General features: G+C 38.1%; 10 protein-coding genes and 2 long non-coding RNA genes across 14 annotated transcripts; 9 read left to right on the top strand and 3 right to left on the bottom strand.

Moving 5' to 3' along the window:
* Nucleotides 1-5,696: 5,696 nt before the first annotated feature.
* Nucleotides 5,697-8,751, top strand: LOC121640731 (globoside alpha-1,3-N-acetylgalactosaminyltransferase 1-like). Its single transcript, XM_041986586.1, has 7 exons — nt 5,697-5,766; nt 5,910-6,018; nt 7,229-7,342; nt 7,644-7,760; nt 7,903-8,036; nt 8,270-8,347; nt 8,454-8,751. The coding sequence occupies exons 3-7, from the start codon at nt 7,310-7,312 to the stop codon at nt 8,503-8,505; spliced, it is 414 nt and encodes a 137-aa protein (XP_041842520.1). The 5' UTR covers nt 5,697-5,766; nt 5,910-6,018; nt 7,229-7,309; the 3' UTR covers nt 8,506-8,751.
* Nucleotides 8,752-13,696: 4,945 nt separating this feature from the next.
* Nucleotides 13,697-18,939, top strand: mpc1 (mitochondrial pyruvate carrier 1). The gene is made up of 5 exons (XM_041978281.1): nt 13,697-13,902; nt 14,827-14,830; nt 15,127-15,223; nt 17,505-17,637; nt 18,026-18,939. Exons 1-5 carry the CDS (start codon nt 13,832-13,834, stop codon nt 18,048-18,050), a joined length of 330 nt encoding a protein of 109 aa, XP_041834215.1. The 5' UTR covers nt 13,697-13,831; the 3' UTR covers nt 18,051-18,939.
* LOC121635249 lies at nt 14,282-29,691 on the bottom strand. The gene is made up of 3 exons (XR_006009379.1): nt 29,681-29,691; nt 29,524-29,528; nt 14,282-14,364 (listed from the first exon to the last, which is right to left on the bottom strand). It is a non-coding gene; the product is annotated as an uncharacterized LOC121635249 (long non-coding RNA).
* On the top strand, nt 19,223-25,018 carry LOC121635028 (kinesin family binding protein). Its single transcript, XM_041978083.1, has 13 exons — nt 19,223-19,703; nt 19,980-20,078; nt 20,924-21,003; nt 21,096-21,154; nt 21,297-21,421; nt 21,661-21,754; nt 21,932-22,044; nt 22,279-22,428; nt 23,333-23,407; nt 23,655-23,817; nt 23,974-24,148; nt 24,238-24,423; nt 24,616-25,018. The coding sequence occupies exons 1-13, from the start codon at nt 19,251-19,253 to the stop codon at nt 24,752-24,754; spliced, it is 1,911 nt and encodes a 636-aa protein (XP_041834017.1). The 5' UTR covers nt 19,223-19,250; the 3' UTR covers nt 24,755-25,018.
* srgn (serglycin) lies at nt 28,535-36,081 on the top strand. Its single transcript, XM_041978182.1, has 4 exons — nt 28,535-28,739; nt 30,049-30,190; nt 34,972-35,219; nt 35,317-36,081. Exons 1-4 carry the CDS (start codon nt 28,685-28,687, stop codon nt 35,406-35,408), a joined length of 537 nt encoding a protein of 178 aa, XP_041834116.1. The 5' UTR covers nt 28,535-28,684; the 3' UTR covers nt 35,409-36,081.
* A 1,486-nt stretch (nt 36,082-37,567) lies between these two features.
* On the top strand, nt 37,568-42,625 carry vps26a (VPS26, retromer complex component A). Of its 2 annotated transcripts, XM_041985397.1 has the most exons (9): nt 37,568-37,706; nt 38,923-39,072; nt 39,647-39,722; nt 40,128-40,284; nt 40,423-40,587; nt 40,691-40,797; nt 41,048-41,149; nt 41,313-41,422; nt 42,376-42,625. In XM_041985397.1, the coding sequence occupies exons 1-9, from the start codon at nt 37,704-37,706 to the stop codon at nt 42,490-42,492; spliced, it is 987 nt and encodes a 328-aa protein (XP_041841331.1). In that variant the 5' UTR covers nt 37,568-37,703; the 3' UTR covers nt 42,493-42,625. The 2 variants fall into 2 exon arrangements, with proteins under 2 accessions (XP_041841331.1, XP_041841340.1); XM_041985406.1 differs by lacking the exon at nt 37,568-37,706 and having other exon boundaries at nt 38,923-39,019.
* Nucleotides 42,626-45,878: 3,253 nt separating this feature from the next.
* On the top strand, nt 45,879-55,670 carry supv3l1 (SUV3-like helicase). The gene is made up of 16 exons (XM_041992805.1): nt 45,879-46,387; nt 46,555-46,632; nt 47,089-47,196; nt 47,299-47,413; nt 47,554-47,722; nt 48,409-48,520; nt 48,784-48,861; nt 49,000-49,091; nt 49,203-49,383; nt 51,216-51,309; nt 51,529-51,648; nt 51,770-51,869; nt 51,974-52,054; nt 53,514-53,690; nt 54,141-54,289; nt 54,492-55,670. Exons 1-16 carry the CDS (start codon nt 46,108-46,110, stop codon nt 54,904-54,906), a joined length of 2,349 nt encoding a protein of 782 aa, XP_041848739.1. The 5' UTR covers nt 45,879-46,107; the 3' UTR covers nt 54,907-55,670.
* Nucleotides 55,671-56,687: 1,017 nt separating this feature from the next.
* On the top strand, nt 56,688-69,362 carry LOC121639057 (hexokinase HKDC1-like). Its single transcript, XM_041984235.1, has 21 exons — nt 56,688-56,794; nt 61,607-61,769; nt 61,872-62,029; nt 62,163-62,285; nt 62,386-62,481; nt 62,793-62,892; nt 63,594-63,777; nt 63,887-64,042; nt 64,129-64,362; nt 64,569-64,710; nt 65,114-65,270; nt 65,430-65,569; nt 65,782-65,901; nt 66,077-66,172; nt 66,391-66,490; nt 66,744-66,856; nt 66,954-67,117; nt 67,291-67,446; nt 67,609-67,696; nt 68,945-69,090; nt 69,221-69,362. Exons 1-21 carry the CDS (start codon nt 56,732-56,734, stop codon nt 69,351-69,353), a joined length of 2,832 nt encoding a protein of 943 aa, XP_041840169.1. The 5' UTR covers nt 56,688-56,731; the 3' UTR covers nt 69,354-69,362.
* A 9,507-nt stretch (nt 69,363-78,869) lies between these two features.
* On the top strand, nt 78,870-102,965 carry LOC121639064 (hexokinase-1-like). The gene is made up of 21 exons (XM_041984247.1): nt 78,870-79,236; nt 85,882-86,044; nt 90,422-90,570; nt 90,662-90,781; nt 91,005-91,100; nt 91,260-91,359; nt 91,491-91,674; nt 91,899-92,054; nt 92,166-92,253; nt 92,645-92,790; nt 93,044-93,236; nt 93,336-93,447; nt 93,809-93,957; nt 94,808-94,927; nt 95,072-95,167; nt 95,263-95,362; nt 95,446-95,629; nt 95,768-95,923; nt 99,328-99,415; nt 99,680-99,825; nt 101,271-102,965. The coding sequence occupies exons 1-21, from the start codon at nt 79,174-79,176 to the stop codon at nt 101,416-101,418; spliced, it is 2,757 nt and encodes a 918-aa protein (XP_041840181.1). The 5' UTR covers nt 78,870-79,173; the 3' UTR covers nt 101,419-102,965.
* A 145-nt stretch (nt 102,966-103,110) lies between these two features.
* On the bottom strand, nt 103,111-110,175 carry tacr2 (tachykinin receptor 2). 2 transcript variants are annotated; one of them, XM_041976902.1, is made up of 8 exons: nt 109,976-110,175; nt 109,139-109,283; nt 108,413-108,708; nt 105,415-105,609; nt 105,089-105,239; nt 104,834-104,953; nt 104,679-104,755; nt 103,111-104,564 (listed from the first exon to the last, which is right to left on the bottom strand). In XM_041976902.1, the coding sequence occupies exons 2-8, from the start codon at nt 109,271-109,273 to the stop codon at nt 104,279-104,281; spliced, it is 1,260 nt and encodes a 419-aa protein (XP_041832836.1). In that variant the 5' UTR covers nt 109,274-109,283; nt 109,976-110,175; the 3' UTR covers nt 103,111-104,278. The 2 variants fall into 2 exon arrangements, with proteins under 2 accessions (XP_041832836.1, XP_041833645.1); XM_041977711.1 differs by lacking the exon at nt 109,976-110,175 and having other exon boundaries at nt 109,098-109,225.
* Nucleotides 110,176-121,455: 11,280 nt separating this feature from the next.
* Nucleotides 121,456-186,104, top strand: tspan15 (tetraspanin 15). Its single transcript, XM_041985836.1, has 9 exons — nt 121,456-121,523; nt 122,564-122,735; nt 142,725-142,910; nt 146,209-146,283; nt 148,435-148,530; nt 175,865-175,981; nt 178,416-178,466; nt 179,131-179,247; nt 184,026-186,104. Exons 2-9 carry the CDS (start codon nt 122,646-122,648, stop codon nt 184,182-184,184), a joined length of 891 nt encoding a protein of 296 aa, XP_041841770.1. The 5' UTR covers nt 121,456-121,523; nt 122,564-122,645; the 3' UTR covers nt 184,185-186,104.
* On the bottom strand, nt 153,584-168,014 carry LOC121640155. The gene is made up of 3 exons (XR_006010378.1): nt 168,004-168,014; nt 155,868-155,872; nt 153,584-153,683 (listed from the first exon to the last, which is right to left on the bottom strand). It is a non-coding gene; the product is annotated as an uncharacterized LOC121640155 (long non-coding RNA).
* Nucleotides 186,105-202,725: the final 16,621 nt, after the last annotated feature.

The raw sequence follows: 202,725 nt of genomic DNA on the forward strand, positions 1-202,725 counted from the left end.
CTCTCTATGATGTAAAGTCTCTGTTCAATTCAGTGTCTGTTCTGTTCTATTTTATTAAAGGGGTAAATTCTTGAATAACAAAATGTTATATGACTGGTTAACCACTGAAACATTGAGACACAATAACCAAACACTGATGCTTGGTATAATTTTATTTACTCCCAATACATTTGATCTGTTTAAAGGTAGATAAAAGTTTTATTAAGGGAAGATATGATATTAAATTATTTTCAATAATGTGATATGTCATTTACTACTAAAAAGCAGGGTAAGTGATAAGGTGGCATCAGTTTCAACTGTCAGTTTCACGCCTTATAAAGGTATGTCACTATGATAATCTATTCAGGAAATCTAACCTGAGATAAAACACTTGTAAAAGATCTGCCTACCAACCAATGTTTCAGCCATCCATTTAAACCACTTATCCAGGTTCGGGTCGCAGAGGCAGCTGCCTGTGCAGGGAAGCTCACACTTCAACTCCAGAATAGAAGAGATTCCAGCCTTTCTCCAGGACACTGGCTCCAACTATAATGTTTGTCTGTGATTTAATAGTTATGGCTATTGTTCATTGTGTAGATCCGGAGTTTCTCTTCTGCAGTTCCTAGTGTGACATCACATAACAGCAGAGGAGGAGAAAACCTGTTCTGTTTCACTTTATCTTGGTAGAGATAAGGTTCACTTATTGTGCTATTGTTTGATAGAAGTGTGGAGCTTCAGCTGCATAATTTCAAATGAATATTTATCATTTTTAGGAATGCAAGAAACTTTTTTCATTCAATTTTTATTAATACCAACCAGTAACAGATATACTGATATTTATACATCTTAACAAGTCTCACATGTGTTCCCTTTACAATGGCTCCAAAGGTATTCAAATAGACCTTGTGGTTGCTGAGATATACTCATTCTTTTATGGATATTCAATTTTGAAGCAGAGGGCTAAAAACAAAACTGGCACAGGGTTCAAAGGGTTAAAAGTAGTGCTGGGCAATGATTAAAATTTTTAATCGTGATTAATCGCATGATATTTTGCGATTAATCGCATTGTCTCTTTCCTTTAAAAGAAGGCCTACAGCTATATGAAGAGAATGTAGTAAATTTTGGTTTAGAAACACTACACCAGGGGTCTCCATCCTGGGACTCTGGAGCTGCAAGTGGATCTCTGGACCTTCCACAATGCCTCTAAATACGTGGCTAAAATATTTTTTAAATCTTTCTTGTCTTTAGGTTGGAAACCGGGGACGTTTTTTTTCTTTTTCTTTACATCATTTTCCACAAATGTCTACATCCCTTAGAAGAAAGTCTGTCTATCCTCTTTTTATAAAGGTTTTATGTTTTTCTTTATTTTAAAACCTAAAAACAGAAGTAAAAATGTGGTTCTTCAAAAATAACAAACATCCTATGGTGGCTCTTCATTAAAAATATATATTAAGTTGCCTTTTTGAAAAGTCTCGTAACATTTGCAGCTCTAAAGAAGTTTTATTTAGCTGGCTGAGGGAAAAAATGGCTCTTTGGATTGGAAAGGCTGCAGACCCCTGCACTAAACACATAAACAGGTTCAGCAGCAGTTTTCTCTTAAAATACCAACAGTTAAAATATTTCTTCATATATATAAAATTTTTATAAAATCAAATATTTATGAGAAAGAAGGATGAAATGTTCCGGATTTACTAACTAAAAGGTAAAAAGTCAACAGGATGAATTTAAAGCTGTGAAGCTGCTTCCTTCTAAACACAAAAGGAACAATATGTGATGAACATCAGCATCAGGTGAACAGACAGAAAGTAGGATTAGAATCTCACAGCTTCTAGATGGTGAGGAGAGAGAAATATTCACAATATGTACAATAACTTCCATCTATGCACCTTCAGTGTTTCATTATCTAGATTTCTGCCTATAATTTCTCTAACCTTTTATTCTTAGCTTGACTGTTTAGCTTCACCTCTGGACCTGCAGCCTCAGCTACCGGGAGTTAAGGGGTTAATATCTCGTTTCCCGGTGTAGCTTCAGGTCTGTAGATGTAACTGTAAACATGTGTGGTATCCACAGAAAGTCCAAAATCTCAGCTAACAGCTCAGTAAAACCATTTCTATCACCAACAAACACAGCAAAAACAACAATAATTAAAAGACCAGATACACAAAGTCCAAAAAATATGTAAACACAGATGATGTCTCCCTATGAACACGAGCCAATGACTCCTCCACTGAAAGCTCACATCTCACAGATTCCACAGCTGGAAGTTTCATCTCGCTATGACCAAGATTCATTGAACCAGAGGCAGAAGAAGGCCCGATTTATGCTTTATGTTTGTAAAAGTCAGACAACATGTCTTTGCTGTCTTGCAAAAATTAAAGCCACATTTATTTTAAAAATAAATAAAAAGTTTCTCATTGTCTTGTGGGAGCAGTTTCCCGTCCAAAAATCATGACGTTCTGCCATCTGCATGGGTTTTGACAGAAAGAGAAGCGTCGGCTCTTCTTCTTCTTTCTTAAGTTCCAGACAAAACGTCTCTTCATTTTAATAAACCTGCTCTTTCCCGATTACATCAGGCGCATCGCTGCAGCAGGGAAGGGAGGCAGGGACGCCATGTTTCTGTGGTCAAAGCCAGCTGCCAGTAAAAGAAAAAACAAAAAAAGAAAAGCTTAATGCGTGATTAAAAACATTAACGGCGTCAATTAATTGTTGCGTTAACTCACGATTAATGCATTAACATGCCCAGCCCTAGTTAAAAGATAAAAAAACAACTCAACTCTGTAAACATGATTAATGCACAGGTTTATGTGTAGTTAATGTGAAAAACACATTAGGGAATCACAAAATCAGCCTAGCCTTAGACATAATGCTTTGTCCCTTATCAGAAATCAGTCTGCTACACTTCCTTGTGCTTTACATAGCAGAGATCACATAGACTTCACTCAGACATCAAAGTGTTTACTTAAAATATCCTGCAGCACAGGATCTTCATCTGGATCGTATGAAGCATTTTGTGAAAGCAACACACACTGGTCCACTGTGTTTCTGACAGTTTCAGTAATCATCACTCTGAAACATGGCAAAATGCAGATAACAACACATAACAACAGTAAGATCATCATTACTGGTGTTACAAGTTTCATTAGCTTCTGGTACCATAGTGTGGAATTAAGCCTCTGAGAAACATTTCATCCCTGCTGATTCTTTGTTCCAGATTTCTTCTCAATCTATGTGGTGCAGGGGTGAAGGTCAAATCAGTGTAAATACAAACAGCTGATGCTGCCAGATGACACCTACCAAACCAGTTAAGGGGCAAATATAAATAACACCTTTTCCCAAAGACTCAAACCATAATGGTAGGACAACTGTTTCCCTTCCCAGAAGGTGCCCAAAGGTTCACATTGTTCCTAGAACTATTATAACCCTGTCACATTAGCAAAAGTAGCTGTATATCCCAGTGTTAGTGTTACTGCACAGAGGACAGAAAATATTTCCGCTACACTTACTGGTGTGGGTCTCAATATTAAACTTGTAGGTGTCGCAACTGAACACACATACAGTAACAGCTGTTGCTTCTAATCTCTTTGTCTTTTTTGCGTGCGGTTGCATACCACAGATCATCATGTCTCCTGAGCACCTTTATCCCAGACATCTCACTCAACCACACATTCCTAAAGCTATCGTTGTCATTAACTTTACAAACAATCATTTACATGGCTTACACTGTTGGAATCTTTTTTATCTCGATCTGCAATGGCATTCTCATTCTTCCCTCGGTTGTTGGTGTCATGTCGATGGTGGCCTTGTTCTCTTTGCCAGCTAGTACTCTCCTCAATGATCCACAGAGTCGATGATTTCTTTTGCTAACATTGAGACGAACGGCGCTATGGGTCCTTGTTCCCCTTTGAAATCAGGCTGGCCATAGTGGGTCTGGGAGACTAAGATAAGAGACTAAGCCACGGGGCAGCATGGCTCAGCAAGGTAGAGCAGTCGTCTTGTGGCCTGAGGGTTGTCGGTTCAATCCTCAGCCTAGTGGAGTTCATGTCGACTCATGTCCTTGAGCAAGACAGCGAACCCCAAATTGCTCCTGATGGGTCGTGGTTGAACACCTTGCATGGCAGCTTCTGCCATCAGCGTGGTGAATGTGATGCATGATGTAAAGCGCTTTGGGTATCATTCCAGGTACAGTAAAACACTATTTAGTAAAAACCATTTACCTCTCAGTGATCTTCACTGCAGTAGATGTGGTCAGGAGCACCTGATATGGACCATCTCAACATGGAGAATGCCACTGCTTCTTTTTGATGACCTTAATCAGGACCCAGTCTCCTGGTCTCAGGATCAGCTCAGTCTGCTTTTCTCCTGAGGAATGATATTAGCAGAAACAACCTCCTTTGCAGTTAGTTTTTCGGCATATAATCTGTAAGAGTTAATTCACCTGTTGACTGATACTGCATCAGCTGCAGTAATCTGTATTGTCTGCCATGGATTATTTAAAGAAGAGTGAGACCTGTTTTATTAGATGCCACCCTCATGTGTAAGGCCGCCAGAGAAATGCAGTTTCGCCAAGTCTTTCCTGTTTCTTTATACGCTTATTTTTAATTATACCATTATGCCTTTCTATCAATCTGGCTGATTGGGGATGGTAAACATAATGTCTCTTCAGGTCAGTCTGTAATGTTTTTCCCATATCTGTAATAATTTCATTCACAAAATGTTTTCCATAATTTTTAAATTGATGGTTACTGTCTTTTTTTTTTTTTTTTTTACAAAGAACAAGAGAACATGCAACATATGATATCAGGAACTCATACTATTAACTTATAAATCAAATAAGTGCAAATGCAGAAAATAAATAAAAGCCAAATGAAATGAATAGCAACATAAGCTAAATAGTCAAATAAAATTATTTTTAATTTAACATTTCAAAATTGTCCATCACATAAAGCTAATTATTTATAAATAACACACATACAAATACCATTAATTAAATACAGCAATGTTAAAATACATTCAAATCATTTAGGAACACATGTAGGCTAATACTTATTCAGTGCTGAACTTGAATGTGCTTTGAGTGTGTGACGACAGAGAGAGTGAGAGAGATAGTGTGTGGTTAAGAAAGACACAGAGAGAAAGACTGTGTGTGTGTGTGAGGAAAAACGAGATCTTCCTTACTTTAGCATGGATCACTTTCCATCTCTATCACTCTGGGCTGCATCATGTGTCACCTAATGAAGTGCATCATTATAAAAAGCCCTCTGCACACCTATTGCTCCTAATAGTGCCAACACATCACACTTCTTTGCAGCCTTCACAGAGGTCTGTTTTGGAAGTTACTCAAGCAAGCGTCAGGTCACATTGTAAGTTGTATTTAAACCAACCTTGTTGGGTACTCAAGTCAAGCATGCACGCTTCACTGGCTTTGAAGCTTCTCTGAGCCTTGACACACTCTTCTGTGGCTGACTTATAATCAAACACCTCCCAGTCTTTGCCATATATGTGAACGCGCCGAATTACTGCAGGATGGCATGGTATTCATGTGGTAGCAGATTTGTGTCCTTTTCCTAATCTTCTGCTAAATTCTGCCAAAGACTCGGTCTGCAGGGAGATGTGCTCAGTGCCTAGGTTGGGAAAAAGCTGTCGGAGTTCCATTAACATGGACACCATGTTCACGTTATTGTTCAATCCAAAACAAGTCAGTGGCTGAACAGCCGATCCAGCAGTTATTGATGCAATTTACATAAAAAAGAACCCAAGAATTGCTGTGTTAGTCTTTGCTGTTGGCAAGTATGTACTCAGGATATTCTCAGCTAAAATGTGTGGGGAGGGATTTCATGTGACTTACTACATAAAGTAATCTTCATGATATTTGTCTCTTGTTGTGTATTTCTCATGAACTGATCACATTACTGTTCTTTTCATCTGAACAGGTACACCAGTTTTATAAAGGGCTTCATTGAGTCAGGGGAAAAGCACTTTTTCGTTGGATTCAGGGTCACTTACTATATCTTTACAGACAACAAAAAAGAAGTTCCTCAGGTAAGTTTTTTTTTTTTTATGCATTAACTTAATTAAGCTGATTGACACAACTGAACATGTAGCAAATCAAGAATAAAAATACTACAAAAAATGTTTGTAGTCACCTTGTAATGCAAAACGTTCTAATTCCCTAAATCTAAATCTCATTGCATCACTTTCTTGAAAGTTAAAGTTTTATCTATAGTGTTGTCAGTTCTTTTCTTGGCAGACATTTGGTGTTGACAAAACAACCCACATATGCTTCAGTGGAAATATAAAGAAACTGCACCAACAAAAAACAAGAGACACTCGTTTTTCTTGTTTATTTTTTCCAGCTGTTTAGTATTTCCTAAAAGCGTACAAATGTAACTTTATCAGATGAATGTCCCAGTTGACCAGGCCTTTTGTCAACTTACAAAGTATGAGGAACATGTGATGCTGTACTGATGAGCCTGATAGTCACTGATGGTCTATATTGTAGAATATACTGTGACGTGCAAAAGTTATGACTCCCACATGCATTTTACAGCTTCTAAATTTATTTCCATTAGTGCAGTTTGAATTTTAGGCAATTTGTGTTGCATTTCTGAATTGATCAAAGCTGTAAAATCCAGAGTTTTTTACTATTTTAACATCTTGCTACCAAAATGTTTACTCTGCAGACAAATTATATATCAGATACAGATCGTTGTGGCTGCCAAACTGTGTTATGTCCGGAGCAGTGAGAAAATTGATGCAAGAGATTTGTTTAGTTTGATTAACAAAACACATCTACCATTTTGAGGGTGCAAAATGTTTTTCATTTGGTTAATTAAACAGATAAATAAAAAATAAAATTTTAGATATAAGTTAAAAACGCAGAAGACAAGAGTGCATACATGTCCAACATTAATAATCATTACCTTGCAGAGCACCGTTTCTGCAGCAGTTACATCTGCATGTTTCTAAGCTTCACACATTTATTCAGGAGGCTTTTTACCCATTCCTTAAAACTGTTCCACAGACTAGTCAATCTCAATTGGGTTGACATCTGAGCTTTAATTTGATCATTGAAGTAATGATCTTTATATCTCACAATTGAAATGCATCTCCATAGACCACTCATCTCAAAAATTAAATGATTCAGCAAATTATTCAGCATTCAGAATTAACACGTTATAATGCATATTTCGTTTCTGAGTGTAGTTTGAGGAAGTAATTTGTAATCTGTTCCTTTTATTTGATGATTCAGGTTAAGCTTGGTCCAAGCCGCAATATATCCATTCTTTCTGTCCCGAGTGCCCAACACTGGCAGGAAGTCGTACTCGGCAGAATGAAATGGGCCACTTTCGCCATTGAAAAACAGGTAAAGTAGACGTTTTTGGTTTCAGGTTTGTTTGTTTTGTTCTTTTCTCCCCGTCCAGCTATAAGAACAGACATTTTAAAAGCTTCCCTACACAGTTTTTTATTAAAGCTCTGCTTTAATACAGAGCAGCATTACAAGAAAAAAGCTGGAGCAAAAGCAAGACCCCGTTAACTGATGTGTCATCAGTCTTTTTTTTGAGGTGTAAAAAAACAAGTAAAAATGGAGCCATGAAATTGTTGGACACTTAGATTATAATTCCTTTTGTGTATTTAATCTCACCTCATTTCTGCCATGGTTACAGATCCGTAATGAAGCAGATTATCTTTTCATGATGGACATTGACAGTGTTTTCCACGGCCGTTTTGGAGCAGAGTCTCTTAGTCAACTGACTGCTGTACTTCACCGTGGCTACTACAAGGTTTCACTTTTTCTCCATCACCATGTTAACCACAAGTCAATTTAGTCAAATAAGCTGTTTAATGCCTTTTTTGTCCTCATTAATAACACTTAAGTCTCTAATCATTCAAAATAATTTATCATCTTATCCTTTTTCCACTCAGACCACACATAGGGACAGTTTTCCCTATGAGCGACGGTCAAAATCCAAGGCTTACATCCCTGCTGGTGAAGGAGACTACTATTACACTGCAGCTGTGTGGGGAGGATACCTGGAAGACATGTACAGACTTGTCAAGTAATCAGAACAAATTGCTGTCTTTGGTCACTTTTTAGGCTGTTGTTGTTATACTTACAATGTGGAGTAAGAGTTGGTAGTACAGGATGTATTTTGATCATGTGTCTTTAAAACACTGTTCATCTTTAAATCTTCCATTAATCCTGAATTGTGTTATTTTCAAATACAGTAATACTATGAAGGCCACTGAAGTTGTATATCAACCTTTAGCAACTGTGACTCTCTTTTATCAGATACTGCTATGAGCAATCAAAAGAAGATGACAAGAACAACATTCAAGCTGTGTGGCAGGAGGAGAGTCATCTAAACAGGTACAGCGTTGCATCAATTGCAAATTTCATTAAACATAATCCCCTATAAATATGTAAACAGAAACCAAATTAATGTATCATGTTTGTCCATCTTTCTGTGATGCAGGTTCCTGTTTTACAACAAACCAACCAAGATTCTATCTCCAGAATATCTGTAGTCTGACAATGATGCGGTATCAGCAGACATTAAAGTGGTCAGGATCTCGCAGTTGGTCAAGGACTATACAAAAGTGCGGCCTAATGGTGGAAACTGAGATCACATTGATGATTTTCAAGACATAAAACCTTGGAAAATGCAACCACTAGTGTATGCTGTTTAATATATTTTGTATATTCTGCGAACGGATTTAAAAAAATAATTTCTGCTCCTTTCCAACCAACTTTTGTAACAGCATTCCTATACATATACATATACATACATATACCCACATGAGGGGGGCCCATGTCACCCTTTTGGCCTGAGCCCAACCAGGCCCCATGAGCAAAGGCCTCAGCCACCAGGTGCTGGCCTCTGTCCCCCACCTCCAGGCATGGCTCCAGAGGGGCCCTGGTGACCCACTTCTGGGCAAGGAAAACCCAGATCCATTATTTTTATTCATCATAGGGGTCTACTGAGTGGAGCCAATTTTCCCATGAAGGAAATTTATTTGTTGCAGCCATTAAAGCTAACATAAATAAAAGAACAAATGTTAAATATAAGAAAAATGTGAGCACAAATAAACAGAATATATACAGGAAAAACACAAATACTTCAATGGCTAAATACAGAGGAAGACCATAAATTCTGATATGGATTCAGTCTGGTATAACAGTGCAGAAATCTGATCACCTCTCACACATGGAGGATTTATTGTACAGTTATTGTGTATGGGGGGGAATGCTGTTATTTAAACCTTTCCTCATGACAGAAAAGATTTGCATCTAAACACCAGAACACCAGAGGAACCAAACACCAAGTACACCTACTAGTTGACAGGTTACTCCTGTAATATCCGAAATATAAATGCATGACTTGAATGACTCTATTATAGCCTACAGCACTGTCTAGAAGGCTTGGAACTCAAAACGCCAGTATTTAAAAAAGGAAAAGAAAGAAAATTGAGGAATAAATCACGTTGAAATTGTATGGAAATAATCTGTATTAAAGCGTGACAAGAGATGGCAACACATGATACGGTTTCAAGTTTTTTCTTCTGTTTGCCTCAGGGCAATGGGGACATCTACTGGTATAAAGTGGTATTACAGAGAACGTGTGGTCTACCCCTACAATTTCCTCATATCATCGAGTTACACCCTGAACAGTCCACCACTGCAAAGTTGGAACTGTAAAGAGTAATGCAGATGAATATGTGCAACTAAAATTTGATATAATAAATAAAGACATACTAGTCTGAAGAGTAGAGAGACAAATTGAATAAAACTCAAAAACATAGTGAACTGTAATATAACAAGACACATTTCCTCTTGATATCTTTATGGAAACGGGGCTTCCAATGTTTGCGCTTGAAACTGATCAATGGAAAAAACATGTAAAATTCAGAAGATGGCAGTATAATATAGCTGTGTTGGAGCGACAGTAGTGGTCTGTGTGGCTGCCAGATCTGTATTTCTGCCAGATTCGTATTTTTGTCGACTGCGCATGCGCATCGCGGCGGCCATCTTGGACGCTGAAATACGGCAACACCGTCTAGTCAAATCTGTGTGGGTGAAATTCATACCTCTTAAAAACGACAAGGAAGAAGATAATGGCACCATAAGTCCCGGAGAGGCGGCAGCCATTGCTTCCACCTGCATCATGGTGCCGTTTGGACTTGTTTTTATTGTCTTCGCTGTCCACTTTTACCGCACACTTGTCAGTCATAAAACAGACCGACAGATCCGAGAGCTTGAACAGGTCATCAGACTGGACCACAGGGTGGAGAATGATGACCTGAAGGCTGCTGTCCATTTCCCCTGATTGTAACAAGTGAGCATAGAATAGCAGGGACATTCAGCAGCACTGACATCAACATTTTCTTATAAAAGCTTTATTTTTTATGTTCATTGAGCTGAAAGGGTTGTCTTTTGAAATTGTGAACATGTTACATTGAACTGCATGTTTTGGGTCAGTTCCCTTCTAGATTTTGCATGTTAACAAACTTGGTTTAGGTTGTTGGTAAATCTGTTGCTCAGTTATTACGCCATCAGCCATGAAGGCTTGAACATTGTTGAAGAAGACAAATCCCCTCATCGCGAAGCTGCAAAAAGAGGCAAAAAAAGTTGTTCACCATAAGCTAAAAAGCGTCTACCACACAGATTTGACTAGACGGTGTTGCCGTATTTCAGCGTCCAAGATGGCCGCCGCGATGCGCATGCGCAGTCGACAAAAATACGAATCTGGCAGAAATACAGATCTGGCAGCCACAAGGTGTGTCCCAATTCAGGGTCTGCACACTTCGAAGTGCGGATTCGTCGGCCACATACGTCATCGCGGTGCGCGAAGTACTGTCCCAATTCACAGAATTTGAAGGACCCTCCGAATCCACCCTTCGAATCCGCACTTCGTTTGGCCTCAAACGAAGGATGCTTGTGATGCATCCTTCGCGGCCTCTTTTCTCCCACAATTCGTTGCGCACAGGACGGTGGCGAATCAGCAACCTCACAAGAGTCTTATTAAGTTTAAATAAAGTTTTATTTTTAAAAAAAGTTCGTTTTTTTAACTACACTTTAGTATAAACGTTACAAAACCAAGTACATTTAAAGCATGTTTGTTAAATGGTGACATTAAAATTCGGTAATATTTGATATTCAGATACTTTTAAGGGGTTAATGAAGTGTGTTACGGCTGGAAAACAACAGAGCCTCAAACCGTTTTTTTTTTTTTTTTTAACTGTCGGTGTTGCCGCTCCGTGGAGGACACTCTGTAGCCTACGTAGTCTGCACACTTCGAAGTCTGCTTAACGTTCGTGAAATGGGACAGCCTACCTAGTCTACAAGAATTTCCCATAGCAACAACAAAGGACGTTGAATCACTTAAACCTCTGAAATTACTCGTAGGAAACGTCAGTAGACGCTGAACACGGAGCGGCAGCACCGACAGTAAAAAAAAAAAAAAGAAAGAAAAACACGGTTTGAGGCTCTGTTGTTTTCCAGCCGGTACACACTTCATTAACCCCTTAAAAGTAATTGAATATCAAATATTACCGAATCTTAATGTCACCATTTAACAAACATGCTTTAAATGTACTTGATTTTGTAACGTATATACTAAGGTGTAGTTAAATAAACGAACTTTTTTTAAATAAAACTTTATTTAAACTTAATAAGACTCTTCTGAGGTTGCTGATTCGCCACCGTCCTGTGCGCAATGAATTGTGGGAGAAAAGAGGCCGCGAAGGATGCATCACCAGCATCCTTCGTTTGAGGCCAAACGAAGTGCGGATTCGAAGGGTGGATTCGGAGGGTCCTTCAAATTCTGTGAATTGGGACCATGGATGTATTATAAGAACTGGATAACGGACTGAACAATGGCGGCACGCCGATTTTTCCCAGTGGCCACTCGTGGTACTGCAACAAAAAATCCCATGGGGCCCAAAAAGCATTTTTCCCATAGGCCACAATGGTAAAAGACACGGCTGTAAAACTGTTGACAGGACGTCTTCAGCTTTAAACACAGCTAATTACTAATCTTTCTATTCAATATTTTTAATTCATGGACATTTAATCCGTCAATTATTTTTCAAAAGGCCATAAAAGCCACAGAAAAGTCTCTATTTCTCCGGTGACGTCACGGCTGTGCACATGCACTGCCGAAGCGCGGTCATGCTGTGTCGGGAGCGAGGAGGACGGCTGTTGACTTCAATATGATGGGAAAGCTGTTCGTAAAAGTTAAGTTAAAGTTAAGTTTCTTTTTTCTGATATCGAGTAACTTAATACATTTGTATTCTTAATGTTTGATATTACATGCATGATAGTTCCTGTTTTTAAACGTATTGTGACCTAAATCCTAATTAGCTCTAGGTTGTAGTTACGACCACCTGTTTAAACCACCTGATAGTGCGTTTTACTGGTTTATTTTATGTAAAGAGAGATTCAGCCCATGAATAGATCGGGGAAAGTGAGGGTGGCTTTTTTTTTTTATTTGTTAATTTCTTATATTTTGGTTCACATTAGTTCACTTTTTTTTAAGTAGTTTAATCACACTGTTCACCCAGAGGGCAATAGAATTTTTTTTAATTAAAATATTTTGTCTTATGAGCTGCTATTCTATTTTCGTTAGTTCAAATAAAATATGAATAACAGTCTTGACGCATCGCTGTCAGTGATATTTTGTTATACATATACAGTTAAATATTTTGGGAGTGTTGAGCCATTTCATGACAGCGACACAATGTCGCCAAGTTAGGTAAAATAGCCTACAAAACCATTTTCAATCCCTAACGGAAATCACGATACATAAAATACATAACTACATAATAAATATAGAATGGTGATAACCCAAGTGGCCTAGTTTTCCTTAACATAGTCCTCAGTTTAAACAAAGTTTTTTTTTCTTTGTCAATTAAAAAACTGCAGCATTTAACAAAGTGGAATCCGGCAAAACACAAGAAAGGAACATTTTAAGAGACGCAATTGATAATCTTGGTGTCATCCAGGGAATAGCAGAAAAATAAAGAGAATATGCATGGGTAGCACAATGAAATAATGCATTAACAAGGACTTCTAACATTTATTACAAAAGACGTGCCTGAAATTATTCATGAATAAAGGTAGGAATTGTAAGTCATCGTGAAAATTTGACACGGGATTATACAAATATACAATATAGACTGACTTATATTGGGCTATTACGAATCCCATATAGAAATTCATCAGATTAAAACAAACCATCATTTTAACAATTACTACACAACTTTTTCCACGTATATTATATCATTACTTTACATCGAGGTCCGATCGTGTGCCGTAGAAAATCATCATCTGAGTTTGTACAGCTCTCATACTGCAGATTAATGTCGTGACCGCGCGTCGCTGGATCAGGTCACTGGGCTGCGCATTGCTCGTTCACAGTGACGTGAAGCATGATGGGAGGTGACACTACTGCGCATGCTCTATGGGCCCAATATGCGGAAGTAACCCGGAAGCCTGAGAACTTTTTCGGCGTATGCGCTGGGTGAGCAACTTCCATAGAAATGAATGGGCCGCCATTTTCAGTCCGTTATCCAGTTCTTATAATACATCCATGATTGGGACAGTACTTCGCGCACCGCGATGACGTATGTGGCCGACGAATCCGCACTTCGAAGTGTGCAGACCCTGAATTGGGACACACCTAGTCTGAGGTTGTCGTGTCTCAGACAGTTTACGACAGTGCCGTAAAGTACCAGTGTTGTGTTTGGAAATTTGACCACTCGTCCTCTGAGGTGACAGCTCTCGGTCGTCCTTCAGTCAACTCAGAAATAGTGCTCCTTTCGGATAAAGCAGATATTATCTTAACGTTAAATCATGGCAGGGACAATTGCACGTAAAGCCATTGACCACCTCAAGAGCAAAGAGTTCCGGGATTATTTGATGAGGTATGTAAGCTAATAGGTTTCTCTGCTAAATGCTAATGTGGCTAGTTTACTGTTAAGCTACGCCTATTTAACTAGCTTAAGTTGGTTAAATTAAATTTCCTCATCTAACAAATGTAACGAAAACACGATTATTTGTTGGCATTTTTGTGTTTGTGTTAGGCATAATGTTCTCTCAGAAGCTTTAGGTTACCAGTTTTCAAGGGCGATCTTTCTCTCTAGACAAATATATCGTGTTCTTCTAGTTTTTCAGTTTGTGAAATGAGTACACTTAAATTGGGTAAAAATTTTCAATTGCAAGTATATTTTTATATTAATTTATTTAATATAATTAAATATTTTTCGTAACTCCATATACCTTAAAAAAAAAAGTGGGTCTTAATTTATTTGGCGAGGCAAATTCTCTGCATCCTAAAACGGTGGAAAGTGGCTCATGCTTTAAAGAGATGGCTATAGTCATCTTTTCTGTCTGTCTTTTTCTTCTTCGACGCATTGTTGTGACATTGGTTAATGTGTACACACATGTTCTGGTGTTTTGTTAGCTTCAGATTAGCTACAAGCCTAAATTCTAGGGTAAAGGTGAAATTTTGACATCGTGATGCAATAAGCTGGATTTGTATTTGTCACAGATACACAACAATGTTTTCTCTCTATTTTTAAGAGGCTGATTAGTAACCGCATAAAAGAACAGTATAAATGGGTTTGATCATCAAAATGTGGGGCAGCTTGTTTAATGCAGTTTGTGACCTCCAAACATATATTTGGGGACTAAAACTCTACCATTAAATATTTAGTACTGTAATCTAGTAATAAGCCGTATTTTTTTCCCCCATTTGTTGTGTGAACTGATTCACATGTCTGATGATAATTCCCTCTTTGTGTATTTTCTTTTCTTGTATGTGACACCAAAAATGAAAAACAAATCAGTACGGTAAGACCTCATCCTTATTAAGTAAATTGTTGTATGTAAATTATATAATCATTTAGACAAATGTCTCTCCTTATTTGTGACTTTTGGTGGTTTTATCTCAATGTTACTGAGTTTTATATTGACTAATAGTGGCAAACATGTGTTACACTTTTAAATTTGACACTGTGTAGGTATTTAACTAAGTTTTTAAGACATTACAATTTAATATGTGAATCATCCTATATATTCTATTGCCATTTATATATTTCTGTGCTACTATACAAACAACCTGATAATTATTTTTATTATTTTTGCAGCATTTCTGGGGTCCTGTAGCAAACTGGGGTCTTCCTATAGCAGCCATCACAGATATGAAGAAGAGCCCCGAAATCATCAGTGGCAGGATGACTTTTGGTAGGACATGGTGGAGAACTGACTGATAAAATCAGATGTACACACAGTTGATTTGTTCTTGTTAACATTACTGAGCTTGGTAATGTTAAGATATGCATTTTATCTCAAGGATGCTTTGAAAGTCCCATAGAAACATTCATATTTTCTTCTACTGAACTGTAATTTATTGTGTTTAGATTGTAAATGCCGTATAAATTTGTCACAAGCCCAATTCCAAAAAACTTCCAAAAGATTCCAAAAGTATACAATTATTTTCAAGTCTCAAAAACCAACATTTTTATTCACAATTGAACTTAGAAAACATCAAATACTGAAACTATAGAATTTCATGGATATAACATTTATCAAAAAAAGTTGGGAAAGAGCCATGTTTACGTCTTTTTCGCATCCCTGCTTCTTTAAAAACAGATCTCGTTGTGGTCTTTTTCACAGGTTTCACAGGCATTCATGCACCCCAATAGCATCAGAGATGCAGACTTTTGAACTGAGCACTGGTAACTAGCCAGATGGTCCCTTTTCTCTTTAGTTAGGAGGACACAGCATCCATCATTTCAAAAAGAATTTCACATTTGAATTGTGTGACTGCAAAGCAGTTTTTCACTTTGCCTCAATATTTTTTTGCTTTTTAGCTTTTAGTCCTTTTGAGTTCAGCCCAAACTGTGGGCAAAATCATAAATATTTTTAATTTAGTGCTGCCAGTAAAGGTACAAAGTCCTGTTGAGCAACATTGTTCTGAAATTGCTCCACAACATGTATAGATGCAGTTTTATAGATGACTGAATCTCTCCTGAAATTGACTCCTCAGAGGCTTTGCCTCTTTGGGGTGCTCTTTCTATGACTAGTTATGTCACAGACCTGTTGCCAGGTAATCTAATTCATTGCAATACTTTATACCAGCTTTTTAAGAACCGATGCTTCCATGAAATAGGCAAGACAAGTTTATTTGTATAGTACATTTCATGTACAATGCAATTCAAAGTGCTTTACATAAAACATTAAAAGCATTACAGCGGGGTGCAGGAAACAATAACAAGTGCATAAAAAAGCTTTTAAAGAATTGAAAGAAATTAAGTAAAAACAGAAAGAAAAAAGCTGCCTCTCCACGTTTAGTTCTGACTCTGGTAACAGAAAGTAGATTTGACCCTGATGACCTGAAGGATCTGGTTGGTTCATAACGAACCAGAAGATCCTGAATGTATTTTGCCCCTAAACCATTCAGTTCTTTGTAAACTAACAGCAGGATTTTGAGGTAAATTCTTTGACAGACAGGAAGCCAGGGTAAAGATCTGAGCACTGGAGTTATATGATCTACTTTCTTGGTCTTAGTGAGGACTCGAGCAGCAGCATTCTGGACTAACTGCAACTACCTGGTGGACTTTTTAGGGAGACTTGTGAGGACAACATTACAGTAGTCCAGTCTACTAAAGTTAAATGCATAGATAAGCTTGTCTAAACCCTGCTGAGTCATCAGTCCTTTAATCCTTGATGTGTTCTTTGAGTGATAAGAGGCTCACTTCACAATGATCTTAATATAACTGCTAAAATTCAGGTCTGGGTACATGACAACTCCCAGATTTCTGGCTTGGTTGTTAGTTTTTAACTTAGCTGTTTGAAGCTGAGTACTGACTTTTAATGTTTTTACCTTGGCTCCAAAAACTATTATTTCAGTTTTGTCTTCATTTAACTGAATTAAGTCCTGGAACATCCAATCTTTAACTTGATCGATGCAGCTGATCAGAGTTTGGACCGGACTGTATATAACCATCCTGGTGAGATGGTAATGTAGATTTGTGTGTCATCAGCATAACTGTGGTAACACACATGTATAGAGTTTTTTTTTTTGTTTGTTTGTTTTTGTCTTTCTTTCATAATTTGAGCGAGTGGCAGCATGTAGATGTTGAACAGCAGTGGCCCCAGGATGGAGCCTTGGGGAACTCCACTGGTTATTTCGGTTAGCTCAGATTCAGTTAAATGGCTCACTCTCAACATTTGGTCTTTTTCTATATTCTAATGTCAATGTTGGTTTATGAGCTCTACAAACTGTTGCATTATATTTTAACTACATTTTACCAATTATGCCAACATTTTTATTTTAGGTTGTAAAAGTAGATAAACTTGGTACACTTGATGACTTCTGAATTTAGGAAGGGTGTCATTAAGCCTAACTGAAGTATTAATATCACATGTAAGAGCTTTATTATAATGTCGCTATAATTAAGTGGGTTGTAAAAACATAGTATTTTAACAAACTAATGCTTGCATGTTGTCTTCCTTCTCCTAGCTTTGTGCTGTTATTCACTGCTGTTTATGAGGTTCGCTTACAAGGTTCAGCCACGCAACTGGTTACTGTTTGCTTGTCATTTGACCAACGAGACAGCACAGCTAATCCAGGGAAGCCGTCTCATCAAGTACAAGTGAGACACATTTTATTCAGCATTGTGTTGTACACAGATCACCAGATCAGTTGTTATTAAATGTAGTGTGAAAACCATAGTTTATCATCTAAGCCCTCCCTAAAATTTGGTGTGTTTATAGTCAACTGTTCATAGAAACTAATCTGCCAGGCATGAAAGTTATGTACTGTAGGTCACTGTCCCTTATGTCATTCCACCTTGTTCTTGCTTTGCTGCCATAATATTGACCTGCATCAACCTGTAATCACATCACTGAAGATCTGAAATAAAAAGGACAACTAGAAAAATGAAACTATTGTGAATCTTTCACAAGTTATGGTATATTTATGGTAAGAGCTATTAAAATCACAGAATAAAGTATAATCCATTTTTTTGTGTGTTGTTTTAGCATGGAGAAGAAGATGGGATCTTAGTGGCAGAGTGAAGCACATACAGGACGACTGCAGAATGCTGCTTTAACACATCAGAATTTATTCATCTAAACATCTTCTCTAATCAGTGAAACTACTGCACCTATGTCATTTTTTTAAACCTGGTGTTACCAAGATTAACCGCTGTTAAAAATTTGTCACTTTAAAACTTAGGCCTTTTGCCAAGAATAAAGGTCAACTGCTGTGATTTCTTTTTCTATTTCTTCACATTGACACACCAAGTTTTAATGTGGAAGAATGTACACCAAGCTAACCAGCCTGACAGTTGGATGCCTTACACACAGGCCAGTGACTTTTGTCCAAACAATCATCTTATTTGAATAATAATCATTATATTGTGTCCTCATGAGAAACTGATATTTATAGAGAGCTGAGGCTGAAGTCAGTGCAAATATGTCCACATTATGTCAGTGCAATACTGGCTGTGCATGTAGATTTTCATCCATTTAGCTTTTTCTTAAACGCACAAAACACGTAATTGAGCCTCTCTGATGCTCCTTAAGCCAGGATATTATTTTCTAAAATGTATGTGTAGTGTTATGTACAATTGTATTTCCAGTTTAACATAATTTTAGCCAGTTTGAGAAGTAACTGCAGTTTTTAATTAAACTAAATATTTAGATATCTTGATATTAAAGCAAAAAACTTCACACATTATATGTCCCTGTAATCAGGCTGGAAGCTAAAACCAGATTATTATCCTAGAAGGTCGAGCAAGGAAGCTCCTCCTGTCTGTGTTGACCAAACATGTTGTTGCTTTAAATAGTGTAGCATTCACATAAATTTATGGTCATTATTTGATTCATTTGATTTTCTCTGATTAATTTGTGAATTCTGTAGGTTTGTTTAAATAAACTGGATTGGGGCCTAATTATTTGTGTGCAAAGGTTGTTTTTTTTTGTCACGAAACATCTACAATTTTGGTGTTGTCCTACTTGTCCGATTAATTTTCTAAAGTTATTGGGATGAAAGGATATTTGCGATGTAAATTCTTTTTATGGTAATGCCATAAGTGCCACAGCTCAAAATGTTTGTGTCATCACTAAATTAAATCCGCAAAAAATTCACTGGGAAAGAAACTCATTTGACAGATAACTAGATACCACCAGCAGAGGGCAGTAATGCAACAAGAAAGATAAACTAAAAGTCCAGCTGAGTCACGTGACGCAGAAGAAAACAAACATGGCGTCTATCAACAGTGATGAGTGGAGAGCCATCTGCGACAAATTCACCAACGCCCAAAATCTCGCTGAGATAGAATCACGAAAAGACCCAGAAAACGACCCGTTCCGCTCAAAGTACAAAGCCAGGGAACTTCTCCGAGAGATTTACTGCTCCTTGAAGAATCTCGAATCTGGCGACGGTGAAGGGGACACAGGCGAGAGCGGCGACCAACGGCCGCCGGAGCAGCCGGTGGATGGCCTGACAGAGGATGCGTTTAGTCGGGGTTTCAGCGGTGACTCCCCAGCTGGATTGCGGGCAGCTAAACTCGGGGCTGTGGAGTATTACCTTGGGGTCAACCATGTCGACACAGAGGAGCTGTCGGCCGGGCAGGAGCATCTGATGAATTGCATGAAGCTACTGGAGAAATGCAGAGTGTCGTCAGAGAATGTGTCGTTGTTCATTCATGTCAAGGTAATATTGGTATTTCTTTGGATTCACAATCGAGTAGTCAATCAACTGGTGCTGAAATATCTATATGGTAGACAGTTGTAGTAGGCATTACTACAACTCCCCGAACTACATTCGTGTTCAACATGCCTGCTTTTGGATAATTATACATGATGTTAACAAAACTCTCTGTGCATCCATCACACTCTAGTTCATGCAGAAATACTGGTCTTTCATCTACAAAAATCCCTCTTGCTGTAGATCAACTGATGTTTATGTGTTGACTCCTTGTATTTTCAGAACCAGCTGGGAATCCTTTGGGCAGGCCGGGATGAGACGGAGATGGCTCAAGGCTTTCTTGAAACAGCAGAATCCATCTACCAGCGTTACATGAAGGAGGTGAGGCTGGTTTTATGAGATGCCTTTCACTTAATCATGAGTGACTGAAACAGTTGTTTTGTTCATGTATATTTGTCATCTCATGACTGACGGTTGCAGTGTCATGTTATACTGTATGTCTGCCCTGTGCCAAAGCAATGACATTGTGGACAATGTAATGGCACTGTACTGTTTCGCATTTAAAAAAATTGATTTGGATCATTTAGAGCTAGATTTAATAAATATGAGAAATTAGCAAGAAATTGAATCTCTCCAGCCTAACACAAAAAAAGCACCGATGGGAGGTGCTAGTTTTGACAACTCTCAACAAAATGTATAAATGTGTGGTAGCAGATGCAGCCATTTCACTTCAGTAGTAACCTGTGCAATTTAGCAAGATCAACCCCAGAAAACCCTTTTCCAGGCCTTAATATGACAACACTGGTGCATCTTGTTACCTGTAAATAGACTATAATAATATATTTTGAGCATTGTGATTTCAGCATTAGTCGTTTTGGTGGAAAATTGGGTAATTTACATCCTTCTATGATTTTTTTTGCCCATCTACAAACGTGGGAGCATCAGTGAGTTGTTCGCTAATGTGTACACTCATCTTGATAATTTGTTTTGTCATAGATTAGGGTTTTTCTTATTAGTCATAGAGCACAGTTTACAGTAATGGGAGCAACTTTACACATAAATGAAAAATAAGAAATTGTACTCTTTGCAGTAGTGAGCAGTTTCTCAAGAACCTAATATTTGCTCCACAGATTTGCAGCCTGCAAGAACCAACATGGCTGTGATTCAGATTACAATGGCAGAACCATCCTGATTGACATTTCATTTTTATTCTGCGTCTTTTCTAGGATGGAACTCCTCCTACTGATACAACAGAGTACTTCTGTACTGAGGAGAACTTGCTGACCCACCAGGAAAGAACCAAGAAGTAACTCCAACATCCACAAGCATGTACACCTGCAGTTTTCTTATTTTTCCTTTCCTTTACTTAGTCACTGTCTTTATGACCATTGCTTCCAGGTTTGAATTGGCTTATACCCACACCATGTACTACCTTGCTCAAGTTTATAAAAACCTAGGTGAGTATGTGATTAGAGCAAAATTATCATTTTTGTTGAGGCCTGAGTTAAATTAAAATTGAATCGTGTGCAAATAAAGTTGAATCTGGTAATAAATGCATTATTTGATGATAGCTATAATGACTAGTGTTTTATCTCTCAGGTCAAACTGAACGTGCTGCCACCTACTGCCACAGTACTCTGCAGAGACAGTTACAATTAAACCAGTTTATCCCAATGGAGTGGGCTCTAAATGCTGCTACACTTTCCCAATATTACATCACAAAGGTAGGACACACACTGATACAAACAGAACAAAAAAATGTAATTAATGGCTCGAAAGTTAAAGGACCTGCATGAGTCTGTTTTACATTACTCTTTACAAGGTTTGCTTATGGTACGGTTTTATATAAAGTTATTTGTGGGAAGGAGTGATGCCTAAATGTTTACTTTTTCTTTCCCAGTAAGTTGGTTTTTTAATAAGTTATTGCTGGTATATTCTAATATAAGCTTGACATTTTGTTCAGGGACGATACATGGAAGGCAGACATTGCCTTTCAGCAGCTACTGTGATATCAGGTTTGGCAGGAGAAGTCCCCTCTGAGGCAGCAGCACAAGAGAGTAAGTGCCTATGCACATTCCTATACATGCATAATAGTATAAAAATATCTCAGCAAACCCTTGTCTTTGACTTGGTTCCATTAGTTTTTAACCTTTGTCCAACAAACTTAGTCTATTTATCATTTTGTCTTTGTCCTGGCACATCTTAAGACCTCTTTCTGCTACTGTTTGACCCAGGTGAGACCGAAAGTGAGCGTAGGGAACATCTCAGACAGAAGAGAGCTGAGATTGCAAGATGCTGGATAAAATACTGTCTCAATCTGCTGCAGGATGCCAAGAAACTGCTAGAGGTATTGCATGGCTGCACATAGATATGGCATTTAAAAAAGATGTAGACTTATTCGTTATGGTGACACACACACTGCCAAAACGTCGACAAAAAGCCCAAGTAAACTGAAGGTTTCCTCAAAGGAAAGGCTTCATTAAGGATGATTGCTTTAAGTAGACTGTTTTGCTGTGACTCCTGCATCTCAGAACTACATGCTTGTGTCAAGTGTATCTTAAAATGAACTGTGTGTATGCAGGACAACATTGGTGAGCTTGATACTGATCATCAAGATGAGTTGAAGAGAGCGAGAAGACAAGAGATGGAGGAGGAAGAGAAGGGAAGGAAGAGCGCTCTGCTGTTTGGCTCTGAAGACACCTTTGACTCCATTGCTAGTGTGGAAGAAAAGGTGTGTGTCCAATATTATGCTGCTGCCATTAACCATGCCATTCTTAAAATGACCCATGTCATAGTTTTCCATGTTTTCTGTATTATCTGCAACAATCAAATGATGTATTATCACTTTAAACATCACCAAAACCTTTTTTTAAAAAAAAAGTATTTACATTGTAGTATCTTCATGTAGAAAGAACTCTATTGGGTTTCAGACTCTGACTTGGGAGGTTTTCTTTCAGCAATCTGAACACTATCACATCATAGTTCCCAGATTTAATTTAATTTTGCATTTGCTGTGAAGAAAGGCTGAAATAACAAGCTAGCACAAGCCATGAGAAGAAGCCAGTCATGAGCCAACAGCACCCAGAAGTTGTTCCCTTCACCAAACAAGCAGGCGCCAGTAGCCAAGATATCCCTGCAGCCTGCACAAGTCTTACACTTCATGCTGCGCTGTGTTTTGGGCAGTGAGAACACAGATAAGGGAGCTAAATGATCATTGTTGATACAACTGTTTATGGAGAAATTGGTTAATTTACATTCCTCTATAATTTTTTTGTCCATCTACAAATGAAGGAGCATCAGTGAGTTGTTAACTAATGTGTACACTCATTTTGATAATTTGTGCCGTCATAGATTAGTGTTTTTCTTATTAGTCATACAGCACAGTTTACAGTAATGGGAGCAACTTTACACATAAATGAAAAATAAGAAATTGTACTCATTGCAGTAGTGTTTTGGGCAGTGAGAACACAGATATGCAGCTGTTTGGCAATGAAAGTGATTTTATTTTTGTTTATGACTATTTGTTTGGGTTTAAATGTTCAGTGAAAAATAAGATTAGCTTCTCATTAGAGGGCACTGTTCTCCACCTCACTTTAGTGGATGTCATGAAAGCCACTTGGTCTTTTGCTGTACAGGTGTTGTGTTTGTTCCCTTTGGACTTCACTGAGGCCAGAGCTGTTTTTCTGGTGGGACAGAACTATGTCACACAGGTATGCACAACAGATCACTCTGACATACTGAAACTGTATTAGGATGACTCTCACAGTACTTTCAGTGCATTGTGGTTGACTTAAAATGTGTGTTGGTATCATTTGGTTGTGTGGTTACTATGTGAGGTTAACTGAAGTGTTTTCTGTGGAGCCAGCACCTTTCCCTGAAAGGTACTGATATATTGCATGGAGCTAATAGCCTTCCATACCCACATGTTCGATTTTGTCATTTTTCACTAATTCCAAGGCTAAGGAGTACTTTCAGATGGATGGATACGTGACGGATCACATAGAGATTTTGCAGGATCACAGTAGTTTGTTCCGGGCCCTGGCTTTCTTTGAGGAGGACCTGGAGCGACGCTGCAAAATGCACAAAAGAAGAGTGGACATGTTGGAGCCGATCTGCAGTGGTACTAAGCTCTTGAACTGCAATTTTATTTTCATGTTTTCCTCTGAATTCAGTTTTATCTCTTTTAATATTTTCTAATGATAGATTTAGACTGAGAAAATGATCCAAATAACACAAGTGATTTTTTTTCTTTCACTTTCTCTAACTCTGTCTGTAGACTTGAATACCCAGTACTACCTATTGATCCGCAGACAGCTGATGTTTGAGTTGGCCGAGATCTACAATGAAATGATGGACTTGAAACTGACTCTGGCCAACAGACAAGCGGATACACAATCTCTAGATAACCACACCATTAAGAAATTTAACCATCTCTGCTCTTCCTCTGCCAAGTAAGTATTCATTTACATTTAAAATACGTTTTGTTTCTGCACATCTATTCCATTCATGCTCAACACAAATGCAATCCTCTCCTCTCCAGATACTACCAGATGTTCTTGGACTCTATGTGTTCTCCTGAGGGAAAGTTTCCTGAGCACCTGGAGGAGGAGGTGCTCAGACCAGCTCTGGTGGCCCGTTTCAGAGTTGCCCGACTTCACAGCAAACTCATCAGCTCTTCACCCACCGTTCAACTGGACAACCTTAATAGAGCTCTGGAAAACTACAAGTACAATGCTGCATTTGTTGTAGTAGTTCAGTAATGAGTTGAATTGACTACAGGAAATAAGTTTAAGTTAGATGTCACAGGTCAAAAAGAAAGAAATGTAGAGAGAAATTATGATTACAGAGATATGTGACTGTGTCTCATCCTGCTGTATGACATAGTGTTTATAATGTTTATCTTGAAACTGCCTTCTAGGTACGTGGTCCAGTATTGTGAGGCCCACCCTGATGAAGCCGCCGCAGTGGAGACAGAACTGGAGCTGAGCAAGGAAATGGTTGGCCTCCTCCCTCTGAAAATCAATCGCCTCAAAGCGAGGATGTCAGCAAACAACTGAAAGATGCTTTGCTGAACAGATCTTGTTGAATTTATTCAAAAATGCCGATCTAAATTTGCCTAGGCATAGACAATGGACACTGGGCGAATGAAGAAATTAGCTGACTGGTTGTTATTGTATACTCTGTTCATTACAGTTCTGTTTTTTTTTTTTTTTTGTCTTTCTTTCCAGTAAGCATGCTGCTTTCACAAGACTAGTGAACACATTACAGGCTATACATACTGTTTGTGCTTATATTATACTTGTAATAAATGTTGTGGTCAATTTTGCTTTTAATTCAAATTCAGAAACAACACTAATAATACTACATCTGGTTAATATTTATAACATATTGATGTCTTTCTTTTTGTACCAAAAAAAAAAAACAAAAATTAAGAATGTTTTGGGTGTTTTATTAGAGCATGATTATGTTTCACCTCTTAACGGGGATTTATTGATTTCGGACCGATTGCCTCTTCAGATCAATTCTTTCTGCCTTAAAATAGTTAAAACCTCTGTAAAGCACTAAGATTTTTAGGTTTCTCACTACAAAGTTGTTTTTAAGAACAACTTGGATTAGGTTGCCTCAGCATCCTTGCAGGTGACTTGTTTTTAATGTTGGAAACTAAAACTCAAAGTACATTTGTTTGGCTAAGTTGGTACTACAAACATCACATGCACACTGTAGCCAACGTTAATGAAGTTTTGATTATAACAAAAGCAGTCAGAGGTGAAGAGCAGTGGTGTTTATGCAGAGTAAGCTCACATATCAGTAGGTCAGGTCATTATGCATACTTTAACAAACTGGCGTTTGTTTAGTTGGGATCATAATCTGCATGATGTAAGCTCTATCCACTCCAATCTGTGTATTTCCTACCAGTCTGAGGATTCACTGTCAGCCTCTACAGTATATTGTGTGTACAATGATTTAATATGAATCCTGTAATTTACACATGCCATACCAATATGTGTATGTGAAACAAGAATCAAAGCATAAAGTGGCACTGCAGTCCATTTTCTGGTACATTTCCATCTAACTGCAGTATAGCACTGTTTAATGACAGTATAGGACCCTCAGTAAAAGGTTATAATTGGCTTAATATTAGTGTGGAGGCAATTAAGTTTACTTTATTCAGAGAAATACTAAAAACTGTCTATTAAACCCATGTCTGAAACAGACTGTGTGTGCTGTTTTCATAAAAGTTTGTCAACTTTAATCTTTTTTTACCAAATTTTTTTCATGCTGCTTGTTTAAAAATGTTTGTTGGCAAGTCATAAATTAGCCTAACATGATTTTCAAAGAAGCATAAGCTTCTATTATTATTATTATTATTATTATTATTATTGTTATTATTAATACAAAATTTTTTTAACATTTGACTTTTTTTGGGGGGGGGGGGTGATATTTGGTTTTATGTTGACATCTTGATTCATAACCACAAAATGTCATCTCAGTGGAACTCACTTGGATTAGTAATGGATAAATAACATTAGTAAGCAGCATGTTACAATTTTACATAACATTATTATAAGCTGAAATTATAGACGTGCTACAGTTGGCTGAAATAGTGAAATTTCAAATTACTGTTAAATTCTTAAATCCAGATTTTGCTGAGTTTGCTAAACGGGACAATTGCTGAAATCACATATTCTGTAACGTTCTTTTAAAGGGAAGTAGTTGCAAAAGAGATCAGATGTGTAGGCTGACCCATGACTAATTTCTAGCTAATCATGAGGACAAGCAGCTTGGCTCTATGAGGTTTTCTAGGGAATTGAAGGTCTGGGAAACGTAGGGAGCTGCCGAACAGGTAGAGCTTTATTCACACTTACAGGAACAGTTGGAAAGGAAAGAGTGGAAGGCAAAGTATCATAAGGGTTTTGTGATGTTTAAAAAACTGCAGCAGTAACAGTGAGAGTGTGAAAAACATATGAAATTAGCTTAGTGCAGTTATCAGACAACTTCCGCCTCTAAATGGTCGCTGAATCTTAATAAGTCTGTATTTTCAGGGCCACTTTGCCTGCTGCAGACAAGTGAAAAGACCCTGCTGTGTTGGCATTCATTGTGCTTCTCTGTCTGAGAGTGTGAAAATAACTGTCTGTACGCACTGTCATAAACTCTGGCTGCTCAGACAATAGACTTGATCCCACATAATGTGACAGGGGTGGGAATGGAAACCATGATGACAATAAAAGATCACTTTTATAGATACAGTGAAGTGATGGCTGCTGCTGCAAAGGAAGAAAACCATATATATAAAATATCATCTTTACAGTAGCAGTACATGTGCAATCATCACAGTTTTAGTAATAAAGTATTGAGTAAAATAAAACATACAAAATAAAAAAAAAAAAAACAAACAGAAGTGCCATCTTAACACAAGACACAACTCGTGTGCATTGGAGCGCCTCATATATTGATGCATGTGGTTGTGCAGAGAGGCGAGGCTGGGCAGGCTAGTGTGTCATTTCCTGAAGGAAAATGATAGCAACTGATGTTACCACTTCCTTCAGCATCACACCGATCTGTCAGCTTAAAAACAAAGTTGCTCTCCCTGGGCCTTCTTCACTTCTAGTCTGATACAGGCTGAAACAACCATTACAGAATCACAGAGGCAAAAGAAGGTAAAGGCACAGTGGAGAAGAACGTAGTTTTCAGGCTTCAGATCCATCTCTGTGTTGTACAAGAACTTGACACATATTTGAATCTGTGTTATGACATTAATATGAACACATATACACACAAACATGGCTTACAAGTTTAGATTCTTCTAAATATAAACCAGTTTCTCACAGATGGTGTTTTTTCATGGATCTGCTGTGTGTTTGCATGAATGTACAATGCTCTAAATGATTAAAACTAGCAATAAAATATAAAGGAATCTTTAAAATTAATCAGTTAAAGAAGACCATGAAAAATACTTAGAAACATAGGATTTCTTAAAAAAAGAAAAAGTAGTAAGAAATTAGATTTAAAATAAATGTATTATATATATATATATATATATATATATATATATTCGAAAAATCTAATATGTTGTGAAAACAATCCAGAAGGCTCCGTCTTAATGGTTAATCTGTAAAAATATATGCTTGAATATTCATAAATGTGAAATTTTAACAATAGCAACTGTAGTCCGTTTTTGTCTTTACTAAAATCATTTATAATAAATTTCATGTCCTTTATGTTTCTAGTGTAAACAAGCGGCTTTGTTCGTAAACAATCGCGTCAGTATTTGTGGCTTATTAATTATTATCACCAAAATTTGCTACGGTTGTCATGGTGTACGTTTTTACAATGGATTTGTGGTTTTTTAGTTTTATACGGCTTTGTTGACTGTTTGGGAGGCGTGCGTTTTTTCAGAGTTGGCGCAACAACACTAGCTACCTGGTAATGACGTCACACATTCTTGGCCACTCGGAATTCCGAGACGACTGGAACGCACCATTAACGTCCAATTAGTTTAGGAAGAAACAATTTAGGCGTAAAAGGATTTTAAAGTTTAGCTGAACGGACTGAAATAACTTGAAAGCAAAAACTCTCTCCCTAATCCGTGCTAATTGCTTTCTTATCTTGATAATAAATAAATAAATAAACTGAAAAAAAGTCATATTATCGCTTCCTCTGTCGTTATCATACCAAACATAGATTGAATCTTGGCAGCTTATCTTTATGTCAGTCTTGAGCTGTTGCGCAAACTCCAACTTGATATCTGACACTGAAGCAGCGCAGAAATACACAAGTTTCCAGTGAGGATGTTCAGCCGTTTTCATCATAACCTCTCAGGAAACTATGACGCGCTCACAGGGCTGAGCTCTTGTAAGGGGAATTTATCTGTCTGAGGCAGTTTACACTTACGCCTCACTACGCAAAGAAGCTTCGTCTTGGACAGACGTACCTTTACACTGTGTTATTCTGTTTTAAAAAAGAAAGATAAAGAGACTAATTTCAGGATGAAACTGATTCTTCTTCTCCTTATATCCTGCCTCGCCTTACATAACGGACAGGGTAAGTTGACCACCGAAATTAACTTTATGGCTCCTGATGCAGCGGGAGGATTTCGCAATGTAGCCCAGAATTGTATTTAAACAACATGGAAGCAATAAATACTCTAATTTCACTTCCTGAGAACTGTTTAAAGTAGCCTTTATTATTACCTACTATCACCTATTTACAGAGCAGTGGAGTCTATGAGACTATGTGACTAACGGTCTTCCATCAGAAAAGCAAAAATAAATAACATTTTCACCCTTCTGGTTACTGACTGTGACAGCATAATGCGATTACTGTAAGGTACTGTGACTTATTTAAAAAAAAAAAAAAAAAAAAAAAAAAGAGTTCTGTGGTAGGTTTCAAAAGAAAAAAAACATGTAAAGTTACCAAATAACTTGAATCACTAAACACTCCAACTTTAGTTTATCAACATGCTATGATGTGATAGTATGGCCCTCTGATTGTCTGTGTGACTGCTCACATTAAAACAAAGAACAACAGCATTTCAGTTTCTGAGTCAAGTTTCACTAAGGCCTGTTGAACTAATGTAAGGGGACTTTTTTTTAGATTCTCTGTATAATTTTGTAATGCAGAAAAAAGGGAACCAAGTGGGGAAGCTTTAGATTTATAAATTTCTAACAGACTACACTGTAATGGGTTTTTCCTAAATAATGTATTGCAATAAATAGTGACCAATAATGATATTACAGACCCGTTAAAAGGTCTGCTTAAAAGTATTTATTAAATAACATATTCCTTGATGTATGTGTTTATCTATTTATATATCCTATATTTATACATTTTCTATCATGATAATAACACCATATTATCAAGTCTTTTATTTCATGCCTCATTGTTCACCTATGTTAATTGATTAATTGAAACTTCCATAAATCCATAGCAGGATCCTTTGAATGATCAACATCCAACCATCACCCCACAAACTTGAATTTTACACAACAATTTTGCAAACTGTAGTGAAGAAACACTTCTGACTCTAGCAGTGGATGAGCCCCATAACCACTGTGTGGTAATATGTTAAGAAAAAAGCTGAAATGGCGATATTTCCTTTTCTAAACCATCACTGAACAGAGCAGTCACTGAGCCCAAAAGATCACTTTTTTTTCTCTGTTGCTTAATAATGTTGAAATCTATTGAAATGCTCCAAACACGGAAGAAAAAGAAGAAGAAGAAAGAAGAAAACAGTTAAACTGAGAAGATCTGGTTGACGATGCTTCAATCACGACCGAACTGACAACTAACTTCACTGTTGCAAATGGAAAAACACAAAAACTGAACACCAATAATTTATTTGTCTCTCAAGGAGCGCCACGGAAGGCTGTGTATAAGTTTGTTAGATGTAACCCCGAAGGTGACCAGGCCAACTGCGTGACCCAACAAAGTCCTGAGATGCCATGGAGTCCAGATCTACCGGCTAAACTTCCTGCATCTACTGCACAGTACCTGTGAGTATTTGGGTGTTGCACACTTACCTGTTACTGTAAAACTGTACTTTACTGTAAAATTGTTCAGCTGAGCTTATATCTATATATAATCTATATATATATATATACACACACACACACACACATACAGCCATTAGATAAAGAACTGCTGAGGTTGGATTGGATCTCTTGCGCTGGTTAACACAACCCTCCAGCAGCATACTGTCTTTGTGTGAGCTTGTGTGTTGTGTGCTGGAGGGAGAATTTAAGTGTAAGGTAGGTGGCCAAGAGAGGCAAAAATAGAGAGCATGGAGGGTTGAAGAAGAATAAAAAGAATGACAAAGGGGGCAGAGCTAGAGTTAGAAATACCTTAAGAACTCATAGTTCATTTCCAGTTGTCACAAAGCAAAGAATTGGAGTATTTACTATTTACAGCTGTACTAATGTAATCTTGGATGAGTGTGAGGATTTCTGTTCTGTTGTCTGCATTAGAGAATTATTTAATCTAGATTATCTGAATATCTGAAATTTACTTAAATTCTTGTTTTTCGTTTGTACCTTTTGTTGAAATCAAATAGTCTAAGAAATCAGAATTATTTAAACAAGACACATAATCAGTTGTATTTTAAGAAAAGTATATGTATGCCTGTGTGCGTACATACACAGTCTGATAAAAGGACTGCTTTGCTAAAATGCTTTGGACTGCTTTTTCTGCACACTGCAGACACTAGTTCAGAGGAAGTGTAGTCAGCCTTTGTTGAAAAAGTCTATCAAGAAAGATGCGTGATGATGTGGGCGAAAATCCACTCATTGCATGACTTACTTTTATTTTTCTGTCATGTTTGCAGCTTTTCTATTTTCCACTCTACGTAATTTATGAACACCACTTATATCACTTGTACACAGCTTAGGTTTTATAATATCTGGGATAACTTGTGAGTAGTGAACATAATGATGACATTTTTGGGTTAAATATTACCAGATTCAAACTGAGTTGCATGAAACTTTAAAAGAAAAAACAATAATTCAGAGAATTTAACTTCCTATGATTTATCTGATGGAGGATTATCTATTTAATTGAGGTCCTTTGCAACTATTGTATGCTAGGGTAAACTCAGTTTGAAGCTTTGAACAGAAATAAGTGAATGAATGATAAACTACAGATTTTATTTCACAATGAACAAGTTAAGTTGTTAATATGAGCATTAAGCAAATCAGTAATTCAAATTTAGTGTGAGGGCTTATTTGTTGTGGGAAGATTTATGAAAACATTAGAAACTGACTTATCTGAGTTCATAAACTTGCTTTTATTTGTACATTTTTTACTAGTTTTATTTATAAGGTATCTGATTGGATGGCACTTTTAAATCTTGTACTTGTTACAATTACAATAAAGAGCCTATTCTATTCTATTCTATTCTATTTTGCAACTTACACCAATCAGCTGAAACTCCTCAATAGTGGCTCAAAGAGCAAAGCAAAGTTTATGGTCTGGTCCAATTTTGATTTTATCCAGCATCTTCAGGACTAACAAATGCCAGATCAGACATACCTTAATGAACTAGTATCCAACATCATATTCCAGAAAACACTAGATATACTCCCAAAAGTCATGTGTTTGTGTCCCAGAGAGTCAACACTTCTTCCATGGCACAAGGGAGCCCATGTGATTATAAGGCTGCTAAATTATTTGGAAGTGAGTTATTTGTTGTTTATCACAATTTCTCAATATATATAAATAAATTAGGGATGCACGATATATCGGCATTAATATCGGTATCGGCCGATGTTAGTCATTTTTTAACATATCGGTATCGGTCCGATAAGCAAAACTGGGCCGATATTAACAGCCGATATTTATTTTCATATAATTGCTGATTGTGTACGTGTGTCGGAAGGTTTGGCCATGCAGCCATGTTTGGACATGTGACAGCAATGCAGCACCACATTGTGGGATGTAACTGAAGCAAGAAGCAATTTCAGCTGTGTGGTAATTTTTACAGTGTAGAAAGAAGGTACTCGAAAAGCAGCATGCAATATCTGCAAAGTCGAAGTAATGCGAGGAGGATGCCGTGTGAACTCGTTCAGCACCACAAATTTGATATGTCATCTGAAAAACTGGCATCCAGAACTTCACAAACAATGGTGGGAAGCTAACACCCCTAATGTTTGCCTTATTTTCACTTTGTACAGAATCTGATAATCTTAAACCTTTTAAAACAAAATATATATATCGACATCGGTAAATATCGGTTATTGGCCATAACAACAATATTAATATCGAATATCGGTATCGGCCAAAATTTTCATATCGGTGCATCCCTAAAATAAATAAAAATAAAAAATAGATAGATAAATAAATAAAAGATGGCTTAGGTGTCAAGTCAGTGCTACCATAGTTAAACTCCAACATTAACTGTTTTGTTGACCAACCAGTCCAAGGTAATACTGTTTCCTAAGAGGCTGTGTACACATCTGTTCCTCACACATTGAACGCAACTGTAAATAAAGATCTCCAACTGTTTTGAAGGAAAGACTTGTAAAGGGATTACTTTTCATTGTTTGAAGAGAAAATTCCAGCCATCCTTTTGATTTAGACTCTCCAGATTGCTCCATTTAGTTTAACTTGGGACAACTTCAAAAATGCAGTCAGCTGGACTTAATGAGGCAGTGCAGAACGCCATGAGTGTGTGTGTGTGTGTGTGGGTGTGTGTTTAGCACACAATGTACATGTGAAATAACTTAAAGTCTAATATCTGCGGCTGCAAAAAAAAAAAAAAAAAAAAAAAAATAGCACCACAATCTTGACCTTAACCCTCAGTTTCCTCTTTCAGAGTTCCTTTTTACAATCAATCCTTTTAGTTATGCTCTGATAAAAAAAAACTTATCCTGTTGATCAACAAGTGCATGTTATTGCTAAAACAGTCAATTAGCTTGTTGTGGCACTGTTTGTTTTCAAAGACCCAAATACATGTACAAAACAGCTGCTTTACTACAAGAGTTCATCAGAATCTAATATTTCCACAACAATTATAAAACTTTTGTAAATAACTATAAATTACAGATTCTCAAAGAAAAGTCAACATGGAAAAAAAGATGGTTGCTAACAATGTAAATATCCTTGTAAAATGGAAATTATTCATATGGTGTTTGTGTTATTAGTGAGTTTTGTGGCCTCTATAATGATTAGAGCTTGTCAGGGTTTTAGCAGTAGCTCTCCCTTTTTGCTGCCTGCTCTGAACAGGAAGTCAGGGGGAAGTGTTGAAAGGAAGTAGGCTGTGTTGCCTGGTGGGCTGCTACTTCTGGTCTATTGTTATATGTCTACATGTGTGCAGTGTTGGTCAGATACTAATAATGAAGAAAACCCCGTGGAGTTGTAAAGAGTACTGGATTAGTAAAACAGCATGGTGACAGGAGAATCACCCTGGTTCACTCAAATAAAGTAAAAATGTTTGTATTTGATATGTACTGTGAGTGAAGACTACTTCTTTTGTTTATATTGTGCAATGATTTTCAAGTAGACAAGGCAAGAGCATGTATCTAGTATCTTAGTTTATAATGATGAAATAAAATATAGATTGATTTAAATGTTTGTTAATTTAATCATTGATAAACTGTAATATTTATTAAATATATCCTTGAGCCAGTGACTACTGGCCAGTTCCACATGCCCATTAAAAATTGGATGGCTGCGTCTCCTCATTTTACTGTGTCTGAATGAGGTAAATGATCAACATTAATCGTGTCAGAGAATAATACTGCTTTTAGGTATCATTTGTAACCAATTGATTTAATATATTTACAGTGAATTTCACAATATTTGCTGCTGTGCCTTGTGGTTTCACGATGTTTAACTTTGATATAGAGCAGCAGCATATGAGATGCCATCAGAAATTGATATAAAGCTGAAAAATATAAAGTGAAAACTAAGTTTTCAACATTTCAGAGAACTAGATTAGATGTACATGATAACTTGTTCGTGACCCATAAGATTAAATGTCACATCAGCCAGGCTCTGATTCTGTAGATCTTCACTGTCTTAAAAAAAAAAAAAGATAACGCACTTGAAAATAAAGGAGAAGTGTTAACTCAGAAAAAAAGACATATATTAGCCAATAAAACTTACAGTTTTACTTAAAAACTGTCATGAGGACCAAGTTTTGTTGTTTATAGTACTCGGTTTTATCTGTTTATAGGCCATGAACACGAGTGTTTTAACTTTTTTGTAGCTTTTAAATCCTCTACGCTGGTTGAAGCAACGTGAGGTCACCAGACTACAAGCAGTATGACGAGGTATAAACAGGCCCAACAGGAGGATCAGACAGATGCCAGTCAAACACAGTCTGTGCACTCCTACACAATTTAAGTGGTGCAATCAAGGCAAAAATGCATTTGGGTGGTGTGGCTGGAGGCAAGGGAGGACAGGAAATAGCATGGGTGAGAGTAGTGGAGTCAATGTGGTTAGTGAGCTGTCAACATTGCTATAAATTAAACAGCAGAAAAAAACATTTGTTGCAGTCTTTACACTCACTGCAGCCGAACAGCATCTCCTTTTTCTCTGCAACTCGATGCATTGTTGTGTTGATATAATTAAACACTTTCTAATGAGACAAATTAATCTAAAATTGTTTAAATGAATGCCTTTTGTATTTTAGCATATCCCAAGATATATATTCAGACTGGGTTTCCATTAGAAATGATTAAACTAGAAATTTGAAACACAGAACAGGAACAAATCCTTGCAACTCAAAAGCCAAAGCCTATTACTATGATCTAATATCCAACTTTAATTCTGTTTCCAGAGAGGCAGAACCTGTGGAAGATGAGAGTCCACTCTGGGAAGAGGACGAGTGGGAAAAAGACCCAGAAGAGGAGGAAACACCTATGAAGAGTGAGGACGGAGAGTCACCTGACAGGTACCAAAATGAGCAAGGCTCGGGTGAATATGAAAGTTCTGGGACAGAAGACCGGTACATTGCAGACGGGCCCAAAACCACTGAAGGGGACGCAGGCTCTGGCGAATCCTTGACAGACACTGTTTCGTACGAAGGTATTTTGTGATTAAAATATTTGCATGAATTCTATTGTTTAATATTTTTCTTCCAATATAAACCATTTCATCTTTTGTTGTCCTCCTCTGTTTATAGAAATGGTGAGAAGCATGAGGAAATTGTTCCCAAATGGTGAGGCGAAACCCACAGAGCAGGACCTCAAAGAAGACCACCTTCTAAAGCTGTAGATCCACACGCAAGGCTAACGTCTATTTTCACTCCCCATCTAGCCAGATAACAAAGCTGAAATTACATCACCACCTTGTGGAAACATTTGGTCACACAGAGGCAAATTATATATTTAGGATTTTTGATGGGATTGTTTAAAACTATTTTTCAGGTGCAAATAACACTGGTGATATTGTGAAATCAGATACTGAAGGAAATAACGGGTTAGCCTAAAATTTATTTAGCCTACGCTGCCAATGTCCAGAAATTGTGCTTCCTTGTGGAAAACAAGATTTTAACATGCTTTATAATTTATATAACATATGCTTTAAAATCATGGCAATACCAGTGCAATAACATGTTGCCTATGTCTATGCATTGCTCACTTTGTGCAACTCCAATCGTTTTTGGAGATATTTACAGGCTACACAAGGATCTGTTTATCTTATTTGAGCAACTTCTGTCAAATTTTTTACACTTTGCACTTAAGCAGGACAGTGCAACACATTCTGGTTACAAGGCTGGATAAGAAACAAACCCCCCAGAAAAGGGTTCACTTTGTCTTAAATAATATGAGGCAAATTATGTACAATCCATTTAGATGCATTCAATTATAAACTGTATATGATTTAAATTTACTCCTCATTGCCTTGATGTGCATTTGAAATACTTATCAATAAAGGATTTATGTCAGTAAAGTGTTTACTTTGTATTTTATCATAACTAAACTTTAAATTAGCAGGATTTCTGCATAGATTATTAATTTAATAAGGTCTGAACTTCATATGAGTCTCAGTTAAAGACAAATATAATTTGAACAAAGTAATAACACACAAACAGTTGTACTTTTTAATTCTTTCTTGAACACTGAATAATCTTCAGTCTTAAATAAAGTAACATTTTGATCCTTTTTACCTTCTTTATAAGATCAGTTTGTATTTGACAATTTAGATTGTTAGCTAATAATGGGTGGGATTTTACAGGTTAATGGTGACATTTGGCCTTTCTTATTCAATATTTCTCTTACAGTGGACAAATTAGCAAGTTATAGACATTTCTGCTTGTGTTTTTTTGGGGAGCTCTTTTTAACCACTTTCAGGTATTAATATTGGGTTGGTGGTCTTTTTAAGGATGCGGCAAAGTAGCACAAGATTAAATCAAATGATGTCTTACTGTGGATTGATTAAAAGATCATTTGAAATGCTTTTGTGGCCTTTCCAGCTCATTGCATTATTTTATGGTCCAGTCAAACTACAAAACTGACACACAAAGAACAATATTATTCTAGTATTACAATTCCTTTATTTGTAAATCATATATTAGCCATGTTGTATCATCATTTGTGTTGGCTAATATGGAACAAAAGACAGACATGCAGCATGGGAAATGTAGAGGCAATGACTACTGTAACTGAGTCAAAACAGGTCTGTCCAAACTAATATGACTGCATCTGATCCAGAGTAAACACCAAAGACAAAAATAAAGGAAACATATCACTCTGGCTCTCAAATCTTCACACTTACCTTCTTGTGGGTAAAAAATATAGTTAAAAATGTTGCTTCCGGTGTAAAAGCCACTGAATGGCTTTGAGCTAAAATATGCATGTTGCAGATGCCATATGAGCCTTCATGACTTCTAGGATCATTCAGGTAAAGTTTGCTTTCTGTCCATCCATGCTTACCAGTTTTAAATCAGTCCTTATAACTTTTATTTGCCACTACTGTTAATAAAACGTCAGTTTTCTTTTACATCTATTTCTTAAATATGTACAATGCGTATGTTTTAAATAGGTAACACTGTGTGTTTTCTTCCATCTCAATGTTTCTTTTGATTATGTACAGCATTCTGGATTGCCTTATGTATGAATAAATTGTGCTGTATAAATAAATTTGCCATATCTTGCTAATGCTCTTTTTCATTGGTCCAGCAGGGAGCGATGATAAATTGCCTCAGATCTTGGTACAAAATTTTACCATGCACGATGTTATTTTCTCAAATATTATTTGGTTAATATTTTAATAAAACCTTTAGTGTTACTCAAGAACTATGGGATTTAATCAGATAAAAATGGGTTGTAAATTAAAAATAAAAAAAGAACTTTAAGAAACAGAAACTTATTTTCTAAACATGAATAGTGACTGGTTTAGACTACGTACCTGCTTGCACCATGCGTGTGCAATTTCACCTATGGCCCCGCCCACACGCACACATGGTCCGAGTCACATGACACTGAGCTCCGTTACCTCCCCCCGGTTCAGACAGACTGGCTAAACGGAGCGAGGCTACCCGTTAGCTTCAACTGTCAAGACGGCGAGATGGTAAGTGTAAAAACATACTTAAACTATCCAGACAACAAATACGCCATTGCGGCGTTTAGGCATAACCCTTCTACAAAGTCGTCATTAGCAGCGGCTTTTAGTTTCGCCAAGTAGCATATATTTTGTATTGAAATCTGACAGCGTTAAGCTAGCTGGGTTGGGCGAATTAGCATGAGGCCGTTTTCCTCAGGTGTCTTGGCTTGCTAACTAACCAGCAGCTCTGTCAAACAAGTATGCAAACTATTAGTTATTAAGAATAGTTTAGCTTATTGTATCTTGCGCATGTTTTCGGTAGCTGGAGCCTTTGGGAGGCTAAAATAAAGAAGTCAGTTTTAGCTAGCGTTGCTGGTTAGCTCAATGGAATGCGAAGTTGTACCGTCACATGCTCACTGAAAACCAGCAGCCGCTCCATAAATCAATAAGCGTTGTTAGTTTATTGACATAAGGACGATTTTGCCAATAATAATGGTTATCATATAATAAATGTGTAGTTAGGTTTTCATGTTTATCACACCGATTTTTCCTGGGTGACAGAGTTGATTTTCTGTTGACATCTTGATGACTGGGCTGATTCTTCCAGAATCTGTCCCTGCATGTTGAAGCATGTTTTAATGACTTTATGCCAGCTAATGAGAAAATAATGTCACCGCGCTGCTGGTGATTAATAAGGTGTTTTGTGTAAATAAGAACCTGTAATTTGTCCTGAAAATGGAGATTTAACAGGTTCCAGCTTGGTCTGCTTTGTGTAAGGGGGCGTCCAAGATTGTAAGCCATGTACACATCATAACTCATTTACATGAAAGCTCAAGCTGTTTGTTATTATTGTCACATCCCACTGTGTGCAAATGAAATCCCAGATGTTCTGTGCAAACAATGTGTCCGCCCAAAGTGCAGTCTTGTGAGGCTGGAAACTAGTAAACAGCCCAGTCACATTTAATTATGTTTTAAATTAAATCAGTAATTTGAAAATTGACATAATGTTGAAGGCTGTTAAACTTACAAAGTCTGAAGAAGAATTGATAAATATATCTTTTCTGTCACTAAAATTTGCATTAATGCATCTTGCCATTTAGATGGCTAGTCACGTCTGCTACTTATATAGCCACAAGTAATTTAGATTTGCATTTGAGCACTTTTGCACATCTTCTAGCGCTTAATGCTGGCCCTCACAAAGTCCATAACATAGTGTTTTCTGTGATGTTTTCTGTCTTTCCAGAGTTTCCTGGGTGGTTTGTTTGGGCCGGTATGTGAGATAGATGTATTGCTTAATGATGCAGAGAACAGAAAGACGGCTGAGCTGAAGACAGAAGATGGTAAAGTTGAGAAACACTACCTGTTCTATGATGGAGAATCTGTGTCTGGCAAGGTAAACTTTAAGTTGCATTGTTTATGAAGCAGAACTCCACAAAGTTAAGTGTAAAAGGTCCTACACACAAGGCATGTTTTGATATGTTTTTCATTTTAATAGCAGGGACGTATTCACCCAGGGTATATTGCATTCTCTGCTATAGGCAAGGCTATTTCAGGTGTCTCTTTAACAGAGTCTGGTGAGAAATTAAAAACTCTTTTGAAGAGAGTGCAGGACTTGTTTGGCTTCATATGTGTCATTAAATAATGTTGACATCTGTTCAGTATTATTTTACCTCTGGTATTTGCATGAATGACCATTGTCATTCATAAATCAAGCTAAGGTTGAGCTAGATGTTGTTTTCAGTGGGATTTATCTGAGATTCTCAGAAAATGCCTGTTGTGGGATCATTGAATATGAATGTGACTAATGTGCAAAAAAATAAATGAATACTGACAAAGTACAGGCTAGTTTGCATGACATTTTTTTTTTAAAAATGTTCCTCAATTTGCTGGTTAAGGTGTGTCAAAGTCCACTAGAATGTCAATATTGTTAGAGTAACATGGTGTCTCAACAAATGTTTCTTTTCCAGGTAAATCTAAATGTGAAGCAGGGAGGAAAGCGGCTGGAGCATCAGGGCATCCGCATTGAATTTGTAGGACAGATTGGTGAGTGTGATAGAAATGGTGCATTTCTCACTCTGTACTATCATTGATTTCCTGCAAAAGATATGTGTCTGGAGCGTTACTTCTTGGCCTTTTTAGCTACAAAACTGCTTCTTTTCCATAACAGTATGTCACTGGCTTTCTCATGTGGCTAAAAGGTTTAACGGGGCATGTGGTTGTCATGTGCAGTCTGTCATAAAGCTAACTCCCCCTCCTGCAGTATTTTCAACAGAAAAGGGTTAATGAGTGCAGTGGTCTGACATTAAATAGAAAAACATATTTATACTTATATAAACCTCAAGTCAAAGAGGTTTATTTGTCACATGCACACTTGTTTCGTGTTAAAACTGTCTTAAATTATTCACTATCTAGAACACAAATCACTCTAAATTCTCTGCTGTTGTTCAGAGTTGTTCTCTGATAAGAGCAACACCCATGAGTTTGTGGACTTGGTCAAAGAGCTGGCTTTACCTGGAGAACTCACCCAGAACAGAAGCTACGACTTCGAGTTCATGCAGGTGGAGAAGCCCTATGAGTCCTACACCGGAGCGAACGTCAGGCTAAGGTACACTAATAACATGTTTTGACAAAATTAAAGAGCACATAAAAGATGTTTTGCTGCTTTAGATTCACAAATTGTGTCCATTTGTGACATGGGGTTGTTTTTTGTAGATGTGGTACCAATGTTTTGCTCTTCTTTCAGATATTTCCTCAGGGTGACAATAGTTCGTCGTCTGTCCGACTTAGTGAAGGAGTATGAGTTAATTGTCCATCAGTTAGCCACCTACCCAGATGTTAACAACTCGATCAAGATGGAGGTTGGCATAGAAGACTGTCTTCACATTGAGTTTGAATATAATAAATCCAAGTAAGATAAATATTGGTTATCTTAATAAGTGTGTTTTACCGCTGTAGAAAACCCAAACCCAAGTAAGACCTGCCCTTATGTCTGATTTTGATCTGTCTTTCAGATACCACCTGAAGGATGTGATTGTTGGAAAGATTTACTTTCTCCTGGTCAGGATCAAGATCCAGCACATGGAGCTACAGCTTATCAAGAAGGAGATAACAGGCATAGGTAAGAATATACATAAATACAATTACCTAGACAGGGTGTATGTGCATCTGGACTTCAGTTGACTTTGTGGTTCATCACCTTTGAAGTTTTTATAGCTGTGGTTTATTTACTCTGTTGTAAATTTATGGGCTGTCAAGCCTTTATCCGTTTAGCTCCACTTTGTCATATGTTATCCTACTCCTTTAATTAAACTGTTGTCCTTTTGTTTTTTCCATTTATTTATTTTATTCTATTTAAATTTTTTTAATAGGACCCAGTACTACCACAGAGACTGAGACTGTTGCAAAGTATGAGATCATGGACGGTGCTCCAGTAAAAGGAGAATCAATTCCGATAAGACTCTTCCTGGCAGGTGAGGCCTCATTGTCTCTTTAGCTTGTGGAGAGATGATCCACACTGGTCGGTGTAGTGCAATTTCATATCATTAGAATATTTTTTCCTTGATAATTTTAGTAGAGAAAATCAGAGTTGATAACATATCCCAATCTGTGACTGTTTTTTTGTTTTCTGTACAGGATACGACTTGACACCTACAATGAGGGATGTCAACAAAAAGTTTTCGGTGCGCTACTTCCTCAATCTGGTGCTAGTGGATGAAGAGGACAGAAGATACTTCAAACAACAGGTAAATCACTCACACACTTTGCAAATGTATTCAACATCAGTGAGTTAATGACCTTTTTTAAGTGTCGGATTTATCATCGTAGTTTAGACAGCTAGTTTCTGCCTAAAATAAGCTGATGAGAGTTATATATGTCTGTGCTGGTCACACACTTCAGCAGCAGGATGGTTTCTGCCGTTGGTAGTCAGGTGACGAATGAACCAGAACAAGGTCCAGACAATGTCAGTCCCTGGGTTCTGCAAATCTGCTCAGAACAACTATGTTGGATTCTTCACCAGCCTGAGTCAGAAAAGAGTTAGTGCTGTGGAAAACATCCTGTCCAGTACCTAAAAAGTCTCAACCATCTGAACCAAATGACTACAGAATAGTTGCCCTAACATCTCACATCATGAAAGTCCTTGAGAGAGAACTTGTTATTGGCTCACCTCAATAAGCAAGTGAACACCTTTCAGGACCCATTACAGTTTGCTTTTTGAACTAAGCTTGAGGACGCCATCATCTACCTGCTTCAGAGCGCCCGCTCTCTGGACCAATCAGCCAGCACTTTGAGGATCATGTTCTTTGATTTCTCAAGTGCTTTTAATACAATTCAGCTGCTTTGTTATGTGAGAATCTCCATAAATTCCAGGTGGATTCCTCCACAACCACCTGGATTTATGACAACCTAACAAACAGACCATAGTTTGTGGTCTAAGGCAAGTGCTCAGGGACCATCTATACAGTGCAAGACCCAAGAGGATAGCAATATCAGATATCTTTCATTTTGCAATATTGTGCGCTATAATTCAGTTGGATTGTACTTATACCCCCCCCCCCCCCCCAAAAAAAAAAAAAAAACCTAACTCCATGCAGTCACCTTATCAGCTCCATGTGTACGTATTTCACAAGATTTTTTTTTTTTTTTATCACTCATGACTATGCTTTCATTCAGTCTTTCCTCTACATTTTGTGTTTAGGAGATTGTTTTGTGGAGAAAAGCTCCAGAGAAGCTGAGGAAAAGAAACTTCCACCAGCGCTACGAGTCGCCCGAGTCCCGAAGCCAGCCAGTTAACGCAGAGCAGCCAGAGATGTGAAGACCAGACTATAAACTGAAAAATACACACAGACACATCGCAGCTCTTCACTGCTGAACAGCCAGAGGTGTGAGGGCTGCCCCACTGTCTCCATGGACTGAGAAAAGTCTGTAAACATAAATACACATAAAAACCTCCTCACCATTTCACAGCTTCATATGTGAGCTGCCCACCATCACTCTTCCCTCTGGACTGAAACACACCTGCATACAGATGTGCCCAAGTGCACAATTCAAGTCTGCTGAATGCTAAAATGTCAAGGCAAAAATGCAAAACAACCCAAGTAATGAGCAGTGAGACAGCCCATTTGATCCTGGCTCCTTGGACTGAAAACACACTCAAGCACACATAAGTGAAGCCATACAGTCTCAGTTTGCTAAATGCATATCAAACAGGAGCAAAGACAAAAAGAAAAGAGGTCATGGCCGCAGACCACCGCAACAGTTCTCTTTTGCATAAGGAGTTTCTTTTGTTTGCCTTTTGAATAGCACTAATCTTGGATTTTGTCTTACATCCTTCCTCCCACAACCCCTACCAAGTGAAGCTTCATAGAGTCTGGATGAGCTACCTGATGAGAGGGAGGACCCTGAACCAAGGAAGCAGCACACAAGCTCCATATTTATCCACAACACCAGATTTAAAGCGGTTATGCTCCAAATGAGCTGGGAAAGCAAGAGTTTCAGTTAACTAGTTTTATTACTCATAAGTATGTTGCAGCAGTCCGAAGACTCATCCTGAGAAAATTTGTGCGTTAATTAGGAATAAAGTTCAGCAAATGTCCATCTTGATATGAATCCCATATAAAATATTCAGATTAAAAACAAATCTCCAGTACTCATTTCATTCAGGAATATTGATTGATTCAAGATGGACATTATTTCAGCATTATTTATGTCATAAGATAATTTAATTTACTATAATCTAGAACAATAAATGTCAATTATGTAGTCAATAATAAAAACAAATCTAGCCCATCACAATTTTTCAAAGCTTAGGCATCTGCAAATCTCTTCCTGTGTAAAACCTTCATATATTTAATGTACAGCTATATGTTGGAGAGAAACGGCAAAAGCTTCGATTATAAATGTACTGCACGCACATATAAAATTTTTAGCATAATAAGATGATTGTTGACACTGCAGATGTGTGTCAGGTTACAACAGGAATTCCTCCAAATGTATTTGAAGGCTGTGATGTCTCTTAAAATCTGCGGCTGCTCTGGCAGCAGAGCTCTCCGTTTGATCATGTCTGCTTATAACTGATCTGCTGCTGTTGTAAGAATCAGTTTGCTCATATTACTAAGAAAAATCAGTGCTGAAATCACCATTTTATTACAATGAAGGATGCCATTAAAAACGTTGTTAGAACGTATGGTTATTTGGGTAAGTTGAACCTTTAAATGTACAACTGTGTCAGCTTATTTCCAAGTTAATTTGAGAAGGTTTTCTCCAGTTTTTGCAATTCAGTATAATTTAAAAAAATAAGTTCAAAGGATGTTTTGCAGCCAATTTCACCTAAAGATCCTATTTATAATTAAACAAGTTGCCAGCCATGATCATCAAACTGTAAATTCATTGTTCTCGTCAGATTCCAGTTAGTTTTTTTTTCATGGGGTGGAGCTTTTTGAGTGTTTTGGTTTCATATATTCAGAGTACTGATGTAATGAACGGTTCATGACTTCCTCCGTAAGCACTGGAAGGGACGCACTTCATGCATACTGTAATATCCAACAATGTTCCACTGTGATGTTCAGACCTGCAGTTTAGGTCCTGCTTTAAGACACTGTTATCTGTCCTGTGTGCAATTTGTTTGTTTTGTTTTTTTCGCCTTCAGCTCTGATCTATGGCCAGTTTGCACTTTCCTCTCCAATGCTTAACTTTGTAATGAAGGAGCATGGATGCTGAAACTGAACATTTCTCAAGGATAACTTCACCTCAGAGATCCGAGTTGGCAGCGAACATAATTCTGTTGTTTATATATCACTACATATTTTGATTCAACTTGAGTGTACAATATTTATGCTTTTTTGTCTCTTGTATGTGGGTGATCGCCCCATATTACATTTAATTTCTTGAATGTTTGAACATGGAGATCTACAGCTTAGGTTTTCTTTGTTCTTTCGCTTTAGTTTTGATCTTGTGGTCTGGATTTCTATCATTTGAAAGCTGTGTAATTTATTTGCAAACAAATTGTTCTCTTTTTCTTCCAAATCACATGCATTTTGTCTTTTCTGAACACAATTTGGGTAGATTTGTTGGGTTATCTTGAAATGCCGTCAGAAGTTCTGAAGAAACACTTTCAAGCCAACACTTTCTGCCCCTGTCTTATCTACTGCATGTTTGTCTACACATGCCATTGTGTGTTTGTGTGTGTGTGTGCGTGTGATAGTGTATATACTGTACACACCAAACCCAAATATATAGCTAAAATTGCTCATGAATAAAGCAGATTTATACTGTACTTATTTTGAAAAACAGGACTTTTGTCTTTATATTGGATTCATTGCTACTGTTCTTTTGAAAGATGTAGAAAATTGCTTTATGAGTGGCTTTGACAGCATGTATACAGTTTCATTTATACAATATTCTCTTATAAAGTTGTTATACTACATTTTCCTGGTAGGCACATAATTACATGAGAAAGTTATTGTAATCAATTTATTTTAACAATGTATATACAATAATTCTGGCCACATACTTTCCAAAAAGGTTAAAAGAAAATTTAAATTACAAAAATATGTTTTATTTAATTTAAAATCTAAATGTCACTAATATATATATATATATATATATATATATATATATATATATATATATATATATATATATATATATATATATATATATATATATATATATTTATTTATTTATATCAATTTTTAGATTGCTTTTTTGAATTTAAAATATACAAAAAACTATAAATGCAAGTAAAAAAAAAAAACAAAAAAGGCCTCCAAGTCTCCTCTTAGTTGGATACTATATGTATGTATGGTATATATAATAATTATATATATATATATATATATATATATATATATATATATATATATATACATTTTTTTATTATTATTTATTTTTTTATTTATTTCACTTTTTTTCTCCCCCAAACAAATAGTTTTTTTCCTGAGTCAATACACAAGGAAGCCTTCAAAGATCGTGTGTTGCTGTCGAGTCCATCTCGTTCCTAAGAAACTAAAAGAAATTTAGAGAGGAAGGCATCATTGTTGCATATACGATCTTTGAGATCACGCTATAGCTGTCCTAATTTGTGCTTGTATATAATACACCCACTTTTATCAGGTAGATTTCACTAGTGACATGTATTTTATTGTAAACAAATAAAATGATCAAATATTTTGAATATTTAATGAGGTGACTTTTTTTGTTTGGATAACATTAGGTTCTTTCTCTATTTTAATCTAGGCACATTTGTGGCCAGATCGGTCCTTTTGCACGTTGTAGCAGCAGGAAGAAAATGTGTTGACCGTCCTCTGATGTAGTTTGTAGTGTGTAATCTTTATATTTTGACCCGTTCAACAATATGGAGTGGCAGTAACAGTTTTGTTACAATGCCCACATAAGGTGCCATTTCAGGGAACATAAAACACCCCCAGCGATGTCTGTAAACCGTTGCGTGTATTTGTTTTCTCGGCTTAAACGCCATATTAATACCCGGGCTACTCGCTTCACTGCTGGTAGCTGTCGTGTGCCTTCTGGGTCTAATTTTTTGCTCAAACAGCATCAGGGCAATTCAGTAGTTTATTGCAGAGATGTTTCTTCTAACAATTCAAGTCCTAAGCCCCCAGACACCTCGCTATTTGTTCCTGTCTCCCTGAAGACTGACGTCTTGGCTGACGGGAGCGTAGGAGCCGAGCTGACCCAGCCGCTCGATAAAAGTGAGTTAAGTCGCCTCAGTTTTTATTCTGAGAGACAAATGCTGTAGGTGTCAAAATTTGGTCCATGTAATAACCTTTCATATGTAACAATTCTCTTGTCATATTTTCAATGTTTCATCAACTTTGAAGTGATGCCTCTGTATCTCTGCTCTGTATTTGCTATTCAGATGAACTATTAAAAGTTTTGAACCGGTTTTATAAAAGAAAGGAGATGCAGAAGCTGGCTGCAGACCACGGCCTGGATGGTGAGCAAAGAAACTGTCAAATGATCAATTGAGAATATCTTGTCACTGTAGTTTTTGTAAAAATAAAATAAAATAAAAAAGTCATTTAATATCTAGTTTATGTTGCACTTACACACTTGTAGTCATTTCCTGATTAATGCACTGACAAAAAAGACAGGGCTTTAAAGTGCCCCATCATGTTATTACAGAGAAATTATCATTAAAAAGATAACTTTTTTTCCAATAAAGTCTTGAAATTTGCATGTCTACATCTAATGTGAAAGTAATACAATTTGACATCAGCAAAAGTCAGACAAGGGCTTCAGGGCCTGACTCTAAAAACTGCAGCTGGTGTGATTACACAGTCTTCTCATGTTAGCATGGCACTGTTGCTGGTTTATGCCTCCTACCGTGATCTGTGTTGACTGATTTTTATACAAATCCCTTTAACCGTGTTTTATTTCTATGTGCTAACAGCTCGTCTGTTCCACCAAGCCTTCATTAGCTTCAGGAAGTATGTCTTGGAGATGATGTCACTCCCTGCTGATCTGCACATCATCCTCAGTGACATCTGCTGTGGTGCAGGTGTGTCACTTAATCATTTCTGATTTTATCTCTGTTTCTTTACTTTTATTGAAAGAATTGTTTTACTGATTATAATCTCTGTTTTATTTTATAATTCTTTAGGTCATATTGATGATATTTATCCATACTTTATGCGCCATGCCAAACAAATTTTTCCTATGCTGGAATGTATGGATGACCTAAGAAAGATCTCAGATCTTCGAGTCCCTGTCAACTGGTAATTAATACATGGTCAAACTTCATAGCATATGTATCATATTTAAATTTAGTGTAATACTTCCAGGTTTCACCATCTATGTACAAGTCTTAACTTCCACGTGTATTTTTGTGTTTGTGTACCTTGAATTTGTGTATCAGGTACCCTGAAGCTCGTGCAATCCAGAGGAAGGTAATCTTCCATGCTGGACCCACTAACAGTGGAAAAACCTACCATGCCATCCAGCGCTACCTGGCTGCCAAGTCTGGAGTCTACTGTGGCCCTCTGAAACTGCTGGCCCACGAGATCTTTGAGAAGAGCAACAATGCTGTGAGTACCAGTTTCAATCTGTCATTTCAGTTATTTAATAGAGAATATGTTGGTAGAATTAAAATCTGAGGAAAAATGTAAAAGATTTAGAGAATGAAGTTGGAAATTAATGAAAAAACTGTTAACGTGTTAAAAGAAAAACTGGATCAATTTGATCAAGTTAACCAAGGGCCAAGCAAATTTAACTGAGATTTCAGTCACAAATCATAATGTTATTCTGTTAAAAGCACCAAAATTTTAAACAAGAAAAGCTTTTAAAGCTAGTCCTGTTTAAACCATCATCATCATCATTTACCTATCATCATTTCTGCATGTTGACATGTGCTCGTGGGTGTGTGTTATTCCTGTTTACTACAGGTGATTAGTATTTGAAGAGAGTGAACCAACCTTGCAAACAAATGTGTTCTTGGACGTTTACTATTGTTATCTCAAATATTACCCTTATCCCTGCTTCTGAAGTATTGTTTATTTGTTCATTCATTAAGTTCAGTCTTGTATTTATTTATGTGGAGAAAAATGTTGCATAAATCACTGGCCTATTCTTCCTGTTGTAAGTCTTTCTTGGTAATGTTTGTATCTCCTGCCTGTCTGTGCCTTCCACATCTGTGTCTGCATTGTCAGTGTGTCATCCCTTATTTCTGTTGTGATACTGATGACTGTTTTTTTGTCTGTGTGTATGCTTCCAGGGTGTGCCGTGTGACTTGGTTACCGGTGAGGAAAGGACCTTTGTAGATCCAGAGGGTCGAGCTGCTGGACATGTAGCATGTACTATCGAGATGTGTAGTGTCACAACACCTTGTGAGTAGATGTAACATGAACTGGGTTTGATACTGATTGGTGGTAGTGTTGTTGTTTTACTCTTTTCCTATCCCCATGTTGTCACATAAATGCCTAAAAATACAACAAATCCAAACATCTGTGATTCATAGAATTAAAGTTTATCAGATGTGATCAAAATTATTTTAGTCATATTTAAAGCTTGGCCTAGAGGGGAAAGATTCTACTTTATGTAACTATTTATCACACTTATTTATTTTTTTGTCCCACCCATGTGTCTGTAGATGAGGTGGCTGTAATCGATGAAATTCAAATGATCAGAGATCCTTCCAGAGGCTGGGCGTGGACTCGAGCACTGCTGGGTTTGTACCACACATTCAGACTTACAAAGAAGACTTGTTGCTCTGTCTTACACATTGATTAATCTAATTTAAAGCTGATCTAAAAGTCTAAAGCTGGTCTCCTAAAACTTTTCATCAACATCCTGTGTGTTTGTGCAGGTCTGTGTGCCGAGGAGATCCACGTTTGTGGGGAATCTGCAGCTATAGACTTTATCAGAGAGCTGATGTACACCACTGGAGAGGAGGTGGAGGTAAGGCTGTAACATGCTGTAAGATTTTAAAAAATCTAATGATGTTAACATTTAAACATTCTGTCTGAATCACCACTGGACATCTTGTATTTAAGTCTCCTCTGTCCTCAGGTCCACACCTACCAGCGCTTGACTCCATTCTCAGTCTTGGATCAGGCCGTGGAGTCGTTAGACAACCTGAGACCAGGAGACTGCATTGTGTGCTTCAGCAAAAATGACATCTACTCCATAAGCAGACAGATTGAAGCCAGGGGACTAGAGTGTGCTGTGATTTATGGCAGTTTACCTCCAGGTGAGTGTGTTTGCAGTTTTCAGGTGGATCTATCCAGAGTTTGTAACAACATTGAGTATCTATAGAAATGTTTGAATTGTAATGTAGGTTTTTCAGTGACTTATACAGAAGACTTAAATTTAGGCACCGTGCTTAAAACTGTTTGAAATTACTTTGATTTCCTTTCTATCCTGGATTAAGCTAAGTAAACCTGGTCATAATAAAAGCCCAGACAGAGTAAAACACTATGTTACTAGTGTGAATCTGAAAAATAAAACAATAGCAGTAAAAAGAAAAAGAAGTCATTTAAAAAATTGTGTAAAGATGTTATTCAAACTAGTTGCGAAAAACTTAAAACTGCAACTGAGAAACAGTAAAAAAGAAATAAAACACTTTTGGAAATTTGCCGTGAATACAACACAAATGAAAATATAACCACAATAACTTTAGGTAAGTCACTAGTATCTGTTCCACACTTCTCATATTTATACTATGACTTAATTTCCATTAAATTAAACCTGCATTTATAGACTTTTTGGAAGAACCTGAAACTGGCATTAAAAAAAGATATAAGGCAGAAATCAGAACAGAGCAGGTTAATACTGGTGGTGCATCACTAAGACAAAGCAGTGACTTCCTGAATGGAATAATAGAGAACCAGCAACCTCCTACCTGATGATGAGCATTTACACTGTGCAGATAAAGAAATGTTATTTATACAAAAATAATCTCATGTATTTATTTATTTATTTATTATTATTATTATTATTATTATTATTATTATTATTATTATTTAAATATATATATATTTATTTTGAGCAGTTGTGTTATTTGTATATCTAAGAATATACTTTTTTCTGCCAGAGGGAAGGAATTTGAAGATACAGCTCCATTCCTGCAGCAGCATCACATGACCTCTGAGCAGAGACCCAAAAGCAGATGCTGATGAAAAAATTCATGAGCCAAAATTTAAATATCTGAAAGAAAGTTAAATAAAAGTAAACTCTGCAAGCTGAACTGAAAATAAAGTTGGAACAGTGAGCTGTGATGCAAAAAATAAACACTAATGAGACTGTGATTAATCAACATGATGGATAATATCAAAAGTAAAAAAGAAAAAAAATATTCATGTGTTTTTCAGTAACTACAAACTAGATTTTAAACTAGTGTTTAACTCGTCTCTCAGCTTTTATTTCGTACATAAATACAATCAAATAGAAACCCATAAAGCGTTCTAGTGGCAGGCTTTGTGGTGCACATTGCTCTTCATTTAAACAATTCATGTAGTCTATACTCCCCAGCAAACATTTCTAAATTAGCTCTCATCGTTACTCTGGCAACTGGTTTAGTTTAATCCAGAATAGGCCAAAACTGGGATTTATTTAAGACAAGTGACTTTTTAATCAACAACAGCAGGCATTTTAGTGGTTGGGTCATTTTAGTCTGGGAATAGCCTCAAGCCCTGTCTCTATGAAACCCGCCCTAGAGCTTTAATGAAGCTGCAACCATGAAGGTAATCCGAGTTGGACCAAATGTTAGCAGGAAGTTGTGTTTGGTTGTTTTCAGTTGTTACTGGGAATATTCATTGAATGACCATCCTGCAGAGTAAGATAGATACTTTGGGTACTTATGAATGTTTATACATTGTTAGGTGATCATGGATTGCTGGGGAAGCTAGTTAATTCTTGAAATGCAAGCAGATTTCTAGAGAGTCAGTCGTAGCTGCAGCAGCAGTGGCCAGTGTTTATTTCCCTCTGCTGTAAGTGTGCGGTTAAGGAGAAAAAATGTTTAACTTAATGTTAACTTGGATTTAAGTTCTGTTCCAAAGTATTAACATACATACTATCTTACAGGCACTAAGCTGTCACAGGCCAAGAAGTTCAATGACCCTGATGATCCCTGTAAGATCCTGGTCGCTACTGATGCTATTGGCATGGGTCTAAACCTGTAAGTACCACATGAACCCATATAAGTGTAGTAAGAGTAAGAGTGTGTTGAGTCAGTGTCAGAGCTGTTTATACATGTATATATTTATATATTTTATAATCGGAAGACTGTAATGTTCAAGACACTGCTGTGGTGTTAGATTGTGTTTTACTAATGTTGTATCCTTCGGCCTAGCTCACATGTATGAATTTGTCTTTCTGCCCCTGCCCACCTCCCCAGGAGTATAAAACGAATCATCTTCAACAGTCTAGTAAAGCCTAATGTTAATGAAAAAGGGGAGAAGCAGATGGAGACCATCAGCACGTCACAGGCTCTACAGATTGCAGGCCGAGCAGGGAGGTCAGTCTCATTCATATTTCACTTTGTCCTCATTCTGAAAATAGCGGGAGAAAAGAAACCGCACAGACAATATATATTCATTTCTGCCAGTAATATTTAAAACCTGCATCCTCTGTTGCAGATTTTCCTCTAAATTTAAAGAGGGAGAGGTCACAACCATGCATCGTGAAGACCTGATTGTCCTCAAGGAAATCCTCAGCCACTCTGTCGATCCCATAGAGGTAATCACTTCACAGTCAGTCATAGATGAGGCCAAAAAGTGCACATTCATCCAACACAGCACGTAGATTGTCTGCTGATGTTTTTACCTCATTGTTTGTCTCAGACTGCAGGTCTCCATCCAACTGCAGAGCAGATAGAGATGTTTGCTTATCATCTGCCTGATGCTTCACTCTCCAACCTTGTAGTAAGTGAAAGCTGCCTGTCAATTTGTCTCTGCTTTGTGGGGTGAAGAAATAACAGAGAGACGTAAAAAGAAACAAGACAGTAATGAGATTCCTTAAAATAGTTTTTTCCATATATATTAAACTAAAATTACATTTTCAAAAAGAATAGATTTCTAAATGTCTGCGTTAACTAAAAATAAGTTTTTAATTTCTGCAATTATAGGTGACATTTACAACGTTGTCACCACTAAACCTAATATTTACCCAGCTCTATAAAGCTTATCTAAGATTTAAAACAACCAGTGAAAACCAAACTAATTAAGTAAATTACTATTTTTAGAGGGTGCAGGGATCCAGATCCTGTGTAAGTCCATGCAAATCTTGCAAGAGTAGATGGTTTGAACACGGCGTGGTCGAGAAATAAACAGAAAGCTTTGGATACCAGCCTCAGTCTTGGCTGGCTTTAACAGAAATGATGGAGTTGGCAAATGAAGCTGAGAGAATAATTAAAGCAGAACTTTACAAACATGAGGATTGATGAGTCGCACATCTGGTTATGTATTTGTGAAACGATAGACAGCAATCAGCGCAGAAGGCTCTACGCCCCTTTACACACATACACACATTGTGTTGTAATGTGAATGTAAAAGGATTTGCTGAAAGCACCAGTGTGTAATGTTTAAAAGTCTGATTCACAGATGTTTTCTGTAATTTTATATATTTTTATTATTGCAGAATCTTGTGGAAAAATAAGCTAATTGAGTTTTAGCTTCCTTAAAGGAAATGACTTTCCACCTGGTTGCATCACCATATTACCTTATCAGCTCAGGGGAAACACACCAAACACTGGCTTTAAAGCATCCTTTCACTTTGTGATTTCATAGTTAGGGCTTTTCAGTTAGTTGGATTTTGCATTTTTGCCCAGTAAATGTGACCATATTGCAGACATTCAACCTGAAACATCTGAACGGATTCTCCTTTCTTTGTTGTGCAATACAGTTTTTATGCCATGTTAAAGTCTAATGACGGGAGCCAAAGTTTACAGGTGTATTGGGTTTTATATCCGGACAGACCTGTTAATACTCAATAAAGATTATTATCACTATTTTAAGACAATGTTTACAACAGTTTTTCTTCTTTGGTGACAATGAAGGATTCTAGTGATTATAACAGCTATTAAAGCTAAATTGTTTTAATTTAACCATTTGTAACTGACTTCTAACTCTGTGGATGGAGAAAAAAAGTCATGTTTTGTGTTGTAGTTACTTTTTTTCTATGTTAAGTTCTGGCATTTTGAATATTCTTAAATTAAAGTCTTGAGTGATACATAAACATAAACATACTAAAAGAACCTGGTCATTAAACATACTCAGAACAGCTGAGAAAATTAGTCCTTACTGTTGAAAATTACAAAGAAAGGTCAGTGTGCCTAAAATTTCAAATTAGTTCATTTAAGTCCTTTCTGTCTCTGTTTCTCAGGATATATTTGTCAGCCTCTCTCAAGTGGATGGTCTGTATTTTGTCTGTAACATTGATGACTTCAAGTTTCTCGCCGACATGATCCAGCATATACCTCTCAACCTGAGATCACGCTACGTCTTCTGTACTGCTCCCATCAACAAAAAACAGCCTTTCGTATGCACCTCCTTTCTTAAGGTGAGAATGAGAACTACACACAACCAGGAGACATGACATTTAAGATGGCAGCAGTGGAGGGTTTATTTAGAGACAAATAAATGAGTGTCATAGAGGGAGGTGGGAGGGGTGCATTTTATAGCTATTGTACATTATGCTGTCTCACTTCATGCTGATAAAGCTCTAAAGTAAAATTACTATCAAGAAACAACCTTTGAGATTTAGGACGAAGTTCAATGTTGCTGATGTGTTCAAAGAAAAATTATCAACACACAAACCAGCTTATTCCTTTCATTTAAAGCTGTAACGTTGCACTTATGGTTGGTAAAAAAAAAATGTTCTGGAGTTCTGAGGTTTGTTTCAACAGTGTTTCATTATGACAGGTGTTGTTGATTTTTTTTCTTTGTTAGATATACTCTCCTGTACTACTTTGTGATTTTCCTTGATCCTGTAAATGATTTTATGTTGCAGTTTGCCCGACAGTTCAGTCGAGACGAACCCCTGACGTTTAACTGGGTTTGTCGTCACATCAGCTGGCCTCTGGCTGCACCCAAAAACATAAAAGATCTGGTTCACCTAGAAGCTGTCCATGATGTGCTGGATCTCTACCTCTGGTTAAGGTAACACCATCATTGTTCCATTTCTCTTGTGGGATGTGCATGTGTGTAATAATCAACAACACCTATGTTTATGCCTTAAATATGCTAACTCTTTTGTTAGTTTCTTTAAACTCTTCTTTATTAGACAACTTTTTCTTCTGTCGATAAATCTGAGCCGTTGCCGTCCTAATCCTTGTTGCTGTGAATGTTTGTGTGTCCGCAGCTACCGCTTCATGGACATGTTTCCAGATACAGCCTCGATCCGGCAAATCCAGCAGGAGCTTGATGATATCATACAGCAGGGTGTTCGAAATATCACCCGTCTCATCAGAGCCACTGAACCAAACATAACTGACCCACTGCAGACGCAGAGCAACATGCATGGCCAGTCAGGTGGTAGTGGGACTGCCAGCAGTATGTCTTTGACAAGCAGAGGTCAGAAAGGCTCAGGAGAGATGACCAAAAGCTCCCTGACAAGTCGTCTGGTGAGAGACGGGCTGCTGACCCCTGATATGCTCAGGCAGCTGCAGATGGAGTGGTCTAAAGACCAAAAACAGGAAGTCAGCAATCTGAGTGGGGTCAGTTTTGAACATCAAAAGAAGAACAATAAAGGGAGGAGAAAAAATAAGAAGAAATGAAGAATAAGTCAAGTCACGCATTGATCATCATCTTCATGGTTATCTCTATCAACCAATGCAAACCTTGGAATAAGATCTCTGTCTAAATTCATGAACTGATGCTGTTTAAAGATGTATATGCAGCAACAATGTGAACCAAACAGCTGTGTTTGTGGCTGTTTGGTCTGGATTTATACCAGAAGACTTGCTTGTTCAGTGTTTTGACATTATCTTTTTGTTTGACACTTAGCTAGTTTTCGTCTAGCCTACAAGTGGATGTTGGAAAATGTTACTAGTTCACCTTACCCTGAGCTTCCGGCTGCTGTTCCCTCTGAAGGATCTGGCATCTGGTGTGAGATTTTTCATTGTCAATGTGAAAAGAATCACCTTGGTAACTATTAAAACACCAAAGCAACCACAAAAACTCAGCTTCCTCTAATCCTAGCTTTGGTTTATGTAAAATGAACACATTCAAGTGTTTCACGTCCTCTATGAGATGGCACAAACTTGCAAGTAGTATTTTTTTTTTTTTTTTATTCCAGCTTTTTTGAAGAACGTCATACAGTGAAATGAGGAAAAAAACATTTTAAAAATGTTTTACACACTTGTCTTTTGTTTTGTCACAGCTCAGGCAGTGGGCTTCATCGCAGAACAGACTGAACTGCAAACAGACGCTAACGGATGACACAGCCCTGTTGGTGTCTGTATGCAAACAAATAGCTTTTTTTTTTTCTCTCCATCTGTACATTTAAGCAATGGCATTTCTCAATAAAAATAACTTTTCACTGTCTAGATTTACTTTTATGCAACTCACAAACAACATAAACTAATTAAGAGCTCTATTGTGTGTTCCACACAGTCCAGCCAAACATTGCACATTTATTCTCAGTGGAATAAAAAGAAACTCCTACAGAGATCATAAGTTATTTAGTTATTTTAACAGAATTTAATGCATTTTTCCATGAGAAGATGGTCCTTTTGACCAGATAGACTTGACAATAATTGAGGCAAAAGCTTATCAGCTTATCACTAACAAGAACCATGCTTGTGGCAGATATGCGTGTTTCAGCTGTATATAGTTGTATTAAGGACTTAAAGTTTCCTTCTTTGTTTCACTTTCTGTAAGCAATGTTTTATGCTTCAGTAGCATGAAACATCTTGGATTTTTACATTTTTTCTGGAGGTAAATGATGCTCATTTCACTTTGTCCTATCAATTGTAAACATTCCACCTGTTATTAACCATTTGATTTATACCCTTTTGAATTCAGCTTCACAAATTCATATTCTTGGACGCCTGTGGGGACATAGCTTCAGCATAATACAGTATAATGTCCAAGGTTTTTACCCTCCGTCCTTTATTTGTGGGGCTATGTTGTGGATTTATAATTACCTTATTTTCTTTTTTTTTTTTTTTTTTACATTATTCACATACTTGTTTTTGTTTGGTTTTATTGTGACAAAAGTGTAGTTATTGACCCTTGCAAACCACTGATCGTGCTTCAGTGAATTCCCATAAAATTCTTTGACCCTTGCTGAGTGACTATTACTACTGTCTTTAATCTTTGCAAATCAGCCAGTAAAGGTTTAGGTGAACCTACACATAGGGCAGTAAGACAGAGTCAAGGTAATGATGGTAAAAAGAGGGTTTGGCCTATTGTTAATCATTGAGTTGGTACAGAGGGTGATTAGTGCTCTGTGGACTCGGTGAGACAAAAAACGGGAAGTGACAGAAGAGAAAATATATTTTCCATTATTTTAGTGAAGCTTATTCACGCTCATCTGACAGGAGCTCAAGCTCAAGTACAAACTAGCTGTTTTCATGCTAAAGTGTTTTCTACTTCAAGATGTTGGCTGTTCATCTTGTTTCCTTCTTCTTCTCCAAACTCCAGGAAGATCCCACAAAGAAGGTAAGAATTACGCCAGTATGACACAAAAATTTAATTAAACATCCAATCATGCATTACAGTTGCAGGGAGATGCTTTGTGTAAATGTAATAAAAGCAGGTAATTTAATTATTACTGCAAAAAGAAACCAAGCTGTGCAAGTTCCAGGATTGGTACTGGATTTGATGCTTAGATTGGTTTACTCTTCATTGCTTTGTAAAGAAATTATGTCAAGCTTCTTGCTGATTTAATCAATTGTATTGATTTAATGCCTAATTTTTACATATTGTTTTAGTTTGGGGTTACTTCAAATGCAAATTGACTAAATTAATCCAAATACACAGAATTTCTTCTGTTGTCTTTGAGCCCATGCTGTAAACGTATTGGGCAGATGCAAACAAGACTAACTGTACTGAAATGAAGAAAAGGCTTGTACAGTAATATCATTATTGTAATTGTTAGTTACTTTATCCTCCAAACATGCACTGTATATGAGACCAGAGGTGTTCACCCTCCTCAGTTTTAGCGTCACAGACAACTGTCTCTGATATTTCCATGTGCGTTTCATTCCTGTCTGAAGAGTATGTTTTTGCTGCTATGCCCCCATGGTTTGTGTGCTGTGGTCGTGTGACTTAAAGTTATATTTGAGTGTTGAAAACACAGCAAGCATAAGGAATCCGTAAAAAGGTCCTTTTGAGAAAAACGCACAGGTTGCACTAACGCTTACCTTTGATGTAAATAGAGGGCCAACAAACATCGTCCTGCAGGCCTCGATTGGCTCATGGACTGTGAGTTTGAGACCCCCCTCCAGCATGTGGCACTCTAGGCAGCCGCCTTTATGGCCATTACCATCCAAGGACCATTTTTCCATAAAGTGATTGCTAGCCAGATGCTCGGTTATAGCCGTGTTGTTTGGTTTCTCTTGGTGTTTCTGGTCTGCAACTTCTCCTCTCAGTATAAAACAGACATAGCATGCAAATACAAGCATTTTACAAGGATTTTATTTCAATAAAATAAAGTCAAATACACAACTTTTCAGTGGCAAGACAAGGGCCTTAATCACTTTTTGTTGATTAAGCTCTTATTTAGCTTTAAAATGTAAAGGATGGAAGGCTCCAGTTGGTCTAAAATCTATACAATACGACTTTCTTGAATGAAACGAGGTCCTTTTGAAATACAGTTACTATTCTGAGGCGCAGTTCTATTATTAAAGGGTATAGAAGTACATGCATTGTACAAGTTGGCCTTTAATCTGTATAATATTTTTTTAATAAACTGTAGCCATTTAAAGGTATATTTGTTGTATTGACAACACAGGGCCCCTAATCAGTATTTGGCAAGAAAAAAAGCTACTTTTCTGAGGCCCAATTCCATTGTGAAATGTGGAGTAGTGGATAGAAGTCCAAAAACCACTATTTTAAGGCTTAATTCCATTTTAAAAAGGTTTTAGAGTGGATTATTGCATTAGTTGGTCAGTACTATGTATTATTTGTCTTTCTTAAATTAAATGTAGCCATTTAAAAGTGCATTTGTTTTATTACAGATGCCATAATCAGTTTTTGGCAAGAAAAACTACTATTCTGGAGCCTGATTCCACATTAAAAATATAATAGATGTAAGGTAATAGTTGGCCAGTAATTTGTACAGTATGACTGTTGAATGAAATCAGGCCATTTAAGGTATTTAACATTTTATTGATAAAAAAAATTCAGCAATTTTCAGATTATTCAAAGTGATGAACATCAACGGAAATGAGAATTTGGTAAATGTACACATAAATGTTTGGATTTCACATTCTAAATGCAAACAAGCATAAGGCAAACAATGACACAGCTTTAAGAGGCTGCACACGCTCCCGCAGCCTTTCAATCAGTTTCTGGCAGACAATCTCCCTGGTTACTGAGTCACCATTTGTCTTTTGTTGAGCAATGATTAACATTATTCCCTACTAGCATTGCTGCTTCTTTTCGATCAGATTTATTTATTTTGTGCATCTTCCAACAGGGACCAAGTATTAATACTCCTAGCAGTGATACAGACTCAAAGTCAAGCACAGATCAAGTTAATAATCATAACCAGCGGTGGGACATTGTCTCATAAACATGTAGGGATGGTGCACTGTGGTGCTAAACCTCAGCTTTTTACATAATTTATCTCCAAAATAATTTGTGTTGAAAACCTGGTATTAACCAATAGTGTGGAAAGTATAAAGCCCATTAAAAATCTGTCTAAGATAGTTTTGGTTTGTTTTGTATCACATGTCTGATACAAAAGAAACCAAAAACTGTGTAAGGAATAGATACTATGAACTTTTACAAAAAACTGGACACTAAGAAAGCAGCTGGTCCTGATTATATTCCACCTTTGTTCATCAAGCTAGTTGTAATTATATTGCTAAACCAATATCTTACATTTTCAACCTTAGCCTTTCTAGAAACAAAATTCCCAAAATCTGGAAGTCTGCTTTTGTTACGCCACTATTAAAGGGTGAGGGACCATCTGAAATGAACAACTACAGACCTTTTTTAAAACTTATTTGTCTTGGCTAAAGTTCTGAAAAGACTGGTCAGTAGCTGAAACTATTTTTAGACGTCAATAATATTCTATCAACTTATCTGGCTGGTTTTAGAAAAAGTCACAGTACTACTACAGTTACTCTGAAAGTAATAAATGACATAACAGAAGCACTTGATACAAAAAAAAAAAAAATGTTGTGCCGCATTATTTTCTGACCTATCCAGTGCATTTGATACATTTGACCAGAAACTATTATTTAATATTCTGCTAGATGTTGTTTTTTTAAAGCATACATTGAACTGGTTTAAAACTTATCTGTCAAATAGGACACAAAGTGTACAGGCTGAAGGACTCACTTACCCTTTTCTTCAGGTCTCCAAGGGTGTGCCCCAAGGCTCAGTCCTGGGACTTATTTCATTTACCGTTTATATTAACAGTCTGTGTAAGGATTTGCTAAATGTCTATTATCACCATTATGCAGATGACACTATCACTTATAGCTGTGCCAAATGTGTTACACAGACTGTTCTTCAATTACAGTCTACTCTTAACATTGTGCAGTTTCGTTTTCAAAAACTTAAACTTGTACTGAATGCAGACAAATCCAAATTCATGTTATTCTCTACCTTGAAGGAATCATCGAGCACCACACTGCAGATCATTACTTTTGAAGGAACATCTTTAGAAAAATTGATAAGTTATAAATGTCTAGGCTTATTATAGATGAGAACTTGATATTCAATGAACACATTGAAAAACTTAAAATGAAACTAGGTTTCTATTTTAGAAACACATCTTGTTTCTCTGTGAGGATGTGACTGGCGTCCATAACCTTTATGCCTCTGCTTGAAATAAATACCTTCAATTAAAACACTCTGTATACCACATTGAGATTTATAACTGGTTGTAACTTTCAAACTCATCACTGTGATCTGTACAATAAAGCTGGTTGGCCATCTCTAAATATCTGAAGGGAAAGAGTGGCTTATCTTGATGTATAAACATATTATTATGTGTAATATTATTATTGTAAATGTTATATATATTTGAGATAATATTTATAAAGAGTTGAAAATTGATATGCACTGTGCTCTTGTGACTTTTACAAATTGTCTGTCCATCATGTGTGAACTGAGCTCAGGAAAAGAGCTTTTAGTTTTGCTGCTCCACCAGACTGGAACAAGCTACAAAATGACCTGGAGCTGTCTGATCTTGTTGTGTTTGATACCTTTAACTGCCTTTTACACAAAAATCAATGTGGGAGTGTTGTTCTTTTCCCCTGAGTGTAAATGTCTCGGTATCAAATTTTAAATTTCATAGTTTTATTTTCTGGTTTTTATACTGACTTGTGCTGTGGGCCTATTGGCCAGGTAACCCTTGTGAAAGAGATTATGATCTCAATGGGTTCCTATCTGTTTAAATAAAAGGTTAAAGAAAAGAAAACTTACTTGTCTAATGACTGTTATTTAGTGCAGAATAAAAGTTTTATTAAACTTTATTAGACGCCATTATCATTTTAGATCTGGTAGCTGCAAAAAGCAGCTGTTAATATATGTATAATTAACCATTAATAAATGCAATGCTAGGTTTGCATTCATTTAAATGAAATAACAGAAAAGATTTAAGAATTACACCAATTTCCTTTATTACAAAAAAATATAAAAATGAAAGAAATGTTTGTTAGAAGTATATAAAGATGCTGTTCTATAGTCTTAACATTTACGCAGATTTTAAAGCCTTTCAACTATTTTTTATCATACTGTCTGAAGTTTTTAAAAGACCTTAATGAAAGCATTACAGTCATCTTTGAACCAGGTCAGATCTTTATAATTGTCTAAAGAAATGTTTTTCAAAGTCCATGCTTATCTGTTTCTTATGGTTTAATTAAGTTAACTCTGTAAAAGTCATTACAATTTTATAGAACTGATTAAGGACAAGCATTTGATTAATGGGAGTTTAGAATATGTTGGTGTGGCCGTCTCAGTGTTTGTCACATACAGCAGGTTTTGCTGACCTACCAACAGAAAACAGAAAATAAAAACACAAAAAAGAGCATTGAAATAAATTCTACCTAGTTGCAAGGATGAACAAGTTCTTGGACAAACAATAATGAAAGGGAAGGACTAAACAACTTTAATGTTAAGAAAAGTTAGAAACCTGGTCCGACAACTGCTTTGAACGTAAGAGAAAGTAAAATTTCTCCTTCCCTTCCTTTTCACTTTTTCTCTGTATCTTTTTCAAATCCCTAGGATAAAGGGTTAAAGTCAGTGCAGCCTATTGCTTCTGTTTACTTTCTCCCTCTCTCACATCTATTTTAGGTGGACAGGTTCCTGCATGCAATGCGTCTCCATGAGGACCAGTTAAGCGACATCTCGGCACGTTTTCAGGCTGAAATGAAGAAGGGGCTATCGGCAGAAAGCCATGCAGCTGCAGCCGTGAAGATGCTGCCAACACTTGTCCGCTCCACTCCTGATGGATCAGGTCTGTCTCATTGATAAAATACACTGAACTGTTAGAATTTCTGAAGGATGCTTACAGATAACAGACTTTCTGCCTCTGGTGGTTTTTTGTTCACTTCTGCAGAGAAAGGGCAGTTTCTTGCGGTGGATCTTGGGGGCTCCAAATTTAAGGTGCTCCAAGTTAAAGTAAGAGAGGGTGTGGGGATCAGGAAGGGGGAAGTGGAGATGGAGGAGAGGATCTACCCAATGCCAAAGGAGCTGCAAGTTGGGAAAGGAGCAGAAGTAAGAAATCTGCTAAATTCTTTAAGACTTTGTGAAGAATGGGAGTTGGAGTTTGGGATTTCCAGGTAGTTCAATGAAATGATGGCCATTTTCAACCTTTTTACCTTCTCCATGCATCACTTTTCATCTGCAGTTATTTGACCATGTGTCGGAGTCTGTAAAGGATTTCCTGCAAGAAAAGAACATCGGTTTGGAGAAGAGACATCCTCTCGCTTTCACTTTCTCTTTCCCCTGTGAACACCTCAGCTTGGATCAGGTAGGACTCTGCATCCAAACATCTGGATTTCATGATCTGTAACTGTGGATGTTAAGTCTTTCCATGTAGACCCCTAAAACAAACCTTTTTATATCTGTAGGGATTGTTGTTAAATTGGTGTAAGACCTACAGGGCTCGAGGCCTTCAGGGTAAAGATGTGGTCCAGGTCCTCAGAGATGCAATCAACAAAACTGGGGTATGACATTGTTAACAGATTTGCTGAAGAGCCGAGGCATGATGTGCTTTTTAAAGTGATGCTTCTTGTTAGTGGGAATTTTTAATGTTTCTGAAGACTATTTTAGATATTACTTGTAGGTGAACTGCATGTAAGAAGTTTTTTTTTCTTTTTCTTTTTGACACAATGCCAACCTCAGACAATGTAAAACGGACAAATAAAAAAAGGAGAAAACTGTAGCTCTTAGACAAAATTAAGTCTGTATGTAAATTTGCCCTATAAAAAAATGAAGCATTTTTTTAAGCTGCACTGTAATTTGTATAACTCTTCAGGGTATGGACATCGAGGTGCTAGCTATGGTTAATGACACTGTGGCAACAATGATGACCTGTGGTTTTGATGATCAGTTCTGTGAAGTAGGCCTGATCATTGGTAAGATCATTTATTTTATTCACGTTGGCAGGCAATGGTTTCCAGTTGTTCTGGAAAAATCCTGCTTATTGCTTATCTGCTTATTATACCCAGGGTTTTATTAGGACCCATTGTCATCGTTTAGATGAGTAGTTCTACCATTGAGAAGCTTCTCCTCTACACCTCTGATATGATTACATTTAAATGGCCATTCTAATCTGGCAAAAATTTCTCTATGCAAATAATGAAAAATCCCACTTGAGGTCCAAAACCTAAGGAAAAAAAGAACTCAATAAATGCATGTGCATACAGTTTCCTAACAGCTGTGGCACAAAATCATTGACTGGACCTTTTAAAGTGAACAAGTATAAACATAATTCTCTGATATATATATATGCGTGTATATATATATATATATATATATATACATATATATATATATACACTGACACTGATATATACACTGACATTATTTAAAGTATGAAGTATTTTAAATCTGTAATCTTTAATTAATATGCTGCTCTCTCTAGAGGTTAATTTGTGTACGTGTTCGTGCAGAGTGTGTGTTTTGTCTGTGTTATCAGTAATAGTCAGAGGACTTCATTGCATTAAAAAGTGAGTGTTGAACTGGATTAATACTCACTTAGGATTAGAACTTTAGCCAGTCTTCTGTAGCAATATTAATTTAAATGTAATTGTATTCTGTTTGCCTTGGTGTGTAGGTACTGGCACAAATGCATGCTACATGGAGGAGATGTGTCATGTTGACCTGGTGGAGGGAGATGAAGGCAGGATGTGTGTGAACACTGAATGGGGAGCTTTTGGAGATGATGGGGCCCTGGATGATTTCATAACAGAGTTTGACAGGGATGTCGATGCAGCCTCCACCAACCCTGGCAAACAAATGTGAGGGAAAGCTTTGTCTCTTCTTAGGATATCACATGATGTAGCAAACATGCACAGCACATAACAGCCCTTCTGTGTCTCTTGTCCACCATATTTACATTAACTGTAGATTTGAGAAGATGGTGAGTGGGTTGTATCTCGGGGAGCTGGTGAGGCTGGTTGTGGTAAAGATGGCTAAACGTGGACTGCTGTTTGATGGACATGTGTCTGATGCCCTACGGACCAAAGGGAAGATAACCACTGCACACGTGGCAGCAATGGAGGAGTGAGTTCTCTTTATTATTCTTTATTATTCTGTCACTGTCTGAAAACTAACAAACTATAAATATTCTCCTTTCATTCATTTCTCAGGTACAGAAATGGTCTGAAAAACACCATGGACATTCTAACGCAGCTTGATTTGAACCCATCACCTAACGACTGCATTGCTGTTCAACAAGTCAGCACAATAGTGTCCTTTAGGTCATCAAATCTGGTGGCTGCAGGGCTGGCCGCCATCTTAACAAGAATCAAGCAAAACCGGAATTTGAGGGGATTAAGAATCACTGTAGGCATGGATGGAACTCTGTACAAGACACATCCACAGTAAGTTATGGTGGAAATGGTCCCCCAAACTCACATTGTTGGTGCACATTGATGAGCTTTTGCATGTGTCACAGAGGGGAAAACTGTAAACTTGGAAGCTGGTAGATTAATTTTGCTGCATTAGTGGGGTTTCTCATTATTAATAAAAGCTCACATTGTTATGACCTATTAAAATACATTTGTTAAATCAACTTCCCACTTTTCAGGTATCCTAAGCGTCTCCATAAAGTGGTGCGACGGTTGCTTCCTGAGTGCCATGTTAGATTCGTCCTCTCAGACAGTGGCAGCAGCAAAGGAGCTGCCTTGGTAGCAGCAGTTGCCCAGCGTCTGGCATCACAGAGGCGAAAGGTTAGGTCGTCTAAATTACTTTTTTTTTTTTCTTTTACTGGTATTTGACAACCAGTCAAGACAAATGGCTGTCCTCCCTGAGCTGGGTTGGGAGGTTTTTCCTTCCTGTTAAAAGGGAGTTTTTCCTTTTCACTATCACCTCTTGCATGCACAGGATGGGGAATTGGATTTAAGTCAAGATTCGATGCAAACTGTTGGTTTTTCGTAACGAGACTATTATTTATTATGAATTGGCTCAGACTGATTTGTCTGTAAAGTGCCCTGAGATGACTTTTTTGTGAAGTGGCGCTATACAAATAAAGCTGAATTTAACTGAATTAAAATTTCTTCAAATGTGGACATGATAGAAATGATCATTATTAATATTGACATTATCTCAAACATAACATCGCTGGTATTCCAGGTAGATGAGACGCTGTCTCAATTCAGACTGAGTCCAGACCAGCTCCAGCTGGTCAAGGCCAGGATGAGGGCTGGGCTGGAGGCAGGGTTGAGGCATGAAGGCCCCTCAACAATCAAGATGCTTCCTTCATATGTATACCACACACCTAATGGCAGAGGTCTGAAACTAAAACTGACTTTGCAGCACTGTTGGTTAAACACACTGACATGCATCAGATAACACACATTGGTACAGTTTCATTAAAATGTTTAACAACAAAAAATCAATTTTCAATATTCTAATACAATCTTTCTGCAATTTCTTTTTGTTTGTCTAGAGAAAGGAAAATACCTTGCGTTGGATCTGGGGGGAACAAACTTCAGAGCTTTGCTTGTGAGATTTAAAAGACACACTGCTCGACTTTACCATAAACTTTACACCATTCCACTGGAGATTATGCAGGGCAGTGGAGAGGAGGTAAAATATCCTCAATACACTGTATGTGAATAATTACAACTTAAATGCTTTGCATACAAACAGACCATGCAAACTGGGTCTCAACTTAATCAAATGTGCATTTATTAAATTATGTTCAGCTTTCTAACTAAATCATTATTGAATTTAAATAAAAAAATTTTATTTTGTTTGTTGTTTTGACAAGTTTTCTGTCTTTCCCTGCCTGCCTCCAGTTGTTTGACCACATAGCACAGTGTGTTTGTGACTTCTTGGACTACATGGGGATGAAGAATGCTCATCTCCCTGCAGGTTTCACCTTCTCGTTTCCCTGCGAGCAGACTGCCATTGACACGGTGGGTGTGGACACCAGAGTGTGAGTCCTAGACTTGAGTTCAGCTTTGCCAAATTAGATTGTTCCAGCCATAAAAATCTCTCCTTTGATCATTTTTGTTATTCTGTATTCTGATTCTAAAATATGCAATAAAGCAGATTGGACACAATAACCCTGAATTTTCTGTTATTTTGTAGGGCACCTTGGTGAGCTGGACAAAAGGCTTCAAGGCCACAGACTGTGAAGGACATGATGTTGTAAACATGCTGCGAGAGGCCATCAAGAGACGCAATGTGAGTCAAAATACAGTTCTCCATAATGTTTTGACAGATGCAGGAAAGCATAATTCTGTATGTTTTAGCTGAATATTGTCATAAACTAAATGTTACATGTGTGCAAGCATGTAGGAGTAAATTCAGAAGTAATGTGATAATTCAATAATACAAATAAGCAATATGTTGTGTTTTTTTTTCTTTTCTTTTTGTGCTCAAATATTTGTACATACCTGCAGGATTTTGACCTGGACATAGTAGCATTGGTAAATGATACAGTTGGAACCATGATGAGTTGTGCCTATGAAGACCCTCAGTGTGAAATTGGAATGATTGCTGGTATGTGACATAAACCCTGAGACTATGTTTTCAGAACTCTGGTTCCAATAACACATTCAGATATGTTATTATAATAATAATGCATGTTTGAGTTTCTCTGAAGTGCACTGGATCTAGTCTCTAATATAACCAGATTATGTGGTTAGCAGCATGTATGAACCAGTCAAATGTTTGGCACATGTACTCAGGTGTGTTTTCACATATTTGATTGGTACTGTCTAATACTGGAAACAGCTGTGGTTCTGCCTCACAGGAACAGGCACAAATCTCTGCTATATGGAGGACCTGAAGAACATTGAGAAGATTGAGCGAAGGAGAGGAACAACAGAAAAAGACAAGGGCACACTGAAAGAAGAGGAGAAAATGGTAGAACTTAGTGTTTGAAAGCATCACTGAGGTTCAGTAGGATAATCTTTAAAATAAATTTAGCCCTGTATTATTGTTTCTCTGTCTCATTCAACAGAATGGTGGAGCCCAAACTGGGAAAACAGAGGGGGATGCTAAGACATTAAAGATGTGTATAAACACAGAGTGGGGGGGTCTTGGTGATGATGGCTCTCTGGACGATATCATCACACCTTATGACAGTGAGGTGGACCAGGACTCAGTGAACCCTGGGAAACAAAGGTTGGAAACAATCCCTGTACATATATGATGCTGCTGTCCTGGTCAACAGACATATAAACATTAATATTTCAATGTGAATTATTTTCTTGTGTCAGCATTATCACTGCATACTCTTGCAAACATGTGTTTCCCATGCTGAGGTGGTTTTCTGATTTTTGTTTGTGTGCATTTAGGTTTGAAAAGCTGACCAGTGGGATGTATTTGGGTGAAATTGTACGTCAGGTATTGTTGGATCTAACCAGAAGAGGGCTGCTGTTCAGAGGACATGTCACAGAAACTTTAAAAACACCTGGGATATTTGAAACTAAATATCTGTCACAAATAGAGAGGTAAAGGAAATTCTGCTTCTGTGTGTCACTTTCAGTTAAATTTGTAATCCACCTCTTTATTGCTTTGTTTAGTTTTCAGATTTGTCACTTAAACCTGTAACTGGTAATTCCAATGTGGCTGGTTTATGCCTTCATATAGGTGTGTGTGTTGTCTCCCTCTAGTGACAATTTAGCTCTACTGCAGGTCAGATGTATTCTGCAGAAGCTGGGGCTCGACAGTAACTGTGACGACAGCATCATTGTCAAAGAGGTAGGACACAGAAAACTAACACGTGATATTTATGAACTCCTGTTTTTATCTTTAGACCTGTTTATGTGTTCGTGCTCAGATTTTTATGCAACCAGTGAAAATCAAGCTATTTACAATTTTACTGTTAAGCTCTTTAGTTAATCCATTCAGCTGGGAAATTACATATGTGGACCTGACCTTAATAAAATGCGGTCTCATTGGTATTTTTGGTTACTTCTATTGAAGTGACTGACAGAAATAATGCAAATCATTCACGGCCTGTATTTAGCTGAAAATAATTTAGTGATACTGTATTAACTTTTAAAACTAATATATATATATGTGTGTGTGTGTGTGTATGTATACTTTTTTTTTTTTCACCTCTGGAGCACCTGAGTCTTTAACTGATATTATTTATTGTTGATTATAAAATCCACAAAACTTTTGTCATTTTATATTTAGCATTTTACTTTTTCATGAGCCTATATATCTTTTCACATGTCACTTTCAAGCCTGGTCTGATGCCCCTTCATAGTTCATCTTTGTTGTTTATACTGTTTGTACTGAGGCAGAATGGAGGATCTGATCCATCACTGATGGACAGTAAGGGATGCAGTCACAGAGGTAAAACGGTGTGGAGCATAGCACTGTAGCTAACAACAATTTTTTCACTCACTTTGTTTGGAAACACTAGCTAGCTGTGCGTGTATGCACACACTAATGTGGCACTGATCTACCTCTGTTCAATATGTGTGAATTACATTAGGGGAAAGGCATATTTTATGTGCACAAATCAGTATGGCAAAGAACTTATATGTAGTGTGTGTGTGTGTGCGTGTGTGCGTGTGTGTGCGTGTGTGTGTGTGTGTGTGTTTAAAGGTATATTTTCATGGTAATAATCTCGTTACTTTTTCTCTTTGAAATGCAGCTTGTAAATCAGTGAAATATTTTTATATAAATATAAATAAAAGAAATGTAAATTTACATTTTACAGTGCTTCCTAACTTCTTTAAAACACAGTGTAAAACTATGTGCTTTGACATTATGTTTTTTCTGCCCTATTTCTGGTCTTAAATTTGACTCGAATAGTAAAAAGAGGTTAAAAGTTTATTTTCTTTTCTTAAGTGTTTGAAAAAGCATGTTGCAACTCATATTGAGGTTGGGTAATATTTCTCCACTTCTTTGTGGAGCATTGTGTGGCTTGGTCGATTGAGATGACAACAGACTGTAACTGTTTCAACAATGATAAAGGTCCTTATTGTTGTGTAGGTATGTGGAGCAGTGTCACGCCGTGCAGCTCAGCTGTGTGGGGCAGGATTGGCAGCAGTGGTTGATAAGATCAGAGAGAACCGAACACTGGACCATCTGAACATCACTGTAGGGGTAGATGGGACTCTCTACAGACTTCATCCACAGTCAGTTAATATCATTTTCTTGGTGTGAAATCATGCAACAATCATTTAAGGTTCACAGTTTATTTTTATTATTCATTTTTTATTTGTTAGGTTAAAAACTACTTTTTGTTCTTTCTGCTGCTGCTTGTAGTTTCTCTCAGGTCCTCCAAGAGACCGTCAGAGTCATGGCTCCTGAGTGCGAGGTGATCTTCCAGCCATCAGAGGAGGGCAGCGGGAAAGGTGCCGCCCTCATTGCAGCAGTGGTCCGACAGAAGAAGATGTGAAGTTACACGACCAAATAAATGTGTTCTTCAAATTATATGCTTTTCTATTTTTCATTATAGTTTTCACAATTTGTCCGTTTCTGTACACTGCTGTTGTAGTTAAAACCAACCTCTAGTGTTGATTTGAGAAGCCCTCAGACTGCTTTACATCTACTCTGAGACTAACATAGATGGAAACACTGTAGTCAGTCATGATGTTCCTGTCCTCAATACAGTTTTCAAAAGATGCAACTGGATTAATGACTTTCAACATCAGCCTTAGATGGATTTTTTACACACATTTACAGTAAGGATTTCCATAATTTCCTGTCCTGGTCAGTACTCCAGGTTATGTATAAGTGTTTGGCATTTCATTTCTACTATTTTTATTATTCTAACAAAACAATTGAATTTCAATTAGAGGTGGAACTCGAGGAAAAATTAATCAAATTAATTAGAGGCTTTGTAGCTTATTAATCTTGATTAATTGCATTTTAATCTCATAATATTTTCCCCAAAAAGCAACATTTTTTTAAATCAAATGGATTTCAGAGGGTGACTGAGTGAAATAATAGACACAGACATTAATACTGTAAACCCAAGTAATAGCAGTAATTTTAACTGCATTCAATTCGAAACTGTAGAAAAAAAAGAAAAAAAAAAGAAGAAAATATCCCAGGCCAAAAATGAGCAGACCTAAAGTTAAAGTGCCATTTAAGTACTTTAATTAACAGCTCTGGCTGTCCTCTAATTAAGAATCTACAACATGTTACATTACTTTTAACTTTTAAATGTTTTCATCCAAACTTTTCATTAATAGACATTAATATCTGATGGTAAGCCGGGGGAAACGGGGTCAGTTAGTGGCAACTGGACATCTCCTGTTCTGACAGCAGCTGGGAGCTGGGACTGCTGCTGTGTGAGGACCGGGCCTCCTGTGAGTGCTTTTGGATGGGGAATGAGCCCGAGGCAGCACCCACCGCTTACTAAGAATATATGTTTTTCCTTCACATCAGTCTCCAAAGAAAAAAGAAAAGGTTGTCAGTCGCTTTTGTTAAAATAGAGTTGCTCTGAAAACTCACTATATATATATATATATATATATATATATATATATATAGTGGTTGGGTTGGCAATAATGTGCATGTCAGCCGAGCTCTGACATGCACATTATTGTAATGGGTGTACCAAAAAATCGTGCACTAACAAACGTTACACAAACTGCGATTAAATGCATTCATTTTTATAAATGCACTAAGTTTTATGTAATTAATGTTATTAATGCGTTAAAGTCCCATCCCTAATTTCAATTTAACTCTAAACCTCTGCCTATTCTGTGCCTATTTTTAGTTGCCTCAAACCAAAGTTCTTCATTCTAATCATTAGAAAGCTGTGGGAAATGTGTCACACCCACAGCTTCATGATCACATGCCTGTGTTAGCCATGCACTGATTAGACTCTGAGTTTCTGATATCAGGGGTGAGCACTGAAGATATAAAGCACACCAAAATTCACATCCTGTAGCTGACAAAAGGTCAGCACTTCATGTGAAAACAAAAACAATAATTATAACACCAGCTGTCATAACAGTTTCTTGGGTAACTGTAATCTAAGATTGTTAATCATTTGCAACTCCTGAAATGTGAGCACACTGTGTGTGTGTGTGTGTGTGTGTGTGTGTGTGTGTGTGTGTGTGTGTGTGTGTGTGTGTATGTGTGTGTGTGTGTGTGTATGTTTTCTGTTGAGGTTTTACTTTGCCCTTATATCAGTCATTTGGATGATCAGAATAGGCCTTGTTGGGACCAAAATACCCAACAACATGAGTTTTTACTACTTTTTGAGGTTCGGGGCTAGCATTCACATGTGATTTTTGAGTCCTAATTTTCTGAATTAATGATGTAATATCATGAAGGTGAAACTGAGGAGGACACGCCCCCAATGTCAATAATTTGATTTGAGGAAAGACGTAGTAATGGTAAAGGTCAAAGTGAATCTCAAGAAAATTATAATAAATGTGTAATGCGATATTCTGTAATATCCTGAAGTCATGGATACATAACTCTGTGTGTGTGTGTGTGTGTGTGTGTGTGTGTGTGCTTGTGAGTTTGTCAGCAGTATCTCAATACTGATGAGGAGCAGGAGGAGGACTGGAATGCTGTTGACCACATTTCCTGACAATAGGACAATTAACACTCTGTTCAGTTATTCTGGGCTGGTTTTCTGTGCTTGTGATTATCCATCTGTCTTGTCTTTTTGATGTCTTTCTGCGTGCATTAACTTTCTGTCTGGAGCTTTACTCAATCACCTGAGTTTATCTGTCTGCATAGTACATCAGCAGTACAAACAGAACCTGGAAAAATCCATTGATAGTGCCTAAAAGTGCCAGGTATTCACTGGTACAGGTAAACAAGCAGGGTCTGTTAGATTGTTGGTAAAATACACTTTTTAATGTATCTTTTATTGAAAAATGTATTACTAGTGTTTGTGTTCAGAAGTCATGTGAGGACTTTGGGCTCCATCATACCAGGATTGAAAAACAGATGAATGGATGGATGTGTGTGTTTACAAGTCATATTATAATCTGAAACTACTGATTTGACGATACTGGGGTTTGAGCAACGCAATGATCAGCGAATGCTAATCCATTCATGACAGATTAGATGTTGTGTTGAAGATGATGACAGGCAGGCAACTGTAAGAGACAATCACAGCATAACGAATTTTAAATATTGCACATAAATGAAATCAAAATCATCAAAGCAGAAGCACTGAAAGAAGGAAATGAAGTAGAAATGGATATGTAAAGGCAGCAAATGTAGTGAAAGGAACGGGAGTAAAACAGTGGCTAATCTGTTGGGGATTAACATGTTAGAATGCTACCAGCAGGGCAACGTCTCTCTAGCTCTCACTCTCTCTCTCACACACACACACACACACACACAAATAGTAATCCCACGCTGCCCTGACCTAGTATCATCACAGCTGAACCATTAATGTAGTGACACTGCGGTTGACACAGCACACAAACACAGCTGGATTACCAAAAACTGGAGCTTCTGCCACTTGATGCAGAGCAATGACTGCTGTATTCTGTTTTATGTTGTCACTTTTCTCTTAACATCCAAGAAAAGCAAAATCAAGCAAATTTGCATGAAAGCACATTATGTAAATTAGACAATAGTTTATTAAAACATGTTGCTAGACTGACAACTTTTCTGTATTAATTTGTGGAACTGGACTGTTCTGGGCAGAGTGTGAAATGGGCTGCAAGGTGTAGCAGAGTAGTGTTTATTGCAAACAAAAGCTGTCCTTATTATTGTAATGCTATAAATAGAGTTGCTACAATTCTATAGTATCATGAACGATTTTATTTATGTATTCTGTGGCAGTTGTAAATCTGACAGATGACAAGCTAACAGCTCTGCTTTAATCCATTAATGCCTGACTCAAAAAATAATATACAGAATATTTTAATGGTTTTATTTTTAAGTCTTTGTTTGGCCCTTTAACAAAATGTAAAGAAAAAAATTATAGACAAAAATAATTTGCATATATGCACTATTTTTTTACCTCGTTATCAGAATTATGGCAATGTGTAGGGAGTCCACCAGGGGGCAGTACACAAGCATCAGATTGTTTAAAACAGAGTTTTGAGACAAGTTTTTACCACAAGGTGATGCAATATGTTTCAGAAATAACATTTGTCAATTTATATGATACATTAGGTATTAAGGGGTTAACTGCAGAAATGCATTTTCCATTAATTTATAGGGGAAAACCTCAGACTGTCTTCTTTTTTTTTTAACTTCTAATCAAATCACAAAGGAAAAAAAGTTCAAGAATAGTCCTGCAGATGTTGGAAGAGCTCCACACAAACTCAAATAATTATATTGATGATTTCTGGAACAAGAGCTTGTTTCCTTGGTAATTGTATAGCGGAGTGCTTAATACCTTACTGTAAGTTGACAAACTCATATTTAATACGCATTCATTTATGCTTTTTTCAGGAATAAACTCTTCCCCCATGTCTTTAGCTTTTTTGCTTATTCAGCCCTCAGATCTTTCAGATTTTACCCGATTGGGGCATTCCTTAGGGAGCAAGGTGTGTGAGTCCTTTGTATATGCAGTTTTCTTTTGTGCATTTTAAATTGTGTGCATATGCCTCTTTGTCTCCACTATAAACCAACAATAAGAGCTTTGACACACACTCACTCTTTATCACACACACACACACACACACACACAAAGAAACAGAAAGAAATGGTCTCCAGCAGATGGGCAGCGCTGAGCAGCACACAGAGTGGGATGCACTCTGGACTTACTGGTAAGATTTTTCTCTTTCCTCAAATGCAGTATTTCTGAGGTCGGATCTTCACTTTAATCTTGCACTCTGATTGCTTTTTTCCAAAAATAAAATAAGCCAAAGCTTTAAAGCTGGATTTGAACACCTCTATGGATTGAAAACAGGAAGAGTGACACACCATGGTGCACCAATAGATCACCTTGAGGACGAGTCCTGGAGACCAGCTTTGCTGGATAATGGAAAATGTATCAGCAAAGGTAAATCAACTATTAATGCGAAGTGAAAAAAGTTAGTAGAAAAGTTATTACAAAGATATTCTGGAAATTGATGTTGAAGTTGGCCACTTACAAATATTTAGATAAATTTGAGCTACAGAGTTTAAATTCTGTTTGTTATCATTAAATTGTATGCCATAATAGCAGAATAACTCATTTTTCTATCCCACACTGTTTTTTGCTGTTATCCCATGAAAAAGTCCTGCAAACAGTTATACCTCTGTTAACAGGCATATCAATCAAAATCAATTGTGATTTGACCTTAACTTTTTCTTCTGCCGCGAACAGTTGTTGAATAGCAGGTAATTTATGCTCAACTTCTTTGTGTGCTTCATTGGATTTGTGTGAACTACATACTGGTGGTCACAGCCTTGCCTGCAAAGGTAGCAGTCAGAATACTCTTAACTTGGAGTTGAAGAGGAACCCTGGAAGCTAAGTTAACAGCTACTCAGTCAGAACAAGACCAAATACCAAAAACAAGACCAAAAGGAACACTTTGCCATTTACAGGGACTTTAAAAGCAAAAATTGAATAATAACGGAATAAATTAAAAATAAATTTCTCAATCGAAGAATGTCCACATTGCTATGCCTCAGTTGATTCTTTCATGAACTGGATAGCTTACAGCTTACCTTTTCAGTAATTCTTGCTGTCAAGCAGTTGGTATTTGGGGATTACAACAGCAAAATTTTCAGCCATAATTAAACCAGAATCAGGGTTAACTATTATGCATATCAATGTGATGTTCTAGTCACAAATAAAAAAATGCAAAAAAAGTGTCTTAGTTTAAAAATTACTATCGGTAGCATTTAAGGAACTTGTTAATTATGGGTGCCAATGCTCAAAGCATTAAGACTAGCATTCAAGTCAATATTGCAACACATGCATGCGACACATTGCCGGTTGTCAACGCAAGTGGCCTATATTCCAAAAGAATGCTAGAAGTGTGTGGCAGCCATGATACATACACGGGCGTGTCACTAACAGCAAGTATACCCCGGCCCTTATGCTGTTTTCGTAATTCACAAAAACTGCAAAATTCTTCCCATTGAAATGAATAGGTATGGGCCAAAATGAGCCAAAAACCCAGGCCACTTTGGAACTATACAACTTAGTCATGCTTTCACATAGAAACATCATTCAAAGTTTGAACATGTCACAAAAGATAAAAGTCTGCAGGACATTTTCATATCTTTGATGGTTTTGACACAATCGCCGGTTACATTTTAGGAAAAATATGAAAATCGCTCAAAATTCTTTCCACTCACACAAGTGTCTTACGCCCAGAGCTTTCCCTGTACTTACACAAATTATATATTAAAACAGAGGAAATTAAGTTGGCTTCAAATGAACCTCTGCTCTGAAAGAGCTTGAACTTGCAGATTTTGAGCTACATTGCTCCAAGTGTCACAGAGCCTACTTTTTCCCATTGACCCCCATTCTACAGAAACCTGTCATTCACAGACCGAAAACACAATTCTCATGTTTTTTAACTTGCCACCGCTTAAATTCTGTTCACATTAGGGCAAAATAAATTATATCCATGCATTCCTACAAGCCTCCTAGCACTCATGGTTCAGGTTTTAAAAAAAAAAAATGTATGAGTTTTCGTTTCCGAACAGCACTTGGTTGTTTGAGGGGTTCTTTGAGTCCTCACACATCTGTGACCTCTGAGTCTGTTTTAGAGTGAGTCAGCATTTACAGAATGTCCCTATCGTTGTAGCAACGCTAGCTAGCAGTCCAGGAGCAAGTGTGTGTGTAAGACTGGAATCAAGAACACACCTTCCCAGATACAGTAATATATAGTGATTCAGAGCAACAGGATGAATTTAATGAACAATCGACAGTTTTTATTGGTTTAAAATGGACATCAGTGATTCAGTGTTGTCATTCAATGTGTATAGATGCGCACGCCTCTTCTCGCTTTCTCTTTCTCTCTCTCTCTCTCTCACACACACACACAAACACCTTACTGTAGGACCTTTGCTGTCACCACAGGTGCGCCCTCTTTATAAAATGGCTGCCACACTGCAGTGGCTGCACCCATAAATTTCTTTAGTTAAATTTTTAATGTTTTGAGGGGTTTTTTTATAGAGTGAAAATTCTATCTTTAGTGGCAGTATTCTGTGCTGTTAGCTGTCTATTTAGGTGCAAAAATAAACCAAAAAATAAACCTCTCTGAGATGCTGCTGTCACCCTTTGGTAATTGTAATAGACAAAACGGACAGCACAGCACCAAAAGAGATCTCTAAGCACCACATCATCTATACACAGCAAGTGGGTGTTGTAGTACTAGTTGAGTGACACCTTGGCAGCTTTTCCCTCAACACATACATTAATTCATCTTTCTAACTACCACTAAAGAGGCTTACCAACACACAGATCAACTTTAATCAGACATTTTGCCTCTGTATTTACATGCAATTATTAAAAAGAAAATAATACCCTTTAAAAAAAACAAACAAAAAATAAAAATAAAAACAAACAAAAAGTATCTACAACCCCGAGATTGGGGATTGAATAGCTAACCTTAAAAGTAGGAAGACAAGTGCTTTGCTAACTTGGCTAAAGCTAACAAACTCTCTACAGCTACGCTTTGATATTTCTTCACAATGAAGGCAAAAAAGGAGGAAATAATGTTAAAAGCTTCAAATATCTTTAAGTACTATATATTATGAAATGTGCATTATGATTTGAAATCATTATTTGTTGTAATTTGCCGATACAGATTCAAAAAGCAGCAAATGCATCTAGACTTTTGAAACAGGTAACACAAATAGTTTTTGTGTTACTTTTATTTGAAATTACAATGTTGTATCTTTCATCAATATTAGATATTTATAAAAAAAGGAAATAAATGAAGGTCAGACCGTCCATTCTCTCTACTGAAGTAGAAATGCTTTGTACAGGCCACAAAGACTGAGTTGAGCAACTTTCTGGGTGTGTTTAGAAGAGAGAGTAATGCTGTACAATGATGGGTGTGGTTATTTCAAGTTAGATGACTTCATCATTTAAAAGAACAGAAACATGAAATATAAATTAAATATAGCTTTTATATTTTATCAGATTTTGAATTGGACCTTCAAACTAAACTTTACCAATTTTTAAAATAAATAACAATTTATAGTAGTTTGGGAGGCAGTAGTTTGTTTTAAGGATAGTTTTTCACACTAGAACACCACTAGGGGCAGAATCAAGAAATGTTTTGATAATGTAAGAGGTCACAGAATTGTATGTATCAAATAAGATACATTAGGCATTAAATGGTCAAATAACTTGTGATTGAGCACTATCGCAAAATAAATCAATAAACTTGGAGTATTTTAACTAATGAGTGAAAGGGATACAATTATCACGTATTTAAGATATTTTTGGGTCCTAGTTCCTCTTTGTCTGCCTCTGCCCTGAGGAAAAGCATCTATGATAACATACTTCTCCTTGGAGACTGTACTTAATCAGCCAAGTTACGTAGGGCCACAACAGGCACTGAAGGGAAAAGGGGAAATAAAATAAATCAATTTAAACAGTCAACTACTAATATGCTTCTGTAGCTGTTATTTCAATGTAATTTTTTTTACATATCATTCACTTTAAGTACAAGCCAATTTATCAAGTCAGTGTCTCACAGCAGACACTTCAATTTCCACATTTTTTTTCTGTAATGCAGAGTATTTATAACATAGCTATATATAGCTATTTTCAATACAGTTTTATAGTATAAACACTACAACCCTCACTGGTGTTCACTGCATACATCAAAACAACAAGTCTGGACAGGTTGGCAAGACGGACTTTAAATGGCACGCTGTGGAGGAGGAGCTCAAATCAAGAAGCAATGCTGTATAATTTTAGAAGAAATTGAAAAAAATATTTATGATTGTTCCCAAACAAGCCCGTACAACAGACAGCCGTTGTTGTGATGGTGATGTCATGTCTGTATAAAAGGACAGTGCAGCTTTAGAGAGTGGCTGTATGAAGGGCTGACTTAGGATTAATGAGTGAACAGTCTTCATTTTCTTTAAGTTATGGAGTAGCAGGTGCTGTGAAGAACATGTTACCAGGTATGGGTTCCTGTATTTAGTTAGTCAGTGCTTCTGAGGGGTAAGAGAACAGCCCAGCAAAACTTTACCTTTTTTTTTTTGTTTGTTTGTTTGTTTGTTTTACAAATATCACGTTTGTTGTGTAAGCAATAGTGACAAAAACCCCAAGCAGTAATGTGACACATAGAGGTCAGTAAGGGAAAAAAATCATCTGTTGTCAGTGAGCAAATGACCTGTAGAATTAGTTTAGTAAGTGGCCACCTTGTGGGTTATATATAATTAAGACTTAATCAGCTGGTGCTGCATGCAGCATGCACAGTACAACATGGAAAATCATGTTAATCTTCATAGTTCAGTTATTGTTCCCAGTGTAAAAACTCCTCACCCTTCAGAGCAAAGTTCATTCAACAGTATCCACTCTGCTAAGTGGGGAATGACCTTCCAGCTGTCACATTCCTAAACTGTAGGAAAGTTTCTCTTCCACCCCGTAAAGTTCCTTAAAGAAGCAAAAAACTGTGGTTTTCCTCCTCTTCCTCTTATTGTGCTGGCTCACGCGTTGCCACATTTCACTTTGAGTAATATCAGTATGATTTATTATGTCACTAGTACATGCTCAACAGAATGTAGCTTTATGATTTCCTTGAAATCCAAATTTCCTTCTGACCTTCCCCTCTTACTCAAACTCCTGGATTCTCCTCCCCCACTAATTAGGTCATCCCCCTCTTCTTCCTCCATCACTGAGTTTGCCTTCAAGGCGTCCGCAGACCAGCCAATCACAGAAAAGAGGATGTAGTATTAACCCTCTCCCCCTCCCATCAATGACACTCACGCTACCAATCCAATGAGCTTACAGAAAGTGGGTGGGGCCCATGTTGTGTCCCTCCCTGCTTTTCTCCTGCAGTTAAACTTGCTGTCTCACTCATGCTTCCTGGCTTCACTCACATGCTCAGAGAAGGAAGAGCTGTAGAAACTTAGCAATACATAAAACAGCTCTGTCTATTTTAACCCGCCCAGGTTTGGACTCAGGATTTTCTTAAATCTCGTGCGGTGTGTTACAGATTTTATCTACGGAACAGGGCCAGGTCATTGTGACTGTTTTTTTTTGTTAAGCTTTTTAGTTTGGATTGTATTCCAACTATAGGTGAACGAGTGTGTATGTGTGTGAGTGTGTGAGTGTGTCTTAGTTAGTCTGTATGAGTGCGTGAGAAGGAACAAGGACCAAAATGATTGCAGCTCAACTACTAGCCTATTATTTTACAGAACTCAAGGATGACCAGGTCAAAAAGGTGAGTGCTATCTATTTCCTCTGCCTCCATTATTGATGTAATGATGGAACAGAAGAGCTACAAAGTAGTCAGATAGGACAAGACTGCATGTGCTCTAGAGGTCACTTCTGTGCTGTCTCCATCGCATCTTCTACTTTTTTGAGAGGACCATTCTTTAAGTGACCGTGTAAAGATATGTTTGAAGTGTGAGACCAAAGAGGAAGTGAATGAAACGGCATCATTTTTGGGAAGAGTTTTTAACCTAGTTTTAGAATGAGATTTGAATCAGCCAAGCTCAGCGAGACGTGACAAACTGCACAGGGGTTGGTAAAGTAAGAAGACACAACACGAGTGTGGTTGGTGCCATGATGTAAGATTTAAGAGGTGTGGCAAAGAGGAGGAGAGAGGAAGTCAGTGGTGAGGATGATGGGGTTCGTGAGCAGAGGGGAGGGAAGGTAGAACTGGGCATGAATGAGTAAAATCATAACCTTTCAACAAGATATAAAGACGGCTTGAATTTGAAAGGTTTACTGAGGTGGAGAATGTGAATTAGCCTCTTTCGTAACTTCAGCTGAGCAGTCCCCTCTTTGAGGTGTTGGGTAGAAAACTGACCTGACCAGTTTTAGTCGCTTTAACAGTGTCACAATTGTGTGTGTGCATATATACAGGAGCTTTTCCAGTCACTCCCAATGAATGTACCATAAAAACTGCCAATTGCTGCCAGGAACCAAACCACGTTGTGTAAGCTCTTTCAGAGGAAATAGTCAGAATAAACACACTTTAGTTTATCTGTCTCCCTTTTTTCTTCCATTTCTATGGCTATTTCTTCACAAGTGCATATGAGTCACATACAGTAAGAAACTAGGTTACCTTAAGGATGCTCTCCAGTGTTACCCGTAAACTACAGATTGTGCTTTGAAAGCATGTCTTTTTCCCCATAAGAGTGAAAAAAGTTCACAGCTGTCACATTTTCAACCTCAGTTATGCTATACTTATCCAGTTGAAATGTCTCGATATTCACAAAAGTGGCACTCGAATCAGTTGCTAACAGCTGCATCTGCTAAGCCAAAGTCAGGTCAGTCTGTAAAGGTAAAAGACATTCATCAGTTGCAAGGATTTGGATGTAATACAACACATCTTCCCTCCCTGCTCTCTTCCTCACACTGCCTCCCTAAAATAGGCCAGCTTTGAACCATGTGACCATAGATGACAGGAGAAGGCTTACACCAACACACAGACAACAGCAGGTGTGTAGCCATTGTGGAGACTTTCAGAGAGAAGGGTTGGTCCAGGTCTTGTCAAAAACCCCTCTGGTTAAGAAATAGTAAAACAGTCAAGTAAATTTGAACAGTTGTAAGTGATTAACCTTATTTAAGGAGATGAATTGGACTGTATTTATTGTTGTCAGGTGGATTCAAACTAGCTAAGTGGCAGTTTCTGTGAACTCAATCTACTGCAGTGTCCTTGAGTGACTCCCTGATTCACTCTGTGCTGTTAGTAGGTATCCAAAGCAGTGTTTCAGTATGTGTGAATGTGTGTGTGTATGCGCTTAAGGTGGAATAAGGGAACATACGGGGGGGGGGTGATGTAGAGGGCAGTATTTTTCCACATGGTGAGGCTGTGTGTATGTGTGTGCGCAACAGAGTAGTACATGTACATACACAGCATGGTCTCTGATTTCTCTGAATAACCTCATAGTGAGGAGGGGAGCAAGGCATTGTTGAGAGTAGGAATGCAAACAGAAAGGAGAGAGACAAGGAGAACGGGGGAGGAGGCAAAAAGGTGGGAAGAGAGCGTGATCTCCCTGAGTTGCAAACTGAGTCCTGGGTGGTGCTTGAGAAACTTGAGTTGAGTTGAGGGGTAAACACGACCTTTACAAAAATCATGCTTTCAGACAACAAAAAACTCTTTTCGCCTCAGGGAATGTCAAGTGAAAAAACCTGAACAAATAACCAATTCCCTTTGCTGATAATAAAAACTTTATTGTAATTTACTTCCTGTAAGCACAGAAATCCACGTGAGCTGTGGCAGAGCAGATGAAGCTCTGCTTTGACAAAGTGCTTAGTCATGAACAGTAGCTGCAGACTGCTGAATCAGACATGCTAATTTCTGTACTGCAGAAGGAACTAAACTTGGCGTGAGCTTTGGTGGGTTTCTGATAGCTCCACAAGGAATAATGTCAGGAACTACTGCTTTTAATTCTGCTTTTTTCTGTGTAACAAAGGATCAAACTGGATAGCTGAGAGCACTTTGTTGCTTAAGTAGAGCTATACAAGGAGCACATTGTTGCTTTAAATATCCATTTGACAAAGAGCACAGTCTTATGCAAGTAGGTTAGCTGAGAAAGAAATGTGTACTTAACTGGCCGAGAACACAATTAAAACACTGCTTTTTTCCAGATAGTACAGCCATTTTGTGTGAATGGTTATCCAATAATATTGTACTGATATGAAACTTCTGCCAACAGGAATAATTAAAAAAAAAAGAAACCACAACAAGAACATTCATACAGTAATGATGAAGTAAGATAAAAGCATTACTAGTAGTAGCAGCTGACACAAATAAAGTGGGCTGGTCACTGAAATGCTCACAGCATCAAACCTGAATAGATCAGTTTACATCAGCTGATTGTTAGTGATGCACATGATCTCTGCCTGATAAATACATTAATTTCTTCATTTCTTTCTTCATTAGAAGAATCTGAAAAACTACATCCCATGGGAATCGCCAACTTTTTCAACATGTTTATGCAAATAACCCTTTCATCCTCTGAAAATTTCTTTTCAATTAAGTGATGTACTCAGTAAATTTTACATAGTTATGATTTAAATACATGGTGACAAGTTGAAAGTGACAACAGTGTCATGTGCTTAAAATTTAAACCAGGATCTGTACAGAATCATGAGAACACCATGAATTAGGAAGAAGCAGATAGAAATGGTCTCATTCAAACCTCTGAAATATATGCTCTTTTGTCTTCTTTGTCATTAAAATGTGTGCTGTCAGAATACCAAGATCCACAGGCTCCCCTTTGGTATTCAGAAGAAAGGGTCATGAATGCCTGTAAAAAAAACTATCTCAAAATCATGCAAAGTTAATTCTACCATAAAGAAAATTACTGAATTAAAGAAAACTTTTAATTTATCTGGGACTGCCCACTCCAGCAAGCTTAGCCAAAGAGTAATCATAGAATCTGCAGATAGTTTTTGCAGTTGTTAGTGCCAAAGGTTGCATATCTACAATCAGAAAGGGACTGCACATATTTGACCCACACAGGAGGCATGACAGGTGTAAGCCTTGGTTGTCCAAAAGAAACATATTATAGTAGTAGCAAACTGGGTAAAAATAGCCCCTTTGCAATGACATGCTCTGCAAAGAGTCACAGTCATCAAAACTGTATTTATCTGATGGAAATGATAGTGTTTTTGTTTGATGTTGACCAAATTTTCAGAAGAGCCTCATACCAAATCTGAAGCATGGTGGTGGAAATGTTATCGTTTCTGGCTGCTTTTCTGCCTCAGCTGGTTGACAGCTTGTAGTAACTGAGTCAGCTGTGTGGAAGTGATGTTAGGCAATCTGTGCAGCATGGTGATTCTCGGTGTTCCTTTGGGCTTGCTTTTGTTGCATGCCATAAACAGTCACATGGAAAGAAAAGTCTTCAGAAGGCCGTCCACTTAAAACATTTTAGTCTCTTTTTTTAATTTCCTTCATTTCAGTACCCCTGGTTACATTAGAAGCAGAGAAACCAGTCAGGTCAATTTGAAATCAGGCACAGAGATGCAGGCTGGGTCTTTATTAATCAAAATCACTAATACTAGCAGCCATTCCTGATTACACAAACTCATTGGCTTCAGTTTGAGTATCAGAATAATCAATATCTTCTCACAAATTTACTCATATTGTTTTCATCACATTATGCCTCAAAAGTGTCTTCTCTTTGATAAATGTAAGTTTTAACAAGACAGTGTCACATCTTTATTCTGCCAAAGTAACTTTTTATTCCTCAGGGTATTTTACTGGTGTTTCCTGACCACTGATACTTTTTGCTTCAGTCTGCTTTTTAGCACTTTTCCGACACGCTCACTTAACAATATAAAAAGGAGAAGTTTTATCTACAGCTTAGGACTGAAAAACTAAACCCACTATTATGTCACAAAAAGCAGGTGATGGTTGTAACACACACCAAAAAGAGACATCCTGTTGTAATCCCTTTCCGTTTATAGATTTGAGAAGTACTTTGTAGGCTTGCACTTAATATTTTGCACCTACACACCTAAAAGAGGATGAGGTGGTGTTCATAAACATTGTATACTGTCCTGTGGCAGACTTACTGAAACTGGAAAGACAGAAGGAAGTTGACTGGGAGAGGAACCAGGGGGTAAGTTTTAGGCAGAAGCTCAACTAAGGGGATCATGGATCATTCAGAGAAAATATATAAGGATTTCTCTGCACTGTAAATCAAGTAAAGATATATTTTACTGAAGTCCTTGTTAAAAAAATATAGAGCTCATAATAAGCATAATATGTCATGTATAAACATGTCTTTATCATAATTAATCCGGTTTTGTAGTAAATTTCTGTGTTTCAGCAGCTCTGCCTTTAACTCCCTTTCATTTCCAGATCATGTTGCTGATTTCGGTTAAACTGGGCAAATAAAGAAATTTATATAACCTGTAGCAGCCCCTTTTTACCCATTTTACTGTTATGTGTTACAACAGTCACACAAAAATAGTCAGCAGCTTTGCAGAGCAAAAATTTACTTTTGCTCTTATTATATTGTACTAAGACAGTGTGAATCCTTTAGTGATGCTTAAAATGTGTCTGCAGAGCTACAGTCATCTGAAAAACAAGGTACATCCTCTTTCCCTACTAAAGTTGTACATATTAGGACATACTGAGAAAAAATATCTCTTATTGGGCCTTAAAATGAGGTAAATACAACCTCAGATGAGCAACAGCATATGACATGTTACACTTTGTGATTATTTATTTAACAAATACTAAAACTTGCCGGTCTGGAGTGCTCAGGTTTTTATTTTAAGCCCATTATTTTACTGAGCACAAATGATTATTCACAAGCAGAAAACATGAAAGACTCTTGATGATCTTCCCAGAATATGACGTTGTCATATTAGTAGTTTTATATGTATTGCATAACACATTGATTTTATCTATTTAATTTCATTTTAACTTGTATGATCTTATTAAGTATTTATTTTTTTATTTTGTTTTCATCAATGTATTTTCATTATTTCTGTAGAATGGCAGAGTGGAGTGTTATTTTGGTGCCACTGTGAGTGTTTTTATGGTGTAATTAAACAGATACACAGGCTGTCATCCTCATCGTCATGATGGGAAGATGTTGTCGGGCACTCACACATCACTGGCATTACATTTTTTCTTTAAAGCACAAATTGGCCAAGAGTAAAATAAAACTGCAGTGATCCACTATATTACAGTCTGAATGTTTCTTAATCAGTTTATGGAGGGGAGCGGTTTCAGTGACTCAGTTATGGGCCCCTGTCTGACATAAGCACATGTTAATGAGCTTTCATCCCAGAGACAGACTCCACATGTAGATCTAATATAGGGAATGTAACACCTACAGAATGGCCTAACAGTAAGATTGCACTGTTCCCGTGTCTAAAACCATCCAGTTCATTTACAGTATGACTGCATATTATTGTCTGTTAAATCTATAAACACTCAGACTCACTATTGTTTGGTCACTCAGATATTTCTAAAGATGTTTAATTTGTTAAAAGATATGTAAAACAGACCAAATTTTCTCCTTTGTGTTGCCACATAGTTTCTTTCTAATTAAGTTCTTTGTTGGCAGATATAAATTTTCCCCGTCGATACTCTCACACCCACTAAGGCTTTGTCCTGGAAGCCAGAGCTATACAGGAAACACAGTTAATGTGTGACTCCTGAAAGGAAGTTACAACATTCCTATCTGGTGCATTTTACAATGAATTATCATGTGGATGTCACAGTACATGCTAACATTGTTTAAGTGCTTGTTAATGTGACCTTTAGCCAAAATTGTGCTTTAGTAAAACTCTTGATTTTGGTGTATCACATTGGTATCATAAGGAAGGTATTTATGTCCTCACTGTCTGTGATGTAATGAGGGATTTCACCAGAACTGTTTAACATCCTGTTCCTTAAAGTCAGACAGCGCATGCTGTTTGCTCTGTCTACTACAGAGGTGGGCGGGTTCAGCTGGCAAACTTTATGACTTCCGGACACAAAGATGACTGCTGTGAAGCAGTTTTGTCTGTAGATGGGGTGCTATTCCTGATTAGAATAACTTTTTAATTGACCTGCCTGTAACTGATTCTCAGCTCTGTCTCCTGCTTGTCATACAATTAATATAGATAGAAATTTCCTTCTGTGTCACATTAACAGGACTAAGTGAACTTAACTTTGTGCTCCAGCTGTATTTTGCAGAGATGATGCCGTATTGGTCATTTTGTTACTTTGCAATGAAGCAATATAAAATCATTATGATATTGTGTGGTATTTAAGCTATAAACTGAGACTTATGTGTGTACAGTATAGATTCTTGTGTGTGCATTTATATTGATTGTATTGGTGTTAGGGTTGACAGATGACTAATGGTTAAGGTTAAATACAGTATTTCTTTTTCTGGTGTATTTTCAGATTGATAAGTACCTGTACTCCATGCGTTTCTCTGATGAGACCTTACTGGACATCTCTCAGCGTTTCAGAAGGGAGCTGGCAAAAGGACTCGGTCGGGACAGTAATGCTACGGCTTCACTGAAGATGCTGCCAACATTTGTGCGGTCAATCCCTGATGGGTCAGGTTAGTTCACCTAAGCCAGGATTTTATCAAGACTAATTTCACAGTCATGGAAGGGAAACTGGGAAATTTCAGTGGGAAGCGCCCAGGGCGCACCGTGCACGAGGAAAAAAAAGGTTTAATTTCCGTTCATTTCCACGTCAAGTTATGGGGGTGAGCGCTCCCTTCTATTTAGAGCACGCGCATCACGTTGCTGCTGCTGAAGTGCAGCCAGCAGCAATTTGGGTTGAAAGAAGCAGGAGGGGGCGGGGGATCTCGGGCAGTAGGCCACCATGCAATTAAAGTCACAAACTGCTTCCAAAATTGTATTAAAATAAACAGTTGGTTTTATATATATACGCGCTTGAATGAATTTTAACCCGCATTCGGCGGGTTGGCGAGTGTTAATTAAGAGCCCCCTGGGTGTAATAAATAAATAAATAAAAGGACGGGTAGAAGTAAAAACCTACAGCCACCTGTGCAGGTGATAAATAAGTGATGCTCTTTCAAGAGAACAAGACGGGCCGACTTGTCGGGGAGAGTTGAATCTTCAGCAGCTGCTGATCAGCAAACAGTGGGCGGGACTTTACTTTGATGGACACACCACGTGGCCAATCACAGGCTTGGATCATACCATTAACAATAGAAAGGTCAGGAAAGGGGACAATGGCACAGACCAGGTCCACGGAACAACAGAGAGCTGCGAGCTGGATTTCGATGCAAGGATTAAAAAATTAAGAATTGAGCTAAAACTGAAAATAAGCTTAATCTCTCGGCATTTAAATGGTACTGGAGACTGAAAAGCTGAGATTTTGTTCAATGAAAACATCCGTCACCAAAATGTAAAGTTTATACTTCACCTTTCAGTTTTGTTTGTTGTGCGTTTGAGAGAAAATCTATACACAGTTATACTACTGCATCATCCATTTTTAAGTAATAATCCTGATAGACAAAAGCCTGATGTGATACGTATTTGCAGCTATATTATTCTGTTATGCAGGACAAGAAGTCTCTTCTGTATTAAATATTCATGCCAGGTTTTTAGCTCACAGGCATAATTCATTTTAAAACGTTGTTTTGTGGTCATTGCTGTGTCAGCTTCCCACTATCCCTGCCATTATATCAGTTTCTTCTGTGTGGTTCCATGCCAATTGCTCTACCCTCTGTATGAAAGAAAGCCAAAATAGTTTTGCTCTTGTACATACTGCACTGTAGGAGGAGTGCTTCCACCCACTTGAACTAAGGTGCAGATTTATCAACCCAGTCTCTTCCATTTTAATTGCAACATAGAACCGTCTGTTCTGCTCTCTTATGTTCTAAAAAAATCTATTCTAACTTTGGACAACAATTTTGTTTCTTAACTTGGGAGCTGTACTAAACTGCAACATTACACACACAAATCACTAATCCTGCAGCCATTGTTAGAGGAGACAGTCACAGTGAAAATTAGTTGTAATTTCACAGCAATGCACATGCAAGCACAACTTTATTCAGTGTTAGTGTCATACTTCACTTAACACAATTTATTATAAAAGAGTTTTATTAGAAGAACATCAAATATTAAATGTGAAAGCATCAAATTTTAGGTAATGTGGCCATTGACTGTTATTCTACTGTTCATCCATCCATCCGTTCGTCCGTCCGTCCGTCTGTCCATCCATTCATCCATCCATCATTCTCTATACCTACTTATTATTACTCAAGTATAAATGTAAACGATATAATTGTTTTCAAACATGTTAATCTGATCCAACATGCCGAAAATAGTGAGAAAGCTATAGCTATTGCATGGCTGGCAGTTGGACTATATTGTTGTTGTACTATAACTTAACAATATGGAAATCACTGTATTGATTAAAGTATGCTGACTCTGGTATTGGATGGTTGGCAACATCCCTCCTTTTTAGCTTGTTAGTGTTTGCATTATTCTAGTTGACATATCACAAACCAAAATAACTGTTAAACAACTTAGCAGCTGTTCAACTGGCATTTACAAGTATAGCTATCCCTTCAAGTTTTCTGTTGTTGGTTTCGTCTACTTATGTGTAAAGTTTTGTATTGTTGTTTTTTTGGTTTGTTTTTTTAGTTACTTCCTTGTCAAAGACTGTGCTGGGAATTAAAGAGCATGAGTATGACACCTAAGTTTTAGTCTATACACAGGTGCATGACTTCCATCTGCATCATCTGAATGGATTAGTCTTTAGTACAATTTCAGCCAGGCTACTTTGTTTACATGCAAACATACGAAAAGGTGATAAAGTTAGTCCTCACAGCCAAGGCACTCCCAAGTACTGGGGCTGGAAATGTTAAGCTCAGATATGACTCCTTTATTTATTACATATGAACACTGGCAAAACAAAACTTAATTTTCTCCTGATACGTGTTTATAGGCATAAATATGTGGGGAAGGACGGATACACGGTGCTACCAGAAGGTTTTGTTTGATGTGTGTTGTTGCTCTAAACTTCGGTTTCTGCATGAACGGCATCTTTGCAGTCCTGTAACGTTTGATCAGGACGCTGCATCTGCTTGATGGTCCCAGAGTGACTGTGTGTAAAGTATGTCTTTTTAAAATGCATCACAGATGTTTGTACAGAGCTGATAATGGTCTCTCTGAAGAATTATCTAATTCAGTGATAATAATAATAATAATAATTTTCAGTTTTCTAATAGTCTGAACACTTGTACAGAAAGTGTTTTACAATGACCGATGTCTTCATTCCCTCAGATCAAACCTTTAAAAAGCATAAAAAGGACTTGGATGGAAATATTTTATGTATATATTATTTTAAAATCATGAATGTCTTTCTTATGTTTGCAGAAACAGATGCTGCCTTAAGCATTTTTTATTGCACTTAGTTTATTTTAGATAATGTTTCTAACACCAGCTGAACTGCACTGATCTGACCTTGTGTTGTGATTTGCACAAAACATGGTGGCATGGGCTCCTAACAATGTAAAATTACACAACTTACTGGAGGACATTTTCTCTGAAAAAACATGTTGTTGGCAGTTAAAAAAACAGAAAAACTCTTGACACACAAATAATAAACTCTGCTGTAAACATGTTTATATGTGCTGCAACAGTTTCGAATTTTAGGACACTGTGTACGTACTTTGTAGTGATACAAGTTGATTTGTTTGTACTGGATCACTGAGGAGTTTAGACAGAAGTAGGAGTGAAAAGAAGGGAGCACAGTTTTATCAAATACCAATTCCCCTTCATGAGTCCAGACATAAATGAGTTTATCTAATAATAGAGCTGTGAACCAGTTATGTAGTACACTGTTGTAGAATAATTAAACTATGATTCTTTTAAATAAAGCCAATGTTTCTTTATGGCAGAAAAATAATAATACTAAAAATAAACCAGCATTTACACATGCCTATCATTTTAACTGGACAAAATAGCATGTTATATACTGGGATAAGACAGTTGGCTTTGCCTCCTTGCAGACTCAGCATGTTCTTATTTATAAGATTTTTAAAATATATATATCTACAGATCTATATTGTTGAACATGTGCACTAAGTTATTGTTTTCCCCCTCTAGACATCTCCTTGCTGCTTATTCCCAGAGTTTGAGAAGAGGGACATGCTGCTCTTTGGAATCAGCTACAAAGCTGATCCACTAACTTATTTTAAAGCATTTTTACACAGTGTGGAAAAAAACACATGAAGTTATACATTTCATAACTTATTCACAGTGACACTACATGATCATTGATATTGATTTTGTAATTTTTAACCTTTCTGTAAATGTCATGTAATTTTTATTTGTTTATAACTTATAAAACTGTTGCCACTATCTAGAAAAAGATGCTGTTATAAAAGATTTTAACTTTACTTCAAGTCACCTGGAAAATCCTAATCTCTCATTATCTCTTGACCAGATTTATTTAAAGCTGTCATAAAGTTGCTGATTATTTGAATCATTAACAGAGAGCTACTGCAGAACAGAATATTGTGAAGCACATCAGCAGTCTTGCGCATCGGCATGTCCGTGCATGAAGAAACATAAGAATGCATATTACCTCCTCCTACACTGTATTTAATAGAAACGATAAGTGAGGGCTTTGGCTCAATAACAAGACGTGACTTCTTCTAAAAAAGCTATCTGGATCCCTTTTATGTTTACATACATCCATAATTAATGTTGCTTTTCTACACATTAACTCATAGTGAGATGTATATTTATAAGGTAAGCTAACAGTTTTGATAAGGCATATCTTTCACCTGTGTAGGGTTTGGGAAAGTAGTTCTAAGTTGAACAGTAACACATATAAAAACATTACAATGCAGATACCTTCCTCCTTCTGAAGGCTGCAGTGGCAGCACTGTTCCTTGATGGTCTGACATTTCTCTCCCTCTCTGTCCCTCTTTTTGCCCCTGCCTCGACAGAGAAAGGAGATTTCATTGCTTTGGATTTGGGAGGCAGTAACTTCAGGATCCTTCGTGTCAGAGTGAGCCATGAGAAGAAGCAGACTGTTCAGATGGAGAGCCAAATCTATGACACACCAGAGGACATCATTCACGGCAGTGGAACAAGAGTGGGTTTATAGTGAAATTCAGACACACGCTTTAGACACAATCCCTATTAGGTTCATCCTGAGACAACCTCTCTCGCTCAATCTATTCCAGCTGTTCGACCATGTGGCAGAGTGTCTTGGCAACTTCATGGAAAAACACAACATCAAAGACAAAAAACTCCCAGTCGGTTTTACCTTCTCCTTCCCCTGCCAGCAGACCAAACTAGATGAGGTAAACTACGCAGTCAGTTAAAATGTTAGATTTAATATTCTTCATTTGAATATGAGACTAATTATCATGCATCAAGATGCCACAGTTGTACAGGAGCCCTGCTTCAGAGTCATATACAGTGTGTGGCAGTATCGGCTCAACCAAACCAAGACTCAAATATGTATTAAATCATTGTTTTGTTTTTCTTTCCTAATATTCTGTGACTATCTGTGTTTATTTCCAGGGCTATTTGTTAACATGGACAAAGCGTTTCAAAGCGAGTGGGGTAGAGGGGATGGATGTTGTCAAGCTACTCAACAAAGCTATTAAGAAAAGAGGAGTGAGTGTTATCTTGTCTATTTTGGTTTCATTCTGAGCCACTCGTCAGTATGTAATTGGTTTATTAATGGCTTCATTTACACTGTGATGCAGAATAACACAGGTTGCATCTAACCATAGCTGGAAAACGCTCACTGATGTGTGCTTTCATTTGTTTCAGGACTACGATGCAGACATCATGGCTGTAGTAAATGACACTGTGGGAACGATGATGACCTGTGGCTTTGATGACCAGCGCTGTGAAGTTGGCATCATCATAGGTACTGTACTTTTGTAAAGCTCAGAGAAAATTCTATTTAACTCATGCATTTAACATAGTCAGAATAAGACAGAAATAAATCAGATGATTACAGTAGATTAAACTGTAGGGTTTGTATACTTGTGGTTGTAGGTACAGGTACTAATGCGTGCTACATGGAGGAGCTGCGGCACATTGACCTGGTGGAGGGAGACGAGGGCAGGATGTGCGTGAACACTGAGTGGGGGGCTTTCGGAGACGACGGCAGGCTGGAGGACATCAGGACAGAGTTTGACAGAGAGATAGACAGAGGCTCTCTCAACCCAGGCAAACAGCTGTACGTCAAGTCAGAGACATCTGGGATAACATGAGCTACTGAGCTGGAGTGCAAATGCAGAAAAGCCCTGATGATTATCTGTCAGTTAGCTGATTTGCCTTTATTTGTTATGCATTTGTGAAAAAACAAAAGTATCCTACAGAGTGACCATGAGCTTCCCTGCAGCTGCTAAAACACTCCTATAAATATGTTGAAAAAAATTTTATGTCTGTTCTCATCTGTAGTTTTGAGAAGATGGTAAGTGGAATGTACATGGGGGAGCTGGTTCGTCTCATCCTGGTGAAGATGGCCAGAGAAGGGCTTCTGTTTGAAGGAAGGATCACCCCAGAGCTGCTCACCAAAGGGAAATTTGAGACCAAGCACATCTCAGCCATAGAGAAGTAAGTCACATCACAGACCTATAGTGAGAAAATCCACCTGCTTTGTCATGTAGTCAGGGAAAACTCATTAGTAATGTTTTCTCTTTCTCTGTTTACCTGTGCCTTGTTTAGGAGTAAGGAAGGACTGACCAAGGCAAGAGACATTTTGAACAGACTTGGTGTGGAGCCCTCTGCGGATGACTGCATTGCTGTGCAGCATGTATGTATTGTTTCTAAAATAATTATTTTAGTCCTTTTTTTTTAAAAGGGTCTTTTAAAAGAGAAACAAATCTTCTGCACTGGAAATAAAAGCATTTGTTGTTCATGCTGAAAGCATACAGAATAGTTTATTGAGATTAAAGACTTATTTTGATCATTGATTAAACGCTTTAAAATAAATTTCTGTAGATTAATATTACATATTTTGATTTTTTTTTTTATTATAATTTTATTTGAATAGTCTCTTCATGCTTTAACCCTATCAGAATTGATATAACATGGTTTTGAGATACTGATTTAAAGAAATACCTCAGAGAGTACTGAAGACTAGTTGGCGTAAGTGGGAAATACTTCATGATGAATTTATTCCTTCACTGCTTCTCTTCCTTCAGGTTTGTGCCATTGTCTCTTTCCGCTCTGCCAGCCTGGTAGCTGCCTCACTTGCTGGCATCCTGATGAGGCTTAAGGAAAATAAAGGAGCGGCACGACTCAGAACCACTGTTGGCATTGACGGGTCTCTGTACAAAATGCACCCACAGTGAGTTGTTTTAAGAGCTCTTAATATATATATGTAAATATATATATATATATATATATATATATATATATATATATATATATATATATATATATATATATATATATGAAGCAGATAGTATCAATTAAAATCACTGGCAACTCTTCTCACTAGACATTAACTGTGTAACCCTTGTAAGTTTAATGTTTTCCCTCTTCATCAACATGTCTTATGTTCATAGAACAGCACATATAAACTTTTTTATCTTTTTCAGATATGCACGTCGTCTTCATAAGACAGTCCGACGTTTGGTCTCTGACTCTGATGTCCGATTCCTCCTCTCTGAGAGCGGCAGCGGAAAGGGTGCTGCCATGGTAACAGCTGTGGCTTACCGACTTGCTGAACAGTCCCGACAAATTACTCAAATACTGTCTGAATTCCAGCTGACGACTGAACAACTGCTGGAGGTGAAAACTGAGTGATACTTTCTTGTCTGTATTTTTCAAGTGAGTGTCAGCAAAAGATTTGGATAATTCTAACAATGAAAATATTTTTTACTTTTCCAGGTAAAGAAGAGGATGAGGATAGAGATCCAAAATGGCCTTTCAAAGAGCACTCACGACTCTTCCACTGTCAAAATGCTGCCAACCTTTGTACAAAGCACACCTGATGGGACAGGTAACACACTCGAGCTTTAACACGTGCAGCCTCATAGTACATGACAGGTATATCTTGGGGAATAATCTCTAAAAATTCTGATCTATTGCACTGGTGGTGCTTTTGTCCAGATGTTCTGTTAGCATTGTAGAAGTTTTGCTGTTCAAATGAAGTCTGTAAAATTTTGTTCATATATATCAGGAACACAGTGTTTGTTTGAAAAGATTTGAATTATTATGTAAATTATATAAACATAACATCTCCACAGCATAAAAATATTAATAACTGGGATTTTCAGGCTGACATCCTCTGGCGTCATATAAGTGGTATAGGTGTTTTTAGTTCCTCCTGATTCTTTATCTTTCAATTTTCCTCTATGCAGAGAATGGTGATTTCTTGGCTCTGGACTTGGGAGGAACAAACTTTAGAGTTTTATTGGTCAAGATTCGTTCTGGAAAGAGGAGAAGCGTCGAGATGCATAACAAGATCTACGCCATTCCTCTAGAGGTGATGCAAGGAACAGGAGAGGAGGTGAGATCTGTCGGACATGCAGCCTTTTAATCCGTCTTCCACTGAATTAATGTTTGCAAGCAGGGCATCGGGGTAAAAAAAAAAGAGGGTGGTAGGTAAAAACTTTTAACTTAAATCCTGTTTGCTAGACTGTACAGTAAGGATTAAGGTCGTTGGACAGAAGGTTAGAATGTGATGCTTGTCGGTCCAGAAGTAATTAAATAGGATAGCTGGGAGGAAGGTCAGTATGCTGGAGGTAGACAAACAAAGAGTTTGATTGGTTGAGATTAACATCAAGTTAACAATCTTACTGGCATAGACTGGAAGCTTACTTTTGTGCGTTGGTGGAGGTTAATCTGTTTTGTCTGACGTTCCTTTTTCACCTTCACCGTCTCTATTAAGGATCGGGGCTAAGGAACTCAGAGAAACAATGACAGTATTTAACTGTACACTTTCACAAGATGTTCCCACAAAGTGATACTTACTTAACCTCCCCATGTGTCTGATTTTTATTATAACATTATGCTTTACCAGCCAAAATTCACGTACTATGATTGGTTTTTAAAGCTCTGTTCTGTGTGTGCATGGCACCTCACCCTGTGCTGTTACTTCTTGAACATCAACATAATGAGCAGAGCTCACTGGGTTATCCACACTCATGGATAACTGCTCTAACAGGAGCCTTAAAAATAAAACATGTAAAAAACTTAATTTTGTTTGGTTGAACAAAATTATATTTAGTACTTTATGTAACTCTTAAAGGAGAAAAAACAAGGTTTTAGAGGCTCAAAATGGTAAATGGTAAAATGAAAGAGTGTTTTAAAAAAGTTTAAGATAAAATATTAAATAAATAATTTCTTTCTTCCTCCAGTTGTTTGATCACATTGTGCAGTGTATCAGTGACTTCCTGGACTACATGGGGATGAAGAACACTCGTCTACCTCTAGGCTTCACCTTCTCTTTCCCCTGCCAACAGACTAGTCTGGATGCTGTGAGTTTACCTCTCTTCTTTTCTCCGTGTATACTACACAAAATTGGACTTCTCAGAGTCTTAAACCAGCACCTCCTAAGTTGGCCTTTTGTAAGTTTGTAAGTCTATAAAATACTCAGAGCTCATGTGTGTGTCTGTGTGCAGGGTATCTTGGTGACGTGGACCAAGGGTTTCAAGGCCACAGACTGTGAAGGAGAGGATGTGGTGGGACTGCTGAGGGAGGCTATTAAGAGAAGAGAGGTAGGCTACGAGGAGCAGCATTTTTCAGGTTTTTATGGCGGAGTGCTGCATATTCGACAGCTATTTAGCATCATTTCATCTGTTGCTTCTTAAAGGAGTTTGACCTGGATGTAGTGGCTATAGTTAACGATACTGTGGGAACCATGATGACTTGTGCCTACGAAGAACCCACCTGTGAGGTTGGTCTTATTGCTGGTAAGTTTGCCTTGTATTCACTCATCATTCTGAATATTCAACTTTCTATGCACTATCCATCTAATTTGTGGCTCTGATTACAGGCACTGGCAGCAATGCATGCTACATGGAAGAGATGAAGAACATTGAGATGGTCGAGGGTGATGAGGGACAGATGTGTGTTAACATGGAGTGGGGTGCTTTTGGAGACAATGGATGCCTTGATGATATTAGGACCGAGTATGACCGTGCTGTGGACGACCTCTCACTCAATCCAGGAAAACAAAGGTGCTGCAAACACACAAAAATGTCTTCTTTAATAATCACAAACACCCAATATGTGTTTTGCTCTGAATTCTTGTTCATGATTAATGTATTTGTATGATTTATGGACATGTTTTGTGCTTGTTTGTGTTTATGTTTTAGATATGAGAAAATGTGCAGTGGCATGTACCTTGGTGAAATTGTGCGCAACATCCTCATAGACATGACCAAGAAAGGTTATCTGTTCAGAGGACAGATTTCTGAAACCCTGAAGACCAGAGGCATCTTCGAAACAAAGTTCCTTTCACAGATAGAGAGGTAAATATGACCCCTGTGGAAGTTTTACAGTGCATTGTTCGAGGAGGAATAAAACATATTTGTCATGTTTCATGCCAAGCTGAAAGTCACAATTTCTTCACAACAGCAGGGTCTTGGATTGTACTATCTTTTATTTATCTTGCTTATTTTGTTTCTTTGCTCAACGATTGCAGATTTGGCTAACTGGTACATTTACAGTAATGTTTATTAATTTACAATGTCCCTGTAAAAATAAACCAGTAAATTAAACTAGTACTCACTGAACAGCAGTTACTGATGTTCTTATACTTAAAGGTGCTGTGTGTAAAAAAAACAAAACAAAATGTGTTAAAAGAGGGTTCTGTTGTTACTGTTTTATAACCTGTCATCAAGATGTACCTATATTTCAGTTTAAGCTCAGATTACTTGGGTACTTAACTCAGTGAGGAAGACACTGTCAGACACAGGTACAGCTCTTAGATTGCCAAACAAACAACCTCTATTTTGATCTGCTTAATGAGTTAGGCAATCTTAACCAATCCCAGCTACTTGCTAGAAGAAGGTTGAAGTACAGCAGCAAGCAGTTATTAGCCCTGCAAAAATATAGTTAGGATGTATGTCTTAGTGAAATTCATGCTAGCATGCAGTCGCTCTCTGTGTGTGTGCTTCAAAATTCCTGTCAATGCTGTGTAGCTGGACAGGCATGTTTCTGCATGTGAGTTTCTGTCAAAGCTAACTTAGCAGACAGATACTGAAAAAGGTCTGTTTAAGGGGCTTCTAGTAAAGTTTCACATATAGTTTTCAGTTCTGTTTGTTTTGGACTGAGATTTTGCTGCTAGACTGCGACATCCTTTGCTTTTCTAAGGTCATATATTGAACCTTTAACTGCTTTGTTATCATGGAAATGAGGTTTATGACCAGATTTTGGCTAATGTTTAAGCCTTAAGTTTGGATTTGCATCTGTAATTTCAAAATTGGGAAAAGTCCTACTTTATACACGTTTGTCTTAACTTTGAAGCTAAGATAGTTCGTTTTTATCATGTAGCTGCAGGCCTCCAGTCCTCGGTGTTACCTGTGGCTGGGAATGGGTAAGGGGTCATCACAAGTGGCATGCAAGGAAGTGTAAATCCAACACAGGAGTGGTGGCCTGTCTGCTCTTCAGTGGTTGCACACAAGGAGCTTTAACCAATATTGCATTTAGTATATCATAAATTGACTGCATGCCATAAAAAAAGCACAACATAAATTAATCTCCTTCAAAATAAGTGTGTCTCTTTATAAAACCCACCCACCCCGTTTCATTTCCTTCAGGAAAATCAAGGATATCAAACTCGACACACTGTCTTCTGCCATCAATAACCTCCCCACTCCTTGCAATTTTTCCACTCCTCATAATTTAGTTTCTCTTTACAATGACAACTTCAACAACCTTCTTAACATGTTCGCTCCAATGAAACACAGATGCATTTCCTTCTCCCTACAGTCCTAGTCAAAGCGTGTCTGCCTTCTCACTGGTTCCTCACATCACTGCCATCATTCCTCCCTCAACACCAGATATGTTCCACTAGCCTTCAATACTGCTGCTGTCACTCCGATCAGCAAAAAACTTGGTGCTGATCTGTCTGACTTCAATAACCTTCGTCCCATTTCTAATCTTCCCTTCCTCTCCAAAATTCTTGAAAAGGTTGTCGCATCTCAACTCCACAAACACCTCACTAAGAATAACCTTTACGAACAATTCCAGTCTGGCTTCCGTCCTTTCCACAGTACAGAATCTGCTCTGTTGAAAATCACCAACGACCTGCTGATGGCAGCTGACTCCGGTCTTCTCACAATCCTTATCCTCTTAGATCTCAGTGCGGCATTCGACACCATCTCACACAGCATCCTCCTAAATAGACTGGCAACCCTTGGTGTTTCTCATATTCCTCTCACTTGGTTCTCCTCTTATCTCTCCAACCGCACACAGTTTATTCAGCTCAAGGCCCACACTTCAGAGTCACTCTCTGTCTCGGCCGGTGTACCACAGGGATCAGTCTTGGGCCCCCTTCTGTTCATCACTTATCTTCTCCCCCTTGGCTACATTTTCCGTAAATATAATATCAACTTCCATTCCTATGCAGACGACACCCAGCTCTACATCTCCTCCAAACCGTACTCCTCCCTTCCACCTTCCTCTCTCTCTGACTGTCTCCGGGAAATCAAAGCATGGTTCTCCTCCAATTTTCTCAAACTCAACAGCAGTAAAACTGAGGTTCTACTTGTCGGCACGCCCTCCACTCTAACCAAGTCTCAAGTTTCTCCATCAACATTGACAGTTCTGCCATTTCCCCCTCCCCTTAGGTCAAGAGTCTTGGCGTCATTCTCGACAGCACCCTATCATTTCAAGCCCACATCAATAGCATTACTCGGTCTGCCTACTTCCACCTTCATAATATCAACCGTCTGCGCTCATCATTCACTCCACATGCTGCTGCAATCCTTATCCATAGTCTTGTCACATCCCGCATTGACTACTGTAACTCACTCCTCTTCGGTCTTCCCAATAAATCACTTCAGAAACCGCAGCTTCTCCAGAACTCTGCTGCTCGTATCCTGACTCGCACCTCTTCCTTTAAACATATCTCCCCTGTACTTCTACAACTCCACTGGCTCCCAGTAAAATACAGAATTAACTATAAGTTACTGGTCCTCACTTTCAAAGGTATTCACAATCTGGCCCCTCCTTATCTGTCTGATCTCCTCTATATTGCCACTCCCTCCTGTGCTCCCAGGTCATCCTCCTCCATTCACCTTACTGTTCCCCTGGCCCGTCTCTCTACCATGGGGAGCAGAGCCGCTCTGGAACTCACTCCCATCCGAGATTTGGAACATCAACTCTCTGCCATCATTCACATCTGCACTCAAAACCCACCTGTTTAAACTGGCCTACTCCTTATAAATCATGTAAACTGACTGTTTTGTGTCATTTTTATATCAATGTCCTTTATCTGTTTTTAACTCTTTTGTAATTTATTTTTATTTACTTTTTATTTATTTTTCCTTTTGTGGGTGTAGAAAGGCTCCAAGAAATAAAATTTATTATTATTATTATTATTATTATTATTACAACATCATAGAATGAATAGACTTTTTTTGTATTGAAGTTATATTGTTTCACTACCCCATCCTTAGGTGTAATGTTGTAGTGATGGAAGTCACTGGTTGACAATTCCTGAATGACCAGCCAACTTCATTTCATGTTTTTCTGCAACACAACATGGCAAAAATACATCTTAGGCAGTTTTTTTCTTTTATCTGTTAATGTTTTCAGTAGCTTATTAAATCTTTTTAACTGTTAAGCTAATTTATCACCTTAAACTTTTTTTTTTATCAATTTTACTTCTATTCTGTTAACCTCAGTCTTCTCATGTTTCCATCTCCAGTGACAGATTGGCTTTGCTACAGGTGAGATCCATTCTGCAACACTTAGGCCTGGACAGCACGTGTGACGACAGTATCATTGTTAAAGCGGTAAGATAAACACGCACTTGGCAATGTTTAATGTGTTCAGACCTTAACACGTGCAGTATTAAAAAGATGTAGACCTTTATTATTTATCCTCATTTTGTAAATGAAAAGAAAGTGTGTGATTGTACAGCAGAACAGGACAAATATGTGAAACTTCTGTTTATACTCTTAACAAGTGATAAGCATTTACTGGTTCTGCAATCTCTGGAAACTTTGGCAGGTTCAATTTAATGAGTGTTGCAATGATGATAATATTTTTATTGTTAGGTGTGTGGAACGGTGGCACACCGTGCAGCTCAGCTTTGTGGTGCAGGAATGGCAGCTGTGGTTGATAAGATAAGGGAGAATCGTGGCCTGGACCATCTGAAAATCACTGTGGGGGTAGACGGGACACTGTACAAATTACATCCACAGTAAGTTTGAGCCATAAGTATTTCAGTTTATTAAAAGAAAATAAATAATAAAAAAGAACACATTCAGTGACCTGATTTAATGTTAAATCAAAAGCACTTGTGTTAAGGGTTTTAAAAATATGCAAAAATTTATTTAACCTTCTACTCATTGCAGCTGTTTTATTTATATAATTTAGGCAGGCTTATCCAGCAATAAACTAGAAAAGCAGCTCAACAAATTCTTTCTCAGCTTCTTAAATCTGATTGCATCCTTGCTGACCTTTTTTCTTACAAAGAATCAGTAAAACAACAGCTGTAATGTGCTTCCTGATTGTTAAAATCACAGCATGAAAGAAAGGAACTTAAATGTAGTAAGCTTGCCCTTTTTTATCAGATATATGCAGTTATATGGAGCCATATGCAGAGTCTTGAATGCACAATTTTTGCAGCACCTGTTTTTTATTCTAACATATTCTGTTTTAGCTCTTTCTATTTAAAGCGTCTTCCAGAAAAGTCCAGTCTGCTTTAACTGATTAGCCGATTTAATCTGAAACAAAAACCAAACATCCAGAAAGGTTTTTATTAATAATTAGGGTACATAAAGATTGCAGACTGACATTAATACTCTGATCATCATAACATCATAATATTTGTTCAAAATGAAGAGCACCATGTACTAAAATGTCTGAGTATTTGAATAACAAAAAATTAACATCAAATATAAACACATAATGATGCTTATATCAAAACATTTTAACTCTCTCTTACTCTCTTAAACAACTATAGTTCTTTGCACATTGTTTCAAGGTAGCTCCTCTTTTGGGAGTTTTCCCTCTTGGAAAACATACTTTAGTAGTTAAAGTTTGTCAGCGATTCTGGAGTCCCAGATGCCTCTCAGCCCACCAACCTGAATTTCTGAAAACCAGTTTGGTTGATTTAGTATAACCTTTTAAGAAACAGGCATACAGAAAGCAAAACAAGTCTAAAACAATAAGGCTTAAAAATCATGTAACTAGTCATTTGCACTGCTGGTGAATACCAATCAAGTTGAGTCATGCTTTAGTTATGGCACAGTTCAATAGGTGACATGTAACTTGCTGCACAAAAGATACAAATACCAGATTTTCCTCTGTGCCAGTGTTGGCTGCTCGGTCGACATAATGTAATGCTTTACATGGAAAAATTGTTTGATCTTATCAGGTGAAGCTGTGAAGCGCTAACATAGCTGAGGTGTCAGAAGAGCAATTCCCCTGAAAAAGTAAACTGTTGTTCAGCTTGTTAAACATGTAACAGTTGAATCACCAGTTTTGGCTCCTCCATCTCCTGGCTGGTTTAGCACCAGGATATAAACCTCCCTGTTCAATGCAACATCTCTTTCAGGCTGTTAATTTATTTATTTTTTCCTACACGTTCACATTTTTCACTTCTGTGTCTAAAACAATATTAAATTTCTTGTCTCTGTCTAGCTTTTCTGGGATCATGAAGGAGACTGTTAACGAACTGGCTCCTCAGTGTACCGTCAACTTCTTGCTGTCAGAGGACGGCAGTGGGAAGGGAGCTGCACTCATCACAGCTGTGGGCTGCCGGCTCAGACAGGAGCTGAACAGTAAATAAAAAATCTCCCTCATCCACTGTCTCCTTTTCTTCCAAATCGAACCAGTCCAGTCAACACATCGCGCTCCGGTAGCTGCTTTTTACATGACTCAAAGAATGGGAGACAGCTTTGTCGTTTGTGTTTAGCAGCAGAGGGCCAGTATCTCTGTGGTAGATAGATCAATTTTAATCAAACATTTTAACAGCACACAAACTCTATAGAGTTTTTGCAGTTTTGTGATCTCTGATGGTAAATCTGTCATAGGGATGAAATAACTCTGTTAAAGAAACAACAGAATATGACATTTAGGGAGGGAAAAGTAAAAAAAAAAAAAAGGTTTTATACAATCTCGTGATGCTCCTCTAACTCCATCTAGAGGTTTCATCTGGTACTGCAGTTTATTACATTTTATTTTTCCCAGCACAACCGTTGCCAAGTAAAGCCTTGATCCTTGCAACGTGTTACAGAGACATAAAAACATAGTTTTTGATAAACCTGTGTCTACTGTCTACTGAAGACTTCTTTCTGTCTGTACAGGAAGACTTTAAAGGGATATTAGATGGTTTATAAATGTGTAATTGAGATGAAAGGGAATACTTTTTGCTTTAAAGTTTTTCATATCTTACCCAGATGTGATACAAAAAATTATACATGAATACATTATTTATTATATTTTAATGTTGGGAGATGTTACTGTTGCAATGATGACACACACACAGAGAAAACCACTGATGATCTTTTCTCTACCATCACAGGGAATTTGCACTGTGGAAATAGCCATTTTATGTGTTTGCTGAATGTTCACATCTAGTGTAATATGCAGCAGCAATATATTTTTTAATCTTATTCTATGGTGAAACATGTCCTGCTGTTACTGATACTACCTGCAGCTGCTGATAAACTGTTGTCTAAAGAAATTCTGTCGGCACTCCTCACCAAGGTGAGACCATGAAACAGGAATTTGGTGCTAATATAGATGCCGAAGAAACAACAATGGCCAAACTGTGTATAAATTTAAGAACATTGCAGCAGATGATATGTTAAGATTTTTAAACATTTGGGCTAAAAAAAAGTGCATCCCTATACTCTAATGTACTGTATGATGGATTACTCAGCAGAAGCCATGAATATTTATTTTTCTTCTACACACACACACACACACATATATATGGCCATGTAAAGATATTCACCTACAGTTTTTTTTTTTTTTTTTTAAATCAGTGTTCAGGCTGATGTTTCTGAACATATAAAGATACTTGAGATCATAAGCAGAAAAATGGTCTGAGATCAATGAGAACAGGATATTCTCACTAGTGGGTATGGAGCATAATTTAATCTGTGTTAGATTTTAAATTAATGCCCTGAAAGCTTTTTTGCCTTTTAATCAGATGGCTGGGATAAAGAAGGCAAGCTTCTCCAGCATGTCCTCAGCTATGCTTCCTTCATGTTCTCCTCTAGTCTAAAAACTAAAACCACCAAAGCTTTGCTTTTGTTGACATATCCTAGACTGTATCTGTCCAACACTGTTAATGTGTCACTCAATAAAATCAAACCTGTGTCCATCTGATGTTGTAGTTGTCTTTTAAGTGGAGATTGTGCACTGATGTATTTGGGTTCTTTTTAGTAGTATGATTAAGGTGTAGCTATGCAGCTGCAGTAAAGACAAGCATCAAGCATCTGTACTGCAAATGAAATAAATGCATCTGTGTTCATAGTGCATGAAAGTTTTATTACCACTGCTACATGGTTAAATAGAGTATTGGCCTTATGTAAGTCACAAAAAAAAAAAAAAAATAATAATAATTTTTCTGTTGAAAGCAAATACAGATTTTCCACATTGTTACTGTGGGTGCTTAACAAGTCAAAAACTTACAATGAACTTTAGTTTTTATAACGTTCTAAAACTGTAACACCCACAGGCTACAGAGTTGAAAACATTATCACAAATCACTAATTTACATTTCCACTTTATCAGTATACTTAATATTAATATATTCAACAGTACATCCTATTGTAACCTCACCAAAGAACACACACCGCCTGTATAAACAAAAGAAATCACAACATATAAGAAATACACTGTATTAATGACCATCATGAAACCAATATGTGTTAATGTAACAACCAACAGTGACGGATACATGCTAATCAGATGAAAACCACGTTGAGGCCATCCAGCACATTTGTGGCTAATTTTATCACATTTAAAACAAATTAAAAAATGAAAAAGGTTTTCATAATAATGTTTTTCAGGCAGAAGCAAGAGGGGATGTCCTCACTGCTGATAATATTTTAACTATGGATTTTCACTGCTCCACCCAGGAACATCTGGATAACTGGATAACTGCTTTATGAGAAATTTAGAAAAGAGAAACAATTTAAAATGGAAAATTCCTCCTAGATTATTTTTTAAAGAAGAAAACAGCCAACAATGTTAAGGCTTGATGCTGATGCCACTGGACTGTTCATCCATTCTGTACATTTGAAACCCAGTAACAACAGTTTTTTCTGACAACACCAACATAGCCAAATAGAGAAATTAAGCATCAGTGATGAAAAAAATAATGAATTTTCAGACTTTATTAATAGCAGCAAATCTCACTACACAACCCACAGTCTTATTTGTTGTCCAGTATATACAGTAATGTCACAAACATAAACGCTTTGGCATTCATAGAATAATGAGCAATCCTTCTCTCCAAAACCTCTGTATGAATTTTTTCTTCTCTCAGCTCTGTCTGATAGTCTGCAGGCCTTCCTCTTTTTTTAACTGGCTGCGTTTTTTTTGTTTGTTTGTTTGTTTGTTTGTTTGTTTGTTTGTTTTTTTTTGTATTGGCTTTGTCTCATCTTGAATGTCCACATCATAATTCATTCCAGGAGTCACTGACTGTGCTCCATAAGCTTGGCAGATGGGGATTTTGTATTGACCAACTCCTGTGCCAAATGTGAGTTGTGTGTGTTACATGTGAATTTTTTCCGCTGTAAGCAAGCATCTCTCTGTGTGTGTTTTATTTTTATGGACGTGTGCGTGTAAGAAGTGTCACTGCGGTGGCTCCGTGTCACTGTGACTCTGAAGGTGTTTGTGTGCTGCAGCTCCATCTTGTCCTCCTCTGATACTATGATGAAGGGACACCAAGAGAAGGCATGACGGAAACCAGCACGAAACCTAAAAAAAGATATGGAAACAAATTATAACTGTTCATACTAGCTATTAAAATTTATATATATTCCTATCAAAAATTTTAAATAGTTAAGAAAGGCAGACAATTATGTCTATTACCTTTGGTTTAGACAGCAGTAAATAATTGGGTTGTACATTGTTGAACTCATCGCCAACCAGAAAATGGACAAATAAACCTGAAAAAGATACAAGGAGTGATGAGTAAGTGTTCCAATGTTTATTAATGCAAAGTAAGCAGAGAGGCAGCTGCTAACCTGTTGAATGTAATGTTGCTTATAAATGTCTCTGTTAAATGATCCCAGAATAAAGTAGATATGGTAGGGCAGCCAACAGAGAGCAAAAGTCACAACCACAACTACCATCATCTTCACCACCTACGGGATGCAAAATTCCAATCAGAGCACATATAAGGACAGCTTACTGCTACATTTCCCAGTTCAAGTTATATAACTTAGCTTACTTTCAATTTTCTGACTTGGAGACAAAAGTACAAAAAAGAACAGTGTGACCTTTCTCTTGGCTGTTATCTGACTGTGGTAATGGTCTGACGCCTCTCCGGGGATGTGCCCACCCCACAGTGATCGGCCAACTAAACTGTAGGTCACCAGCATCACCAGCAGAGGGAGCAAATAGATGAGCAATATAACTGCAAACTGGTAACTACACACACACACAGAAAGAAAGAAAGGTGGAAAAATTAACTCAGTTGGGGATTTTGAAGAAAAAAAAGGAAAAAACATTAGTCAAACTCACACAATCCACATAAATGCCAAACAAAAATTTGTTAGAAATCTCACTGTCTGTCTGTCTATTTAATTCATCCTCCTTTCTTCACCTTAGTTGGTGTGTTCCTCCATAATCATCAGGCCAGTCGACCATGCACACAGTCCTGGGGTAGTAAAATCTTGTCACACTGTAGTAGCACTGAGGAAAAGCCAGTGAGAACGCAACAATCCAAATCAAGGCAATCACAACTTTTGTGGAGGTGGAGGACAGGCGAGGCTTCAGAGGATGGATGATGGCCATGTACCTGAAGAAACAAGACAAGCCCGATTCATCCAGCTTGACAACACGACTTTTAAAATTTCTGGCCTGTTCAGAAATCTGTCCAACAAATTTTCAAGTCTTCTTTTCTCACAATAATCAACCTATTTCATTATATCACTGGCTGTAAAATCACAACTTAAATCTCTTCATGCTACTCACAAGGTTATTGCTGATCTTTTTTAAAGGACTATAAAAGTAACTTCTCAAAGACACTGGAAAATATACAAAATTAGATTATGAAAGGCAAACAATAAGTATAAATTTGTGGAATAAACTATAACTTTCTTGTCCTAAAAAAGCTTCAAAATGTGGTTAGCCTGTGATTTCATATAATAATGGTGAATTAATGGCTTATTTACCTTTAGATTAATCAGTGTGTCCCCTCAAAAATTACTAGATAAACCTGGATTTTGTTCAGTGTATAATATCAATGAAATTACTACAATTTGTCTGTCTATGTCATACCTGTTTTAATTAAAAAAAAATAATCAAAGCCAGGTCTATTCTACATAAAGCACGACACTAAACAACTAAAGGTTGTGCCTCTGGTTACGTCTTGACCACTTGCCAAAGCAAGAATAATCACAATTTTCCTGCTTTCATGCTTTAGTGTGACAAGAACAGTGGTTGCAAAATACAAATTATATGCACCTTTGAAGGGAAAAGTCAGCTGGTGTTGTTAGTGTAATGTGTGAATGCCAACACCAAAATTCCCCAGCAGAACGTTTCATTGTAATGAGATAATTAACACTAAATTACTTCATTTATCAGTAAAAAAAAAAAGAAGCAACTCAAATGAAGCACAATGTTTAGGTCAAATATATATATATATATATATATATATATATATATATATATATATATATATATATATATATATATATATATATATATATTCCCCTGTTATAACAACCCTTTTTCTCTGCTGAACACAAAATTTTTTAATGAAATAACACATATTTATAATTCACAGCTTTGCTGCCATCATTGTCATCATTATGGCCAAATTATTCAACTATGACAATGAATCATAAATTTGAAACACTCAGAGCAGACAGTATGAATGTTTTATGAGTAATGAAGTGAGATCTTGCAGAAAATTATTTGCATAAAAATTACATGTGGTTTAAAGTCCAGTTTTTGTGACCTTCTGTTGTTGCAGTCAGAACAACTGTCAACTCAACTGCAGCTCCAAGCAATCATGTTTATTTTAATTTCCAATGATCTCACTTTTTAACCTGTTTTCATTTATGTCACATTTGCAGAGAATTAAACATATTGTTCCATCTAAGAGCTCTTGAGATTATGTTTAGCAGTTCATGTGTCTGGAAAGGAAAAATAAATCTAAAATAAGTGGTTCCACAAACGTGATTCTAATAAGGAAATTTTCTCATTATAAGCACATTTTACACTGATCTTCTGATCTTATCACGTGGCTCATTCACTATCACATCTATCCCAGGGTCCAGACCCATTTCTCATATTACACAGACTGCTATATCAAAGACTACAATAATATTCAAAGGCTTGAATGTAAGTCTCTCTTGGGGAACAGCTGCACTGCACAGTGCAATTCCCCCCAGAATTATCTAACTCAAAGTAAATTTAATATTTTAAAGTTATACTGTATATTAAGAATATCTTCCACAAAAGAGTTTAGTTAACTAAAACAGTTTGGACAACCAATCGTAAACCTAATGATCAAATGTCTTTGTGTTATTATTCAGTTTGTCAGCATTTAATTCACACTAAAGCATTAGTGATCTAAAGTATTTATTTATAGTATTTATTCATTTATTAAGCATCTCACAGTTTCTCTGCTGGATTCAGGTTAAAGCACAAGCAGGACAACTCTTAAACTTTCTCCTTTTTAGATGACACAATGCCAGTTTATCTCAAAACCCTCTAAACTTGCCAGACATTTACTCGTATTTTAGCTGTTCAAACAATATTTGGAATGAGTATACACTTGGCTGAGAGTTTTCTGGGTGTACCGCAATACATCTAATAAATAGCTATAATATACAGTCTGAAGATGTGTTGATGCTGGGTCAGAAATGTATGGATTCAGCTGTGGTTGTTTTGAGAGGTGGTGTTGTTTAAAGTAAAGATCATTAATATCCATCTGCATTGTGGGTTTCACAAGCGCTGAATAAACAACGGTTCATTATTACAATGTTTATAGCAGAGCCGTCGCATTACATGAGACAGTAAATGCAAACTTGTAAGTCAGTATATATAATACACTCAGCATATTTATATGAATAACAGACTGACCATTCATGCTTCAGTAAGCATTAATAACATCTGTTTCTCTGCTCAGATGACCCATATCTCCTTCATGCAGCAGTTTCATCTGTAGTAGACTGCATGGCTTTAAATGATGCTGCTCATGCACTGCAATTAAACAAATTTCACAAAAAGTCATTATTTGATTTATAAAGAAAATCCCAACAGAAATAGAACCTCTGAAAATGGATGAAAAATTTTCCATATAGTCATAAATTATGCACCATAATTGAAGTCAGTGCATTACCATATCTCAGATTGGGCAGGTCATATGTTAATGAACTTTAGTTCTGAGTTAATTTGTTCCAGCAAGTGGTCATTCTTCCTATTTTGGGTTTTATAATGTAGCACCTGAATATGGTGTTGCAGAAAATAAAGATCCGACACCCAAAAAGAGCCTGATTGCTGGTACAGAAAAGTGTCTAATGTGTATCAATATAAACTGACAGACAAAAAAGTAAACGTGTCTTTCTCAGTTTGTTAGAAAACTTTCTTACCTGTCCACAGCGATGGCAGCCATAGAGTATATTGATGAAAACATGGCTGTGATGGGAAAGAAGTTCTGAAATCTGCAGTAACCCAGGCCAAAATACCAGTCATTGTGAAGCGCATACACAAAGTTAAAAAGTGTGTTAAAAGTTGCCATGGAAACATCAGAAAAGGCCAGGTTGACGATGAAGTAATTAGTTACTGTCCTCATGCGTCTGTGAGCGAGGATAATCCAGATCACTGTGACGTTCCCAGTGATGGACACCAGGATGATTAGGGAATACGCTATAGCCCAGAGGGCCACCTGAGAGAGGAGAGGAGAGGAGAGGAGAGGAGAGGAGAGGAGAGGAGATGAGGGGAGAGGAGATGAGGGGAGAGGAGAGAAGGGGAGAGGAGAGGAGAGGAGAGGAGATGAGAGTTACTTGTGTGTACAAAGAGCAGTGAGACATTCAGACCTGAAAGACAAGTCAGTCCAGTTTTTTTATTTATTTATTTATTTATTTTTTATACAAGAGGATCTTACCATGTTCTATATTGTATACAAACTACAAAAAGGGGTGTAATCTACAATCAATTTGTTGGCTTGTTGAATCATTAATTTATTAATACTCTGTTTTATCACGAGTTTGTCCTATAACTGCTTCAAGGATCTTGGATGTAAATTATGGTAATTAAAAAAAGAGCCGATTGTACCTTCAAGTAATTTTTTTCTTATCCATTTGTGTTTCTCCCACCTGCCAGTTGGGCTGCTGGAACTGATTCTCTGTCGTCTCGTTTCCATCGTCTAGCCAATCAGCGGTAACCGAAAAAGGCATTAAGGTGGCCTCCGAGTCTCGTTCAATGTGTTGAATAAGACTGTGGCCGTCCATACTCCTTTATCTGATGACAGAAAATATATGTATAGGCTGAAGGACAGATATTCTCACGAGGAAGGCTTGTAAATCGATACACATACTTGAAAAAATTCTCTGTCAAATATGGTAGAATATATATATCTATATATATATATATATATAGATATATATATGACTATATATATGTGTGTGTGTGTGTGTGTATGTATAAGTATAGCCTAGTACATCACGTATTAGCCAAATGTCTAAGTTGCAACGAGAGTTAAAGTATTAACATTAGCTGTTTCTTCCTTTGCCCCTATATTTTGTGATGTAATGTTATTTATTTAAAAGTTATGGGATCGCAGATCAAATATATTCGTTTTGGTTTCGAGCAATGTATGCAAACCTTATCCCTAAAACAGAACAATTTTGTTTTTAATGACTCGCTATGCAAAGCAGCCCGAGTTAATTTCACACATCTTATCACTACTTGGCAAGCTCCATGGTCTCCAAATAACCAAATGGTGCAGCAGAACATGATGGTTTTACACTTCTCGTTTTAGTAAACTTAAAACTTCAATGTTTAGTTTAAAAAAATACTTAAAAATACGCTAAATACATCAAAATACAGCTTTTGCCACATTTTTTTAGTAGAATATGGATCCACAGGGAGAAGATTATGTTTTGGGTACCAACAGAACAATCTCCCTCATATGCTTGTTTCTTGTATCTTACCTCTGTTTAGCTGCAACTATATGGTGGGTTTAAACCTCGGTTGTTTCCGTCCACATCTGATAATTTGCGAAAAATAGACTCCCGGCGCGTAACGGACAACAATGCAGCTGCACCCAAAAATCCATTAAAAGATTTCTCTGCGCTATTTTCTGTCGCACACACAAACACACGCACACATTCTGTTTCTCTCTTTCTGTCTCTGCTGGAATGTGTTAAGCTGCTCTGACACGCGCCTCCAAGAGCGAGAAGCACTCACGAACTACGCGCGCGGAGGTGCAGCAACACCGCGTCAGATTAAAATGAATAAAAGACAGTGAAGGTCTTATCCCTCACCTCAGCCTGGTCAGTAAAATGTTCAGAGACACATGGTTTTGTCTTTACAAAGAATAGAAAATGTTAAAATAAACAAATAAAAAACATTTTTAAAAGAAAAAAAATAAAATAAAAACAGAATTAACACCAATTCACAAAAAGTTGGAATTCTGAAAAACATAAATAAAATCAGAAAGCAACGAATTTTGCACCTATATATTCAGAATAGATCATATATTATTACTGTTGCTATTATTATTACTGTTACTTAAAAATAAATGACATATCAGATGTTGAGACATTTTACAAATTCATGGAAAATATTAACTCATTTTGAATTGAATGGCAGCATCACATCTAAAAAAAATCATAATAAAATAAAAAATGGGAACAGCATGATACTTACCAATCCCATCTTCTGTCTGTAAACATCTGGGAAGTGAAGAGAACAGTTGCTGGAGTTTTTGGAGAGCAATGTTGTCCCATTCTTGTGTGATGCAAGATTCTAGCTGCTCCATAGTCCTGGGCCTTCATCTTTTCATTGACACTGCACCAAATGTTTTGTGTTAGTGAAAGGTCTGGACTACAGGCAGGCCAGTTCAGCATCTCTTCTTCTTCTTCTTAAGCATACTGTTGTGATCAGTACAGTATGTGGTTTAGCATTGTCTTGCTGAAATATGCAAGGTCTTCCCTGAAAGAGATGTCTGGATGTGATGTTGTTCTAAAATATCCACCTATCAATCTTAATTGTACTAAGCAAGAGACAGAGTACACCCTGGACAGTGTGCTAGTCAATCCCAGGGCCAATACAGAGAGACAAACAATCATTCATGCTCATTCCTGGGTAGAATAGAGTGACCAGTTAAATTCAAATTGAAATTAAAATTTATTTACAAAGCGCTTTTCATGCCAGAAGCAACACAAACTGCTTTACATAATTAAAACAGTTTATACATATTAAAATTAAACAAACTTTCATGCAACAATAAATTTAACAGAGCAATTTAAAGTCATTCTAGTCTTTCTCTTACACAGTCACATATGCGATTACATACACACACACACACACACACACACACACACACACAAACACAAGCAGAGCATAAGTACCAGCCCGTTCCGTTGCTCCTTCTCTTCCTATTCTACCCAAACAAGAACTCTAACCCCTGTTTCTGTCACTTAAGTGAATGTAGGTAAAAAAAAAATACTACAAAAAAAGAAGATATCTGGCTTGACGCTGCATGTAAATGATATTTTGGATATCTATCCACACCAGGAACCAACCCGCCCATGACCACGGCGAGCGCCACCAGGAACCATTTTGGTCACAGCAAGCCGGGGTCCCCACCATAGCCATAAGGCTGCAGTACAGGATCCCCAGCCACTCAAACAAGGGCGGCCGTCATGACAACTGACCTGCAGACCAAGCAGGCAGAAATGTTGGTGGGATGGATTCCCATGAGGAAAAACTGGATTTAAAAGTTAAAAGCTTAAAACAAAGATCAAATTAACCTAAAGCAAAAACAACAGATAAAAGCAACAAAATATGCTTTAAAACTACATAAAAATATTGTACTAAAATAAAACAAAACAAAACAAAAACAAAATAAGACACAAAAATCGATAAAGTAACTAAATGAAAAATTTATTGAATAAGAGACTAAAACACAACCAAATAACCACAATAAAGATTCAATTAAAAGCTAAGCTAAAAAGGTAGGTCCTGAGCTTGTTTTTTTTTTTTTAAACCAATAGTCTCTGCAGCCCTGAGGCCCTCCACAGTCGAGGGCCTGATGGAACAAGGCCTCTCCAAAAGTCTTAGTCTGGACTTTAGGAACTACTAAGAGGCTGGTATCAGATGACCTCAGGGTCCGCGAAGGCTCATAATTTAAAAACAGGTCAGATAAATAAGAAGGCTCGTAGACCATTAAGACATTTATAAAAGAACCTTAAAAACAATGCTGAAACACACAAGAAGCCAGGGCAGCAATTTCAAAGCTGGTGTAATGTCTTCCCGCCCTCTGGTCCTCATCAGAACACGTGCCTCTGAATTCTGGATCAGCCCTCCATACTGACAAGAGAGAGAAATGGGTGCACTTTGGCAATAAATTTAAAATGATAAAATCCTAGCTTTGTGACATTTCTAATATGTGGAATAAAATCCATCTCAAAAAGGATCTGGGTTTCAAAAAGAACACCCAGATTTCTCACACACTGAGGAGGTTTGAAATTAAGTAATTTTGGTAAAATTATTTCTCTTGTCTTCAGGACCAATAATTGAAACTTTGGTTTTGTCCTGGTTACGCTGTAGGGAATTCCCTGCCATTCATGACTTTTCTAAAATACAGTTTAAAAGCACGTTAACTGGCTCCAGTTCATCAGGAGACACAGTGATGTAAAGCTGTGTATCATCAGCATAGCTGTGATAAATCAATGCTTTGCCTCACGAGGACATCCCCAAGTGGCAGCATGTACAGATTAAAAAGTATTGTGCCTAAAGTTGATCCTTGGGGAATCCCACACAGGAGTTGAGGGATTCTTGAGGAGAATGTATCCATATTTATGAAAAATTGTTGATCTGTGAGATGGGAGTAAAACCATTTAAAAGCACCAGAGACACCCACCAGACTTCTCAGTCTGTCTAATAAAATCTGGTGATCTACTGACTTACTCTTTTTTTCAGAAGGGGCCTCACCACTGTCATTTTACAGGCAGATGGGAAAACACCTGTCTGAAGAGAGTAATTAACAATGTTTAAAAGCTCTAACTCAGACAAACCATAAAATGTTTTTAAAAGCGATGTGGGAATGGGATCTCAAGTTGTTGGGTTTAGTTGGGAAAAATTTGACCTCACATCTTAGCATCAACCAGGACAAAACTCTCCAAGTGTTTCCTCGGGTAAAAACAATGCTTCAGATCTGTTCAAAATCAATATTTTGTCAATATAAAGGCTGAATCTAGTAGCACTGATTTTATACCTCTGAAGTGGTCTGTAAAGTCCTCATATGCAATGCAGGCATGTAGGACTTGATAAAAATCTGTTTATTAAAGAATTTATTGTTTTAAACAGGAATTTGATGTTATTTTATTGTCTGCAATGAGACTGGAAAAGTGAAGTGTTCTTGACTGTTTAACTGTTTTATTGTAGATTTTCAGTTGGTATTTAAAATTTTCTAATTGAATGGTTAATTTTGATTTCTTGTTTGCTCTCCTGTGATTTCTGGTCTGTGATTACTTTGCTTCTCCACTGTGGTGTAAGTTTGGACCTTATTGTTTTTGTTCTAAATGGAGCTGCAACATTGATTGCTGATTTCAGTTTGCTAACCCAACATACATGTCTTTGGACTATGGGAGGAAGCCGGAGTACCTGTTGAGAACCCACACATACATGGGGAGAACATCCAACTCCAGATTCAAGATTCAAGATTTAAGATTGTTTAATTGTTATATGTAGGTTGATACAAGGTCAACAATGCAATGAAATGCTTAGGATGAGAAGAACCGTTTGACTCGCTAGATAATCAAGAAGTACTAGTGGCATGCAATAATAGTACATGGTAAAAAGAGTTTGCTAAAATGCAAGAGAAATGAGTAAACAATATAGTGAAAAATATAATAAAATATAATATAATAAAATACAAGGTCCGGGTAGGATTAAATAAGGTGTAAGTAGAGTATTTGACAGGTGGTAATATTACTTCAAATGAATTTTAGATTGCACATAGTATAGTATTGCATGTGGGTTGTGGAGCAGGTTATTGCATAGACAAGTAGCATTGATAGTGAGGTAGTGACATACATGATGCATTCATATAGTGCAGCAGCAGTAAACATTTTATGCATCACAAAAAGTAGTTTAGTGCAGTATTATTGAGAGTTCACTATTATTGTGAGTATTATCGAGAGTTCAGTAGTCTGACAGCTTGGAGATAGTAACTGTCTTTGAGTCTTTTAGTGTGTGCTGGCAGGCTCCTGTATTGCCTACCAGATGGTAGCAAACGAAAAAGTCCTTGTGCTGGATGAGTATAGCCTGTAGTGATGCTGTGTGCTTTACGCAGACACCTGCTGTGGTAAATGTCCTGTAGAAGTTTGTGAGGATGCTGGTGTTCATAACAAACTTCCTCAACTTCCTCAGGAAGTGGAGTCTTTGTCGGGCTTTTTTAACCACAGGGTCTGTATGTAGGGTCCAGGACAAATCCTCAGTGATGTGTACACTGAGGAACTTGAAGCTGCTGACCTGAGGGGTATTGCACGAAACCAAGATAAGCGATTAAGCCGGGATATGTTGGTTATCCTGGCTGAATTTAGCCCTGAGTCGGTTGCATGAAAGCAGCTCAAACTAATCCCGGCCAAGTTACTGTGGTGATTTATCCGCTGCAGCTAGCCTGCTCCAGACCAGGCTAACTGCTCAGGCTAAGATTAATCCTAGCGAGTCACCTGCATGTCCAATGTCAATTCTATGAGGAATTAATGTGTTTTACAGCATGTCCATGGTCTTCCTAAGTATGGCGCGTCATTTTAATCATCCAGTATTAAAATATTACATATACAGTCACTGTACATTTAATCGAAATATGTTCGTAATCGCAACAGCCTTTTTATATGGATTCGAGTTGTAGTATTATTATTCTATTCTATTCTACAGTCATTTAGCAGACGCTTTTATCCAAAGCGACTTACATTTGACAGTAAGAACAACACAAGCATGAATTCAAATAAGATGGGACGTCATAATTAAGTGTTAGTCAGACCGCTTTTGAGTCCAGTTGGACCCAGGTGCTGTCATGTAGTGCTAGTGCAGTGCATATAATTTTTTTTTTTTTTTTTTTTTTTGTCATTTTATTTAAATACAGGATCACGATTTCATCACACAATATCAACTTGGTCATAAGTGCATGATTTCATCAGGCCAAGTGTTATATTACTATGCTAATGAAGACTACTCGTCAAATTGCTGTCAGAGGTTTTATAAATATGTGTTTTATTGCATTAATTGAGATTACAAAACACAGCGGATGAGGTTACAAAGGTGTATTCAAAGAAATCCGTGACGAGGGCAATGTAGAATATTCAGGTCCAACTCCCCTTCACCTGTTCCCTCTTCATAATGGCTTGCCCTTTTTGGATGAGGATGTGCTGGACGAGGAAGCCCGCATCCTCAGAAGAGCATTCAGACGTGAACGAGTCTTCAGGGACAGGTCAGAGCAATTTGGAGGCAAAGTGGCCTGGCTCAGTGCATGACTCTAGAGTCTTTCGGGCTAGTCCAATTTATGAGAGACTTTCACAAGGTAGCCCACACATTTGTACTGTAAGCACCTTGGACATTGTGTGTGTAACTCTGTTTTCTAAATTATATTTTGTATTATCAGGTGAATTCTCTGGTGTGCTGCTGGGAGCTAAAGGATACGCCTGTGAGTCATTCCTCTTGACTCCCCTTGCAGATCCCCAAACCCCACCACAGCAGGCCTACAACCATGCACACACCAAGACAAGGGCTCGAATCGAGATGACCTTTGGCCTTCTGAAATCTCGGTTTCAGTGCCTGCACCACCTGAGGATTTCCCCAGACAGAGCCTGTGATGTTATTGCTGCATGCGTAGTACTGCATAACATTGCAGGCCTAAGAAAGGAGAGACCCCCCCCCCCCGAGTGGCTGTTGATGTTGACTGGGAAAATGCTCCCATCTTCCCGGACAACATTAATGGCAGACTTGTCAGGGAGCAATATATTGCAAGTTTCTTCACTTAATTTTTGGATTTAGCCCCTTTATTTAATAAAAGAGCTTTTTCTGTGTGAGCATTTTGTTTAGCACTGGTGGTTCTTTGAAATTCTTTTACATTCATGAAAAGAGGACGGACACCAATGTTCTAGTTCTTTTTTTTTTTATTAAGCAGTCATTGGTCTTGGTTGCTTGGATCCTACGACAGCAAAAGTAACAAGGATTAAAACACTGTATTGCAGATATGGTTACTGTGTGCATTGAAACACTCACTTCTCTTTCTAGTTTCTGGATTTCCAGGTCCAGTTTTCTGAGTGTCCGGCGTTTAATCTCTAGATCCAGCTCTAGTTCTTGGAGCTTTCTCTTTTTGAGTCTGATTTTAACATCTGCCAGCTCTATCTGTCTCTCCAGGTGCTTTGCATAAAGTGTTCTGACAGTTTGTGAAGTCTGTAAAGGAAATGTCAGTTAGCACAGCAGGATTTGTGCATAACGTAGATTTACTTTAGCCAATACTCACAATGTTACCAGGCCGCTTAGGAGACTGTGCAGCATCCGGGTCCTGCTACACATTTTCTATTAGTACCACATCACTGACTTCATATCCTTCATGGAATAAATAAGCAGGCCAATCCCATAAAATTGACATGCCTCAAACCTTCTGGACTCCACTGACAGTCTCCTCATCTGCAGACGTACATTCTGCAGCTGCAGATGTGCCTTCCTCCTGCCGTATACATGCAGCGAGAGGACTCGGATTAAGACTTCACAGAACATACCAAGCCTGTGATTTGGAGACACTGTACTAACCGGATCATCTTCTGGTGGCTCCAAAAGTGTAACTGTGTTCCCAGACACTGCAAGGTTATCCAAAGTCAGACACTATATTATATTTGATTGTGTTCCATGTGCAGTAGAATTGCCGTACTTTGTGTACCTTGTATGAAGCGGACAGTTTCTATGGCTGGGACAGAGTCAGTTATTGTCCCTCCCTGGATCCCCTCCATCACTGGCCTCCCTTTATTTAAATGGAGGCCAGTTCCTCTGCTGGAGTCACATCCTGGCTTGGTGGGCCGCCCCCTGTGCCAGTTCTATAGGCCTTTTTTTAACTGCTACAATCATACAGACATTGAACATGTCAGCAGACACCTCATCTATTCACCTCATTTGTTCACGGTTATCTACTTTGGAGTCACTTACCAGCCTGCAAATTGTTCTTATATTTAATTTTTTCTTGCTGCCAGGTCCTTTTATGGCCAGACAGGTTTGTCCTTTATGAAGGACAGAAAGATAAAATAGATAAAAACGTTACATGAGGAAAATAGATTAAATGACACATTGTGGATAATTGTTTGCTCTACATTTCCTGAGTAACATGCACCTGCTTGTCACTCTTAAAGTATACAACAGTTAGTGGATTTGAAAAGTAATCCTTTAATTGTAGCCTAATTATGACAGTTCCAGTGGAGCACTGTTTATTAATTGTACAGTTTTTGACCACTTACGCATTGAGCCGGTCGGCTATTGTCTGCCAGGCTCTCTCGCGTTCTTTACTTATGGCATTGGTATTGCCTTTTTTCCTTATAATATCCTTAACTTCGTCAGAGAACTCCGTCAGGAGCTGTTGTTCAGCGGCCGTGACGTAGGACGCGCGACTTTTATCCATTTCCCCATCGGTGATTCTGTGAGCGATCGCGAGGTCTGCTTCAGTATGCCGTGCACACGCACTTATCCCAGCTATCTTCACCTGGCTTAACCTAGCCGCACCTTCTCATCCTGGCTCAGTAAACGTGCAACCAATTAAGCCAGGATAGGCCGCGCAAGCTAGGTCAAGCTGGGCTTGCTTAATTATCCTGGATTTCTTTATTCTGGTTTCGTGCAATACCCCTCTGTTCCACCTCAGCGTTGTTGATGTGGATGGTGGGGGTGCTGGTCTACACGCTGTCTCCTGAAGTCCACCATCATCTCCTTAGTTTTGCTGATGTTTACAGAGAGGTTATTTTACTGGCACCAGCTGGTCAGTGATTTCACCTCATCTCTGTAGGCGCTCTAGTCGTTGTTGATGAGGCCTAAGATGGTGGTGTCGTCGGCAAAGCCGCAGTATCTGGTGAGAACCCACAAATACATGGGGAGAACATTAAAACTCCACACAAACTCCAGGCCTTTTGTTGCCTCCTGTTCCAACTTTGTTCAGATGTGTTACTACCATGAACTTCTTAATTAGCTAATATATTCCATGAAATGGTAGAATGTCTCAGTTTCAACATCTGATATGTTATTTACGCTCTACCAGCAACACAATACAGGTTTATGAGATTTGCAAATAATTGCATTCTGTTTTTAATTTAGATTTTACATAGTATCCCTACTTTATTGTAATTGGGGTTGCAAATAAAAAAAAAGAAAAGAGCTCAGATATGACTCCTCTTTCTCACTGAATGATAAAGAGTCAGGGGAACATTTGAAGCACATGTGTTACTGTTCCTGACTATCTACAAGAGAGATGAAAGTGCAGAAACATTATGGTATCACAAATCAAAACTTAGTGATAAGAGTAAAAGGTTACCTGAATTCCAAAAGTCATCGAGATGATGCTTTTTTTTTTTTTTTTTTAAAAAAAAAAAAAAAAAAAAAATATATATATATATATATATAATTATTGTGATTATTTCAGCTAATTCAGCTCTGGGAAGTCAATTATTTAAATCCCAAATCCATTTTGGGGTGCCCAAATCTTTGTATAGTCTTGTTTGACTTTTGTTCTGCAGTTTTCACAATGAACTAATGTTACCTCACTTGTGAGGTCAGAAGTCTTGTTCTTGAAGTGTTTAAACTTTGCCTACCAGTGTACAAGCAAGGTGGCGAAAAGAAATACCTGAGACCTTGGAGTGAGAAAAATCATTAGAAAAAAATAAAAAAAAAAGGGAATGGGACAGGTTCTTAGCTGTGTTATTAAAATCACATTTGAAGTGGTTTCTGACTAAAAATGCATTTAAAGTCTTCTTTGTCCATCATGGAGCACACAAAATGCAGCTGTCTGTCACAATCCGAGGCTGTAGAGTGGAGGGGAACCCAAAAGCAGAACACACAGAGTTGCGGGAGAAAATAACAGTGTTTATTGATAATAAGTGTGAAAGGCTTGGTCCAGGTCCGGGATGCTGTTCCTAAGAGAGTGCAGACGGTTAGTGTGGATATGACGAGGTATGGGAAATAACAGCGGGGAGGAACGGCTTACCGTGTTCCTGTGGGGAAATGACGGCGGAGGGGGTACGCCAGTGAAGGATCTCCAGTTGCGGGAAAAGTGTTGGATGAACGGCAGGGCGAGCAGGCAGGTACAACTTTAGGTGGTGAGGTGGTGGAAGGAGATGTCTCGGTCCAGAGCTGCTAATAAGTTCCAAGGGGTGGATGTCAATGTGCTGAGGAGTAGAGATCACAAGGTTAGGTTTAAATGCAAAGCAAGGCATGAAGATCACTAGGGCAGGCCCGATTACCACGCAGAATTGTGAGACAACCTGGCAAAGACTGGAGCTCCTGCTTGTCCTTAAATAGCTGGGAGTAGAGCAGGACAACGAGCCTGATGATGAGCTGCAGGTGGTGTCAATTGTGGCTCCAGTCTCCGCCCTAAGTCCTCATGGCAACCTGCTCAGCCCCACCTGCAAACTTCAGACACACACAAAGCACCACCATGACACTGTCATCATTTGCTGGGCAGCGCTTTGGTGTCATTTGTGATCTGACAACATATGCAAAGCCCTAAGAGCTTTCACTAGCTGCAGAGGTCTATGTCCTGGATATTTTGATGTCTGGGGTTGTAGCTGTTCGTTAAACAGGCAAACATGCAATGAGAATTTTTTTCCGCACAGTTGTTATTTAATCAAGCTCAGAAGGCCATGAATACGACTCAGACCACACACTGGCACAATCTTTATTTGCAATCACTTGACATCTGCCAAGCTTGATCCTTCTGCTAATTGGTAATTTCTTTGTTTTGCTGTTTTTTTTTATGTAAATGTAGAGATTTGACCCTGCATTGTGGTAAGAGTGATGCAGCTGATACGATCTGTCAATATTCTGTGTTTAAGTTTGCATTTGAATTGTTCTTCCACAACTGAATTGTAAGCAGGTCAAGACAGATTTAGCACTCCTCATCATTCTATGCTTAATACAGTGTTGTTTGATAAGCTTTGTTCCGTAAAGACTTACTGATTTCTGAATAAACCCCACTGAACTAGCACTGAGGTAAATAGAGAGGTGGTGCAAAGTTGAAAGTGGGATTGGTCACCAGTCCTGAAATACTTACAGAGAAGTGCTTGCAGTTATTTATTGTTACAAGAATACTGCTGTTATGTTCCTGTTGTTGAAACTGTGGATTTAAAAACATGAAAATACACTTACAGTTCATTTCCCACAGAGATTACATCACTGCTGAACTCCTGGTTTAGAAATGTTAATCCAAATGAAAACATTGAAATATGCATGTGTTGTGTACAGTCTTGAAAATGTCTATTGTATTTTATTGGATTCTATTTTTTTCTATACTTGTGTAATTTATCCTAACACGATATGCATCCACAAAGTCTACTTGTGTTGAGGAGTAATTACAAGTCTCAATATGCACAACTATTTAGCCATATCAAATATCATTAACCACATGGCACCACTGTGGACTCTCTGTGTACACTCTCTGTACTTAAAAGTGCAGTATTTACTACTGGAGTATATTTTACTGCCAAGTGTGAAGAGTTGCTGGTATTGTTTTTCTCTTACAGGTCTGGTTTTACACAGATTAGTCAATATGCCATTTCACAAACATGCAACATGCAGTCATAGACTTTCAAGGTGTGAAGTCAAAATTCACATAACAGCAAAGTTTGAGGATTATTGTAATCAAACTCCTGAATCCTCAATATAATATATTTCTGCACTGATAACTGAGTAGTCTATGACAGATCAGTGTGTCGTAGCTGGTGTGAGCCTCTTGTGATATGGTCTCTGTTTATGCTCTGCACTGCAAACAGCAGGTAGACTTTGACATTTGCTGTGTGTTTCACTATCTGATTATTGACCACTCTTTGTGTTCCTTTTCTTGTTCTTCCTTATAGCGTGATTCCCACCAAACTGCCACTCTGTAGTTTGTTATTCCTCACATCTGCTCTTTTTGGAGACAGAAAATAATGGCCAGAGGTGACTTCTGCCAACCTCACCTGAACATATTCTGGCTTACCTTTTCGTACATTGTGTACAGTATGCTCTGCATGTGTGTACGTTCACATGACCAACCTTTCTTTTGATTCTCCTGCAGGGTGTGGTGTAGGACACATTGAAGGGTTCAGACAGAATAAATAAAAGGTTTCTGAGTTGGTTCGACAAGACCTAGTAAGTGTGATCTCTTAAGGCAAGTTGGTGACTTTGTAGGATGCAAAATTGATAATGAAAGGACAATTCATACCATGGTCTAAAAAGGACAAATGGTCTACATCTACAAAAACTCCACTGAAAGATATTGATTTTCATATCAAGGTAAAAATTTCATTACTTTCTTGGTATATTCTCTGGCTGCAAATTGACAAGTTATGTGAAACTTGAAACTGTTCATATTTGCTTTGCACTCCACATGTGTAATTAGATTAAAATTTTTCTGATAGTTGAAGAAGATAAAAATATGGAATAAATATGGAACTACCAAAACAATTTTCACAGCTCATAATTATACAGAACAGCCAACCAGACAACTCTCTTTAGTGGGGCATGATAAGAAATGAAAAGATTATACTGTGTTGGACGCAGTGCATAGACAAAAGTTGATGAATGGCACCACCCATTAAAGTCTGTACTTTTTATTTTTGATTTTTGCATGATAATCAGCTGTGTATTCCTAAGAAGTTGTTTTGCATCGGTCTTTTGGCTCAGCCTGTATGCATTTGGTTCTGCATGGACAGTGGCACATTTTATTTGCATACAACTTGTATTTAAACTTGAAATCTGTAGTACTGCTTCAAGTGAAACAGCTTTGGACAGGTGCTGTTTTTGGCTTCGATAAAGGCAAGATCATTTTAAAGACACATTTAAAGGATCACAAGAAAGTCTGACTCCTTAAAAGGAAAATACAAAGATTAGGAAGTTCAAGACTATTCCCTGTAATGCAATGCACTTTTATGTAATTGCATGAAGCTGCCATGTTTGTACTTCAAACAGGCAAAAGCATATCTTATAGATTTTCATCACAACATAAGTCAGATGGTATTTGTTTAAGTTAAAACAAGAGTGAGATAATACCTCAGTGAGCCTAATCATTTGAATAATTTACACACAGCTGAGAAGTTTCCTTGTAGAGGGACTTTTGCTTTTTTTTATTCTTTTCTTCTGAAAAGGGGTTGCATTAAGGCACTGAAAAATACATTTTAACTTTGAAAACGACTAGCATATATTTTATTCCAGCCCACCAACAAAGTCATTACCATTTTATTAACTATTAAAAAAATGTTCAAAGTCTTCTAGGAGGCATTTTGTTTTTATTTCTGTCCATACTCCTCCCATCCATCGCCCACACGTGCCCGCAGGTGTGGCAACAATGACAACGCGGAAGTGAGCTGATAAGAGTTCAGAGAGCGGCTGAAGTACAGCTGTTTTCAGACATACACGATGCCTGCCGACGGCGATATCAGATACTGTCAAAGATTTTCCTATGCACTCCTTAAATTCAGCCTGTTCTTCTATGCCTGCATCTGGTGGGTGAGTACCAACGTGATAATCGCGAAAAAGGAGCGCGCGACCTCTTGTTTATTAGTCCGGCTGGTAGATGGGGGGTTGTGTGTGTGTGTGTGTGTGTTTCTACTGGTTAAAGATGGCATGATTGTTGTTCAAGTTAATTAAAAACATGACTTTTTTTTGTTGTTATTTTACTCTCGCGTGTAGCCTTTGATATACAGCTGTGAAGCGACAGGTATACATGTGGCGTAATGATATTCCCCCGATAAAATCATCTTATGTTGTGGCCACACCCTCCTGAGTTTTTTTTTTAAACCCTTTACCTTTTGCTTGCTACTACAGAGTAAATTAGCGGCTAAGTAAAGGTAAAGGGAGGAATAATAAAATGTCTGAGATTACACAAACTGTAGGAACATGATTTGTTGTGTCCAGCTGTGGTCAGACTTCACCACAGAATGAATCATTTGATGAAAGAGCACATGATAAATTGGTGGATTGTGGATTTTAGTAAACACAATATGGTTAAATGACAGTATTAGATTACTCCAAATGATTGATTTGGAGGTGGTTCAGTACAGTTATCAAGGCTGTATTCCTTCTTTGAGTTATCAGTCTGAGATAACCTGTTTCACCTGTTTCAGGACTCCTTGTTTAGCTCTTATGGATCATGCTGTTAAGTAGAGTGTGGATGATACATAATTTTTTGAAGATGTTCCGCTTCCACATGCCATTTGCTAGAGGGGTGGTATTACCCATAACCCCTCTCTAAAATATCAATATTCATACATACTTGGCTATATGTTTAACTATGGAAATATTCTTATGGTGACTGGTCTTTAGTACCTTAGTACATTTACTGGCTCGCTGATTTTGAGCTTTACCTCCCAACAACTTCTGACCTTATTTTACTCCATATTCTCATATTTGTACCTCTTGGGCTGTACATTCCTGGTCCTGGACAAGCCTACTGGATCCAGTCTACGCCAAAGAAATTTAATCAAATCTTATAGTTATCTAATGTGGCCAAAAGTCTGCTCCCAATATTCATCAGGCAATTGTGGCACTTTGTCTTTAGAGTCATTTTATAAGGACAGCCATTTTTATGTTATTTAAAAAAAAAAAAGTTTAAATCCCCAAATCAAACAGAACATCTACAAGCAGATGTGGCTGCCTCCAAATCCAACATTTTCTTAAAAGCATCTAATGAGACCAAGTCATGAAGTCTCAGGTCTTTCTGCAGTTTGTTCCAGATAAAGGGAGCAGCACACAAGAAAGCCCTTTCCCCATCTCATTTTAGACCCTGCTCTGTTTTTCTCAACTTTTTTTTTTAGTTGGTGATCATTTCGGTAAGAGCAACCAAGCACACAATAATTTTAGAGATTTTAAATGCTACTTTAAATATCTGAATTACTTCCCATTTATTACAAAAAAACACACAAAAAAAATACCCCACAAAAACTGAATTATTTTCCGTATAATAAATATAAGAGAGATGGGTCTTTAATGGTGATTAGAAATTTGCATATATCAAAGAGTAGCAACAAAGCTGATTTGATTCATTTGTATTTTTTATGTAGTGCTAGAACCTCCCTCTGGGGACTCTTATGGCAAAAATGTACATGTGCAAAAAAAATACTTTAAAATCATCACACATCAGGATTTTTCTGCAATCACTTGAGTACCTTCAGACTTGCTCAAAACTAATATTTAATCATTTTAGGCTTTTAACCATTTAAATGCCAGTTTAAATTTTCCATCAATCCATTTTCTGCCGCTTATTTGGGATCGGGTCGCGGTGGCAGCTGTTTAAGCAGGGAAACCCAGACTTCCCTCTTCCTGGCCACATTCACCAACTCGTCCGGGGGGATCCTGAGGCGTTCCCAGGCCAGCCAAGAAATGTAGTCGTTCCAGCGTGTCCTGGATCTTCCCCGGGGGCCTTTTTCCAGTGGGACGTGCCCGGAACACACACACTCACCAGGGAGGCGTCCAGGAGGCATCCTGACCAGATGCCTGAGCCACCTCACCTAGCTCCTCTCAATGTGGAGGAGCAGCGACTCTACTCTGAGCCCCTCCTGGATCACTGAGCTTCTCACGCTATCTCTAAGAGAGAGCCCAGCAACCCTGCGGAAAAAAAACTCAGTTTAAAAATTTAAATCATTAATTATCATTTGAAAAAAGAAAAAAAACATACAAAACATGAAATATTTTCTATAAACTAAATATTACTGGAATGGGACTGTCGTGATTAGTCTTGGATATGTCAAAGATCAACAACTAAATGTATTTGATGTCATTAGCATTTTTTTTTGTATTGTTAGCTACTTTCTCTGGTGACCTTCATGACCAAAAGTACCCCATTGACCTCCATTAAAACTCCCTATTTTAATGTCATGGTCCTTAAAGTTCAAAATAATTTATTATTTAATGTCAGCATTTCATTTACAGGTAATGATATTTGACAATTTTACTTAATTCCATCAAATTCAGCTGGTTCTGCATTTGTAGACAGATGCAGGAAATGCTGGTATTTTGTGTTCTCTTTTCAATCAAAATTGTGTAATTTTAACTTTTTATGAGAATTTAGAGGGAAACCTTCTTTAAATATATAAAGTTAGTAACTTAATTTAGTTATTTTTTGTTTTATCTTTTTAAAGTAACATCAGACCACAGATATCTCAACAAATACCATTGACAGAACAAGTTTTATAGCAAGATTATAAAGCTTTATTAATTTTTTGGCAACGTAAACAGCCCTGCATTTGGTTGCTCTTATAGAAAGAATAATATATATTTTGTGTATGACAGATGCTTAATTGACATTTGAATTGAAAAGCATTTATTTGTTTTATGTGGCAAATTGCTAAAGCTTTTCTGTGCATGGTGTGCAGGTGGAGATGCACAGAGGGCTGGTGTGAGGTTTATTATCGCGAATGAAAGCTGCGCTGATAGGGGGGGTGAGGCAGATGAATGACATTTATTTACTTTGTTCCTGCAACTTGTTGATTCCGTCTTGCTAAGACATTTTCACTACAGCATGTCTTGAAGAGTGTGGTTAATGTTCATTTACACTATTCTGTCAGTACTGATAAGTAATTGTGGAGCAGCTTTTGCACTCAGGTAGTGAGTTATTGGAAAGTTTGTATTGCTTGAATAAATTCTTAAATTACTAATACTTTCGTATTTTTGAAGTTTTCGTCAAATTTCTTAAGCTGCCAATATAACTATGTCTGAGGAGTATTATTTGTTCTTAGTGTCCTTTTTTCAGATTCTAATTGACCCGTTTTCACTATCATTTCTCTGTCCTGTGGGACAGGATGTGCATGTGCTGGATATCAGCTGCTGAGGATGTAAACAAGTCAAGTAGAACAGTGTGCAGTACATTAGAGGAACAATGTCCAGAAGGTGATGAGTAATTTCCTGCCTACTGTGGGCAAAAATTTAGGTTGCACAAAGGCAGTCGCTAACTGTTGTTGTAGAAAAATTACCAAGAGTCTGGAATGAGTAAAAGTATATAAGGTTTATTTACAGGAGAAGTATTGAATAAAGAATTACTTGCAAGTAATGAGAGTGGTCGTCCCGACTCGCGTGAAATCGGGAGAGACTCTGAGGATTCATCAGAGAAAAACTTGTTTTTTTCAGCTGGTTCCCGACTGAAGTTCAAACAGCAAAATAATAAATGAGGAATAGAAGACTGAGTGGCCCCACTTTCTTCCAGTTTTTAGACAAAGCCCACATACCAAAACGAGCTGGTATCCCAAACAACTATTGCTATCTAGCAGGTCGAAAACCAGTCTCAACTCTGCCATATCAGAGCTCTGGGAAGAAAGTGGTCAGTCTGACCTCACACACGCATACACAATGAAAACTAACTTCAGTATTCTGTAAAATAAGAACACACAATATAAAAACGTAATAGTGAATGGATTAACAATAATAAATGAATAAAGAAAACTGAATTTACATGTGATTATTATATGAGTATATATGAGCGATTACCATATGCAGAAAAATTTCTTTCGCACTGTTAATGAATGTGAAACTGTTAAAGCTAAAACGATGACGTGTCACTGTCTGTTTTGTTTTAAATTCTTATTCCACAACAGTACAAAATTGCATTATGGCTAAGATGGCAGAATAGATTATCAACATGTAAATGGTAAATGGACTTGTACTCATATAGCGCTTTTCCAGTCAGTTTGACCACTCAAAGCTCTTTACACTACTTATCACATTCACCCATACATTCACACCCCGATAGGCACATCGGGAGGCAACGTGGGGTTAAGTGTCTTGCCAACACTTCGGCATGTAGTCAATGGAAGCCATTGACTACACTTCGGCATGTAGTCAATGGAAGCCTGGAATCGATCCGCCTACCTTCCGGTCGAAAGATGACTGCTTTTCCTCCTGAGCTACAGCCGCCATGTAATAGAGATGTATGCATGGATTTGTTCACATACTAAAAACTTTATTTATCCCATATAGGCAATTCCTTTGCAGCTTACCACAGACACCAGTCAACATTCAAACTGTCAGACATGAATCAGTACAGAGTACAAATTATATCGTTGGAAGACAACAACAAATCCACCCTATCCATCCATCCATCCCTCTCCTTGGCTACATTTGCCACCTCGTCTAGGGGGATCCTGAGATGTTCCCAGCCCAGCCAAGAGATGTAGTCCATCCAGCGTGTCCTGGGTCTTCCTCCAGGCCTCCTTCCAGTAGGACATGTCTGGAACGCCCCACCAGGGAGGCGTCCAGGAGGCATCCTGATGCCACCTCATCTGGCTCCTCTCGATGCGGAGGAGCAGTGGCTCTACTCTGAGCCCCTTCCAGATGACTGAGCTTTTCACCCTATGTCTAAGGGAGAGCCTGGCCACCCTGCATGGGAAACTAATTTCCACTGCTTGTGTTTGTGTTCTTGTTCTTTCGGTCAAACCTACAAATTGGGACAATAAGTGAGGGTAGGAACATAAGTCGACCGGTAAATCAAGAGCTTTGCATTTTGGCTTAGCTCCTTCTTCACCATGAGAGACCGATGCAGAGTCCGCATCACTGCAGATGCCGCACCGATCTGCCTGTCAATCTCCTGCTCCATCCTTCCCTCATTCGTGAACAGGACCGCGAGATACTTGAACTCCTTCACTGAGGGCAGTTTCGCATTCCCTACCCAGAGAAAGCACTCCACCCTCTTCCGGCTGAGGACCATGGTCTTGGATTTGGAGGTGCTGATTCTCATCCCAACCTCTTCAGACTTTCCCGCGAATCACTCCAGCAAGAATTGTAGATCATGGCTAAATGAAGCCAACAGAACCATATCATCTGCAAAAAGCAGAGATCCAATCCTGAGGCCACCAAACTGGATCCACCTCGGCTGCACCTAGAAATTCTGTGCATAAAAGTTATGAACAGAATCTGTGACAAAGGGCTGCCCTGGTAGAATTTCCTCACTGGAAAATATTCCAGTTTACTGCCAGCAATGCGGACCAAACTCTGGCACTGGTTGTACAAGGATTAGACAGCTCATACAAAGGGTCTGGCACTCCATACTCCTGGAACACCCACTGCAAGATTTCCCCAGGGACACGGTCAAACACCTTCGCTAAGTCCACAAAGTAAATGTAGACTGGCTGGGGGAACTCTCATGCCCCCTCTAAGACCCTGAAGACGGTGTAGAGCTGGCCCACTGTTCCATGAACAGGACAAAAACCACAATGCTCCTCCTTCATCTGATGTTTGACAGACCCTCCTCTCCAGGACCCCCGCATAGACCTTACCAGGGAGACTGAGGAGTGTGATTCCCCTGTATTTAGAGCACACCCTCTGGTCCCCCATTTTGGGGAGGGGGACCACCAACCCTGTCCTCCTGTCCTGAGACACTGTCCCTGATGTTCACACGATGCTGCAGAGGCATGTCAACCAAGACAGTCCTACAGCATCCAGAGCCTTAAGAAGCTCCGAGCGGATCTTGTCCAAAACCGGGGCCCTGCCACCGAGGAGTTTTTAACCACTTTTAACCTCAGCCTCAGAGACAGGAGAGTCCATACCATGGTTCCCTGACTGTGCTTCCTCATCAGAATATGTGTCAGTGGGATTGAGTTGGTCTTCAAAGTATTTCTTCCACGAACCATATCCTGAGTCAAGGTCAGCAGCCCCCCATCCCCATTGTACACAGTGTTGATGGAGCACTGCTTCCCCCTCCTTTTATGCCTGAACCTGCACCCCGAAGCATCAGCAGGAACGGGCGGAGCCCTTTGCCCAAAAGGCCCAGCATGTCCACAGAGCACCAAGCCTAGCACAGCCAAAGCAGACACAGCAGCAGCCCACTCAGGCCAGAGCAGAGGGGCTCCCAGACCGGAGCCCCATGGTGCGACGGGGCAGGGGCACCGGGCAGCCCAGGGCAACAGCAAGCAGGCCCAGGGGGTGCCGGGCCCAGAGGGCGCCAGGCCCAGCGGGCGCCGGGCACTGTGGCGCGGGCCGCACGGAGGGCAGGCACCCCACAGGTCCAAGGGCCACCCATTCCCCGCAGCAAAGCCCCGCCCAGGAACCCGACGGGGCCCGACCGCCCCAGGCAAAACCACCGCGGGCCACGCCAACCCAACACCAAGGCTAGGCACCCAGGGACAAGAACATGTACGCAGCCCCCCCATATCCCCTTTACTCTTCCCAAAAAAAACCTCTTTACCCCAGCCCTTACCCATTCACCCTACCCTTACCCAATCATTCAGATTAATATTAATGCAAATCAACTTTAAATACCGTACATTCAAATAAAACATTTTTCTCATTGTGTTGCCATTGCCAAAATTCATGTACGTTGAGTTTTTTAAACCAGCTACATGATGCTCTTTGTTTCTTTTATTTACTCAAGTTGACTGAGCTCTTTTGATACTGGCTCATACTTTCACACAAACACTTCCCATTTATGACTTTCTATTTAATTCAGGTCTTTGACTTTTGACCTCTGGGCAGATGTAATTGCACTTTAACTAGGACTATGGGAATCATTACATATTCAGGCCTTCACGTTCTGGCAACCTTTGCCTCCGTTATATGCCTAATTAGCTTCTTAACTTCAGCATGGTCTGCTAAGTCCAAGGCAGAGAAAATTCCCTCCTGTTATTCTTTCTGTAATCTTACTTTTGTGCATACTAAACAAGCAAGTGTTATTTCTAAAAGAATGTAACTCACTGAGTCTTTAATCATTGTAGTGCTTTGTACTAATTTCCTACATCAGCAAGCCACCGTTCCTACAGTCAAAATACTTGCAGTGCAGTCAAAAGTTTGGACACACTTTCTCATTTCATCTTCTATGGGATGGGAAAGGCTTGTTAGCAGATCTTATGTCCATCTTCTGCAGTGCTGTCTGTGAGCTTTTTCTGCTTTTTAAACTCACTTTTTACAGGCCTATAAAGCTACAGTATGTTGTTTATCCTGTTCCTTGCCAATTGCTGCTCAGTACTGCCAGCTATTAATATTTTTTTATAACTTTAATATTAGTAGAAAACACAGGTTTAATACATATATACAGACAAAGACTCCACACATGTTTAATATACATGGAGATAACAATCAACAATGCAAAAAAAAAAATTATAATTGTGATAAAGTGTTGTTGGCTGAGGACAATGTTTCTAAATAAATGTTAGATTGGCTCATCTATTTGTAGCTATACTGTACATGTATAATATGAAGGAACACTTGTCATGATTCAAGTGTTTCATTTACATTCTGCTAAATATAAGACACCATCCAATCTTTCTATGTACAAGTCCATCTTCAGTTGTAGCCTTGCAGTGATATTTTCCATACAATTCACTGCTGTCAGCCTTTGTATTCATTGCTCCAATGTTGGTGAATGTGGTTTAAGTCAGTTCTAACATTTCTTTGACCCAGTCTCCCCACTCTTAGCTGCAGTTTTATTCTGTTCTCACAGTTACATTTAAGATTAAACCCTGCACTGTCAGTAGCAGCATAGTCAAGTAGTTATAGTGGTCTGACGATGTTATCTTGGGCTTCTGCACTTATATTGTCACTAAGTTATCCAACAGCTAAGTGTATCCTGATAAACACTGCGCTGCCTGTGTTATGGCATTTGCTCCAACAAGACAAGAGCTAAATTGCGGAGATATATTTTCTGTGTTGTTTTTTTATTTGACTGTCAGTATGATTATGCAAAAAATTGTGATGTGAATAAAATTCCAAGACTTTCATTGTCTTGTAATTTGGTTAAAATGAGGTTAAATGGGCCAGCATCATTCCTGATTCTTACTTCCGTTGTTGTTGGAAGAAATTTAGAATTTGTCTGTCTTGTCTGACTGGTCTTTTCTCCTCTTGGTGAAGTGAAAGTGAGTTTGTGGCAAGTCAGCCAGCAGCAGGTCACCATAACAGACGGCAAGCAGGGACATGTAAGGAAAAAACATCATGGTGGATTATAAACAGTGTTGGACCGCTGGAATACTTATGTTAAACACACCTCTTTTCTTTCCTTCCTCTCTATGTGCATACTTATGTCCTCTTCCTCTCAGACATACAATTAATCAGTGTTAATGCTAAATACAGAGGTGTGTGTGTGTGTGTGTGTGTGTGTGTGTGTGTGTGTGTGTGTGTGTGTGTGTGTGTGTGTGTGTGTGTGTGTGTGTGTGTGTGTGTTTTGGGGGGAGATACCTGTACGTATTCATGATTCTTAATTCCAAATCTGATACCTCTGTAGCCAGCTGCTTTCCATTAAAAGCCTGCAAAAGCACTAAAACCTGCAAGTAATGTCTCTTGTCCTTATCTGCCAATTGATGATAAATTAAATTCATAACATGTGCACTTGACTTGGTGTCAGTTTTTCCCAGCCTTCTACATATGTTTGCTTTACCTGCAGTAAGATTTATTCTGTATTTTAATACATGCATTTGCAACAAAGCTGCTCTTACTGTATTTTTCTTTTACAATAGAACAATGTAATAGGGACTAAAACAAATCATCTTGTTGTCATCAGTTTTAAACCTTTTAAACTTGCCGCTCTGTGCTGGTTGTTATAGTCTTTATTTTATAGCCTTATCTGATAAAGTCACATAGAGAAAAGCTGTCCTGTGGTTTTGTTTTTATTTACATGTAAAATCTTAACTGAAAAACCGAAACAAGAAAATGTCATGTCTTTTAACACAACTGACATTTGGGTAACAAATGAAGAGAAAAGCACTCACTCACATGTCAGCTGCCTACATCCTGTGTTTTTAACATGCCATACCTGCCACTCACTGACCAAAGCATTACAGAGAAATATGCTTAAAGCAAGAGGTATGGCTCGTGAGGCAGAATAGGTAAGTATTAATAGATTTGTCACCAGGTTTTTTCCTTTTTTTTTCCTTGAAATGTCAGAAAATATAAAAAAAAAAGTACTATGCTGACAACAGTGTTTGACGCCTAAAATAATAAATCCATTAAACCAATACATTTTAAAATAAACATTTTTACTTGATACAACATCTCTTGAACAAACTGTGTTAAAACAAATGTAAGTGCAGCATAAGATTTGTAGGACTGATGGCAGCATGCTAACGTTCTGAGCTATACCCATCTCAGATTATGAATTATGGCTACATTAGCCTAAATAAGTTAACATAAGCTCTGTGAATATTGTGTGTGCATGTCTGCTGTAGTGCTGTTGTGCAGACATTGCTGCTCACAAACATTACATATTTTCTATCTGAAACTTTCTCACTTTAAATTCTGTGTGCTGGTCATAATTACTTTTTGGTAGTTCTTAGATAAGTTTGAGGTTTAACCCCCTTTTTTTATTTTTTATTCCAAATGGTTTTTATTTGCATAGTGGTGTTTGTATGTTAACAGACCACAATCACTCAAAAATCTTCCTTTTTTTAACTTTTCTCTTCAGGGTTGCCTCAGTAAATCATCGGCCTCCATCCTCTTACACCAACTAACGTCATTTCCTCCTCCACTACATCTATGAATTTCTTCACTGGTCTTCCTAGGCTAGTAGCTTATAAAACGCCTAACCATTAACCAAAACACTGTTACCAAATTACCATTACCAACAAAATTAACATTGAAGAAAAGAACATCACCACCGTTGATAGTTAGAGCAACCTAAAAAAATATTACCCACAACAAGATCTTCAGCATTTAACTTTTCTTGATACTAAAAAAATTTAAGTACTTTTTTTTTAAATGATTTTAAAATATAAGTCATTTTAAGTCATCAGAACAACTATTCCACAGTTTGACAGCAGTGACAGATAAACAATTAATCTTAATATTTGTCTGTACCATGAGTTTGCTAAATATTTAATTTCCTCTAAGCTCATAACATTTCTCCTTCTTTTTAAACAGTGTCTATATACAGAATGGCAACTGATTATTAACTTTATACATAATTTAATTGTGTTGTAAAATACTAGATCTACTAGATCTAAATTTCAGTATGTGTAACTGAATAAAGAGTGGATTTGTTGGTTCACAATACTTTTTTTTTTTTTTTTTAACAAATTGTACATATGACCTTCTTTTGTAGTAAGAAAACTGAATTTGTCTCTGTGTGTGTGATAAGTGTTTCCCCAAATCCCTACACAATAGGTCAAATATGGAACAAGCAATGAGTTACATAAAATTAAAAGTGATTTCTGACACAGATAGTCCTTTACTTTGTACAGGGTTGCAATAGATTCAATGGTTTTGACATAATTTATGTGATTTCCAATTTAGATTATGGTCTACAATAACTCCTAAAAACTTAACTTCTACTGATATATTTACCATCCCTCTGCTTTACATGCCAAAACCATCTTTGTCTGGCCTCTCTGACTTTGTCTTCATAACATGTAACATGTGCTGTCCATCTGATGTCCTCATTCCTGATCCTTTCCATCCTCGTCACTCTCAAAGAGAACCTGAACATTTTATTCTCTGCTACCTCTGGTTCTGCCACATGTATTTTCTTCAGGGCCATTGTATAACCGTACAACATCACTGGTCTCAGCACTGTTTTGTACTGTCCTTTTATTCTCGCTGATATTTGCAAATGAATAAAATCTTCACACACTTATACTGCCTGAATTGCCTAGTCCTGTTAAAGTTTTAAGAAATGAGATGGCAGCTGCATAAAAACTTGACTCAAACTCAAAGTTCACCATGTGAACTCTGTCTGAACTACACTACAGGCTTTTGTTACTGTTTTCAAGTACATTGGTAAATTACTATAATTCTTATGTCGGCACAGACATAATTAACTTAAATGCTGCAAATGGGCCAGTGATGATGAGGGCTGGCCCACAAAAGGAGATCATTATTAGCTTTAAAATGATTCAGCTAATTTATTATATTTCTTGTCAAACTGACTACTACACAGTGGCATTCACATTGCATGCACATTTATCAATAGAGACGTGAGAATGTTTAGAATATTCTCTTTTTTATTTACCTGTCATAAGACAGTAATAGATAAATTTAGGTACTAACAATTTAGTCATTTAATTATGTTAGATTATTTATCAAATTCAACAAGTTTAGCAGTGGATTGTAAAACAGACTTCTGATCTATAAAATACTTTGCCCATTTGCTAAATTTTGTGTTTTGTTCATCGGACAATAGTTACAGATTTACTGTTCAATAATCAAAAGTTGCAAAGCTATAAGCAAGTTTTGTCCAAGTAAAGTAGTTTTCCTTTAAAATAAATTATGTTTTCATTGTTTGTTTTTTTCATTTGCAAATATAGCACATCTCCCGTGTAATAAACCAACACAACTCGTTTAACACTTTATAAATGCAAAAAGATAGCAGTTAACTGAAATCACTAACCAGCCTAAATTAATTCCTTTGTTTTTACCTCAGTGATCACATTAGCAACCTGCAATTGCCATGTGCTTTATGACAGTGAATAAATCTGTCCACGTGGCCTTGTACTTTTATATTTGTCTGGATCTCATCATCAGGACAGATGTGGTCATTTGTAGCTGTGTCTTCATCCTCCACTGCATACAGTGATGGAGAGCAGAATGTGTTGCAAACGCCCTCTCTATCTGCTTTGTCCTAAAAAACATTTTAGCTCCCAACAGCCTTCATAAAAGAAGTGTGTTTTTGTCTGTTACATGTTTTATATCAATGGTCACTTCCAAGGTTGGGTAAAAAAAGAAATGCTACATGCAGCCACACCTTCTCCTGCAGCTAATGTAGGAGAAGGCTAGTTACTAAAGGGATGCGTTTTCAAATATATAATTTCTTAATATAGTTAGTTTAATGGATAATCAAAACTAGCATGTCAAGTCATTAAGTCAAGGAATAGAAGAAAAATAATGACAATGGAGTTTTTAAATTATTAAACCAGGCCTATTATAATATTTTTTATCTGAATCTTTTGTTAAAATTTCAGAAGTAGATTTAATTTGTCTTAAGTTCTTCTATGTATGAGTGCTGGAAGCATTTCATCTTTTTAAATTTCCACAGCAAAGGTTTGTAGATACAATCTCCCTTAAAGATAGTCCGTGAGTAGTCATGTCGGAGGTGCTTTTCTTTTCATTCGGTGACATTTTGGAGAGATGACCCTTTGCACTTACCTCTCCCCTCATATTATCTCTGTTAGACGTTGACAGGTGCATTTGCTGATTACACAAATAGTTGCTGCCAAATGGTAATTTGATTTCATTGACCTTTTGAATAAGGATCACATTAACATTTTTTATTTTTACATTAAAGAGCCTTGACAGTCTGCATTATTCAGTTTGCTGGGAGCAGTAAAAGGCAGTTCAGAAGGAAGGGGCGCCAGCATAAAGCTGTTTTTAATAGATATTACAGCTGTGGAAAAAAAAACAGTTTTCTGCCATTTGTTTTACTACACTTGTGGTTTAATTATGGTAATCTGTCATTACAAACTTTCAGATTATTTTTCTCCATTATTTTTCCCTCTTGCAAGCGAGCCCCGCTAAGTCATTGGTATATAGTGCACTGGTGACTCTAATTGGTCCCTCAACAAAGATAGATGTGTGTTGCCCCATCTTGTAGCCATTACTGTCTAAAGATCCTGTATCTGCTACCGCTTGCTGACATTCACAGTAGCATGAATAGCTAGACTGACATTATTAGACAGTGGTCCACAGTTATTGATAAGGGTATCTTATCTGGAGATCTAAGTTATCCTGTTTTTAATATTAGTTAGAAATCAGCACATTAAACTATTCTTCATCTGTCAGAAACTGCTTTTGATAACTGACAATCCACTCTGGAAAATAAAACTCAAATCTAGTTATAATAAGGTATCAGAAATTAGTAAAGAAATGGCTTCAAACATTTGCAAAGACTATTAATGTTTTAATTTTTTTTAGATATTTGACATAGTAGATAGTTTTTGTTGTAGGCTAGCTGGACACCAGTGTGATCTGTTTGTTTTACTGACCAAATGATTTTTATTTTCTGGTCACAACGTTGTTTCTAATAAGAGCAAATAAGCTGGAGGGCAACATGGATGCCTAGAAATTTAGTGTCGGATTGACAACAGTTCACCTAAATTTAACCTGCTGTTGTTGTTGGGGTTAAAATCCAATGTTTCCTCTGTCATGACAGCATGTCGTTTCTCCTCTGCTCTACCACTGCTGTTCAAACAGCCAAGAACTTTACAAGTCCTTCCAGATTTCCTTGACACTATTAAAAACATTCGTACAGTCAGTACAGTTCTTATCTCTTCTGCTCTGACACTGCTGCAGTGGCGTTTCTGTGTATGTCAGAGGGTGTCCTTCTGGTGTTTGCCTGAATTTGTCTTTACAAAGTCTGTAGATTATTAGTTTCTCAGCACCAGTGGTTCTCAAATACTATGTTAAAATTTTCTTTCGATGATATCAGAGTAATGTGTGGAAAGAAAAGAGAAGAGAAAGGTGCTGCTCTTGTGTGTGGGTGTGTGTTTTCCTAATAGATTTACCAAGTCCTAATCTTAAGTACTGCACAGATCTCAATCAAGGAAAGCTGCCCACCCAAACCAGCTACCAGCACTCTGCTCTTTCTGCTCTCTAAATGAGGACAAAGTCTCTAAATTTTTACTCCACTCAAAACCCACAACCTGTCCTCTTGATCCTGTCCCTACCAACATCCTGCAAAGAATTCTACTTACAATCAAATCTGCAGTAACCCATATTATCAACTCCTCTCTTAAATCCAGTGTCTTTCCGTCTGCCTTCAAGCAAGCTTTGGTTACCCCCCTGCTGAAGAAACCTACACTCAACCCAGCCCTGGTTGAAAACTACCGGCCGGTCTCACTGCTTCCATTAATATCTAAACTACTAGAGTGTGCCGTCTTCAGTCAGGTTTTCACAGTTCCTCCAAGATAACAACCTGTTCAATCCATATCAGTCTGACTATAGGCAAGGTCACTCTACTGAAACTGCTCTTCTGTCAGTTACTGATTCTCTACGGCTTGCCAGATCCGCTGGTCAATCCTCAGTCCTTATACTGCTGGGCCTGTCCGCTCCCTTTGACATGGTTAACCATCAGATCCTCCTCTCCACACTCTCAGAGCTTGGCATCTCAGGATCTGTCCTCTCGTGGTTCATGTCCTACCTCACAGGAAGATCCTTCAGAGTATCTTGGTGTGGGGGAGTGTCCAGATTGCATGAGCTGACAACAGAGGTGCCTCAGGTCTTGGTGTTTGGCCCTCTTTTTTTTTTTTATACACCTCCTCACTCGGTGCAGTCATTGGCATGACGCAACCGTCTCAATGTGAACATCAGCATGCCTTGCTGATATCTCCGCATGGATGAAGGATCACCACCTTCAGCTAAATCTGTCCAAGACCGAGCTTATTGTCTGTACAGCCAATTCTTTCTTACCGCCACAGATAAGCATGCAGCTTGACACTATCACGCATGTGCCTACGTCTTCTACCAGGAATCTTGGTGTCATGGTAGACAACCAGCTGACCTTGAAAGTCCATGTTGCCTCGGTTGCTCGATCTTGCCGTTTTGCTCTTTACAGCATCAGGAGGATCAGACCATACCTGACTGAACACACGGCACAGCTCCTGGTCCAGGCTCTGGTCATTTCACGCACTGTCTACTGCATCTCCTTACTGGCTGGCCTGCCTGCATGCTCAGTTAAACCTCTGCAGATGATTCAGAATGCAGCAGCATGTCTGGTCTTCAACCAGCCCAAAAGAGCTCATGTCACTCCGCTGCTCATCGCTCTTCACTGGCTTTCAGTTGCAACGCGTATTAAATTCAAAGCTCTGCTTCTGGCTTACAAAACAATAACCCAAACAGCTCCTGTCTACCTTCGCTCCTTAATCCAGAGCTACACTCCCTCTACACAGTAGCTGCGTTTCCATTACAGTATTTCGCAAAATAAAAGCGATATTTCTAAGATTTCGATAAAGTGCAGTTGCGATTTGCAGGTGTTTCCATTGAATGGTGTTTAGCACATTAGCCGTTATTCTCGTAAAATCCCGCTAGACTCCACTATGAGGAGGATAGAGATCTCTAAATCCTTGTAAAAAAAAAAAAAAAAAAAATTCCGTCTCCTCCTGTGTCTACTCAGACTGTGCCATCTCTATTTGAAATGAACTGGTCACGTGACCCGCTACATCACGTACAGTGAAGCGTAAATGCGTGAAAAGTGTTTCCATTACACTTTTGCGATATACTTCTATATCGACACGACTGACAAACCACCTCATGAGAGCGTAAAAACTTTATAGCAGTATTTGAGTTTTTTCGAAATGTAGGTGTTTCCATTACTGTTTTTTTATTGCAATATTTAGCTATTACGCAATTCTAGGGGTAATGGAAACGCACCTAGTTACGCTCTGCCAGTGAAAGACGTCTAGTGCTCCTACCACAATGTGGCGTAAAATCAGTAGCAGACTCTTCTATGGGGCTATTATTGTAGCAATATTATCTACAAATCCGTGTTGAAAGTCACAAATGCATACAGAGAGTCGTGTATCCGTATCTTAATTTGTGTGTGCACAGTTGGATTCGCAAATGTGTAAATAAATCCACAAATGTGTGATGAGATTTCTGTGTCTGTACAAGAATCTGCAAATGTGTAAAACAACTTGTGTGTAACCCGGTTTGCAAATGTGTAAAAAAATTCCACAAATCTGTATTTAAAGTTGCAAATGTGTAGACCAATCTGTAAATGCGTGCTAAGATCTGCACATGTGCAGACCGATCTGTATCCACAGAGAGACATGAATGCCTGGAGTATTTCAGCTACAAGACCCAGAAATACAGACAAATCGCTGGTTACGAGTCAAGCAGCTTCTGGATTGGCTCTCTCTACACACGTGGATTTTGCTACACTTGTTCCGTGAGAAATCCACAAATGCGTGTCAGGATTCGTATCCGTAACGCTTGGGTTTGCGTGCCCTGACCGCTGGCTCACAGGCTGCCTCACTCCGGCTGCCGTTGGTTCGCTTGCTCTGCTGCTGGCGGTAATATAATTACTGCGGTCAAGCCAGCCGCCTTTCGTTTTCGCGTAGTCAAGCCAGCCGCTCCTACATTTTCAGTGCGCACCTACCGTCAGTTTACGGTAAATGCAAGCGTACTGCTGCAAGGAAATTATTTCCGGTTCACAAAATAAAAGCACGAATTTAAATGTGTATTATCAAGTGATGTTTTAAGAAACTGATTCACGTTAACTGTAAACTATCGGGGTATACTGCTAACATTTACACTAAATAAATACCTTAGAATGTATGGAGTTGAAAACAGTTTTATCTATCTATCTATCTATCTGTCTGTCTGTCTGTCTGTCTGTCTGTCTGTCTGTCTGTGCGTCTGTCTGTCTGTGCGTCTGTGCGTCTGTGCTAATAAACATATACTGAGGCCTTAAAGCAAATACTAAGTGGTGTATGTTGACCATCCTTGACGGCACTATCATTCTGGACTGCTTTGGGGTCAATAGGTCACATGACCTCAAAGCTATTGAGCAAAAATGCTCATATTTACACTTTAAAAATCATTTAAAATATATTAAGACCTTAAAGCAAATACTAAGTGGTGTATGTTGACCATCCTTGATAGCACTATCATTCTGGACTGCTTTGGGGTCAAGAAGGATGAGAATGGACAGTAAACCAGAATCTGAAGCTATAAGGTCATTGGAGATTTTGAGGAGTGCCGTTTCAGTGCTGTGGAGGGGACGAAAACTGTACTGAAACTGCTCGTAAATATTGTTTGTGATGAGGTGGTTATGAAGCTGAGAGGCAACAGACCTTTCAAGAATTTTGGAAATGAAAGGTAAATTGGACATAGGGCGTAAGTTATTAAAATTGGTGGGGTCCAAACCGGGTTTTTTCAGGATAGGTGTAACTGTAGCCGTTTTAAGTGCAGGAGGGACGATTCCGGAAAGTAAAGAGGAATGAATGATGTTGGTAATGAGAGGAGCAAGAGAGGAGGAACAGGTTTTGTTTTTGTTGTTGTAATTAGGTTACACATGTTAAGGAAATGTTTTTGTTTTAAAACTATTTGAAAAGTGCCTTTAAGATAGTTTGATATTGATGTGTAAATAGTTACAGTAAATATATATATGTTTACCATTTTTGGTCATTTAAATATTATTGTCTTTGTTTATTTGTTATTATTATTATTGTTGTTATTTTCAATTTTATTGGTACTATTGTTGTTCTTATAGTGATGAGGTTACACATGTTGAAGAATTATTTTTCTTTTAAAACTATTTGAAAAGTTCATATACCATTTGACCATTCTATTTATTTTATTTAATTTTATTGTTCTATTGGTTTTAGATCTACTTTACTTCCAAATATATATTTTGATAGACATTTTGAGAGTGACATGTGTAAATAGTTAAATGTATATATTAACTATTTTATGGTCATTTCCTAATTCAAATTGTTATTATTACTAGTATTATTTTATTTATTATCATTGTGTATTTATTGATGTTGTTTTTGAGGTCATTTTAATGTTAGATATCATTATCATAATTTTTTTCCCCACAATGCTTAAGTTACACATGTTGAAGAATTGTTTTTGTTTTAAAAAGGTTTGAATTTGAGATATCTGAAGTCCTTTTACTGTGTGACCACTGTATATATTGTATTTCATTTCATTATTCTATTGGTTTTTGATCAAATTTACATAACAAATGGGAGCATTTTCGGCTCAATAGCTTTGAGGTCATGTGACCTATTGACCCCAAAGCAGTCCAGAATGATAGTGCCGTCAAGGATGGTCAACATACACCACTTAGTATTTGCTTTAAGGCCTCAGTATATGTTTATTAGCACAGACGCACAGACGCACAGACAGACAGACGCACAGACAGACAGACAGACAGACAGACAGACAGACAGACAGACAGACAGACAGACAGACAGACAGATAGATAGATAGATAGATAGATAGATAAAACTGTTTTCAACTCCATACATTCTAAGGTATTTATTTAGTGTAAATGTTAGCAGTATACCCCGATAGTTTACAGTTAACGTGAATCAGTTTCTTAAAACATCACTTGATAATACACATTTAAATTCGTGCTTTTATTTTGTGAACCGGAAATAATTTCCTTGCAGCAGTACGCTTGCATTTACCGTAAACTGACGGTAGGTGCGCACTGAAAATGTAGGAGCGGCTGGCTTGACTACGCGAAAACGAAAGGCGGCTGGCTTGACCGCAGTAATTATATTACCGCCAGCAGCAGAGCAAGCGAACCAACGGCAGCCGGAGTGAGGCAGCCTGTGAGCCAGCGGTCAGGGCACGCAAACCCAAGCGTTACGGATACGAATCCTGACACGCATTTGTGGATTTCTCACGGAACAAGTGTAGCAAAATCCACGTGTGTAGAGAGAGCCAATCCAGAAGCTGCTTGACTCGTAACCAGCGATTTGTCTGTATTTCTGGGTCTTGTAGCTGAAATACTCCAGGCATTCATGTCTCTCTGTGGATACAGATCGGTCTGCACATGTGCAGATCTTAGCACGCATTTACAGATTGGTCTACACATTTGCAACTTTAAATACAGATTTGTGGAATTTTTTTACACATTTGCAAACCGGGTTACACACAAGTTGTTTTACACATTTGCAGATTCTTGTACAGACACAGAAATCTCATCACACATTTGTGGATTTATTTACACATTTGCGAATCCAACTGTGCACACACAAATTAAGATACGGATACACGACTCTCTGTATGCATTTGTGACTTTCAACACGGATTTGTAGATAATATTGCTACAATAATAGCCCCATACTCTTCTCCTATGTTGATCCCCGATGGTGGAACGATCTACCAAACTGCATCCGATCAGCAGAGTCCTTATCCACTTTTAGGTCCAAGCTAAAGACTCAGCTGTTTGAGGAGCATTTTCACACTTAGCTTAACTCCTCTACTCGTTAGAAAGATTTGTCCATCTCTTTGGCAAAACTCAGCACTGAATAAGCTGCGTGCACTTAAGCCCAAGATCTCGTAATTAAACAAAGGACTATTATAGAGACAAAAAATAAAAAAAAAGAAATAGCACTGCCTCTAGCACTACATGACAGCACCTGGGTTCAACTGGACTCTCAGCAGTCTGACTACCACTTAATTATGATGTCCCATCCCATTTGAATTCTTGCTTGTGTTGTTCTTACTCTCAAATGTAAGTCGCTTTGGATAAAAGCGTCTGCTAAACGACTGTAGAATAGTAGAGAAAACTTAGATTGATATTATGTTATTCATTGTGTCATGTGTTCTGTATTATATAGTTTCTTATATTTTACTGAATATTCAACATAAACACATTTTGCTTTTGTTTTTGTCTGGACTGGCTCCATAGCTGCTTTGTTTTGCTGTTGTTTTTTTTTTTCTTCTTCTTTTTCCATAGATACCTGAAAGAAGAAGAACATCTGTGTCAGGACACTATTACAATTTGGTCCACTGTTTTTATTCATTTACGTATGGTAAAAGCTACTCAAATTGTATGAATACAGTTAGCTGCTTGTGTCCCAGCATATCAAAGCTAATGTCTATTGCATCCTAACTGCTTCTCTTTTCTGTTTCCAGTTAATAGGCGGAGGTATCCTGGCCATTGGTATCTATGCTGAGGTAGAGAGGCAACGCTACAAGACACTGCAGGGAGTGTTTTTGGCTCCAGCGATAATCCTGATCCTACTTGGAATTGTCATGTTTATTGTTTCACTCGTTGGAGTCTTGGCTTCACTGAGGGATAATCTAACATTGTTGAAAGTGGTGAGTGCTGGAAAAATTATATTTGACGCACAGTCTGTAGATTTTCTGTTCATTGTTTTTTAAAAGATGAAATGTTTAAACACTGCATGCTCCAACAGTCACCATTGTCATGTCACAGTTTTTGCAGATTACATAAAGTCATCATGGAAATTATTGTCAATGCTCATTTGGTTTGATATTTGGATTAGCAAGTTGCACCTTTATCAGAAGTTTTTGGCAGCCATCAACAAGCTCCTGGTTAAATTTAACCAGACCTGTGTATTGATGGAGCAGGATGTATTTTTGAGGACAATCTAAATATTTTATTAGCATGACGTCACTTCCAGCAGGATTAACAGTTTTTACACTGGGTTTTGTTTTATTAGTGAGTTGTGTTGTTGTCCTATTCACACCAGCTACATGCTGCACAGAGATGATGCCTTTGGTAATGAATACAATTTTTCTTATAATCCATGGTTGATATTACTCAAAAAGTGAAATTTGGAGAGTTGACTATCTAAGACCATCGATCATCAAAACAAAAAGTATATTAAAAAAATGTTATAACTTCTAATAATAGATCTCTAAAGTCTGTAACATGTTACCTAAGCAGTAACACAGGGAAAGGTGTTATGGGGTCAATACGATGGCCAACAAATGTTTTAACTATTGTTATAGCCCGGCTCAATGGCTGCAACAAAAAGGCAGGTAGGCACAAAGTGGTTATTTACGAAAAAATAATTAAGGAAAACCAAAGTAAAACGGTCTATGTCGGTAGTGTAAGCTGTGTATGGATATAGGGAAAGGTATGCAAGAACACAAGCCAAGCCAAACAGAGCAAAGCGCCACCTGCACAAGCTCAGGAGAAACCCTGAGTTCAGGCTGGTGATGCTCTTAAGTAGGAGGCAGAGCACACCAGGCCCAGTTGTGGCTCGTGCCACTAATCACCAGACGGCACCTCCAACACAAACTCAAAGTGGTGGTGGGGCCGTCACCCCCCTTATTTTGTATTTTTTTATTGTGTATTTTGCTTTGAATAGCTTCCCTGATGCTTAACTTGTGAAAACAGGCAGCACAAAGAAACTCTAGACATTATCCAGCTGCAGCTCCATTTAAGCTTTGGCTAAGATAAATGTGCCATGCAGCTGGTGTGCTTGCTCTAACCTATTAATATGAGAGGGGAAATGTTTATCACATACAGCATGCAGCTGGTATAAATCCTTGCCTTTAATCCTCCAAACATACCTCTTATCATTGTGACCCAACTATTACCTTTGTCTTGTTTCATAAAAAAAAACTTCATCCAGAAGCCTTTTTCTTTGTTCATGTGATCAGCTTCAGACTGATGTTGACCAGTATGGTGTTAACAGAGGCCTTTTTGAATGGCAGCATTTGTGTCCATGATGATTTAAAACCCACATGACTGGCCATGAAACTGATCTCCTCTATGCTCACGATGACAGTTCTGGCTCCTACAATATCTTTTCAAATAGGCTATGCCTCACACATGCATGAACTTACCACATGAAATCTGCAGCTCTGTAAAAGCCACATTTCTGTGTAATATTTTTAAAACATTTTTAGTTTTAAAGTCTGCCCCAGTACAGAGACTGAAAACAGGCTTCAAATATGATAGCATATTCATGTCCTGAATGGGTATATGTGAACTTTCGACGTCTGTGTATCAACTATTATAGCATAAATTTGTGTTTATTTATAAGCTGTTAAATCAATGTTCCTTGAAGCTCTATAAATGGCAGGTTGCACTAAGGTAAGATATGTTTAACATTATCATTTTGTGAATCTTTCATTTGAAGATTGCAGAAACATAGTTTCTTCTGAAGGAAATTATTTCCTCTTGATTTCTTTTTTTAATTTTTCTATTTTTGATTCAGCTATAGAAATTTTGTTAAAAAAAACAAAAAAACATTACAGCAATAGCTAAGCATTTTTATATACATAAACATCTTATATTGACACATACTCTAAATGTAAATGATGACATAATTAAATTAATGAGAAAAACAATCCAATATTGCATATCTCTGAGTAATGACTATATGTGAACATTTGCATTTGCTTCTGTTATCTGTTGCAACCCTTCTGAGATGGTAACGCTGTTGAATACAAGTACTGACCAGTCCTGCTCACTGGCCTGGATGAACTCTAGCCTCTAACCTGTTTGCTTCAGGTCCTTAATGCTACATTTCTGTTGGATTACATTCAAGACTTTGATCTGGCCATTTGAAAACATTGAATTAATTCTTCCCTATCCTCTGGTACAACAACTTGTGTGCTCAGGGTAATTTTTTTGCCGCATGACCCACTTTCTCTAGCTATTAAGTTCCCATATAAATGTTGTGACATCTTAATTCAGAATTTGCTATTTTATTTAGAAAATCAATTCAGTTACATGCTTTTTATAGCATAGCAATTTAAAGCGGTAGTCACCTTAGAGCAAAAGTAAAACCTAACAAATTCCTCTTATCAAATTTCTCAAACGGTGCAGAGAAAAACTACTTCCATTTAACAGGAAGGGGAATGAGAGTGAGAGAAATGACAGTGCCAAATAAACACAGAAAGAGGTTTGTGTTAAGATTTAAGAGATTTTGCTTAATTTCTTTTTATGTAAGGAAGTGGATGTTAGATTATTAATCCTTTCTTGATTTTACACAGAGGATAATCATATCTAATAATAATTACAGATGTCCAGCCCCAGCATAACAATATGAACTAGTTCATCAGTATTATGCAGGATGTGATAGTGGTCCTTAAAACTTGTTTGATCTATGAATTAAAGAACAGGTCCTGGCCAAACACAACTCCTCACAGTGGTACTGGAGGCCTAAGTAGGGTTATTCTGGATATCCTTGTGGGCTCTTATAACAAACTCCTTTTTACTTGTTAGAGAGCAGTGGACTTCTCTTTGAAGCACTGTCATGTATACAGTTGTTGTTCAGAGTTGTCCTGTTAGTGGATTCATAGACATGAAAAATTAACCAATGTGAAACAAGCCTGTAGTTGTATAGAAGTTGTCTTGGGCTTAATTGTGACGCCATGTAATATTACTTTGTTTTTCCTCATCATTTTTCATTTACTGGTCAGTCACTCCTGGATGAAGGTAAGTGCTGTTGAATTTCCCCCATTTGTGCAACTAAGGCTTATGGAGACCAAACCCTTCTGAGGTGGTTTAGTCTTGCCAGCTTTTGGTAGCTGGGTTTATTTATAACCACACCTCCAGGAAGGGCTGACATAAAGAAAATCACATTTAAAGTTAATAAAAAATATATAATTGCTCTTCTTGTCTGTTGTGTCGCAGTTCATGTACACCCTGACCATTTGCCTGATCCTGGAGCTGCTGGGAGGAATCTTGGCACTTGTGTTTCGCAACCAGGTGAGCTGCCCAAGAAGATGGTCAGTAAGCTGACAGTTTTGAATGATCCTCCCTCATCAGGTTTTCATTCAGGGAGCGTAAGCATGAAGCTTTGTGTTGGAGCAGGGAAAGGGATAATAAGCAAAGTTTTACTGCAGCCAAAAGACACTGATATTCATTTTAGGGAGAAATACAGACCAAAATAAGAAAATATGACAGAATTATACAATTTAATTTGATTGCTTGAGTTTCAGTATATTTGACATGCACTGATTACTTAAGTAAAGTGTAAACTGGGAGATGGTCATAAAGATAAAGATGTGATGAATTAATCACTCAATATAGTCAGATATTTTTTCTGTCTACCAGAAATTGGCACTTTCTACATTCAGTGATGATTTTATATTAAAGAGCTGTGGGTTTTAAAAGTCACAATGTTTTTTTTCTTCTTCAGAGGACCGATATATTTAGCATTAGTTATGAGGACTATAAATGAACTGTGATATGATTTAATGCTGTTTTGGAAAAGAATTCAGCATCTGTTCACACAGCCAGAACAAGCAGAAATACGGTATAACATCTCACAAAACTAAAGTGTGAATACTAAATGCAAAAAAACACTGCATTCCTGTAAGCTGCTATTAATTACATCATATGCCGAGGTTTTAACATTGAAAAATGCAGCACTCCTGGAAAGTTTTTATCAGAATTTGTGAAGTTACTAAATCACTAGTTGTCAAACAGTGTTTTGGCTTTTATCTGTTTCTTTTTTGTTTTGATTTTATGCAGAGGATCCATTTAAATATATGCACAGAGAGACAGTTTGTGTCTAACAAAAAATTAAACTACTGTTATAGCTGTACATTTCAGCATGTAAATTACAGTTTAATGTACAATAAAATAAAGCTTCTTAATTTCACTGGTGTATCATTGTTAAAGTCAAAATAACTGTGACAAATATGCATTTTTAGTAAGATTTCTATTTCTCGGCTCTTTAGTTTAATTAATTTGATGATGAGAGGATAATGATTTGACCTTATATTAATCACTTTTTTCTGTTTCAAAGAAAACATCTCACTAAACTCCAGCCAAAAGGTGTATAAATCTGAACATTGTGGCTTCCTTTTCCCAATGGTTTCGCTGTGAAGACTTGATGTGTTCACAAGAAGAAAATAAGTGAAATGAAATACAATCTTCAGTCGCTTTGATCTCAGCAATGCTCAGTTAATTTTTGTCAGCAGTCAAATAAGAGCCATGATGGAGTGCTAAGAGACTAAAATTACCCGCATGGACAGCAGCTTTGAAATATACCTGTTTCAAAAGAGCTGCATGCAAGAATGCAAAATGTCTCCTATTTTCACTCTTCACTTCCCATCGCGTTTTCCTTGCCAGCTGCCTAGTAAGCTGGGTACAAGTACCTGCATAAAGTAATAAATACAAGGCATCTCTCCCTGTATGCTTCAAACTATTTTTACCTGACCTGCATGTTGCTTTCCACTTCCTTGTTGCTACTGTGGTTACATTCAAATATGTGATCTCAATATAACTACAAATACTGTCATTAAGGCACCTCGCCCCCTATTCTTGACATGCTGTGAACAAAACAGAGCAATTTTCATGGCATACTTCTTTCAACATGGATTCTTTGTACATCTTCCAGATGTCACTCTAATACTTCCAGCTGTGAAATGGTCTTGATTGTAGAGTCTCCCACTGAGAGGTGCATATGTGAAACGCAATTGCAGAGAAAGCCTAGACCTAATTGTCTGAATATTCTCAAGAAAGTCCCCAGTGTTCAACGGGAAAAACAACTACACAGTGAAAATCCCATCTTTCCACATGAGACTTGTGTACTATAAACAAAGACAGCTTTGAGTTCAAGTGAACCATACCACTGCTGAAAACACTAAACGGCAAGGTTTATGTAAAGTTACAAGTTAAAAAATATTTACTCTTAGTGTCCGGCAACAGATTGCGATTGACAGATGTGTGCGGTCACAGTGTCACTTATTCCAGTCAGGAGGAGCAGTCACCTTCACTAATTGGTACATTTCCTCTCCGCAGCTGCCTGATTGTAGATCAGCTGTGTCATGGAGACTGAACAAATTTGGTAACCTGACCTCCTCCATTTCATTAACATGCACTAACAGCTTTTTTTCTGCTCTCTTGCAGACTGTGGAATTACTGAACAAAAATATCCGAAGGGGCATAGTGAACTACTATGATGACTTGGACTTTAAGAACATCATGGACTTTGTTCAAAGGAAGGTAAGGTCATGTGCCTACTTCCTTTATATTACATACTTGGGATTGAATCACAAGAATAGAAAAACTGAATTACTGAGGCAGTACAGACTACAAGCCAGTTTATCCTTTCAAGGCAATGTGTGTTGAGGAAAGCAGCATCAGTGGTGCACATGGATGTTTGCCGCATGTTTTGTCCAAAAAATGGTCCAAAATGTTTAGAGCCATCGCTATGCACCTGCTCTCAGAATACTGACACACATGGCCTGAAGCTGGAATTATCTTTTCCAGCTCTTATGCTCTGCTTGGGCACGGAGTGCCTAGAGATGGCACATTGATGAGCACACACTGAAACTAAATGGCAGCCAGTAACAAACTCAACTGATTATAGGAGAGAAGACAGATTATTCTTCAGTCCACAGGCCACAGAACCTGTGATGAAGGGATATGAAATTTGACCAGCATCTCTGTTATTGGAGCAAGATTGCAGTTTAATTAAATTATCCTTTTGATACTTAAAGCCCAGAGGTGGTTTCTTGAATGCTGCAAAATTGTTATCAGTACTTGTGAATTTAAAAACTGCGCACATGCTTGTGATTTCAGTGCAAATGCCAGGATCTTTGTGTTAAAAAACAAACAAAAAAAAACTCTAGAATAAGACATTTCTGCTCTGCATGATGTTCAAAAAACACAGGAGCTGTAACAAATACAAGCTCAACTCACCATCCACATTCTTGACTGTTCAAAGCCTGGTCGCCATGCTGACTTTTCTGACAATCTGGGCAGGAAAGCATTAAGACAATACTTCTCTTTTGATTGGTCAATGTTAGCTATGCTCATTTTAAGTATGATTATAATCTTTGTAACTATTCTAACAAAAAAACTGAGTTGGAACTTCTTTGTTTTTGTGTACACATTATAAGTAGCATACCAGTATTATACCTAAACTGCATCCCCATTGCTCTCTATGTGTCTTCCAAACCCTGATTTACTGTTTCATTATTGTTTCCAGCAAAGCAGCAAGATGTTGCTACTCAGCTGTGCTGTATGTAAGTCTAATGGCCTGAAAAGAAAAAAGGACCACAAAGGTGGTCAATACAGCAGTTGTTTGTGTTTATAACGAATGCTGATGTAGCAGAGCTGTCACTAACCACACTTCTGAATGATAATCCATTCATTTTTAACAGTTTTATTCGAAATTTATCTTTTGCACAGCAGAGGAGCAGCAGCACAAACATCAGCTAGAGTGACCAACAGTTTTAGATGTTCCATGTATTTATTTTGACACCATCTGCAAATGGAAGCATGGAGCAATATCTCGCATCTCTAAGGGTCTAATGAAATACACAGCTGGGACCATTAATTATTAGTACCTGAGGGCCCTTTTAAAAAGTATTTTACACATTAAGAAGACAAACTTAAAAAATAGCTTGTGGTAACATCAGACTAGAAACAGTTTCCAAACTTTGCATCAGGTCTTTATTGGTTTATTCCACTATTGCCACAGCTATGATACATTATTAATGCTGGTATTTGTTACTTGTACTGATACCATTACTGTTTTACTACTTCATAAATATGCTCCTACTTGTTTACAACTACTATAGTGTGGAACAACAGAGCACGAGTGTCAGTGTTCAAACCAAGCCGCCTAGACAAGGTCTGCTTTCAAAGTGCCCAAACAAAACTGGCAAACATATCATCCAGATGTGATCATTCAGTCTGAAAATGACCTTTTTTTGTATTATATTTGAAAGATATGTGGCTTGTGCAAAGTAGGTCTTACTTCAGAGACTGTGGTAAAAGAATTGTTCATTATTTGTGCTCACATTTGTCTCTACCATTTGGATAAATAGACTCAGGGTCTGTCTCAAGCCTCTGTAAGGGGCAGGCCAGTAATGAAAAAGTATGTGATACTGATACCTGTTTTTAAGCAGTTTGTCTTGGCTCTGAACAGTATTTGGCCACAGTTTTAAACTTGCAGGATAGCATTTCTGCACATTTTTGCTCCCTTGCAAGGATGTATTGACTCTTTGCTGTTTGCCTGCTTTTTATGTGGGTGAGCTTTGAAATTAATTGAATACCACATAAATAACTTTTGGAACTTTAAGCATCCAGATGATCATTAAATCCAATGACAGTTCTGCTGTAATCTGACAGGTGTTGGTTATGTTACAGATTTCTTTATAGCTCATGTCCTGTAGACGGCAGACTGATGTAACATATTCTCACTTTCCCGTACTAATCAGCAAAGCTTATTTCAGTGAGGTTTCAGTCTGCTGTCTCCAGACACAGCAACCCCATCTCCTCAATAAAAACTAGAAAAGATGCAGCTTCAGGCTGTGTGTGTGGGAGAGCATGATGTACTGGGAGAGCAGGTGCTCGTTGTTAACTTTGAACAGCCCAATTAAAATCTTTTCACAGTGAAACTGGTCAGATTTTAAATGCCTGAATAAAAAGTCTTTGAACATCTGTGAAGGCCAGAACACCTGTGGTTGTTTCATATTTAAATTTGTATGTTCAGTCTTCTGTCACTGCTTTGAACATTGGAGTACAAGTAGAAAATTACATGTTGAGTATTTCTGTGGCTTAAACTACATTTGATGAATTTGATGGCCGAGTTATTAACTTTTGTTTCCAGGTCACTGTCAGAGAGATTTGATTGAATCACTCTGACACATTATTAGTAAGTGTAGGCAATGTTTAAAAAAACAAACCTCTGTTTGCATGACTTTCATAGCTTTATTATTATTCAGGTTTACATCTGTGAAATGCCAATTCAGGCTTATTGTGACTAGATGCATTATTTTTTTAAGATTATAAAATTAATATAAATGGGTATGGAAAGAAATATGCCAGTTAAATACTTGTAATAAAAAGGACGTAAACTGTTGTGGTTGGACAGACACAATTGTACGTAGTTCTGTGGGAGTTAGTATCTTGATGACACTTTTGAATGGTGCTGCTACTTAGACACACTATGCTTCCTTATTTAGATTTTAAAAATTAAAATAAATATGACATTAGAAAATTAAATTTCCCTGACATACATGTCAGACATCTCTAACTACATGTAAATTCACAACCAACAACCAGACAATCTTTCTGTGGGACTACCACTCCTTAATGCTGGTATTGTATCCCATGTTAGGAAAGATTTAGGTAAATAGTTTAAATACAAAAAATAAAATCTAAAAAAAGTCAAACTTATTTAGTGAGCTTGCTTTGTAATTTTCTTTCAGGCATGCCATCATTTCAAACATCAGCTTATCTTTGGTGAATAGTTTATATTCAGAAGCATTTACACGTCATCATCAGACCAAACAGAAAAGGCCGTCTTGCTTTGGCAGCAGTTTTATATTTGTGATGAGCCATAAGAAGATTTTAGTGTGGTAACAACAAAACAATGTTTCGCTGTCAGTGATGTCAGAAAGCCATTTGGCAGTGTATTAAACCTTCTTTTAGATTTTTCTTGTCATTGTGTAAAGCTGCTGGCTCTCACAAGTGTTTTCTTGAGGACTTTGAGAAAAAACTCTCCCTGTGGGGATTGAAGGTCAAGTGTGTTGTGTGTTTTGGAAGGACAACAATAGCCTTATTGCAGTTGTGTGTCTGTGTGTCTTGAATAAATTGCCTTGCATCCTGACTCTTTACTGGGAAAGGGGGACTTTTATGTCATTGGCTGTGTGAGCAGTTAGAGCCACTGCTTTTTCTGATTGAGTTTGGACTTGTACTTACGTTTCTTAATTTTTTTTTCATATTTTTTTCATTTTCATTATCCCTGGACGGCCTTTTGTCTAGATACGAAAACATGTCAGTTTTAAATATTTCATTTCAGGTAATGAAGTGATTCATTAGTGTAATTGTTTAGCTGAATAATTTTCTGTGTAATTTGAGTAGATCAGATAAACATTTTCTCAGACACGCTGGATAATAGAGTAAACTCAACAGGAAACATCTATGAAAGACCATGATTCCAGATTATGTCCATCATAGAAAACAGGACCTGAATGTGTTTTTTTTTTTTGTTGTTGTCTTTTTTTTTTTTTTACTCTTTGGGACCTTCTCTGAGAAAACTACTGACTTTCTGGGGACCAGTAGTCTTAGTAAGGACAGAAGCCTGGACCTAATTAAGCATTATATCAGGTGTCCTGGTTAGAGTTTGGACTAAGGTGTGAATTAAGGTTAAGGTTTGGGTCATATATTAACTGATAGAGTTTGTGCATTAAGAATGGAAGTCATGCCGGCATGAGGAAAGCTGTGTGTGTGTGTGTGTGTGTGTGTGTGTGTGGCTAGTTTTGTTTTTAAAGTATTGCCTCTTGTATCTCTTGCTCTGTCACGTTCTCTTTCCTTGCTTCCTCTTAAAATGTCCTCTTGCATTTCTATGCTGAATCGGCAAATGTCAGTGTCAGCGTGTCCTGGTTTTTCCCCGGAGGCCTCTTTCCAGTGGGACGTGCCCGGAACACACACACTCACCATGGAAGCGTCCAGCAGGCATCCTAACCAGATGCCTGAGCCACCTCATCTGGCTTCTCTCGATGCGGAGGAGCAGCGACTCTACTCTGAGCCCCTCCCGGGTCACCGAGCTTATCACCCTATCCCTAAGAGAGAGCCCGGCCACCCTGCGGAGAAAACTAATTTTGGCCGCTTGTATTCGCAATCTTCTTCTTTCAGTCACTACTGACAGCTCGTTGCCATGGGTGAGGGTAGGAACATAGATCGACCAGTAAATCGAGAGCTTTGCCTTCTTGCTCAGCTCCCTCTTCACCATGACAGATGGATGCAGAGTCCACATCACTGCAGAAGCTGCACCGATTCGCCTGTCAATCTCCGGCACTCCGCCCTTTTCCGGCTGAGGACCATGGCCTTGAATTTGGAGGTGCTGATTCTTATCCCGGTCACTTCACACTCGGCTGCGAATGAACAGGATCGTTTGCAAAGGGCAGCCTTGGTGGAGTCCAACCCTCACCGGAAATGATGCTGATTTACTGCCGGCGATGCTGACCAAGCTCTGACACCGGTTTTATGGGGACCGGACAGCTCGTACAAGGGGTTCCGGCACTCCATACTCCTGGAGTACCCGCCACAGGAGTCCCCGGGGGACATGGTCAAACGCCTTCTCCAAGTCCACAAAGCACTTGTAGACTGGTTGAGAGAACTTCCATGCCCCCTTCAAGACACTGAAAAGAGTGTAGAGCTGGTCCACTGTTCCACGACCGGGACGAAAGCCACACTGCTCCTCCTCAATCCAAGGTTCGACTATCCGACTGACCCTCCAGCACCCCTAAATAGACCTTGCCAGGAAGGCTGAGGAGTGTGATTCCCCTGTAGTTGGAGCACACCCTCCAGTCCCCCTTTTTGAAGTCTGCCAGTCCAGGGGAACTGTCCCCGATGTCCATGCGATGCTGCAGAGGTGTGTCGGCTAAGACAGCCCTACAGCATCCAGAGCCTTAAGGAACTCTAGGCAGACCTCATTCACTCGCGGGGCCCTGCCATCGAGAATCTTTTTTACCACCTCAGCGACCTCAGCCCCAGAGATGGGAGAGCCAACACCAGGGTCCCCAGACTCTGCTTCCTCATCAGAAGACGTGTTGGTGAGATTGAGAATGTCTTCGAAGTATTCCCTCTACTGCCTCATAAGTCGAGGTCAGCAGCCCCCCATCTCCACTGTACAGAGTGTTGATGGAGCACTGCTTTCTCCTCAAAGCCGTCCAGAAGTCATTCTCCATGGCCTCTCCAAACTCCTCCCATGCCCGAGTTTTTGCCCTAGCGACCGCCAAAGCTGCATTCTTCTTATCCTGCCGATACCCATCAGCTGCCTATGGAGTCCCACAGGCCAAAAAGGCCTGATGGGACTCCTTCTTCAGCTTGGCAGCATCCCTTACTGCTGGTGTCCACCAACGAGTTTGGGGGTTACCGCCACGACAGGCACTGATAACCTTGCAGCCACAGCTGTGGCTGGCTGCCTCAACAAGAGAGGCACGGAACACAGCCCACTCAGACTCAATTTCCCCTGCCTCACCTGGGACATGGTTGAAGCTCTGCCTGAGATAGGAGTTAAAATTCTTTCTGACAGGGGACTCCGCCAGACGTTCCCAGCAGACCCTCACAACACGCTTGGGTCTGCCAGGCCTGACCGGCATCTTCCCCCGCCATCTGAGCCAAATCGCCACCAGGTGGCAATCAGTTGACAGCTCCACCCCTCTCTTCACCCGAGTGTCCAAGACATGCGGCCGCAAGTCCGACGATACGACCACAAAGTCAATCAATGAACTGTGTCCTAGAGTGTCCTGGTGTTTGTTATGGACAATCCATGATGAGCACAGAAGTCCAACAACAAAACACCACTCGTATTTAGATCAGGGGGCCATTCCTCCCAATCACGCCCCTCCAGGTCTCACTGTCATTGCATACGTAGACATTTAGGTCCCCCAGCAGAACGACGGAGTCCCCGGAAGGAGTGCTCTCCAACACCCCCTCCAAGGAGTTCAAAAAGGGTGGGTACTCTGAACTGCTGTTTGGTGCATAAGCACAAACAACCATCAGGACCCGTCCTGAAGGCAGAGGGAGGCTACACTTTCGTCCACCGGGGTAAACCCCAATGTACAGGCACCAAGTCGGGGGGCAATGAGCATGCCCACACCTGCTCGGCACCTGTCATCGGGAGCAACTCCAGAATGGAAGAGGGTACAGCCCTTCTCAAGGACAGTGGTTCCAGAGCCCAGGCCGTGCGTTGAGGTGAATCCAACTATATCTAGCCGGAACCGCTCAACATCGCACACCAGCTCAGGCTCCTTTCCCACCAGAGAGGTGACATTCCACATCCCTAGAGCTAGCTTCTGCAGCCGAGGATCATACCGCCACAGTTCCTGCCTCTGGCAGCTGCCCAGCTCACACTGCACCCGACCCCTATGGCCCTTCCTGCAGGTGGTGAGCCCACGGGAGCTCACTCAAAACACAAATATTATCCTTTTGAGGTTTTGAAAAAAAAAAAATTTACACAACAGCAGAGTGAAACTATTTCCATGCAGGAGAAAATGCAAACGATGTAGTGCGCATGCCACGCCTCTTGTGGGCAGTGAAACTTTGCAACAACACACCCAGGTGTGGACAGTATCCTCGTAAGACCACAAAACACAACACAACAGATGCTTTACGTGTCAACTGCTAGCTATCTGCCGCATGTATGTGCTTCGCTGACTGCATAAATACTTGACCAGAAATTTGTTTCAACAGAGCCGATAAATTAAAAAGATGTAATGGCACAAACATAACACAGAGGTCCGCCACTGTCATTTCCTAAGTTAAGAAGGGTCTGAGCACAGGTCCAAGTAACTTGAAATGTTTTCGTTGCCAAAAGATACCACTTCTAGTTTACACTGACAGGGCTCACATTGAGTTGCGAAAAATTTCGTTGTCAAATCTTTGCAGTTTTATCTACCCAAAACTCTGTTACCATGTAAACAAGCGGCCAGAGCGCAAACACAACTTTTGCATTTTACTGTCTCGACATTGTAGTGTTAACAAGTTGTGAAGTGCAATTTCTCAACTTTAGGATGCTGCTGGGAAGCAATGAGTCCATAAATGTGCATAATGTCAGAAACAGAGTTTTAATGTCAGAAAGTTACATAGCGTGACTTAAAGACGTGAAAAGAGTTTAATACTTGACAGTATTAACAGTCAACCTACAGTACCACTTTTTATAGTCTAAATCTTATGCTGACTCTCCCACATTAAAAGCCACCTCACACACATTAGGAGTTACCACCTGGAGTTTTTAAGTTTTACTACATGATTACTTTCCCTACATTGTGTAAGCAACTGAACATGGAGAGAAACTATCTGATGATGTGCACTTTTATCCCTCCCATGGTGTCTCACCCCTGTTGGCTAAGGCCAATATTTATGCTTCTACTAACTTTATACTAGAGGGATGTGCTGTTTCTGCAACCTGTCACCTAATCTTTTAAAATGTCTGCAGAGTAGGTAGCTTTGTACTTTGTCATATTTTGATAGAAAAACTTGACACAAAATAAGGTTTTGTTTTGTTTTTAACACTGTTACGTTGTGAAAGAATGATGTGCTTACAGCGCTTTGATATTCTGAGAGAGCAAAAAAAGTGTTTTTTTTTTTCTTTGAAACCAACTCAATTGATTTGGGATTCACTAAGTTTAACATGCAAAGACAACAGCTTTATGCATGTTGAAAATGTAAACATTGTGTGAGACTTGCAAAAACAACAATGCAAATGTGATCATTTATATTCAAGATTAAAAAAAAACTTCATTTATCCCAGAAGGGGATTTTCTGTATAGATCTTTCTAGTAATCCATTGAAAGTACCAGGCAAGCCTACCTTACTGCAGGATCCAAATCTTTGGCCAAATCCTTTGTCATTTTCAGTGTACTGGTTGCTATTCAGAGTTCATTCTTTTGCCTAAAGGAGGAAGAGAATACCTCTTGACATGAACAGCAAGCCAGCAGATTTGCACAAGTGGTAACATTTTGTAGACAGAAAACTTAACTGATTAATCTAGGTTTTAATTGTAATTATGATATGACAATTCTGTTTAAAATATCTTTGTTCAGTTTTTTTTTTTTTTTGTCTGCATTGATCCTTTTATAAGGTGCGGCCGTGTCACATCATCCAAGTTAATTTCAAGCTGACCTTTCTATTCACTATGCGTCAATATTCTGATGGAGATCTGACCTTTATTCTACCAGAAATGTAGTCTAACTATTGACCACTGCTGGGTCTTATTGAAACATATTACAACTTTTCATTTTCTTCATTAAAGAAAATTTTAGTTGTCTCGTACAGCTTGTCAGTTAATCATCTCATAATTCAAAGATTAACTATTTCTTTATCACAATTTGCTCTGCAGCCACAGCACTAGCCTTGTGGCAGAATTTCATTCAAGAAAGCAATTTAGACATTTGGTCAGACATTTAATTTTTTTTTTTTTTTTTTAAATGGTGTGGTTTTTTAACATACACTACATTGCCACAAGTATTGGCCCACCTGCTTGACTCTCGTATGAACTTAATAGACGTCCCATTCTTAATCAAATGAGTTCAAGAAGACGTTGGCCACCCTTTGCTGCTATAACAGCTTAAACTCTTCTAGGAAGGATTTCCACAAGGTTTAGGAGTGTGTTTATAGGAATTTTTGACCATTCCTCCAGAAAGCGCTTTGTGAGGTCAGATACTGATGTTGGATGAGAAGCCCTGGCTCTCAGCCTCAGCTCTGATTCATCCCAAAGGTGTTCTATCGGGTTGAGGTCAGGAGTCTGTGCAGGCCGAGTTCATCCACACTAAACTCATCCATGTCTTAATGGACCTTTCTTTGTGCACTGGGCAACAGGAACAGGACAAGGTAATTCCCAAACTGTTCCCATAAAGTTGGGAGCATGGAATTGTCCAAAATCTCTTGGTATGCTGAAGCATTCAGAGTTCCTTTCACTGGAACTAAGGGGCTCAGCCAAGCTCCTGAAGAACAACCCCAAACCATAATTCCTCCTCCATCAAACTTTACACGTGGCAAAATGCAGTCAGACAAGTACCATTCTCCAGGCAACCGCCATACCCAGACTCTTCCATCAGATCGGCAAATGGTGAAGCATGATTCATCACTCCAGAGAACACGTCTAGACTGAACCAGAATCCAGAGGCGGAGTTCTCTACACCACTGCATCCAGTGCTTTGCATTGCTTTTGGTGATGTATGGCTTGGATGCAGCTGCTCGGCTGTGGGAACCCAATCCATGAAGCTCTTGTTGCACTGTTCTTGAGCTGATCTGAAGGCCACATGAAGTTTGGAGCTCTTTAGCAATAGACTCTGGAAGAACTTGCTGACCTATGGGCACTACGAGCATTTAGGGAGAACAATGTTATAAGCATACCACATTTTATAAAGAGGAATTTAAATATGCTTAACATTAAAATGCAATAATATACAGTGTATTTGTGGGTGTGTATATATAAAAACAAATCCCAGCATAAATACAGTATCACACAATATAATGTGTGGGAAATCCAAGTGGATCTGGATTCCACAGAACATTTAAAGCCTTTGCCTCCACAGGTCAGAGCTGTTTGAGGAAGAACTAACCAATAAGCAAATAGTTATAAATGAGTGACTATAGATTCAAGGAATCTTTGTCATGCATTCACATAACAAAATTTCTAGAATCAAAAATTTTTACAGTCTGTGAGTAAAACTGGAACAAACACCACCAGTCATTCATTTTAATGAGCAAGTGTGTCCAAATATTTGACTGATGCTGTATGCTCATTACAACAACTCATGTCAACTTTCCATATAAATTTTTTCTATATATTAGTTTTAATCACTTGACTGTCAAGTAAGTTCTTTGCAACAATTGTTTCAATTTTATAACCATAATTAATTCTTCATTATAATAAATATCGTCATTACTAGTTATTTACTTCACCTGTTGATGAATTTTTGTGGTTATTCTGTGTATACACAGAATGACCACAAAACCACAGAGTAACCTTCATCAAAATCATACATGATGATGTTCTTGATTTGCAGAAAAGCTGGATGGCTATTGCTACAAATTAAGTATGAGTTTCATCTCATGGTGATGTTCTCTGGAAGATAATGGTCTATTATTTAGCAAAAATTAGCTCCTGTCAAGCTAAAGGGAGATCTATAAGAACAAACTATCACACCACATGACCGATTAAGCCCATCTCCAGTCTGATTGATGGTATGCTGTGTAAAACAAACAGATAAATCAGGACTTCCCCACATCTTAGAGATAGTGGAAAGGGGCAATAATTGATAAAATGTCTTATTTGTTTCTCTAAGATAGACACATCCCTTTAAATACGGTTAATAGCACACTTGGGTCAGATCACTGGTGTTTTCTAAGGTTACTTAACTGGTTAGTAATTTAAAAATCCACATGAAAAAGTATCTAATGTATTAACACTGTTCAAATTCTCTAAAACCGCATCTGATCAAGTGCTTGTGTGATGTGTTGGAATAAGCACAAACCATATAGCCCCCACCCTGCAAATTGCAGGACCCCAAGCATCCACTGACATCCTTGGCTTATACATCAAAAGCCCCTCTAAATATTGTAAATATGCAATATTCTAGCTAAAACACAATATTTTGTTGATCAGAAATATGCAAACATGCTTGGACATTTGCAATAATCAGTGCAAGGTGTGGAAAAATAAATTGAGACCTAAAATGAATTTTCAGCCTGTCATTTATCAGTTGATTACTGGACTCAATGCTCAACCAAAGTTTGACTTGGTCAAATTCCAATTTTTTGTACTAAATTTGCCTGTCTAGATGAACATCAAGATGTCTTGATCCCCCCCCCCCCCCTCCATTTTGAAAGTAATTGCAGACTATTGATGTCTGTGATGTGTTATGCTTAGAAGATGTTCTGCCTTTTAACATATTTTTTTTTTTTTACCAAAAAAAGGTTTCTACATTTGGAAAATCAGCCTGTGCCGCTTAAGCACCAGTTGCCTGTAGAATTGTGACCTTTTTTGTTTGTTGTAGCATTGTTTTCCCTTTTCTATTTTTTATTTGCTGTAATTGCTGTGAGATACCAGACAGAGTGGCATTTAGCAGGATGATGGATAATGGTTTGGATGAAACTCCCAAAACAACAATTCAGGACTTTGTTGCACATATGGCCAACAAACATCCAATTTCTTCTGTCCACCCACTGTTTTTTTTTTTTTTTTTTTTTTTTTTTTTCTTCCTCGTTTCTCTCTCTCTCTCTGGTATATTTGTCAATGATGGGGTGTGTGTGTGTGGGGGGGGGGGGGGGGGGGGGGTGGTCTATGATATATCACAAATAAACAAGGCACCATAGTTCCTGCATATCATTGTAGTGTGCTGATTTGTGCTGTTTCAAAGGGACAATGCATATTCATGAACATATAAATGTAAATATGCCAGAATTAGCCCGAAGGCTACTTTACATCTGTAGTCCCTGGCATGTCAAAGAGATAAAAACATCATATGACATTACAACTTCGCACAATATACATACTAAGATCAAATTATCAATGACAATTCATAAGACATGGGGAAAAACAACACAATAAAACACAATCATGACATACAACAGTAACATTTGCATAAGAGCACAACATCAATGATCACAAATCTGGTTCCCCTTGAGCCATTGTTTCAAATTAATTTTAAAAGTACTGAAAGTGGTAGAGACTCTTATTGCAGCTGGAATATTATTCCAGATTTCTGAACCCTTGACTGATAACACCTGCTGACTGAAAGTAGTGCGTCTATAGGGTATTACACAATCACCTCTGGTAGAGGCTCTTGTTACCCTACCACTAGTACTGGTTTTGACCATAATGAACTCACCCAAGGGTGGTGGAGCGAGTCAATTTAAGACCTTATAAACTGAGCAGGCTAGTTTAAAATTTCTAAAATTTGCAAAACTTAAAATACTATATTTCTGTAGTATGAGACAGTGATGGACAGATAACGATTTTCTATCAAGTACTTTTAAAGCTTTTTTAAAAAGTGATTCAATTGCTTTTAAAGTTGTCGTACTTGTCAATGACCAGTTAGTAATGCAGTATTCAATGTGAGAAAAAATCATGCTGTGCAGAAACATTTTAGCTGTATTGGCTGGCAAAGATGATCGAATTTGCCTAAAATTGTGAATATTTAACAATTTTTGATGTTTTACATGTTTTTTAAAAGATAAAGTAGTATCCAAGATAACTCCAAGATAGTTAAATTCACATACAAACTGGAGCTCCTCTCCTTTCAGCAACACATTTAAAGAACCCTTTGATGGTAGACATTTGGAAAATAGCATGCAGACAGTTTTTTGGAATTCAGTAGGAGACTTGATTTGGTCAGCCACTTATCTACACAGGTGATTGCTGATGTTAACTTCCCTGAGGCATCTAAAACAGATTTTGCTTTAGTAAAAATAACAGCATCATCAGCATATAACACAATATTAAGATTGCTACAAACATTTGGCAAATCATTAACATATAATAAGAATAAAATAGGTCCGAGTATGGAGCCTTGTGGTACTCCAACCTGACAATCAAGATATGGGGATTTGATACCGCTGACAGACACACAATGGGTTCGATTTGACAAGTAAGATTTTATCCAGAGGATAGCCTGTTTAGAGAAATTGAATTTTATTAATCTAGATGATAATGTTTTGTGGTCAACTGTATCAAAAGCCCTTTTCAAATCAAGAAAAACTGCACCAACAATAGGATAAGAATCTAAAGAAAATTTAATTTTTTCAAGAAAAACATTTATTGCCATTTCAGTTGAATAGTTTGCACGAAAACCAAAGTGCATAGCATGCAAGGGGGTGAAACCCATATTTAAATGACTTATTAATTGTTTAGTGACCCATTTTTCCATTATTTTAGATTTTGTAGGCAGTATGCTAATTGGTCTATAATTCTTAACGTCTGCTTTATTACCAGATTTAAAAATTGGAGTAATTATAGCCACTTTCCATGCTGCCGGAACAATTGAGTGTCTAATTGACAGATTTATCAAATGAGTTATTGGATGTATCAAGGAGTCTTTGTGTAGCTTTATAAAATTTGTGTCCAGACCATATGTATCCTTAGCTTTTGAAGTTTTTAATTCACTTACAATAGAAGCTACAGTACATCTGAGTCACTAGTTTCAGCTATCGTAAAGATAGGCAAAGATTCATCAACTGAGTAGGGTTCATTTTCACATGAAGTAAAAAGCTGTGAGATTTCTTGGACTGAATTGCTAAAGAAAGTATTAAATTCGGTTGCTACGGTCAGAGGATCTTTAACAAGTTCATTATTTATTTGTAGTACTAATTCTTTACCATGTTCAGTTTTTTTGTCAGTTAATTTACTAATGTTGTGCCAAATCTTTTTGGAATTTCCTTTAGCAGATGCAATCATTAACATATAAAAATTTACCTTGGCTTTGTTTCTGGCAGATGTAAAAAATTGTCTATCCGAAGTAAGTCTAGTTTTAAGTGATTTTTTAAGTAACTGGTCCCTTTTCTTAATTTCCTGCATTCCTCACTGAGCCATGGTAGATCACCTTTACTGGTTTTGCTTTTCTTTCTCCTCCTTGTAAATAAAGTTATAACATCTTTAATTTTGGAGAAGAAGATGACACTATTTGTTATGATGTCATCACAAGAGGCCAGTCCTGTCCAATCCAGCTCCTTTAAGGCCTTAGCTAGATTTTGATGTTGACTTCTTGGGACTACATCATGAAAGGATGAGGAGTTCTGAGCAACTGTACAAGGCATTTGGAAACGCAATTTAGTTAGTTTTCTAGCAAAGAAGATGCCATTGTGGTCGGAAAGACCAGTTAAAACATTAAAGGTTTTAAAAATTTTGTCACTTTTGTTTGAGAATAAGAGATCAATTCTTGTTTTTGACTGGTTAGTTATACGGGTTGGCTTTTCTATTAATTGAACCATAGTGTAAATGTCAGTGATCTGTTTCAAATTTACCTTTCTTTCTTATTATCCCAATTTATATTAAAATCACCAATTAAGATTAACTCTTTTGTATGACAACAAAAGTTAAGAAGCATTTTGAGGTGATCATAAAAATCTATTTTGGTTGATGGTTTCCGATAAATACAGAGAACAGTAAAGTTCATTTTCTTTGAAAGCACAATACTTACTCCAACACATTCAAGTTTTACATTATCAGGCCATTCAATTTGCGAACATCTTAAAGTATATCTTACATAAACTAAAACGCCCCCTCCTCTACCTTGACCCCTGTCTTTCCTAAACACATTATATCCTGGCATATGTATGGCAGCTTCGGGTGACGAACATGTTAGCCAGGTTTCTGTCAGCCCCAGGAAATCAACATTAGACTCCATTAATAAGTGCTCAAGTTGTTCTCGTTTTGGAATCATGCTTTAAATATTGTCCTCCGAGTAACTCTTTAGGTTTAAGATGTGGGTCCCAGATAGTCCTTGCATGATTAAGTGTTTGGAAGATCTTTGTAGATCGATGCTTTTTCATAACTGGATTTCTCATAGGGACATGTGAACACGTCTGCAGATGTTCTAGGAATGTTTGACTATGATTTAAAACAAAATTTGTTGAGCGGGAGAATGAATTGGCCTGGCATGTACTGGCATGAAGGCAATTTGAAGCAACACACACATCTGATGTTGTGCCTACCTTCATTTTGCTGTTTGGGAAATGCAGCTTAGTATGAAGCTGCACAGGTGATGTTGCAACTGTATTGGTTGACACACCTCCACACTGAAGATGTAGCCCAACCAGCGGTGGATCAGGCCCAGGACCAGATGGGTGCAGCCCAGCTAGCGGTGGATGTAGCCCAGCAAGCAGTGGATGTAGCCCAGCTAGCGGTGGATGAGGTCCAGGACCGGGAGGATGCAGCCCAGCTAGTGATGGATACAGCCCGGGACCAGATGAATGCAGCCCAGCTGGCAGCGGAGGTAGCCCAGCCAGCAGCGGAGGCAGCCCAGCTGGCGGCGGAGGTAGCCCAGCCAACAGCGGAGGCAGCCCAGCCAGTGGTGGAGACATCCCAGCTAGCGACGGAAGTAGCCCAGCCTGTGGCGGAGGTAGCCCAGCTCGCAGTGGATGAGGCCCGAGACAAGGTGGAAGCAGCCCAGCCAGCGGGGTAGGAAGCCCTGCTAGCGATGGAGGTAACCTGGGACCAGATGGATATAATCCAGCTAGCGATGGATTTAGCCCAGTTGATAGTGGGGGTGGCCCAGCTAGCGGTAAATGAGGCCCAGGACCTGGTGGATGTAACACAGTTAGCAACGAATGTAGCCCAGTTTCCAGTAGTAGTGGACCAGGATTTATTTCAATATCACCAGCCAAGAGCAATATCATCAGAAGATACAAAACTCCCAGGTTAGGTTTAATAGATTTTGACTGTTCATGTTTACCTGGGGTAGTGGTGTTCCGATCGATCGGACACCGATCATTATCGGCCGATATCCGTAAAAAAGTATGTGATCGGTGTTCGCCGATCAATGCCTTTTGTTGCCGATCACAAAATCTGACCACCTATATTTCATACTCTGCAACCTGCAGAAGCGCTGCGGGCAGTGTCATAGCTCCCGCTTTCCTCCACAATTTGCATGCGCGCGGTTGCAAATCCAAAGCAAACATGTCTGCCGTGTGGAAGTTTTACACTGTGTGTGAGAGTGATGTAAAGTTTGCATCCTGCAACACGTGCAACGCAAAAGTACCTCGCGGGGGAAGTACGTCAAAATCCTTCAATAAAACGAATCTAATACGGCATTTAAAGAACAAACACTTGACGGAGTACGCTGAATTTTCGAGGCTCACTGCACAGAATGAAAGGAAGACGCTGGTGCAGCCAGAGCGCAGCTAACGCAGCCAACAGTTACCAACACTCGTCCGTATGAGCGTGACAGTCAAGCAAATAACCACAAAAATAATTCAGTTAATCGGCCTTGACGACCAACCGTTCTCAGTGGTGGAGGACGCCTCTTTTACTTGGCTTTTTTTTTTTAGCAATATTAAGATTTTGTTTTACTTTCTTATTTAGCCTTATGAGAGCCTTATGTGTTTTCAGTCTGTTAAAATATAGTACTACTGATTACTGAAAGATAGCGCATTGTACTATGTACATGTTATTGTCTAAATTAGGGGGATTTTATGGTTCCTTTTCCACATCAAATAGTCGGCAGTGCTTTTAAGAAAATTACAGCCAATCCATGTGATTATCGGTGATCGGCAGTGATCGGTGATCGGCAGTGATCGGCACTCATGGGTGATCGGTATCGGAATCGGCAACAAAAAACCTGATCGGAGCATCCCTAACCTGGGGTTAACTTAGCATGTCCATTGTTCAGTACTCTTGAAAAGAGAATGTGCTGACTCCTCATGGCTGGGTAGACGATCCGGTCATTCTTTGTAACCTTTTTTTGTGGACAAGTTACGCAAAAGAGTAAATATAAAGATACAAACGCAAGTAACAGACAAGTTGATGACAAAAGCCGTCGTCTTTTAGTGTTTGTAGAGAGCTTTTGTAGCATACGCACAGGACCTGCCAAAATGTGTGACTGCACCACGGCCATCTTGATTTCTCTCAGGAAAGTTGGATACTTAAATATACGGCAGCAGTTAAACCTACAAAATAAAAAACAGCTGCTAATAATAGGAAGAAAACAATTAGAAGAGCACATAGTCACTGGGCATTGATTCTTTCTTTTGAGATTAAGCCCTGTAGCGTCTGTGCCCATCCCCTCTCATCTACCTCACTGATGCTTTAAACTCAGTCATTGTGCTGGTGGCCAAAAGTAAAGCTAATTGACCTACTAAATAATGAGCTTATCAATAATTAATATATGCTTGTAGGCATCAGGAATATTAGATAGTAGGAACAGTATTTCCTCCTGATCATTTAATACCTTCTTGGTATTGCTGTTAAATAGAAATATACATGTAGTGACTCCAGTTTGACAGAGAAACAGAGCTTAGTCTAGTTTTTAACCTAATCTTTAATTATAATTTTCTTTATAGTCACACACTCATAGTTGTACTTCATGGGTGCCTTGTAATTACAAATGCAAGGAACACTAGATGGCCCACGCTTTGAGCAGAGCCAGTTGCCCACGCAGATAGTTACTCAGTCAGCCAGTAAACAGCAGGGCATCAGTCAGTTGGACAGTTTGCTTGAAAATCAGATACTCCTGCAAATTACTTCACACTAGGAGACACACTAGCTGAGCAAGTTTTCCAAGTAAGTTACCTCTAAAATAATATTTGTCATCCATCAATGAATGTGAATAGAAGAAGCAGAGATTGAAACAGAAGTTAATCTGTGACAGTCAGAGCCAAACATTGTATTATCCAACAGAAATATTTGACTGAGATCTGAAAAACCTTGAATCATTATTATACAAATTCTTGCATAATCAAGTGTTCACTACTAATGTTGCTGCAAGTAAAGCATATTTCTAACTTTACATGAATACATGATGAACTTAACTTGACATCAATCTTTCCAAAAATGGGATTTACATCCAGAACTAAACTTGTAACTAAACTTATATTGTTTACAGTCTTGTTGTTCCTGACAAATGCATCATAATTTCTTACCTTCCTGTCACCTTTCTCTGGACCCAGACCCAGTCCTGGAAAAAACAGCTCTGTGACATCACACCAATGGGAACACGGAGTAGCATCTTGACAAAGTGGCATCACATCAGAATACTGATCATGATGCTTGGCAAAGAGCTGTCTCATATTTATTCATTTATTCATCATAACCCTTTATCTCTTGTCTCATCCACTCTCTGTCTCACATTCTCGCTCCCAATAAAACATTTCACTCAATAAGTGATAAGCAAGCTGAGTTAATACTGTGACACTCAGGGTTTTTGTCACTGTTTACGCACTGAGGCAGCTGTTAGAAAAAGAAAATCATGACGAATAGAGATGTTTGTCGCTTTATGTAATCAATTTCTTTTCCATGAATTGATCCAGTATTTTCTTAGTGAAATATTAAAAAGCATTCAGTCTTACAACAGTGTCACTTCTATCACTTTAAGGACTGCATGTTTTTACTTGCCTAACACAGATGTTACTATACTGACAGCTGTTTCCTATAAATGTCATTTGTTTAATGTTCTGGTATCTCTCTTAAAGTCTTTAAAACAAAAAAAATCCATTAAAAATATAGGAAAAAAATGCTCTGTTTGAAATAAAATTATATTTATTTTGATGATTTAAATTATCTAACCTTTTTATGCAGTGGGACTCAGAACTCTCAGTTAAAACTTATAATGAATTTGGTAGAATTACTGTTTAGTCAAAGTGACTTTAAAGGACATTGTGTAAGAAATACTTCCATCTAACTTTGGAATTGTGTATCTCATTCTAACGTAGTGCATTCTAGCATTTTACTTTCTCAAACACGTAGTGCAACAATGGCAGCCACTGTGTCTCAAAAAGCCTCGACAACACCAATGAAAGCACGTCATCCGATAGTTCATGGAGTGTTCACTCAGGGGAACAGGTTTGTGATTTCATAAATATTGCAAAGCGCATCCCATCAAACAGTCAGATGTTGTTTCTCTGTGTTTAGAAGGAGGAATGGTTCTCGCAGGGAGATGGATCCTGACGGGGAAACTGTCCTCGACACAGCACCAGCTTTTCGTGACAGTAAAAACTAGCTTGTAAAACCGCCCAACCAGCTTTTAGTCTGGTTTTACCGCTACTGAAAGACGGTGTTTACCATGACCATGAAAGTGACTGAAACCACGTAAACATACACTTCAGTACCAATGAGACTAGTATATTTTAGCAAAAAGTACTGTTATGTTACCCATGGTAACGAGCAACACTAACAAAACCGAATGAAAAAAGTTAGCTATAGGCTAATTTAGGCAGTACCATTAACTTATTTATCAAGAAGAAAGCTGGCAACTTCAGCTTCCCTTTAAAATCTTTCTCATGTTGAGCTCCTTCTACCTGGGGAAGGGTTTCCCGATGTTGCCAGACCGTCATGGCGCTTTCCTACCGGCTTGCCCATTATATGTATAAACAAATCATTAGCAGAGGTCATAACACAAAGATAACACGCATATACTTGCAGACATCGATTTTGGCCAGAAAATGTTGCACAATGTCTCTTTAAATTACCCAGCCAAAGCTGATTGCTGGACTATTTCCTGTTAAGTAGATTTCTTTTGGGTAATGTTGGCTTTTTATCAAGATTTGATAAAGGCATAAAGTATTAGACTGATCCAGGTTTGTTCTCTTATTTTATAGCATGTTTTTTGTTTTGTTTGTTTTTGTGATGTTTCAGGGGCTACAGGGGGTTTAATCTGGCTGTAAGTGACCTGTAAAGATAGCTGTGATAAAATAAAAATGAATAAATTCGATCTAGTGTCAGAGCCACACACCTGAGCCATCTTCTGAATAAATACAGGACAAACTGAATATATACAGATTTTCAGGTTTATTAAATAAACTTGTTGTTTTTTTGTAGTTCTAGATGTTATTCTTGGCCCTGTGATGGACTGGCGACCATACAGTCCTGGGTGTACCCTGCCATTTACCAGATGGCAGATGTGACTGGCTCCAGCCTAAGATCTGTTGCCACTGATGATTTTTTTTGTTGTTGTTGTTGTTGTTGTTTTTTTCCAGTCCAGTTCTAATGCAATTTAGCAAAACTCAAACTACCTCATTCCCTTTCTGAAGAATGGCTTCTTTGCAGCCACCCTTCCATGGAGACCAAGTGTTACGACCCAACTTAAGGGGTAGGGAAGGGTGTAACAAAGACACGGTGAGGACAGTTATTTCAAAATAAAAGCACATTTATTTACAATTCCCGTGCGAAGTGATGGACATCCTGTAACACAAAATAAGATGAGCTGGGGTTAGCGGACCTGCAGAAAGAAACAAACTAAAACCTATACCAAACACACACCGAGTGCAAACGAAACACAACCGCCACTCGGTGGTGAAACTAAAAACCCAAACAAAAGCAACAGGCCCATAACTAAAGTGACCGTCGTCACAACACAATAAAACGCTAACCTAGCCCAGCTCTAACACAAACACAAAGTAAACTTAACTCAACACTTAAACACCTATTGTGGAAAGGAGGTGGTCGCGACACACACACACCCGGTGCACAACATGAGGGGGAGAGCGGCCGAAGCCTTTCTGGCATCTCCCCCCCAAGACCTGCCCCGGCTGCAGCCTCTTCAGCCTGAGCTGTCCTTCGGGCTGCAGCCTGACTGGTCCAGAGGGGTGCCAGTCACACAGGGGCGGGGACAAAGGCGCTAGCCCTGGCCACTCAGGGCAGCGCTCTGCCGCCCCCAATCAACACACAAACGGCCTCAGCTGTCTGCAAACAGCAGGGGCCGTAACACACCCCTCCTAAAGTGTCAAAATCCTCACAAGGATTTTGGCACAATACAAAAACACAACAAAACAAAATAAACACACGAACACAATTGGCAGTGCTGCTCCTAACCCAGCCTGTGCCTCAAAAAGTTCTCCACTGAGAACAGGGTGGTACGCCAACCCTCGGGGACTGCCCTACCGTCCCCGACTAGGGACATCAACCCGGCGGGACCCATCCCGCAACTCACGCTCGAGCAGTCCAACTGCCCAATGGCTACCACCCGGCACAGCTGGCACACAAAAACACAACACTACCACACACGAGCGCACCCTTCGGCCACCACACCCGAAAGGAGGCCGACGGCGAGTTCACCCCACCACGCTACAAATGACAGGCCCACACATGAGCAGCTAAAAAGGCAGAAACAAAAGGAGAGTGTCTGAACACACGCAGCCTCGCACGCCCGCACCATCTACACCTTCACCAGGTGGCAGAACTAGTGGCGACATTTCAGGAGAGGGCAGGCACTCAGCCTGCAACGGCCTCTCAACCCATGAGAAGGTCCGCCACCTCACACAGGGTCGCCCCTAGGCCAGAGCGCCCTATACAGCTGCAACTCCGAGTTCAGAACACGTTCACCTTTACACAGACACGCTCCCGCAGGAGCCATCTCCACAACCGCTCCAAATGCCCGTCACCAGCATGTAGTGAACTCACCTGAAGGCACCACGCTCCACCGGAAGCTGCCAACCGGAAGCTCCCCTTCAAAATAACAGCGCCCACTCACGCACACAAGAAAAAAAAATAAATGGCTAAATTCTCCACACCGTGCAAAAACCCCAGGAGATCCTCCAAGATGGTATTAGAAGAAAGATCCCGGACGAGCCCCCACTTGTTACGACCCAACTTAAGGGGTAGGGAAGGGTGTAACAAAGACACGGTGAGGACAGTTATTTCAAAATAAAAGCACATTTATTTACAATTCCCGTGCGAAGTGATGGACATCCTGTAACACAAAATAAGATGAGCTGGGGTTAGCGGACCTGCAGAAAGAAACAAACTAAAACCTATACCAAACACACACCGAGTGCAAACGAAACACAACCGCCACTCGGTGGTGAAACTAAAAACCCAAACAAAAGCAACAGGCCCATAACTAAAGTGACCGTCGTCACAACACAATAAAACGCTAACCTAGCCCAGCTCTAACACAAACACAAAGTAAACTTAACTCAACACTTAAACACCTATTGTGGAAAGGAGGTGGTCGCGACACACACACACCCGGTGCACAACATGAGGGGGAGAGCGGCCGAAGCCTTTCTGGCATCTCCCCCCCCAGACCTGCCCCGGCTGCAGCCTCTTCAGCCTGAGCTGTCCTTCGGGCTGCAGCCTGACTGGTCCAGAGGGGTGCCAGTCACACAGGGGCGGGGACAAAGGCGCTAGCCCTGGCCACTCAGGGCAGCGCTCTGCCGCCCCCAATCAACACACAAACGGCCTCAGCTGTCTGCAAACAGCAGGGGCCGTAACACCAAGTAAGGGAAAAGTGAATTTGGGAGGTTTATGCTATATCTCCCCCGGCTCTTTAAAAAGAAAATAACAAAAGAATGGGTGGTGGCTTAAGACTTTTGCATATTAGTTTTGGTTTAACAAATGTTCTTAAATATTGTAAGTATCCAAAAAAGTCACTATCAACTTACATTTATGCTAATATATGGAAATGTATGGAAACAAAACAACTGTTATGGAATAAAGTTTTTGTCAGCAGTGCTTCACATATGGTGTGACAAGTAGCATGCATGACAGAGAGATATATCTGTCTTTGCAAGCAAAATTTGTGTCTAAACTAAACTGAGAGAGGGCAGACTTCTGCCAAGTCCATTTCTGTGTCTGCAGTTTTACAATACGTTTTAAATTTCCCATGCTCCATCTCCCCATCAGGTTTCAGCCTTTTTTTTTTTTTTCTTTATTGCATTATCTCCTCCCGCCTGTGTACTGAGTAGTTCTGTGTTGTGATCCTACCAGAACTGATATCTGACCCACAATCGCTCAGCATTACTCTGTAGTAGTTACTCTAAATTCAGGTACTGCATGATATCTGAGTACCCATGGCTTAGACCATACCTATCTTCAAGCTTGGCCTTCATATTGACCTCAATAATATGCCTATAAAGTTATGTGAATGCATGATCCTGCACATTTATTATGCTCTCTTGCTGAGAAAATATGTCACCAGACAGACATCTAGGCAACTGCCAAAGTTCTCAAAACAATCTACATGGTAATTGCAGCTACAGTTGTCTTTCAAGACCCATAAACGGGGTAACAAAATTTAAACAATACTATCTTTTCCTCACAGCTGGTCTGAAAAAAAACATCTCCATGGTGGGGTAATTATCTTCCTTTTAGTTGTCTTTCCAAAGCTCATTTATTTTCCTTGTGAAGTAATGATGTTTTGATTTTCCTTAGGGTCTGCAAGTAATAACTAAAAGAAAAGGGCCATAAAAAAAAGGAATCTGTTGGTATCACATTATTTTGTGTCTGTGATCCAACAGCAGGCTGTTGCTGGGTATCACTTTATTGTTTAAGACTGGAAGTCTTATTGATTCAGGAGAAAACGCTTCATTCTGCTAATTTCTAGTGTTGGATGTTTGTGGAGCAAAGGTAGAAGTGGCCTCCCACTGGAGAAGAGGAAGCTGTGATTTAATTTTAAATACTTGCTAATAAATTTAGTAGGACACATGATTGATAAAATATTACCACTGAATTTCTGTTACATAGAAGTGGTTGCAAAACATTATGAAATTAAATTAAAAATACTTTATTTCAGAGGGAAATTTTAATGTTGTCTGTCCGTCCGTTTGTTTTAAATAACAACAATAATAATTAATTAGGAGATGTTGACTTGTTCCGGAAGATGATTTGTGCTGATAGGAATGATCTTCCTGAATGATCTTTTTGTCTTACACTGGAGTTGAAGAAGTCTCTCGCTGAACATGCTTTGTTGTTTGTTCACTGTGTTTTGTGTAGAGGATGTGAAGAACCCCATTATCTTCAGAATCTAGTGCAGCATTATTTTCAATACAATCAGCTCAAGAGGTATCCCCAGCACAGAACCAGCCTTCTTGATCAGTTTGTTGAGTCTCTTTAATGGCTGGGATATACTTGCTGTTATCGACGCATCCGCGTACGTATCATGGCTGCCACGGGTTCCTAGCATTCATTTGGCACGTAGGCCACTCACATGTAGGCGAGGTAACTTGTAGCAGGCCCAAGTTGCAATCTTGACTTGAATGCTAAAGGCGCTCTTGCGAATAAGAGCATGAACATGACAGATCAGATGTAAACACAATGGCGGATAGTTCTGAAGACCGCCTCTCGAATCTTTACAGCAACTACCAGCACCTGTAGGACTTTCCCTCCCTGTTGCCTACTGATAAACACTTGTGCCTAAACAGTTGGCAACAAATTGGATGTGTTTTGGGGGTTGATGCCCTGGAAATACAGTATGACTGATTGTCCTTTTCACTATTTCTGTAATAGTCACCTCCAGTATTGAGCCTTTTGGCCGTGTCATGCTTCTGTCGCTTCAAGTATTTGCACAGATATAGCAGAACGTTGCTGTGTACGCTTGTGTTCACAGTAAGTATATCACAGCCATAAGTCTCTGGCTCTGATGCTGCTGTCCTAACAGATGGCTGCAAAGCTGATTGCATTTTAGACTTAGATACACGAAGATATGGAACATCTTGGTGCAGACAATTAATGATCTTAGTTTCCTTTAGACGTAGAGTATACATTGTCCCTTCTTGTAGAGGCTTTTGTGTTGCATTTCTAGTCTAGTCTGTGGTCTAGCTGAACCCCAAGGTACTTGTATTACATCTCCACCTCATCTCCCAGAATGTAAACAGTGCTTTGTTTACTCCTGTTCCTCCTGAAAACAACAATCATCTCTGTACTTATCATCTTGTCGATCAGTGATACACCTCACTACTGCATAGTCATCAGAGTATTTCTGTATATAACAGGACACAGAGTTGTATTGTAAGTCTGAGGTGTACAGTAAAAAGAGAAATGGTGAGAGTACAGTCCCTTATGGTGCTCCAGTGCTGCAGGAGACAGACAGGCTAGAGGTGGAGGCAGAGGAAGTCTCGGTATGTTCTGAATTAAAGTGTAACTCCACCCACTGTCAAATTTGAAAAATGCCAGAAACTGCAAGGGTGGGGGCGGAAGGTGTGGTGTGATCAGGGAGCGGAGAGTGGGTGGGTTGCTCAGCAGTCTCTAGCAAGATGGAAAGTGTCATTCACAAAGCAGCTACGCCACAGAGCGGTCTTTGAGGTGGAAGACTTTTCCCCTCCATAATCTCCTCAGCTACACATAAACAAGGTGGTCCTGAACTGTATCAGTCTGAGCCGTTAGCGCTGTTAACGCTGACCTGTCAACAGCTCCAGCAGCTCTGGAAAGCTGTGAAGACTCGCTGCAGGTTGTGGCAGCTGCAGGAAGTGCCTGCATGTGAAGGGAGGGGGCTGTGAGGTTTTTAAAATTTTCTTGTGATGTAAAGAAGCACTAGCACGGCTCTACATCCCGAAAAACAAAACCTGGTTTTAACCTGTAGGGTATGAGCCATTTTTTAAATAAAATAAAAAATATTAATAATAATCATTTTATCAACAATATAGGTGGTTTTCATCACAATTAAGTAGGGCTGTTTTTCAGCTCAAAAAACACATTTTTGGGTGCTCTATGCCTTTAAGGTCTGTGACTGAGCTGCAGGGTGACAGGGTGGAGGTGTTACAGGAAAGCTGTAGGTTTGTGGAGGGTCTGTGGTCTGTTGGGCTGGAGGCACGGGGGTGAACTTAACCTATTGAAGAACATGTTCGGCCTATTAGCTCTGTCCAGATCAGTCCCCCTTAAAAAAACTGAAAACTGACAATTAATGTGACAACTGTATGGAAGATAAAATTATGATATAAAAGGGGGGCAGGAATGAAGAAGTGTTCTTTTTACTTCATCCTGCTCCTTTTTGAACTCTGTAGCACCTGTTTTGTTTTGTTTTTTTTTCTTTCCTCTGATTAATTTGTTTTATTTTTTGTTCGAAATAAAGTAATATCATTCAAACAAAAAATTTGAAGCCAGTGATCTTTTTTATTCCTGACCACACATCCCTCATATGGTTCTGCTGGAGCTGACTTTCTAACTTAGTCCTGTAGTCCTCCTTGCACACCTTAATATTTTAAGTTGTTTTTATGTTGTCTTTAATAATTCCATGTATCCTTTCCTAAATGATTTCTTTATATGTTTAGCAGCTTTTTTTCAGATCACTGGTGATCCTGGGTTTGTTACTGGGAAAGCATCTCACTGTTCTTGTTCCAACAATGTTGTCCTCACAGATGTTGATGTAATCTGTCACACACCTAGTCGTGGCATTGGTGTCCTCTCCATGTGGTTCACAGAGGATATTCCAGTCCGTGGCATCAAAGCTCCCTCTCAGAGCATCTTCAGCTTCATTAGACCAGGTTTAAACCTCCTGAGTCCTAGCATCCTCATACGAGAACATCACATATTTGGTTGTCTTCACCATAGTACTAAATTCTGTGGAATCTTTATACCTACATTATATAGAATAAAATATGTATAATAATAAAAATATTTATCCTCACAAATCATAAATTTCTATTTATTGGTTCCCCCTAACCCTAAAAAGCTCGAAGAAATCTCTAACACAAGTCAAACTAAAGCTCAGATCTCAGGAGTTTAACAGACCATGTGATGACTGGTTGCTGCTGAATGATTGGTTTGTAGGTAGAGTTGAGAAGAACCAGATTATGATCTGATCTTCCTAAAGGAGGCAGGGAGCTTAGTGCATTTTTAACATTTACATAAAATAAGTCATCTTATTTTCTCCGATGGAGCAGCTGACAGACTGTTGAAATATTGGTGATGTTGCAGAGGGAGACATTGTTGAGGTCTCCAGAGATCCCAATGAATTTATTAGGATGCTATTTTTATAGCCTGGCAACATATGTTATTCTATGTCTGCAAACTTTTTATTTCTAATGAATTATTCAATCCCCATATTGTGATTAAAAGTGAACTAAGGTTTTGAAGATTTTATGATTTGTTTGCCAAACTGACAAAAATGTGCTGATCAAAAACAAAGGGAAAAAAGCCGTATGGGTTATAATATATAGTGTGTCACTACCCACCTTTGTGTTTGACTGCAGTTCACAGTCAAACACAAAAATGTATGCTCATGACAAATTAAATGCAAATTGTTGTTAATTATGGCTCATTTCATCCTAAAATGTTTGACATTTTTCCAGCACAGCGAAAAATATTTTGTTTACCAAGTTGTTTGTCTGTTTTTATCTCCCTCTGTCTCTTATTTGCCTTATATATCCTCTTCCCTTTTGTTTCTGAAAATTTTGTCTCCTCGCTTGTCCTTTTAATTTGCTCCATCTTTCTTGTCTTTGGCAGTTTAAGTGTTGTGGAGGTCAAGAGTTTAATGACTGGGAAGTCAACATGTACCATAACTGTTCTGCACCTGGTCCACTAGCCTGCGGAGTCCCCTACACCTGCTGCAGTAATACAAAGGTAGGTCCTGCAGTATGATGATCATGTTATTACCAATTACAATATATATATTTTTCCTTTAATGAATTAAGAGTTAATGATATACTTTTCTGAACAACGTATTTGTTCCCCACACCATAGACTGATTGAAGTCCAAGACACAACCACTAATTGTTAGCCAGGGAGCACTAACCTTAAAAACAAAACTGAACATCCAAACACATGAGGATTTACAGACACACAAGAGGGCAAGACTATGATGTGCTTTTAACTGAATGAAGGCAAAAATTCATTGTCAAGCTCCTGCAGATGTATATTCTTTCAGTTGTCTTTTTTGGCTACAGAAGAAGCTGAGAAAAGATAGTGATTCAGGCTTCAGACCACAACTTTTAAACTGAACAAGATCTATAATGTCTAAATATATGAGTGGGCCATAGGTCTTTGTCTCAGGTCTTCCTCGTGGCTTGATTCAACAGCTTAATGATGTATACCTGCCTACAGCAAAAATAATCAAAAACATGTTGGTGAGCCATTACATTGTAAATTATAGTGTAGTCCTCCAAAATAAAGAAAGATTGAGACGATCAAACATAATCTGTGAATTTGTTAACACATATGTTGCGTATTTGTAACAGTTTGTTTTTTCTGTTGTAGAGAAGAGTAGAGTAAAAGGCAACCAAAAGGAAAATAATGTAATACTTTTTTTCATCTTTTAACATCCTGAGACCTAAACTTTAGTTTGACTTGCTTTAGAGATTTTTTTTTCTAGCGTTTTGGGTTTAGGAGGAACCAATATAAATAGAAATTTATGATTTGTGATTATACACATTTTTATTATTATACATATTGTATTATATATGATGTAGATATAAATATAATTTTAAATTGAAAAACAAAGTCTCTTCTGACACCACCATATGGCAGTGTAAGTGTTCAACAGGTTCCAGTTCCACAGAATTTAGTATTTTGGTGCAGACATCCAAATATGTGATGTCCTCGTACAAGGACGCTAGGACTCAGGAGGTTTAATATTTTTCAGGCTGTTATGTGGAAGGTAAATGTTTGTTGCCAATTCTAAAGTGGGTGATGGATCAAGAAGAGCAAAACAGTCTCACATATGCCACAGATTAAATACGGTGGCAACAGATGTCACAACCTCTTCACTCCTCTATTTGGTTTGTACTTAAAGAAATAAGCAGCACATACAATATATCAGGATTAGTCACATACAAGACATACTGCAAGAAAACAGCTTGAAATATTAAAATTGCACTAATTAACCATGTCCAGTATAAACAGGAATTCAACAAAATGTTGTCAGTGATTACAACGTAAAACTAATTCCAGTTGTTTTTGTTGTTTATTAACTGTGGTATCTTTCTGTTAAAAGATTTCTATTAATTTTTCTCAAAATACATAGATTATTTTATTTGACTGGAGAAGCACAAATACACAAAAGACATCACTTTGTTCCAAGCTGAGCAGAGCTTATTTGACAAAGTTTAGCTGGCTAATCCTGTGATGAATTATAAAAAATTGTGTGGTCTAGGACTATAAAGGACTATAAAGATAAAAATAAAAGCTTTCTCACATCTGCCCAAGCATAAAAATGTGACTGTTCATATGTACATGAAGCAGCCACTAGTGTAAGCCACACTGATGAGATAAGACGTTGTTTACCTCGCACTGGGGATTTTCCCGTTACAGCAGCGTTGATTAAATAAGACATAGTACACACACTGGCTGTAAACAAGCTTTATACAATGAGTACATTTTCAGTAAGAATGTCCATATTCAGCATCTTCACAGTTATGCTATTTTTACATAAATAGACAAGCATACATGGTACTAAGGTAAATAAGTATAAAGGATACACAAATCACTTACTGCACTTAAAAATCCTTTATTTTTATTCCCTTTTCACAATGAAAATGTTATATATTATAGCTATCCTTATGCAGAATCATCAACCAAATTAGGTCAAACATTAGGCGTTTGCTGGACATTTTCTTGTTCTTTGTCCATTACAATGTGAAGGAATGATAAATAGTAGAAATGTCCAGCAAACCTGTATAATGACTGAAAAATTACATTCAAGCTTATCTTCCCTGAAGATTTTATATATCTTATTTGAATATGTTTTATATTACTATTTCCATATGGAAAACTATGATCTCAGACTCATCAAGCTTAAGTCATGCTTGTACACACATTCACAGACACTTAGCTTCACTTAAAAAAATTCTATTCATAGTGAAACATTTCTTGAACTGTCTGCTGTAAACTGAGAAGAGCTGTTGAAGAGCATCTCTTGACAGGCTAGAAAGTGTGTTATTTAAAAGCTTTTATCCTTCTGTAGATAAACTTGTACTAAAAACTTCCTTTCTGAAAGTATCGGGATGATGTTCACAGCAATCTTACTTCATCCTATTCTCTCTGTTTTTCTTCCTTACAGCCTAATGAAGTGGCCAATACTATGTGTGGGTACCAGGTGCTCCAGAAAGCGGTGAGACCTCACAAACATATGGTCTGAACTAATAGATGACAGATTTATTTTAAGCTTTATTTGTTGAAAAATGTCATTTCTCTAATCTGCTTTATACGATAACTGCTATTTTGCTTTACCATCTTTAACAAAGAGTCATTTAAGCCATTACAGAAAACTTAAAAATGTATAGATAAAAATGGATTTCTGCATGGGGGAAATTCATATTGTTCAGCAGTTCAGTTTTACATATACTGGTATACATATATTTACAGTAAGATGCATGTTAAATATATATAAAATAAAAATAGTAAAATAAGTATATCAATAAAGATTTAAGAGCTATAAGAGTAATAGTTCCTCATTATGGGTTATGAGGAGCATAAAACACTGTTTTCGGTAGTATTGTCTCATGGAAAGCTAGATGTTTTAGTATTGACTGTTGTGTCTGTAGCTGCTGTTTGTCACTGCCACAAATCCCTACATTTCCAAGGATAAGTCTGAATAAAGACTTGGAAGTGATGAATTTAAGAACCGGTATAAACAAATGGATAAGAATTTGTAGAAAATAAAAATCAGCAAAAGCCATAAATGATTCTATAAGAGGGGAAAGGATGTTGCTTTGAACTTATATGTAGTTTTAAATATACAATGTAAGATTACAAGAAATGTAAATTTCTCGCAGCGATTGGAGTTGTTGGATATGATCCATATTCGAGGCTGCACTGATGCGGTCTTCATCTGGCTAATGGACAACTATAAGATAATGGCAGGACTTTTGTTGGGGATCCTACTTCCTCAGGTAAAGCAAAACACACATTTCACTCATTTACTGTAATATTTATGTTTCTCACAAACTGCTCTTCTTGCATATGGAAAGGGAGACTACTTAAATTTGCTGGAAACCTACAAACATATTGACTGTTAAAAATGTTTGTGTGACGCAGAACAGATAAAAGTCCAAGCTCAATGATTAAAGCTGAACACCAGCAGACTATCAGTTAGTTGGGACAAAGAAATCAAAGCCATGTTTTAGATCATCATTTTGTAGTTTTTATACGGTCTTGATGGCGGCAGGTTGAGACCCTTTTTCATCAGTGCAGATTCTATTGTATTCCAGAGAAAGTTTGAGTTTTTATCCTGTGATCCTTAAATTGTTCCTGTACAGACTTTGAGCAGTGGGGTAGAAAGATGGCTGCCTTCATGAGAATTCAGTTGGTGTATTAGTAGCTTCTACATTAATTCTTGGGCCTGAGGTTTTCCAGCAAGGCACTGTAACAAGATGATAAACAGTAGTGCTTTCTATGGTGGCCCTGAAGTGTTGCAGCAATACAAAAGCTACAACACGAGTACACGCCTTTTTTTTTTGTTTGTTTTTTTTCCTCGGAATCTACACCGCACACAATGGATGAAAAGCAAGATATTTTTTAGGTAAGCTCGAGGAGTGAATTAAACACTAATGGTAAATAATGTTTATTCATTTAAAACCTCAGAGTCAAGCCACTACTGAAAAAGAAAAACCAAAACTCATCACTCAAGAGCAGCTACAGGCCAATATCAAACCTCCCCCTTTCTTGGTAAGATTATAGAAAAAGCTGTATTTCAACAGCTACACAAATTCCTGATACTAAATAACCGTTTTAATGTCTATCGGTCAGGTTTTTAGCCACACCATAGCACTGAGACTGCTCTAGTTAAGGTCCTGAATGAAATCTGCTTGAGCACAGTTAGCAGAAATATTTCAGTCCAGGTACTGCTAGATCCCGGTGCTGCATTTGACACGGTCAACAATAACATCTTACTAGATTGCCTGAAAAACTGGGTTGGACTTTCTGGCACTGCAATCAGTTGGTTTGAGTCCTATTTAAAAGACAAGGACTATTTTATCTATAGGTACCTATAAATCTGAGTGAACCAAAATAACCTGTGGGTTTCCCCAAGGCTCCATCCTCAGACCACTTCTATTCAACATCTACATGATGCAACTCGCTCAAATTGTGAAAAACAACAAAATATGTTACCACAGTTATGCTGATGACACACAAATCTACAATACCATCTCACCAGGAGACTACAAACGCTGATCAACTGCATCGATCAAGTTAAAGATTGGATGTTCCAGAACTTAATTCAGTTAAATGAAGACAAAACTGAAATAATAGTTTTTGGAGCCAAGGAAAAAATATTAAAAGTCAGTACTCAGCTTCAAACAGCTAAGTTTAAAAACTAACAACCAAGGAGAAATCTTAGAGTAGTCCTGGACTCAGAACTGAATTTTAGCAGTTATATTAGGACAATTGTGAAGTCAGCCTATTATAACTTAAAGAACATATCAAGGGTTAAAGGACTGATGACTCAGCAAGATTTAGAAAAACTTGTCCATGTATTTATCTTTAGTAGATTAGACTACTGTAATGCTGTCCTCACGGGTCTCCCTGTCCATCAGATAGCTGCAGTTAGTCCAGAACGCTGCTGCTCCAGTCCTCACTAAGACCAAGAAAGTAGATCATATAACTCTAGTCCTCAAATCTTTACAATGGCTTACAAGGTATTCCCATCTAATTTTAATGTACAGCCTTCTACTCAAAAAGGCAAAATAATACTTCAAACAAGTATAAAAACAACTAAATTATGACCCCCCCCCCCCCCCCCCCCCCCCCCCACACACACACACACACACACACACACACACACACACACCCACGCACACACCCACACACACTTTTTTTTCAGCAAAGCGTCAAATGCAGCACTAAAGAAAATCCTATGACTAATTGTATTCATGACGCTTATCAGATTGTGTGAGATTCAAGTCCAAATTGTTATCGTTAAATGGACCTGTCAGTGATATTCAGAGGTGCTGCAGTGGGTTTTCATTCATAGCTGTGACTATCATAGATCAGCTTGTACTTCCACTTGCCACGTCTGTGAACATGAGAAGCACAGGGGAATGAAGCATTTATCGAAATTTCAGCAAGCTGTGATGCAGCTCTGACTAAATGAGAGAAAATGTAAATTTTTTCACATCATGGGAACATCTGACAGCTCCACTGCATCAACAGTTAAAAAGTAATACATACTATTTTAACCAAATGCTATATCAGTTAATTTGATTTTGGTGTGCTGTGTATTTCAAACAAATGAGTGTGAGTTTTGATACATAAACCATGTTTAAAAAAAGAAGAAAGAAAGAAAAATGCTTTAAAATGGTGCATTTGAGCTTGAAATAACTATTGTGACACATGGAAGCCATTTTAAAGATATTTTAGCCCATTTCTAAAATAATATAAAGCTGTAAACACTCTGACATCTATGAATCCATAATAATGATTTGGCTTGACTCTTACAAGCAGCTGACTTCCACCATGTTTATATGTTTATTGCAGAGTATAGATGTCGGTGATCCAGTCTGTAGATACTTCTCGTTTGCCTCATCGTTTTGTCTCCAGTTCCTTAGATTTAAACAACTAAAAATAAAATAAGATTGGTTGCTAATTGTGAATATCTCAGTTTACTTATTTCTTTTCTCTCCATATCGAGACCTGAGAGGTATGACAAGGTCATCACAGAAGTCCATTATCAACCTATTTCACCTGCTATGAGATAAATAATCTTATATGATGTCCTGCAAAAAGTATTTATTTTGATGTGAAATGTGAAGTTTGTCCCATCCCAAAAAAAGAAAGAAGAAGAAAAGGTAATAAATAAATAAACTATATGAAGTAATTCATAACCTGAATTATGAAATGAAATATGAACAGAGGGAGTGCAGATGGAAATTATAAATAAATAAAGCATTGCTGGTGTATAATTTAGTGTTTATTTGTATAATGATGTTCAGGTGCTTGTGTAAATGTTTATGCAAGAGGAAACACGCAGATACACTATAATTCACTTTAACTTTACAGTGGGGCAAAAAAGTATTTGTCAGCCACAGATTGTGTAAGTTATCCCACTTAAAAAGAAGAGTAATTTTCATCACAGGTACTCTTCAGCTGTGAGAGACAGAATGTGAACAGGAAATCACATTGTATGATTTTTAAACAATTTATTTGTAAATTCTTTAGTAAAATAAGTATTTGGCACCTATGAACAAGCAAGAATTCTGGCCCTCACTGACCTGTTACTACTCCTTTAAGAAGCTCTTCTATCCTCCACTCGGTACTTATATTAATGGCACCTGTTTGAGCTTGTTATCTGTAGAAGAGACACCTGTCCACACCTTCAGTTAGACTCCAGAAAATGGAAGAAATACAAGATCACTGACAATCTCCTTCGACCTGGGGCCCCATGCAAGATCTCAACTTGTGGGGTATGAATGATCATGAGAACGGTGAGGAATCTGCCCAGAGCTACACAGGGGGAACTGGTCAATGACCTAAAGAAAGCTGGGACCACAGTCACAAAGGTTACTCTTAGTAACACACTACGTCATCATGAATTAAAATCCTGCAACTCCTGAAGAATCCCCTGCTGAAGCCAGCACATGTCCAGGCCCGTCTAAAGTTTGCCAGTGACCATCTGGATGATCCAGAGGAGGACTGGGAGAATGTCATGTGGTCAGATGAGACCAAAATAGAACTTTTTGGTATAAACTCCACCCGCCGTGTTTTGAAGAATTTTGAGTTGCATCCCAAGAACACCATACCCACTGTGAAGCATGGTGGTGGAAACATTATGCTTAGTGGCTGCTTTTCTGCAAAGGGGACAGGACGACTGGTCTGTATTGAGGACAGGATTAATGGGGCCATGTATTGTGAGATTTTGGGCAACAGCATTCTTCCATCACGGAGAGCATTGAAGATGAAACGTTGCTGGATCTTCCAGCATGAAGATGAGCCCAAACACGCCAGCCGGGCAACTAAGGAGTGGCTCCGTAAGATGCATTTCAAGGTCCTGGAGTGGCCTAGCCAGTCTCCAGACCTCGACCTAATAGAAAATCTGTGGAGGGAGTTGAAATTCTGTGTTGCCCAGCGACAGCACCAAAACATCACAGCTCTACAGAAGATCTGCATAGAAGAGTGGGCCAGAATACCCGCTATCATTGCCAACTGAGGTTACATTACAACGTATTAAGTTGAACTTTTGCTGTTGGCCAAATATTTATTTTCTACAATATTACACAAATAAATTGTTTAAAAATCATACAATGTGATTTCCTGGATTTTTTGGTTTCTCGCTATTTAAGTGTACCTATGATGAAAATTACAGGCCTCTCTCGTCTTTTTAAGTTGGATAACTTGCACAATTGATGCATGACAAATACTTTAAAGCTTCACTCTATTTGTTCTGTGGGGGGAATTACTCATTCACTTCGCTAGAAGGAGTGTCCTTTTTATGATTACTCTTGACAGTTCATCTCATGGTCTGTACTTAACCATTTGTAAAATATTCAAAACAGCTAATACTGCAAACTGCAAAGTGTACTACTAGTAAAAATAAATAAATAAATGCGTTTTGTTGGAGTTGAGATGTGAGGAAAAGATACAAGTGAGGAAAAAGTCAATGAGAAGCATCCATTGTGATATTCCTTCCTTTCATTCCCATTGAGCTTGTGTTTTTCTCTGTTTCTCTGACTAGTTCTTCGGTGTGATAGTCAGCTGGCTGTATATCACTCGTGTTGAAGATGCCATCGCTGAGTACGGCCTCTATATGGATGGCCTGTTGGATGGACAGGAAAGTCCTAGAAAGAAGCATGGCCGGGTGACCAAATGGTTTAGGTGTATGCCAGTTATTTAGAGTTTGATATTCAACCTTGCTTTTTTTCAATGTCTTTCATACTATTAGTTCCTAATTAATGTTTTACAGTCTCCTAATGGAAATGATAAAAAAAAATCAGAATTCCTGTGCGAGGTTTTTAGCTGTATTGTGCCACAGACAATCTCAGGGATGAAGACAAAGCAATGCAACCACTTCGTACCTGTTTGTTTTTTTTTCTGTCGAATATATTACTTTTTTACTTTGTGTAACCACTAAGGAGTTAATCATGACACCCTAAAATGCATTTTTTTCAAGGACCATGATAGAGATTTTAAACTCATTGGTTGAAATGTGCCTTGTCTTTTTTTCTTACATTTCTGCACATGTGTAAAAATGTTCATTGAACCCCTGTGATTTGTTCATTATATTGAAGGCTCATTCCTCCAATAAGGCAACTGAATTTCAAGAACCTAGTAGAGGAACATGGGACAATGGAAAAATTAGCCCAAATTTAGGTGAAATACAGAATTGGCCTTGGTGGGTGATACACTCTGTGAATTTGTAACAACTAACCTGAGGGTATTATGTTCACAGTAATTTATTCAACAAGGCAGTAGCTGTATTTAGTTTTTGATCAAATACATTTTTGTGTTATCAAAAATCACTGCTCATCATTTATTAAGTATATGATAATGGGGTAAGGGATATTTTTAAGTGTAAAAGTACTGCACTGATGGATTATTTAGTTGCTCCACAGAGGTCTCTGTCTTCAGACCTTCACTCACCAACCCAGACCACCTCTCTACAATAAAATAAACATAATTGTTGCACATAATGGACCTGCAAATTATGTTTTCCTCAAACCAAAATTGGCTAATTGCATTAATAGTATATTTTTCTTTGACATTGTTGGGTGTATTTAAAATATTTATGCCAAAGGCTCCACTAAAATTACTAATATTTACATTGTATTGTACAACAGATGAAGTTGCTTGTTATGCAAAATCATTCTAATAAAGGACTCCTGGTAGTTTTATATTTTTAATTGCCTAGTTTAAACTCATTTTGAAGGTTTGTCAATAGGAAAGATCTGTAACTGTCATAACATTCTGCACATCATAGGTAAATTACATTTGTAAGCCTTTAATGATGGTTCAACCAAAGTTTACTTTATAACTCACTTCATCGTGAAGGTTCAATTTTATATTTCCATGTAAAATATGTTTGGCTTATGAGCAAGTTGTATAAAATGGAAATTTACATGAGTTTTGATGTTTCAGCTTATTCATTATTTGGCTTTAATTTATGAAGCTGAGGACTAGGGTGTGCAGGAATAAAATTATAGCTTGGGTACTGTGGGTCTTAAACATGAGCATCTGTAATTTTTTTCTGTACTCACACAGAATCAGGGTGAAAATAAAGTTGCATAAGATTGCTTCTAGCTGGTTAAACAGCATGTAATGCATTAAGGAAAAAAAACTACGGGTTTTTACTAACACTGGTTACTAACATTGATAACTAAATGGGAATATTTTGGCTAAAGACAACTTGCATAATCATATGTTGATTCAATTCATGAAGCTGTAAGTGTCGATGCTGTACATTTTTACATTAGTTATTTTCCTATTTATATCGTTGTTAGCATACTTCAACACTTGCCACCAAAGAAACTTCCTTCCTGTTACTGTGTCAGTTGCTCCAAATGTGTTACACTTCGACCATATTTCAGTCATGATTAAAGCAAAAGTATTTTCTTTATAAAGCACTGAGATCACATATGTTAATTTTTGTAGTTTCTGCTCTCCTACTGTGTGTATTTATCTATGCATTGTGCTATGTGCATGTGCTGTGCATGCCGTCATTATGTGGGTGATCCTCCTCTGTCCATTTACACTGAAGTATGTTTTGAAAGTGTAAGTTTCTTATTGGGTGTGGAAAATAAAATGATTTGGTGCTGTTTAATGAGTTCTGTCTTTTGTCATTGAGGTGACAGCATTAAATGGGTATTTCTGTAAAACGGAAATATACGGGTGGCGGCTGTTGAATAAATGATGGTTGATATCATGCTGTGTATATTCAAGGGCAGGATGCATCTTTGTCTTCTGGCAGTGTGTAAATTTTTCATGTAAATGTGTGCAAACTTTTGTATGTTAGCATAAGTATGAAGATGATGCAAATGAAAATAGAAAAGCTTAAAAGGACAAAATAAAATTATTCCTACTGATATTGCATAGGTTATATTATACAATTGTCCACATAATTATCCCTCAAATTATACTTTAACAAAATCCATTTTATGGCTAAAAGCAGCTAATTGGATTTTCAAAAAAGACACTCCTTTGTGTTATTATTTAGACTTTCAAAAACTGAAGGAGGAAAATACTTCATGTTTGAGGGCTTTCATTTCACCAAATGCCATGAAAGCCATTTGCTTCACATACAAAAGGTACCATTTGCACTTCATTCAACCTCATCTACACATAAGAGAAGCATGTATGATGAAGTGAAGGGAGTGTCCAGAGTGGTTTGGTGTGGATTTGTTGTCTCATCCTTCCTCTCACTCCTGCTGCTCTGAGGATTTCCTGCTGAATGGAATCCATTAATATTTCACTTTGGCCACCACCAAGGAGGAGAAAGTAATTTTCCTGCAGCACCAGCCGGGAAGGGAGAAGCCTCTGTGAGTTGTCTAAAAGGAGAAGTTGTGTCCTTCTGCTATATTCCACCAACAAAGAGCTTAAAGGGCTTACGTTCAAAACAACACTCAGCTGGGCAAGCACTGCCCCCCCAATTAAATGCTTTTATGGACCATAATTTCAAAACTAGCTTTGATCACATAGAAACGTGTTGTCATAGTTGGAAACTGACTTTGACAGGTGATCTTTGACCTTCTAGCACAACACAGCTTGTTTTCCATCCTCATCGTCATATAGAGAAGCTTTGCCATGAGTCCCCTTATCACTTTGTAACCCACTGGGTTTTTATATGTGCATATTAGTGACACTGACTTTATAAGAATGGCTTATCATTTTGAAATGCAGAAGAAGTTTATGACAGAAAAGGGGTGTCTTGGTCATAATTAGCATCATTAGCATTGACTGGAAATGATGAGGTGCTAATACTTCCTAAATACATTTAATTCCTAGAGTTACAGTCTTTTGGGACTGCATGGTGACTGGCAGCAAGAAAGTCCAACTTCAAATCTCAGCAAGGGTCTTGCTTTGTGGCGTTTTCATGTTCTCCCTGTGCTTGGTGCTCTGGTTTCCTTAAACTGTCCAAAAAACATTCATGCTCCATTTCTAAATTGACCATTTGAGAGAGTGTAAATGTTCATTCTTGTTTGTCTCTGTGATTTGTAAACCTCTATTAGTTTGGTTTCTTCTTTTAACCCCAGTAAAAGGCATTCAAATGGTCCAACACCAATGAGTTTGAAAGTATGTCATTTCTTAGAAAAATGTTTCTTTTGGGGTTAGCTTTAAGATAAGGTCGTTAAGTGGAGCAAAACAAGTGATTTTTAAAATGATATTTAAGTTCATGCAGTAAAAATACAATGAGTCAGATTTGACTCCTCATACAAATCTTTTCCAACTGGGAAACTAAAGGTTGATCTGTTTAATTTCATTTCTGACATTTAGTCTTTTCCTTGGGTTTCACCTATTCTTCACCCTGAAACATTCAAGCACACACAGATGTGTAGGGAACAGAGTCAAGTGTGTTCCCTGTCAGACACTCAGCCAGCCTTGTGTGACTGTATATTGTATGTTTAGAAGAGCAGTCTCATACACTTTAAATCAGTTTTTTTTACAGGTGGTTTATAATTTTACACTTGGTTTACAGTTCTTCAGTGGGTTTAGGCTGTGTGTCTGTTGCTTCTGAGTCTTGCTGCAATACCAGACTCAACAATGTTTGGGACTCTGCGTGGACCAAAACCATCTATTGATGATTGCTATCTTGATTAATCTGATTTGTGGTAGCAAATGTAGAGATAAAAAAAAAAGTTTGACAAAGCAAGATTAGTATAGGCTCCAGAGTGTAGATTGAGCCATCAATATTAAAAGATACCATTACGAACACCTGCAAAGCAACCGTTTTGTCATTAATGGGCAACATACTGATTTATACCACTAATGTTTTTTTTCTTTAACTGCAGCAGTTGTGCTATATTAAGTATGGATTGCTTAATTTTTTTATTTGCTATATCTTATTTATGGCATTTTCTAAACTAAATATTTATTTGACAGTGAAATAAGCTTGCTCTGAGATGCAAAATACTGCAAAATAAAAAATAGGGAAAGTACTGAATTAAAAATAAGTAACAAAAAAATTTACTTTTTAGAACCCACATTTAGATAAACATGTTTCTCTTATTTTTTGAGACGTCATTGCGTTATCTTTTTTGTTGTGTATTTGGTTTTATCAGTTTCTTTTTCTTTTTTTTTTTGTTATTGTGTTTTGCAGCCCAAGTCCACCTTCAAAAAACAGCAAAAAGTAAATAAACTTAAGGAATACATTGACCCAGAAGGCTGACAAATATGAATCCAAACTGAAATATATGGTGTAAACTTGGAGCACCAGTAGGGGAGTTTGTGTTGGTTCTAGCAACGACACATTGGCACAATTGTCTGCAGCTGAACTAAACATAGGGCATCCAAAGCCAGCAAGCACACTTGCATATATAAACACAAAAGGCCTGATCTCCACTGAGTCTCTCATTGTCTTTTTATGCACCCACTGTGTGAGGGTAATCATCCGAGCCCAACTCCAAAATTGTTAAATCCAAAACATTCTCCCGTTGACAAAGCCAATAATTTAAATTCAGATCATAATTAGAGGACTGGGGCTGAAGCATGACACAGCTGACACATGAAATTGAGCTGTAACTGATAAGTTAGTGTATCGGTCCGCACTGTGAAATAGCACATAGCTCAAAAAAGTCATATTTGATGATGGCATTGTAAAGGGACAGTTTGAGATGATGGGCAATTTGTTATTAACTCATACAGAATCTGATCCATCAATTCAGAGGAACTGAAAATAACATTTTTAAGTTGTAACAACTTTTGTTTTTACCAAGGATAATTTTTTAATTAATTATTTATTTATTTATTATTTATTTTAAAGATCTCTGTGTGCTTTAGCTAAAACATTTTTCTTAAAAGAAATCAGATATCATGGGGAATTCAGTATATAAATCAATCCTATTAAAATTATTTTGGTTATAAATACCTCTTTAATTATTTCTTTCTCTCTCTCATTGGCATGCATACACACACACATACATATTGACAGTGTGTTACTGTTCAATAATATGTGTGTAGTTACTGACCATTTATAAAGCCAGGTGTTTGGTCTGATGCTGTAATTCTCCCTGCATAATATAACAACTAACCTGATCCACTTGCTGAAAACAAAGAGCTGCATCTTTACACAGCACCTCACATGTAATATGCTCCTCTCATTGTGGCTGTAGAGAGATTAGATCATTCTTCAGAACAGACATACTCTTAATGTATAACCCAAATAGCTGCACCATAGTAACATGGGCAACTCATTTATTAGTCTGGGAGCCAGTCTGATCTGATGCTGGCATTTAACACAGACATTAACACTCAATAAGCTAAAAGCAGGATTAGAGAGACCCTGAAAATGTCACCAAGTCCAGTCTTCAGAGGAAGTCACAACAGATATACTACTTTGGCTATTCTTTTCAAAAAATGACCAAAAATGGTCAATGAAGTATGTGTTTGGTGTGAAGAGAATAACACTGTATTTTTGTAAACTATGAGCCTCAACCCAGTTTTGTGTAGTAACTCAGTGTACACAAATCAATAAATGTAACAGAGACTGAAACACATTCAGTTATCTTTACAGTAACTGAGTAAACAAAATTAATTTTGTCTGCGTACTTTTAAACAGGATTCCCTTTGTATTTCTTCCTATAGCAGTTTCATGTTCCACATCGAAGCTTATATAGAGTTTAGCAGAAAGCTCTGCAAAATAGATTGAAAAGGTCATATTTGCTGGTGACTTATGATATCTATTACAAGCATCAGAAATATTGGAATACATTTTAGAAAGTTTACTGATTGTAAAATATAACCGGTGGACAACCTTAAATTGTATGAGGCTTAATCTGAAACAAGATATACTATTATTTACTCAAGTTAGTGCAGTCTCCCAGTAGCTCTGCCAAACTCTTCTTCCTTAATACTCTGAATCTTATTCAGAATAGTTTATCTCTTTAGATTTTTTTTATCTTTGTTTATTTCTTATGTTTACAGAGTTTGCATCTTCAAGGTTCATTAGTCAACACAACAGAATTTGATGTGTGAATAATGTTAAATAAGTTCTATAATTAGTTTTTCTAGAACCCATGACATTCAGCCACCTTCAAAACCCTATTTTTCAGGAGTTACCTAAGTTATTACACACATTCAGAGCTAAATGACAACATTTCTTCCATCTAAAAATAGACTGAAAGCCTTGGTTGTTTTTTTTCCCCAAGAGAATTAGATTAGTTTCAAAGGACATCAATGAATCAGAAATCAGAAACAAAGCAAACATTTTTATGTATATTTAAAGTAAAAGTTGTCATTTTATAATGAAATGGCAATTTATGTGGAAAAATGACATACTTTTAGCTGTACCTTTTTTCTACTCTATTTTCTTTACTACATGTTTTTTATTTGATTCCCCACTCTGTTTCATGTGTGGGTGGGTGTGGCACAATCATCTCTCGCTTTGATCGGGCCAGCACACCTGTGGTTCTTCTGTTATTCTCTTGCAGTATAACACCTGCTCGCCAGCCCTGTTCTATTGTGCTGCTCAACTTGTCTCCAGCCCCACTCACTGTTTTTTTTATTTATTTATTTATTTATTTTAATGCATTCATCATCAAATGTGTTTCTTTTCAGGTTCTACTGTCAATTGGTTTAAAAAAAAGAATTCTAAAATATTTTTAATGTTTTTTAGTGATTCTTCCTTGTATCCAGCATCTCATCTCAGTGTGAACCCACACTGACTTCTGCATGGGTCTCAGGATGCACAGGACACTGCCACACCTAGTGGATGAGTCACTGGCAGTCCCCAGGTGGTTCCACGCTTTGAAAATTAGATGATTACTTTTGTCCTTGTGGTTGGTGAAACTTAAATTTGCAAATATGAGTTTAGGGCCTGTGTCTGAGTGCAAGCTTTATTAGATCAGTTCTTATAATGAAAGGATATGAAAATGATCTTCCATCTTTTCATTGTTCTCAAGCAGCAACATTTCCTGTTCTCTCTCATCCGAGGATGCATTTACCATGTCACAGGAAAAGCAGCAGAGTTGTAAATAATATAACTAATAACTCATTTCCCTTAATCTGATTTAGATTTCTAGTCCTCTTATCACATGTGCTGACTCACTGAGACACATGAATGGAAGGGACATGATGTTGCTTCTCTCACTGGTTAAATATGAGGTGTGAAAAAGCTTGCTAGTGACAGAATGATACATAAGTCATTTTACAAGAAAACACAAAAAAGCTTTGCACGTTTTGACAAGTGTTTGAGTTGCAAAATGAACACGCAAAAGATCCAAATTGGCAGATGCTAGCTTCCTCAAAGGTCAAATTGAAACCTGGACTTTGATAAGATTTGTTTGAGGCATAGGGAGGTTGTGATATTTATCATCGGATATTATGCCCTTTGGTTATGAGTTTTCTGTAGGCTCTTGGACAGCTGCACATCTGTGACAGGTCTCACCACTGCTGTCTCTCCAGAATATTGTGACATCCTGTTTGGTTTGATTAAAATTTGTGATATTCAACCATGTGCAATGTAAAAGGATGGTGTGTTGTGGTGTCTGTGTGCAGTTAATGAGCTATTTGTGATTTATTGTACTACTTGTGTAACACATACATGCATATAAAATTTGCTTCTTAAAACACAAGATGCCAAGAAGAGGCCAAAAATCAGAAGGAACATAAATCAAAATTTAAAGATTTGTCTTTTGGTTTTCTTTTGCTTGGACAGGTTGGCTAGATCATGGCAATAAAAGTAGTAAACGTTGCATCAGGCCATGAACAAATCCTGGTTTTTCAACATGCACCTGGAACAATAGTCAGTTCAGACGTGACATTGTTCCCACATCAGGGTTCCTACTTTGAAGGCAAATGCAAATGGAACACTAATTTAGTGTCTTTCCCCTCCCTGTAAGTCACTCTGTCTGTTTCAAGTTTAAACTACAAATGTGTGAAGCTACCTAGGTAGAATGAATTTATGTGTATTTTTAAAATGTGAAATATTAGCATTTTTTACATTGATCTCATACTGTACATTAACAACATACTTTTTTAAAAGATAAAAAATACATGTTTATTCTTTTGGGAAGAGCTCAGATTGAAGTTTTTACACATGCCCCGAACTACTTATTCTTATTTCAAATGCACCATACTTTTTAATGTCATAAAAACAAATATCCCTTGATATGCCACATACATCTGGGCACATTCAAAAACTTTTTCTTTAATTTGTGGAAAGAGATCAAAAGGTCAGTTTAGTCAGGTATGCAGGTGTTTTGTTTAATGTGTGCTGCAAATGAGTCTAAAAAAGATCAATTACCTACCTGTCTTTGCATCTGTCTCATTTCTTTCTTTAATTCTCTTATTGGGCTGTGACCTTTTGCAAGAAATGGCAGTGAGGCAGGAAAACATCCAGGGCCTATGTGATGGCTCAAGCCCTGCAGTGGTAAAGTTTCACACTCATTTACTGTTCTACACAATACTTTTCTTTAAATGCAAAAACATTTAGTCATTTTCATGGTTATCTTGCATTTCTGTTATGGATTGCACACAGTGCAAATATCTCTTTCTTTGTTTTGAGTTTAGCTAGTTTGAGTCTTTGTTTAATTATTGTTAACCATTTTGTTTTCCCCGGTGTGTGTTTGGTTTGGCCAAACCAATTAGTAACCCTCATGTGTCATTGTGTTAGGTCAGTTTTCCTCAGTTGACTCTGATTTGTTTGTTTGCACTTTTGAGTAACATTATTTAGTTCAGTGGTTCCCAAACTGGGGTCCAGGACCCCCAAAGGGGGTCCGTCAAAGAGCACAGGGTATCCCTGAGGTTTTGAACATTCAGAGCCACTGTGATTAATTGTCCACACACTGTCCCTATTTTAAGAAAAAAAAGTAAGGCAGTATGTTGTTAATTTAACTTTTGCTTTATCAAAGGTCAGGACTCATCCAGAACACATTTTTATGGTGGGAATCTCACTTTTGAAAGCATAAAACCAAGCATGGTTTCAGCACAGGGTGGGTCAGGGGGTCCACGGATTTTTAGTATTTGCATGAAGGGGGTCCCCAAGGAAAATAGGTTCAAAACCACTGATTTAGTTGACCTCTTTTGTAGGCTGGCTGGTTTATTCATTCTTTCTGGATACACTTTTGGGTCAATAAAAACCCAGTTTTTAATTACTTTGTGTGCTCATTGCTTTACTGCTTGGTCCCTGTCAGCATATTACAAAGACAAATGAAAACACCACTGAGGAACAGCTGAACGAAGGAGTAAGTGGAGTGAAGGCATCAAGATGTGTTAATGTGCTGTAGACATCATAGTTTGCTGGTTAAAATCTTTCAGATCTCAAATAAAAGCGTAAAAGTTAAAATATATAGTGAGCTAAATGCATCTGTAATCCCTGCAGATCCCAAACTTTTCAACTTCAGGCTGTTGTGGCAGTGTGTGTGTGTGTGTTTCAATGTTTTAAAAATCTTTAAAATTTCAAACCAAAACACCAGAAAAATAGTGTTGCTGGGACAAAATGAAAGTTGGCATGAAGGTATAACACATGATAGAAACAAAAACAAGGATCTAACGCTAAAAAGAAACTTTGAACTACTGAGAGAGAAAAAGACTAAGACAGAGCAGGTGAGGTGACCAGCAAACTGGGATCTGGTTGAAATTAAGAAGGGGTGGAAACTCAAAATATGACAACAAGTTCTACAAATTAAGGCAGAAAGTGGAGCTTACTGAGGTACAAAGAGATAACTGGTTTAAAATGTAACAGAAACAAACGTCACTAGAGGACAAAACATGAATCTAACAAAGAAAGTAATGCTAAAAGAGATAACATATCAAAACCCACACAGACCACAACACAATGAGGCACGAGGCATTGAAAGCACTACATGCGACATTTATTAATTGTGGAATAATTTTCAAATAAGGCCCCAAAAAACTGATCAGGAGTGAATCAAGCAATGAAGATTGTAATTAAAAAAAAGTTCTAAACTTTTTTGAGTGGCAGCCCATTAAAGTCAGAGATGTTTTGTGCCAGTATTTAGTGACTATTGGCTTCAAATTCAAAACCTGCTTTATTTACAGTGTATTTGACAGAAAGATGCTTGATCCAGTGACCTGGTAAAAGTCACTTCATCTATCCAGATTTCTACAGAGGCCTTGAACTGCTTTCTGCTATTATTCTAACACAGTTCTGGCTTTTACATACCATCTGAAATTCCATCAAATCATCTGGACAACTCTTCTGTCTAAAATGTGCACCACACATAACTGCATTTTGTGATAAAGATATGGTGGGGAGGTTATGTCCCTTTATCTGCACCAAATACACAAATGCACATTAGCCCAGGAAAACTGAAGCCTTTTCCCTGAATACCTGTAGCTTGTACAGCCTGCACAAAGGCAAAATTCCAAGTGAGAAAAATTGTGCAAAAAAGAAAAAAAAATCACATCAGATATAATACAAAATAAAAAATAAACATCTCTAAATTTTTGAACATACATTTCTGCTAACTTGTGTATATACTTGTAAATAACACTATCCATTAGTTACCTATTAAAGATAGCCCTGAAAGTTATAACCTTGAGTTATGGTAAAGACTGTGCCTTTAAAGTGCTGTTGGAGAGGGAGTAAACCAGAAAGAAACAAACTCCGAAACTAAACTAGAAAAAACATAAACAGGCTACTAATCCAATGAGGCAGTATTCCAGACCTGAACTAGAAATATCTAAAGTTAAGTGTTGCTGCATCTGGATATACTACAGTGTTTTTAATGTAAACTGAAGTTACAGGATGGCGCAGATGTCAAAACAGAGATCGCAGTTAAACGAAAACTGGAACAGCACTAAACACACAAAACCACTAAAAATGTACTTCTCAGAGGAAGATGGTAACACATTTGCAGTGAAGCCTTAATTTGTTTTCTTTTTGTCATTGTAAAGTTATCAGATAGCAGAGGACACACAAACCAGGTTGATAAAACTACAGTTCTGCTGTGGTAATAAATTTAGCTGGAGCCGATAGAAATGTGGGGTTTATTCACTCTGATCTGGTGTGTAAGGACCTGTCAAGCTGGCATAAAGTTTACATGTTCACTGTCCTGTTCTCTGTTCTGCTGTGTGTGGGCCTCCCGTTGGTATGTTGTCTGACCATACAGAAATACTGGAAGTTAATCCTGAACAGACAATTCATGCTGGTATTTCTGGTATTTTTCAAAATGCCTGACAGGGACACAAACATATAAAAAGATTAAATGAAAAAGAGGAGCCTAAATAACTTAAAATGTTAATCATTATTCTTTGTTTCTTTTATTATTTATTATTTTATATTGTATCATGTTATAAACAGTATATTTTAATTTTGGATCACAAGTAAAACACACCTTTGTGGCTGCAGCTCCGACCACACTAAGCATTACTCATTATGGTGCAAGTAGTCAATTAATTAATAAAGATGACAATAACACATTTTTGTTGTGCAAGCTTTGCTCACAGGCTGTTGGTTTTAACTGGCTGCCTGCTGTCATCTCCTGGCCATTCTCTATAAAAACAAGTTTGGCTGAGTTTAACCACATGCAGGGAGGCTGGTATATATGCATGTCGGTAGATAGTTTTTCAAAATGTAATAGTACAAAAATTCCAGTTTTTACTCCACAAAATTTCTAATGAATCGGGAAGACCGCTACTTTATCTTTCCTAAAATTTAGTCCAATTGCTGTTGTTTTTCCGGCCACAGCCAGTAGGGAGCAACAAATTTCTATCATGCAGTGGGACAGAGTCCATTGTGTTGGGAATCACTTATCTATTTATTTATTTATTTATTTTTACATTTGGACATCAGCCCTTTTCTTTCTTGGTATGAACCATAAGTATAGTCTGAACCTCGACTGCTGTAAGATACATTTGCACCGTCAGACTTTAAAATAAATGTTTGAACTTACAGATTTTAAACATAACTTTTGTTGTGTGGCACTAGTCTGTCTCAAAACTTCGCCAAGCTATTGTAATTTTATTTATTTATTTATTGGCAAATAATTATGTGTATTATTTTTGAGTTAGAAGCTCTAATGCCTAAATTATCCCTGTTACTCCGAAATGACAACACAGGCACGGCTTCTTCAAGACGGGCGCTCTGCCTTGATTTATTGAACGCCGTGAAAACTACAAAAATAAAATACAACAGCTTTAGGCACATTATCAACTCACAATTAACCCATGTGTTACATCACTTGGTATTCTTAGTCTTGTGCATTCTATATTAACATGTGCAATAATTAGAACACCATATATTTCGGATTTACAGAAACCTTAAACAATAATTGCCAAATACCTTTCACAGTTAGCAAACCAACCGAGTTGCTGCGAATCTCTCAGTTCAAGGCCTTAATGCATTCTCTGCCTGTGCAAGCCTCACAGTCACTTATGGTTGTGTATACAAATCTCGCGAGAAAAGTAATATATATAACAAAATTGTCCCTTTGCAGCTGACAAACGCAACCTGCACAGCCCGCATGTCACAAACCACAACCATGCAAACAAAACAATATATGTCAGCTGCCAAAAACAAACATACAAAAACACTGCAGCGACACTTACACTCCCACCAAATCACTAACTTCTCAATGTGATTTTCAAATGAGTGTCAAGATTAGTCGGTTTTACTGTGTATCAGACTCCAGCAAAGTCACCACTTTGTGAATAGGTCTTTCTCGATATATCATCCTCGTCTGTGGTTTTCCCTTTTCAAATGTAGTTTCACTGGTCTTTAGTTTCACCTTTCGCACCTTGCCATCCGAACTCTCCAGAGCCTCTACTACTCGAGCTAGTTTCCATTCGCATCTTGGTGCATGATCATCCTGTAGGATCACAATGTCGTCCTTTTGAAGGTTTCGCGAGACCTTCTGCCACTTCTGTCTTTGTTGGAGGTTTAACAAGTATTCCCGCCTCCATCTTCGCCAAAACTCATTTGCTAGAAACTGTACTCTTCTCCATCTTTTGTTCAAGTACAAATCCTCTTTGCAAAACTGTCCTGGTGGGGGAAAAAGGACTGAGGACTTCATTGTTAATATATGATTAGGAGTTAATGGCTCTGGAGCCAAGGGGTCATTAAGATACTCAACACTTAAGGGTCTGCTGTTAATGATAGCCATTGTCTCATAAAGAAGTGTTCTTAGACTAGTGGTATCAAGTCTGTTAGAGGACCTATCTAACATTGCTGTTAGTATGCTCCGAACTGTCCGAATCTGGCGTTCCCAGATGCCTCCCATGTGGCTTGCTGAAGGAACGTTCATCACAAACTCACAACCAATAGCTCTTTGCGGTTCTTGATCCATGTCCCTCATCAACTCCAAAAACTCTCTTCTAGCGCCCATAAAGTTCGTCCCCTGGTCGCATCTTAATTGTCGGACAGGACCTCTTATGGCTATTAGAACTCGAAGAACATTCATGAAAGCATCTGTCGATAAGTCATCAAGTGTTTCAATATGCACAGCTCGTGAACATAAGCATGTAAACAATAATCCATATCGTTTGACCTCTTTCCTTCCTTCCTTTACCACGAATGGACCAAAACAGTCAACACCGCAGTAGGTAAAAGGTGGAGCCATTTTGGTTCTCACTTCTGGCAAGTCTGCCATTTGTTGGACATTTGTGGTCTTTCTGTATCTTCTGCACTTAACACAATGGTGAATGTGTGAAGAGACCAAACTTCCACATCCTAAAACCCACATTCCGTTCGCACGCAATTCATTCAGTCATACCCCTGCCTTGATGGTGTACACGTTCGTGATGGTGTTTGACAAGTAGGGTTGATACATGGGACTCCCTGGGAAGAATTGCAGGGTGTTTGACATGATGGTGTAAGTCTGACTGTGACAATCTTCCTCCCACCCTGAGAACATCTGACTTGTCCAAGAAAGCATTTAGCTGCTTTAGTCTGTTACGCTTGTGCAGAGAATGTTCCTTCTGGGATCTGATTTTTTGTATTTCCTCAGTAAAAGCTTCTCCTTGCACTAGCTTAATGATGAAAGCTTCTGCATCTTTCCTCTCTTCAAGATCTGTTGGCTTATTGGTTCTGTGTTGAACACCCTTGTACTCTTTGATGCATCGTCTGAGTCTGGCAATAGCCTTTACAGCTCTCGACCAATCAGAAAACTTCTTTAGGCGCCCTAACACTGGGTTTGCTTCCTCTGACTGCGCTGTGTGCGTATGAACCTTACGAAGTTCAGGATCTGTTTCTTCAACTTCTCCCACCATTTCCTCTTTTACTGGAAGATCTTGCTTCCAAAGGAAATCTGGGCCCTTTAACCAGTTTGATTCTTTCAGTTGAGTGGCGGTTAGACCTCTTGAGGACTGATCGGCAGGGTTTTTTTCTGAGTTGACATACCGCCACTTTTCAGGACTGGTGCTTTGCCTTATTCGTTGAATTCGATTGGCAACAAATGTGTGAAACTTTTTTGCATCATTGTGTACATATGCCAATACTACTTGCGAATCCGTCCAATAATATTCCAGTAGGTTCTCAAGTTCCAGTTCTTGTTTGATTACGTCTGCATTGCGCACTGAAGTTACAGCAGATGCCAGCTCAAGCCTTGGGATGGTTATTTGTTTGATGGGTGTAACTCTTGCTTTTCCCATGATAAGCGAACAGCTTATCTGTCCTTCCTTGCTTATTGTTCTAAGGTATGAACACGTGCCATAACCATCAAGGCTTGCATCCGAGAAGTTATGCAGTTCATACTGCACAACGTTGATGTCTTGCGTGTAGCTTCGTGGGATTTTCAGAGCTGCTAGCTTGGGTAAATCTCTCAACCATGCTTCCCACCGTGGTAGAATGTAGTCTGGAAGATCTTCATCGCAGTTAACTTTATCCTTGCACAACCTTTGGAGTATTTGCTTTCCTATCAATATGAATGGGGCTACAAACCCAAGCGGGTCATAGACTGAAGCGACAGTTGAGAGCACCCCTCTCCTGGTTAATGGGTTGTCTTTAACTTGGACTCTGAAATGGAATTCATCTGCTTCAATGCACCATTGTACTCCAAGTGCACGTTCAATGTGGGGTTCCTCAAGAGCCATGTTCTGGTTTTTGGTTTGAGCCTTTTCTTCTTGGGGAATTGTTGCTAGCACTTCTTTGTTATTTGACACAAACTTATGCAGATGTAGTTTGCCTGTTCTGCAAAGTGCTCTTGCCTCGTTGACCAGCTGTATGGCTTCAGCCTCTGATATTACACTAGCAAGTCCATCGTCCACATAAAAGCCTCTTTGAATGAACTTAACAGTCTCTTCGGTGAACGTGTTTCTGCCTTGCAATGCAATATGTTTGAGTCCAAAATTACAGCATCCCGGAGATGAAGCTGCTCCGAAGAGATGCACTTTCATCCTGTACACTGCAGGTTCAGAATTCAAGTCGCCTTTGTCCCACCAAAGAAATCTCAAAAAGTCTTGATGTTCCTTAACAACATGGAATTGGTGGAACATCCGCTCCACATCACACATGATGGCGATGGGACCTTTCCTAAATCGGCAAAGCACTCCGACCAGTGTGTTGGTGAGATCTGGTCCAGTTAAAAGGTTATCATTGAGAGATGTTCCCTGAAAGCGTGCAGAACAATCAAACACCACACGGATTTTTTCAGGTTTGTGGGGGTGGTAAACCCCATGATGTGGGATATACCACACTGCCTCTTTGTCCAGCTCTTGTTCTGGAACCCTTTCTGCATCTCCGTGAGCTATAATATCGTTCATGAACTTGACATAATCTGTGTAGTATTTCTCATCCCTTTTGAGCCGACGTTCCAATGAAGACAATCTGTGTTCAGCATATTGTTTGTTGTTCGGAAGATTCGGGTTCTCCGTTTTAAATGGTAATGGGATTTCATAGTGACCACTTTCCTTTTGCTTTATGCCTTTGGTCACCTTCGACATGAACAAAATGTCTTCCTGTGAGACTGGATTATCATCTGTCGCCTGCTCGGCAAAATCAGATTCCAAGATCCTTATCACGTCAGATGGACTTACTTCCTTCACTTGAGTTCTGCATACAAAATGCACTTGCTGCTTGAGTTCAGCTGCTGGTTGTGACACAGGAGTGACTTCACGAACAATGATTCTGTGACTTGTACCGATAGCATCATTGTGATCTTGAACTTGAGCAGAGCAACCAACAATGCTCCATCCGAGATCAGTCAGTTGTGCGTAAGGTTGGTTCTCTTTCCCAGCAAGAACTTCTCGTGGTAAGAGGGCTTGTTGACAGTTATAGCCGATAAGTAAACCAACTCTACATTCAAGCATTGGAGGTAACCTTTCTGCCAGCCTTTCAAGATGAGGCCACTCTAAGGCAGTTTCCGATGTCGGGATGTGTGATCTGTCAACAGGGATAAACTCTCTTGTATAGACCGGTGGTAATAGAATTCTCTTCTCATGTTTATATCCCCTCACTTGAAGGTTTACCAGCTTGTTACATGGTATAACTGTTGACTTGGCAGACATAGTTGACAGTCGCAGACTGACTTTACTTTTACCAGTGTCAAGATCTTGGGCTACTTCATCCAAGATGAAGGAGGTATCGCTCTGTGAGTCAAGAAGCGCATACACTAAAATTTCTCTGTCTGGGTTATTTTTTGATGAAACCCAGACAGGTAGTATAGAGGATGTCAATGTGCTTGCGGTCGCTTGAGTTACTCTGTTAGAGATTGCAATTGCCAGGCTGTCTCCTTCTTTATTGTCTGCTTCATCCTTGTCTTGAGAGTTATCACTTGTTGCAGGTGTTACTCTTTTACGCTCTACGAACTTGTCATCGTGAAGACATGTTGGATGTCTCTTTTGACATTTTTCACATGTGTTCCTTTTAACACACCCTTTTGAATGATGACCTTTCCTTAAACACCCAAAACACAACCTTTCAGCTTGTGCAAACTTCATACGGTCTTGGACTGACTTTTCTGTGAACTTGAAGCATTTATCAAGTGTGTGACCATTCCTTTTGCAGAAAAGACATGTTACAGCATTTGTGTGACCTGAGTCTGTTATGTGGTTAGAATTGGTTGTTAGTGTTTTTGCTTGAATAACTTGGCTGCGCAAGTATTTGGGTTTACTCATTTCCAAACCTTTGAGTGCTTGCATCGAGGCAATGGGATCACATGCTAAGTCAGCTTCAGTAGATACAAAATCAGCGAATATGTGAAATGTTGGATATTCGCCATCACTAGCTCTTCTTATTTTCATAGCTGTGCGGTTCCATCTTGTGGTCAGCCAATCTGGAAGTTTCAGTAAGAGCTTCTGAATCTCCATACAGTCATTGAGCACCTCTAATGCCTTTATGTGCATCATTGCAGCTTCACAGTTTTTAAGGAAGTCTGCAAATTCTCTCAGCTCACTTCCATCCTTGGAGCTTATTTTAGGCCAACTGTGAAGCTTATCTCTAAAGCATTTTCCTATGGTGAATAGATCTCCAAAACGCTTTTCCAACATTCTCCAAGCTGAGTCATAAGCTTCATCTGTACCCACAAGAAGAAATCCTTCAACCGCTCTCTTCGCGGGTCCACCAAGATACTTCCTGAGATAATAAAGTCTCTCATTTTTTGGAATGTTTTTTCTTTCAATCAGAGTTTCAAATGACAATTGCCAATCCTTGAACTTTAGAGGGTCACCAGTAAACAATGCAGGTTCTGGAGTCGGAAGACGATTGGCACTTACTGCCTCTGCTAGAATGCCCACAAGATCATTTTCTTGTTGCTGTGACAGGACAGGAACTTGAGAGGACAAGACAGGAACTTGTGTAGCTGTAGCTTGAGGAATGAATGGTGGGCTTGATGCTTTAAGTGTTTGGCTTGTAGCGACCTGAGGTTGGTCACTGGGATTTTGCTGAGCTCGGTTTATGACTGCATGAATGTGCAATCCAAGGCTGTGTTCTTTGTGGACTTGGCTTATATTTGGAGCTTTAACTGAAACATGCGACAAGACAGGAGTAGCAGCATGGATTTCACTGTCTGCTTTAATGCTTTGCAACGAGCCTTGCCTATCAGAGATACTTTCAGCTTCATCATACACTTTCACTCTGGCCTTTGCAGCGTTCAGTTTTTTTACTTCTTCCAAGCGTTTAATCTTTCTGCGTTGCTCTTCTATTGCTTGCTGCATTTCAAAGTTCTCACGTTCCAATTTTTGTAGTTCAGCTGTTTCCCTTTCTTGCTCTTCCATCACTGCTAATGTTTCTCGAGCTGCAGCTGCTTCAGCCTCTGCTTCAAGTCTTTTAATTGATTGTGAGCATGATTGACTTGAACTACTTTGAGACGTTTGAGATTTTGACCTTG

This window comes from Melanotaenia boesemani, chromosome 1, assembly GCF_017639745.1.
Source record: "Melanotaenia boesemani isolate fMelBoe1 chromosome 1, fMelBoe1.pri, whole genome shotgun sequence".
NCBI lineage: Eukaryota > Metazoa > Chordata > Actinopteri > Atheriniformes > Melanotaeniidae > Melanotaenia > Melanotaenia boesemani.

Bases quoted from the DNA above. Each gene is read 5' to 3' on its own strand.
- tspan15 (XM_041985836.1), top strand. From the start codon at position 122,646: ATGCCTGCCGACGGCGATATCAGATACTGTCAAAGATTTTCCTATGCA. The intron at 122,736-142,724 runs GTGAGTACCAAC...TTCTGTTTCCAG, and splicing joins TCTATGCCTGCATCTGGTGG to TTAATAGGCGGAGGTATCCT. The intron at 178,467-179,130 runs GTGAGACCTCAC...AATTTCTCGCAG, and splicing joins ACCAGGTGCTCCAGAAAGCG to CGATTGGAGTTGTTGGATAT.
- tacr2 (XM_041976902.1), bottom strand. From the start codon at position 109,273: ATGGACGGCCACAGTCTTATTCAACACATTGAACGAGACTCGGAGGCC. The intron at 108,709-109,138 runs GTGGGAGAAACA...CTCCTCTCTCAG, and splicing joins TCCAGCAGCCCAACTGGCAG to GTGGCCCTCTGGGCTATAGC. The intron at 104,954-105,088 runs GTCACACTGTTC...TGCATCCCGTAG, and splicing joins AGATAACAGCCAAGAGAAAG to GTGGTGAAGATGATGGTAGT.
- vps26a (XM_041985397.1), top strand. The intron at 39,073-39,646 runs GTAAACTTTAAG...TTTCTTTTCCAG, and splicing joins GAGAATCTGTGTCTGGCAAG to GTAAATCTAAATGTGAAGCA. The intron at 40,588-40,690 runs GTAAGATAAATA...TCTGTCTTTCAG, and splicing joins TTTGAATATAATAAATCCAA to ATACCACCTGAAGGATGTGA.
- srgn (XM_041978182.1), top strand. From the start codon at position 28,685: ATGAAACTGATTCTTCTTCTCCTTATATCCTGCCTCGCCTTACATAAC. The intron at 28,740-30,048 runs GTAAGTTGACCA...TTGTCTCTCAAG, and splicing joins CGCCTTACATAACGGACAGG to GAGCGCCACGGAAGGCTGTG. The intron at 35,220-35,316 runs GTATTTTGTGAT...CTCTGTTTATAG, and splicing joins AGACACTGTTTCGTACGAAG to AAATGGTGAGAAGCATGAGG.
- LOC121640731 (XM_041986586.1), top strand. From the start codon at position 7,310: ATGAAATGGGCCACTTTCGCCATTGAAAAACAG. The intron at 8,037-8,269 runs GTAATCAGAACA...CTCTTTTATCAG, and splicing joins GACATGTACAGACTTGTCAA to ATACTGCTATGAGCAATCAA. The intron at 8,348-8,453 runs GTACAGCGTTGC...TCTGTGATGCAG, and splicing joins GAGGAGAGTCATCTAAACAG to GTTCCTGTTTTACAACAAAC.
- supv3l1 (XM_041992805.1), top strand. From the start codon at position 46,108: ATGTCTGTAAACCGTTGCGTGTATTTGTTTTCTCGGCTTAAACGCCAT. The intron at 47,197-47,298 runs GTGTGTCACTTA...ATAATTCTTTAG, and splicing joins TGACATCTGCTGTGGTGCAG to GTCATATTGATGATATTTAT. The intron at 53,691-54,140 runs GTGAGAATGAGA...TTTATGTTGCAG, and splicing joins TATGCACCTCCTTTCTTAAG to TTTGCCCGACAGTTCAGTCG.
- mpc1 (XM_041978281.1), top strand. From the start codon at position 13,832: ATGGCAGGGACAATTGCACGTAAAGCCATTGACCACCTCAAGAGCAAA. The intron at 15,224-17,504 runs GTAGGACATGGT...TCCTTCTCCTAG, and splicing joins CAGTGGCAGGATGACTTTTG to CTTTGTGCTGTTATTCACTG. The intron at 17,638-18,025 runs GTGAGACACATT...GTGTTGTTTTAG, and splicing joins AGCCGTCTCATCAAGTACAA to CATGGAGAAGAAGATGGGAT.
- LOC121635028 (XM_041978083.1), top strand. From the start codon at position 19,251: ATGGCGTCTATCAACAGTGATGAGTGGAGAGCCATCTGCGACAAATTC. The intron at 22,045-22,278 runs GTATTGCATGGC...GTGTGTATGCAG, and splicing joins ATGCCAAGAAACTGCTAGAG to GACAACATTGGTGAGCTTGA. The intron at 23,408-23,654 runs GTATGCACAACA...ACTAATTCCAAG, and splicing joins GACAGAACTATGTCACACAG to GCTAAGGAGTACTTTCAGAT.
- LOC121639057 (XM_041984235.1), top strand. From the start codon at position 56,732: ATGTTGGCTGTTCATCTTGTTTCCTTCTTCTTCTCCAAACTCCAGGAA. The intron at 62,286-62,385 runs GTAGGACTCTGC...TTATATCTGTAG, and splicing joins AACACCTCAGCTTGGATCAG to GGATTGTTGTTAAATTGGTG. The intron at 64,043-64,128 runs GTGAGTTCTCTT...TTCATTTCTCAG, and splicing joins CACGTGGCAGCAATGGAGGA to GTACAGAAATGGTCTGAAAA.
- LOC121639064 (XM_041984247.1), top strand. From the start codon at position 79,174: ATGATTGCAGCTCAACTACTAGCCTATTATTTTACAGAACTCAAGGAT. The intron at 79,237-85,881 runs GTGAGTGCTATC...GTGTATTTTCAG, and splicing joins AGGATGACCAGGTCAAAAAG to ATTGATAAGTACCTGTACTC. The intron at 95,630-95,767 runs GTGCTGCAAACA...TTTATGTTTTAG, and splicing joins CTCAATCCAGGAAAACAAAG to ATATGAGAAAATGTGCAGTG.